The sequence below is a fragment of the Perca flavescens genome, chromosome 7 (genome assembly GCF_004354835.1).
Source record: "Perca flavescens isolate YP-PL-M2 chromosome 7, PFLA_1.0, whole genome shotgun sequence".
In the NCBI taxonomy this organism is placed as follows: Eukaryota; Metazoa; Chordata; class Actinopteri; order Perciformes; family Percidae; genus Perca; species Perca flavescens.
Window position 1 is genome coordinate 14,986,925 of NC_041337.1, and position 257,500 is coordinate 15,244,424.

The window sequence follows — 257,500 nt, forward strand, 5'->3', positions numbered from 1 at the left end:
CCTCATCAAGGACTCCAACATGTTTACGTTTTAGGTGCTGACTCATCACCGTGGTGCGCCCCTGCCATGCCGTGTCGCTTTTGCTTATCTTGCAATTAACACGTTTTTGATTGATTTAGTGTGAAATGCTCCCACACCTTGGATGACTTAGGTCGTACTGATTTCTCTGCCTCCGCCGAGTGTTTCAGAACAACGTTACGGGTCTCTCCGGTCTCTCTCCGTATTTCTGCTCTTTTTTCTTTTCTTTCGCTCCGCGCTGCTCCGCTCTGCGCTCAACTCAATTTTTTTTTTATCTCCGCGACTAGGTTGCCTAATAGTTGCGCGACACAACGAATCGATAATTAAATTCGTTCGCCAACTTTTTTAGTAATCAAATTGTATTGATGTTATCGATTCGTTGTTGCAGCCCTAGTGTTTATTAAAGACACTAAGGTTTTTTCTTCTGGCTAGAGTTTTGTTTTGCATTAGAAGGACACCTGTCTGGCACAGGCAAAGAACTCCTGGCGAAACTTGGACTGGGTGCATACATACAGGTACATGTTAGCAGCCGCATTGCTCAGGCTCAGCATGGTGCCAGTGTCTGCTGCTATATTTATCTGGAGGTTATAATTATTACGATCCAAACTGTACATGTGAGTTGTGCGCAGGATGATCTGAGTTATAGCACGGGTGACAGACAACAGCACGAAACTCATGGACACAGTCACCAGAAGCACTACAGATTTTCTCGTCCTGGAGCGCAGCAGGGGCATGACTTTGTTGACCCTGGAAGTTAAATCAGCTGTGATATGAACCCGATTGCTGAGCGAGATTAGGCGCAGCGTCAACCCGTTAAGTGTGAGGATGATGATGAAGGGTAATATGTAGGCTTGCAGGGTTTGAAGCCAAACCAGGGCGTGAATGAACTGAGTTGGGGCCTCCGGTTTGTAAATACATCTGGTCTGGTTGTTCGCATAGACTGAGGAATTAGACCAGTAGTAAGGAATGGCAAAAACATGACTGAAAAAGAAAACGGCCGTTGTAGTCCATGCTGCACATCTCAAAGTGCAGATTTTAGTTTTCATTTTCCACATGTGGATAGCAACAAATCGTTCCACTGTAAACACAACCACCAGCCACGTCGAGGTGTTGTACGCTCCGTAGTTAAAAATGTCCCTCAGGCTGCACCATGGCTCGTAACTCCAAAACGGTTCCTGCTGGTGGTACTTAACAGAAAGCTCAAGAACCACAATGAAGATCAAAACGAGATTGTCAGCCACAGAAATGGCCATCAGGTAGAAGGTGCTGGACCTGGAGAGCTTGCATTTCCTCCTCCAGATGATCATAAAGGTGATGATATTGGCTGAGGAAAAGATTTGTGTATATAAAGGCATCTCTTTACTATCACCACTAAATTAAATTAAAAGCATCATAAAACAGTAATGCATTTTGGTATGATATCAGCCAACATAGCTCTAACTCTGTCATTGATGTACTTACAGGGGATACCCACAGCGGCTAGAGCAGGGTAGAAAACCTCTTGAAGTGTCACCATCCAATGTGTCTTTTGAGGGCTCATATCCTCTCGTGCCACAGGTGGCACCACGACAAAAGCGACATTATAAGCTTCTTAGCTCAGTATGCATATATTGCCCAGCACAAGATGGTCACTCCCACCTCATCTCGACATACAAACCATGACAGTGTGTCAACAACCTGGTGATATGTGTTGAGTGTTAATGAGTAAAGGGGATTTTTGACAGCGTGACAACAGCTAAAGAAAAAGCAGGAATCCTCATTTGATAAAATTGTGTTTTTATATGTCTATGGAGTCATCAAATTCAAATTAAATTGTTTGTTCACTTGGGGTCGGCGGACAAAAGTCATCACCTCTTAAGTTGATCTGGTGAACTTGTTAGCATACAGTTGCTTGTTTACACATTCAGCAGATGCAGAGCAACATCATCATTTATTTAGAGTTGTGTTTCTGGCCACCAGCTGAATGTAATTCCAACATTAACTCTCTTTAGCTCTGTTTTTGGTCTGTATACTTTTGAGGGAAACATCTGGTTCTTGAGCTGCTGAATACTCCTCAATGTTCACCAGCTTGTTGCTAACTGTGTCTGCCATTTGGTGCTGAGCAGGTCAGATGGATCGATGGACGGATATAGTACTTTATTAATCCCAGCAGGCATATTTTGTTATTTTGCTTTGATACGACTCCATATATGAAATAAAAAAAGTATGCACACATTGATCTAATCTTTGATGTAAATTTAATAATTAGAAAACTGGGTCATTTTAACTTAATAAGATGGCTTGATTAAATGAAAGGGAATGCAGACTTGCCAGCTCCTGAAATTCAAATCAAACATGCCAAGTCCTAAAATCTAAATCAGGAAAGAGCTCCAAGAATATTATACATAATAAAGCTGGCAGTCGTGCACATCCTCTCCAGTGCTCGAATTGCGTTTCCAAAAAAGGGTCCCCCACCTAGACATTGCCCCAAAATACAAAAAACACAGTTTCTGTCTTTGAGCCTGGACAACAGAAAGGGCTTAGTCCAAGCATGATGTATTAATATTAAATGACTGGTGTGAAGCTTTTTTTGGTTTGGAGGTAGTTCATTCATGGCAGAAAAACCTGGGTCTCTCTGTATAAATTACCAGATAAAACTGCTTTGCTGTGACAAGTCCTCTAAGGCTCTTTCCAGTTGGATTGCCACTTGGCTTCCAGGGTTTAAAGTCTTCAACACTTTTTTGAATGATTATTCCAGGCTGCTCACCAGACCATGCACTCATTCTCTCAATACAGCACATTGCATGATTTGGGCCAATAGAGTGTGTCCAGAGGAGTAGATGAGATCTTAGTGAGTTACAACTCAATAAGCTATGGCTTCTTCGCAGTTTACTTAAGCTGCTCTCACACCGCCTTGCTGAAACTGCCCTGACAACCATCTACCTCCAAGAGCGTTGCTCACCAAAGCAAAGTGTTTTTAAATCGGCAGAAGTTCAGCACGGTGAACTCTCAGAGCAAAATCTGTGCACGTTTACGTGGGCAGCAACTGCTTCAAACCGCTACCGCCATGATCGAAACCGCCTTCCTCTGCCGTCTCCCCTCATTGAAATGATGGAGGCAAAGTTATCAGTTGGCATTGAGAATGTCCCTTTAAGGCCAAGGGGAATGCTATTGGTCAAGTAGTTCCTTTCACACCCTCTTCAGCTTTTTCTACGTACTGTAAGTAAGAACCCTTCCATTCATATAATATGCAAAATGTTAACGCACCTCTAATATTAACACTGTCTTTCTTCGCTATAACAGTCGCTACCATCTTTTGAAAATGGTAGTTGGTAGTTGAGACGGACAGGAAATGAGGGGAGAGAGAGGGGTAAGGCATCCCACAAAGAACCCTCGCTAGAATTAAAATGGGGACGTTGCGGTTAAATGGCATGCGGCTTAACCATTCTGCCCCCCTTACAGTCATCCCCATGCATGCAAGCATGCAAACAGGAAAATTGTTTGTGGTCTGTGTTTATCCCAAACCAAAATGGCTCTAACCTGTCTTATCCAATTTGCTAAAACTCTGTATATGGGCCAACAGTCAGCCAATGAGCTGTACATTTGAATATTATTCACATTATTAAGTCTGACAGTATAAATGTCTTGGCCAATTGATGTAACCTAATTACAGGGCTGCCTACTTTTTAGTCAGATGTCCCTTTATCAAAACGTTGATATTTAAATGTCTGAGGATCTTATTTATATCAGCTCTGCAATAACAGTTGACATTTGGGGAAAAAACACCAGTCAGTGAAGGGGTGTTTTTTTTTTTCTCCTGTCAGTGAACATCATGTTCTCTGAAACCATCTGTTTGTCTGGTGCTGGAAAACCTTTCCAAACCTCTTACACTGTTGACTTTAGAAGTAGCCAGACTAAGCAGTCACGAGCAGAACAATACATATATTTGACATGAACTGGTTACAGGCTGTTACAGTTCAGTGCATTATGCACCGGCATGCACGCTATGCACACTCTTTTGAGGAAGAGGAACTCTCTCCTCAGGCTCACAATCAAGACACTCTCTCTCTCCAGATGCCCCATCTGCTTTGATGCTGAAGAGGCTCATTGGCCATTCTCCATGAGATAAAAAAAATGATGTGTCTTATGGCTAATGAACTAAATGTGCAGGAAATCTAAATGCTATGTGTCTAATCTAAAATCAAGACATACAAAAGCACTTTAGTTTTTGTTTTCAACATGTCCAATCCATATGATGATTAATACAGTGCTAAATTACAAACAACTTGGAATGTTTGAACTATCACATGTTTTGATTTCAGGTCAGTCCACTTAATCAAATGGATGTCAGTATTATTACTTGCGGGGTAACTAGACTTTTTCTCAAAATACAGTTTTTTCAAAGCACCCTCAGAGCTGTTTCTGGTTAAACAGAAAGAGGTCTCAAAGAGGTTTTAAAAAGGTCTATATCTGTAGGGATCCTTTCCATAATTTTGTCAGACACTTAGAATAATAATCTGAGCTTTGTAGTGGCAAAAGCAGCACTTTCAGTGGACCAAACTCACGCTGAACATTGCAGCCCGGTCTGTGGCTGCCGGTTACAGCGTTCACGGACCAATTTCAAAGATTGTGGTTTCTATCAGTCACTTATACACAAAAACATAGGAAAATAGGATCCAGGTTGAAAAAAACTCTTTACCCTTTAATTATTATGTTGTGAACTTTTACTATAGCTCGCTTTCTACTAACATATTCATCTAATGACTTGCTGTATTACATTGGAAGTCACAAAACGCAGGGTTTTCTTCCAGCACCTTTTTTTACAGCCTACTTGATACTTATATGTGCAATCCATACTGTTCAATACAGTGACCCCTGGCTTTATTGAACCCCCTCTCGGGCAAATATTGTAGAATCCTGTTGGCAAAGATCAAACTGAGGTCATTCAGGGGACAAAACCATACAAACATAAAGGCTAAAGCTAAAGACATTTGAAATCAGAGGATCGCTGGCCCATGTGGTATCACATCTATTCAGTGGAATAGATGGTATAAATGCTCATACTAAAGTGCAGCTGGAAGATTCAGTGGCAGGATGAGTCACACCGAGTTTGTCTGTGTTGCAGTTTTTGAACTATTGCAAGAAATTTGCCCAATGTTTGTCTTTCTCACATGCAAACACATTGACCCATTATCTCTTATTGTTTTGCATTATTCATGAACTGTGGTTATTTTTTTAATTTAAAGTAATTCTGGTTAGACAAAAAGCTGTCTTCATTTATTAACATTCAATTTTATTTAAGACTCTCACGGACAGGGAATGTGTGATGTGTGTCATTCCCAGAGAGAGGGAGCATGTTCAGGGGTTGTGCTCAATTTGGTAGTACAATTAGTATGTCATAAAAGTGTCAACATGTTATTGTTGGTAATTTGTACAGTACACTACTTTCTTAGCAGACAGACACAGTTAGATTCAGTTATGGTGAGCATAGCGGAGCATTTAGCAGCTAAAAGACAGATATGTTTCTCAGAAGTTAGTGGAGACCAAATTCAGAGCCACACAAATTCCAAATAAATTTTGCTCTGTCTTTTCGATGTGTAAAAACAGGCAACTGTCCGCTAACAAGTTCACTATATCAACTTTAATGGTTGTAATATCAGTCCCTCCAGGATTTCCTAGCCTTTTTTTTTAGATTGTTGCGGCCCAAAATGCCTGATTTTGCAGCAGCTTTTGTAAAAAATTGTGTTAAAAGTTGCGAAGTCTATTGTATTTTTGTTGCAATGAAGTTGCGAGATACAGTGAAAGTTGCAAAAAAAAGTTGAGGTTTTTAGTGTGTGTAGTTCTTTAAAAATAAAAAGAAAACTTGTTTTGCGGAGAATTAAATTACTCTTTGCTGAGTTTTTCTAGTAACCTTACCAAAAAGCCTCAGGATTCTGCAAATGTTGGTATAATATGAAAATGGCTGGTGGATTTAAGACAAAAATTTATAATTTATTGAATGAATCAAATTTGAACATATGTGTCAGTGGCTTGTTGATCTATACATTGTTAGTTAATTTCCTATCCTGGCACGTGGGACTGCTGGGATTGGTTGAAGTTGCGGGGAAACTCTGGTTATTGGTCAAAATTGCGAGTCGCACCAAATTCACGGTGATTGGTTGAATTAGCGTGAGTTGTCACGATCGCGACATCGCAAAATCCTGGAGGAACTGTATGTCAGTGTTGTGCTCACAGCTTGTTTTCTCTGCCCTTTGTGGGTAAAATCAGTTATTGCACACGGCAGCTCCATCAATATATTGTATGTCATCCATCTTCTAATTTTATACTTAGTCAGAGCTGCTTGTATACATTAATCTCTCCTTCTAACTTCCAACCAAATACCTTACTTTAATTAGATTAGCACACATTTTGGATATGCCATTGTATTGATTCCATATGTGAACTCTGTCTTTATTCTTCCACATAAAAGTATGCTCTTTTCATCCAGACACCTTCTATAGAAACAACACCATGAAAGTATATAGTACATCATCATTTATCCCTTATAACGAGGTATACAATGATAACAGTCATATTATACTTTAATACCATCCTTCTGTCCACTTTAGTGAGAAAATCACTCTCAACTAGAAACTGAAGAAAACATACAACTAATATAGTGTGTGCAGCAGAACTGTAGAAAATTGACCAGTAGATCGAGAGCTTTGCCTTTTGGTTCAGCTCTCTTTTCTTCACAACAGTGCGATAAATTGTAATACCACACCCGCTGCGCCGATTCTCCGACCAATCTCCCACTCCATTGTCCCCTCACTCGCGAACAAGACCCCCCCAGGTACATAAAACTCCTTCACTTGGGGTAAGGACTCATCCCCTACATCGAGTAGGCGCTACATCGGTTTCCTGCTGAGAACCATGGCCTCAGATTTAGAGGTGCTGATCCTCATCCCAGCCGTTTCACACTCGGCTGCGAACCAATCCAGTGAGTGCTGAAGGTCGTTGGTCGATGATGCCATCAGGACCACATCATCTGCAAAGAGCAGCGATGAGATCCCCAGCCCACCGAACTGCAACCCCTCCCCACCCCAACTACGCCTCGATATCCTGTCCATAAATATTACAAACAGAATTGGTGACAAAGCGCAGCCCTGGCGGAGGCCAACCCTCACCTGAAACGAGTCTGACTTACTGCAGAGAACCCGTACACAGCTCTCGCTTTGGTCATACAGAGATTGGATGGCCCTGAGAAAGGACCCCATACTCCTGCAGCACCTCCCACAGTATATCCCGGGGGACCCGGTCATACGCCTTTTCCAGATCCACAAAACACATGTAGACCGGTTGGGCATACTCCCAGGCTCCCTCCAGGATCCTTGTGAGAGTGAAGAGCTGGTCCTTTGTTCCACGACCAGGACGGAATCCGCATTGTTCCTCCTCAACCCGAGGTTCGACTATCGGCCAAACCCTCCTTTCCAGCACCTTGGAGTAGACTTTACCAGGGAAGCTGAGAAGTGTGATACCCCTGTAATTGGCACACACCCTCTGGTCCCCCTTTTTTGAACAGGGGAACCACCACCCCGCTCTTCAGGCCCTTTGGTACCCTGCAACTGCCTCTGGAGTCCTCTGGGATAACATATCCCGGAAAGACTCCTTCTTCAGTCGGACGGCTTCCCTGACCACAGGTGTCCACCATGGTGTTCGTGGGTTACCACCCCTTGAAGCACCTAAGACCCTGAAACCACAGCTCAAGTCAAGTCAATTTTATTTGTATAGCACATTTAAATGAACAACAGTTGACCCAAAGTGCTTTACAGGTAGAGCAGGGAAGGCAGAAACAGTATGCCTTAAAGATACATAATCAATTGTGAAAGGTACCATGAATATAGTTAAACAAAGGAAGAATTAAATAATGTAACATATAATAAAACAACAATGTAACGTTTGTAAATACAAAAAGATAAGAAAAAGTTGAGTTCAGTTCATAGCTCTGAATCTTAAAAAAAAAAATTGATTTAAAACTAGCAATTGTATTATATGATTTGATATGGGGTGGGTGAGAATTCCAGAGTTTGGGGGCTACTACAGAGAAGGCTCGGCCCCCTCTGGTTTTTAGGTATGTCCGGGGGATGACAAGGAGTCCCCTGGCGGCAGAGTAAGCCGACAGGAGATCGTAAATATACGGAGGGGCTTGACCATGGAGTGCTCCTCGCCGCAGCGTCAACAATGGAAACTTTGAACATTGTCCACTCAGATTCAATGCCCCCAGCCTCCACAGGGATGCACGAAAAGCTTCCTTTAAAGTGTCCAAGAAATCTTTATTTGTTAACATTTTGAAATGGGATGAATTCAAAATGATGACATATAACTTACAAGAACAACAAAACCAGTTGACATGTTAAACATGTCTACTTTGAAATGCAGCTTGACCTTAATTGTTGACCAACGCTTAATCCTCCTCTGACAGGGATGTTAGGGCCAGGGGAAGGGAGGATGGTTGGCAGGTGGTGGGGTCAGGACGAGCATTTGCTTAATATATTTCTCTCCCTGTTCAGGAAAATGTTTGAGGTGACAGAAATATGCATCTTTTAGAGGGGAGAACCAGAGATAATTTCTGTTGTGTACTGTATGTACTTGCAGAGTCAAGCTTGAGTTCAAATTCAGAACAGCTCTATCTCTCATCCATCCTCCCTACTTCCCACAGTGTCCCATATCAGTCATAAATCTTAAACCCAGGACAGCGTTAATTAACAATAATTACAAATCTGCCCCTGTAGGAATTAAAGGAATTTTTGCATGTTGCACTCAGTCAACCTTAATACCACTGATTATGGCCACTCATAACCCCCCACCACACAAAAACAATAAAGAAAGAAAAAGGGAGGGATTTAGGCAATAAGCTATGGCTTCTTCGCAGTTTACTTAAGCTGCTCTGACACCGCTTTGCTGAAACCGCCCTGACAACCATCTACCTGCAAGTGCGTTGCTCAAAAAAGCAAAGCGTTTTTAAACCGGCAGAAGTTCAGCACGGTGAACTCTCAGAGCAAAATCTGTGCACGTTTACGTGGGCAGCAACTGCTTCAAACCCCTAACGCCGTGATCGAAACTGCCTTCCTCTGCCGTCTCCCCTCATTGAAATGACGGAGGCAAAGTTATCAGTTGGCATTGTGAATGCTATTGGCCAAATAGTTCCTTTCACACCCTCTTCAACTTTTTCCACAGATTATTCTGGTTGAACGCTCAAAACCTCAGTGAGGTTCAAACACCTGAGTGACATTACGTAAGGTAAGTAAGAACCCCTCCATTCATTCAATATGCAAAATGTTAAAGCAACTCTAATATTAACACTGTCTTTCTTCGCTATAACAGTTGCTACCATCTTTTGAAAATGGTAGTTGGTAGTTGAGACGGACAGGAAATGAGGGGAGAGAGAGGGGTAAGGCATCCCACAAAGAACCCTGGCTAGAATTAAAATGGGGATTTGGTGGTTAAATGGCATGCAGCTTAACCAGTGGTGCAAAAAGTGGGTATGCGCTATATGTGGCGTATAGGGGCACAGCACCAAACAACAAAAACATTTTTTTTTTTCAATTTTCTATAGGTAGCTGCTGTTGTGCATTTCTAAATAATTTCCTCAATGTTATTATGTAACATTTTAGAGGACTAACAGGCTAAATTGTTGCTGCATACCCCTCTGACACTGGGTAGTTGTGCCCCTGAGCTTAACCATTCTGCCCCCCTTACGTGCAAACAGGAACATTTTTGTGGTTCCCAAACCAAAATGGCTCTAACCTGTCTTATCCAATTTGCAGAGGTGGAAAGTAACAAAATATATTTAATCATGTTAAGTATTGAGTAGTTTTGTTGTGTATTTTGTATTTTCAAGTAGTTTTTAAAATCTGTAATTTAAAATGTACTGGATTACGTTTTAAGTGAAGTATTGTATTTCGCTACATTACAAATCCCATCCGTTACTGAGTAAAACAAAAAACTTTGACTAACGAAAACCGAAAAGAAGAAAAAAATTCACCGGTACCACTACAGTGACGAATGATCAGGCTGCCTAGCAGGCACCAAGTCTTTCTGTAGGAGATTGAGAACGAGATGGAGGTGGATCAGGCGAGCAACGACGGTTCAGAGACTGTTTCAGTAGAAATGCTAGCTGAAACATTGAATTCTGCTGCCCAAAACAACGAAAATCTTTGGCCACATTTGAAAGACTGTTGTTCATTTAAATTCAAGAGGGCCAATAGTATCATCATGCAATGCCAGATGTGCCTGCCTAAGGTGACTGAACTGGCAGCATTCAATAACTCCACATCTAATCTGCGGAAGCATGTTTTGGTAAGTATTTGTGCATTGGTACTTCAAACAAAGTTTTCATGACTAATAGCACATTGGCAATTAGCAAAACAACATGTTTTGTGGCATTGCTAATAACATTATTAAGTTTGACAGTATAAATATCTTGGCCAATTGATGTAACCTAATTACAGGGCTGCATACTTTTGAGTCAGATGTCCCATTATCAAAACGTTGATATTTAAATGTCTGAGGATCTTATTTGTATCAGCTCTGCAATAACAGTTGACATTTGGGGGGGAAAAAAACAAAAAAACAGTCAGTGAAGGTGTGTTTCCTTTCCAAACCTCTTACACTGTTGACTTTAGAAGTAACCAGACTAAGCAGTCACGAGTAGAACAATACGGCCATTCTCCAACCAACTGTTTTGCATGTATATGTAGCTACTGTATATAGGCTACTTTTGAGACATTATACCTGGCCCTAACTAAAACTACTGTAAAATTAAATATATAACAACTAAAACTAAACCTTTCTGAAAAACTGAAACTAAAGTCAAAATAGCAAACACACTCTGGGAAATAAATAAAACTTAAATTAAATTGAAAGGTCAAAACTAATTGCAAGTTTAAAACCAGCCTTTTATAACATTCCCTGTCTCTATCTTCACAAAATGGACACACATGAAAGTGGTATTAATCTTATCTGACTCACAACGAGAGAGAGCGAATAAGCATATTTTTTTCTAAATGTCAGTCTATTCCTTTAACATCACAAACTGCACCACATACTAACTGATTACACAGAAATCTTTCTATTGTTTTTTAGGATGTTGAGGCTGTTAGGAATAATAAACAGAGGGACATTGCTTTGCCATTTACCTCCCATGTTTTAAAAGTAATGTCCACTTGCTATGCATTAAAAACTCATTTTGAGTTGTACCTCTGACTGTTGCATGTCTAATGTTGGACTATGTTGGGGGGTTTTAACAAATGATTCCACTTGCTTCGGTTTCAATTTAGATAACAGACTTGCTGATTGCATAACGGCGTGTGGCGATGCTTCTTTTGTGCTTACGTCCGGATCACTGAGGTTGTCCTGTATCACTGCCGGCCCCATTTACAAGTAAGAAGATGAGAAGTTCAAAAATGATTTAGATGTAGATATAGAAAGTATAAATCTGGTTCATCTGTTTTTGGTCTGTTGTCACCAGCAACATGTTTTTTTTATAGTATCTAATAATTCACTGACAGTGTTTTGAGTTTGTAATGTGGTTCATCAAATGACAAAAAGGCATACAACTAGTAAACCAGTGTTCTTTTTATATATTATTTCCCTTTGGTGAGGTTTTTGTGGCTTTTCATGAAACAATAGAGAGATGAAAAGATGTATCTTATGCGTGCCAACTTCGGTATGATAGCCTAGCTATGAATCCCAACAATCCTCCAAGATGAGTGTTCGAATTAAAATTCAGTCATGAGGGTAGAACAGTAAAAACCTCAAGGCAGAAACTCATAGGAAGCAGATGTCAAACAAGACAGAATAAAACTCTGAAAAAAAGTTTGACAAGGAACTGACATATATATATATATATATATATATATATATGTACGCATTCTTGCACTAACTACGACTAAACACAGTACTGAGTACTGGTAATTCACATTAATAAAAAGATGCAAATAATCAACAGTGATTAGCCTGGAAATTAGCTGACACAGTCTGTGTCGCCATCTCTTGGTCATCAGCCAGCACAGCAGGACCTTTTTCAAATCTAAACAGCAGAGAATTTGTTGGACATACAGTGTCACATTCCACAAGGCCTGGACATTAGTATCCTGCCTGTAATAAAATGCCTTTTAAAGTCATAAAATTAACTTTGTCAGAGAACTGACATTTAAGGCTGTGAAGCCTCATCTTACACTCAGCAACAAAGCGAATAAGTGTTTTTCACGAAATCTCAAACTATTCCTTAAAAATAAAGCTTAACATATTAGTTCATCACAGTGATTAATAACAGCCCCTTAATGTAAGCATAAGTAATCAACAAGTATAAGTATGTTTCTATTAATATTATTAATATATAATATAAATGTCTGCATAAAAGGTTAGGAAGGCGTGTCATCGCTTCAGATAGAGCTAGCAATATCTGCATGTTATTCAACTAACCTGACCCCTGAGTTTTAGGATACATAGTGTGAACTCTATGCTGCCAGTCACTGATCCATCAGACATGCTACAGTACGTCATAATGCTGAGAGGATTGCACTGCTAAAAAAGGATTACACCATTTGACATTTTTCCTGACCAAAACTGCTCAGCTACTTTGATTAGAGACCCAAAAAAAATAAGAAATCCATTTATGGAATTTATCGAAACGACAGATCAATTTAGAATAATTCTGGGGTGCTGATTATGTTCTTGTGAGATAGATAGATAGATAGATAGATAGATAGATAGATAGATAGATAGATAGATAGATAGATCGATCGATCTATGCTGTCACTGAAATGCAATACACCTCATCAGTTTGTTTTGTGTTATTTGATTTTAAGGTGTCATGGAAAAGTCATGTCACAAAACCTAAATATATATGTTTTATTTTATTTATGACACAGTAAATTAATTAATTAAGACAATACATATACATGTAACAATGTGTATTGCATTTTACTTTATTGTTTGTTTGATTTGTTTTTATTTATTTAGGCATTTTAAATCTCCATGTATCGTGCCCTTCATTAAGGGCTACTTTGCCATGTTTGTTTCTATTTAATCATTTTACCTGTAAAAGAAAGATGTTTTTTAAATTGGACTAAGATGAAATAGACAAAAGAACCATAAAACCATACATTTCACCTTCCATGAAACCCTAGATACATTTACATATGTTTCTATATAACACACAATAAAGCATCATTATAGAATAAAATAATCCAGTTTAGTTTTCAGCACCAAAACTCATGACCATATTAGGTACTGAGAAGAAGAGTGAGCCTTTACACAGATCCCTGAACAGCAATTTAATCTATAGCCACTGGCTCAAAATATAACCAAACCCATCTGGCGTTTTACAACTTGTATACGGTATATATATTGATCTGTTGCAGATGTTGCCTACTATCTTTCTTCTTTCAGATGTTCCTTGCCATCCAACTCCTCAGTTGATCTCACTTGGATCTTTTGGATCATTCATAATACTTTAGCTGTGTAACTGAAGAGGAATGTATAGATATGGCATGTAATGTATAGTGTATGTATCTATACCATATGAATCAAAGATAAAATGGCCATAAACTGCCAGAGGTCAGAACAGTTCAAACATCCAAATAAAACATCTCTTCCTCAGTGTCACAAGTAAACATTTCACCGTCTTGTGTATCCATAACATATTGCAAGACAACACTATTACACTATATTGCTTTATTATATAACCTGTACCCTATTCTCCTATGTTTTTGTGTCTAAGTGACTGATGGAAATAACAATCTTTGACATTGGTCCAGTATTACTTTAAGCAAGATTGCTGCAGTCGGCAGCAGCAAAACAGGCTACAATGTAAGTTAATAGGGCAATCGTGCAGCTTGTATTTACGTTCACAAAAGTGCTTGTTTGCCATTGACAGGTCCAGATTAATACTGTCTGACATTATGGAAAGGATTTCTAAGGAGGTCGACCTTTCTGTTATAGATGTTTTTAAACATAAAAACATCTGCAAAATTGCGTTTGCTAAACCTACCAGACTCCATGTAAATAAACAGTAATTTTCGTATTTTCCAACCATCACAACTTTAGTTTTAGTTGAAATAAAAAAATAGTTTACTGATTTACATGTGAAAATATGTTGGCTCTATACACGCTAAAAAGTATTGTTTTTTCAAATGGAGTCTGGTGGGTTTAGCGCTAGTGACCTCAGAGCTGTTTCTGGGTTAAACAGAAAGAGGTCTCAAAGAGGTTTTAAAAAAGTCTATATCTGTAGGGATCCTTTCCATAATGTTGTCAGACACTTAGAATAATAATCTGAGACCTTTTAGTGACAAAAGCAGCACTTTTAGTGGATCAAACTGACGCTGAACATTTGCACCATAGGGTTACATTGCAGCCTGGTCTGTGGCTGCCGGTTACGTTCACCCTTAATATTGGACCAATTTCAAAGATTGTTTCTATCAGTCACTTACACACAAAAACAAATGAAAATAGGGTCCAGATTGAAAAAAAAACTAAACAGTAGTTACCCTTTAATTATTATGTTGTGATATACATAATATATTTGCCTGAGGTAGAGACTTTTACTATAGCTCGCTTTCTACAAACATATTCATCTAATGACTTTCTGTATTACATTGGAAGTCACAAAACGCAGGATTTTCTTCCAGCACCTTTTTTTACAACCTACTTGATACTTATATGTGCAATCCATACTGTTCAATACAGTGACCCCTGGCTTTATTGAACTATAACTTGAAAAATATTGTAGAATCCTGTTGGCAAAGATCAAACTAAGGTCATTCAGGGGACAAAACCATACAAACATAAAGGCTAAAGTTAAAGACATTTGAAATCAGAAGATCGCATGTGGTATCACATCTATACAGTGGAATAGATGGTATAAATGCTCATACTAAACTGCAGCTGGAAGATTCAATGGCAGGATTGATGTCATAAAAGTGTCAACATTTTATTGTTGGTATTTGTACAGTACACTACTTTCTTAGCAGACAGACACATTTAGATAGCCTACAGTTATCTGGTGAGCATAGCGGAGCATTTAGCAGCTAAAAGACAGATATTTTTCTCAGTAGTTAGTGGAGATCAAATTCAGAGCCACACAACTCCAAATAAACGTTGCTCTGTCTTTTCAATGTGTAAAAACAGAAAACTGTCTGTTAACAAGTTCACTATATCAACTTTAATGGTTATAATATGTCAGTGTTGTGCTCACAGCTGGTTTTCTCTGCCCTTTGTGGGTAAAATCAGTTATTGCACACGGCAGCTCCATCAATATATTGTATGTCATCCATCTTCAAATTTTCTACTTAGTCAGAGCTGCTTGTATACATTAATCTCTCCTTCTAACTTCCAACCAAATACCTTACTTTAATTAGATTAGCACACATTTTGGATATTACATTGTATTGATTCCATATGTGAACTCTGTCTTTATTCTTCCACGTGAAAGTAGAAACAGAAGCTCAGAGGACCGGATGAACTCTATACTTCGCCTGGAAATTTATGAAGTATGCTCTTTTCATCCAGACACCTTCAAATAGAAACAACACCACGATGGTATATAGTACATCATCATTTATCCCTGATAACGAGGTATAAAATGAGAACAGTCACATTATACTGTAATATCACCATCCTTCTGTCCACTTAAATGAGAAAATCACTCTCAACTAGAAACTGAAGAAAACATACAACTGATATAGTGTGTGCAGCAGAAATGTAGAAAATTATAGTCACACTTTGATGCTACAGCTTTTCTACTAAAGTTGGAAAAAACAGATTTCTTAATTGTTTGTGTAGCATTTGTTGTTAACACCTCATCCACTATTATTATAGCAATGCAGGTAATCTGCCTAAACATTTTTGGGAAATATGCTCATTAAACAACAACATGTCAGGAAGTTACTGCTTCTGGCTAAAGATATTATCTGGCATATAACCTCCCATAAAACCCTCAAGTTGTAGTTTTAATCAATCAAGATATAACATGCTATATAATGAGCCTTAGAGGTGCTGCTAGGTGGATTTTCTTCACCTCCAAACAGAGCCAGGCTAGCTGTTTCCCCCTGCTTCCAGTATTTATGCTAAGCTAAGCTAACCATCTCGTGGCTGTAGCTTCATATTTAACAACATGTTAGACTAATTCCTTTAACGTGTCCAAGAAATCTTTATTTGTTAACATTTGAAATGGGATGAATTCAAAATGATGACATATAACGATTGTTACGTATTGTAACTCCAGATTCTCTGAGTATAGGCGTAGCCCTCTAAGATTCAGGCCACCTGCTTCACCAAAGTTGGCTGAAGAAAAATGTTGATGTTGGGAGCAGTTCTATGGTCGTGCAATTGTGATATACAGTAACTATGGACGTAATAGAGGCCCGTGCAGGGCACAAGGGTGTGAAAAAAATCTTCACGACTGCACATGCGTGAAGGGATTAACCCAATAGCGACAGCTTTTACAATACGTAACTATTGCTCTATTTCATATAGGCTTTGCCCTCTAAGAGCTGTCGCTATTGGGTCAAGAGCGAAGCTGATGTAGTCAATGCCACCTGCGACATAAGGTCCACAAGCAGAACATAGAATAATTGTTCTTCCTATTCGCACTGAACCAGTTTAATGTCCATCCATCCATCCATCTTCGTCCGCTTATCCGGTATCGGGTAGCGGGGGGAGCAGCTCCAGCAGGGGACCCCAAACTTCCCTTTCCCGAGCAACATTAACCAGCTCCGACTGGGGGATCCCGAGGTGTTCCCAGGCCAGGTTGGAGATATAATCCCTCCACCTAGTCCTGGGTCTTCCCCGAGGCCTCCTCCCAGCTGGACGTGCCTGGAACACCTCCCTAGGGAGGCGCCCAGGGGGCATCCTTACCAGATGCCCAAACCACCTCAACTGGGTCCTTTCGATGCGAAGGAGCAGCGGCTCTACTCCAAGCTCCTCACGGATGACTGAGTTTCTCACCCTATCTCTAAGGGAGACGCCAGCCACCCTCCTGAGGAAACCCATTTCAGCCGCTTGTACCCTGGATCTCGTTCTTTCGGTCATGACCCAGCCTTCATGACCATAGGTGAGGGTAGGAACGAAAACTGACCGGTAGTTCGAGAGCTTTGCCTTCTGGCTCAGCTCGTAATGTAATACCGCACCCGCTGCACCGATTCTCCGACCAATCTCCCGCTCCATTGCCCCCTCACTCGCGAACAAAACCCCAAGGTACTTGAACTCCTTCTCTCCTCCTGGAGTAGGCACTCCATCGGTTTCCTGCTGAGAACCAATGCCTCAGATTTAGAGGTGCTGATCCTCATCCCAACTGCTTCACTCTCGGCTGCGAACCGATCCAGTGAGTGCTGAAGGTCGCAGGCCGGTGATGCCATCAGGACCACATCATCTGCAAAGAGCAGCGATGAGATCCCCAGCCCACCAAACCGCAACCCCTCCCCACCCCGACTACGCCTCGATAAATCCTGTCCATAAATGTTACAAACAGGATTGGTGACAAAGCGCAGCCCTGGCGGAGGCCAACCCTCACCTGAAACGAGTCTGACTTACTGCAGAGAACCTGGACACAGCTCTCACTTTGGTCTTACAGAGATTGGATGGCCCTGAGAAGAGACCCCCTCACCCCATACTCCTGCAGCACCTCCCACAGTATCTCCCGGGGGACCCGGTCATACGCCTTTTCCAGATCCACAAAACACATGTAGACCAGTTGGGCATACTCCCAGGCTCCCTCCAGGATGCTTGCGAGAGTGAAGAGCTGGTCCGTTGTTCCACGACCAGGACGGAATCCGCATTGTTCCTCTTCAACCCGAGGTTTGACTATCGGCCAAACCCTCCTTTCCAGCACCTTGGAGTAGACTTTACCAGGGAGGCTGAGAAGTGTGATACCCCTGTAATTGGCACACACCCTCTGGTCCCCCTTTTTAAAAAGGGGGACCACCACCCCGGTCTGCCATTCCTTTGGCACTGTCCCAGACTTCCACGCAATGTTGAAGAGGCGTGTCAACCAGGACAGCCCCTCCACACCCAGAGCCTTGAGCATTTCTGGACGGATCTCATCAATCCCAGGGGCTTTGCCACTGTGGAGTTGTTTGACTACATCAGTGACTTCCACCTGGGAAATTGACAATGATCCCCCATCCAGTTTAATGTATCAAATAATATATTATTTTGATAAAAACCTGTCATGATTATGCATTGGCCTAATACTGATTGTGAGGTCCATGTCTGATAAGGACTAATAACTGCAGAACACTCGCATTCCTCACAGCCACCCAAGTGCAGGAGGTTGGGGACAGCAGCAAAAACACATCAACAGTGCCTCATTTGCCGTCGATTGTGGATACGACCGTGTGAGTCATGGAGGACTTGGACATATCGCACAGATAAAAGCGGATGAAACGGGCACAGGGATGCCCAGGAGACCGCTGCGCAGATGTCAGCCTAAAAAGGGCCGCGGACGCTGATAGCGCTCTCGTAGAGTGTGCCCGGATGCCCTGAGGGGGTTCCGCTCCCTCCAGCTTGGGTGATAGACTCGCACAGCCAGTGGGACAGCCACTGCTTTGAAAGAGCCGCACCTTGGGAGCGTTCTCTGTAGTGATCGAACAGCTGCTGTGCGCGTCTGATGTCTGCCGTGCGTAAAACATATTGAGATAACGTGCGTATCGGGCAGAGTCGGTGAGACGCCTCCTCCGCGTCGTTGCTATGAGACAACGGGAAAAAAAAACCTTGAGGGAGAACATCCTCGACCGAAAGGAGCTAGTTAAAACTTTCGGTGGAAAAGAAGGGTTTGGCTGTAAAGTGGCAGCGCTCCCATCCCCCTTAATGGAGAGGCAGGACGGTGAAACCTCATAAATCACTCACCCTCTTAGCCGACGTCAAGGCGAGGAGAAGCGCTGTTTTCAGTGACAGTATCCTGAAAGAGACTTGTGCCAGAAATCGAAATCCAGCGCTTTCTGTCTAACCCCCTTCAAAAAATGCTTGACCAGGGGGAAGGCAAAAACCGACCTTTCTCCATAGCCCTCGTGGGAGGATGAAATGGCCACCGCATAGGCTTTGACTGTAGACGAAGCCAAGTCATTATCCACCAATGTTTGAGGATAAGTTAACATGAGGGGCAGAGGGCACGATGTGGGTTCTGCACCTTTCTCCATACACCAGCGTTGGAAAGCGAACCATCGCCCTGCGTAACACGAGCCAGGAGGCGAGGGATCAGAGGGACCGGGGGGAAAGCGTATAGGAGGGCTATAAACACGCACTTTGAGTGGGAGTGTGAGCCTGTTAATTCTGACACAGTGTGGCTGGCTCCGACCGTGTACTGCCTGTGGGCGTGGTGGCGAGCCTGTCTGCGTGTGTGCGTGGTGAAACATGAGGTTCAGTGGCCGCAAGATGTTCAGGAGGGACAGAGGCGGACTGACTGAGAGGGAAAAACAGCTTTTTTTAAGGGAACTGTGTGGCCCTTAAAAGCACCGTCATGTTTTCAACTCTAGCTGGAGTGAGACGCGCGTTCCCGGCGTCCTGCTGTAAGCGGACCGGAGTGGATTGGACCAGGTGGGTGCTGCCCGCCGGGCCTCATGGCCACGCCGCCGATTGGTGGAACTGGAGCCGGGGCTTGGAGAGGCTCGCGGGGCGCCATCTCCTTGAGCCAACATCACGGTGTCACCGTTGTGGCCGAAGTGCCGCTCTCTAGGAGGTGTGTTATCGAATCCCCTAGACTACCTACAGCTCGTGACTGCCCCAACCTTAGCGGGGAACAGCCAAAGCTTAGCAGTCATGGTGGAGACAGCAGAGCTAGCGGTCATGCTAGCAAAGCGGTATTGTTCAGCGCCACGGTCACCTAGGCGGTACACGGGTATGCGCGGTCAGTGAAGCGAGCATGGGCCTGGTTTCGGGGAGATGGGGTGTGAGTGTGGGCTTTCGTCACCCGAAAAAAGGGGGCCGTTGGAAGAGGGATGGAGGCCAAGCTCTGCCACCGTAGCGGGACCGCCGTCCACCTCCCGGGATAGGGGAATCCTACTCGGCATTCACATAAGTCGACAACAAAAACCTAGTGGTGGGCAGGGAGCCCGCCCGCTGCGGAGGAGAGAAAAGGAGAAAGTCGCAGTGTGGTGCTCCCCTCCTGGAACGGAGACAGTCGCCGTGGCAGGGACTCCATAATCCTTCGTTACGAGTTACAGTCCTCTCAACGGGGAGGAGGGAGAGCCGGCAAGGGAACCGTCCTCAGGGGATTGAGTCAGCGGACTTGTGCCCACCAAAGAGGTCCCCTCCCTGTCTGTCTTGGTGTCACCGCTAGTGATGGTCAAATGAAGCTTCGCAAACCAGTGTCTGTACTTTCTGAGCTCACTAGATGGCGCTCTCTGTTCAAAGAAAAAGGTTAAATGAATGGCAATTCAATGGGTTTTCAAACCCTTTGTTGAACAGAGAGCGCCATCTAGTGAGCTCAGAAAGTAAAGACACTGGTTCGCAAAGCTTCATTTGACCATCACTAGTCACCGCTGGTGCTATCCTTACCTTACCCGACTGTCCGCTCAGCTGCCATCGTCTGCGGCTTCAGTTCCTCCGGCGGGCCGGCGCCAGGATATAGCCGGTCCGAGGATGGTACATGGCGGACACCGCTGTTCTTCGAAGTCTTCAAACTGCTTGTCGCTGAAGAAAAATAGGGAGCAGTTCTGTGGTCGCGTAACTGTGCTATACAGTAACTGCGGACGTGATAGAGGCCCGTGTAGGGCACAAGGGCGTGAAAGAAATCTTCACGACTGCGCATGCGCGAAGGGATTAAGCCAATAGCGGAAATTGCTGGAGCTGCTCCCTCCGCGAACCGATACCGGATAAGCGGACAAAGATGGATGGATGGATGGATGGATGGACATTAAACTGGTTCAGTGCGAATAGGAAAAACAATTATTCTATGTTCTGCTTGTGGACCTTGTGTCGCAGGTGGCATTGACTACATCAGCTTTGCTCTTGACCCAATAGCGACAGTTCTTAGAGGGCAAAGCCTATACAAAATAGAACTTACAAGAACAACAAAACCAGTTGACATTTTAAACCAATGCCACTTTGAAATGCAGCTTGGCCTTAAATGTTGACCAAGGCTTAATCCTCCTCTGACAGTGATGTTAGGGCCAGGGGAAGAGAGGATGGTTGGCAGGTGGTGACGTTAGGATGAGCATATACTTTATATATTTCTCTCTCTGTTGTTCATGAAAATGTTTGAGGTAACAGAAATATGCATCTTTTAGAGGGGAGAACCAGAGATAATTTCTGTTGTGTACTGTATGTACTTGCAGACTCCAGCTTGAGGTCAAATTTAGAACAGCTCTGTCTCTCATCCTTCCTCCCCACTTCCCACAGTGTCCCATATCAGTCATAAATCTTAAACCTCCCAGGACAGCATTGACAATAATGACAAATCTGCCCCTGTAAGTATTAAAGGAAAGTTTGCATGTTGCACTCAGTCAACCTTAATACCACTGATAATGGCCACTAATAACCCCCCACCACACAAAAACAATAAATAAAGTTTAAAAATAAAAAAGGCAGGGAGGGAGAGAGGCAGGGAGGCAGGGTGGGAGGGAGGCAGGGAGGGAGGAGGGTGCCCATGGGTTAAGAGCTAAAGCCGCTTGGCCCAGATGAAGATGGCTCTCAGGCTCCCTGCCAATCAAAGCCCAGCCAACAGCCCACTCTCACTGACAGGGCAGAGATGCCGTAAGTTAGGCCACACGCATACTTGTGCAGCCTACAGTTTACAGACATATGGTGCATAAAATAACAGAGCATAACAGGGATAGAGACAAAGAGTGAGGGCTCTACTTGAAATTGCTTTTACATAAAGCTGCTATAATCAATATTTTTATATAAACCATGGATTAAATTACTAAGTGTATGTAAAAAGGGGTCGCTAGGGGTTACAAACCCACTTGACTCTGGAGTGGTCTCCAACTCTACAGAGTGATAAATATTATTTTGCTCACTGTTTTGGTTTTACAGCCCGCAAATGAACATCTTGGATTCCTTCTGCCGTCCTTTATCTTTTTGAAACATAGCCTTCTTTCAGTTGCTGATCAGGCAGAACTTACCAACTTTTTAATTCAGTAAATGTCTTATTTCAACCTGATCTCACAGAATTCCATGAAATGAACACCCTTAACTCAAAATCTGTGGCAGTTTCACAGAATCGCCGAATATTCCAGGATGGGCCCACGGAAGAATTCCCTGAAATGAACACGGGCCCTTTTAAGGAAAAGGTTGTGGGTGGGCTTACGTTTCCATGACACACGGGACAACAACAGGATGGTTGGGTTTAGGAAATGTGACACGCGGGACATGATCCCCGGTCTCCTGGGTGAAAGTCCTGTGTTGTTTGACCCATCCACCACCCCAACCAACCTCCCTATGCGGATTTTACGGGCTTTCATACTACTCGCTACCGTAGTCGCTCTTAATGCTACATCATCTTCTCATTGACTTTACACTGGCATTGTTTTCCGTGGTGCCTACACGGAATTTTCACACATTCCGTGCCACCACCACGTAATGCGGTGTTAATAGGTTGTGATCATTTCACGGAATTCTGTGAAACCAGGCTGCATATTTACCAGATATTTGCAAAGAAGTGATCATCAGTCACTGGTAAGATAATCACATAAACAAAACAATGAAAAAGCTACTACAAAGTGTAAATAATGGAAGCTAACCACTGTTTGATGTTGTTAGCAGCCTGGATGTGCGGTTCATCGCAGGGCATTGCAGTGGGCGTCTGATTTTTTATGGACAGATGAACATGACATATATGATGCCATTTTTCAAACAAGGGATTTGTAGGTAAATAAAGAACAGTGAAATGTCACAGCTTGTACTGTAAACTCAGGTATCATGGAACTTGCTGCGGTTTAAATCTGGTATTGAAGAGGTATTTACACCGGTATAGAGTACTTCCTGTTCTTCTTTATCCCCCTTGTGCAAATCCTTAATTTCATGTCTAACAATCTGTCAATCTTCTTTGTGTTTCTTCTTCAATGTGATCCTCTCCTGGGTAACATGCTTTATTTTAGACTAAAATCCCCCATTATCCTTAGAAATTGTCTCTTTTCCCTCTTGTGATCAGCTAATTAACCTTCTTTCAGCTTCCATTTAGTTTAGTACACTTCTTCTTCCCTACATCATTTCTTTCTCCTCCATCTTCCTGTCACTCAGCTATTGACGTCTTCCAGTAATAACAGTGCAGCTAGCAAATGCATGATGTTTAAAATATCAAAGAGGCCAGAGAGACCTGGTTTCAGTCAGTGAGGATAAAGTCTCTCTGAACATCTGCCAAAAATCAGAGATCATCTAACCAGAGGTGGGCACACAGTTCACTGTGATTTAATATCAAGCATACAAATACTAATGGTTTGAAAACAAGCTTTCCTTTCATCCATTAAATGCCAGTTGTGTTTTTGGCCATGCTATCATTTTATCACAAGGCATTTGGTGTGGATTAGGGATGCTCTCTAAACTTCAGTATGATACATTCATCACAAAAGAATGTATAATCCACAAGCCTGCAGCTTTTTAGTCTTTAACAGCCACCTGTACGTCCATCTTTTCCTTGGTTGCCTCATCTTAGCCTCTCCTCACTTTCCTCCTCTAAACTTCTTCCTATTTCGTCTCCTTTGTCCCATCAACCAGTTCTGCCACATTTGTCACAGTATATCATTTCTATTCATTAAGCCACCCCCTAGGCTACATGATGCTGCCTTCCTTAATAATTGAAATTTCTATGGAGCTTAGGGTCCTTTAGGTGACCCCCATACACACACACATACGTGTATATCTAAGTACGCACATATATACATACTGTACATACTCACACTTATATACCATCATTCTCATACACATTCTTACGTTATGCATGCATACATGCATGTATATGTATATACTCGTATAAAGCAACAACATTTTACAATTAATTTTAAAGGAGACAGGAAGCCAATGTAAAGATGCTAAAATGGGTGTTATTGTATCTGCTCTCTTTTACTTGTTTTGCAAAAAACTCTGGTAGTTGCAATTTGTATGAGATAAAGTCTCTTGAACCATTTCATTATTCATTCATTCATTCATTTATTCATTGCAATAGTTCAGGAAAGAGAACAGCATGGCATGAATCAATGTATTTGCTTTGCACTTGAAATTGTGTCTTATGATCAGCACCAAAAGTAAAAAATTTGAAAATAGTTTCTCGCACACACTTATCCAAGAGACCAAAATTATGCAATCACCAGGGCAGTTCAACCAGTCTGTGTGGTAACGGTGAGAGGCTTGCATTTTAAGTTAAAATAGGTATACAAGTGCTGCCTGCAGCCCTTTCACAGATAATGGGCCATGATCACGCAGGAAGATATAAAAGAGAGAATCAGAGTGAGGGAAAAAAATACCAAAAGAGGGATGAATACACATTAACAAAATGGAATCTCATCTTCCATCTGAAAAGAACTTCAAAGGAAATGTTTAATCTCAGGAGGCAGCACTTTGTCATCTGACGTGCATCCCCTCTGTCTCTCAATCCCTCTCCATCCATCCCTCTCTCATGATGAGATGGATGATGATGAACGTGCGTGAGGGAGGGAGGGAAGAAGGGAGGGATAATACCTCCTGAATACATGATGAATGTAGTCATTGGACTTAAAATGACTGGGGGGGGCGAGTGTCGCACAGAGACCGAGAGTGTGCATGTGAGTGACATTGAGCACCATCATCAACTCTCCCCTGCAGCCTCTCGCAGTCTCTCTATCCTCCTCCTGAAGAGAGACACATGGCATCACGCAACAAACAAGACAAGTTAATGAGAGGATGAAATATTGCTTCTTCTTTTTTTTTTAAACTGAGCTACCAGAGGCAAGAGAAAATAGGCAAGTGAGACACAGAAGTAAAGCAGCATCTTGTGGTTGGCTTCAGCCCATCCAGCATCCAGTTTTTTTTTTAGGCAACAAGATCAGGAGCTGTGCTCTGTGTGCACAGCCTGAGGAGGATAGAGGATGCTGAACAATATGACGGACTGTGAGGAGGGAGAGGGGGGACCCAACAGCCAGGGTGAGTGACGAAACCTGGCCACAGACTGATGAGAGAGGAGTGTATGACAGTGTGTGTGTGTGTGTGTGTGTGTGTGTGTGTGTGTGTGTGTGTGTGTGTGTGTGTGTGTGTGTGGACGTGGGTGTGTCAATTTGCGTACATGTGCGTGTGTGAGTGTTGTGGGGGCTTCTGAATATGCAAGCGCACGTGTGTGACTTAGGGAAAGTTAGGGAAACAAAATTATGTCATTTCAGGGAGATAAGTGTTGGTCCTTGCATCTGGCTTTTTGTGTGTGAAGAGCTAAAGAGGACAGTGATGGAGAGAGGAAACTTGCAAACTCTGTCATCTCTGGTTGTACGTATGAGGTTGATTGGACACAAATATTACTGTAATGTTTCACCTGTTGAAAGAATGGAAACAACAAGTGGATGTGCTTCAGTCAAGCATCCATCCGCTCCATAGCACATTCACTTGGCTCCCACACCATGTACCTACTGGGATTGCATATATCAGACTTTTTCCTCTTTTAGTGGTTTTTCAAAATCAGCTGTTTATGGTCAGGTGGATGGATAAACTTGACATCTTGGTGCAGTATGTGTTTCAGGTGTGGTTCGTCCTGTGACTGTAGATTCATACGTCCATGTCAAACACTTCTAGCACTCTACAACAAAAAGGTTTTCAGCGGACTGAGTGCAGCCCTTGCAGAGCATCTGGGGAAACCAACCTTTTACTCTCAAATTCATTCATGTCTCTTTCCATCAAGAACATCTCACCGGGGGCAATAGCTGCCTTTCATAATGGCGTGTGTGTGCGTGCATGCATGCATGCATTCATGCGTGTGTGTGTGTACAGTCTGAGTGTGCCCAGACATGAATATAGATACAGTATGTCTTGGCTGGCACCTTTCCATATATATTGTAATATGTTTAGGATGCAGAACAACATTTTTCACCTACATCTGTTCACCTACACTTTGCTTTCATTAGTTAGAGCTGCAACGATTATTTGATGAATTATCAATATACTCTAGTTTTTTCAGTGTGTTTGTGTCTGTGTATACACACTTAAGAGATTCTGAAATCAATTATGAAGACCATTTTCTTTCTTCCCAAATACAGTTATGTTAGCTTGTGTTGATGATTTCCTTTAAATTGTGACACCTCTCCTCACACATGCAGACATATTGCTCCTAATATTGTCTCAATTTCTGTACTTGTAGTACGAAATAACACTTCCGTACTGCTTACACCATTTCACAGTCCTTGTGTGTATCTTGATAAAGAAGTTGGAAAGAATAACTTGCTCGATTGCTGGTTCTTGTTTGTGACTGTGATTGAGACATTTTAACATCATATAGTGAGAGCCCTTGAGTTTGATGAGATCTTGACTGGTTTTGGCTTGCTGGCTTGATTTGGGTTTTTTTCCGCACATTACAGAATGGGATCCGTTTGATAATCCACACATGTGCACCAAGGTCTAATGTGTAATTGGAAGTGAAAAATATTTCTCCCACTGGAGGATTTTATTTTGTTTATATTTTATCGACTGGCTGACTTGGCATTCCCATCCGAAGCCTTTTGTTTAAAACTACATGTAATAAGGCAGAAAATTGGATTACAAGGACACTTACACTATATTGAGTGGAAAATCTGTCTACAATGAGCCCCTTAGCTTTCACACTCACACCGTCTCAAGGGAAAGTATACTGAAACTAGTAGGCAATACACATACGCTAGTGTTTGGTTTTAGGCGAAATATAACTGGTAATAAAACAAAAAACATGGCTGCCCCAGAAAACATTTAATTATCTTGCATGGTACCATCTACCTGGTGATAACTGCTCAGTAGATTTTATTGTTACACATTAAAAGTAGAGGTAGAGAGTAGAGTTTTTTGTCTGTCTAAAGCCTAAACACTCCCTAAAAGATAATGTTGCATAGGCCCTTTTCACAGCAATCATAAAGCACAGGTGTGCATCAAGCGAGGTAATTGGATAATTCATCAAATGTAATCTAACAATAACACAAGTAGAATGGCGTCATTGTATCCATGTGACCCTGACTCATATGAACTCTGCAGAACATACTTGATACAAAAAAGAGCACATTAATCAAGACATTGCAAGATTGTCCATGTAAATGTCCCTGGGGTACCTCCAATGGAGGTTCTTGACCTTCTAATGAAGGGGCCAGGTTGGGGTAACATGTTATTTTTTTGTGTACCAAATATATTGATCACAACTGTTACTTACCAATTTCCAAAAGACTAACAGTACACATAACAATAAATAAATAACAATCATTCCTTGTTAATGTACATTTTATTTATCATTGCCCATGAATACTTACAATTTATCCTCTCACTTTGATATGCGGCTCTGTGAGGCTATAATAGACATAGAACTGAATGCTAACATCATCATGCTATCATACGGATGTTTAGCAGGTATTAGCATGTTTACTATCCTAGTTTGGCTTGTTTACATGCTAAAATCTGCTAATAATAAGCACTAAACACAAAGTACAACTACGAAAATTTAGATGTACATTTGCGTAAGGCAGATACTGTGTGTGAATTTCAACTCCTTGTGTGCATTAGACTGCACAACAGAGGGACAATGACCTTTTGCTTGAGCTACACCATTACACCACAGGGGTGAATACTGAGGTGGCATTCATGGTACACTGGAGTGTGATCACGCTAAGAACAGAGCACACAGATCAAGAGTGTACTAATGAATGGAAATACCATCTCATTATATCGCTGACTGTGATTGGACAAGATGATGGATTTATGAGATCCCTGGAGGCTGCACGCTGTCCACTGGCAATAAAAAATGGATGATATATAATCAATATGCTCAACAAGAGTGATTGTGACATGAAAAGAGGAATTTGTCACAAATGGTTTAATCCTGGTGCAGGTTTGCTCTTAAAACATTTAATTTTGTTTTGTTTTCTGTTTAAAAAAAATGGAATATTGACTTTTCTACTAAATTACTTTCCTTTTCAGTTCCACATTTAAGCTTGGTGTTGTTATTATTAAATTTCCTTTTTATATGTTTTAAATATTGTGGACTATCCATTTAGAAAAGAAAATTATCAACATACAGTCAAGGCTTTAAAAACTGATGAGTAGCAGTATAGTATGTGTGGGAGCTTCCTCATGCAGTCCATTTTTTTTTTCTTTGAGGTAGGCTCATGCGGCAATCGAATAGTATATTGACAATTGAAAGATAGTCAACCATTGTTTTTTCCTAAACTGATATTAAAGGAATTTTAACTAATTTACTATCAGAAGATGTTAATCTCTAGAATTTGTGCCCTTCTGTGCATTTAGAGATGTTTCTGGTAGAGTGGCATGTTCGCCCGCTGAGCCATCTTACCAGTTTATCAGGTACATCTCTACAGTGTAATGTCCTACCTTTGTGAAGCTTGTATTCAGTTTTTGTTGAGACTATTTCAACATCCTGGTCTTTTCTGAAGCTGTTAATGGTGTTGTTGTGTTGGACAGCAAATTGGTGGGAGTTGAATTGTCATCTTTTACTGAAGTGAAAATAGCAGTATAAATAAACTTTGTTACAAGTTCAAAATGTCACTTAAATAAACATATTTAAGTATTAGAAGTATCAAAGTGTCAAAAGTAAAAGTACTTGTAATGACACCATTTATCATATGTTTATATATTATTGTAATATTAGTGCTGTCAAAATGGAGTTAATTTTACCTACTTTATATACTGTTAGTTAGTTGAATCTATGACAAATCAAATCTGAAAAGTAACTCGTAACTTCAAATAAATGTAATGAAGAAAAAAGTGCAATACAACCTCCTGAAATCTAGTGGAGTGAAACATATAAAGTTGCATGATGAAAATACTCAAGGAAAGTATAAGTAATTGGATGCAGATAAAAAAGAAGGAACACATTTTAACACAATTCAATTCACCCTAGTTGTCCTTGAGCAAGGCATCTAATCATCAACCATCTTAATTAGGACAGAGTGATACCGTTTGTACAGTAATAAAAACTGATCAAAACAACAGTTAAGTATCTGAAACAGTACTCATTCACCTCATGTTTACAGTACTGTTGTATCACAATAGAGCTGTAGCCACCAAAATATTGCTTGTATCATCTGGAGCAGCTGGTGCAGGAGATCATCATGTCAATGTCAAATTTGTGGCCGTTTACGTAAAAGTATGTAATGACACCATGTGTGAGTCATGCAGGGGCAGAGCTTAGGATTGTATTACTAGAGCTGATAGATCAAAATAAATACACATGCAGAAAGATGCAAACAGAAAACAGATGGCATGCAATATTAAAAGTGTATATTAAAGCAGCCAAATCCACAACTTCTTTGTGGTTTTGGACATGCAGACTGTGTTAAGTCAAACAGGAAAAATCTTATGGCATGAAAATTTCACGTTATGAGGTTTTTTAACATTAATATGTCTTCCCCCAGCCTGCCTATGGTCCCCCAGTGGCTAAAAATGGTTATGGGTGTTAACCGAACCCTGGGTATCCTAACCTGACTCCGCCAGATGGATTGCTTCGCATTTGCTCGGCATATCCATCTGGGAACTTTCCGTTGTAGAACTTTTGGGAAGGGGCGAAAATACTGGTTAGCTGATTGGATAAACCATCTGTCTATCACCTATGTTGGTGATAGACGGGCCAAATCAACCAATCAGATCAACAAAGCTTATGAAAATACAACCACAAGCCCCTGCTGCTGCAGGCAAAGCATAGCTCGTTAGCTCAGCAAGCAAGCAACATGTCGGTAAAGGATATTTGCCATTTGTGTAACGAGAATTTACGAATAAAAGGCACCCTTTCAGGTTCCCGGTCCATATTCCAAAAGAAGGATCCAAGAGAAAAAAGCATTAGGGAGCAGCTAACAGAATTAGGGCTACCGCATTGACATATATAAAAGGGCTACCGCTGTCTGAAAATACTGGTTAGCTGATTGGATAAACCATCTGTCTATCACCACCTAAACCCGCCTCAAAACCAACGCTGATTGGCCCGGTCGTATGGCGAACGGCTCCAAATTTTCTCTATCTCAAGATGCCAGAATGATCTGCGAGTGGAAAACTGGAGCTCGCGAGATCAGGACGGTCTCACGAGGCTATGGGTATCCTGCTCTGCCTTTGAGAAAATGAAAGCTCATTATGAGGTCATAAGGAGCAAGGTTACCTCCCCTTTCTCTGCTTTGCCCGCCCAGAGAATTTGGCCCACCCATGAGAGAGAGAGAGACATCATGGCTTTCAAACGAGGAAAGTGGCAGTTGGTCAAGGCCACACTCCTCAATAGTTACAGACACAGAAATGGCACATACTAGGAAAGCTCATTGTGGGACTGGCTCTAGTGGCTGTAATTCTGCACCAAGGCTGAATTTCGGGAAAGACACTTCAGATACAGTATTAGGGGACCACTAAGGTCTATATAAAAGCATCAAAAAAGCACCATGTCATGGGACCTTTCAATAAAACATAGGGGTGGGCGGTATAATCGCTATGGAAGGTACACAGGTATGAATTTGCTTTATATGAATTTTGACTATAGTACCGTACTACTGGTAAAGCCCTTATTTTGCTTGACCCCCCAAAAAGGAGTGGTGGGAGGTTGAGTCAGGAGCCAGTACTGCACCAGAGCGCAGTTGCATTACACACAGCCGTTTGCTGTTTACCTTCATTAAATCGCCTGAAAGAACACCGGGATGCTACAGTATTATCATACAGACCTCTACACACATCCAACTAATCGGTTATAATTTGACTCAGCCAGACATTTCTCTGTTTTCAGCTGAGATGGACAGGATAACAGTGTTTCAGTGTTTACATTGTATAAATTAATATGAGCTCTGCGGGGCAGATGGTCTGGAATTGCCCTCTGGCTGTTTAGACGGGAAGAGATTAAACCTTGGTTGAAGGGGCGTGCACACATACAACACACTCACAATACTCAACAAGAAAGGAATATGCTTTTGGCTGTGCTTTTCGCAAACTGCTTCAAACGTCCAGCAGATACAGAAATGTGCCAGTCAGTGTTAAGTAGTGTAGTTTGTTAATTTCAGTTGAGCAAATGAACACAAAAACAACAATAAGACTCTCTCTGATCAACAACTTCAACTTCATGATAGCATCTGAGGAAAAGTAAGGGGGTCTCCATAGCTTATGTATTTAATTGTCCAGTAATACACAAGAATGAAATCAAAGATTATAGGAAAGTCTCAACAAATGTACTTTTGTGTAGCAGAAATATGTTTCTTTCTTTCTGCTCTCCTATAAACTTGTTGATAATTTTATGACCCCCTCAGATTTATCTTCTGACCCTTAGTGGGGGTCCCGACCCCCAGGCTGCGCATGTTACTGAAATTAATCAGTTCAAACAGCATCGTTTTAACTAAATTGCTTTTTATTTAGCAGAGTTGCTCCAGCTCTCTCTCTCACTCTCAGGTGAATGATTAACTATTCCTTTATTTATCTGATATGTATGCTCCTCCTGCCCTCCATAACACAACTACAGACTGCTAAAATGGATTTAATCTGCTTGCCAGATGTCGTTAGCTCATCCACTGGTGATTAAATCTGAATCAATTTGTCTGATTGCCCATACATTAATGCAGAGTGTTTAACATTGTCATTTCACTAAGAGACAAGGGGCACCTGTGACATTAGCATAGGTGGATTCATTGTCTTTGCCAGGGTCATAGCTAAAAGCTAAAGAAGTACAATGTTACCCGTTACTACAGTATACAGTATTATAACATTATTCGTATTTACCACAGTCCTAAAGGCAGCAGCATCATTATAATGATTGTGCTGTAATAAGACAACTACGAGGATGGGGAAACAGCAGTTACATAAAGCTTAAAGCTATAGTGTGTAGTTTCCATCTCCCCCATGAGGAATTCTAAGTAATGACAACAAAACGTCCACACTCGTCCACGTGATACAGCCTTCCGTGATCTTTGTAGCAACTCATTTGGCAATGGCTTGAATGTAACGGACGTTCATTAATATCAAAAGGTTACGCACTAAAGCTTTAAACTACTTGTTTTGTGTCTATGTGGACATGAACAGTCATGTCATTATGCATTTGGAATTATCTCATTGCAGAGGACTGCTGCATTGTTTAAAGCTGCTCTCTTAATGCCATATAAAGGATTTTAATATTGCTGCTTCTCTGCAATTTCACTGATGTGTCCTCAGCTGATTTCCAGCTATAATAACCTGGCTCAGGACAGGAAACACACCGGACATTTGTCAGCAGTGTCCAACAATACTGAGGTTTGACATAACAGATTTACCTTTTACCTCCAGCATGTGACAGTTGTGTATTAACCAGGGCGGGTTTTGAACATTGAGCAACAGGAAGATAAGTCATGTCAGTGATTGTCAGTAATCCTCTGTCGAGTTGGCCCGGCTTTTCAGTTACTGAACACTCAATGAAGAGTGTGTCAGACACTGACTTTAATCCAGAAAGAGTGACAGGTCAGAATGTGGAAGTTGGATTAAAAATGTTGTGCACATGATCCAATTCAATGTGCTTAATGTACAGTATGTACATTGTCCGTTTTATTTTAAAATGAATCCACCTCGTGTCTTCTTATTGGACGAGCCTTGGTACGTCAGATAAACCCTTTCAATGTAACATCACTGCCCTGTTGGCATGCTGTAACGTTAATATGTGTTATCATACAGAGGGGCCTTTGTTTACCTTTATTTTGGCACTTTCATTTGGTGATTTTGGTTGAAAGTGAATGACGTGTGACATAATTTTGCTTCCAGGAAAAATAAGCATGAAATAAATTACCTGCATGCGTGTCCCAAAAATAAGACTTATTATATACACATTTTCTGATCTGATGTATTAACACTGTTGGGCCAGAAATTAGACAGGGAGGGATTGATTTTAGACAAAAGAAGAAAAAAGCTTGAAAAGATGGGACTGTTTAAAGGTCCTATGACATGCTGCTTTTTGGATGCTTTTATATAGGCCTTAGTGGTCCCCTAATACTGTATCTGAAGTCTATTTCCCGAAATTCAGCCTTGGTGCAGAATTACAGCCACTAGAGCCAGTCCCACAATGAGCTTTCCTTAGTATGTGCCATTTCTGTGTCTGTAACTTTGAATGCTATTGAGGAGGAGAGAGGGGGGGCAAGGTGGAGGGTGGGGGTGTGGCCTTGACCAACTGCCACTTTGCTCGTTTGAAAGCCATGATGTCTCTCTCTTTCTCATGGGCGGGCCAAATTCTCTGGGCGGGCAAAGTAGAGAAAGGGGAGGTTACCTTGCTCCTTATGACCTCATAAGGAGCAGATTCCAGATCGGCCCATCTGAGCTTTCATTTTCTCAAAGGCAGAGCAGGATACCCAGGGCTCGGTTTACATCTATCGCCATTTCTTGCCACTGGGGGACCATAGGCAGGCTGGGGGAACTCATATTAATGTTGAAGTGAAAAAGAAATTTAAGTTGCCCAAAGCATGTAACCTTCAAATCTGCATTGTTTTTTTTGTCCACAGCACATGACAAGTTGTAAAGATAACACAGACACATTATCACCTTAGAAAATTGCCAAACTTGTTAGCAAACAGTTACTTATTCACACATCCAGCCGATACAGAGGCACATTCATTTGGAGTTGTGTGTTTAATCACCTGATGAACGTATAGGTCGAATATTCACTCTCTTTTAGCTCTGTTTTGTTTCCCACCAACTCTTGAAGGACATATCTGGCTTTTTAGCTGTTAAATGCTCCACTATGTTACTCCAGTTAGTCTCTAACTGTGTCTGTCTACTGTTCAATGCTGATCAAGTACTGCACAGGGTTGTGGTTTTTGTTGCTTTCTTTTACTTTCTAAGGCAGTGACATCACTCACTGGGGCTTTTAATGGCTTTACTAAAACCGTATTGAGAAATTTAACTGGAGAAATTTAACTGGATCACACTACAGAAGCCAACACTTTGAGATCCAGGAGCAGAGCAATTTAACTGGAGAAAGTGGGAATAATGATATAGCTCTCCTCTAATCCTCCAACTGAATATCTCTTCACAAATTGTCTTAGATTGGAGATTATGAAAAACAGTGTGGTCTAATCCTTCATTCCTCATTACTTTCCTTCCCACAGCTCGCAGCGGTCCAGTCATTTATTCCTCTCTGCTATTGAGCTCCATTTTTTTTTTAACTGTTAAAAACACATCAAGGAGGCCCACTGTTAGACTGACAACATTTCTTTATTATAATAAACAGTAGTTTCCACAATTCCACATACACAGAACAGTTGCCGGATATTACTCCTAGAGCACCAAATCTGCGACTGAAAATAGTCCCCAACAAAATACACAAACTACTGAAATGAAAGTATGTATTTTTAACCCATTTTTAGACATGTATGTCTTCAATAGGAACTGGTGGCTTGTGGCTGAGAGCCACGACAGGGTGGAGAAATCAGAAAGTTTTGAGAGACGGACTAATGCATTGTTGAATTTGGTCTTTTAATGGGATTTGTTGACAGTAAAAAACACTTTCCCACCCTTTCATGCATCTACAGATACCTTACATTGGACTCTCACATTCTCAAAGTAGCTTTCTGTTTTAAACCTGCACATGTTTATTGTATCCATGCCCATCTATGCCATGTGAGGGAGAGTCATCCAGTAAACAGTGAAGATCCCTTTCCTTTAAATCATTTGGTAAAATCACCCTCATTAACCTTAACACTCCCTTGAGTGGATCTAGCTGTGAATTAATCATTTGATGTTGAGTTTGATGATGAGGAGGAAAATATGGAGAATACTCAGTAGCTGTCTGGCCCAGGGTCAGGGTTTGTTTTCATAACAAATAGAGCTTGATCCATTGATGATAAACCTGCTCCCCACACTCATGTTATTGGCTTATAGTTTCTATTAAATCAATTTCACACTCTTTTGTCATCCAACTGAAATCCACACAAAACTTTCTATAGGTGCATACATTTCTAATCTTGCTTGTGAGCACATAATTAGTATGTAAACTATAGTTCAGTCCAGTTGAAAGCTGTTGTTGTCATTGTTACTTCCTGCCCTGCTTTTATCTCCACTGTGTGGGTGAAGCAGCAGTGGATAGAGTACTCAGATTATACAAATGTAAAGGATATACCTCCTATATTTATACACTATATATATACAGTATACAGTATATATATCACATGTTTGACTCACAAATATGTGAACAAACACAGGAGCAGGGTGGTCTCATTAGCAGCTGAGTTATACTGGGAACACCAATTCTCACCGGTAACTGAGAGCTATTCTCTCTGGCAAACACGCGCATGCATGTCAGAGAGGCAGAAGTGTAAACTGATATCAGAGGCAACCACATTGTTTTGTTTAACACAAAAAAAGCTTCACATCTGGAAATGTTGAGGCTGGTTTGAATTTTGAGCTGTTTTTTTGTTTTGAAGCATCAAGATGAGAGCTGTTGACAAGTTGATGGATGTGGTCAAGTTTGTGTTCACATGTTTGTTTCTGTGGGACTGATGAAGCGTTGCTATAGTGATACAATTACATAGCCATTACACAAACATCAGGACTTTATGCAAGTGTAACACATGAGGGAGCTGATATTAAAGTTCTGTTTAACTTTAATATCAAGACAAGACGAGGGGGAATATTTACTAAACCCATTGCAAATTATTGTCATGGGTGAAAGATTTTGCATTACTGCAATTCAGCTGATTTGCATAAAGTGCAGCTGAAAAAGCTGGGCTGTTTTGACACGTATTATGCATGTCTGGAGAACTATGGAGCACAAATGAAAGTTTTTTCTGCTGGTAAACATTAAATATTGGTTCTAGAGAAGACACTTTTAGAAGTGCAAGCATGCATTAATCAGTTATTAATCAGATATTAGTTAAATAGCCTGATGTCTGCTTTACAAAAAGATCAGTGATTGAATGAGTCAAAAAAAATTACTGTGGGAGATTTTTGTTAAAATGTTTAAAATAATGTGACTAGATTTAAAGGTAACACTTTACTTGAAGGTATCTACATAAGAGTGACATGACACTGTCATGAACGTGTCATAAAAATTATAAACAAGTCATAAACATTCATGACATAACGCTTCTTTTAGTAAACGTCATTCGGTTTTTGTCATGACAAGTTATGGTTAGGGTTAGGGTTAGAGTTAGGGTCCATGTGTCATGACTGTGTCATGACAGTGTCATGTGTTAATGAGAGTGTCATGTCACTCTTATGTAGATACCTTCAAGTAAAGTGTTACCGATTCAACTTCTTCTACTACTACTACTACTACTACTACTACTACTAATATTACTAATAATAATAATAACAATAATAATAATAAGTATTATTGGCTTCTTTATTTATATCCCACTGGAGTGGTCCTGCACATTATAAATTCAGGCTGTACTTGCTGTATCTGTTTTGAACTAAATGCTAACGTCAGCATGCTAAAATATTCATAATGTTGATGCTAAGCAGGTGTAATGTTCACCTTCTAAATTTAGCGTGTTAGCATGCTAACATTTGCTAAACACAAAGCAAAGCTGTGGCTGATGGGAACATCATTAGTTTTGAAGGTATTTGGTTATAAACCAAAGTATTGGATAAATGGAAATTTTGACCTGATGAAAAGTTCAGAGATCACCAAAGTGATTACAATTTATCTTGAGAGGAATGTGAATGTGTGAATTACATTTCTACGGTTAAAAAATCATTCATGAGGTTAGGGAAATGGCTGCTTTTGAGTAGCCAACCTGACGTGTCTTCATTCACACATCTCAAATTGAAGAACCTCCAGATTATTTTTGAACACTGAATGACTAGAGAAGATATTGGAGTGAGCTGATAGCAGTGTTTAATAATGGTATGCTTCAAGTGAAGGAGAAAGCTATATTGTGCATATGTGGGCCAGGCAGAGCATTACTCCAAATTAAGAGCAGCAAATCAGGACTATAAATGACCCCCACAAATCTTAGCTGAGTGCATGTCAGCTGGCATATCAACAGCCTGTGACTTCATTAATCCCTGCAAGTCTGTCAAAAGCTGTAATCAATCTGTTAATAGTATCTTGTCAGGTGAAAGTGGCAGTCATTTCATTTAGATGGGAATGTCAGTATATTTGAGGTATTCGGTCATGAACCAAATATTGGAAATTTGAACCTGATGATGGTGCTAGAAGAAAAGTCAGGGAATCTCCAAAGTCAGTAGTATTATCTTTTGGGGAAAAAAGGAATGTCTGCACAAAAATTCAATGGCAATGCATCTAATGTATGTCTTAAATATTTTTTAAATGACAATCAATGTCAAACCATTTTTGGCAGAAAGCAGCACATTTCAGTGTCACCCCTGCTGACTACAATCTGAGATTACAGAAACACAGGCAGGCAGCAGTCTGTGAAAGAATGTCAGTTAGGAGATAGGATAATTTAAATTAAACAAATTACTTTATGGAATTAGCTTTAATTTCTCAGTTACAGCAGAGTAGGTGAAAATCAAAGGTATGTGTGTTGTGGATGTAATTGTGACGTTTGCTGTGCAGCTGATTGGTGCAGTTCTCTAACATGCAGAAGTTAATTTCTGCTTTCCTCTGTGGCCTCCAGCAGCTGCTGGATAATCCCCTTGAGCCTGCATCCTATTAAGCTTTTAAAAGCCGGTATAAACTGTCCATTTTGTAATAGCCATGTCACATCAAGGGTACAAATCTACACCGCCCTCTGCCTTTCATCTGCATGCTGCGGTCAAGTCGCAGTGACAGCTTGGGCCACTGCTGCAGCAGCATCATTATAAATATTTTCAGATCTTGTAAGTTAGCAGTGATGTAATCTTTCTGAGCCGATCACTTCTTATCAATACGTCATGTCTGTCTTGGCCTGAGGATGAAACATTTGTATGGAGCTAGAACAGTCTCAATAAAGATAAATGCACACACAACATTCACATATGCACACACAGGATTCATACATCCACACACATGATTCATAAATACACACACAAGATACACAAATGCGCACAAAATTTACAAATTCACACAGAAAATTTTAAAAGCACAGAAGATTCACAAATGCATACAAAATTCATAAATGCACACAAAATTCATAAATGCACACACAATTCAGAAATGCAAACAAAATTTACAAATGCACACAAGATTCAGAAATGCACAGGACAAGATTCAGAAATGTATTTCTGATGCACACACAAATATATCTTGATTTACAAACTGCTTGCGGTCTGTGAGCTGTGAAGTATTTGTGTGTGAATTTTGAGACTCTCCTGACGTGGCTCAACTCACAAATGCATTTTTTTAAACAGGGAATGAGCTGCAACCAATCAGATATCTCCCTTGTTTTAGCCAATCACAAGAACGCACCCCACGTGACATACGTCACGATTTGGGAGGTGCCTATGGCCTGAGCCTATGGCCTGAGCCATGGCCTGAGCCCGTCCACCTTTTTGGCATACCTACACTATCGGTAACCATTGGCAACTATAGACTGTATAGAGGGCAACAGTGTGAATGCTGCATTTCAAAACACTTGAAGAAATGGATGTTGAACTGTGAACTGGGCTGTTTAATTTGTTTTGTTGAGATGGAGAAAGTGAATCAGCGTCAGCCTGCTTGCAGGAGGAGAATATTCTGTCGGCAACTTTGGCCGCAATGTGCGAAAGTAGGTAACGTTACCGACACTGATAGACTATCGTTTTCTCTTATTTATCCCGTGTCAGTGAATTATAAACTTTTCAAACGTTCATGTTTGTACTTTGTAGTTGTCATAACACTTACCGGTAAGGAGAATTGCATTAATTAATCTAAATTACATTAAGCTTACAGTAGCTAACAGTTTACATTAGCTAGCTTGTAGTTTACTGCATGTAACATTAGCTCATTGCCCAGTAGCTTCTAACTTTCAAACAAAAGCAGTGCAAAATATGATCAGCAACTACAACAAGGTAAACGCTACCAGCTAATGCAGGTTGCCACAGGCAGTATTATATGCAGTAAACTAAAAATGAGAAAGGTTAAATAGTACTGTAAACGCACAAGCTACAATGCTACTACCAACATAACCAACATGTTAAGTGTGTTAAATGGTCAACAGTTGCCAGTTAAGACCATGATGAATAAACTACACCACTACACAGTTACATGAAGTACCTTAATGTTACAGTATGCTTAAATATACTTGGGATACAATTCTAATCTTACCAGGACAGGTTGGATAACTACTGGACTAACCTAAAGCTTTCTCCTTCTGTCTGCAGTCTGGAAGCAACCCCATCATCGGCAGCTGAGTCTGATCGTTGCTTCATGTTAAATATACTTGTGTACAGTATATAGTCATGTTTGAATAAATGTTATAATAAAGATACACATTTCGTTAATGTCATTTAAAAGCTGGTATACCTAACTAGTTATTAAAACAGGTAGAATCTGAGTATAATTATTCAGCTAGAAGTTTCCTGTCTTCAGGTCACAATTTGATGGAAAGATAGACATTGAAAAACTGTTTACAATATATATATATATATATGCCCAAAAACTTAAAGACAAGGACAAATCAGTTAATTTGATGCATTTATTTTTTGAATGGCAATCTCTAATATAGCAAATCTATTCAACATCTTTTGCTTTCCCTCTCCTCCTCCTCCCTTCTGGTGATGCTAGTGCAGCCTCCGTTTGTTCCTTAGTCCCTGTTAAAAGACAGCAGCAAACACAAGACAAATGTTTACCGTTATGAATGCTCTTCACATGGGAAAATACTTATACATTTTAGCTTTCATTTAATGTTGCTAGTGAAGTAAACAAGGTGCAGCTTTACCTCCCATCCTGCAGCTACAACTGATAAACACACATTTCTAAGTCACTGCTAACGTTACAAATATACAGTAACTGCTTATAAAAAGAGATGAAAATGCCACCGGACATTAAACTTTACAAACACAAATGGCACAAAAGACAGCGACCCAGCTAACAGCCTTATGTTAAATGATTAGCATGGGTGTATTCACTTATGCTTAGCTATCACTGTAGTTAGCTAGCAGCATAGGGAACAACGTTAGCTAGGTGCACTTTGTGGCTTTAAGAGCCGACAACATAAACACATTTTAAGAGAACTTACCCAAATTGATATGCAGAGAACACACTCTCATCGACTAGGAGATTAGGTCAAAAGTAAAGTCCTTTCTTCTAATTGCAGCCACCCAATAAATCCGACGTCTCAGCAACCAACATAAACAATGAACATGAGCAGTTCAAAATGGAGGAAGGGGCGGGGCGCTGTGCCCTGACGACACTTACTCATTCTCAATTGACTTCTAAGTAAACAATCCCCCATGTGGGGTGCGTTCTTGTGATTGGCTAAAACAAGGGAGATATCTGATTGGTTGCAGATCATTCCCTGTTTAAAAAATTTGCATTTGTAAATTTTGTTTGCATTTCTGAATTGTGTGTGCATTTATGAATTTTGTGTGCATTTATGAATTTTGTATGCATTTGTGAATCTTCTGTGCTTTTAAAATTTTCTGTGTGAATTTGTAAATTTTGTGCGCATTTGTGTATCCTGTGTGTGTATTTATGAATCATGTGTATGCATGTATGAATCCTGTGTGTGCATATGTGAATGTTGTGTGTGCATTTATCTTTATTGAGACTGTTCTAGCTCCATACATTTGAGTCACAAACTTATCTGCAAGTGTTTTGTTTTCAGGTTATGTGTGTGTGTGTGTGTGTGTGTGTGTGTGTGTGTGTGTGTGTGTGTGTGTGTGTGTGTGTGTGTGTGTGTGTGTGTGAGATAACTAACGCAAAAATCTCCCTCAAAATAATCGCATGGACTAATGTCATAGTTTAATATAGAAGCAGAACCGAGTTCCAGTTAATGAACTATGCACACAGTCTGAGAGTAAACATTTTGTAATGACAGCTCATTTATTAATTGAAATCTGTAGTTTAATAACTCTTCCCCTGAAGCACTGAATATGCTAAATCATAAGAGTTAGAGCACAATAAGCATCACAACTTTGAGGTTCACGCTTATTCCTTCTTTCTGGAAAATTTACTTTTCAATCTCTTTCCCTGCCTCACTCTCCACAGAAGAGTTCACATTGTGAACACACACACTCATGGTCTCCGGAGGATAAATCCTACTTACTTTGATGATCCCCTGATTTTTCCTCTAGCGCAGCAAAATGTGTGGACTACTATTGGATGGATTGGCATTACATTTGGTACAGACATTCATGTTCCCCTCAGGATGAATTGTTCTTATAAAATATGAATATTTACCTCAGATTTAAACAGTAAAACATAACTGATTGAGCCATTTAATGCATAACCTATTTAACTACTATCTAAACCGACTCATTTTATTAAGACTTCAACACATATAAGCCAGTAAACCCATCCACATCCATCACACACTAAGATACGGGCTGAAAATGAATGCAATTTTGTGTTTTAGAGGTGCTTTAGAAATAAGTCACTCAAAGGAATGCAAAAGAGCTCGTCCTGGGGCAGTAATTTGCTGTGGACATGATGACTATGGGTCAGATGGGGCAACTCGTCCTGATCTGACCCGCACATTAAAGACAAAGTCAACACAGTAGTTTTGTGTTGTTGCTTCACATGTTCAGCCCTACTCATTACCTCAAATACACTCAGTGTGTCTGTTCCCTGGTGCTTTAATAAGCTTTTTCACCTGCTATTACATTTACATTTAAGTCTGTAGTTTCCATTGCTGCGCCGATGTTTGGGAGTTGAAGCTTTGCATGGCCACTTTACATGACAGTTTTCTGGATTCTCAGGTATAGGAAGCTTTTACAACTGAATACAGATACATCTTAAGTGTTGTTCACAGCCATATAAACCTCTTTGTTCTCTTCAGTTGAAGAAATGTATCTATGTAGGTCACTTTCAACTCTCTTTAATCTCCTGGCCAATGATTCTTCTGTGTTGTGCAATCAAAGGGAAACTGTTGTCTGTACTTTGATTTTATCAGAGTTGCACTTCATTTTACAGTGCTCACCTAGACTACAGATAATACAAAATGCCCCAGATAAATAGACAAACAGTCATCTTTTAGCCACTTATGAACTTGAACAGATGGAGAAATCCTCGGGCAGAGCACTTCTGGTTGTACCACAGTCATGGACGAAGAATAAAAATGTTTTCTTCTTCCTGCATTACAGCCCCCAGGTAGTTCTACCAGACTAGCTGATTCAGATTTATCTTTTAAAACATTTTAAAAAACATATCTTTTCCAGATGACCTGGGGTCTGAATTTCTATCCTGTGCAGTGTCCCTCTTGTGTGTCGCAAAGTGCTACAGAGAATAATAAAACAGTAAAGAAATCAGATAAAATTTGGTTAAATTTCATTAGTTTTGCAGGTATTAAGGAATCCAATAGGCATTGCAATATTTTAGCCAGCATGGCTAAAAAATAAACTGCTGCAGCAATGTAATATTTTAAAGACATTTGGTTTGAAACCTTTTGCAGAGTGATACAAATGTTATATTGATTGCATGACCCTTATTATTCAACACGGTCTCACGGCAGACACATTTCTAAATGCAGCACAAATTATATGATAGATGTAGGAATTAATAAAACTACTATGGCAGGCAAAATTAGACTGATGTAACTGTAATGGTCAAGGAGATCTCTGGTTGGTTGGTTGGTTGGTTGTTGGTTGGTTGATTACACTCCAAGGTCACTCACTGATTGCAGTGAAGGATGAGGAGGGGGATGTGGTTTCTAATCTGAGGATAGAATTAAACAAATGAGGTATGTTTTGTACAGTTTGTAAATGGATGACTATTGTTGACATGTTTGGGGTGTGAAATACACAGATTTCATAGCCAAGTACAGCTTGTATTATTGTATGAATCTGCAGTGTGATTTAGGATGTTTATTACACAACATTCCCATCCCATGGGTAACATCGCTGACTTTGACACGCAGCTTCATTGCGTAAGAGACATGAAAATGTTTTAGCAGCTCATTGAGTGTCAGGAGGCAGAAAACAGAGGGTATATCATAGACTGTTTAAAAGAAGTGGATGTAGCCACTGTGACTTCACCCATTGGTTTGTGGACTACCGTTTTGAAACCTTGAGTTTGGTTTGGGCATCATTCATTCACATTTACATATTAATTGGGATGCTAATGTTGGCTAATAACAGGCTTAAAACAAAATGTCGTTACTGGAAAACAAAAATGATCAGCTGACTTCTTAGGGCCCCTACTAAACAGAGCACATTTTGCTCACTGCTTTTTGTGTTGCTGAGCGCCTCACATTTTTTTGCTGGACAGCCCTGAACAACTCAAGTTAAAAAAACTTCTAGTAGGATCCTTTTCTCTTAGACTTCTATGATCAGATTATTTGTTTGCAACCAGTGGAGTTGCCCTGCTGGCAATTAGAAAGAAGGCAGGCACTTCTGCATTGGCTTCACTTTTCAGGGCCAGAGGTTGCCTCTTGGGTTAGATCTAGACTGTGAAGTGTTTGGTTCAGCAAATCTGCCTCCTCTGCTGTGGTACCCCAAATAAAATAAAATAAGAAATTAATACATTTTGTAAAATATACAATAAATGAACCAATGCATTTTGAAATAATTTAAGAAATTATTCAAACTCAACCTCATTCTTTGAAAAGGTTATATCCTTTTTTGACAGTGGTGTTGTCAACAGTTACACCTTTCAACCAATCACTTGCCCCTCAACGACGAAACAGCAGGAATATAACCAACTTGTACGAAATATGTTACAAACACATACAACACTTATACATGCACAGAGAGAAGTCCTCACACACACATGCATGTGCACCCACACACCACACACACACACACACACACAAACACACACAGACACAAACACACAAAGGCATTTAGAAAAACATGGTTTTAAAAGCTGATTTCACTCTAAGCTAAGAGCTGAAATGAGCTTTAAATGCAGATTTAAAATTTATGGTGGATTACAGAATACTCAGGTGGTTGGCTTCAACATAATCTAAACTAACCCTGAGTAGAAATAAATGGCATGCTGTGAGTCTAAATGTCACAAAATGCAGTTTGACTGGTCAGTTATTCATTATTGTCTGCTGCACAGTCTGAGATTATTTGCCTCTTAAAACAAAAAGCAAACAAATGATAATGAAGAGTTCATATTTGTCACACACATATATATATACACATACATATATATACACACACATACATATATACATATACATATATATATATATATATATATATATATATATATATATATATATATATGTATATGTATATGTATATGTATATATGTGTGAGGATTTTCACATCACTAATGAAGAAGTCCGGAGGAAAGTGGGATATTGTGTTCCGGTGTTTTGAATGTGTTGTGTTCAGGTATTGTTAGAAAGCTATTGAAAGCTCTAATCCTTCATGAAACTCAAAAACTAATCCAATTTGACAGGCAGTGAGTGCGTCTTTAGAACAGCAGTCCATCATTCAAAGGATTATGTGCTGCATGAGAGCAGTTTGGCTGGCTTTGACTCTCCTCTTTGCTTTAAAGATTAGTGTATAATACAGCTGTAGTTTGGGGAATTGAAAGAGACGACTTGATTGTGTTGCTTTTACCAACCAGAAGCTGCAGGCTTGTACAGGCTTTTCATTAGGTTTTTTTTCTTATATTCACTTGTAGCAACTAAAGCATGATTCAACATTTGGATAAAGTTTGGGAAAGATCATGGTTCTGGTTTAATATTGAAAAAGTCAACAGCTACTTGAAGCAATAAGATAAGGATAAGATGTGTTTACTAGATTAGCATTTAACCAAAACCATGACTTCTCTGTAAACCTAACCACACCTAAAATTCAGGATGCAAACTCCCTGCTCTCTGGTGTCAAAGTCCTATAATGTGTATGCTCCTCTCTATGACTTACATGCTGTATATAAATGTAGCATTTCCTACACTCAAAAAGCAATATTATGTTTGAACTATTACATTTCCATTCAAAGAATTGAGAAAACAATCGTATAAGACGTGATCAAACCCTTCACAACACGGAAGTAAGTTGCCACTGAGATGAGACTGTTTTTAAAGGACAATTCTGGCGCAAAACAAACCTAGGGGTTATTAACTGATGTGTACCTAATCTGTCGCTCTCTGGGACATGTTTTCATGCTAATCAAATGAGTTTGGAGCTTTGACGAGGCTACCGCGGACCGCTGGTTAGCTTACAATGCTAGTATTTGGGGCATGGGGATACTCAAATTAAATCGTTATTTAATACCACTAAAAAGGCTCGAAATATCACCACACCATAACGTTAGCATAATGAGGGTCCCTAAATGTGAACCAAAGCATTGACAACATTGTAAGTGTACAGATAGTTTATTAAAAAGATAGATTATAAAGACAGTCGCATTCATGTTTACTTGCGGGAGCCATCTTGGAAACCAGTCATGACTAGTCGAAAAACGAGCAAATGAGTAGTGATGGTCAAATGAAGCTTTGCGAACCTGTGTCTTTACTTTCTGAGCTCACTAGATGGCGCTCTCTGTTCAACAAAGGGTTTGAAAACCCATTGAATTGCCATTCATTTAACCTTTTTCTTTGAACAGAGACCGCCATCTAGTGAGCTCAGAAAGTACAGACACTGGTTCGCGAAGCTTCATTTGACACTACAAATGAGTCTGAGATTCCCATACTGTCTATGGAGATTCCATGTTGCACGGCGTTCGACTAGTCATGACTGGTTTCCAAGATGGCTCCTGCAAGTAAACATGAACGTGACTGTCTTTATAATCTATCTTTTTAATAAACTATCTGTACACTTACAATGCTTCGGTTCACATTTAGGGACCCTCATTATGCTAACGTTATGGTGTGGTGATATTTCGAGCCTTTTTAGTGTTATTAAATAACGATTTAATTTGAGTGTCCCCATGCCCCAAATACTAGCATTGTAAGCTAACCAGTGGTCCGCGGTAGCCTCATCAAAGCTCCAAACTCATTCGATTAGCACGAAAACATGTCCCAGAGAGCGACAGAGTAGGTACACATCAGTTAATAACAACTAGGTTCGTTTTGCGCTGGAATTGTCCTTTAAGTCTTTAATCAAACCCCTTAGTGCCAGTAGAAAAAAACAAATCAAATCCTACATTAGTCCAAAGCACTATTCAGTATTAAATTCCAAATTATATATATTTTTATCACAGTAATTTCATGTATTTACAATCTACTATTCATTGTGTTGTCAACATAATTGCATAATGTCTGTGTGCAGCTGTGAGTGAAGAAGACTCGGCTCTAAATCTGCCAGTTGGTCTTTCTGTGTTTCAGGTGATGGGAACCCCAAAGAGAGCAGTCCTTTCATCAACAGCAGTGCAGCCAGCGACACAGACAAGAGCCAGCAGTATGACGGCAAGAATATGGCTCTGTTTGAGGTGAGGATAGTAACCCAGTAAAAAACATGCAGATGATATCACCACGTCTAATATGATGTGTGTGTGTGTGTGTGTGTGTGTGTGTGTGTGTGTGTGTGTGTGTGTGTGTGTGTGTGTGTGTGTGTGTGTGTGTGTGTGTGTGTGTGTGTTTGCAGGAGGAGATGGATACCAGTCCAATGGTCTCCTCTCTGCTCAGCAGTCTGGCCAACTACTCCAACCTGCCGACGGGCAGCAAAGAGCACGAAGAGGCCGAGAATAACGAGGAGGGGGCTCGCCCATCTAAGAAACCTGTCAAGGTAGAGTACTGCGTGTGATCTGTTGCTCCATCCAACCCTGCAGCAATCTGAACCAGAATCGTCATCTAAAAATCAGGAAACTAACAGGAATCAGAGAGCAAAAGTTTACATGTACATAATGCTCCATTTTGTAAGCATCGTTGATTTGTTTTTCACTGTCCTTAATTTTGACTTTAATTTTCTTCATTTCTGCTTTGCTTACATTTTTAGTCAGTATCCATCAACACAAAAGTCAACTGATTCTACTATGCATGCAAACCATTATTATTATAAGTGGGAATGCAGCTTTTAATTTGATCCAAACAAACCTCTAACTGGACTGAGGAGCAGATCAGTAGAAAACCAGCACTCCATACACCACTGTACCACTAATTTGCATTGCACAGATGCTGAAGGTGACAGTAAATCCTGGCACAAGGCGGTCTGCCAATAAACCCACTAACACTAACTGATACCACTAGAGGATCTATAATAGACACAAGCCCAAATACACTTTGCTTATTGTTTTTGTTTTTTTACATAGGCCTACTGTATACAAAATTGTATTTTTAAATTTATTTTTTCCTTGTTGAATATTTCTGCCCTCCCCATCATATATTAATTAATATACATTTTGTTTTCATGAAACTCTTCAGTTGTAAATATCCTGTAAAGAGAAGGCATTGTAGAGCCATCTATTTAAAGAAAATTTACTAAATGAATCCCATTTCTAATTACGCCCAAAAGGTCACATGAATCATTGGTAGGACAATATATGTGCGGTTTGTTACGCAGGGGATACAAAAGAGAGAGTGTATGTATAAATCTTTCCTTCAAAGATGTTTTCAGGTGTGTTATATACAACTTACATACACAGGAGCAGCTGTATTCCCATATGCAGGGCGCTGGAGGCAGTGACCTGAAACCTATACGTACTTTTAAGTTGTTTCAGTGAAGCTTTTTGTCTCTTTCTTGCCAGCTCTTTCTGCTCTGTGAAAACTACTTACATTTTGAATTACTTTCCATTTAAGCTTTCCCTCACTGGACATACAGTATGATGCAACTGGTAGAAACTATTCATACTAAAATGTGCATAGTGAAAGTAACTGCTTCATCATAATTTGGGCCTATTTACAGGACAATTCTACACTCTACTTTAAGTCCCCCTATTTAAGAGTGTATTAAACATTTTTGTTATGTTTAAAACACATTAAAACATTTAAAACAATTTGTCAACTATAACGCCTCATGTGGGCACCCATAAGGGGGGAGGCTGTAGACAATGAATGACAATATAGTAAAACACAGTTGTAATAATATAAAATATCTTCATTTGAGAAGTTATTATTGTTTTAATAGGTAGAGACTTTAATAAACACACGTGTCCTTATGGGTGCATATAACTACATTAACGTGTGATATAAATAATGTATTATATATTTATATACTGCTTATAAATGTTAAATAGGGGTATGCATTACAATAAAGTGTTGTACGTGCAAAGCAACAATACATTGAGGACCTGTATACCCTTTTGTAGCCTGGGAACAAGACGAATCTGCAAGCTCATGTTTAATTTGCTCTGGCACATGCTCACATAACTTGCATTTGCAATTTACTCAAGCTGGATGTCAGGCTAACCCTTTTGTACTCATTTGAGAAATTAAGTCTGCAGGGAAAGACACAGATGGAGAAGCTAAGGGTGAGCGCAATATGAAGACTGAGTCACCCGAAAAGATCCTGCAGCATGGGCAGTCAAGAGCGTCACAAGCTCACTCTCACCGGCTTTTCCCCCGTAGACAAAACACAAGCAGTGACTTTGATGTGTCTGTTCATCTTTCAGCTCATTCTCATCACACATATCTCCTCATAGAGTGCTCTGCAAAATTTAAATGAGGCATAAGGACAAACCAAGACTTAATCTAATAAATTATTTTGTTTTCTGGTGTATTCTTTACACTGTCACTTCTTTGATAGTGTTAAAAATGTAATATTGTCTGGCCTCCTCGTAGGAACACAACCAGACACAGTAGTTAAGGAATTTAAAAGCGATGTTAATCTTACACAAAACAACATTTGACCCAATGGGTCGACTTTGTGGGGGCATTGATATTTTCTTCTACACATTGGCAGATATAAGCATGCAGAATGTGAGAGCTGTAACTCTCAACAATAAAATTGTGATCTTTGGATAGATGTGTGTAGATATTTATTATGCAAACTAAATGTTTGAATGCCAGCCAACAAAATCGCTGACAGACACAATGAGGAAAAAAACAATAAAGATTTATCCCACTTCTCTGCAGAGAGGTTACTTAGAGGAAATAAACCCATTTCAAATGAACAAAGAGCTTGTTATCTTCTTCTCCTTAAGATTACAATCTCTGTGTTTGAAAAGAATAAACCCCTTTCTTTCTAATGTGCAGTTTTACATCATTTCATGAATTTAAAAGGCAGAATAGATTTAAGGAGAGAGAGACTGAACAACAAGGTGAACTCCTGACAGATTACAACCCCTATTTTAATCCATTCACATGGAAAGTAAGATGAAAGACTGAAAACTAAGACACAACTTTGACTAATCACTTTCCATGTTTGTGTTCTCAGGCTCCACAGCTGGGCACTCTGATGGGTGTGTACTTACCATGTATCCAGAACATTTTTGGTGTGATCCTCTTCCTGCGGATGACGTGGATGGTCGGGATTGGAGGCGTTTTAGGCTCCTTTGTAATTGTCTTCATGTGTTGCTCCACAGTGAGTAAAACTGGTGTTGTGTAACAAGACTTCTCTCTGTAACTAACTGCTGTGTGGCCACGCAGAAAAGAGATGTTAGGCTCCTCAGCACACACATACCCAATTTGGGTAGTACGTGATTAAACTACAGGCTGTAATACTATATAACAGGCTAAATAATTATAATTTGCATTGCACAGATGCTGAAGGTGACATAGTAAATCCTGGCATAAGCCAGTCTGCCAATAAACCCACTAACACCCCACCACCACCACCACCACCACCACCATTCCTCTGTTGGAATCTGTCATTTGCTGCTCCATTAACAACCAACTCAATATAGTCAGGAGCTAACCCCAAACATGCCTCAAAGGTGATTATTAAAATGCTAGAATTTAGTCTAAAATGTAGGAGGCAACAATGTAGAAATGCTAAAAATGGTTATATTCAATCTTCTATTGGATGTAATCTTATATTATTGTACAGGTACCTTAAAAGTGTACTCAACAAAAGTAGTGGTATATTATTTAGTAAATGTTATCAGTTTCTTTAAGTATGTGCTTAACTAGTCACATAGGCATCGCTGCAATGAACAATTCAACATGAGCAGATGAGTTAGACTCTTGTGCTTTTGGATTTTTTTTAATCTGCCTTCTCCCTCAGTTCATCAAGGCCTCGCTGTTGGCCATATTCAATTTGAGGTGCCCACCTGCTGCCTCTCAAAGTCCCTTAGTCTCCCATTGCCAGACCTATATCTACAGTGCTGTGTCAGCAATGAAATATGGTCTGGCTACAGCGCCTATCTATTTTAGGATAGGGGAAAAAATGCTCTGGCTTGTTACAAATGTCCTGGGTGGCGCTAAGCCAGAATAGCGGAGATAGACAGACAAAGAGTCCCCTAACCCTCCTCTGTTGTGTGCTGCTTTTTTCAGACGATGCTCACAGCCATCTCCATGAGTGCCATCGCAACAAATGGAGTCGTACCAGGTGAATGGATATCTGAGGGGATATATTACTGTGTTTGTGTGTGACAGAACAATGCACTGACTCTTCTGTGTTTGTGACGCACAGCTGGAGGTTCATATTACATGATCTCTCGCTCTCTGGGGCCTGAGTTTGGTGGAGCTGTTGGGATCTGCTTCTACTTAGGTACCACTTTTGCAGGTGCCATGTACATTCTTGGCTGTATTGAAATTCTGCTGGTAAGTAGCCTTAATTATCAAATAACTTACATTATTATTGTTTTGAATATTGTCTATACAGCATTATATATTGTATATAGAGGCCTTTTTCACCTCACACATTTTGACATGTCACAACATGTAAAGAATATATGCAACATTAATTTATTCCTAATAGACCCGTCAAGCAGAACTGGCATTGTTAAAAAGAAAATCGGATGTTGTCATTATCACAACACAGCATACCACTGTAACAAGAACATCTACTCATTGTATTGAAAAAAACGTACCATACCAACCATACTCCACCACACATTGGCATAATTCCTCCCTTCCTCTGCCTCCACTTTTCTCCCTCCATCTTTCCATTCTTTCAGATTTATATTGTTCCTCAGGCAGCCATCTTTAAGATTGAGGGTCTTGAGGGGCAGGAGGCAGAGGCTGCTCTCCTCAACAACATGCGGGTGTACGGCACCATTGTGCTGAGCTTCATGGCTCTGGTGGTGTTTGTGGGGGTCAAATATGTCAACAAGCTGGCGCTGGTCTTCCTGGCCTGTGTCATCCTCTCCATCGTGGCTGTCTATGGTGGAGTTATCAAGACCGCCATTGACCCTCCTGTATTCCCGTAAGTGACTCATTCATTCACTGGTCAAAGTCCCCGCCGATGATTCGAGTATGTGACGCTGATGTGTTGACTTACTTTACAGCGTCTGCCTCCTGGGAAATCGAACTCTCACTTCGAAAGGATATGACGTCTGTGCAAAGGTCATCGAAATAGACAATGAAACTGTCACCACCAAACTGTGGATGTCCTTCTGTGATTCTGAGAATCTCAATGCCACTTGTGACGAATACTTTACCAACAACAATGTTAAAGAAATACAGGGTATCCCAGGGGTCACTAGTGGCATCCTGGCGGGTAAGAGATGCCTTATCAATAATACCATCATCATCAGTAGGAGGATCAATCTACCTCACATGCTCATTTAAATGCTCCTCTGTCTTTTAGAGAACCTGTTTGGCAACTACCTGGAAAAAGGGATGTTCCTGGAGAAGCGTGGGCTTGCATCAGAAGCAGATCCAGACAGTCCCGCAACCGGCTCCAACCGCTATGTCCTGGCTGACATCACCAGCTTCTTCACCCTGCTTGTAGGGATATACTTCCCATCTGTCACAGGTTAGCAGCAGAAAAACCCAATGAAGAGACGTCTGAAGGCCGAAGAGGTCCTCTCTTGGTTTAGGGGCTGTCCTTATCCGATCTTTAAAGCTGCTCTAATCTATGTTCTATATTGTTATGCTAGATTATATGTTAATGGATCAAATGTAATGTGATAGAGGTAGGGATGAACCAACAAAGAATTATCACAGACTCTGCAGGTCTGATCAACTCAACTCAGTATTTCAGGGTCTTTTAAACCTTTTGTTTCAGTTTTTTGTACCATTTTAATTGCTGAAGAAACCTTAATCACTGTCATTCATAGATGCAGACAAGAAGCTGTTTTCAGTGAAGTGGAGCGTTTTGCAGCTAAAGAGATAGATATTTTTCTTCAAAGAAGAGAGATGATTGGACTTCATCAGGTGGCCAAAAAGTTGACTCTAAATTAATGTTAATGTTACAATGTGTCTACTGGAAGTGTTAATAACAAGAACTAACAACTTTGCCCAATCAACTTTTTAAGGTGATAATATGTCAATGTTGTGCTTACAATTTGTTTCTGCGGCCCCCAAGTGGTCAAATCAATCACTTTTTGCAGTGTAGGAGCATGGGGAAAATATTATTGTCACTCCCTACTGTGCTGCATTTGCTGTTCCATTTGGGGACACAAGGTCAGAGCCTAGATGCCAAACACCAACAATGTACATTTTCTACATTGATATATAATCTATTCTGAAAGTGAGTTGAGACTGAAGAGATAGAGAGTAAATTTTACAGCTGTACCATCTTTCCAAAAGCAGATACGTCCACGCTGAAAACTTAATTATTGTGATTCTGGTGAAATGACTCCAGTGGAAAAACTAGAGAGAAAGAAAAATAAATAGTAACTCCATATGCAGGTGTATAACCAATGATTGTTTCATCTTGCTCCACTCACAGGTATCATGGCAGGCTCCAACCGCTCTGGAGACTTGCGTGATGCTCAGAAGTCAATCCCCATCGGCACGATTGCAGCCATCACCACCACATCTATTGTGTGTATCCTTCACTGAGCCGAGGTCGTTATAAAAAGAAACTGTGTAGATATGAAAGTGCTGATTGAGGACTTTTCTATAACCTTTTTCCTGGTATTGTAATATTTGTATCAAACATTACAAATAATACATTTCTTAACAGCTTTTCCGCAGACATGTCCTGTGTGGTGCTGTTTGGTGCCTGTATAGAAGGAGTAGTCCTAAGGGACAAGTGAGTGTAATGATTAAGATTAAAATATATTATAAAATGATTAATATTATTATTATTAAATATTATTATTATTATACTGTACATTATTAGGTTTTTTTGGTTATGTATTTATTTATTTTTATCAAAGTCCATCTTCAATAATGTCAAACAAAAGAATTGATAATTCGCTAAATCCCACCGCCAAACAGGGATAGATCAATCATACTTACTACATACTAATCATACTTATAATTACTATAAACTATGTTAATTTAGTATGCCTCTGTAATATTTCAAGTGATCTACAAATGCACTTCATAACTATATTTAGTGCTTTTAAAGTGTCCCACTATGACAATAATAATGTGGTTGAAGTGAAGTTCAATTACAACCTAAACATCATAAACACATGCTTTCAGTGCAATGTTATTATAGTGTAAGGTAGAAACAAATAGTTTGAAGTACATTTCATCTGTACTTTTATCCCCATTTTGTTATACTTAAGCATGAATGTTGCTAGCCTGGATGCCAGCCGAACTTAGCCCCGCCCACAAAATTCGAGGTTGGGAAGTTCTGAGTATGACCACGTCAGGCTAGAATGTTGCTATTACACTACAAGTGTATTATATTACAATTCAGTTCAAGTGCATTACATCAACAGATTACAAATTGCATTTCAGAAAAGGATCTTTATTATTGACACAAAAGTAAAACACAAAAGCAGATATTGGCAAAAGCAGGACCCTTGAACAGTTAAGGCAATCAAAAAAAAAAAGAGAAAAAAAAAAAAAAAAGAATATGAGCGATTGTGCTTGGACATACACGCCGCTGTGGCCGATGTCTTGCAAGCGGTTTCAGGAAAGTGGCGCCAGTGTTTGTTTGTGTGTGCGCGCATGTGTGTTGTGTCGGCCTACCCCCGCGAAGCTCCGACCTGAAAAACAGAACTATTATGGTAAAAATATTTACTCGCCATGTGGCAGATAGCCACATAGATATAGATAGATATAATTTATTAATTATATGTTATTATTTAAATGTAATATTTATTTTTTAATAAATAATTGTTAACAGCAGTACAGAGTCTGCAGTCTATCGCACAAACACTCAAGGAATAATGCAAACATTTGACGGTCAGTACCAATTGCCTGGGGGACCATAGTGCCACAAATGGCAATTCCACAACTGTACAACAGTGTGAAAGACGACATAGCCTACTAAAGGAGATCAAAGACATATTGTGGATATTTAAAATATCTTCCAGTTCTAGTGTTAAAAATTCCTTAGAAATAAAAGTTTATTGATCTTTGAAAAAGTGTACCTGCATTATTATGCCATTATCATTATATTAGATTAAAATGGTCTCAGGACGACAAGATTATGGTTTATCACCATAATTTCTGGGACAATTTATCGTCCAGCCAAACTTGTTATCATGACAGGCCTACTCACTTTATACTGGACCAATGTCGAAGATCCTTGTTCCCATCAGTAACAACAACAGAGGAACATAGGGTCCAAGTTGAAAAACCCAAAGTTACCCTTTAAATTGTGCACTCTGTTTTCAAAATAGTTTTTCAAATGACAAAAAATGTTAACCCTGTGTAAAAAAAAACAACCATCTGGTATAGCAGTACCAAAGATGCCGGTTGGTCTTTAATGAAGGAGTCTGTTTTCTAGAGAGAAAACTTTTGCTTGGTTTGCAAAAGGTTATTTCCATGCAGCTCCATGCAAATCCTGTCCAGTTAATTCAAACAAAAAAAAACTAGTCCAAAGAGTACAGCCATACCAACGATGCCTTTAGGGACAACTACGCTGTTTGGTTGACAGCGCAGTCTCTCTGGCCCTTTCACTGGAAGAGCCTGTTTTTTAGAGCAAGTGCTTTGTTGGTAAGTTTCCCTCCATCAAGTTCCATGCAAATCTTTTGGATTGAAGGCGAGCAGGGTAGCTGAAGTTCAGGGCATACTGTACATTAGTCCAAACAGCGTAGCAACAGGTAACGCTATATTATAAAGATCCTGCAACATCTTGATGCCTTCAAGGACAATACCATTGTCCCCTGGTTCATCACTTGAAGCATGTTCTTTAAGAACATAAATCCCAACACTGGTTTCTTCAATGGCCTCGTTGATGGCGTCTTCATCCATGCCCTATTAAAAAAAAAAAAAAAAAAAAAAAAAGGGCAGACACTAAGACCAATTGAGAAACAAATACACAAGTATTAAATCAAAAGGGAGTAGTAAGTAGGGCTTACGATTTTAGAAAATAATCTAATTGCGATTTTTTCCCCACAAATATTGTGATTGCAATTTAATATGCAATAATTTTTTAAGCTCTTTGTATTCTGTATTATTCAACAAAGACAAGTAATACATCCTTGTAAAGTATGAACAACACAAGATTAGATAGATTAAACAAACTGTTATTTCCTGGAGGCCAGGCCTGTATGTGATGATGAAATTAGGTGATGCATGAATTTATATGAATGACATCTTTTATTTAACTACTTCAATCACAGTAGTATATTGAGCACTGACCAAGCTTGGTGTAAACATTCATATGAAAGTCAGAAACAAATCACACAAACTAAAGTGCAGATTAAAAAAATATGTGGCTTTACCACACTTAGTAGTACTTAGATCATTTAATTATTATTAACTGTAATAAACATATATAAACATGTGGATTGCATTGTTTTTTTAAACACTACACTTTGAAGTCAACTACTGGTGTACACTGTCATATGGGTACATATTTCTCTAAGAATATTACAACATGGTTACTACAAAGGTACTAGCCTTGCTGTCAACTCCAAATCACGTAGGAAAGAGATTGACAGTAAAGACAAAGAAAGATACAAATATGAAGATAAGTAAGAAAATAAATAGAGGAAAGGTTAAAACTGAGACAAAAAGATGAATATAGTAGGACAAAGATGAAAAATAAATAGACGTAGGGCCTTACAATTTGTATGCCGTTCTTGCCAATAAATTGTGGTATGTAAAATATTTTACATAACTTTTCCACAATTCTAAAATCTTAATGTTTTTCAAAAAAAGAAATAACACTAAACAACCAGTTGGTGTTTTAATGTTTCTGATACTGTTAAAGTTTAAAATGACGATATCTTGTGAGAGCAGGTCCATTTTCATTTGTAAACAATTGAGAAACAAATAAATGTTTCCATCTGTAACTTTCAATTATTTTAGGAAATATACAAAGAAAAAAGAAATATGACAGCACTTACCACTATAAAGCATTTGATTGTGTATGCTGTTCAAATAGGATCCTATGAAAGAAAACATTTAGAATCAGTGAGGAGAACCAAGCACATTGACTCAATAATTAAAAGACCACACAAAATAAAGCACACAACAAAGACACAAAGGTGGGCTAAAAATCCAGTTTGAGTCCGACCATTTATATTCAATTCAATTCAATTCAATTCAATTTTATTTATAGTATCAAATCATAACATTATCTCGAGACATTTTACAGATAGAGTAGGTCTAGACCACACTCTATAATTTACAAAGCCCCAACAATTCCAACAATAACAGTAATTCCCTCAAGAGCAAGCAGTGGCGAGGAAAAACTCTTGGGAAGAAACCTCGGACAGACCCAGGCTCTTGGTAGGCGGTATCTGACGGGCCGGTTGGGGGTGTGATGAACAGTATATGAAAACTTAATGATTTATGGATGGCTTCTTTAGTGTGCAGGAGTGGAGAGAGTGCATTTAGGAAAATTACATGATAAACAAAAAGTTCCCATACACTGTGCTAACGTTAGTTGCCCCGATACAACACTCGTTCGTTCTTACCCGACGTTACATTGAACTTGTAAGCCTGTGGTCTTAGCTAGCTAACCTTAGCTATTAGCAAACCAACATATAACGTTATGCCCAAACAACTCGACGGACCTTTTTTTTTGTTACATAAAGTAATGTTACAACAGCATCAATGTAATCTAACTGTTGCGAACTAAACCCGACCACTTAACACTCATTCTTATGAGGCTGACTGGCTCCTCTTCACCGGCTGCCATTAACATTACGTTAGCTACATTGAAATACCGTTGTTAGGAGCGGGACCGTCAGGGGGAGAAACACAATTATTAATGCTAAACTAAATAGTTACTAGTTAGTGATGGTATAAGCTAACTTAGTTACAAGAAAACCGATATATTTATAGAATGCACAAACAAGTGAATGGACTTTTGTAACTGTTACATGCAGTACAAAAACATTATGAACATAAACAAAATCTTTTTTTTGATTGATGTTAACTTACTTTTTTGTGAAGGAGACAACACATGGCTGCTGTAGAATTAATCCTGCAACATTCTTCTTCACATTCTTCTTGTTTTGGCGATGTCCTTGTTGAAACAGTTTGCCTGTGTTGGCAGCATAGACAGTATATAAACAGTTGGTGTAAGTGCCCGGGAAGTGCCACCTACACTTCCTGGCGCGTTTTGATTCAAATATACCATTTCCGGTAGTGACCAAACTTAATTCGATCATTTAAAATGTTCAATTCAATCAATTTCAATCAACACAAAAGGAATCTATACAGTTATCATTTTTCAAAAACAACTGAAGTCTACATGATTGAACCATGTTCTTGAAAAGAATATAAATGAATTGCGTAGCATATTCTAAATTCATTTTTGTAAATTCAAAGACCTGCTATTTCCCATTTTTTCAGTGTACTTTGATATGCTAATAAAAGTACACTTATATTTAGTGCACTTTGTTTACAGTGTACTAAGATTACACTACTTATGAAGTGAAATTAGTGTACACTTTCAAAATTATACTAACTCTGTATTAAAAATAAGTGTACTTACTATAAGTGTACACTAAGTTACCACTATACATTTTTGTATTTTAACATATTTTATGAAAGTACTCTGATATGCCACTAAAAATACACTTATTTTAGAGTGTACTGTATAAAGTGTACAGAAGTCACACTTCTAATGAAGTGACATCATAGTACACTTTAAAAAAGTATACTAACAATTAATTTCCAAAAACTGCTTCCCATAAGTACACTGAATTGCCACTCTAAGTATGTCAAATTTAATACACTTAAAAAAAATAAACTTCTATACAATTTAAAATACATTAACAACAAAGTACACTTTCAAAAAGTACATTTAAAAAATAATTTGATTATAGGTAATTTAGTATACTTACTTTTTGGACTCTGAAGTTGAACTTAATTACATCTATTTTGAAGTATACTTTTAAAAAGTACATATTAAATACTCTTTAATTAAAGCACAACAAGTAGAAGCATACTTGTTTTATACTTCATGTACTTCATTCATATTTCTAATACACTAAAGTATACTACTTTTTTACCTGGGTATGTCTTCCACATGGATTATCAACTGGTGTGGATGCAAACTTTTTGCCCAGGACATGCAGGTTTATAGCATGATATCATGTATGTAGCCATTTTTAAACATCAGTTTAAAAACATAGAAATAGTTCCAGGGAGCCTAGGTAGCTCATCTAGTTGAACGTGCGCCCCGTGCACAGCCGATCGCTCTTTGCCACTGGGTTTGATTCTGATCTGTGGCCCTTTGCTGCATGTCATTCCCCCTCTCTCTCCCCTTTCATTTCTTCAGCTGTCCTATGAAATAAAGGAATGAAATAAATAAAATACTGAAATAGACATAGTTTATCTGAACGAATTGTGAACAAGTCAATGTGTGTTAGAGCTTTTGAGTATTTTGTCTTAACCTTTCTCCACAGGTTTGGGGAAGGAGTCAATGGCAACCTGGTGATTGGGACTCTGGCATGGCCGTCTCCATGGGTCATTGTGTTTGGCTCCTTCTTTTCCACTTGCGGAGCGGGACTCCAGAGTCTGACTGGAGCTCCACGTCTCCTACAGGCCATCTCTCGAGACGGCATCATCCCATTTCTTAGAGTGTGTACACATATAGCATTCAAATGCATCTCTATGATAAAAGCAGAAAAAGTGTTTCAGACTTCTCAGACAGCTAGAACCTTTATGAAGGCATGTGTATTTGCTGTATTGTTAGGCTGCAGAAACAAACATGATTAAGTCCCATACTACAGGTATAGCACTTCATGTCCAAGAAGGTGCTATGAAATGTGATTTCATTTAATCCTTTTATGTTGCTGCAGGTGTTTGGGCACGGCAAGGCCAACGGAGAGCCCACCTGGGCCCTTCTGCTCACAGCTAGCATCTGTGAGATTGGCATAATCATTGCCTCACTGGATGCAGTTGCACCCATCCTCTCTATGTGAGTACATTTTAACATTACACACACACACACATGTTCATTGCTGTGCAGGCCCAGGGGCGGACTGGGACAAAATTTTAGCCCTGGCACTGTAGCCACACCAGCCCACATTACCAAGCCCATGCAGCCCCACCCACGGACACGTGCATTCACTAATTACACTTGTGTACAGGTGGTGAAATAATATAAGCAGTACCTTATGTAACAGATTTTAAAACATTTAATGTAAGTAACTGTCAAACAATGCTTACTACTTTTTAAAGAGCATACGTTTATAACAAATTTACATATACTGCCTGTTTATGCCATTTGTATACTGTCATTCTCTACAGTATGATGTTCCTTGTTGTCGCTGTCTGTCGGTTCGATTGTCCGTGTTTCTCTCTGTTGACACTGTATATATTGTCTGTCTGGTTCTCCTTTTTTTTTTATTTGTTTTAACTCTCTAATTCTGCAATTTAAATATCTTTTTATGGCTGTGATATACTTCAGGGTTTTTCCTTGCTCAGAATTGGCCTTTTGGGGAACACATAAGGTTTTGAGGGTAAAAGACTTCAATTCCTGCATTCTGATACATTTTTAGGCACCAATTTATGGTAAAAACGTAAATATTTATGGCAAGGAAATCACAAAATTCTGGTGGCAGGTAACAATTCAAAATACAAAATATAATGGAATATTATTATATTCAGTAGTCCAGTAAGGGGGCTTTTACATCTGGGACATGGGCCGGATACAACAACACTTGACCCCAAGGTCCAGTTGTTTAAAATAGCATGAACAGGGCTTTATGGTCACTTTTTTTCCCCAAGGAGCACATTTTGCTCCCAAGTTGAAAAATATAGGATTGACTTACATAGGCTACTGCTTTTACTACTAAATTGTACAATAACACAAACATGTTATGGATACAAAACGTTGTGAAGTGTCATGTTTTCTACATTCTATTGATCAAAAATGATCAGTGATGTTGAACATAGCCTACAGTGTAATGGACCACCACAGTTTAATGCATACATGTGAACCGCGGATTAATTGCAGAGTTTAACCCATATAGTGTAAAACTAGACACTACGTGAATGGGGCACAGCAGAAAGATGGAGCAGAACGACGCTGCTTGTTCAGGGTTTTCATGTGTACTCCCATTTATGGAAAGCCAACGAGGTCAAATACATGTGAATTCTAACACGTTAACAACGCGTGAAAAAATTGTGCGTCGTTAACGTGTTGTTAAAGTGTTATCTACGTGTTGTCTACGTGTTGTTAACGTGTTAGAATTCATGTGTATTTGACCTCATTGGCTTTCCATACACAAAGGCCTACACTTCGCATCAGCTGTTAAAACCAACTGTACAACAAGACGTTTTTAACCATCTCAATTTAATACTGATGCCATCAGACAGCCACGCGACAGACAGCAGCCGGAGCTCCGGCAAAGCTCTGCGCCCATCAGCAGCAGCTTCTCACTGTGCAGCCCCCAGAGCAGCATGATCACCGGGAGGGTGACACAGTCTGAACCCTGCAAACGGAGATCCCGTTTGAAGGTGATGTGCTTAATTTTGACTGAACGTCCCAATTTGAGTAACCTCTGGATGGTTCAGTCGGCCCATCTCGGGACAGGCTGGCCAATGCCGACTGGCCAAATGCTTAATATTTATTATTATTAAAAACCCATCCTATGGGCTGTCGGCCTGTAGCCTAAAGACAATTTATTTGTATATTAAAAAAAATCTGACCGGCCCTCTGGCATTTGCCAGAATTGCCAGATGGCAATCCGACGCTGTACAGGCCTACTGTAGTTAGTATACCTCTTTCTGTCTCACTTGTCTGTCTTTTTTCTTTTTCTCTCTTCCTCTCTTTAGGTTCTTCTTGATGTGCTACATGTTTGTCAATCTTGCCTGTGCCCTGCAGACTTTACTGAGGACGCCAAACTGGAGGCCGCGCTTTAAGTTCTACCACTGGTGAGTTTGAAACATACATTTAATAATAATGATTTATATTTATATAGCGCATTTCACGAAACCCAAGGACACAACATTGACTTTACAGAGTTGACAATACATACAACACATAGTCTGAGACAGAAGAGAGAGAAGAATAACAACTGGGGAAACAGAGCTAAGAGAGGTTGTAGGCTGGGGTGAACAGGTGGCGTGTCCAGGGATGAAGCATTGCGGACATCTGCAGGGAGGGTGTTCCAGAGGGTCGGGGCTGCAACACTGAAGGTACGGAGTGTGGTGTGGGGAATGGAGAGCAGGCCATAGTCTGTGGACCAGAGGTTTCAGGGTGGGATGTATGGATGAAGGAGGTCGGAGAGGTACTGTGGGGCCAGGGCACGGAAGGATTTGTACGTGAAGAGGAGGATTTTATATTTGATGCAGGACTTGATTGGGAGCCAGTGAAGGTGGATGAGGGTGCCTACAGTAATGCCTGCATTTCATACTAATTCTAGGAGAAGACATTTTCAGTTACAGAAGGCACCTGTGAGATGACAACATTAACTTGTGCTGTGTGCACAAATCACCTTGGAAAGCTGCATGTTTATCTGTAATCCAGCATGACCACCAGACTAAATACAAACATTTATATCTACAAGCTGTGGTCATTGCGGTGTTCCAGCCAGCGGTGTGAAGCCGGTAGAAATTCCCCTTTAGACCAAACATGTTATGTCCTGTTTTCTGCAGGGCTCTGTCTTTCTTGGGAATGAGCCTGTGCCTGTCGCTCATGTTCATCTGTTCCTGGTATTATGCCATAGTCGCCATGGGTATCGCCACCTGCATCTACAAATACATTGAGTTCTGCGGGTAAGTAATCACAAGGGTGGAAGAAATATTCAGATCTTTTATTTAAGTAAAAGTAACAATACTACAGTGTACAAATACTGCATTCAAATTTTTACTTAAAGCTTTGGTGTGTAACTTTTTGATATTAATAAACGTCCGTTACATTCAAACCATTGCAAAATGAGTTGTTACAAAGCTAATTAAGACTATCAGCTCCACACAACTCTCTCTGTATTTCTCAGTATGGCTATGTTTAGAAGATTGTGTCGTCCGGTGACTTTTCCGCACAGAAACTCAAGTGAAGATAATTACCTCTTCTGAAGAGTCCATTGTGTTTTTTTAATCCTCCGTGTCCTCCTTGTCTACTAGCAACTATGTGGAGGAGGGGCGGGGGCGTGTGCATGATCACAGAAGGCTGTATTATGTGGACGCGCTGACAGTTTTGTTGTCATTATTAGAATTCCTCATGGGGCGACAGAAACTACACACTATAGCTTTAAGTAAAAATGTGTTAGCATGAAAATATACTTAAAGTACCAAAAGTGAAAGTACTCCTAATGTGCTGTGTCACAGAGCGGAGAAGGAGTGGGGTGACGGGATACGTGGCATTTCTCTCAGTGCAGCACGCTTTGCTCTCATGAGGCTGGAGGAGGGACCACCACACACCAAGAACTGGAGGTCAGTCCATGCGTCTTCAACTTTTAAACTGTAACCGTTGAATCCAAAATACTAAAATAATAGATAATAATAAAAATAATAATGTCTTAACCTTACTGAGACGAGTCATTTACTTGGTGCTTTGTTCTTTTTGTCAGGCCTCAGATCCTGGTTCTGGTGAGCGTGGATGCTGAGCAGAACGTAGAGCAGCCTCGTCTGCTCTCCCTGGCCAATCAGCTGAAAGCAGGGAAAGGTCTGACCATCGTTGGCACCTCAGTTCAAGGAACCTTCCTCGACAACTACACTGAGGCCCAGAGAGCAGATCAGGTTCTTCCTCTAATCTCTAACACATACACTTTGACTTGTGATATATAAACACTGTGGATTATTATCACTAAACTATCAAAACAGTTTTTCACAGACACTAACAGCTGTCTTCCCCTCTCTGTGTATTTGTAGTTGTTGCGTAAATTAATGGAGACAGAGAAGGTGAAGGGCTTCTCTCAGGTGGTCATCTCCTCCAATCTAAGAGATGGGACGTCCCACCTGATCCAGGTTGGAGGACTGGGAGGTCTGAAGCACAACACTGTGTTGGTCAGCTGGCCCCGAAACTGGAAACAGCCTGAGTACCACCAGCAATTCAGGAACTTTATTGGTAAGTCTGAAACAATATAAATAACATAATAAATGTCTTAGATAATAGTTAATACATGTTAGTTTTATGTGATTTCCTTCCTAATTTATTCAACATCTGATTATCCTGGCCATTGAGCATATATGATTAAAAGTGGCCTGTTCAGAAAACAGCTAGAAATACATTGCCCTTTAACTTTAACCCTACAATGGTTACAGCTATCCAAGTTAATAGATCTTCTATCAATCTGTTATTCTCTAGAAAATATCTGGGATTAGTTCCCCTCTGATTAGCCTGCCCAAAGATTCTTTAATTTTTGATGGTGAGATTTTTGTGCTTTGTCAAGGGTTTAAGGTGAAGGTAAATTTTTCATTTTTACTGTAAAATGTCCCATTCGGTTCATATCTTGGTCATGATTCTTTAATAACCAAATTTAAGGATTCCTTATAAGGAATATTTGTTTTTGTTATTCATGGTTTTATATAAAAAATTAATATTGGCTGATATAGCTATCAATTTTTTAAACTCTCAAATATGATCAGTATTGGCCTCTATAATTCAGTATTGTTCGGGCTCTAGACCTTATGACTGTTTTTTTTTATTTATGTGCAATTAACACCATCACCAGAAAAATACCTCCCTTGATAGGTTGAATATTAAGTCTGCATGCTTTGAAAGATATCTTATACAATATTAGATAAGGTTATTATGTATGTGTGTGAACTTCACATGCCAACAGAATGACCCCCTGTGTGGTGAAGAGTTATGGGAAACATCTGGGTATGACACCATGACAGGATTGGGAGGCCATGATAAATAATATTCTCCAGGTGTACTTATTGTGCTTTGTGCGAAGGAGACCTGAATAACAACTTATGTAATATTACCTGTGACCTTTGTAGGGGGCCTACCTGACAGCAGACACCACCTATGTGTGGGACCCTAAATTTGTTATGACTATGTGATTGACAAGTGGTTCTCCAGATGTGAGGCCCAACAGTATAAAGAGTCTGTTCATCTAGTGTTCAGTGAGAAACTGTTTTGTGCATGATCTGTGCATGCAACTGTTTTCTCCCTCCCGAGAGTGTATGTTACAGATCTGAATAAAGCTGCATCTAATCTGAAGACATCTGACTCAGTCATCTTTGAAGTCTCCTCAATCCATTTCCAGATATCATCCCTTCCTGTCTAGTGGGATGAATTAAACAAAGTGAGGTAACCCTTTCCCAGGCCCTTCATTGTATTTTATAAGAAATCCATTCTCTCCCTCTGCAGAGGTGGTAAGAGAGACAACTGTAGCTAGTCTGGCCTTGTTGGTTCCTAAAAATATCTCCAGCTACCCGTCCAATGGAGAGCGCTTCACTGAAGGCTACATAGATGTGTGGTGGATTGTCCACGATGGAGGCATGTTGATGCTCCTGCCCTTCCTGCTGCGCCAGCATAAGGTAGGAAACAAGACACTATGACATATTCTTTACATTTGAGGTTTTATTATGATGAGAAAAAAACTAAATGATGAACACAAGTTACGAAGGACGCAGTGTAGAGGGTTAAAAAGAACACTGAGAACATTTTGTTCATCATCTGTCAATGTTACTGTTTGTCCCGTAGGTGTGGAGGAAGTGCAAGATGCGCATTTTCACTGTAGCTCAGATGGATGACAATAGTATCCAGATGAAGAAAGACCTCATCACCTTCCTCTATCACTTGCGCATCGATGCTGTGGTGGAAGTGGTGGAGATGGTGAGAGACTTGTCTGACACATAATCTGAATTTCCAAACTAGAGGATCCCAGAGAAGAGGATTTTTGTTTCGCAAACTTTGTGGAAAATTGTTCTGAGATAAACCTCGTTTTTATCCATAGAACCAAACTTTCTTCCATAACATGACTCCTGTTTCAGTACTTGATAACTGTATGATAAATGAAAAATGTCTTTTCGCTTTAAAGCTTGACAATGATATCTCAGCCTACACCTATGAGAAGACACTGGTAATGGAGCAACGATCACAGATCCTCAAACAGATGCATCTGACCAAAAATGAGAAGGAAAGAGAGGTAAACCAGAAAAATGTGTACTATACCTAACTGGAAATACCTTGATAACTAAATTTAATTTACAGAATGGAACATCCTAAAATTTTAGTCAGCATAGGAGCCTGATAAACATGACATTAATGTTGACATTTTTATTATCACTCTGCACTCCAAATGTCAGCTCTATAGGGAATTTGTTCATAATAAGCTGTCTGGACTTGTTTTCGATGATCAAAGGGAAGAAATAGTTAATTCCACAGTAAAATTACAAATTGAACCAAATCTATTTCCTTACTTGTTTATAACTATAGATTCAAAGCATTACAGATTCATCCCGAGGGTCCATTCGGCGCAAAAACCCGTCTGCCTTGTGTTCACATCACAGCACTGATGAAGGAGCCAGCGTGGCAGAACAACCAGAAGATGAGGTAATGCTTCCATGGCTTTCAGGAGAATAACTTTAATTTACAGTACCTCTGTCCTCGTTCCCTCCAAACCTGTTGTCTGTCTGTGCTCTGGCTTGGGCAGAGCACAGACAGACTCGCTGTGCTATGGTGTTTTATCTCATCACGAGAGCAGCTATCACAGCAAGTTTCACCTACACTGACAAGTGTCTCTTTTCTCTCTTTCACTGTCATGTCACGGTGTCCCTCTCTCAGTCTGTGGCTGTCTCCAACCCAAAACAGGTTCAGCTGATTCACAGTAAGAACGCCTCCACACCAACCAGCCCAACGTCTCCCACTGCGCCTGCAGGGGGCGCTGCAATCTGGACTGACAACAAGGGTGCAGACAAGGGGAAGACCGTTTTAGCAGCCAACCCGGAGGCGGGCAAAGACCTCTTCAACATGAAGCCGTGAGTGACTTGTCAGTTTCACTCAACTTCCAGCACAGGAAGCAGACATGACACATGACATGCACACAGGGACATGGATCGTGGTATATATTTGTGTATATTGACCTATGTTCCAGGGATGAAAGAGATACATTGTGTTTCTGCTAGGGCTGTCAAATGCAAAAAAAAAATTAATTGCGATTAATTGCTGAATTTCTATAGTTAATCGCGATTAATCGCGTGTTTTATCACATGATTAAAATTCTATTATTTTGCATTTCAGAACTGTTTTTAAGTACATATTAACAATGGAAAGCCACTCTTACCAGTGTATCTTGATTGGGAATAAAATGAATGCAAAGAAAGTGACTTGATTTTAAGATTTGTATTTGTTTATTATTTATTTATTTACTGTAAACAAAAGAAAAATGTATGAATCTAGTCACACATTTAAATCTAGAGTCAATATTAGGGTTGGGTGTTTTGTTTTTTTTCGATACCGGTGCTAAAGTGGTACTTTTAAAACGGTACGGCAGCTGCAGATTGTTCAAGTGTCGGAATCCTCTACAGTGAAATAAAGACAAACTTGACACCGTTTAGCTACTTGTCAGCATTGTAACCGTGTTTAATCCAGCTACAGGCTAGCGGTATGTTAACGTTAGCTGCTGTTGAGTGTAGTGTTAACTAGCATCACATGCAGCGATGTTTCTGTTGCCTATAACGTCTGTTTCAGAGCATCAGAGAGAAGCACAGGCATATCAGTGGCACCGGAATGAGGCACCAAAATCCGCGTTGCTATTCGGTCCGGTAGATACCAGTCGTTAAGGCACCGGTGCCGTATAAGCACCGGATTTCGGTACCCAACCCTGTCGATCCGTCTGGGAGTTTTGGAAAATAAAAGCGCCATTCAGAATGTCGTTGCTGCTGTCTTTTTCCATCATGCCTGCAGCCTGCAGCAGCAGGATGTGTTACGAGGAAGTATGGCAAAGTGCGGCAACGGGTCAAAATAGTAGCCCATTAGGCACGACGCGAAGCCGAGTAAAGTGAAAATAAATTAATAAAGCATGCAATTAAAAAAAATGTACATGTTAATGCTAACAACCCTAGTTTCTGCACGTTACGAACAAAACTTTAAACCTGAACCACAAACAAATACAGCTTCCTGTGTGAGTACATGTCCTGTTTGTAATTCACTGTAATTATTCCCCCCCCCACCCACCTTACATGCTGCTGCAGGGAATGGGAGAACTTGTAAGTACTAACATTTTGTAGCCATACCTATTGTGTGAGCTGAGCAGCTGACAGAAGGATTTGTAAACCCTATGTGGCTTACTGTTTCTTGCATCAGGAGCCAGGTTGACGTGAGGCGCATGCACACAGCGATGCGGCTTAATGAGGTCATCACGAAGAAGTCCAAGGAAGCGAAACTTGTCCTGCTCAACATGCCTGGACCACCCAAGAACCGTGTGGGCAATGAAAACTGTATCCTACATGACATACTGCAGATGAAATTATTTTTGCAGCAAGGCAGCAAAACATAAACATTGTTGTAGCAATTTAAGGTGGAGCTAGTTTTAAATACTTTATATACAGATAACTTAGTCTTAATGGTATCTAATCCACGTAGACTTGCCCCCCGTCCAGTGTCACAAGATAAATCTGAGGGGTCACAAGATGATTAATCGGGCAGGAAGGCAGAAAAAACTTCTGCTACAAATATCTGTTTTCATTTTTGGGACTTTACTCTAATCTTTGCTGCTTTGGGATGATAATGATGGTTTCATTTTTTTTATTTCATTTTTTTTCATGTGCAAAATAATAAGTAAAGCTGTAAAATAAATGTAGTGAAGTTAAAAGGTATAAGGCCAAAGTAATGAATAAATGGTTTAACTCAACAGCTAAAACTTTTATGTCATGTAAACTACACTACAGGAAACTACACTCCTTCACTGTGATTGCTCTCAGACATGGAGTTCCTTGAGGTTCTCACTGAAGGTCTCAATCGGGTACTCCTGGTGCGTGGAGGTGGACGTGAGGTCATCACCATCTACTCCTAAAAGGCTATAAGGCCATTTAACGCCACCTACACGGACTTAGCCCTTTCTATATTGTTCCAGAAACTTCCTTCTACACCCTTCGTCTATTCATTTAACCTTTTAACCGTTAGACCACATGAAGAATTGTGCAACAGTCACTTCTCTGTTCTCGACTAGTCAGCTGATAACAGCAGATGAGTTTATGGTTTGTTCTGACAGTTTATTGCACAAGACTCTTAAAGCTTCACTTGTTCTCAGATAATGGGAGGTTTTCATTCTTTTTTCTGATATTTAAGTCAACTTTCGGTCCTTTTGCTTTTGTTCTTGGTTATTTGTAAAAAAAAATAAAAGGAATGTTTGGTTACACTTTACTTGAAGGTATCTACATAAGAGTGACATGAACGTGTCATAAAACGTTAGAAACAAGTCATAAACGTTTATGACATAAAGCTTCTTTTAGTAAGTGACATTCGTTTTGTCATGACAAGTTATGGTTAGGGTTAGGGTTAAGGTTCATGTGTCATGACTGTGTCATGACAACAGTGTCATGTCACTCTTTTGTAGAAAACTAAAGTGTTAAGTAAAGTGTTAACGGATGCTAACGGTTTGCTTTTTATGTTATTTATTTATTTGTTGATGTTATTTATGTATTTAATAATCTAATCAAGTCTGTCTTTGTCCTGGCCTGTTTTTGTCTTTCACTGTACGGTTCAAAGCACACAATTGTTAATAGATGTAAGGATATTTACTCATAGTGTAAAAAGGGTTGGATGAGAACCTTCCTATGTTCATACAATACATCCACATTATTAATTGTAGTATTAAAGATATAGTGCATAGTTTCCCATGAGGAATTCTAAGTAATGACAACAACACTGTTGGCGTATCCACATGCCGAAAGCCTTCGATGATCACACACTACCCCCACCCCTCCTCCACGCAGTTGCTAGTAGCATTTAACCGTCAAATCAAGGAAACAGAGGTTTAAAAAACTTGACGGACTCTTCAGAAGAGGTAATTATCTTGTAATTTGTATGTTCTCTTTGTCTCTCCAAAGCTGAACGCTGCTGTTGTCTTTTCTCAGCGGTGATGTAAAACGCATCACTCAAGCTTCACTCAAGTTGCCAGTCGACACCATTTTGTAAACATAGCCATACTGAGAAATACAGGGAGAGTTTTGTGGAGTTGATAATCTTAATTAGCTTTGTACTCATTTTGCAATGGCTTGAATGTAACGGACATTCATTAATATAAAATAGTTGCCTAGCTTTAAAAAAAACAGAGGTGGGAGCTGTGTGTACATTCACCACTAGTCTGCACTCATTTCAGTGCCCTGAGCCTAACATCACACACCATCTGTGAAAATGCAGTTCATGCCATGAACATCATGAAACCAACAGTATATCACTGGCTCATCCTTGTTATGGCAGGGATTTTATCTCACTGCAGAGAGCTTGAGAGAAATTTAAATCAAAAGTAAATTAGTTGATGCAGATAATTATGATCCCAAACTCTATTGTTTGAGTTTATTATCCTCACAGTGGGATCACATATATTGAATGGACTCAGTGGCATGCTGTAATACAAAGCCTTTGAGCTCAGCGACAACCATTTTAAATACTGCACATTCACTAATTGTTTGATATGTATTATCTCCAGTGTTCTGCAGTCATGCAGCCATGTTTCCCAGTATGCCCAGTGATGCCCAGAAATTGTCCTGTGGTAGATGTTGTGCTAGTTGATCAGGGTGCACTGGGATCTTTATATCTCTGTTGTTTTCGTATTGAAATATTTGGAGTAAATTCCTCAAAAGGTAAAAGATAAAGCAGATTTTGGTATATGATTTTAAAAAAAAATCCTCTTCACAACTCTTTAATTAATAAACACTACTTCTTCCTGATTACTTACAAACAAATTGTGCCAAAATAAAATGTAAACTTGTTTTGATACAGACTTTAGAAAGACAGTTTAAAAAATCGAAATATAATATTAAAAGTGCTCAGTTGGTAGAGCAGGCGCACAAATAGGCCTATAGAGGTTTCCTCCTCGATGCAGGGGCCGTGGGTTCGACTCCGACCTGTGGCCCTTTGCTGCATGTCATTCCCCTTCTCTCTCCCCTTTCATGTCTTCATCAGTCCTGTGGAATTATGCCCAAAAAAATTATCTTAAAAAAAAGTGGAATTTAAATGTAAATTTCAGACCATGCATCTCTACAAACTTGTGTAACATATATTGTTAAGGAGAATGTTAATTAATCTAGAATTTGACTGTTTAAAAACAAAAATTACCTGATTCATTATCAATTTACAATATAGGTTGTAAGATGTTCATTGATACACATCAATGATATGTCATAAATTTTATCTCAGAGAATTTATATTTTTAATGGTACAGAAAAAAGGTTTAAAAATGTAATTTATTTAGAAAAAAATGCAATATACTGTATTTTATGCATACTAAGTGCACAGTATTAAGTATTACTTTGCTCGTTTAGTTTTATTCTGATAGTGATATAAGAATATAATACCACTCTCAGCCGGAGCCAGGAGACTCTTAGCTTAGTTTAGCTTAGCTTGGCATAGCATAAAGACTGAAAACATCTAGTATGGCTTCCTCCAGTAACAAAATCCATCAGCATCTGTGGTGTTAAAACCTTATATACTGTCTATGGTTAAAACCAACGTTTTAAAATGATAATTAGCCAATCATCAGGAGCAGTGACTCCATGGAGTCTTGGCTGGTTGCCTGGCAACTGCACACAACCTAGCTAGCTAGCTGTTTTCCTTTGTTTTCGCTAACTAGTTGCTAGACGTGAGAGAGGTATATCGTCTAACTCTTGGCAAGAAAGTGATTAAGCATATTTCCCAAAATGTCGAACTACTTAAAATGCTAATTTGCTGCTATACTAATGCACGCCATTTGATAATGTGAAGGAATTATTTCATCAAATGAAATATGTTAAAAGGAATCTCAGAATCTCCATATTACAGTAAACTGTTTTAGATTGATTTATGCATTAAGTGGCAGTGGAATGGTGGCACAGTAGGCACTATGAGTACTGGGTTTGATCCCCGATCCAGACCTCCCCTCCTCCCATAAAGACATGCATGCTAAGTACCTCCTGCCATTGCCATAGGTACCGGCATTACAACTGGAGTTGGTCCCTGGCGCCGGACTACGGCTGCCCACTGCTCCTAATTAGTTACAATGGGTTAAATGCAGAATATACATTCCTCCTATTTGTAAATGTACGTGGCAAATAAAAGAAATATGTATTATAAGTTATATTATCCTGCAGAGTACCTCTCAGACCTTTCTGTTTTTGTGTGTGTATGAGGATGTTTAGTTTCTGTGTGTATAGTTTAGTATTTTTTGAAAATACACACATTCATGCACATGTGCTGTTTTGTCATAGATATTCACACTCAAAAATTAACTGATTCTGTGTGTGTGTGTGTGTGTGTGTGTGTGTGTGTGTGTGTGTGTGTGTGTGTGTGTGTGTGTTGTGACTTCATGCCTGTAAGCTGTGTGCTTGTGTGGACCTGATATTTGTTTGAGTGAGGACAGTGTATGTAACTGAACAGCAAGTTAGAGTGAAGATGGGATATTTGTAAATAGATGTGTGATTTTAGGCTTAGAGATAAAACGTGTAATGTGTGTTAAACAATACAGGTTTTCTAGATACAAAATAGGCAGTTTGTATTGTCTTTTAAAATGTTAACCTTTGTTTTGTTTTATGTTTGCAACATGCAATTATGTTTAAGTAATGGTTTGAAGAAACCATTTTATATGTCCACACAAAATGCAATAAATTAAAATAATTTCAATACAACAGAGACAGTTTACATGTCAGTCATTTTTCATCTTACAGTGTCTGCAATAGTTTTATTGCATTGGCTTTATGATTTGTAATTTTGCAAATGTCGACTGTGCATGACTCCTATTTCTCAGCATCACTGATCTCAGTAGTCATATTACACAGACACTACTTGGATTAAAGTGGCATCACACTTGACACCAAGTTTTTACCATGTGCACATTTATGTCTTCTTGCTCGGGCTGCATCTTAGCAAGAACAATTCATTTTTTTTGTAACTGTGTTACAGTGTTATGACAGGGATAAGACCACAGCCAAATATGTGAAGGTTAGGATTTATTTTTTTTCTGAAGGGAAAGATAACATGAGTTTACAGCGGCTCTGTGAGGCTGCTCTTTTGTAGGCCCAGCGGCACTTTGAGCTAAATGCTAACATCAGCATGTAAACATGCTCTCAGTTACAATGCCCGATGCCAACATGCTGATGTTTAGCAGGTAACGTTTGCCATCTAGTTAACGTGAAAAATCACGCTGAACTATACTGATTGTGACTGACTCCGTAACTTAACAGACATTTCCCAGTCATAGACTGCATAAAACAGATCCCGACTCACCGAAGCTCACAGGTCAGCAATTTTTCTTTCACAATATTTCCAAATGGAAATCAGGACAAAGACAACACAGTTTTCCAACCTACGTTATGTAACTTAAAAATAGTAACATCAGACAATGTTTGCCTCTTTTTAGGTGGCAGTAGTGAAAACAAATCATTCTCAATATTTGTTGCGTTTTAGTTTCAGAATGATGAAGACAACTGGAGAACAATTGGATACAAAATAGGATATAGGCTCTACAGGAGGATTATTTTCTTTGGCAACTATTATGTTTTTCCCACAAAACACACACACACACACACACACACATACATAATAGGTTTAGGCTGAATCCTGAATGTTAACAATGTCATGCTCTGCCCCTGATTCTGACATCAGGTGCTTATACACTTTATGAGGTGGGCTATTGTGAATGTGTAGATGCAAAGTCATGCTGTATTGTGCTATAACCACAAAAGCGCATATGTATCAGAGCAGCTACATCTCTTATTACAATGATCAAAGTCCACGCAGCAGTGGTTCTCTGTGAGGGTATTATTGCTGGTGTACGTTAAAGAGAGAGCAGGAGTTGACCAATGTCTTTGACCTGTCTTATCTTAACAGATATAATACAAGCTGTAACTGTCATTTGCCCAAAGAGCTGTCAGGATGAAGACAAAGTCAACCAGTTTCCGAGTGAGGTTCCCTGTGTTTCTGTTTGTCACACAGCTGGTTATTGTTGCCTTGTATGCTGCCTTTGTCACCTATGATGAGCATGCAGATGCCAGATTTCAGAACAACAGGACTAACCCCATGGACAATACAGTGTACAGGTACTACCCTGTTTTTACAGACATACAGTTCATGATATTCATTGGCTTCGGGTGCCTGCTGGCATTTTTTCGTTTCTATGGCTTTGGGGGGATGGTTTTTAACTTCCTCACAGCTACTTTTGCCATTCAGTGGGCCATTCTGGTGCAGGGATACTTCCAGTTCAGCCATGAGGGTAAGATCCACCTCGGATTGATCAACCTCATATATGCAGAGTTTGCCTGTGCTGTGGTTCTGATATCTTTCGGGGCAGTGCTGGGGAAGACAAGCCCGTTGCAGTTGCTGGTTATGGCTCTGCTGGAAGTGCCAGTGTTTGTAGTCACAGAATGGTTTGTGCTCAAGTATCTGAAGATCAACGATGCAGGAGGCTCCATTCTTATTCACTTGTTTGCCTGTTATTTTGGCTTGGGTGTCACTTTTGTACTGTACAGGCCTTGTCTAAATGAAGGCCATGCAAAGGAGACCACCAGCTACCACTCTGACATCCTGTCAGTGATGGGGACCTTGTTCCTCTGGGTGTTTTGGCCCTCTTTCAACTCAGCATTGACCCTGAACGGAGACGACCAGCATAGAGCCATCCTCCACACCTTTCTCGGTCTCAGTGCCTCCACGCTCACAGCCTTTGCTCTCTCTGTCATGCTGAACAAAAATGGTAAGATCACTATGGCCGATGTCCAGAATGTGACCCTGGCTGGAGGCGTGACAGTCGGGGCATCTGTGGATATGATGATATCGCCTGCAGCTGCATACGCTCTGGGTGTAATAGGATGCACTGCATGCATGCTGGGCTACAAGTACTTGAGCCCCTTCCTGGCACGGCGTTTTAGGATCCAGGATCAGTGTGGAATACATAATTTGCACGGTCTAACAGGACTTATATCCTGTGCCGCAGGGATATGTGCTATACTGATGGCTAATGAGGAGATTTATGGCCCCAGTTTGTATGAGATCTTTACGCACAGAGCACCAGTGGAGGGAGACCCTAAGCTGCAAGAGCTCCAGATGTTGATTCCCGGTTTACAGCCGGGGTTGGGGAGGACTGCCCGGGAACAAGCTCTCTTCCAGGTTGCAGCGGTTTTCTCCACCATAGGAGTGTCAGCGCTGGGAGGCATCCTCACAGGCTTCGTCTTGAAGCTGCCGTACCTTGCACCACCATCTGATGATTTCTGTTTTGACGATGAGCTGTTTTTTGATGTTCCTCCGGACTATGATTCACCACTTAAATTCAATAATACAATTACATCAGAGGATTCTGCTGCTTGACATGCAGCAGCCAAGTGTGATGAATGCATTTGACCGAGGAAGACAATTTAAATAAGAAAATATTTGTCTTTGTAAGTAATGGACTTCATTAACTATTAATTAAATGTTTATATTAATTACATTGTAAATGATCATACATGATAATAAAAACATAATGCCAGTGCAGTGGCACTGTCCAGCAATGGTGTTATTTGTCCTACATCCAAACAAAAAAAGGAAATTGCGTATTATAGCTTTCTTGGCCAATTCGTCATACGTTTTTGATGTGAATTACACATTTTACACACATTTTAAGCTGTGTGCAACCTCCATGGTATGATGGCAGGACATAAAAGATGGGAGACCATTGACATTTATTTTTACTCATCGCTAGATGGCGACACAAAGCCGTGAAACAAACTAACGTTCTCTTAATACATCCATGTCCAGGAGGAAGGGTTGGTGGTTTTTGTTATATAATCCATGGATGGCATTCAGAGGTTGTTAGTTAACGGCCCTGCAGAGTGCGCTAAAGCAAACGTTTAAATAAGATATCAAAATATTATCACAAGCTATCATATTAAAATCATAGACTGCATAGACTTTATGCGTTCAGGCTATTTAACTTCCTATATACGGATATTGCAAAACTAACAAATAACAATAGACATAGGCTATGCCAAGAGTTAATGGGCAAATAAATTGTACAATGAAAAAGAAAGGATTCAGCTGTTGAGACAATTAGGCTATATGATTTACATAATTTAAGAGTCTTTAAGGCTTTGGGGTTTGTAGAGTGCTGAATCGTTGGCATGTGTTGTTGAATTTCATTTATAAAAAATAAAAAAAAGTGTGTTACACTGTTATGTACACATTGTGTAACAAGCTAATTATTCCAAATGATATTATCTAATTATTCCAAATGATATTATCAATAAAATATATATTGCATAGTCGTATTTTAGTTGATATTTATAAATTTAGCTTCCAGCCCAACAAAGCAAAAATCTGCAGGTTTATGCTGCATTGCATCAGGTAATGTAACAGGTAGGAAGGAGCGTTTAATTTTTAATTAAAGGTAGTGGCAAACAGAAACGTTTTAAGTCAAGATTTGAAGTTTACTAGGAGTTGGCATATATATGTACCCTAATGAAATTGAACGCTGCTTCTCAATGTAAATAAAGTACTTAAATCTATGGCAATGTACTGTGGAGTTTGCCTGTGGGTGTGTAGAGAAAGACACAAGACCTCAGTTTCAGAAAATAGGTTATAATAATAAGACGCGAAACTCCATATTTTGGGTCGCCTCTAAACCTCTGGTTTTGAGGAAGAGAGCTGTTAAGTGCTGCTTTACTCCAGTAGGTGGCGGTAAGGCAACACCAGATATTGGCGCTGCCGTTAAAGCTCAAAGTAGAGGAAGACGAAGAAGACGAAGAAGACGAAGAAGGAAGGCGAGCATTTTGATACCAGGCCACGACCTGCCACGGATAGTCGCTAACATAAAAAAAGGTTACATAACTCCGAAAATTTTGATTTCACTTTAGCTTTGTGTGATCTTCCAAGAGGGACGCGTCGAGACGAATCTGTTCATCAACAAATTAACCGTAATATTTGGACTTTGGCACATCACTTCATCATTTCAAACGGTAACGTCAATGTTTGCTAATTAGCGTTAAGCTAGCTTGCTGCCGCGGAAACGCTGTTAGCCATTTTGGCAGTTAACTTAGCGCTTTTTTAACGTAAACATTACTTTGACTTTTGTAAACATCTAGGAGCAGTGAGCAGTTTTGCTGACAAAATGTACATGTTCGTTGATATTCATATTAGCAGTCTAGTCAAACGCAGTGGTACATTAATAATAAGGGTCATTGTTGAAACGACGGAGATGTGGCGTTAGCTTCCCCAGGTGGCTAATTTAGCGTTAGCTTCGTGTTGAGTGCAACGTGTTTGTCCTTTATGTTAACGTTACCTCTAATGCTAAACATATGCTCAAGCTTGATTAACTGTGACTTTAAGAGTGATATAGTTTGGTAAATCTGATAATGTGCATTTGAATCGATAAAGTCCAAGATTATATTTGTGACATTGAGAGACATCTTCAGGAAGTTAGAGCAAATCTGTCTCGTATCGTTGCCATCTAGCTAACCTTAACTAACTTGGGTTAGGGGTGTTCATCTGTTACATACATATAGTTTACCAAAACAGTCATTGTTTACGTCTTTGACTTCTGACTACTGATTTTATTAGGTGAAGTGAGAACATGTAACATCTCATCGTACGGAAGCGTTCACACTAACTATCGCTAGATCAGTCGGCCCGGGAATTCGTCGCAGGGTTGTGCGGCGGTTGGAGTGTCACCAGATGGCCCGTTTGTGACGTCCTGTGACTTTATTCCACAATATTGTTTTCCAAATCGTTTAGAGATCTCGACATTCCGACCACACTTGAATGCAGCTTCATTTCACGGAGAAAGAAAAGGGACTGAGGGTCTGTGCTTTGTTGTTGCAGGAAACAGTCAGCTGTTACAGACTGTTACTGTTTGTTTAGTTTTTTTTTACTCTCATGGTGTGTTTTTTTCTTTTTTTTTCTTAAAAGATTATTTTTGGGGGGCTTTTCCCTTTAATCGGCAGTGGTTAGACAGGAAAGGGAGAGAGGGGATGACACGCAGCAAGGGGCCGCAGGTCGGATTCGAACCCGTGCCGCTGCAAAGGACTCAGTCTACATGGGGCGCACGCTCTTAATGGGTGAGCTAGAGGTCGCCCCATTCTCATGGTGTTTTAAAACTTTCTTGTGGCAACGATAGAGGCATTGAGGACTGACAAGTCTGATCGCCACTTACATGATTGTCCACGCAGTGTGACGTCGGATTGCATTTCTCCAAAAGTTGGATCAGTTTCAAATTTTCGCAGACCAAGGCAGCCTTAGCGCTCTACCCTCGTTCAAAATGAATGGGAAGACTTGCGTTTTTGCCTGAGTGCATGTGAACGCAGCCAGTATCCTTAATCAGTCTTTTGAAACTTTTACTTTTGTACAACTGCATAACAAGGGAAGAAAATGTATGCCCAACTAACTTTAAAACATGTTTCTTGTTTGTAAAGGTAATCATTGTTGTGTCTCTTTCAAAGGATCATCATGGCTGATGATTTTGACGTTGAGGCCATGCTGGAGGCTCCATTCAGAAAGGTGGGTTGCAGATTACAGAGATGAGGCCTGTTTCACTGTTATGATTTACTCTGGAGTCCTTTTTATATTTGCTACTGTGACAAAGTTTACTTGAATGTTGGTGTGATTGAGTATTTAAAACACAATACAGAATTATAAATAAATCCACATCTATCTCTCTTTATAGACTTCCCTAATGATATCTCACCTCTACTCCCATGAATTCATCTTTGATTCCACTGTGAACTGTGAAAAAAAGGAAGGTAGTTATTGTGCATATACTGATGTACTGTGGTTCACTTTAGGACTAAAAGAGATTCAACCTAGAACATCCAATCCCTATTCGGTTGCAACAAGGTGAATGCCAATGGTTGATAAGCCCATCTTTACCTGTCCAGCATAGGAGGCAGTATTCAGATTTACAATCTGCATGCCATCACTGTTTCAGAACGTGCAGTCCTATAGTCAGTTTTAAACTTCAGTTCTGAAATGAAAAACAAATGTTTTACACTGTGCCTTGGATAAAAATGTATCACTCTGTCACCCCAAATTGCTCATTAGTTAGAATCATGTATGAAGTTGTTAAGAAAAATAATTTCCCCAAATTAATAAGGGATACTGAATTGTGTTTGTATAAATCTATAACTGTTTTAAATCCAATAGTTGTAGTTTGACAACAGTATGCTTGAAAATGCAGATATTGCAGATTGTGGACCTTCATTGTGCGAACACTTGAGCCATATCATGATTTTATGGCAAACATACAGGTGAATTATTGTAATGTATATTTATTTGTCTTGCTGGTAAATATGAATACTGCCTCTTTGCCATAGTCAACTGTAATGTGAATCAGCATCTTGATTTTGCATGCTACACGATACCACAGATATTGATATATTACTAGAATGACTGTAAAATAGACACTTCTATCTAGCATCATTGTATTATAAGAGTTATTTTCAGTAGTTAATAATTCCTTAAGTCAAAAGGTTGGAAATATTACTTACTATAGATAATGGCAGTGTAACACGTGGCTGAATTGATGGATTTATTTCTTTTTCTTTTTTTTTTTTTTTTTTTTTTTTTCTTGGGCGTCAATATTACTAAGAAGTGTGAATCCCTGTTTGCTTCAGGGCAAGATGTGTGACAGAGGTGGCATCGAGCTCTTACAGTCCAAGAACGAAAATGGGTGAAGATCACTGGACTGACACCAACCACACAGGATCTCTTTTAGTGGCCGTGGGCCATGCGTGGTCACATGATTAGGCACAAATAGTGGCATTGGTACGACATAAGAAGGGGAATGGTGGAGATGATCTGACTTCTGTCAAAGCTTCTTGAACTCAGCTAATATGTTGGACACTCTCCCTTTGCTTTGTTGCATAAGTACTGAGCAGCCTTGTAAAAAAAAAAAAAAAAAAAAAAAAAACAGGAGTGGGATGGGAAGCTATTGGGGTGGTGGAAGGACACTGTCCAGACATGACAGTAGGAAGTTTTTAAGTATTATTATTAATTGAATATATTCTGCATTTTCTCTTGTCCCACCCCATCCCCTTTACCTTGACGACTTGAAATGTTTCATCTACGTCCTCATGATGTTCTTCTATCAACCTTGCTTAGGATGAGATCAAGTCCTCTCATGCAAATGGACATGACGACCAGAACAAAAAGTAAGTTTTGATGTATTAAACGGCGTAACCGCTTTGTGGTTCTGGACTACATAAAGTTCATTCATTTAATTAAATGTGTTCACTTTGCACGACGATAGCAATGTTATAACATGTTTCAGGAAAAAGAGGAGCCGAAGCAAGAGCCGAAGCCCAGGCTCTAGGAGGAGAAGAAGCAGAAGCAAAGACAAAAAGAAGGGTAAGAAGAGGAGCAAGAGCAGAGAAAGAAAACGAAGCCGCAGCAGAGAGCGCCATCGCAGCAACTCCCGAAGCAAGGAGCGCTCTGGCCGGTACAGAGCACGGAAGAGCCCAGTGTATGTGACCTTTTATACTTAATGACGTATACACTGTGTCCACTTTATTAGGTACAACTGTGCAATATAATGCAATCCAATGCAACATTCTGGCTGTAACATCTATCTTTACAAAGCTTATAGTATGCTGTTTTTGTGGGAGAAGCACAACATTGACGATGGTTCTATTCAAGTGTTGGAACGAGTCATGACGGTGTGAGAACGAGCCAATATGTTTAATACCAACATTCTGAAATGAAGCAACTTCATGGAATTAATTGTATCATTTACACTTGTGTTTCCTACTTGCGACGTGTGAAAATGTCTTCTGTTAAAGTTGCCTCTGTAGGAGAACCAGAGGCATTTGTAATGCTGGAGCAGAAAGTTACTTGATTGCTAGTTTTTGCAGTAAAAGTACTGCAGTAGACGTCAGTGTTAGCAATACAAATGTTAAAACGTCAAAGTTTGAATGCCCTCTTGTTGCCTTTCGCCCACACAGCGCTGTATGTAAACGGACAAAACAGGACCCTGTATCTTTTCTCATACAAAGCACGCGTCCAAACTTTAATTTTTCAGCTTTATTTAAAAATTAAAGTAATTATTCTCCTTTTTTATATTTTAGCCGGAAACGTTCCAAAAGTCGGAGCCCCTTGAAAAAAGAGAAGAGTCCCATCAGGTGAGATGAGTCTTAACAAAACTGCTTTTTCTGAGGGTACATTACCTGATTTTGTTATAGCACCTTGAAATCAGTGATTTTCTTCAAACTCACTGAGGTTTTTAACAGATCTTTGAAAATGTGTTTTTTATTCAAGAAATTTTGAGGATGCTATCGGGCCGTATAACAAAATCAGGGAGTATGTCTGATTTTACTTTCTTAGTGTTAATTTCACCCATTATTCATTAAATTGTTTCTTTCCAGAGGCCTTCTTTTTCAATTTTTTCCCCTCTCTTTTTAAGGCAACCAATTGACAATTTAACACCAGAGGAGAGGGATGCCCGCACAGTTTTCTGTATGCAGCTCGCTGCAAGAATCAGAGCTCGAGACCTGGAAGATTTCTTCTCAGCTGTTGGAAAAGTCAGTGATTTTTTTTTTCTTCACATATAATCCTGCAAGTCTGTGTAGAATATATCTCTTAAATTGTCACTGTTACTCTCTGTAGGTAAGAGATGTGAGAATGATCTCAGACAGAAACTCTAGGAGATCAAAGGGCATCGCTTACATAGAGTTTGTGGAGTCTTCTTCTGTACCACTGGCTATTGGATTGACTGGCCAGAGGCTTTTAGGAGTGCCCATCATCGTCCAGGCCTCTCAGGTGAGTTCATCTAAATATAGACTGACTGGATTATTTCTACATGATGTAACAGAATATATAAATATATAACTTTTTTTTTTTTTTTTTTTTTATAAATAGAAACTTGTTAACCCTAGCTTACATTGGAATTTGGACAAATTGGGTATTTGTACATTGATATACTGAATTAACTTGATTACATTACTTTTCTACATGTAATTACAGGCAGAAAAAAACAGAGCTGCAGCTGCTGCCAACAATCTACAGAAGGGCAGTTCAGGTCCAATGAGGCTGTACGTGGGCTCCCTGCACTTCAACATTACTGAAGAAATGCTTCGAGGGATCTTTGAGCCGTTTGGAAAGGTCAGGAACACATTTCACATGTACAAATTATCATTTTGACTTGTTTGTAGAAGCATTCATGACAATCCTCCTGGTGTGTTTTTGTTTCCAAAGATTGAGGGAATCCAGCTAATGATGGACAGTGAGACTGGACGATCCAAAGGATATGGCTTCATATCGGTAATAAAAGCATTATTTCTTCATCGTCTAAGTGCTTTAGTGTTTGCAGCTAGTTTGATTCTAATCCCTTTTTAAAGTTTGCAGATGCAGAATGTGCAAAAAAGGCCTTGGAGCAGCTCAATGGCTTTGAGCTGGCTGGACGTCCGATGAAGGTGGGACATGTTACAGAGCGCTCAGACTCATCGACAGCCAGCTCATTCCTGGACAACGACGAACTTGAGAGGACCGGCATCGACCTGGGAACCACAGGGCGTCTACAGCTTATGGCTCGGCTAGCAGAAGGTTCGTAACATCTGGCCTCATTGTTGTATCGACAAATCAGTCGCTTTCATGAAGCAATCTTAAGATTTAGTTTCCTAAATCAACATTTAATTTCTTTCTCCCCACAGGAACTGGTCTGAAAATCCCTCCTGCTGCTCAGCAGGCTCTACAGATGACTGGGTCCATACCCTTTGGAAACATTTCTGCTCCAACATGTGAGGGCCTAGATAATGGAAAACACTTTGTGTATTCGTTTGTTAGAAAACTCGGTGACAAATAATAATTCATTTTTGTTTCAGCTGTTCCAACTCCAGCTCCAAGCCAAGCCTTGAACCTCCCTTCACAGCCGTTGGCCACACACTGCCTTCAGCTGTCCAATCTGTTCAACCCACAATCGTAAGGACATTATCATTTCCATAAATTAATTTGTTTGTCTTAAAACATTCAGAAGCCCAAATTTATGGGGCGGCCTATAGGTCTGGGCGATATGGATAAAATTAAATATCACAATATTTTTGACCAAATACCTCCTATCGATACCGCAATGATATTGTAGTGTTGACTAAGTGGGTAAAGGCAAATAATAGAATGTTTACAACAGTCTGGTAAGTTCAGAAAATGACATCACTTTACTGTAATGCAGCCTTTAAAACCAGGAAAAGACTACACTTCTACCATATTATATTACAATATCCAAAATCTAAGACTATCTAGTCTCATATCACAATATCGATATATTGCCCAGCTCTAGCAGCCTATAGCTCACCTGGTAGAGCGCACACCTGGGTTTGATTCTGACCGGAGGCCCTTTGCTGCATGTAATCCCTTCTCTCACCTGTTTCTTGTCTCTTCAGGTGTTCTAAATAAAAGAAAAACCCTAAAAAATCTTTAAGAAGCCCAGATGTATATTGAAAGAACCCTTTGTCTAATTGTTCCTCCTGCAGCTTGACCTAAACTTCAGAAGTATTTTATTTTACATAAAATTATGATTTTGTTCCCATCTCTTACATTAATCACTTTAAGAAGGGATCTTTGTTGCCAGTAGTGATAAGATGAACAGTTAAACAACCCACCAATGACTTTCAATGTACATACGGCCCAGTCAGTAAAGTGAATTATCCTTTTTAAAATCTTGTTTTGTTTCAGGGAAAACGATCCCAGCTGGGCTGTCGAGATCCAAGATGATGTTATTGAAGAGTGCAACAAACATGGAGGAATTGTTCACATTTATGTTGATAAGAACTCGGCTCAAGTAAGTTCACAATCAGTCTGTTCACCCAAATAACAAATTCCACTTATCCCAAGTGGATCAAAGGGCAGAAAGTGTCCATGTTCCAGTTGATCCACAGATCTCACTGGATTAAATAGTTTAATCCAGTGTTGAGCAACACTGGATCCTGAGTGACAAATTATTTTTTTCTTCCTTGCGGTCTCACATAGGGTAATGTGTATGTGAAGTGTCCCTCAATACCAGCAGCGATGGCAACTGTAAATGCACTTCATGGACGCTGGTTTGCAGGTATGTAACGATGCCATTTGGTTTTGAATCTTAAAACTGTAAAAAAAAAAACAATGGCAAAAGTTTTCCAGGTTTTTACATTTTCTTGTTCTCTCTTCTAGGCAAAATGATAACAGCTGCCTACGTTCCCTTACCAACCTACCACAACCTTTTCCCCGATTCTGTAACGGCGAAGCAGCTCCTTATGCCGGCACGCCGATAGTCTGACACTCATGAAAGTCAGTGTAAATACATTGTTTGCAGTCATTGAAAAAGGACACATTGACATTAGTTGGCTGTGTGTAATAAAAGTTGCCTCAAGTTCATGTGTTCACCATTGAAAATTAGGCAGGTTTTTTGAGTTGCTTTTCAAATCTTGAGTTTGTTGTAAACTACAGGTATATTGGTCTGTATGTTTTTAAATATTCCTGTCTTTCTGCTTGTTTAAATCAAACCATTTTAGATTTAAAATAAATTGCAAAGAGTTACAAAACTGTTGGGTTAATAGGCCTTAAATGCCAAAAGTATATCCATGTCAACAATAATCCTTTGTAACTTTTTACAGCCATAATTTCATTTTTTGTATGAAGGCTCCCAATAAACTTTGGCAAATTTGACATTCCTTTCGTCTATTTTTGTGGTTTGTCATCCCAGGTTCAATTTAAAATCTTTATTACAACATTGTTGCTCTATTTTTACTCACTTTAATGTTATTTCTTCAGCAAATTGGGTTTAAACTGGACTGGAGTGCTGAGCCTCTGCTGGGTTCAGTCCTTAATCAAAAAATGGTACAGTCCAAGGTTTTGTTCCGATTTCTTGTAAACATGAATGGTCTCCATAACTGACTTCATACTGTTGAATTCACGCCAAAAACAACCACCAGTCCTCAATTTAATACGGTCTTACTTGGTTTGGTACCGTAGGACCTGTAGCTAATAGTGGCTTGGAGCTGTGCATTGCATTTTAAACTGTTAATCTTTGTAATCTTCCCTTGTAATACTGAAAAATACAGTTTAAAAATAACTTACCTTTGTGGTGCTTGTCATGGTTCGCTTTCTACTGTGGAATGGGCATTTTTGCTTTTATGGCAATTGGGACAGACACACATTCCACCCTTTGACCTCTGGGAAGTTATGAGTCAATCACAGTTCACATGGTGATGCAAAGAAGACCCTCACTAGATAACCAACTTGGGCAAGCAACACAAAAGGTGAGATTTTTGCTTTATCGGAAGGGTTTTCAAAACTATTTCTCAGTTTGGATGGAGATTAACTGGTTTGTTTGGCTAATATTCATTTGAATAACCGTCCCACCTCTGTAAAGAACCCCGACCCTGAGCTTTTCTATAGCACCATCCAGGACCACCTCATCCACTGTTGGAACGGGGACAAGTACAATGTTAAACCTGAAGTGGATGTAATCCTGCATTTCCTTTGTGTTAAACAAATGACACAAGACAGGTTTAATGCATATACTGTAAACTTTATCTTCTAACCAAAAGGTATTGCAACAACAAAATAGCTTTAACTTTTACAAATCTCTTTTTCAAAATTTTACTCTTTTTATTTTTATTTTTCCCTCCTCCAGAAAGTCGTTGACATCTGGGGGGGAAAAAAACATGGTTAAAGTCTTTTGTGGCAACATTTAGTGTCTGCAACTCGGCATGCTTTCTACGAAACAGCTGTGCAGGAAACTTTTCTATCGATTTGTGATTGTTTAATTTTACAACAACCAAAGTCCTAACGTCTAGATACTTCTGTCAAATTTAATGGATTTTTCAGAGTAGAGACCAAGAACTTTCATTTAAACAAATATGCAAATAACTAACTTTAAGCAAATATTTGCAAAACTGTTTGAGATTGGAAAGGGCTTAGCACAGGTGGTTTAATTTACACCCAATACTTTAATTCACTTACATTTTGCTCTCAGCCACTGAACATAGTCAAACCTTAACCAACACCCACCTTATTCAAGTCAAAATGAGCAATACTGCCAATGATAAAACATACTTAAATTTATAGTAACTGTAAACCTTGAAATTATGTGTTGTAAACAGTCAAGTGCTGTAAGGATCCTTTCACTGCTGAAATGTCTCTCAACCAAGGAAGAAGTTGTTGCTGACCTGAAAGGGCTCTTCACTTCTTAGGAGAGCATTCCTTCGCCTGGTGAGCCTGCAGGACAGCAATCGCCTCGTCCACCTGACCGAAGGAGGGGAAAAAGACAATGGGACGATTCAGCAACACAAGTCTCATCATCATTACCGCTTGTGTGTACGGTAAATGTGAAGCTACAGCCAAGAGCTTGTTTTCCTAGCTTAGCATAAAGACTGGAAACAGAGAAAACAGTTAGCCTGGCTATGTCCAAAGATTACACAATCTGCCCATTAGAAACTAATTAACAATTTATATCTCACTTGTTAATCCATAGAAAAAGCAAAGAGTCAAAATGTCACGTTGTCCTTCTACAAAGGGCTATGTGCGGGACTGGTTCTTGGCCAGACTGGTGAGGTTGGTGCTGCTTTCTTGCAGAGACTTCGGGAGAAGATGGAGTAAGCAAAATGTCCAAAAGTAAACTATTACTTTTGAACAGTACAAACAATTTTCTTCTTTTCTTGGCATATTCCTGCTTTCTTTCAGTCAAAAAATATAAATAATATTTGTTTAAGCTTCAGAGAAGTCACTTTTACAGTGACTCATTGGATATTCCTCTTATCTGGTCTCAGACTTTCAGGTGTATCCAGTTTTTGGCTACAAGAAATGGAAACCTGTGGAAGTGTTTGGGACAGGTAAAGTGTGACTTGACCGTTTTGAGATCTAAAAAGTGTGTATGACACAGACAAATCATTAAAAGAAAACGCAACTGTGTAATATCGTAAGACAATAAGAAAAGAACACAATTATACCTTAGCATGCAGGGACTCGGGTGTCTCCAGCATGTGCAGCAGCTCAGAGTTGTCGATCTCCAGCAGCATGCCAGTGATTTTTCCAGCCAAGTTTGGGTGAAGGGCATGGATCACCGGGTACAATCGCTCCCCTTTTTATTACAGCAGAGAGAGAGAGAGAGAGAGAGAGAGAGAAAGAGAGAGAGGGGGGTTAACAACCAAATACACAAGTTGCTTCAATCTACATTAAAAGAAGAAAAAAAAAAAAGAGGCAGAATTGAATGATGCCATACCGAGAAGCTGTTTCTGATCCATGAGTGGAGCTGAAGCCAACATCGAGGCGGTGAGCGGCTCGTGGCCTTGAATGTGCACCGGTTGCTCCATCACAGGTGCAGGAATAACCTGAAGACATTGAGTATAACAACGTTACTCCAATGACGTCTTAGTGAAGAAAAACTAGATGTAAACATAGCTTTGTTGACAAGAAAACTCCACTGGATACAGGGCACCAGAAACAGCTGTGAAACCCTAACAGCGAAGATTACTGTTCCACAGTAGTTTCTGGTCCTGAGTGCGTTTTAGGATTAGAGAACAGTACAGTACTGACTACAGTACCTGTAGTCTCGTCATGGGTGCAGGTACAGTAACGACCTGCTGGACGTTTCTCACTGCAGACGAGTACTTGTACTGGCCGCTTCTGGTCATACCAGGCATGTCAGTACGCCCTCCTACAGTCTGCGTGGCAATGTTATCTAAATAGAGACAATTTACCATCCACGTAAATGGCACATTTTAGAAGTACGGAGCTTGTCATGTTGTCCTACTTCTGGTACTTACTTGTCTTTTGTGTGGAGCTTATGATGCGCGGAGCCTGGGTGGAGGCCTGTCTGACTGTAGCGATGGGGGTCGATCCACGTCGGGGAACAGAGGTACCAACAAACTGGGTTGAATAGGTGCCTAAAAACAGGGTTGATGACATTTATACATAGAGCAGGGCAGTATATCAATATTATATTTTATATATTTTTATATTGTGATATGAGACTAGATATCGTCTTAGTTTTTGGATATCGTAATATCATATGGCATAAGTGTCGTCTTTTCCTGGTTTTAAAGGCTGCATTACAGTGATGTCATTTTCTGAACTTACCAGACTGTTGTAACTTTTCTATTATTTACCTTTACCCACTTAATCTTTATATCCACATTGCCTTAATATAAAATACAATGCCATACAAAGAGTAAGATCATGATTATTAGAAGTAGAGAAAGACAGTCAACCTTCCCTGACTTCTATCTCTCTGGCACTGCACTTAGGGGTGCAGTGAGATTACATATTTGGGCCATATTATTGCAAATGACCGGTCTGATGATAAGGATATCTATAGGCAGCGTCGGAAGCCGTATGCTCAAGCGAACATGCTGTGTCGTAAGTTTAGCATGTGCTCTGTATCTGTGAAGATCTCACTCTTCAGAGCATATTGTACACCTTTGTATACTGCCTACCTGTGGTGTTGTTATAAGCAAGGCAGCATTAGAAAACTCATAGTGGCTTATAATGACAGCATGAGGCTGCTGCTGAGAGCTCCAAGAAGCTCCAGTGCAAGCCATATGTTTGTCAGTTTCGGGGTACCTACCTGTCCTCTGCTGTTTTACGTAACCTGGTGTATAGATTTATTTGTAGGGTATCGGAGTCAGAAAATGACTTGATCACTGTTTTGGTTAACCCTGTACGCAGTTCTGTCAGATTTTCTTCCAGACTGTGGGACCATTGTCAGACAATGAACATTGTGGAAGGTTTTGTATTTTATGTGTGTTTTTTTATTGTGATATGGATCCCCCTGGGTCTGAAATAAAGTTTGTATTTATCAAAAATCTCATTGTGTAAATATTTTGTGAAAGCGCCAATAGTCAACACTACAATATCATTGCAGTATCAATAGCGAGGTATTTGGTCAAAGATATCGTGATATTTGATTTTCTCCATATTGCCCAGCCCTATTTATACACATCGCACATATCCATATATAGCCATGTGAACATAACACAAATGAGCCATTCACCCTGTAGTCTTGGGGGTTGTCCTGTCCAACGAGGCACTGGTCTCATGTTGCTGACAGCATTGTGGTTGTAGAAGGAGCGAGTGGGAGGCTGCAAGAAAAATATAACTTAATGGAATCATCTTGCAGGTCTGAATCACATTTTTCTTTTCTTTTTTTTGGAAATGCAACCATTTTAATAGCATTGATGTGGCCAATCTTTGAAAGGGGAAGCAGCTTCGAGTTGGTCTGAATCACATTTATTTGAATGTTTGTAATTATTGGCCTATGATGACAATTAAATAGATAATTAAAACTTATTACACTGCACAACACTTGTCATTCAAGTAGGATCCTAAATTTACTGTAAAGTCCAGCGAAATAGCAAATAGAAGTCTATAGCCCAATTCGGACTGGAATTATTTCTCTAGGGGAGGTGGGGTGATTTTAACATTACCTGCCCTGGTCAGTGATTTTAATCCCACCCGAAGTGCACATGCAAGTAATATTTCACCCCAACCACAGTAATAATTACAGCCGCCATTACCAATTTCTGAAAAAATGAAAGCCATCAGAGGAGCAAAACCCTGGAAAAGCTCTTGTAATGTCAACTACTGGTTTGACTAATATTCTCTATTAGCTAGTCCTGCTGAATGTATGTCTATTACAGACCACATCCTAGGGCTGGGCAATATATCGCTATTATATAGATATTGTGATATGAGACTAGATATCATCTAAGATTTTGGATATCGTCATATTGTGAAAGTGTTGTCTTTTACTGGCTTTAAAAGGATGCATTACAGTACAGTGATGTACTTTTCTGAACCTACCAAACTGTTCCAGCTGTTCTATTATTTGCCTTTTCCCCACTTAGACATTATGTCCACATTACTGATGATTATTTATCTAAAATCTAAGTGTGAATATATTTTGTTAAAGCACCAACTGTCAACCCTAGAATATCGCCGCAATATCGATATTGAGGTATTTGGTCAAGAATATCGTGATATCTGATTTTCTCCATATCGCCCAGCCCTACCACATCCTGGGACTTTTAGATGGTTAAAATGCCGTCCAGAACACAGTGAATATGTTATACCAACTCCCCCTGTAATATTAATCCCATCCGAATTGGGTTTATGGCTGACAAAAAAAAATACATAAATAAATAAAAACCAGGGAGGTCATCTATCAAATTGACTTGTTGGTTTTTGAGAGTTAAGTTTTGCTGCCACATTTTGGTTGGTTTGAATTAGGACTGTCAAAATTAACGCGTTAATTTTTTAATATTTAACTCGTTAAAAAAAATTAACGAAATTAACGCAGCTGTGTTTGTTTACTTCATGTGGCGGCTGAGAAACGTAATACGTCTCCATAACAACAGGCGGCGCTACTCTGTATTGTTGCCCAAGTAATGAAAACCGGCAGCTGATTGGACGAACGCGTCACATGGGTTTGTTTTCTCCGGATATTGAGAGCCAGACTGTCATGGCGGCCGTTCAGAATACAATCTCATATTGTACTAAAATAGTTCACTGAAACATGTTTCTGAAAACATTTTAAGCGAGAAATAGGCCGTGCAGTTGCTGAATCTGTCTTCATTTCAGCTCAACAAAGGTCAGTTTAGAAGATTTTCATCAGATTTTGAGAGACTAGTCACGTCACCTCACTCCGCTCGCCATTTCCGGGTGAGTCCCGACAGCCCTGCCGCCGACTGAACTCTCGGCTCGTTGGAGATGAACTGCGCATCGCCTGTAAAGTAGACGAGAGCAGGCGACAGCAGCCGGGGACGGTGACAAAAATCTAGCCGTTTCCAGCAGCCTTCAGCAGGACTAAATAAGCCAAATTGTTGCTGCTGTTGTTCTGAAAGATATTAAACATTCTGAACTTAGCAGAACCTTTCCTTGTTTGTTTTTTTCTTCATATTTGCAAGGTTAAATGATTTAGCATTTAAATATCCATTATTATAAGCTTTAGTCTCAATTTAAAAAAGCGATTAATCGCGATTAATTACAGCAAATTGTGCAATTAATTAGTTAATTTTTTTTAATCAATTGACAGCCCTAGTTTGAATACATTTTAAATTCACACTGCATTCAGCATGGTGATGTAATACAAGGGACTATTAGGCCTTTATTTAGCTGTAAGAATAAAAAAATGGGATGCAATTGACAAGAAATATTTCCTTCATGTAGCATTAAGTCATGACTAAAAAGCAATCAAAACCTTTGGTGATTTTCAACATGATGGACACACATTCCTCGCTATTCTCATTGTTCAAACGTCCATACCTGTGGTACAGTCATGTAGTATCCGGCCTGCTGGTAAGAGTCAATGATCGGACTCGTCATGGTCCTCAAGGTAGCAAGTCTCTGCATGTATTTATTGGTCAGAATCGCTTTACGCTCCTCTCTCCGCTGAGCCAGAGCCACATACAGTGGCTTGGTTGCAACAATTCTCCCGTTCATTTCAGTCACTGCTTTTGTTGCTTCCTCAGGTGAAGAGAAACAAACAAAGCCAAAGCCCTTGCTTTGGGAGCCGTCTGTCATGACCTGCAGGAAACAAAGAAATGTTTAAGATACTTGACACGAGAGCTGTAGACTTGAGACTTTGATGCGAGGACATGCGAGAAATATGAGGACTTGCTTGAAGACGCGACGCGACTTGATGGCAAAAGGCTGAGAGACTTGACAACCCATAAATATTGAAAACTGAATGTAGTTGTGCCTTGTGGAGCTCTGCCAAACAGTTGTGAATAATTAATAACAGAACCAGGATGGTGCAACATCTCCATAACCTAATGCACACTATGATGCAGAGGAGAGAAATGAGCCTCATTATAAAATACTTAGTGTATACACAAGTAGCTCAATAATTTCCCCTCCTCTCCATCAAGTTGCCCATTTTCCTCCCGGCAGCCATTAATTAACCTAAAGCAGAAATCTCTTATGTGCTAGTTCCTGCTTTTTAAGAGCTCCCGTTTGTTTTTGTTAAATACTTGTGATTATCATTAATGTTTTCATTTTCATCTGGGACAGGATAACAGCAGCAAAACACCTTAAGTTCTGCTCACCTATGCCTCTCCAGCTTCTCCCGTAGCTCACGCGTATACAGTATGTCCTGCACTAACTTGAGTGTGAGGTATACTGTGCTGTGTCGCCCCCATCTGTAGCACTGTCTTTGATAATTGTGCAACCAGGCCAGATTGTTTCAGATATCTCACGAGTCCTTTATAAAGTCAGTTATAACGGCCCATGTATTAAAAAATTGTCGGGTTTAAACGTACAATATGTAACTTTCTGCCGCTAGGGATTTCTCAACCAAAACAATGGATTGTAAACGCAGATGTTTGATGACGTTGGGACGTTGCGTGGAATTATCTTTATATACATGGGAATTATGGGAGTTTTTATTGCTAAACACTGTCGTTGATTAGAATGCATCTATTCACGGACAAGTTTACCCATTCAAGTTTATTCACTTACGTTTAGTAACGTTTATTCATGTCATGCTAATAAAATAGCTGCAGTTTTATATAATTATAATTACATAATTACGTTGATTCAATCTGTATTGGTAGCTAGCTGACTACTTAGCTAGTGGGCTAGCAAGCTAACATTAGCGGCTAACGTTAGCAGGTTTTAAGCCAGCAGCTAAAACCACACTATCACAGTATATTTCACATGCCAATGTCACCTTTTGGATTTTACCGGGTGGACAGTAGTGATGTTCAAATGAAGCTTCGCGAACCAGTGTCTGTACTTTCTGAGCTCACTATATGGCACTCTCTGTTCAAAGAAAAAGGTTAAATGAATGGCAATTCAATGGGTTTTCAAACCCTTTGTTGAACAGAGAGCGCAATCTAGTGAACTCAGAAAGTAAAGACACAGGTTCGCAAAGCTTCATTTGACCATCACTAGTGGACAGGGTTTGTTGTAATGCTAGCTAGCTACTCAACGAGGCTGAGAGACGGGTGTGGGTGGGGATTGCAGGGGGAATCTCCAGGACGGCTACGATGTTCGATTGCTGTTGTCAGCAGCAGGAGAACCGGAAAGTGCTAGCTGGCTAAATTAGCATTAGATTAATCGTCTATCTATACAGTTAACGTTACTAGTGAACTTATTTGTGGGTTAGCACAGTGCTGCTTTTATCCATGGTCAAAACAATCATATTACTAATAACTTTATGAGCGCGTTGAACAATGTTGTAACCCTATAATGTTATCAACCAAGTATTAGCTAGCATTAACGTTAGCTACTTGTCAACCAGCACATACATTGTAGTAAGATTAAGCTGGATTAATATTGATATGTATCAGTAAATAAGGTTTCTGCTGTATTACTGTGTTGCAAAATTATGCCTTTTGGCAGAAAAAGCAGTGTTACCAGTATTTCTTTCTGTGACATTGTATGATTTACAATTACTCTCAAAACGTAGCATCCGAGTGCTCGTGTTTTGACGGAAGATACGAGTAACTAGATGGTGAAAGGTTATACGACGCCACTGATGGGCGACTAAATGAAACGTGACGTGCCTGAAAATATAATTGCAGATTTCTCTGGGTTTGCTATTTGATAGAAACATTTGGGATAGTGCAACTACACAACTCAAAAAATATATATAACAGGTATGGTTGTTTTTAGACATTTTAATGCAGAAAAGTTACATATTGTACCTTTAAATCAGGCTCAGGCTCATAATTCCCTTGGAACTGTCTTATTTTATTTTTCAGTTTTTTATTTTTGTATTCCTTCTGAAAGTGACTTTATTTTGTTGTTGGATTGATAGCCTACATCTGGCTTCAGGTTGCACTACAAATTCATTTTACTTGAACATTGCAGTGTTAAACAATTTTAATAAATAGAGACTTGAACCTTATTGAAATTTGTTTTGTGTAAATTATTAATAATTGAGCAATGGGAAAATAATTATAATATAATAATAATTATAATTATAATAATAATTGAAGAATTAATTGTTAGATTACTCGACTAATTAAAAAAATAATTGCTAGATAAATCGTTTCAAAAAGAATCGTTTGGGACAGCCCTACTGTGCATACAAATGGATGTGGAAGTGGACTGTGTTGTGGGAATGGTTTGACCATAAGTGTACTAGCAAATTCCAGTGAAGAAGGCCCAAGCCTTATCTCGTTACCTTGGCACTGGTGATGGTGCCATAAGGGGCAAATTCCTTCCGGAGTCTCTCGTCATCTATGCTATCATCCAAGTTCTTCACATACAGATTCACCCCCTGGAATCAGACAGAGTAAGAAATGCTAAGTTTTATACCTTCCAACCTTTACAAATAAATACAGATATACTATACATTTAATCTTTCTATTAAATTTTGCGTAGTCCTCATGAGTATGTACATAGGATCCGTTCTGCATAAATGTCTACATTACAGTGATGTTAGGAACTATCATCCGATGTCCAAGCTGTGCTGCATGCTGAAAGTCCCGGAATCACTAACAATCAGCTGAAACCATTACAGCACACATCAATCTGATTTAGGAAAGATATAGTCAAACCTGAGTTTTAAATTATAATTATTTTATTTATTTTTTACATTTTGGATATACACTTCTTGGCTTTCTTACCACATTAGATTAGAATATCACTCTCATATATGTTTTTTCATCATTCTTTGTATTTACAAAGTGCATCCTCTGTTGGACTCACAAGGAAGTGTTACTGGTTCCAGAGGTTTCAGACAAATATCAGCGTGTGACGTAGACAGCTGAATCTGACAGTTAGCAAGTTGCCAAAATGAAAAGGACAACAAAGACAAAACAGGGACAAAAGCCACTCAAAAACTGTAGAATGGTCAATTGAATAATCTCTCTAATTACTAAAACTGTAGGCTACCCAAAACAATAAAAAAAAAAAAATCTTTTTTGGTGTAGTTAAAGGACAATTCCGGTGCAAAATGAACCTAGGGTTGTTTTTGTTTTTTTTAAACCTTTATTTATCCAGGTAAGTTGATTGAGAACAAATTCTCATTTGCAACAACGACCTGTAGTCCTAGTATGCATGTCTTTATGGTGGGAAGAAACCGGAGCACCCGGAGGAAACCCACGCAAACACGGGGAGAACATACAAACTCCACACAGAAAGGCCCGGAACGACCTGGACTCAAACCCAGAACCTTCTTGCTGTGAGGCAGAAGGGCTAACCACTGAGCCACCGTGCTGGGTTAATAACAGAGTATGTGTACCAAGTCGATCGTTCTCTGGGATATGGTTTCATGTTCATGGAATGTGTGAAACAAGCTAGCGCAAACCGGTGATTAGATTCTAACGCTAGCCTTCGGGGAAGAGGGTAAATCGCTATTTGTACACCACTAACAAGGCTCAAAATAGCACCATATTTCCACAGAAGCATAATGAGGGTCCCTACATGTAAACCGAAGCATTGAGAACTTTGTAAGGAGCGTTCATGTATACTTACAGGCGCCACCTTGGAAAACGGTCATGACCAGTCGAACCACGAACACCGTGCAACCAGTAACCAGTAACATAGTTCAAACACGGCATTCGTGGTTCGAATGGTCATGACTGTTTTCCAAGATGGCGCCCCATGTATGTATACTGCTGCCCCGAAGGCTAGCATTAGAAGCTAATCACCGGTTTGCGCTAGCTTGTTTCAAGCTAGAGACACATTCGATTAGCATGAAAACATATCCCAGAGAACGGTCGACTCGGTACACGTTATTAACCCCTAGGTTCATTTTGTGCCGGAATTGTCCTTTAATCTCTAGGGGAATGCCGTTTATAACATGCCTCCACTCTTGGGCCTTTACATTGGGTCTACCACTCTGCTCTTATGTTCGTTATTCAGAATTGTATGCAACCGGTGGAGTAGCGCTCCTAATTTCGCAGTATTGTAAAGTACAATGACAATAAAGGCTTTCAATTAAATATTGACAATATTTTATAGAATAAGGTCAGCAGGTTTATTTTCACAGACACAACATAACCCCTATTATTTATATTGAAAAGTTGTCATCTTATGTTATCTTTGTTATCAAATTCATAATTATCTGCAAAGATACCCATCCTTGTCAGTGACTGCTTTAAATGAACCTGCAGTGCACTCAGCTGAACTACCTTGTATAAATAAACATCTGAATAAAACAACATATTATATTCTATAAACATAAACTCTAAATAGGTAGGAACAAGACCATTAACAATGTCTTTAAATGACAATGCCCATATGCATACAATGCAGCAGCACCTGATAGCGCTGGATGCGGTCCTGTTTGATCTGGTCAAACTTGCGCTTGAGCTCTCCCTGGCGCTCCAGCCGCTTCTGAGCCCGACCAACATAGATGATCTTCCCATTGATCTCCTTTCCATTCATTTCATTAACTGCCTGGGAAAACAAGGAGGAGCATCAACATAAGACATGTTTAACAGATTCTAAATGTGTCAGTCAACAGTGGTTGCCCTGTTCCTAGAGATGCACCAATTGACCAGCTGGTGACCAGAATTGGCCAATTTTCACATCATCGGCCATGACCAGAGACCTGCCGGTCATCTGCCGATTTTATGCTGCTCAAATGCACTCTGGCGCTGCATGATTAACATCGTGCAACATCAGCATCACACGTGCACACGCAGGGTTTCCGTTATATGCATGTAGCAACGGCGCACTGCCGCTCAATCAGAGGTTTATGAAATGTCATAAAGTCGTAATTATACATGGCTCTGCAGAGCTGTCTGCTTTACTGATCTCAGGCAAACAGTCAGCCGCTCTCTCTCTCCCCTCTGAGGCTGAACAGCTGGAACACACACACTCACGCGGGTCCCGTCAAATATGACAGCTACAGTTTATTGGAAAATAGCGTTTGGCACACTGACTGATTAATTTACTGTTTATCAGACCCAGATGAGACAAGAAGCGAATGTTAGCGAACGCTGCGGTCCCTCTGCCTCTGACGCCCCGCTGGCCGCTATAGGAGACACTGTAATAAAAAAATGCTGTATTAACGTTACGGTTTAAAACGCTTTCTAGGTTAGTGGGGATGCATACCATTCAAAACCAACATTCAAAACGTAGTCATCTTCCCTCAGCATTTAGTTTTGTTGCTAAAATGACGTTAAATCATCCGTTTCAGGTAACGGCACACTAGGGTACCGTCTATATGCTGGATTGTTCCGAGGTAACTGTCAGTAACTAACGTTAGCAGATAAGCCCGTTGACAGCAACGGTAGTGTTCATATTTATGCACAATGACACATAAAGCAAACTTGCTAAAAAAAAAAAAAAAAAAAAAAAAAGGAACTACACGCTGTTTTCAGGTAACGTTACTGTTGACGTTCAAACAGGCCTGTGTGTGTGTTTTCAGAAATATCTTTATACTGCATGGCTATATTTATTTTTATTTGTTATTTATACATTATTTTATTGCCATTACCTGTTTTCCTACATACATACATACAGAAAATGCTAAATATATCAAATTTTTTAGTTTGATATTAGATATGAAAAGAAGGAAATTGTTCTTCCATAACATTGAACTTTAGATGTGTGTGAATTTCCCACAACAGGAGTAATTTATATAGTTCTATTTTATAGCACTCGATTATCTATTCAAAAAATGTTCTATGCAAAATGTAAATGTTTCTATTAATTAATTAAAATAAATATATGTATGTGCTGTAAAGTGGTTAGAAGAAATTAAACCGGAATCAGCTAAAATCGGTATCGGCTGGTCAAACTCAATGAAAAATCGGAATCGGCCTAGAAAGTTGTAATCGGTGCATCTCTACCGGTTATCAGGACATTCAGTATCACCGGGAGCAGGAGAAGTAGTCGAGCAAGCCAAATAAAAATAGGGTAAATGGCAACACCCACCACTACGCATCCCAGCTGTAGTAAGCTAAATGCATCCGGCACCTGCTTTGTTGTTGGAAAACAACAAAAAACTTCGAGCTAGCAAGCTACACGCTGAAAATGGCAAGTTTTGAAGAAAATTTGGACCATGAAACAAGGCAGGCCTGCTTTGTTCTTTTGGGGGAATAATTGTAAAGATTAACAAGCAATATGTTTTATTAAATATTTATTTATTTATTTTTGGGGGGCTTTTCTTTTTTTATTAGATAGTATAGACAGATAGGAAAAGTGGGGAGAGAAGGGAGGACAAGCAAGAAAGGGCCGCAAGTCGGATTGGAACCCGGCTGCTGCAAAGAACTCAGCCTACATGGGGCGCACACTCTACTGGGTGAGCTAGATCGCCCCGCAGAATTTACCATCTAAAAAGGGACGTTCTGGGATTGATTGGTGGGGATTGCTATGGACGAAGTACAGATGGCGATACACTGGTAAGAGCAAATTATATTTAACTATGTATCCAGCTAATTTAAATAGCTCACATTATTGTATTGTGTGAGCAGTTAACTTCAGTTCATATTTTATGTGGCATTTTCTTTTGCGGGTGCAAATGTTCCACCAAAACAAGTTCAATCCCGAGACCACTTTGCAGAGGCACCGTTGCCACGTCTGGCGGCTTGGAGCCGCCCAAGACAAGTGAGTGGTTTAAAGAAATGCAAACAACCAAAGCATTTTTTTTTCTCCTATCCCAGAATGTATGTGTGGTGTAGCCAGACTTAGATCAATCTGGCAATGCGAGAAACGCAAGCACTCATCAGCTGACCAGAAACTTTAAATCTTGAAACCAACACTCAAGATTATCTTGATTGTGTGTGAATACAGTGGTGGCGGCTGCTCCAAACGCTTCTATTTGAAAATCTCTGAACTTTTTCAAAAGGCCCTGTTTTCGTCACTGTCGCTGCTTTTCTACAAAGTGAATTTCCCCAGTGTGGGATTAATAAGGTTTATCTAATCTTATCTTTCAGGCAACCAATCATATATTAGATGTGGTGGGTCACCCTGGTAACCAAGAAAATGGATGAAAAGCCTGTTCTGGTCGTGTCTATCTATCCCGAGTTGTATGATATGACAGAAACCACACAACAAAGACAGAAAAGCCTGTTTGTGGGAGCAGATTGGCCAGACACTGAATGTTGGTGAGTGTTGTGCTTTTATCACCGTACATATGTCATAGAAACAAAACCCACCCTTCGAGAAAAACGCTAAATGGACGCACACCCTTAATGTCAATATAATGAACTGCTACTGTTGGTAGGTATCCAATTTGGGTTGACATAGAAACTTGGCACACACTACCTTCTGAGCATCCTCGTGGTTAGCGTAGTTTACAAAGCCAAATCCTCGTGACCGGCCCCTCTCATCCTTCATCACTCGCACACTGAGAGTCCTCCCTAAAGGTTTGAGTATAAAACAGTCTGTAACTAGTGATAGTGGTTAGTGATAGTTGTTCAAATTTAATACCAACTAGGACAATGAATTAATTACGGAAAGCCCCACCCCCCTCCCCAAGCTGAGTAGGACACAACAAATTAACACAAAGAATTAAAATAATTGTCTTTCTTACCAAATGCAGTAAAGACTTCCATGAGTTTCTCATCAGTGTAGTCTTCACCAAAGTTTTTGATGTAGACGTTGGTGAACTTCATAGCTTTGTTGCCAAACTCCACCTCTCTTTCCTTGCGGGACTTAAAGTGGCCAACAAAACTGCAAACAGAACCGAACCCATCACCAAGGGAAAGGGAACAATAATGAAGGGATATAAAATAAAAAAAGTTTGTCTTTGGATTTAGTACACCGCATCAAAAGACCAAGAGTATAAGACAGTAGATGAGGACGAACATCAAGAACAAAACATCAACAAACACTGCGACTTTAGGACATAAAGTCCCCAAAAAATTGTTTTGAAACAGAAATATTTCAGTAAATGTTGTTTACACCAAGTCCGCCTCCAGAAACATAAAAAAGTATGTAGAAAATACTCCGTTATGGGTTAGATTGGTTCCTTAGGTATGCGACGTATAAAACATTGGCTGTCTGAATCCATTTTTGTCAATTGTACGCTGCAGTTCCAAGGCAGAACTGCTCAGCCATAGCATTGACTGCTTATTATGCTCATGCTATATCTTGTAGGGTGTAAGAACACAATTTAAATTTCCGGAAGAGTCAAATTAGGCTTGGGCGATCTCTAATATTTTCAAATCATCCAAATCGGGGTTACTAGAGGTCGCCTAAGTCAAATCATATTTTAGTGGCTTTTTGTAAATATATATATATATTAAATGTAACTGATTGTGTTAAATTAGCTTATGTATCGTCTCATATTGGTTGCAGAACCCTGAATTAAATTAAAATCGTATTGTGGCAGACTTTGGGATATCAGTAAATATTCTATCATTGTCCAAAGAATCTATACAATATTGTATCGTGATATGTGATTTACACCCCTAATGGACATGTTAACAAGGTTAAACACTTGATTTTCATTGGAGGGGGTCTTTAAGAACAAAGACAAAATTTGTATTTCTTCTTTCATCATGAATTAAATAAAAGGTAGAGGAAAAACCTACACTGTAAGGACATGAGAGCTTTCTGAGGACCTTGCTTTGCCTGTTTAAACCTAAAAATCACAATACACACAAAGACAACAAACCTAGACACATATCCTACATATTCACTGACCTAAGCAGGAAGAACTGACATGTTCCCCCCAGAAAATGGGCCTTTGGGTTGACAATGCCAGATTCCAACTGATTACCTGTCTTTTGACTGAGCAAAAAAAAAAAAAATTCCAGCATTAATTTACAGTTTATACAGTTAACATAAATATTCTGCACTATTCTTTACCTCAACTTACTTTTTCACATTGTATTTTTGCCACCTTTTTAGATTGTATTTAGTTTACTCACACTTTCCTATCATTCAGGAGCATCCCATTCATGGTTCCAATGGCCCGGTTTGCAGCCTCGTGAGTTTCAAAGTGAACAAATCCATAGCCTTTGGACCCTTTCTCGTCACAAACAACCTACAAAGACAAAAGGCTTTAAATCATCCAAATTATAGTTTTTGCAACTACAAAAAAAAATAAAAAATAAAAATAAAAAATCACCTTGCATTAGACTTTTAAATGTGTACTTAACCGCCCTGCTCTTATATACAAACTTTATGATCCAACACTGACTGCAGAAGATGAGTGATTATCAAACATGCTTAATACTCAGTGAAACAATAATACACATGGAACAAACAAGCTGGCGAAGACCAGAGAGCTATATTAACCCCATGCAGTATTCGAAAGGATGACCCAAGCCACTTACCTTGCAGGACAAAATATTGCCAAAGGCTGAGAAGGTATCATACAGTGCCTTGTTGTCAATCGACTCATCCATGTTCTTGATAAAGATGTTTCCCACACCAGACTTCCTGAGTCCCGGGTCACGCTGAGACCACATTATTCTGATAGGCCGACCCTTAATAACATCGTAGTTCATTGTATCCAAGGCACACTCCGCTAAAATAAAATAAAAAAAATAAAAAACATAACCAAACTCCTTTTAGTCATTAAATTTAACATTTTCATAGCACCACCACACATAATGCAAGATTATGCAGGGCTCAACACTGACTTTTGGTTGCCATTTTCAGTCACCTTATATTTTGAGTAATTAGGATACTATGCAGTTGCACATAAAAGACCCAACATTTTACAAATTCCTTTTTTGCTTTAAATTTACATTCATCTGGTTCTTTGTCAGTTGATTCAATTTGCATTGTTGACGGGTTAGTCAAACATTTCACCCCACAGTTTTCATTCCATGGTTAAACAACTTAATTTGATTCGCCAATGTCTCTAAAACATATGCGTGCGTACACGATTAAACGCAGCAACACACTTGCAACGTTGTCTTGTGCAGTTGTCTAGTTCTGACTGTAACAGCAACATTTTAATTCGACTTATGCAACAAATAATTTCAAGACAGAATAATTAAATAGGCTGAGCAATATTGAGGATTTATTTTACACTATATTTAATGTGTATGACAAGTGATTGATAAAAAGTGCTAGTTATTGCTTCACACATAAGCTTAAAAACAATAAAATAAAAAAAAATAAAAAGTACTTCTAGGATAATTTTTGAAATACGTGAGGATATCGGGTGAATTCCAGCTTGATTTCCATCATCATGCTGTCCAGTGTACATAAACGTCAGCAGCACAATACAACATCGTATGTTGCTATTGAGCAGCACTTACTCTGATCCCCCAAATTTGTATTGATACACCATCAGCTGATCCATTTGCAAGCTCATCCCCACAAAATCATTAAGTCCAACCCCTTATTTCTTACTCATTTTTAACTTCAGGCAGTTTCTTCTTTTAAATCACATTTTAAAAATTGTTCTTGCCTGTAATTCAGAATTTTTGCTGTAAAGCCGTACTGTGAGACACCTTGCTACTAAGTCACTATTCTTGTGAATTAATTTTCCAGTGATAAAAATTGCTTTACTACCAAGTTTTGGCCAAAATGGATACTTTACCATCAGCTGGTTGCTGGAAGTTTATGTAGGCATATCCCAGAGATCTGCGTGTTATGATGTCACGGCACACACGGATCGACATGATGGGTCCAGCAGGAGAAAATTTCTGGTAAAGCATGGCCTCCGTAACATCAGAATGCAGGTCGCCTACATACAGAGAAGCGAGGGGATACGCTTGTCCACTGCTGTTCATCTTGGGTGACAGCTAGTTCAAGAAAGAAAAATAATCTTATCAGTTATGAGTATTACATAGCATAATTTCCTAACCATAAAAAAAAAAAACTTTTGAGACACATAAAGGACATATCCTCTGAGTTGCCAGTTTATTAGGTACACCAAGTTACATCCCATGCAAACCTATATAAACAGCTTTTCAACTATTTCTACCTTAAAGGAACACGGCGACTTATTGGGAATTTAGCTTATTCACCGTAACCCCTAGAGTTAGACAAGTCGATACATACCCTTCTCATCTCAGTGCATGCTGTAATGCTGTCTGGCGGCTCCAGCGGCATCAGGCCAGCACAGAACATGCAGGTGAATGGTTCCAGTAATCCTACTGCTCCGAATAAGTGACAAAATAACGCCAACATGTTCCTACTTACATGTTGTGATTTGTAGAGTCACAGCGTATACAAAAAACAACGCAACATGAGACACAGCCGTCTTCTAATTGTAAACAAACTGGGAACTATATTCTCAGGCGGAAGAATATAGTACTTGGGCGGAGTGATATGCTCGCAGCAAGCCTGTCTGAGAATATAGTTCCAGGTTTGTTTACTGTTAGAAGATGGTTGTGTCTCATGTTACGTTGTTTTTTGTACACGCTGTAACTCTACAAATCACAACATGTAAATAGGAACATGTTGGCGTTATTTTGTCACTTTTGTCACAATTGGGAGCAGTAGGCTAGTTGGAACCAGTTACCTGCAGGATCTGTGCTGGGCTAAGCTAATGCTGGAACATTTTCATCATTATTTAGCCAGTCTTTTTAGTGTACAGAACACACATCATTAATGTACAACAAACTTCTCTAAATATACTGCAACACAATTTAATAGCACAAGCTGCAGCTTTGTAAAATGACAACGTTTAATCAACACATCTTCAATACAGTTTCAACAAAAACTTCAAATTACAACCACCATGAATGAAATATTTATTGCAGGGGTGTTGTATTTGCCTGCATTACTCAAGATCAGTCTTATTTTGATAACACATTTAACTTTAAAAATGAAACTTGCAACTGTAAAATTAGCTGATCATTAAATCAATGAGAGTTGGCTACTAAGCCACAGTACTCTGAATTACATGTGTATTATCAGGTGTGTGTGAGGGGGGAGAATCTTAGTTCCTGCTTGGAAGAAGTTTTGTGAAATAAATTAAAATATGACTGTGCTTTTGACTGGTTATGATTTTTAAAAGGCCTAGTCAAAGTCAAATCACTATACAGACAGAGACACAAACAAAATTAGGGCTTTGATTTAAAGAAGTTAATTGCTTGTTTATTATGTCCACCCTATTCATATCAATGAGGATAAACTTGACTAAATATTAGAAACACCTCTCTGTACAACGTTATTGCAATACAGTTCAACACAGCACCGCTAACTAAAAACGTCCTCCAAAATAATCATAATGCTGAATCAACACCTCTAAACAATTTAACAAAAACTAAACATACTAACCTTCATGAAGGTAGGATTTAACTACTGCAAGACCGTTATATCAGACTGTATTCATTTTAGCCAGCAAGGTGTAACGTTACCTAATAAACTGACAATTGAGTACACCTTAATAAGGATATATAAACAACTATGTACGTTAATGTAAATTATGTCGGGGGGAAAAAGTGTGGCTAAATGCTGGGCTAAAAAGGCCTCACAAACTAACATTTACCAAAATGTTGTCACCTAGCTAATTATGACAGTACTTTAATAACGTTATCTAAACATATCAAGCTAGCTAGCACTACAGGAAAGTGAGTTCAAATTTTAAAGTTCATAAAATATTAATGGCCTTGTTACCAGAAAACACTAAAGAGGGCTAGCTAAAAAAAGTTAGCTAAATTTTCTTCAAACACTTCGCATCAAAATTAGTTGATATCTACTGTAGAAGAAGCAACTAAATCTCAAACAAACCGATGAAAATCGCTTAAAATCCACGTTACTTACGGCTTTTAAATAGCCAATGCGTCGGAATGCTGATGTATGATTTTCAGCGTATCGGGTAGTGAGCGCCGTTCAACACTTTCCACATGGGCGGGAGGTTGTTTTCGTTTAATTATGACCGTGGAACACCTGCACGTCTCCTTCGCGAATCGTCGTTTCAATTAAGCTGTGAAAGGGCAGAGGTTAACTGACGTGATACTCCGCGATGAAAACTAGTTCTCGCATATCAAGGGCTAAAATCTAACTTATTTCACCCTCTAGTGGACGTTTGCAAGGCAAAGTGAAATCAAAGCCCACCCACAATTTGTCAGCAAATCTGTGATTTTAATCTATTTTATGAATTACTAAACCATATTAATATTCCTTGTGAACAAAAATGAAGACGTAATTTACCTGTTATCTTAAACGAAACTTTATTTCACTGAATGGTCTTTGACACTTTCCTATTTCTTACATGTATAGTGAAACTAGAATGGTTTTAAGATACATAAACACAAAGCTAGAATTACACCAACCATTGTTTATCTCCATGTCGTCATTGCTTTTTAGAGCTATTCTAAATTTTCACAACCACGTGTGTGCACTGGGTAATAGACTGTTACAGAAGCAAATTTTTAGCCATAAGACTTGTCAGTAAAAACAAAGCAAGTAGATACCTGATATACAGACAGGCTTCGTTCCACATTCACTAACTGCATTTTCATCAAGCATAATAATAAGCTGACATGATTTTTTTTTTTTTTTTTTTTTTTTTTTTAAACAGAAGATATTTCAATTCATTGGAGCATTGTCAGAGTAAACAGACTGTCAGCTATAATGTGGAATGGTGTCTTCAACTACAATATGTGGAATGTAGTGGTGATAAATGGTATTGTGACACTGAGCTTCTTTGGATTGGATTGGGCGTCTCCAAATTGCACCGTCAAAATAGACCTGATTTTTGAGGCGATCATTCACACCAGCTACCATTAACAGCAGAGAGATGCACCTGGGTAAAAACTGAGGTCAAGATTTAGCAATTAAAATTTGTCTTGTCTTACTCGTTCCCTTTGAGATTTCTTAAAACGACAAGATGCTGCCAAAAAGGCTGCAAGAGAAAGCCAGGCACAGATTTTTTTTTGGAGAAAACAACCACTTTAAGAGGAATATTTTGCAAGCAGGGTTGATACAGTGTGGTAAGACATTTTCAATTAACATCAATAAAAGGTTACTTTAGGTTTTACATACAGATGATAGTCAATCTTGCAAAATACATGGAACCACATTTACGCACATACAATTTTCATTGTACTGATATCAAGCAGCACCTGAACAGTGAGTAAAACTACAATGACAATCCATACTTAGTTCAAAAAAACCAAAAAGGAGCACTGCCTTTCCAAAAGCCTAATAAATGTGGAATGTCTGATGTCTGGACAAATCTAACATGACAATTTAAAGGGGTCCCTTAAAACTTCAAAACTGTGAATTTGTGAACATGATCAAGGAGCATTACACCAAGATGTCAGTGTCACAATACAGCCTGCCTCCTTTCTGTATGAGCCCACAGCAGAATTGCAGTTAGTTGTTAATACAGGATTGTACGCGTGTCTGGAAATTCAAACACAAAAACTGTTTTGGGGTTGTGAAGCAAATGGAACGCCTACCATCACAGTGTTTGGTGGAAATCAACTGCCTGTTTAATTACCATACAATAAAACCTGTAAATATCATGAGGAATCACAAATAAGAAAGTAACAAAAAAGGGATGAAAAATGCACAACTAACTAGCTGGGACAAAGGGATTTGGAAGGACGATTAGAATTCACAACACCCCCTCCCCCCAGACCATACACACAATCTTTCACATCCTTTCTCGCTCACTACATACAGACATACACACAAAGCCGACAAAAACAACAGCAACATGGACTCGCTAATCAATACAACATGTTTCCACAAAGTGACTGAATCTGCTTACTGAAAATTACCCTGTCACCTCACAGTGAACTGAGAGGGGTAAACTAGTTGGTCAGGAGCAATTCAGGCTGCTTGTCATACAGAAGTGGGAGGAGCTGATGGAGTGGAGGGGGATGTATATAAGCTGTCTGTGTTTAAGATAAGAGTGTAGGTGGATTAACAGTGCAATTCCATTAGTTTTCCCCATCTCCGGTCTCTCCCTCATCTGCCTGGTTTTCTGATGTCCACAGCTGGAAACAGAAAAAAGAAAAACATTATAATTTGTGTAATACATCAGGATCAATCTGAGGCAAAACAGCATATGGCTTGAAACTCACAGTCAGGTTGTCCCTTAGTAGTTGCATGATCAGGGTGCTGTCTTTGTAAGAATCCTCGTTCAAAGTGTCAAGTTCAGCGATGGCGTCATCAAATGCCTGAAACACACGAGATAAGTATCTAATAGTAATAAGACCAGCAGCATCCTTTCAACAGTTTGGCAGTGACTACACAAAACCCATGTATTTGAGAGAGAAAAAAACTAAACAGCTCAAAATTGCAACTCTTGCCATGTATACAAGTAATCAAATGTACCTAAGGTATCTGGCCATTTGTGATGTTTATTGTCTTCAAATCTTAAAAAGTACACTTAAACATGTAAAAGGTTTCAAAACTATGACATTAGGCTTCAGTTCATACCGTCTTAGCCAGGCTGCAGGCCTTGTCCGGGTTGTTGAGGATTTCATAGTAGAAGACTGAGAAGTTGAGGGCCAGGCCAAGCCGGATAGGGTGTGTTGGCTGCATCTCCCCCTTGCTGATGTCAAAAGCTTGCTGGTACGCCTGCTGGGAATTATCCACTGTATCTTTAGGCAAAAAGATGAACAAAAAAAATTAACCATCACTATTTACAACACATTTTAAAGCAGTAATTGATTTTTGGCCACATGGGGGCAGCAAAACAAGCAAACATGATGACACACTGTTTTGTATCCTTATAATTAAAATGGCAAATGGTATACCAAACAGTTGCCTATTACATATTCAGCAGACCCAGAGAAACACTAGCATTAATTTAGAGTCATCTTTGTGTCTGCCTAGCACACGTAAGTCCAATATTCACTCTCATCTTAGCATTGTTTCAGACTCCACCAAGTCATGAGGGAAATAACTGTCTCTTTAGGTGGTACATGCTCTACTGTGTTTACTAGCTAGGGGCCAACTTTGTCTTTATTTGCCATTTGTTTCTTGGCAGGTAGCCTGTGAGAGTGCGTTGCCTTTTTTTGTTGCTAACAAACAGCTGTGCTGTTGCTGGAAACAAAGTGATGAGAAACCAAAATAAATGTGCAGGCAGTAACATCAAAAAATTAGCTGAAAGACACCACACAGTTGAGAGGGACTGCAGAGTTGGGTGATAACCCCCCCCCACCCTTTCACATAGTTATTTGACCCATTGTTATTATAAAATATTCATTGATGCAGCTTTAAGCGCATTGTTACAGTACAAATTTATAATGGTAATATGTCCTCACTTACCCTTTTTAGCATCCCCAGATGCAACCTCAGACAAGTATCTATAATAGTCGCCTTTCATTTTCAGATAGAACACCTTGCTCTCAGCAGCAGTTGCATTGCTAATGAGAAAGTTATCCAGTAGCCCCTGAAAACAATAGTTAAATAGTTCAGTTTTGAGATAAGGCTAAATTACACACAAGCACTGACTTTACAAGTGTATGAATTAGAAATGTTTTTGAACACCAATGAAATAAGAAACCCTTACGAGCACATCATGGCAGATTTCCTGCAGCTCAGCTTCAATCTTCTCCCGGTATTCACGTGCCATCTGCTGTTTTTTGTCATTGCCCTCAGTCTTCTGCTCGATGCTGGAGATGACGCGCCAGGATGAGCGGCGTGCTCCTACTACATTCTTGTAGGCAACAGAGAGAAGGTTGCGCTCTTCATTTGATAACTCCGCACCTTGCTCTGTCACCGACTTCATGGCTGCGGCCATGTCATCGTAGCGCTCAGCCTGCTCAGCAAGCTTGGCCTTCTGTACCAGGTCGTTCTTATCCATTTTCTAGACTGGGGAAAAGAAAATACTGTATTAGATGTTGTTATGTGTACTTAAGGAGAATTACGGTTGATGTCAACACGTAGCTCTGTTGTTTGTAAATTAGGAGTGCTGTCAGCAGTGAGAAAAACTAAATCAAATTGTTGCTGCCTACACAGTGTTATCCTCCTGCTACAGTTTGCACCCAGGAGACTAAAACAGGGCACATTTTAAACATGCTTTTAGCCTCTTAACATGTTCGAAATGTCATTAAAAGTGCCTACCCATGTGAAGTGATTCCTTTCGAGTGAACACAGTGAATCTGACTGCAGTAGATGTGAAAGAAATGCATGAAAGTTGTGCTAATTCATACCTCCGTTTAGTTCCGGTGTTGAGACGGCAGTAAGACGAGTGCTTAGGGACAGTCTACAAACTACAATACCGAAAAGAGATACAACAAAAATATTTATTAAATTTACTGATTAAATAAGGTATTGTCTCCCAACTTACCTCAATTATAAATTATCTCCTGCTAGTTGTACTACAGCATTTAAAAAAATAAATAAGCATATGCCTATTTTTGAAAATATTTTTGTATCTCTTTTCGGTGTTTGTAGACCGCCCCGAAGCACTCCTCTTGCCGTCTCAACACAGGAACTAAACAGAGCTGAATTAGCACAACTTTCATGAATTTCTTTCACATCTACTGCAGTCAGATTAACTGTGTTCACTCAGAAGGATCACATCACATGGGTAGGCACTTTTAATGACATTTCGAACATGTTAAGAGGCTAAAGGCACATTTAAAATTTCCCATTTCAGTCTCCTGGGTGCAAACTGTAGCAGGAGGATAACAGTGTAGGCATCACCGATTGTTTTCGTTTTTCTCACTACTGACAGCACTCCAAATTTATAAAACAAGAGAGCTATGTGTTGAAATTGACCAGAATTCTCCTTTAATCAAAAGACAAGGACAAACGTTATTGTCCATTTTTCCAGACATTTCTGTGTGCTTTAAACACTGATATATTATTTTGCTTTGGCAGACCAGGACTTTTAAGCAAGGAAACCACGGGATTCAATGGAAAGTGAGGATAAGCATTGCGAACTGGGCCCCTCTGGCAAGTGGGTCAACCATACACATCACTAGCTAAGGTTAGCTGCCAGCTTGCATTAGTTAGATTCTAATAATTTCTCGTCCTTCCTTCTCGTCCCAATTTTGACTGAATCCCTATCATCAGCCGTCTTAGAATCTATCATAACGTAAAATTTAATATGCACAACGGTTTACTGGCTCGTTTAATGTTGTTTCAATCACACTTGCTACACCAACCGAAGCCTTCCCGGGTCAGGTTTTATGCTGCATTCATGTGCTCCTCGGATTTCCCGAGATATTAAGTCGTTCTTCCGACTTCGGTGTGTTCATGATCTTAAGGTCGTAATGTGGGAAAAACCATTGACGCTGAAAATGTTTTGTATTTCATTGCTCAGAGCGTTTAAAAATAGCTGTTTTCAGTGTTTATTTCCACTTTGAAGCTATATATTAGTGGTTTTGTCCCAGACGTGTTGCTGCACCAGTTACTGTTAACTCAAAAATTGCTTTACCTGACTTGCCATCAGGGTTAATAGAAATTAACATATTGTCTAGCTAATCTAAGTCACTCTACGTGGACAGCAACCGACGGTTACTACCATATTACAAATAAATAAAACAATCATATCCAATACTTGAACTAATAAAAACTTCCGTTTAATTAAGCCAACATTTACTTTCGTCCGCCATGTCAGCGCGTAATATGACGCAAACACGGCAAGTAGTGTAGCAAAAAAAAAAAATCGCCTACTTTACGAGTTGTTGCTCCGACTTGAGGGACAATTCACGCGAATTTCCCCAGTCAGGAACTTATTTATCCGATTATTCAGACATGACTTGAATGCAGCATTAATGCCCTCCCCTTATGTTGCTAACACAGCTAGCGGGATGCTACATTTTGCTAACTGATGTTAACGTTACCTTGTTATGTACGGCCGATATGATCCATCATTTGTTTTGTTAATATTTACGTCAGCATCCTCACTGGATTAGATAACCTTGCTGTTGCTAATTTGTCGTATTAATGATCACGAAAAGCGAGTGGAGTGGCTAACAGCTAGCTAGCTAGCGTCCTCTAACGTAGCGTTACGGCTATGTGACGGTAAGGTCCGTAAGCTAGGCCAGCAAAATCAACGACTGACTTTCGTTTAAAAAAACACGGTTAGGGTGTTGGCAATCCACATTTACCAATTTTGATAATGAACAGAAAACAAAATATTGCAGCGAAATGCATTACTTTCGCGTTAAATTCATTTTCAACAGCTGTATCACGGCCCGCACCGGCTGACGAGCCTGTCAGAACAAAGTGTCATGGAATCCGACCGTCGGTTAGCTCGCTGGTTAGCATTAGCTAGCTGCTAGCCAGCGAGCTAACCCACTAACGTTAGCCTTTACAAACCCAGCTAGCTCCATTATCATGATGGCTTCTCTAAAGGATTCAATCGGACACGATGAAACAGCCACTCTAACACTAAGCTACGAATGAAAATCTAGTATTATAGTGCGCTATGTATACAGTGTGATGTTATTACACTTACAATATTAGCGACTTTTAGTCCTGCTTTTTTTCTCTCTCTCTGGACGATTCAGCCTCCGTCCTCCGTCTCGCTCAGCGTATCGTTCAGGGCAGTACCACTTCCGCTACACTAGCACTTCTGTTTCCTCTTTTCTCACCACACATCTGTCTTACGTAATGCTACCACTGCCTATACACTAAATACAATAATTAATATAGTCAAACTTAAAATATCGATTTTCAAAAACACGTATTTTGTGCGCTCACATCACATTTTAATAATCTAACGGATTTTAAAGTTACCATTTTCACAATAGGCGGTTTATTCCATGGTTAATTCAGATTGAAATGGTTAGGCTACATGGTTGTTTTTTAAATTCAAATATAATTAAAGCAAATAATGCATATTATTAACCTAGCTGTTGATCCTTGTCTGGCAACAGCTTTCTGTTTAAGTTACAGACAAAATTACATTATCCAAGACTGGGCACACTGTGGAAAACCCTTTTATAGCATTTCTGCTTCAACATGAGCTGTCTGCAGCATTTACAAGTCACATAACTATATAAACAATTGTGGGCAGGAAATCATTTGTAACTGGGACTCTTTATACATGTAAGAAAGCTCTTTTGCTTTCCATCCTGCACAGCAAGGTCAAAGGTAAAGTCAGTCGCACAGTGCGACCACTGGAACAAGCAGGGCTTCAGTGTTTTGCTCAAGGGCACTTTCAGCAGTTCAAATGTTATCAGTGCAGGGGCTTAAACGTGATAAATTTGCAGGAAACACAATCAATAAAAAAAGGTCAATGTTTAATCTTTGCCTGAGTGCATATGACAATAGTGATGTAAATAATAGTTTTTTTTTTTTTTTTTTATAATCAGAGTTTATAAAATGTCATCAAATAGTATAACATTCCCAGAGCCCAAGGATACATCTTCAAGTTGCTTGTTTTGTTTGAACAACAGTCCAAAACAATATTTAATTTGTTATGAAATAACACAGCAACTCCTCACATTTGAGAAGCTGGAGCCGGAGATGTTTGGGATGTTTGCACAATAAAGGATTGAATGGATACATTTTCTGCCAATCCACTATTAACTAACTGACTACCCCTACATTTTCAGAGTTATGGGCAATAAGTGGCTATCCACTGTATGCAGAGTAGTTGTAATATTAATAGTTGTATTACCGCTGTGGAGAAGTTTGGACACCTCACATTTAAGGTTGTGAATAGAGAAAAGCTGGTACCTGTATTCAATTAAGATTTAAAAAACAAAGCTACGTTGTCTAATGGAAACCCTTGAAGATACATTTTGTAATTGTCCAGCTGCTTGTATGCTAAAATGTTTGTCATAATTTTGGAAAAGGCATACAGCTGCACACTAGAACTCATCAATGGCAAACTGATTAATAAATAAACATAAGTAAAATATTCCATCACCCTCAAAACTGTCTGTTTCTTACGAAATAGTCACTTGTAATAGGGGAACTGCCCCCTCCAAAAGAGACAAGAGTGCATTAACTGCTGTTATGGAGCTCATATTTGAACCGAGGTAGTAGTTTGAAAAAGGGACATATTCAAAAGCTTTTTTATTTTCCAGTTCGGTACTTGCTTTGGCAATTGATTTCATAAATCACTCCATTTTTTTTCCATCAATTACTGGAACTCAGGACCACTGTTTTTCCAGAAACAACATTCTTTTGTCAGTTAAAGTAAAATTTAAAAGAAGCTTTCATTACGGTTTATTGAATGATTTCCCTACATATATTTTAATCACCACTTTGCTCAATATCAACACTCTGTCTGTTTGCTATACAAAAAATACAGTATAGTCTTTAGAATCACCCTGACCAGTCTGAGTGCTGGAGAGTATTGAGTTAAAGTTTTTATTTTCTTACTTAACAGCATACTGGCAGCTTAAAAAAAAAAAAAAAAAAAAAAAACTGGATGGAAATGTACCCTGCTCACAAGTACCTCAGATCCCAGCCTAGCAGACAGACACGCTTTTCTCACAAGCAACTGAGACACAATGATGCAGTTAAGGACTTTAATTTTTACATCCATTTTGCTCCCATGGATACGGTCTTCTACAGCAAAAGAATACGTGGAAGTCAGAAAATCTACGGTAAAAGCATCTTTTGTCAATAAGCCAGTGGAAGAAATGCATAATATTTCTGAGTTGGGAAGAAGCTTTTATAAAGAGTTATCCTTTTTACAGACCGACACTGTAAACTTTCCAGACTATGACACCCTTCGAGACTCGGACACTGACCCAGCAGCAGCTCCAAGAGCTGATGGTAAGGTTTGTTTAAACAGATTAATAGTTTTCAACAACTGTTTCAAAGCCGATTATGCAACAATTCTTTCACATTTTTGTGAGCATAGCTAAAGCCCCTATTATGTAACAATGGGGTCGATCAAGTGTCCCCATCTAAACTATGTGTAGTGCGTTTGTCCGTACAAGGGTGATGAAAAAGATATTGTGATCGTTTCAGAGATGCCGACATGTCTGCTGTGTGTTTGCCTGAGTGGATCTGTTTACTGTGAGGAGGTGTCCCCTGAAATGTCAGCCATTCCAGCACTGCCAAAGGAAACAGCACATCTCTATGCACGTTTCAACAAAATCACAAAAATAAGAAACAAAGACTTTGCAGACATGGGTAAATATAAGTCATTATGATATTTAACTCTTCAGTGAATGCCATCTTTTAAGCTCTCTCCCCCTTTGTGTGCGTTTTTCTCCAGCATTAAAAACAATTGACCTTACTGGCAATCTCATCGCTGAGATAGAAGATGGAGCTTTTTCAAAACTTTCAGATCTTGAGGAGCTCATTCTTGCAGAAAACAAACTGACTAAACTTCCCATACTGCCCAACAAGCTGGTGTCATTCAATGCCAATTTCAACCATCTTAAAACCCAGGGTGTGAAGGCAACTGCTTTTAAAGTAAGATAGCCAACTGATCTCATTTTAAAATGTTGCAGACATTATGTACTTTGCACAAGTTCAGATGTTTAACACAGTAAGCCGCCCGATTCAAAATAGTGGTCTTTTGTTGTTGCAGAAACTCACAAGACTGGCATATCTTTACCTTGGAAACAATGAACTGACAGCAGTGCCCCAACTTCCAGAGTCTCTTCACGCTGTGCACCTGCATGTAAGTTTATCTGTAATTCTCTGCAATCACAGAAATTAATCAGAGAAGCTCTGAAGAAGCAATTTGATTACTTTTCTTCCTGCAGTGCAAGTAGCTGTAGCTACATAATGGGCAAATGTGTCATTGGATTGTTTCTCCGGTTTGTTCTGCAGAACAACAATATCTCCACAGTAACAGATGAGACGTTCTGTAAAGGTAACAGTCACTACATCCGGACCAACATGGACGAGCTGAGACTGGACGGGAATCCTGTCGTGCTGTCGAAGCACCCAAACAGTTTCATCTGTCTGCAGTCTCTCCCTATCGGATGGTACAACTGAAATAACCAAAGCATGCTTTTGACTGATGTCAACCTTGGATGGGGGGATGAAGGATGCAGATACATATAGTAAAAATACCATTTGCAAAATGCAGTTCTTAATTTAGATTTTATATGCATGCACTCAAATCTACCATACAGTTCAAGACTTTTAACGTTTTTTTCATTATCAAACAAAAACGTGTAATTACAGAACAGCGGTATTTAAACAAGCTTGTGTTTTTGTTTCTTATCAAATTCTATCTACCTGTAATGAACACATCTGTGCAAAATCATCCAAAATTATTTCTTGTATTTTTTCCTTTTGTTACAATTTGGTTGAGACTGGTTTGTCTTGGCAGGTGCTATACAATGTTTGAAACATAACACATCAAAATAGACTTGTCAAATCAATAGGAGACCATTGTTATTTCATCATTTCATTTGATTTTTTTTAACTAAAGATCATATTAACAATAAACTTGCATGTTTCTCCATCAGCCTTTCACTCTTTACTCCTTCATAACTGTGATACGGTTGTTGTAAAATACTATGAAGTCCATTCCAGCCTGTTGGATACAAGTAAGGGAGTGTGAGTCCAAGAATGTGTCCTTAGAGGACACATGTGAAGTCCACATTAAATCCGACCTTCGTTCACTTGGCCGCAGGCGCTTCAAGAACTATCAAACCATCTGCTATCTTCTGCTTGTACTCCCGTTCTGATCGTTTTCTTCGGTAGACATCATCTAGAAAGAAAACAGAATTAAAGAAAACTGATGAATGAAATGAGACCTGTGATATAGGCAGTTTTGATTCAGTTCAAACTGCAGTGACATGACTGCACTCCATTTAGGTGAGCCGGTTCCAGGGTGCTGGCTCACTAGCATTGCTTACTGGGATACTTAATATAACTGAACCATCTTTAACACAATTTCTTTTCACCTGTGCTTTTCCTGCAATGACAAATTAAAATGTGTGCAGTGAAAACAATCTATACCAAGACAAGACTAAAACCAAAGCAGCTGGAATTCAATTATGATTTTTTTTTTTTTTTAAATCCTTCTGTGACATGTCAAATTTTCTGGTGTGAAAAGGTCTATAAGTTATCCTGCAGACTAAAGATAGTTTGCAACTACTACAGATATATAATAAGGAAACTGAATAAGGAATTAAAATAGGGAAGAGACGGAGTCTGTTCTCTTTAGAGGGGAATATGTCTGTATCCCTAAATGGCCTCAGAATACTACAAAATATGCAGGGCAGCTATTTATTTTTTTAAACACAAGAAGATTTTGACTCATTTTAGTTCTTCTGAAATAGCACATCGGAATAAATGGATGTGGGCTCATGGAGAGTAGAAACACATTAGGGTTATTTTTCTTTTTAAATCTTTTGAGTTATCCAACATCCATTATGTTCTCTCTACAGGTGTAGCTACAGACATAGCAACGCAATATCAACAATGTGATATTCTGAATAGTGGGAACTGCTTTTACTTAAGTACAAAGTTTGAGGTACTTCTACTTTAGTTTATTTCTTTTTTTGCTACTTTATAGAACTTCTACTTTTCAGTGGGAAATATTGTACTAAATGTATTTGACAGGCATAGCTACTAGTTACTTTGAAGACTCATACATACATTTATATTCAATATGAAGCTCTTTAAAATACTAAACACAGTACATAAAGTAATTGGCTCCACCTCTACCAGGTATAACATTAAAATGTTGCTTACACAATAATAAATCAAGAATTCTAATCAAATTATATAATATTAGAGTTGAAACAATTAGTTAATTAATTGATTAGTCGATCAAAAGAAAATTTGTTTGTAACATTTTTGATGATAGACTAATCGTTTAAGTTGTTTATCAAGAAAAAAATGGCAAACATTCTCTAGTTCCAGCTTCTCAAAGTGAGGATTTTGCTTCTCTTCAGTTATAACATTCTAAATTGATTTTTCCATTTAATTTTTCAATATTTTCTGACATTTTATAGATTAAATATTTAATGAATGATCCAAAAAAATATATAAATCGTAATGTTATATATACATAAAAATAAAATGTTGAAAGGGGCCATTCTAGATAATGACTACTTTAAAATTGTAATACTTTTAAGTACATACTTCTGTACTTAAAGGTCCAATATGTAATATTTGTACTGTAATAAATCCAAAAAGGACACCAATGCCTCATCAGATATTAAGGAAACATGTTAAACTGAAATACTATCTTTTCTGACAACAATGCTAATTTCAGTATTTTTTCTTTTTGAAATTTACATTCCGTGACGGAATTTATGTTTATGTGTTGTTATCAACGGCCCAGTTTGACAGGCAGGCCGGGTTGCCAGATATACCTGTAAAAACGTAAACCCAGCACGCTACAGCTGTAACGGTAGTACAGCCATGAAAGCAGCAAACAAACGAACAGGATAAACAGAGATAGATTCTACATGACATAAAAAAAAGAAAACTGCATGTTTCTAACAGTTGCGCGTGACCAGAGACGTAACAACCCCCCGGTAAATATTGGAGATGTATTTGAAAGATGGAGACAGCTTAGAGCCCAAAAGGACGCAGAGTTGGCTTATTTTCTCCTGAACAGGTAAGCATTAGCTCCACGCTAATTTATCACAGCTAGGATGGGCATTTTTTGTCATTTCAACATTTGTGTACTCACATTGAATTATATAGCTAGAGTACCCAAGTTGGTTACTTGCAAAAACAATTGAGACATAGCCAGTAAAGTGATCCCGACTGGTCCTGGCTAACGCCGCCATGCTAACCCTGCTAACTGTTAACATTACCGGGAGGACCAGGCAAGCAGCCCATGGCTGTTTACAGCGTGTAGCCTCTTCAGCAGCTGGAGCCGACAACGGTGAGTTATTTTAAGCCACGAGAGGGGGGCTGTAAATCGGAAAGAGAGGACTGTGAGTTTGCAGTGTGTTTAGCGATTGTTGCCGTAATTCTAAGCCAATGAAGTGTGTTCCGTCGGCAAGGTAGTGGTAGTTTTAGCGTTTCGTATTGTAATTCTAAGCCGAGGAAGTGTGCCTGACTGGCGTGTGGAGAGGACAGTGAGGTTGTTGTGTTTGTAGTGGTTCATACTGTAATTTTAAGGGGTGTCTGTCAGTTGGTTACAGAGCTCCGCGTGAGCACGGGCTTTTATGACTGTCTATATCTGAAACGATCACAATATTTTTTTCATCACCCTTGTACGGACTGTCGTTTATAGCCAGCATCTAACGTTAGCTACTCCGCTGTGCTGTGGAGTAATGTCTGGCTATGTGAGACTAGCATCTAACGTTAGCTACTCCGCTGTGCTGTGGAGTAATGTCTTGCTATGTGAGACTAGCATCTAACGTTAGCTACTCCGCTGTGCTGTGGAGTAATGTCTGGCTATGTGAGACTAGCATCTAACGTTAGCTACTCCGCTGTGCTGTGGAGTAATGTCTGGCTATGTGAGACTCGCATCTAACGTTAGCTACTCTGCTGTGGAGTAACGTCTGGCTATGTGAGACTAGCATCTAACGTTAGATACTCGGCTGTGCTGTGGAGTAACGTCTGGCTATGTGAGAAAAGCATCTAGCAACATTGTTGTGAATGCTGCGGTCTCAGCCTGGCAACCCCCGTGAACTTAGAGTCTGGGCAGGAGGGGTCGGGGGAAAAGACTCTCCAGTATTTTGAATTGGTAGTGCAGTAACTATTTTAACCGCTAGCTGCCAGTATTACACACAATATTACATATTGCACCTTTAAGTAAGTTGTTTGAAAGGAGGGATACTTTTACATTGTGGAATAGCTAAATAATTTGAGTATTTCTTCCACCACTGGTGATAATCATCTCAATATCATCTCTGATATTTGTTGTCATATTTTCATAATATACATTATGTTGTCTTTTTAGTCTGTATCAGGGTCTAATGCTATAAGTTACCAGTATTTGCTTGTTTGAGACAACAAAAATATTACCACTTCAAATCAATACTGAGGTACTAAGTCAAGCTATATTGTGATGTATTTCTCTGTTAGCAGCTGTACAGTAGCCTATACAGTGTCCTGCAGAAGTCTGACCCATCTAACTGCCTGTACTCTGCGTTTCTTAAAAAAACAGTTTTTCCACCTTTCTCTCACTTTTTCCAGATTTACTAATGACAGTAGGGCAGAGGAGGAGAGGAACATTTGAGCACATGTTTGAAAGACCAACAAGGGTGTTGTGTGTGTCCCAAATCTGTATACATGCACAGTCCTAACCGTAGGTCCACTGTAAACACACTGTGATAAATTACTTAAACATGCAACATGGCAATTTTTACACTGCTAAAGTTAAAAGGGATACTTCACCAATTAGCATTAAGCTTTGTATCAGTAGAAACCTGGTAGTATTTTCGAATGACCGTGCTTCCCTCCCTCATGTCCCCCTTAGACAAGATATCTCTGTATTGTGTGTCTGGAAAAAAGCCTCTCATGACGCAAAAATCGTCATTTAGCCTTCATAGGAGGCATTTTGGGCCCGAGGCTATGGACTACAGCCATAGTACAAACCACCCATAGGGGGTGGGACATCACTCCCAGAATTTCAAAATAGTGCCAGCCATGTTGAAGCTAAGCTAACAGGCTATTGCTGTTTAGAGAAAGCAGTACTTAATTCATACTTAGTAGGCTAACCACAATGGCGGAAGGTAGTTTTGAAGATGATATGGCAGAAGGGGATTTTGAAGATCTGGTGCGCAAATCCGATGCTTGTGGCTACATGTACGAGCCGCAATACAGCGAGGAACAGTTGCGGATGATGGACGAACAAGAAGGGGACGGAGCAGCTGCTGAAGTAGAATGTAAAAGGTTTGTCTGGCAAAGACTTTTTCAGCAGCAACCTTGCAATTATGTGTATTCAAACTACCGCACGTGTACCACCGGGATACATTGGTACAGATCGGAGAATATGCAGGAAACTTTATTACCAGACGGAATACTCGACACACTACGCAACCTTTCACCTGTTAGCAGACTGCTAGACGGGGAAGGGGACATCGAAAGCGGTGTGCGAGAAAGCGGAAACGCGGAACGAGGGCAGGAGGTCGAGCTAGGTGGAAAGCTAACGCTAGCCGGCCACCTGTCCATCCATCCTGCTTGCAAATGTCCGCTCATTAGACAGACTGGACTACATCCAACTTCAACGAAACTCCCAACGTGAGTTCAGCAAGTGCATTCTGGGAGTTGTCTTTCATCCACATGAGCCAAAAACACATTTTCTGGCTTTTCTCGGTCTAGAACGCACCAATAAAAAAAGAAAAAAAAAAATAGAAAATCACATTTCTACTACATAAATGACCCAATTTAAATAAATATTCATCTTTCCAGTGGTGAAATAGCCCTTTAAAGTCCCCCTCCAGACACATTTTAAAGTATGTAAAAAAAATACTCCGTTATGGTTAAAATGTTGTTTAACATGGTTTCCCACATAAAAAGTAAAAAAATAAATAAATAAAAAATGAAGGGGCTGGAAGCACATCTACTCTTTCTCCCTCGCTGCTCCTCTAGGTTGAGACTCCTGATGTCACAGAGTCCCACGGCCGGTTGTCACAGAGTTCCACCAGAGTCAGATTAGCAGTCTGTTGTGCACTTAAACCAGCAACTAGCAGACGTACAGTATCATGACTGGTAGTGACTGACACAGCTACAATGTCAGTGTGTTTTTACTCTCTGTTCTGAAGGTATGTGTCCATAGGCAGCGTCATTTTCACCTTTCCCATTCATTGTCTAGGCAGCTGGGCAATTCATTCTGGTAGCATCACAGCCACTTTTGAGAGAGGGAGAGTTGAGTTACCTGCTCATTAAATTGAGATCCAGGCTACTTTATGCAAATTAGGATCAGCTCAACTCACCTCTCAAAAACTCAAGAAAATCTTTTAAACTGACCGTCAATTTAAAATGAAGATATATTCAGCAATTAGCTACAAGCTTACCTTCATGAAAACGCCACTGTGGAAACCATGACAGCCTGATCTGTTTTAGGTTTCTTTGCTGGCTTTTGCGTATTTACAGCGATTGGTTTAAAGATCGGTGACGTACCTAATCAAATTTGTCAGGATAAATTTGAATCTCAGATTTCGTCGCCCCCTTCTTGAGAGGAATGTAAGAGAGACACCTCTCTAGTGGCAAAGTTAGCACAGACACAAGTCAGTATAGTCAAGGTCAGACATTTTAGGGGACATAAACCTTAACAAAAACACATTTTTGAGTGAAGGGTGACTTTAACGTTAAGTGAAGTAGCTTGCCAGACATAAGTAATTAATCAAGTCAGAATATATTATGTGCTACACATGTTGTTACTTAGCAAGTGTTGGTCTATTATTTGTTTACAGACGTAGCTAAACATTCAACAGACTTAGCCACATGCGAAGACACAGGGCTAACAGGCTAACAGAAGTCCACATCATGCTAACGTCAGCGTAAATACCAAGTCAAAAACCAAGGATTAAACGTTACCGCTGAAAAGAAAGTCAATTTGCAAATGCAACTTACAGAAAGTCTCTCTTCCTATCCTCACGTTGATCATGATCCACTCCATGACGCCTCCGATGCAAAAGAAGATGGGAAGAAACCTGTACGTCCCCAGACGTTGTTTACCCGGGACAAGGCTCAGTAAATATCTAACGTTATTACTCCTATTAAACATCCTGGCTAACATACAGACATAAGTCGTGTCAGTCTACAGTCTTCAATTCGGCAAGAAGAAACTGCTGTTTCCAGGATAGAGCAGGCATGGACCTTTTACATGTCCTTTACACTTGTAACAAGCATTGACATATATATAAGGTAACAAGAGCAACGGACGTGAGCAGAGGGTGCGCTTGTTTTGTTTCTCGGCGTAAAGCAAACGAGCGGTTTTAAACGGGCTGTCAAGAATCTTAAAAGGAATCCACAGCAGCTCGACGTTGGTTTTTAAAAGGAACGCACCGAGGAAAAGTCGTAACATCCGGTTGTAGTTTCATGTTTCATTACATCTTAAAACACTGAACAGAATAAGAGATCAATGCAAAAAAATATATATACAGAAAATATAAAAAACAAACAGCTAAAAAAAGGTCACATAATGTTAAAACATTTGTTAATTTCCCCTGTGCACACATTAGTGAAATAATTGCATTTTAAAAGTGAGAAAACGGGTTTAAAAACTGAGTTTTTTTGTCACCTGTTTCTTTGGTCGAGAGCAATTACATTTTTTTAAGCAAAGATGAGACCTGCATCATGGACACATCTGAAAAAACTTCACATTATGGTATTGTGAACAAATGCAAAGAAATATAGGCTGATGTGGTTGCTAAATCTTGTAATTGGATTTGATACTCAGATGAATTTTATAGACGTGTCAGCATGTTTATAGTTTTCTAGGGCCTTTTCTATTGGGATTCAATAAATAATCAACTAAATAGGTCACTGAATGGAAATCCAATGACGCCACAGGGTTGCACTGGCATACAAAAAAAAAGTCTGTTACAATGAAGTTTAACACGGCTAGTAGTTTTTTTTTTTTTTTACAATTACTTACACCTATTTTTAACTAATGAATAATGAGTACTACAATTAAAAAAATAAAATCCTAGCATTTAATTTAATTTAATTTGTTTTCTGACAACGAGAATGTTATTGAGGACATCATTAGCTGCCATCTTTAATTTGTGCTTTACCAAAGGAAATAAGTGAAAGCATGAAGTCCAGGCCTACAGCCTTCCATTGGTATCACAATTATGAATGTAACTTTGCGAGAAAACATTTGTAAACATATTTAAAAAAAAATGTATGCCACATCGCTCAAATACTTAATTAAAATGACAAATAACACAATTTGTCACATGTACTACCTCATAAGTAGCCGTAGCCCTGGTGTACCACTTGGTGTTACATGCTTGCAAGGAGCTTTTAAGTGGTTGGATGTTTGAATTGTTGAAATACAATAGGAAAATATCAAGTTAAGGTGAAAAGTTCAACCATAAAAAAAAAAAATGACAAATACACAGATGGGTTTATTTTGGCTAGACTGACCAAACACATTACTGCTGATATGAGCTCTAAACTGTAACAGTATGACACAATACTGCAAGCACACAAATACATATACAAACACAAGACACTCAGACACATGCAACGATGACTAGGGCCTTCAGAAATAGTAGTATACAAGGAGATAAGAGCGCTAAGAGATTCATTTTAAGATCTACTGTAAATTGGGCTAAAGATAATCATAAATTTATTATTTAAAAAAAAATAGGTTCACTCCTGACAACTCTGGATCCAAAACAGTTCTTGTTTAGTATTTAGTCCAATACATGACCAAGACAGCTTGTGTCTGAGGTACAAACATTTTTACAATCACCTCTCTTTTCTCTTTTGATCTAAATGCACATTAATGCATGTTTAGACATAGATTTGATACTGTATGTAGGCATAGAGTCTCAAATCATGGCTACAGTTTTACAATCACTTTATTACGTACTTCGGGAAAAAACAGATACAGGTATTGGAACCACATTAAATCACAATTATTTCTATTAAAATCAATTCATTGGGGGTATAATTGTGTCTCTAAAATACATACAATCATAATAAAAATCAATGCTATAGGATCTTTCTGCTTCATAAGAAATGCTGTTTTTGTTTTGTAGGACTTAACCCCAATGGAGTATTAATTATTCAAGAAATGTCAAATATGTAGTGGTAGCAAAGATAAGAAAGTGCTCTTGCACTTACAGGTGAATAAATCAAGAATTCACATTTTCATTGTGTTTATGCTATCTGTCTGGACTTTAAGTCTTGTGCCACTGTACCACATTGATCAAAATAAGAAAACAAAATCATTCACATTACTGAAACAGGTCATATTGTGTTCTTTTTTGATCTTGTGTAACATGAAGACATATCAAACAGTAATGTCACCCATGATGACTGCTATAACTTAGTCTTCAACCTTGTGAGCTGGTCTACAGAAAGTCCAGTGATGCTCCACAGTGTTCTCGTTTGCACGCTCACTCATGTGATGCACACGCGTGTTGCGGATGGTGAAGCCTTGTTTCATGATATAGTCCATGAGGTGAACCCTTAGGGACACCTCTTGGTGGTAGTCACAAGGTCCAAAGGTGAAGGACACCTGGCAGTCTCTGGTGTCCATCATGTGTTTGTTCCACTTGGTGAAGTTGTTAGAAATACCTTCCAGCAGACCGTGAACCTTCGTAGTTATGGTTAGCTGTGTGATGATAACGGCGACTGGGTTTGAATATTTTGACAGTTTCCGAGTGCTGGAGAGCTCCACGACTTGCTCGAAGATGTCGGGAGGGTACAGTGGCTTGGGATCGTTAAGGCACTGAATCAAAGGTTCGATCTGGTAGAAGTCCGCCTCTTTCCTAAGGAGGTCTGTCTCTGTGAAGTCCAAGGGGAGGGTCAGCTCAGACGTCCGCAGGAAGTTCAGGATGTACCGGAACAGTGTCCCATCACGATCAATGAAATAATTCCCTTGGGAATCGCGAGTTGTGGGGAAATCTCCCCGGAACATGGCACCCAGCATGGAGTCTGGATAGCGCTGCAGGGTGGATACACTGGTGGTGTACAGGTGGCCTCCTACGTTCAAGGTAACAGGAGTACTCATCTATGGCAAAAAGGAACCAAGGAGAGGATAAGAATCACATGTTTTTGTGAAGTTAAAGTAAGTTAGCATTTGCATCCTGCAGTTGTAGGCAATAACATGAACCGTGTGAATTTCAGCTGCCAACCTAGCTAAAATAAATGGAGTCTATTACAAAGGCTCTACAATAAATCATGTAGTTTGTGGTGTTGTGTGTTGCATGGTATTGCATTATAGTAAAAAGTGTTTCTCACATTTTTGTCTACCCCAGTAATACCAATGAGCCTCAATATAATGCAATACAATTCATCAACAGCACCACAAAATATAGCCTCCATAATGATCAAAATTAAATAAACACCTCTCTAAAAAAAAGTTTTGATAAAATCCCAACATTACAACCTTCATGAAGGGAGAACTTACTGCAGGGAAGACTGCATTAGTTTTAGATGCCAGATGTAAACTAAACTGGCAACAGAGGGAATTTAACATTTATTTATCAGAAACAAACGTCTGACATTGCTCTTATTCAAGTCTTCTGTCTATCTCTTACCCTATGGCCCCAGTCTCCATTATCCATTTGTAGAACAATACCCACTTGGTCAGGACCAAATTATAGAGGGAACAGATACGCTTTGGCTTAATTCAATTTCACCTGTGAAAAAACAGTCACATTAACATGAGCTGTAACAAAGTTATGTAGAATATAATTGACACTTAACTATCAAATAACGTTAAGATTATGGCTAGCTAGTGAAGCCAGCTAATGTTTGTTTGGTGGCTAGCGTAAAAAGTATCCATCAAAATATATTTTAAAAGATGAATGATGTTAATAGGTTGTGAATACAGCTTGGATGCGCTAAGGTATGTAACGTTAGCGGTGCGTTAAATACAATGCGAGTACCACAGCGGAAAGGGTTTATCGCCTGCTAGCTAACTGCTAGCTAGCGAACCAACAAAGCTAGCTAGCAGTCCACGAGCCGTTTACGTTAACTGCTGTTACTACGGTTGACGCCGGGCTCTTAATTAGACTACCGGGAAGTAACATATACGTTAAAACAAAGCCTTACCGGCTCGCTTTCTTGCTTATTTGTCTTTTTTGTCCAGAAACAGCGACTCGCGGTTGGTATTTAACGGTGCAGCCAGACAGTCAGTGATGTTTGCCGCTGGTCGTCCGGGCAGCTGTGCTATACTCGGCTCCAGGCTGGAGCAAAAATGCGCACACAAGGAGGGTGGAGGGGAGGAGGTCCTGCTGCAACCACAGGCACCTCTGCATCAATACATTCACACATCCGATTCCGAACACAGTTACATACAGGTAAATGCATGGGACTTTTATTATCATGATGCGGTTTACATTACAAATGAAATGCGATACATTTTCTAAGAAATGTAGAACACTATAAACATTGCTATCTGTCCATTTTTTGAAGCTATAGGCCTACATCTGTTTACATATGCATGTCACGTTCAAGGGACATGTGAAGCATTGCAGTGGAAAGAGATTATTAAAAGTCTAGCTAGTTCAGGAAGATTTCTTTGTGCCACCCCTAGCATCTTGCTGCAAGATGATGAACTCCAGGATGAGTTTGGCTGTCCGACAAGGCCTCTCCATCACCACAGAGTGTCCACAATTCTCCAGCAGGTCCACTCTGCATCCAGGGACCAGCTCTGCAATGACTGTAGCTCCAGAGGCATCCACCACCTGGACAAATACAGGACAGTTATATAATGTCTATGTAGATATGTGACTGAAGTTTCTCTATACAGACCGGAGCAGCTAGAGAAACCTGAGCCCCCACCTTCAAGTTACAAGTTTGTACACAGCCCCATATGATTCTTAGTTTAGAAGCAAAAGCTGCCTAGTAATCACTGTATTTGTACAGGCTTTGCTGAGTCACTTTTAGTGGAACATCATACGTTACCTGGTCTTTTTTGCCCCAAATCACTTGTAAAGGTGCAGTGATCAGATGTAAGTGCTCCTGTAAGGCATATCTTGATGTCTCACCAACAATCTCCATAAATACTAATAAAAAAAAGAAACAAATTTACCAGTATGGACTATGCTGCACACTTACATGGGAAACCCTAGAATTTCGTGAACTAACCTTCTTCATAAAATGTGTTGTGAGGCTGCCGAACATCTACCAGTCCTTGCAGAATCTAAAATTGACAGCACATGTATAAACAGCAGCAGTATAAAAATAACACAAACATTGAATAAGGTGAATATTATCATCCACTGTGAGTGCATACAAAGTGAAATCCATAATGCTTTCATTTTCAAGTGTGGACCTGACCTGCTGAGGGATTTTAAAGCGAACATGAGAACAAAGTCTGAACATGTCCTCCATCTCCTCTGGTGTAGTAGGGATCAGTGGTATGTTTAATGTGTAATTGCTGTGCTTTAGGTCCTGGAGATGATTGTCAAATTTGGTCTCACATGGGTGTCTTATACCTGCAGAATAAAATAAGTGTTACTACAAACTACAAAGGAAAGGCAAAATGATAAAGGTGTGTGTGTGTGTGTGTGTGTGTGTGTGTGTGTGTGTGTGTGTGTGTGTATCATGTCAGGTCATGTCTTTTAATTCTTTAAAATCAGTATGTGACTTTTGAAGACAAACTGGAAATCAAGTGAAATGTCAGAAACAACACACAGTGACTGACCGTCTGGACAAATGAGAGTCATGCTACAGATCTCTGAAGGGTAGCAGGCTGCGTAAACCCCAGCTACATTTCCCCCCATGGAGGTTCCAACCACATGGAAAGGTTTCCTGTTTAAACGAATGGTTTCCACAAACTGAGAAGAACGAGGAACAAAAACAGTTTTTCAGTGGAAAGATATTTAGGTACCTGACAAATACACCCTTATATTTGTAATTTCTCTTTCTTTAGTGTACCTGATGGATCCTTCTGACCTGCCCCTGAATGGAGTAATCCTCTGTGTTGGTGCGTGTTGTTCCCTCATGACCAGGCATGTCCACACACACAATGTGCAGATGTTTTGGTAGATACTAGAGCAGTAGGGGAGAAAGTATTAAAACTATGAATGTATTAATGCATGGCAGCCAAGAAATGCTGTAATAATGGGAATCATATAACTGAATTTATAGCATTAAAATATGTTACTTTGGAAAATGTCTATCTGAACTTATGTAGTTTGAATACCCTCTGTGAAATTTCCAGTTTCAAGAACTCAATTTTTCACAAATTCAGATGTCCAATGTGTCCAGTCTCTCATCTGAACTTTGCTTTTTTGGATCATGTGACTGACAGACTCATTAGACAGAGGTCTGATTGACAGCTCATCCTTTTCATGCTGTCCGAATTTGAAATTTGATTTTGACCAGTTTAATTTGAGAAAATTTTGGACACTGCAATGAAAACACCTGGACTTTTGATCTAGTTATGTTTCTTTAAAAAATGCCACGTTTGAAGTTTAATCTTTATTTCGATCAAATCTGTTAGTTTCATGAGTTAATAGTAACACATTGTTTTGTCTGTTATGTAACCTTGTCTATGCACCTTGTCTGTTTGTTGTCTATGTAACCAAAACTGTAAAGCGTCTTTGAGTGTCTAGAAAAGCGCTATAAAAAATAAATGTATTATTATTATTATTTAATTATATAGATCATCTGACCTTGACAACAGTGAGCCATGTGTCTTTGTGAGCAGAGAAGCCATGCAGCATCAAAATGGAGGGTCTCATCCCAGGCTTTCCTCTGTAGGCGTAACAAAAGCGATAACCACCGCAATCTGCATAGCGCACCTGTAGGCCTAGAGTCCTCCTCCAGTACCTGAAGAGGAGCAGGTACGTCTGAGCTTATACACACAGACATGACAGTGCAATTTAAATTCAGGCCAAATGATAATGGGCATAGATGCAAAAACAATTGAGCATGTGTTGCCAATTTTATTTATGTTACCTGCTCAGATACCTTAAGGGTTTCATGTTGATGCAAATGTGGGATTTTGGGCTTTATAAAGAATTGACTTGACATGCAGTAAATAAAATAATGCTATGGTATGACGATGTTTTTCTATTTAAAGGACTAGTGCAGCCATATAAAACATGGAGTCTTTGGTTTGATTATTCAACTCAATGTAAGCATCATATAGCTTCAATAAAGAACTGGAAACAGGTAATAATAGTAAAGAAATATTAAGAAAAAGAAGATGAAAGGAAACTAAATAATACTAAGGTAAAATGACATGTATTTTAATTTTGTCATCAGTACTTCTGTAATTTACTATTTCTGGCTCATAAGAAGGAATTCACATCAGGTAATAAACATAAAAAGTGAAAGGTAGAATAACCTTACCAGTAATACACTTTAATGAGTGCAGAGGGCCAGAGGAGGAAGGAAGCAACAAAGGCCAGGATGGGAATAGCCAGTGTTCCCCCCGCAATGATGAACAAGTTCACCATGTCCAGATCAGCCGCCATGGCTCACCTAAAAAAACACATGAACACACACACATTACACATATGCAGTATATCATGAGCATAAAATGCCGGGGGGAGGGATACAGTCAGTATTCATACAATGTTTTGTTGAGATAATAAATAACTCAAAATAACATATAAAACATATCTTTATTCCATGATAAGCCTTTTGTTGTTGAAAAACTTACTTTTCAGATGAGTTTTCCCCCTCCTCGTTTCTTGTGTAACAGGCAGACACATGTAATCGCTGTGATTCTGTTGATAAGTTTCAGCGTGCAGATACTTTTGTTTTTTTTAAAGCTGCTGTTGATGTGTTGAAAGCCTATAAATAGTCAACTTATCTTTCTGATACTTGGAATAAAAAAAAAAAAACATCCCTGTGGAGCGCAGTTAGTCCCGGCAGATTATGTTTGCTCTGGATAAACTCATTGATTATTACTCATCATTGGGGAAAACAGGGCCACTACATTATTCGGTCAATCTTTTAAAGTGAACGTACAATAGGCCAGACATTGCTTCTGACTGAGTCCATGCAGTACACTGCCAACAAACATGGGATAACCACTGTGCATTAAACAAAATACCAACACCATAAGTAGCTACAGTAAAGTGAACACAATAAACCTTTATCAAGCTTCTATTCCAGTTCATCTTGACAAAGGTGTTTTTCAGGCTTTGGCCACTACTGTGTTAGTATCAGGTTTTACTTGTCAGTGTTTGATGTTGGATGCCAACAGAGCAAAGGTGTTGAATTATGGTTTTGACTCTTTTTTTTTTTTCCTCTCAGTGAAGACCGTTTTGGGTTCTGAATATTTATGTAAATGTGTGATGTATGAAGAATAATTAGGAGCTCATTTTGGGGGGAAACTTTATCACTGTGAATTTGTCTTTCTAGAAACTTCCATTGTAACTGACTGACTGTAACGGAGAAACAATATGCTCGAGAAACTTTGCTAGATGGGCAGAACTTAAAAATATAGTCACAAAAAAATGTGTGACTTTGAGCACCCTCCATCAAATGAGCAGTAAGTCATTGGATGTGTCTTCTATCTCCATTCTCCACTGTTAGTTTGACTGAGGCGGATAACTCTCACATACATTCACATTCACATCCATTTTAAGCTTAATCTTCAAGTCCAAACCTTACCACTGGGTGTCATGATAGAGGCAGATCATGGAGTGCCCCCTGTTTGTAGTCTGTAGTTAATATCTGAGTGTTATTTTACCACAGACCATTGGTTGTCATGACATCTACAGAGTGGGAGACGTCATCAGCTCTGCTTCAGTTGACAGCGAAGCTTTAAATGATATGGATAGGGACCTCTGATCCAGCTATGGACTACACATTTCTGTCTGACACCTTGACTAAAGGGAAGGAGTAGGGAAGAAACAGAACTGATGAACATGGAACATATACTGCCCTCCAGAGGCAATACATCCTGGGATGTTCTATATATTAAAATTATGTAAAATGGTGTTATTTAACGGTCCGTACCAGTGTTTTTGCACGTCATTTATTTGATACATACAAAAACATAAAAGCAAAAGCCTGTATATCACAACTATGAGCAGATAATAAGTTACATTTCTTGAATAAGGGATGGGATGGGTCTATGGAATAATTCAGTTACATGTACAAAGTTATAATCCTCAAGATCTTCACACTGTGTAAAACGGATTTCAGCATCAATCAGTAGCAATGTAAATCAAAGCTATATTGTAATATAGATTTGATTTACATTGCTAAACACTATAAAATAATACCATCTAATGCAATGTGCAGCTGCCATTCTGCTGCATCTCTGGTCCACTACAGATGACCTACATACAAACTAGAGCAGAACAAATGGACACGGCAACTCTGCAGAGAGGCAGAGGCTCGCCTTGCGTGGGAATGGTTCTCATATTTGGATTTGTATAGGAAGAAGAGGCTGTCCTCATTTTGCTCACGTCACATACACAATGTATTCCCCAAAAAACATCCACTATAAACTATTATGGATGTTGTGCAATATTAAATTTAGCAACAAGTTTATCATCCTGTTGGGAAATATACTGCATCCTCATCCACAGACCTTCCATCAATGTGGTCTCCCTGCTCTAAGGGCATGACTGAGTAGTAACTCCTCATGACTAATAAAGTGACTTTCATGTAAACTGTCTCCCTTTGAGAAAAGATTGCCAGATGTAATTACCCTTTATAAAATATATAATTGGTACTTAATGTATAGAAAAAAAACGGAAATGAAAACTGAACAATGCTTCAATACTCTAAAAGTCTATAAGAAGTGAAGAGATGTGATTCCTGCTGTAAATGGTTGAATCCTGTAACCACGACAAGGTGTATATATGTCAATTTTAGGGTATTTGTCTGGAGCAGATAACTGAGCGTGTTAACATGATTTCTTTGACCCACATGTTGACACCAGCCTGAGCATCTTCTGTTTCAGAAAGTCCAAAACCATGTACCAACAGCCCCATCTGCCATATATCTTCATCTTACTGTGGCTCAGCAGGGGGTCTTTCTGTCCGAAATCTAGAAATCTGTCCACACACTGCATGTCTTCATTGCACCACTGTGTATGCTGTTGTTATGCTCAGTTTCCACGGTGGATTGTTGGCTGGCTGACGCTATAGCTGTGCTCACCTGAGAAAACCTTCCTCTCAGAGGAAAACGCTCCCTGCAGTCAGCATCAACCAGGTTCTTTGAATGCCATCTGGGAGCCATTAGAAGGGTTCAAAACAGTAAATATGGGATAAGATCTAACTGAACAAATTATTTTGCTGGAGGGTAGAAGCAAACATTTTCTGCAAATACAGTTCTCTTCCCCTACCCTAAATAAACACACAAGAACAGCTTACCTCAGATGTATGGTAAGCACCCAGTGTTCCTCTACAAGGTTGCAATGATGGAGATCAGAATAAATAAAACCTACAGTAGCAGGGGGTCGGTCTAAAGTCATCTTCATAAAACTTGGTTGCTTCAGTAACTGCCTGCTTGTGTAATGACTAAAAAGGTTCAATTATGAGGTTAAGATCTTTAATTGAGGTCACATTTTAGAGCAGTTATTTATAAACTTAAAACACAAGAAACTCTTATCTTTCCATCTCTTTAAAATACATATATTTTGTACTTATTTACAAGAAACTGAGCAAACCACCATAAAGCAACTTAAAAGATATATATTCACTGTTAGAATTTGAGGCATAATCATATTGCATGCAAATACACAACCACGAGTAAATTCTGTTTTGGGTTTTTAAGTGTTGTAAAAACATGCTATTTGATCAACAGATCCACTTCAACATATGCCATAAGACATATTGGACTCCTCAGAAGAGATACATCTCTAAAGGCATTCCTACTCCCTATTGCACGTTCTGTCAACCTGAACAAACTGGAACTTTCTTGCACATGGTCTGAGAGTGTGAACAGGTGCATGAGTTCTGGAATAAAACAATGTATCAATAATATCTGATGTGATAGGATGTTGAATTCCTACTGACCCAATTGTTTTGTTACTTAATGATAACTCTAAATTTCATCTGCTTGGGAGATAAAAGAAAGTTTGGTTAGCCGACTCAACCGCGACCAAGAAAATGATAGCTCAATGCTGGCTCCCCCCCCTCATTCACTTTGTATAAAACAGTGGTTGGCGTACTTCCTGGACATAGTTATGCTTGAGCTCTCTACAGCAAGGATTAACAGAGTCAAATGACCTATGGAAAGGTATCAGTCCTAATGACCTCAGCATCACAAGAAGTAGAGGAGGGCGACTAGGCAAGGTGTGATTTTTGTTTTTGTTTATTTGTTTTGTTTTTTCTTTCTTTTCCTCGAGACCGCGGAGTGGGGGGTGGGAGAGGGTGGTTGTTCCTGTTCAAGTGTATTTGTCTGTTCTGATGTTTAAAATGAAAAAATACAAAATTGATCTTAAAAAAAAAAAAAAAAGATATTTGAAGTATACCAGCTTCTTGTGGTGGCTACTGGTAGGGTGGGATACAATATAATAATTAGCATGCATTTAAATGATATTGTGTTGTGTTATATACTGCTGAATTCCCTTTGGTAAACTAGTGATGTACAGTCTGCAGTTGATTGCAATCATCAATAAAATGTCTGTTGTACCTAACTTAACCTTGTATGTGTTTTAATTGGCACAACAATGCTGTGCAATACTAAATCAGAGTGGCTGATAAAGTAATATGATGAACAGTAGCTGGGGCAGAAACTTCATGGTCTATAGAAACTGTATCTTAAATGGAGAGCAGAGGCAAGCAGTCACGTAGGAGTTGACTACTTACTATACAACTTTACATATTTCAATTGTGGCTGTCATCATAAATGAAATCTCTGAAATATCCCATAATTTTTGCATTGATATTGATAAGATATACTATCTTAGCAGTGATATTGTTATGTATCTAGGGCAGTCATCATGCACTCAATTAGGGGCTGCATTACTGTGACAAAATTTATTATTCTGACAGTTACAGAGATGTGTTACATTAGGTAAGTTCACACTTCATCTATCTCAATCTAAAATATCGTCATCATCATTATATTTCTTTTTACTAATTAAGTGTGCAGCATATCTTTACATTCATTAATGGATACTCCTATAAGTCATGATAGTAAACAAAAAAACGACCCAACTAGGTTTCCTTTAAGTAATAATACAAACAAACTTACTCATTTGCACACAAAACTGACATTCTTTTATTAACGATTCTGTCATCTAAAATAGAGTATCTTAAAAATTAAACAGTGTTAAGTAGGAGCCCTCCTAATTAATAGTGCAGATATGATAAGGGGGCAAGTTTTTCAATTTCAGAACAGAAGAAGCTGATGACAAATATGGATTCACACCTGCGTGTGTCTGTGTATGTGTGTGTGTGTGTGTGTGTGTGTGTGTGTGTGTGTGTGTGTGAGCATGTTGCACTCAGGTCCTGAAGAGCACGGCAGCAGTCACAGCTGTTAGAACCACAGCAGCCACAGGCCCCCAGATTACCCATGGTTTCTGAAACAAGCGGTGACACAGAAATGGAAATATGAGCATCACCACATGAAACCGCTCATCATCATATAGGATTGCCAAAGCTTTGACAGAAGGAGCTTGCAGATGAAGCCAATGCAGTATACAGAGAAGGCGAGTTAAAAACAGCTCTTTCAGATAAAGATAAGCCCATCCAAACCAACTAAGAGAAACACTTGTTAAGCATTAGCCATCCAGACAAGACAAACAAGATGTCAGATGTTGGAACTGTATGATAAGAGAGGTTAGAGTTTCTGAGACGACTGATTTTTGGAGTTTCCCCCGAGGAAGGCATTCTGGGAATGAGGAAAATCTGATTAAGTCATGCAATGATCTAAAAGACACTGATGAGAATGAAAGATGTAGGCCGATTTGACAGGAGTAATGTGTACCTTACTACCACAATGCGCCGAAGCACCAATACAGCAAAGCCAGGATAAGGCCGATGACTATGGCTTGAACAGGCAGCAATAGGGATGTCTACAGAAGGGAAGGGATATTACAGTAATCAACTGCAATGGGACATAATTTAGTTGGGCGTAGCCTTATTAATAAACCTCTCAGTCAGTAGTCTGTGTTTGTAATTGGTGTTTACACAAATCATAGTCATACACGGCTGTCAATGTCTAACAGCAACAGTAACAGCGGATGAGTACAGGGGAGAAGGTGCGCTGCGTAGATAAAAACAAATATATATATATATATATATTGTGAATCTTAAAAAAGATTCTTGTTATGCCTGGAGATATTTCACGAAATAAAACAAATGTTGCTAAAGTCTGAAGCAAAGCTCATGCTTCTAAAACCAAAACAACTGAAGATGTTTAATTCTTATCCAAAGCTATGGGTCTGCTTTTTAACTTAATGGCAGATCATTATTTCTACACTTTATGTATATACCTCTCAATATATTATTTGTCAAACAATTATATATGATTTTGTTAGTGTACGATAGAACAGCACTCACCTTTGTCCCTTTCTCCTGTAATTCCTTCATGTTGGCTTTGCACTCCTCAAACTCATCTGTAAGCAACTGCTTTTCCTGCTCAGTCTTCTCATATTTGTCCTTTAGGTCTGACAGCTCCGTCTTAGCCTCCTCATACTGCATAAAACAAATCATTATTTTTTAACTTAATCACAAGATAAATGACTTTCACTTAAATATATGTTCAGGATACATTTGGCTAATAAGGGAGCATGCTGGGGCCAAAGGTTGTTGATGGGAGTATCAGTGATTAATTTTGGTTGGGGACAGTTTCTCACATGCTTTGTTCTCTAAGGGCTTTATGGGACAAAGCAAAGGCCACTGTGAGAGCAATCAGTTTCCAATTTCATGCAGTGACCAAAAGAGCCACACCACATTGGATGACTTCATCTCTGCTTTCTGCTATTCAACAGTGTCCCTCCTGTCTGAGTGTCACAGCAGTGGTAGACGCATTCCCATCCAGCCTGCTAAACCTGAATGGGAACATCCAGCAGTGTGCCACTGCCAACAGCAAGCAACTTGAGGGCTGTTCAGACTGGAGGATACTTTACATGTTACAACCTTTTGTTTGGAGAAAGAAGCTTGGAGTTTCACTGTCACTTTAACATTAGACCCAGTAGTAGTAGTTTCTACAAGGCTTTAGAGGTAGCTATTAAAGCTGTGGTGGGCAGTAATTTTTGTGTCGTCATTGGGCAAAATTCCATAATAACCTTTCAGCAAATTGTTATTTAAGTGGTCTAGTGGTGTTGTGTCATTCGCAAATGAGTCATTCAAAAGAATGAATCCCTTGGGTGAACGAACTGAACTGAATCACTTTCTGAAAAGATCCGTTAAATTCTGGGTTTATTATAACCTCTTTGGTTGAGCTAAACTTAACGTTCAAATCATAGACTGTATGTTAAGACGTGGTTCAGTTCAGTGACTACGTACTACAGTCAAAGCTCCGGTCAAGCAAGAAAGATTTGGTATGCCAGATTTGGTAGATATCTCCTATATAATAACCATATAGTGTTACTATTGTATAGACCAAATAGTGACATATTTAGATTTGGTAGATTTCGTGTGAACATAAAATCCTTACTTCAAAACATGAAGCGGGATGAACTTGGAGGGATGCCATAGTATCAAAACATACTGGTTATGCATACTGGATTCTTGATGTTGTTTTTCATTTCATTTTATGGTTCTGTGTGTCATTACATTGTCATTTTATTTGTGAGAACTTCTACCCCTTGTTGAGTGTGCATGTAGGAAATTTCATAAATTCTGTAACACCTAGTAAACATTGGCTGTGTAAAGCAGCACGTCAGCAGCAGCTGCAGACCTCCTGACAGTATTCACGGTGGATCTATTCTGCCACGGTGCTGCTGTGCTATTGGGACGGTTTTGACATATCTCACAAATCAATACACAATCATTTACTTGTTGTATAAGTGGACAATAAATAGACTTAAAGCCTTTGGACACTTGGGGCAGTAACCAGAGCAGCCAATGTAGACAGCTGCACTGGTTACAATGGAACTATCTCTGTTACATCAGTCGCAGGATGGAAAACGAACTGAATGGCAACAAGGTGTAACTGTCAGGTTTGAGCGTAGAAGTATGGTTGCCACTTAGTTGATCTGCTGGTCTTTTTAGTTTAGAGAACAAACCTCTCTCTGCAGAGCCTTGCTGTGGCTGTCAGCTTCATCCAGTTGGGTTTGCAGCTTGGTGCTATCCTGCTGGTGCTGGAGCTGCAGGGCTGCCAGCCTCTTCTCCAACTCCTGCTGGGATCCCTCTAGGGCTTTGAGGCTGTTGCTCAGCTCAGCATTCTGAGCACGCGAACTACCAGAAACAAAAAAACACTAAGTTCAATGGGTGAAGGATTACAAAGAGAAGTGTGTGGTATACTGTGTAGCAAAACATGTTGGAGCAGAGACATGCAAATAAGACAGAGGAAGCACAACAGTGGGGGTGAAGCTGAGCCCTTGGTGATGTAGCTCAGTGTACTGACCTGGCGAGGTCCTTCTCCAGCTGCTGCTGTCTCTGCAGCATTGCCTCTTTCTCAGAGCGCAGAGCTGCACAGTCACTCTGCAGGTTGCCCTTGTCTTTCTGGTGAGCCTTGAGGAGTTCCTCCTTCTCAGCCCTGAGGGAAGCACACTCATTTTGCAGACCACTCCTTTCCTTCTGGTGCTTATTTAGGGTGTCTTGTTTTTCAGCTCGCAGGACCGAACACTCCTTCTGAAGGCCATTACACTCCGCCTGCATTGACTGCAGCTCACTGGCTGTGACAATAAAAAAAGTTTTTTTCTAAGATTCTTTGAGCAGCATTTCTTTATTAGCTCACAGATTAAGTTAGGGAATTCATAGCAAAAATATTTTCTGTGTGCTTGGACAGACTAGTGTACATTTAAGTCTCTTCATACTTGTAACAAAAGAGCCATATGTCATTACTGTATCAGATACATACAGTTTCTTGTTTACTGGCTATTAACATCATATTTTTTTACAATGTGGTACCTTGTATTTCTGCAGTTTTCTGCCACTGCTTGCTCTGTTGTTGAAGGTCACGCTGTAGATTGTCAATCTCACGCTCATATTTGTTGGCAGTCTGACGCCATTTTTCCAGGTCCTTCGAGACAGCTGCCAGGTTGGTCTGGATAGTGGCAACGTCATGGTCCCGCTCAGCAGTGGCTGCCTCCAGGGCACGTTTCAACGCCTTCACCTCGTCACGTGCACTTAGTAGCTCGTCATGTGAACTGGAAGAGACATCTATCTGCTCTCTGAGAATGCCCGCTTCATCTTGGAGCTGCCGCAGCTGGCCTGTCCGGACCATGTTCAGCGTTTAGATTAGTAATGTTGAAATTTTTAGATCGACAAAACGTTTCAGTCCACAAACGCAAAGATGTACCTTGAAGATGTTTGATCTGTTTTGCAGATTCATCAGCTTGTTGCTTATTTTCTTTTCTCTCTTCCTGCAGGATACCTACAAAATATGATTACATGTATTATTACTGTAAGTAAATTGTGTACGTATCTAACATCAAAGATTAGCATTTTTACCTTGTAGCTCCATGCATTTGTGTTTCTCAGTATTAGCTAGCTCCTGGGCTTCTCGAAGTTCATCATTCAAGTGCTGGATCATTTTCTCGGAGTCTCCAGAGGACCCCATATTTGACCTGGTCAGATCATCTGATAATGAAATACAGAACAGAATTATTATCCAGATTAGAAAATCGTTTCTCCTAACATGAAAGTATCTAGCTGTAAGGGTAGCGCTTCTTATCTTCCGTTATCTAAGTTTAAACCCTGATGATACATTAGGCAGTAATGATGGCAATTCACTTCTATAAAAATAGAAGGATAACTCAAAAGTTCCACCATATTAATTCTGCTTCAGTCCCAAATATTTAACCAGGGCTCACGTACTACTGATTTCCCAAGATATTAAAATGGGACTATTACATAAATTAATTGCTAACCCAGAAATAGACACAACTGCATCATCTGCATTTTTTTTAATCCAAGCTATCATTCCAAATTGTCCATTAACCGGGCAACAAACAACTCTCTGGCACATCTACATTGCTTGTTAACAGAATAAGACTGTAAACAATACACAAAGGGAATGGACTAGCCAACGTTGTCAAGGGTCTGTTGTGTTTCCTAGAGGTGGAAACAAGCTCCACAAATAGTTGGGGTTTGCAATTCCCAGTGAATATCTTGATCCCCTAATCTACCATGGCTAGGAAAAGAGATGACCTCATCTCAGACCCAACATTTGGCAGAGGCAAAAACAAGAGTCAGGACAGGTCAAGCATGTGCACCATAAATGGACACATTAGTGGACTGAGGCTGCCTTGAAATGCTGCATTTGTCGTGATTTCATTGTGTCTGGCAGGCACGGCTGCTTAAACATACTGTACAAATAGTCAAATACACACATGTTAATTGTTAATAGTGCTACCAAATGCATTGATACAATAAATATATAAAATGAAAGGGTATGAAGCGACTGCTGGAGGCTGGTGGCACCCTCTGACTCAGGCACATGACCACCGTGCTGCATGCCAGACAAAGGATGGGCAGGCAGTGCTCTGTCCAGCATGTGTGTATGAGGTTGTGTGTTCTCTCATGCATGCATATGTATGAGGGAGAGTCAGAATGTGAGTGGGCTTCCTATACATGGGGTTTGTGTGAAAGATGAATGTTGTCTGGAGAGCACGAGAGAAGAGAGCATTTCCGATAAGGGTGTCCAACATGTTGTCTTTAGTAACATTAGTTATTATGGCCATTATGTCTTAGTGTCACAGAGTGACACCTGACAAATAATGGGATTAGCCTGTGTGTAAAAATACCTCTCTGACTAGTTAGGGGATATTGAGCATCACACTGCCTCAAGTGACGACAGGGGAAATAATGTAGGAGAAAGTCTTTTTTTAGCTCAAGTGCTGAAGGCTAAAGCCATCATGGTCTATCTTTCCCCTCTGTCGGTTTCCTTCTCAACGAATGTGACAGCGCTCTTAAATGGAATCGCAGGGTTAGCACCGCTTGCTACTAAATGTCTACAGTATTCAGCGAGTCTCCATAAACCTGCTGATTAAACTGCCAGGAGCAATATTACTTTACTTACTACAGAAATGAGAAATATCCTTATCATTTTGAGAAGACTGAGATGCTGTTGTCGTGAGGACACTGTTTGCTTTGTACTGCCTACATACTGTGCAGTGTAGCATTACAAATTCATTCATCATGCAAAACTGATTCGCTCACTAATAGCTTGCACATTTTCTCATGAAGGTCCCCGTTGATTTTTATGTTCTTGGTATTGCAATCTCTTTTATTAGGTCACTCTAAATGGCACTAACACACTATGTGCAAAGAGGCTCCATGTTCTAATAAGCTGTTGACACCAGAGAAATCAGCCTTTAAAACAAGGCCATCTACAGCACTCTAAGCTCTAAAGCCAACCAACTGCCCTTATAGGCACAGACACTCTTCTTAACTGTGACTCAGGCTTTTTTCTCTCTTCACATCGTCAGTTATGATATGATATGCTGTGTCAGGTAAGAGCCATTTGACCAGCAAAACAGCCAAGTCATTCACAAAAGAATACAGCTTGGTTACCTTTAATGAGCGATACGTTATTCAGGGGATCACTCAGCTCTTTCTCATCCATTTGCTTATCTGTAAAAAAAAAAAAAAAAAAAAGAAAAAAGAAAATATATATATATATATAATACATATCATGTCAACAAACAAATAGATATTTCACTTAATTAAAAGGCAGTGTTGACAAATGGGATACATTTAAAATATTTTAACTGGATTATTAAGACTATGGTTGTTGTTGTTTTGGGCAAGGATTTGATTATTATTTTAAAAGGTAAACAGAAAAAAATGCATGCTCATCTATGAACACATAAGTACTTTTGAAAAATACCCTTGGAGGAATAGGTCACAGCATTAGTACTAATAAGGTTAAGAAGAAAACATAGCAGGAAATATTACCTTAGGTGATCCAGGAGCTACAGTACTCTGTGTGCTGAGGCTACAACAGTCCCTGGCATGAAGAACTCTTCTCCAACTATCAGATTTTTTCAGATGCAAAATGGACCAGTCCAAGCAGTCAGGAGAGGGGGGGGGTACACCAAGGAGATGACTGATCAATGTGTACCACACCTCATTGCTATTGTTGGACTGAAGCCAGTGAGGATAAAGAAATGGTTGAAATAAGTGAACAAATACCTCAAGTGTGGTTACAAATCTATGCTAGAGGTAAGTCAGATGGATGTCCTCAAAAACATGACCCCCCTATTTTGTGGCTGAAGTACCCCAGCCCTTCCACACTAGGTCATGCATCGGAGAAGGGCATGTCGGAAGCTGCAGCTGCATACTGACAGAGAGGTTTTGTTCAGAGAGCCGAGCTGCTCTCTGACCAGTTGGTACTGATGTGAAAATCTACAGGATGACACAGAATAAACAAGGCCAGTGTGTCCTCCTTTATTTTCCTTGTAGGTCACCGATTTTTAGGGTTAGATCTACTTGTCTTCCTGAAGGGTGAAGTTGTGCTGTGACTACAGGGACAAACTGTGTATTGTTTAGCTAATTTGTAGTGTATTGGCCTATAAAACACATCAGTATAGGCTCTTCAGCATGCTTTGAAATGTTTGTGAGGCTGAGGTGAAATCAAAATAAAAGAAAGCAAAACCTTGAATAATGTATGAAGTCCACACACAGACAGTGTGATGCAGGAGGGGGTCATGGTTGGAGGACATTCACATTATTTAGTTTAAGATTTTTTAACTTAAGTCATTTCATCATACACAAGCATGCTAACTTGAGTTTCAGTGAGTCTGAATCCTGTGAAAAAAAGATGTACTGTTGTAGGCTAACTTCAGTTCACCTTCTTATTTAACGCTGTACAATTCCATATCATTGAATGTGATATTATGCATTATCATTGTAATACTAATGCCACAGGCTCAACGGTGCAAGTATGACCACATCTCTCATGTCAATTGTTTTGCAGGGTCAGTGCATACTTAGGGCATGACACACCTAAAGAGACTAAATACAACCATTTTGTATGGTTATTTTTTTTTCTTTAGAACACAAGCAAAACAAAAGATTTAAGAGCATATTTCTCTCGCTGCAATCAAAAACCTGTCTTTTTTGCATCACAAAAAAGTTTTGCTTGCGAGAGAAAAAGTTTTGTTTGTGAGTGAAAAGTTTTGCTTGCAAGTCAAAAGATTTTGAGTCTAAAAGTTATGAGTCTAAATGTCTTAGATGGCTTAGATAAGGGTTTCTATTGGTGGGTTTGACTGGGCATGGCCACACCCATATTCAAGCATTGCAGCCAATAGATACATGGCTGCAGCTCTGGTAGGCTAAACATTTCACTCACAGGCAGCCCCTTTTCACTCACAACCTAAACTTTTTCACTCACAAGCAAAACTTGATTGTTTTTTGATTGCAGTGAGAGAAATATGCTCTCAAACTTTTTATTTTTGATTGCATTATAAAGAAACAAAAATAACTACAAACCTTTGCCCCTTATGCCCTACTTTGCACCCAGATTATGCTACATTTAACCAGCAAAAGTGGAGTTGGGTGCATTTCAGACCATGCGCTATAGATCGTCATCCAGCTAGCTGCAAAAGTTTAAATACAGCTGACAGTACATTACAAGTCCACAACACTAATAACCTACTAGTTTAATGAGGAAACTAAGAAGCTACCTCTACAGTTTGCAGCTATTTGCTTGCAGCTACACATAAACCATACATTTAAGGAGATAATCAATTGTTGGACACGACAGTGGCTGATTTTGGCCCTAAAAACCATAGGCATAAGGGGTTATCTTGGGACTCACAGAGTGAAACGTAAGATCCTATCAATTTGGTAAAAAAAAAAAAAAAAAAAAACAGGTCTCTTAATGAGTTTGAATTTTGCTGTGTGACCTCATAGTTGATTGATTGGGCAAGCTCGTAATAAAAGGAAAGGTTTGTGATATAAAGCTGCAAATCATTGACATATTTTCAGTCAATAATCAACCATTACAACCTTTTACTTTCTTTTAAAAACTGAATCTTTGCATCCCACAAGGGTGTTATGTTACCCTAGAGAACCCTAAATAGTCTATCTTCAGTTAAGGGGACTCTTAAAGAACAATAAATATGTTTTCTCTACAGAGCCAAGTGAAGGGTAAATCCACATAATCCAGTTTTATAGGTGGAAGATCCACCCAACTTTGTTGAAATATAGCTCTGCAGCAAAAGTACTTTATGACTAAAATGTATGGTAGGCCATAGAATCAATATGATCTAAAGTATTTACTGCCTTCTGGTCACACAAGAGCCACATATGCCAAATTCCAAAAGATGTTGTCCTATGCTCTCACCACAGTTAATAGCACCCTGGACTCATACCAAATGCAATAAAACCAGCTTGTTGTCTTAGCTCTAAACCTGTCTTGATGTTGTTGAATAGATCCTATCATAAGACACCCAGTAGTCGTCTTGAATGGAAGTACAAGAGATCTACACTCAGCAGTTGCCAGTTTATTAGGGTACCCCTAACTAAAACCAATGCAGTCTAATGCAACAGTCTTATAATTAATCCTGCCTTCATGAAGGTTATAATGTTCAGGTTCTATTGAAACTGTTTTAGAGAGATGTTGATTTAACTTTATGATAATCTTAGATGATTATAACCTTAATAAAGTCTTGGTTTTATTGCAAGGCTCTTGATTAGATTAGTTTTAGCTAGGTGAACCTTACTGTAAACTTGCAACTGGTTGTATCCTTTTTCCTTTGTTTAAACTTTCCATAATAAAACAACTAAAAGTAAAAATCCTATCAGATGGGGGTCCATGGTCTAATTTGTGTCAGTTGAGTGGTTCTTCACATAAAAAAGTGGCTTGATTTTACTGGATGCAGCTGATAGCTAGTTTCGCTTTTTACCCGAATTGTCTTAAAATGTAGGACTACTTAATATTAAGTTACAGAGTTAAATGCGGCTGAAGACGTCAACAAGTACCCGCTAGCTATCTCATCTGTCGTTAATTAGCCTACCGCCAAACAACTCAAAAATATGGTTAGGGTAACGTTAGCTTTAATTGGCTATAACGTTAGCTAACTAATTATGACGTTAATTGCAAATTGGCTAGGTTTCAGTTGATATAAGCTAATGATAGTTAGCGGACTTTAAATCCCCAACATACTCCAACTTTTCAGGTCCAATGTAATGTTGAAAGTCTGAAAGGCCACAACCTATGAAACAAACAGCGTGTGCATCATTCAAGTGGAAAACCTCATTGAAAGTTGCCCAATCAGAGGTGGGCGTTGCCGTTCGACTTACGTGTCAAGCTAGCGGTCCGTACTCAAAAGTAAACCAGAAGTGATACTCTCATAGTGTAACAGCCAGAGGGAGGTGGAAACATCACTGCAAAGGTTTTGAGCTAGTTAACCTAAGCCACCAGATGTTCGACAAGTAATTTCCACTATTTTTGGTTTACCTTGTAACGTTACTGTTGACCGCGACTATTTTTCTGCTCCCCGATGACTTCCTCTATCTCAGACTGGATTTGGAGTGAGAGGTTTTGGCTTCCCGAAAATGTTACATGGGCGGACCTGGAGCGACCACCAACTGGTGCGGAGTATCCCCGAATAAGACATATACTATACGCCCTTCCTCTGGCTGTCGTAGTTTTTCTACTAAGATTGCTTTTTGAAAGGTAAACTATACCCCTGTCCTTGTTTGCTGTTATTTTTTAGTGATGTTCTTCATTTGAGTGCGTGCTCTGTGCGAGTGCACGGTTTTCAGCCTATGTGACAACTTTTGCTCATAAAGGGGAGGAAAACAAAAAAACAACAGATACCAAACTCATTGCAAGAATCTTAACATATGAATCATTTTGTATACACGCAAATTATCAGGGAAATAAGGAGAACCAACTCTCTATATGCTTTAACACAAATCCTGAGCTGTTGCTATCACAACGCAGTTGTTTTGAAAATGGGCAAACCTCTTTTTAAAAAAAAAAAGACCTTATATATGTTTCAGTTTGTGCCTCTCCATGTAACAGCCTAAGTAGGCTATTCTTCTCCTTGTTGATTTTGCTTTAGCCTCTTATAGTATCATTCCTTTGAGGTGATGACACATGAACATATTACACTGGCTTGAAACACGTTTACCTTGCTCAGCAAGATAGTTTTCCAAGGATAGGTTTAAAAAAAACTCAAAATAAATGGCACACAACTATCAAGCAATTTAATTCCTTTTGTGATCCCTGGAAACTGAGCCTGGGTTGGGGGCTTTTGAAACCGGTCTGTGCTGTACATCTCAATATTCCTCAGTCCAAACTTTGTAGCACAGAAAGTCAAAATGTTTTACAGCAAAGTTCAGCTAAATTAGGGGTTATGCATGTGGCCCTTTGGAGTAAAATCACCAATGAAAGGGCATGCCTAAAGCCCAGTCTGTACCTCCTATTCATTCAGTCTTTTTCCATGTTGGGAAAACTATTACAGACAAGTGGTGTGTTGTGAGATTGTAATACAATTTTTAGTTTGAACATTAACACTGGTCAACTCAGATGGTCTTGTGACACACATCAGTGCTGTGGTTAGAAGGAACCCTCCCATCCCGGTCTACCCTCACATGACAGAGGTCATCATGCTCTGTTTAGACTAGGTGCTACATTCCCCAGGATTCCTCCTAACGCTTGCCTGTGTCTCTTATAAGCTGTATTGTACTTCTCTCCCCTCAAAGTTAAAGTCAAACATAACTTTGTGAGCAAACTGCTAACTTGACAGTTCAAGTCAATCAAGGAAACCCTTAGCCAATCTTGGCTAATGGTTTACCTGTTCCTAAAGTCTGTACAACGTGTGTATCTCTCTGACTCTCTCCTTGTCTCTATGTCTCTCTTAATACCTCACCATCTCTGTGTACCCCTCTCTGCCCCCACTCTCTCTCTCTTTTTTTTTGCCTCTGTCTGTGTGTATACAGGCTAGTGGCCAAACCCTGTGCCCACATACTTCAGATTCAGGCGGGAGTGCCTCGGCAAGCTCAGCCTAATGCTGTCCTGGAGAAGGTGTTTCAGTCCAAAACGGTACATAAGGCCTATACTTGTGCTGTAGTCCATTTAAATGTTCCTCTGCACACTGGAGTACTAAAGTTACTGCACTGGCCTACCCAACCCAGGCATAATGGTGTGTTCAGTAAATAATTCAAGCAGTGTGACAGTCACACCTACTGGTATTGTGTTTTTCACAAGTAGAGACTATGTCATGCAAGTCATTTCTATTTGTCCCGTCTTTAGTGTCCTGACACGAGGCAACTGGAGGGACTCTCCAAGCAGCTGGACTGGGATGAACGGAAAATACAGAGATGGTTTCGGGTCCGTCGAAACCAAGACAGGCCCAGTATGCAGAAAAAGTTCTGTGAGAGCATGTATGTTCCTACTAAACTACTGTGTGGTGTGCATTCATTGCCATTAAATGTATTCCAGACATTCATGATGAATCCAAATGACTGTGGTGACCCCTTGACTTTACCTCTGGTGCCACCAACAAGTTTTAACTTATTCTGTGAAATATCTCAACATTAACACCACCCTGAGGTGTTAGCATGACAGTAGACTCTTGTTTTTCAAGAAGAATAAGTTACATTGTTCTGGTTTTCAATTGTACATTTTATTTCCAAATTGTATATATTTTAAATATTGCTCTTGTAGTATTCAATTATTTTATGTATATTGTTTCCTATTATTTAATGTATACTCTATATGTGTGCTGTGTGTCTGATATTTTGCTGCTGCAACACCATTAGTTCCCATTTTTTGGGATCAATAAAAATCTATCTATCTACTCTTTTCTTTTATCTCAGGTGGCGATTTACATTTTACCTGGGGATTTTCATCTATGGCATTCGACATTTGTGGGTGGTGAGTTGAATTGGCATACTGATTGCTTTTGCACAATACTGAAGTGTTGCAAAGCTTTACCTTTTATTGAAAGGTATGAAAGCCGACTCTATGTTTTTGTTGATCTAATCATATGCACTTTCTATCTGTTTCTGTCAGTCGCCTTGGATGTGGGACACCAGACAGTGTTGGTACAACTACCCTTTTCAGGTTAATAGTTTTTTATTAACTACAAAATCATCCTCATTCAGCTGCCCAGCACCATATTGTTGACAGGCCAAAGAGCCTACACATTTGTTAAAGGTGTTTTTGTTTCACTCCCCCAAAAGCCTCTGAGTCCTGGACAGTTCAACCACTATGCAGCTGAGCTTGCTTTCTATTGGGCTCTGATGTTTTCCCAGTTCATAGACATTAAACGTAAGGTGAGTCAACAACCGCTTAACTTAATACTACTGTATTATGCTGCATCTTAATATAGCCCCTCTGAAAACGTCACACCCTTTGCGTCCGTTTAGGCAGCTTTTCAAATTCCCTTCATTTAATGTCACCAGTGTAGTGTTGCAGAACAGGTAAGATAATGAAATGCTGCAGGGCAACACAGATTGACAATGCTTCCTATTATACCTTTACATTAGCATGTCATCCTGGTATTTACACATCTTTCAGTTGGTGTCATGACTAAACTGGCAGCCTTTTGATGAATGTACTTGTGACTTTGAGTACTTCCTTTTTAAAGCACTATACAAATAAAATATATTGTGTTTATTATTATTACTACAAGGACCGGCTTCTATAACTTCATCTAATTGTTCTCATTAGCTCCAGCTGTTTTACGTACTTGTAAGCTTACAGTGCAGGTAGCTTGAACATCATATTTATCCCTTTCTCTTTTTCTGCCTTATCTCTTAATTTCACTGATGACAGGATTTTATCATGATGCTTGTCCACCATCTGGCCACCATATTCCTCATCACATTCTCCTATGCCAACAACATGCTAAGAGTTGGCACTTTGGTCATGTGTGTGCATGATGCATCCGACATATTCCTCGAGGTAAAGGACTCCGTGATGAAGATTTAATTATTTTTTTTCTTTCTTTGTTCCAAGAAGCAAACTTGAGTGGGTTCAGCAAAGCCACACATTGTAGGGTAAATGCAACTGGCAAAATGAGCATGAAACTGATACTGCTGTGCTTTGAGCTACTTGTACTACCTGTCTGACAAAACAAACACATATGTTCTTAGCATTTCAATAAGTTATAACTGAAATGTTGTAGAACAAGTAAGCTAATTGTACTACCTGTCTGACAGAAGAAGAAGAAAAAAAACATCTTTCACAAGCATTTAAGTGACAACATTACCGGAGATGGTTTTATATTTTAATACTGTGAATGATTAAATCCTTATTTATTCCCCAAGGCTGCCAAACTGGCCAACTATGCCAAGTACCAGAGGCTATGTGATGGCCTGTTTGTGGTCTTCAGCATAAGCTTTTTCTTCACTCGACTTGTCATCTATCCTTTCTGGTGAGTCAAATGAGATGTTATTTACATATCAAATTGCATATTTTTGCATACTTGTCACATGTGTAACTATTGGAAGCCATTTCTACACTAAATTAGTGTCTTAATGAACTAAAATAATGAGAGCTGCAGTCAGGGGCATAGCACAAAATTCTGGGCCCCTCCCCGCATCCACAGCTATTCATTCTAGCATCTTTTTGGGCCCTCGGTACTCGGTCCCCTTTTCCCCCCCAGTCCGACGCCCCTTGCTGCAGTAACCTCTGTTTGTGTGTATTTGTTGCAGGGTTGTTTACAGTGTCCTGGTTGAGAGCTGGGAGATCGTTGGGCCATACCAGGCCTGGTGGTTGCTCAATGGCTTGCTGTTGGTGCTGCAGACTCTTCACGTCATCTGGTTCTACCTCATCGCTCGCATTGCTATCAAAGCCATATTCAAGGGAAAGGTTAGTCTGGCTCTCTGCTGTGTGTAGTACAGTTTTTATTCATGGTTGGCAATGTCGATGAGTTGGTCTACCCCTTTGGTCCGGACTGAAAACGACAAAAACAACAACTATTGGTTGGATTGCCATGGAATTCATGGTCCCAGCAGGCTAACTATTACTGACTTTGGTGATCCTGACATTTTCTCTAGTGCCACCATGAGGTTTTGTGTTTTAGGAAAATGTCTTGACAACTGTTGGGTGGATTGCCCTTTAAAGGGATACTTCACCGATTAGCATTAAGTTTTGTATCAGTAGAAACCCAGTAGTATTTTCAAATAACTGTGAGTGCTTCCCTCCCTCATGTCCCCCTGAGACGAGATATCTCTGTATTGTGTGTCTGGAAAAAAGCCTCTCATGACGCAAAAATCGTCATTTAGCATCATAGGAGGCATTTTTGGCCCAAGACTATGGATTACAGCCAGCTAGTTCTGCAGGTTTTCAACCCGCCCATAGGGGGTGGGACCTCACTAGGGTTGGGTACTGAACCCGGTACTTTTACCGGTACCGACCGAATCAAGTCGGTACTACCAAGTATCTGTTCACATAAAATCAAACTGTGACTGATTTTGGTACCTGAGAGTAAACGCAAGCTTATGTGTCGTCTCTCTGCATGTTGACGGAGAGCATAGGTCTGACACACACGCGCACGCAGAGGTGCGGACGGAGTAAACTCGAGTAAACTCACGGTGAACCTAACTTATAACCATCAGTGCTCTGTTACAAGTCTACTTATGCCCTGTCTTTTGTTGTCTGTCCTGTCCCTTGTCGGTCTTAAATGCTCGACTTTAAGTAGTAATTGCACTTAATGTATTGTCTATAATATGTGTGCACTAAATGTAGCCTGTCTCGTATGTCGTTTTTATAGATTTTAAATGCGTAACACTTGAGCCACGGTGAAACGTTGTTTCATTTCACTATATACAGTGTATGGTTGAAATGACAATAAAACCCACTTGATTTGACTGCCCTAACTGGTAGGCATGGCTTGGGAGTGGCCTCGTAGGGAAGCGAAGCAAGTGCATTCTGGGAGTTGTCTTTCATCCACATGAACCAAAAACACATTTTCTGGCTTTTCTCTGTCTAGAAGGCACCAATTTCTAAACATTTTTCACATTTCTACTACATAAAGGACCCAATTTAAATACATAGTCATCTTTCCAGCGGTGAAATATCCCTTTAATTTGGTGGAGACATTCATGTTCCCCTTAGGGTAAATTGTCTCTTTTCATCGCGCACTATAATTGGGTCAATTTTAATTTGTCCAATATTTGGTTCATAATTATATACCTGTAAAACTAATGACATTCCCATCAGCCTCAGCTGTATTTTGTTTAGTGCTAATTAGAAAATATTATTATGCTAACATGCTACACTAAGATGGTGACTGGTTAACATTACCTGCATCAGGATGTTAGCATTGTTATTGTAGGCATGTTAACATGCTCACGAGCTGCTAGCATGGCTCTACACTCTTTTAGCCTTGTTTTTATTTTCCGCACTGTTTGTTTCATTGTACAGGTGGCAAAAGACGACCGCAGTGACATCGAGAGCAGTTCGGACGAGGAGATTTATTCCAGTTCCAGTAAAAATCCCAGTCAGACCCTAAAACCAAAGGACCGCAGTCACACTGGTAACCTTAATGGAGAAACTCATGACCACTGAGTACCATGAGGGGATGTTTACTTTCAGTGTGGCTTTTACTCAACTGCTGCGTGCCTGTGTGACCCACCTTGTCACTTTGACCTCCTGAAAAGACATCCAACTGTTGTTCACGCAGAAATATTTTCTGACACGCTCTGGCGAGTGGACTTGATACAGGGGAACTGCATGTTGGACATTGTGTGTGTGTGTGTGTGTGTGTGTGTGTGTGTGTGTGTGTGTGTGTGTGTGTGTGTGTGTGTGTGTGTGTGTGTGTGTGTGTGTGTGTGTGTGTGTGTGTGTGTGTGTGTGTGTGTGTGTGTGTGTGTGTGTGTGTGTGTGTGTGTGTGTAATTAAAACAGTGCATGTCAACACTGCTTTCATCACACTCTACATGTAAATACATTTTATCTGTGAAATTGGTAATATATTTACAGCTGTAAAACAAATACCTGCCTTACTGAAAATATAGCTTACTGTTGTAAGCTAAAACATGACAAAGATTTCTTAATAAAACATTGTACCATATATAGTGAATATAGGATTTGTATTATGTCATATGGTGAATGTATAATGAGTAGCAGTATTAGTGATAAACCTTTTTTGTATCTGTAGCACCTTTCATACACTACATGCAGCTCAAATAGCACTAATTAAATTAAAAAGAATACATTAAGTGTTATCGTTGCAGAGAGCAAGCCATTTAAAAGATCAGCTAATAAAGCAAAGCAAAAAAACATAATTTGAAAAATAGCATGTGAGACTCAACGTAAAGCACACACATTATGAGAAGTGGTCCTAGAAAAAGGCTAGAGGGGGCCTTTTTAAGTGCCATTTAAAAACCTCGGTCTGCCTCATTTTTGGCGCATAGCTTTAAAAAAAAAAGCGACCTCCAATTTTTATTTTGGTGGAGTTCTGAGTGTCTATTAGCCTAGAAATCTAGACTCCCCCTAGTGGCAGCAAATTTATTTGGCAGCCAGGGGGGGGTTCAAGGGGGGTAAGCTTCGCTTCAGAAGTCGAGCCATCTATGGCGCCATTTTGTTGCTAACTGGCCATCACTCCTGTTAGCATTCCGCTGACCGACATTTTTTTTTTTACGTCACTTGACTGCGAATAACTTTACATCAGAAATGTCTGAAGACTATTTGTCCGTTGTTTAGTTCCAAAGAAACACGACAATGTATAAAAGGCTCCATTACCTTGTACCTCACGTTATAGCTCCGTTGCAGACGTTTTTGTAAATATAAGCTAACGATTGTGTCATAACCAAGTGACTTACTGTCGCATAGTAGAAGAATTACCGTATAGTACAGGAGAAGCTCGCAGGCAGTTTCGACTTACATGAGCTGTTTAGGTTTAATTACTAATGTTAACTGGAATGTTAGTTAGCAATAATTAGCCTGTGCTTATGTTATCTCCTTACATATACATACGCTCTCCGTATCTGTAAGATTGGAAATGATTGAGATTTCTCTTGGCACAGCTACCAGAAGACTTACAACTTTCAGACACGTTGCTCACGTCACATTCTCTCAGTTGGAGGCTGCGCAGTAAAGCTGGCCATCACCGGAAAAGTGCTTCTAATAGCCTTCACTGGTCTCCGTCCAGAGCAACGGGGTCTATTGGTCCATTATATACTGTCTATGGGGGGGTCTAGGCACTCTCCGTTTACTTTCAAGCTGCAAAAACCAAATTTTGGTCAGTCCAATCACATTGTGTATAGAGTCGGTGGGCGGGGCTTATTGATGCTGCTGCTGGGAACAGCGGACTTCTGGAAGACTTGGAGTTAAGCTTTTCTTTGATAAAAGAACAAAGAACTGCACAAAAATCATTCTTAAAGGAAGACGTGTTCGGAGTTTTGCCGACCGGATACGGCAAAAGTTTAATCCATCAACTAGCTCCGCTACCTTCTTTGTTGCTCTGCCTGGTTGTAGCGCTATCCTATTGCGTGCAGAGGGAATTTGAAAGACAACAGTTTATCCCGCCCCTCGGATCAAGCTACGTCAATGGTGAGTTCCTAGACCCTACATCTGGATGTGGGTCTGGCTTGTCAGGCTAAGTGTCTATAAAACCAGCAATAGAAGATCTGAGGCAGGGGTGTTGAACTCCATTTCATTAAGGCCCTCACTGTAAATTTAAAATATTTTTGACTAGTATTGCAGGTCTCCTATAGCCGGTTTGGTCCACATAAAGCCCTAAAAATGTCAGCAAAATAAATCTTTAGCCATCATAAAATTTAGCAAATCATGCAAAACAATGATTACATTTTTAAAAGTAGGCTACAAAATGCTGACTCACAACAACCTGTTTCAAAACATGAATGTGCAAACTATGGTTCTGTGGGAATTTCTCCATCAGCAAATCTGCCAAAATTCTGCTTTGAGTCTTGAATGCAGTTTGAAAAGTTTCACGTCTTTTTAGTTTAGCGCACAAATAGGTGGGCCAAAATTTATTGTGAACCTAAATTGATATTGAGTTTGTGACATGTGATCTAAGGGCTTGTGAAGGAACATAAGGGAACCTGTGATGTAGTACGCTGAGAGTTTTGTATACAAGTAGGACATTAAAATCAATTCTAGAGGATACAGGGAGCCAATGCAGTGTAGCTAAGACTGGAGTGATGTGTTCTCTCCTTTGTTTTTATTATCTGTCTAGCAGCAGAGTTCTGGATAAGGATGAGCAGCCTCTCAATGGACTTTTTTTGGAAGTGCATTGCAATAGTGTAATCTACTTTTAAATTAATTTAAATTAATAAATTTTTCAGCATTTTGCTGGGCCAGGAATGGCCGGTAGGGCTGCAACTAAAGATTTTAATTAGTGATCAATCTGCCAATTATTTTTGTGATTAATCGTTTGATCTAGAAAATGTCACAATAGAAAAAAAAAAAGAAATCGCAATTTCCTTATGTTGGATTTATCACATTTCTTGTAAACCAAGAAAAGCTAAATAAATTTTCACATTTTATACTGGAACTGAAATTAGTGAATGTGCCCCAATGCCATTTTTCTTAAAATGACAAACTATAATCAAAATAGTTATTTTAGTTATTTTTCTGTTGATTCAAAAATGAATCCACTAATTGTTTTAGCTAAAATAATAAGCACTGTATGTGATCTTCTAGCAGTCAGCCGTGCAATAGATGGAAATCTTCAGTATCTTATTTTATCACACTCGTTCAACATGTTGAAAACCTCTTCACAGAAGTCGTTGTACTTCAAGCTGAAAGAGACAAAAGTTGTAGTTAGAGTCAGGAGCAAGTTCCAATTTTTTTTCTTGTGCTTTGAAACTTCATGTAAAGTACACTGGCTCAAGATAGTTTATAATTAACTGAAGTGAATAAGGCTTACTTTATCTCTTGCATGTTGTGGCTGTCCTGCATGACCTGGATGAGGGCTGGGACAGAGGCGTTAGTCAGTGTGTTGTTTCTCATTTCCAGGCTCTTCAAAGTCTTACTGGCTCTTACAGCAGCACACAAGTCCATAATGCAGGCGTCCGTCAAACCGGTCATCTCAACGCTACCGTAAAAGAGAGGCAGATTTTTGTGTAGGGCTCACTGCAATGTAGTAGTAAAAAAATAATACAAGGAGTGTTTTTTGAAATCATTTTGTCAACTCACTCCAGGTCCTCCAACAGACAGCTCGGATGTGCAACAGCATCCCAAAGATGTTTAACCCCTTGGTCTCCTACTGCATTTATACCTACAATCAGGGACTTCAGTTGAGAAGTGCCACTTCTCAGCACTGAGCTCAGCTCCTTAAAGACCGACTGGGTTAACTCACATCGTTTCAAGCTGTAGGGTGAAGCAGAATATACATCAAATATATTTGAATGGCGGTACTGAAAAGTCAGACGTGTGTAAATACATGTGACTCTACCCAAGCTTTTCTATCTGACAGCCAGGTCTGCTGAGGGCTTGGCAGAGCAGCAGCGCCCCCTCCTGGCCCAAATCATTCACTGACAAGTCCAGCTCTGACAGAGAGCAGTGCTCCGACATCAAGGCCTCCATCAAATAAGGACAGCATGCACCAGTCAACTCGTTATCAAAGATACTAAAATAATAAAAACACAAGGTCACCAATGGCAGAAAAACACGAATGTAAAAGTATGATTTATCACACGGATTCTGGATTTATTTAGGTTAAGAGGTGAGGTATTTTGAACATAACAGACTTACTTGAGGCTCTGCAGTTTGCAAAGTGGGTGTTGCAGGGACTTGCACAAAGCCTCCACTCCTCTGTCACCAATCACATTTTGTGTCAGGTTCACTTTTCTCAGCTCCGATTGGCCAGAACACAAAGCTGTTGATAAAGCCTCCATGGATGCCCCAGTCAACTCGCAGCGTTGCAGCCTTTTAAATAAATAAAATAAGATTTTTTTAAAATAAAAATTGACAGCTCTAACAAAAAACAAGACTTGTATTACAGTACTACCCTATATAAAGTACGTACTGGAGCTCCTGTAGTTTGCAGAGAGGACTATGCAGCACTTTCGACAGTTTTATGAATCCCTGGTCCCCAATCTGATTAGCCCTCATGTCTAACACACACAGCTGAGAGGTGGCTGAGGTCAGGACAGACACCAGATCTCCACAGATTGCCTCTGTCAGGTTGCATACTACAAGTCTTAAATCAAAAGCAACATATCAATGACTTATTCACTTTCATTTGAGAAATGTCTATTAACATAAAAGCACATTTAAAAGAATGCATTCAGCTTTAATCTTACTTTAATGTGTGCAGCTTGCAGTCTCTGAGTCCAGAGCAGAGAACTTTGAACTTCTCATCTCCGAGGTAGGTTTCAGAGACATCCAGCTCCTTGGAGAATCCTCTGCTGAGAGCTGAAGCCAGATGAGAGACAGCGCCAGGACTCAAGGAACTGCCCGACAAGCTGGGGAACACAACAAAGCGATTTCACATATATCGGCATACTGTACACATTAAATGAATGATGTAGATGTATGGATTTTTATTTATTTTTTACATTATCTTATGGGATATGCTCATAGTTGGAGCCAGCATCCCTGCTTGTTCCTCCGTCAGATTTCTTGTACGATACAGATTCAACTGCTCCATCTCACCAAGGCAAGTGACAACATAATTCAGAGCTGCACAGTCCTCAAGGCTCAGGTCTCCGTAACGGATGCCTAATCTTGCCGAGGGGGTGATGATTTCTTTTACCAAGCTCTCATTTTGAGCTTGATGAAGCAGATGGAAGCAGCGGTGGTGCTCGTCTTTATAGCATCCCTTAAGTATAGCCTCTGAGCTGCTTTTAAACCAGCATTTGAAATCCATGATCTGATTAGAATTCAGCTCCCCCAGCAGGGTCTCCAGCGGTCTGCGCTGAAGTTGCTCTGAGAGCCCTGACAAGAAGATATCTACAAACTTTGCACTGCTTTTGTGCTTTTCCAACATCTTCGCCACAGACGTTGAGCTGTCCAAATAGAAAGACACGGCCAAGAGGAACTCCTGCATCAGTTGGGAGTGGAAGGAGAAGACACGGCCGTCTAACTGGTCACCATCTACTTGCAAGAAAACACCAACTGAGGTAAGAAAACGTTGAAAACCAAAGGAATCCATTTCCTCTTTGGTGCAGCTCGAATGCCGATCAAGGGAGCAATGAGACGCCATCTTGCCGAGGGCGAACACCAATTCTCTGTTGCAGGCCTCGTTCAGCGAGAGCGTCTGAACCAGGTGGACCAGGATGTCCACATACAGCTGAGTTAACGTTTCAGGAAGTTTAGCTCCGGCATCCATCAGAGACTTGTAAACAGAACAAACTGTCCAACAAAATCTTGGGGAGGTGCAAATATCATAAAAGCCTAAAGTCCTTTCCATGTGCATGTGTGCTTTGTTGGCAGCAGCCGGGTCAGTAAAGAATCCCTTAAAGTAGGCTTCTCTTTGTGGCTTCAGAAACCCCAACACCTCCACCCGGGTGCCACTCAGAAACTTCAGACATCCTGTCGGCCTGGTTGCCACCGCAAAGGCAGCTCCTTTCAGCAGCGATCCATGAAGCAAGCTGGCCACTAAACAGGACACCGTCGCTGCCTGGCTCGGGTCAGAGCAGAGGGCGTGGGCGGAGGGGTCCAGGCTGTGTTTGCACTGATCCAGATCATCAAACACAAACAACACATCTTCAGGCTTCTGCAGAAGTTGGGGCATGGACTCAGAAGGGACACGGCCATGATGGTGTAACATTAATGTCTCCAAAGAAAACATCCCAGTTAAAGAATTTAACTCCCTGAACCGGAAATGGAAAACATAAGAAAAGTTTTGAAGGTGTTCTCCTTTTGCCCAGCCCACAACTAGCTTCTCCAAAACAGTGGTTTTACCTGATCCTTCAGGACCGACCAGTGTCACAGCTCTGATTTCATCAGACAGAGCGGTGTGAATTGCACGATCGAGGGAGGGCAAGTCGTCTTCTACATTTCTGTCGGTTGCCTGAGCTTCAGAAGTCAGCGGGGATATGTACTTATTGTTGATAATCACACTGACAGGCAGCTCTCCACCAAGAAGTGTTGGCATGCCGTCTCTCTTCAGGGTGTGAGTTAGCACAGTGTCTTTGTCCATTGTGTAAATCACTGCTGTGAGAACACAAAATATAATGCAGTTATGAGGATTGGATTGTGACCACTTAAAAGCCGTCTACCAACATGGCCTACAAGGTACAGCGCATTGTAATTTTCAAAACGCGGAAGTGGAGCTACAGTAACCCTCTTAATATATCCATGAGATGACAATGCCCTACCTCGTACGAAGTGTGGCTGCCAGCCATGTTGCCACGCAGTGCTGCTGGAAAACAACGTAAATGAGACAAAATGCCGTAAAGACAAAATATCTAAAGAAAGCTGTTTATTTTTTCAACTTTGAGTGTACGCCTACACTGGTGATGCAGCAGCAGCAGCAACTTTGCACGAGCTACCGGCCAATTAGTATCGCTTTGCCAGAGACCTTCCTCAACAGCGCTGTGACCTACCAGTTAAATCTGTGCAAAACAGGAAGTACGCTGTTATTTCAAATATGCTGCAGGGAGTGTTCATCTGTTCATCGACGGGAGTGCCGCGATCGAGTGAACGGGTAATCCTCCCAGTAAACACTGCAGCTGTTAAGTTTAGTGGTGGAAAGTAACATTTATTCAAATATACTTTTATACTTATATAGTTTAATAAGATAATGATTATAATAAATACAATACAATATATAATCAACAAATAATGTATGATGTATTATTATTGATTAAGATACCCAATAGTAGCCTAAAGTGGTTAAAAAAAATGAACTCCACCTTTAGCTGCAATGCACCAACAATTATAATCCAATACAATTCTCAAATGTCTCCTTATACGTTTACTTTTGGTAGGCTACATTAATATTGTGATGCGAATATAAGCCATTTTTCTACTCTTTGTGTATACTAGAAGTCCCTTTAGCTGATGAATTCGCTATTGAGCCATTTTATCACACCCGAGCAATATATATATATATATATATATATATATATATATATATATATATATATATATATATATATATATGTGTATATATATATATATATATATATGTGTATATGTATATATATATATGTGTATATATATATATATATATATATATATATATATATATATATATATATATATATATATATATATATATATATATATATATATATATATATATATATACATATATATATATATATATATATATATATATATATATATATATATATATATATATATATATATATATATTAATATTATAATAATATTAATTATTATAGAATACCCCTGGCAAATAAAAAGATCTCCAAGGGTTCTTTTATCCCAAATGCAATTAATGTCATCAACAAACTACAGTAAACTTAAGTATGAGAGTGGTGTACACCATGAATGCAATGAATGTTGTACAAAGAGATCTGTGTTCTGTTAATGTGATGTTTTTTTTTATCTTGTAGACATGCAATTTTCCTGCCCTTTCTGGACAATAAAGTTTATTCTACTACACGGGAAAAATAAACAATTTATTATGCAGCTGAGTAGGCTTCATCTTTATTTTAAACACAGGGAGTGGTAAATAATGTGACATCCAATAGGAGAATAAAAATAAACAAATACACACACACATTGGCTGATTTGTATAATTGGCCTGTTGTAGGTTACAAAGAGATTAAAGTAAAAGTTAAATGGCCACAGTGATCCAGCAGGCTAATGTTCTGCAGTTTTGTATGTTTTGTCATGGGTCTTGGTCTCCACTGTCTTGATGAGAACTGCACTTCGTCTTCGTGGCCTAGAGTTGTCAACCTGGACGGCTGTTGTGGAGATGACAGTAAAAATATCACATACAAGCACACATTGCGGGCTGTCATAACAATCCTAATGCCAGTGGAAACATTTGTGTTATCTTCAGTATCTTCAAAAAGTAGCCTACTTACTTTTGGTGGGGACTGTTTGGATGTTGACAACAGAGTCATTTCCAAGTCTGTCAGTGAGAAAGCAGGAAATACATAAAATACATAATACAGTAATCATTGATGTACTGGCAAAGTAAAAGGTTAATAAAGAAGAACTCCACCGATTTTACACATAAAAGTCTGTTTACTGTTCTTGGTTAACTTTGCTTTACTTCAGGGGGGCAGTAATGAGCCCATTGTGGTTCGGTGCACAACAATGATGCAAAAGGTCATATTTTTGCTTTATCAAGAGTGCTTTCAAACAACTAGTGAGTTATGAGCAGGGTTGTTGGACTTTCTAATTTTGTGCTACGCCCCTGGTCATGAGAACTTGACACTGCTGAGATCTACCAATACAACTCACTTTTCCTCCTCTCCCTCCAGCAACTTCCTGTAGGTGAAGATCTCTATGTCCAGGGCCAGCTTCACATTCATGAGCTCCTGGTACTCTCTGAGCTGCAGAGCCATGTCGTGCTTGGCCCTCTGCAAAGCCATATCCAGGTCCCTGATGCGAGCCTTGGCATCCTGCACGACCCCCTCCCCACGCTGCTCCACTTCGGCTACCTGGCCCTCAAGGTTGGTACGCTGAAAAGATAAATTTTTATTAAAACAAATATTACATTTAAAACCAAACAATAAGTTGTACCAATTGCCTTTGACTTTAAACATATTAGGCCCTCCATAAATCTTTCACTCACCTGTGCCTTTACAGCCTGGATCTCATTCTGCAGGCGGCTGATCATTCGGTTGAGCTCAGATATTTCCCCCTTTGTGCTATGCAGCTCATTGCCGTATTGGTTGGCTTCTGCAGTCATCTGGTCAAACTGGTGCCCCAATAGATCAAACAGAGGAACAAAGTAGTAATTATTATGTTTGACAAGAGTTGTTCCTGTCAAAATAACAGGGTATTCTAGTAGATGTATGAGCTTTAGTTAACTGCTAAGCTAAGCCCTTTTTATGTTTTATAGTTTTAAAGACAAACTTTTTTTTACGTAAACAGTGACATGTAAGCATTCATATTTTAGTTCTTTACCTTGTTTTTGTGCCAGCTTTCAGCTTCTTCACGGCTGCGGGCAACAATGTCCTCATACTGAGCCTTAACCTCAGACACAATCTGATCCATATTTAGGCCACGGGAGTTGTCCATCTGCACCACCACGGAGGTCTCCTTCAGGCTCTCCTGCAGCTCACGCAGCTCCTTTTATAACAAATAAAATAACAATACATACAGCAACAGTAAGAAGACAAAATCCAGAAAACAAAACAAGCTTTTCTTATATCGGTTTTCTTATAGTATACACATTTTAAGCGAATGGTTTTGTACCTTGTCATACAGAGCCTTGAGGAAGTTGAATTCATCACGGATAAGACGCACACTTTCTTCTAGTTTCATCTTGGACATGTAGGCTGCGTCCACGTCCTGCAGGCAGCCAGTAAAAAAAAAAAACAACCCATTCTCAATGCTTAACCTTTTGCTTTTGAAAGATACTGTTACATTTCATGTGAATAGCTTTAAAATGTGTGGCCAAGATTATTTCCTTATAACCACAGTAATAGATAACACATTTTGTAGCCCAACAAGGAAAATTATTAGTAGAGAAAATGCTTAGAAAAACGTGAATGTAATGAATTTATACCAAAGAGCTTAACCTGGCTTGAGTTGTTGTTTTTCTTTACTTTGAAGAACATACCATTCATCAGTGTTATACACACTCAAGTATCTATCATAGCCATCATGACTGTACCTTCTTGATTATGACAAATTCATTCTCTGTATCATTCCTGTGGATGATCTCTGTCTCATACCTGAAACACACCACATAAATCATATTACTTATGGGGATCAGTTTGCAGTTGATTACCACATGCCTTAACCGTTCACAGACTTTAATAGTTGTTCAGTTTCTTTCACAACACTTTCTTACTTTGTCTTGTAGTCGTCCACATTTTTGTACATTACATTGTTCTCCATGTCAAGTTTTTGTTTGTCATTGTTGAGAAACTCCAGCTGCCTTTGGAGGTTGGAGATGTAGGCCTTCAGCATGGGTTCAACATTAGAGGAGGTGGCAGTCTGTCCCTGCAACAGCTTCCACTTGGTTTCCAGCATTTTGTTCTGCTGCTCCAGGTGTCTTACCTGTGCCACAAGGAAAAAGTACGTACCAAATCAAAAGGATTCTATCATTTTTTTATAGAGATAAGTTGTTGACTTTTAAGTATCTGTTCAAAAGCCAATAAAGTGTCTACAGGGATTATCAGGGTTATTAAAATGATATCTGACACTCAACATCCATCAGCATGAGTTTAAGTGAAATCTCCTCTTACCTTATCAATGAATGAGACAAAACGGTTGTTGAGGGTCTTGATCTGCTCTTTCTCCTGGTTGCGAGCAACTTGTAAGCTGGGGTCGATGTCTATCTTCATTGGGGTGAGCAGGCTCTTGTTGACAGTCACAGCTGTAATCGAGGCCGCCTGGCTAGCCCTGCTGCTGATCTTGGGGCTGGAGTAGGATCCCATAGACATGCTACTGAAGCCCCCTGAAGACATGCGTACTCCTTGGCGGCTGCTGCGTGTGATCCTCATACTCATGGTAGTGCTGTGTGGAGATTTCACTGCTGGTGAGGATGGAGGGGTTTGGGTGGTAGTTGTGCTCTGTCTGTGCATCTCTTTATCGTTTGGTTTCTGCTTTATAGGCAAGTCTGGGTGTGGCGTGATAGGGAAGTTGTGTGGCTCCCGAATGTGGGTAAACCAGTCTGACACATGCCACTTCTTCTCCCACCTACCCTCACTGTTAAGGATGTATTGTGTCTGTGTGTCTGTTACGCTGTAATTCAGGCCTGCTATGCAGCTTCAGGTATGCTGCATTTGAGCAATCCATTAAAAGTGTTTCCTCAAGGTTGGTCAGTCCAAAATTAGAAAGAAAAGATCCAAGAGGTCATGAAGAGCCAAAAAACCCATTTGTGGAATCAGAATAAATATTTTGGGCTTTATGCCCAAATGAGACTTTGTTGTAGGGCACAGTATTGTTGTGGGAGCAGTAAGGGAGTGATTTAACATGCAGGATTGTCACAAGTTTTCCATGAAAGCAAAACAATTAGCCTTCAGGGACAAATGAAGTTGAAAGCTGAAGTTGAAAAACAAATGCCACAAAAGGTGACAATAATATGCTGTAGACAATATAGAGATTACCTAGAAAATGTGCCTAAATATTATAAAACCATGTACTGGCTTTGGGAGAGTCTTACTAAAAACTGGGCTGTCCTTTTGGTGTCAAATTTCAAACTCTCCCTTTATTCCTTTTGACAATGATTACCCAATAATTTCTTTCCTTTTAAAAAAAAACCCAACTTAATAGAAAATAAGTCTCTCATACAACTAGGTGAAAATTTCTTGTGGAGGTTTGCCACTGATGCTGTGCCATCGAGGTAAGTAGGCTAACGCTTGAAGAGAAAGAGCTGCGAGAGACTGTGGGAGTGTGTCTGTCTGTGCTGTGTATATATAAAGCAATAATTAATTATTTTTTACAAATATAGTTTACACAGACGTAAATGTCTCTATTAGCTCTTTTTTTGTCAGATATGGAGATTGCTTTGTTCAACGTACAGAGGTTTGGACTTACCAAGACCTCAGTTCCAGATGTCCTGTCAACTCTGGTTAAGGTTAAACATGTCTCATTGGCAAAGACATTACACGGTAAAAAAAACAGTAATAATAGCAAGGGTTTGATCTTGGGTATGCATGGATCATGTCACTGATATGATTTTTGGGAAGCAGGCAAGAAGGAACAAGAAATTATTGGCGGTGGCATGCAAAGTAAATGTTAAAATGATTTGTTGATCATACCTCTGTAATTATAGCCATCTTTGATGAAGCTGTTACATGTTCAGATGGAGAAAAGAAAAGCCAGAATACATGCATTAAAGGCTAAAATATGTCCTCTTTTTGTCATTTTTGTCTTGTAGATTGTGTCTCGATACAACATCATAGTGATTCTGTAGGGGGTGGACGTGAACAAGTGAATTAACTTTTTTTCTAAATGAAGCAAAGATTGTTGATGTTGGTTTTTACTGCATTTATGCTTACTTTTACTGTTCTATCAGAGTCAACACAACCAGGGGCGTAGCACAAAATTCTGGGCCCTTTAGAAAGGCATTTTCTATGGGCCCCTCCCCGCATCCACAGCTATTCATTCTAGCATCTTTTTGGGCCCTCCTCACATGAGGGCCCTGGTACTCAGTCCCCCCCATTAAAAGCCTTTTTTTTCGACTGGAAAGGACAATGTTGTTGATGTGGATGACTGCTATTGATATAAAGACAACCAGTTGAATGGATGCTTTTGCAAGAGAGCCACATATTCTCCACTTCAAACTACACAACACAGGTCAGTCTTAACTGGAGCTTAAGGAACACACAAACAGGGAGTTCTGAATATCTGCGTATGACGACATTGTCGCTGTGGCGTCTGTGGTGCATCTGAGTCATGTCTTTATGGACTTGTTTGTTTTTTCAAGGGGAATGAGATGATTTAGTTTGACATGTTGTTCAAAGGAGCAGAGGGCAGGTTTATCAAGTTTGGTCAGTTGGCGGCTTCTGTGTGCGTCCACACATGTAAGATATATCACGATAGGGAATGTTATTGGAAAGGTGAGCAATTATGGCTTACAAGTTGCAGTGCGGAAGTAAATGGTGCTGATCTCAGTGCAAACCACACCATGAGACCCAGAGAGAGAGAGAGAGAGAGAGAGAGAGAGAGAGAGCTCTAATCAGCTGTATGAGGTCTTCCTGGTGGTCAAAGACAAATGGAAAACTGATGCGAGTTGCATCATCCTGTTTTATTTCAGCATCCCGGTTTAGTGCTTTAATAAGTTCACGGTACATTAGATTTATAACTACACATGTTTCTATTTATCAGAAGAATCATCTATTATATGGCCTATGAATTATATTTCAATAATGTTGTAACATGGCTCTTTTGATGGGATTTCTCTCTTATCCCAAATAAGGGATATAAGTGTAATGAGCACTAAAATGGTCATTTTTTATTTCCTCTAAAACACAATGATCCAGATTTCAATGCAAATTATGTGTATGTCACCCATGAGGTGATTCATGTACACAGTGACTAGGATTTCCACTGGCTGATTGGTAATGACATGGACACCACGGCAAACACATCAAACAAACACACATACGACGGGCATTGTGTGCAATAATAAACTCCATTTGTGCAATTCCAGAGGAGATGCCTACATTTTGTGTCAGGATTATTTCTGCCCAGAAGAAACGTATACATATTGTCTTCATATATGATCTAATGTAATAAATTTATATACAACAGAATTGCTGGGTATGGAGAAGCTATGCTGGCAGCCTTTGGGCCAAACTCGGCCAAGCCATTACATTTCCTCAGAGTTTGGTATGACAGAAGAAATGGTGAGTTGTCCCTCATACTGCATTTCGTTGTCTAAACACCTGTACCCTGTATAATGACAATAATGTTGAATCTAATCCAATACCAATAACTAGGGATGCACAGATCTGATACTGATACTAGTATACTAATACAATATTAGGCCAATACTGACTCATAGCTGGATCGGGTATCATGACTTATTTTTAAATGATACAAAAAATGTAATCGCAATTAATCGCTTTATTTCTATAGTTAATTGCAATTAATCACATGTTTTATCACATGATTAAAATTCTATTATTTTGCATTTCAGAACTGTTTTTAAGTACATATTAACAATGAAAAGAAATTCTTATCGTGTATCTTGATTGGGAATCAAATGAATGCAAAGAAAGTGACTTTATGAACTTGATTTTAAGATTTGTATTTGTCTATTATTTATTTATTTACTGTAAACAAAAGAAAAATGTGTGAATCTAGTCACACATTTGAATCCAGAGTCAATATAGTGTGCAGTAACTCCTAAATAATTTTGATTACTAACTGACGCCCAGTGATCACCTTGCATCACTTTGCAGGAGTTCCAGCTGCTTTCTCCGTGTCGTACAGGCTGTGTATGCGTGCGTGAAACTACTGTCCCCCTCAACGGCAAATGAAACTACTGTCCCCCTCAGAACATGCCAACCATTTCGCAAGAGCTATAGTAATGTTTTTGGATTTGGTTTCATCCACAGGTTGGCAACTAGCACTCTCCAAAATAGTGCTTTGCCTGAGCGCGCTAGCATCAACCTGAGTCACGTTATGCTTAGCTCGTAGGTGTTAGCTCAAGCTTGACGTGCTTCGGTGATATTTTTAGGGCTGTCATCGACTAAAGAAATCCTTAGTCGACTAACACTTCTAAAATTTTGTCGACTAATCGATTAGTTGATTTAATTGACAGAGTTGTGCGCTTTGAGAGGTGGTTAAGACTAGAAAAGCTCAATATAAATGTAGTTAATTAACCATCTGTAAAACTGAGTTTCTCCACAATTAATCCTGCAAAAGCACCACTTTAAATCTTGTGTTTACCGTAAATGTGCTCAGAAGTTTCTTGGAAATAAGTAATTAAGCATGAATAAGCATAAAAAATGACTAATCGACTAAAGAAATCTTAGTCGACTAAGACCAAAACGACCGATTAGTCGACTAATCGACTAAGAGGTGGCAGCCCTAGATATTTTAATTTGGTGTTACACAATGTGCATATGGCTTTCGACCCGTCTGGGAGGTTTGGAAAATTAAAAGTGCCATTCAGAATTTTGTTGCTGCTATCTTTTTCTATCATGCCTGCAGCCTGCAGCAGCAGAGTGTGGCAAAGGGTAAAAATAGTATCTTGTTAGGCACGACGCAAAGCCGAGTAAAGTGAAAGTAAATTAATAAATGGCAGCATGCGATTAAAAAAAATTCACACGTTATGCTCGGCCCTTAATCACATCGCGATTAACGCGTTAATGCTGACAGCCCTAATATATATATATATATATATATATATATATATATATATATATATATATATATATATATATATATATATATATATATATATATATATATATATATATATGTATAATTAAACAATTATGTAAATGTATATATATATATATGTATGTATGTATTTATTTGTAACATTTAGTTTTACAAAGTCAGAAAATCAATGTTTAAGTCATGCCTGATGTTGCCTTACACATAAAAGAATGATCCCAGTCACTTCCACACAGTGAGCCATACAGCTTATTATCTTGGATCGGTACTCTGTATCGGCCAATACCTAAAGCCCAGGTATCTGTATCAGCACTAAAAACAATCAAATCGGTGCATCCCAACTTAACCAACACGTTCTGCACCTTGCACAACTACTACTACTACTACTACTTTTTTTCACTTTCAGGTAACAGAGCTGTCACAGGTAAAGAGCAAAACTGTAATTTACCTGTCACTGACAGACATGGAGGGGAGTATTTGAGAGATGGGACAGAAGCTGACCTATTATATATGTATCTACAATGCAATCTGGTCGCTGTAAAAGAGCAAATGCTTGGAATTTGGGAGCGTTTCTTGTAAAACAATCACAGCTCAAAGGTTTTACCGAAAAGCCTGCTTTAAACTTTGAAGTTGACACTTTTGTGATTTACCAATGCTACCTTTGTGGTGATAATAACTACATTTTGCATTATGAGGGCTTAAATATTAGGTCTCATGACATTCTATATTTGTCTTATTTTCTAGAAATCTCATTAAAAGACCAAAACCAACAATTAATTGATCCTACTAACATATTGTCTGTGTGTCAAAAGCCTGATCAAGCTTATTCCTTTTTAAGTAAAGTTTGCTAAATTTGTTTTAGGTAAATAGCCTAGGTAGTTAAAAAAAAAATGTTTATGACCTGTTTTTAATGTCTTCAGTATTCGAATATAGGCTTGGGGCACTGCAGGATGGGGGAGTCGTTAGGTGAGATAACTACCGTATGTAAGAGTTTTGGCTTCCGTTCACTGAACTTCCCCTGAAACTGTTTGGAGCCCCCCTGGGGATCGAGCCCCGCCTCCCACTTTTACTAGCTTATTATAATATATAAATCTGTAAACTTTAAAAATAAAAAGCAACAACTAACAAGCAACATAAGGTAAACTATTTTTGATTCAGTGTTACTGTTATCCATGTTATCGTAGTAAACAGTTGTTCAAGACGCAAAAGCAAAAGGGTTGATAGAACACTGGCGTATGCTGCATTCATGTGGCCTGCGTGAGCTCCGATTTTCATCATTCTATAACCGTTAACACTCGCTGACTCTCATTTAGGTTAGGCTAGATACCTGCCGTTAGAAATGACAACACATTTCATTGACGGCTGAAATCCATATGATGTAAAAATTTAAAAAAAAATTAAAATAAATTACAGCAGGACTTAACGTTTTGTTGCAGGATAATACTGAACGTCTGCAGTCTTGTGAAGCGTTGCCAGTTTACCGTTATTCTTTATACCAAGTGAAGGGGACATAGTGACGTGCCTGCCGGACCACTTCCACCAAAACACTGAGGAGGAGGAGCCGAGTTTGTCAACAACTGTGCAAGAATTGTGTGACAGGCAGCCAACTTCTTTAGCATCGACCGATTAAACTCTGAAGCTACATTAAATCATCGCTCACCTGTCCAGTAGACAGGCCGTCTCAATGCATTACAGAGGACCGAAAACACCGAGGCGATCATGGATGTGTACGATTTGTTTAGTAGTTGCAGAAAGGGCGACATTTGTAGAGTCAGGTAACCAAAGGATCAGCTGACGTTTGGTTGGTTGTTTTTGCCTGTGTGTTATGTGGTTGCAGTTGTTGTTTTCTGTTTTCATCAGTCCTATCTTACAAAACAATAGCCTTTATTTATTTTGGCCTGCTGGACGAGCTACACTCAAAGCGAACAGCATTGTTTTGCAAAGAAATAGTGAGGTAAACACGGAAGGCAGCTAGGGTTGCTAACATTAGCTTTGATGACCCAGCTGGTAACTTAAGCTAACGTTAACGTTTGTAAATCAGCTGCTCAGTAAAATTACTATGTGCCAGTGCTGGATAACGTTACTTACCAGACGGTGGAGAATTAACGTTACTGCTGCCAGCTATACAGCTTAGCTTTGGAGTGATGCAAGTTGAAACATCTAAGTTACTGCTTTGGGACAGACTGACGTCCTGCTGATTACCAAAGTAGCAGTAATAGTCAAAACAAGTCATCCAGCCAACTCAGTCCCAAATTGCAAACATTTATTTCTCCAGCACTGCAGGATACATGATCTGTCCTATCCAATGAAGACATCAGTGTCCTAAAAAATGTAGATAAAAACATACTTTGTTGACATGGATCTGATGAAAGCAGTAGATGGCATAGGATACATCCAAAATCAAAGGGGTCATCAAAAAGGTGGCTTTATATACCCAATAATACTTATGTTTGTAATATGTATGCAGCTGCAAGAACAATTTTTGTCCATCTTACATTTTTCTCCGGTGTGATGCACCCATTTGATGTTCACTGAAAATGTTTGACTTTGTTAGTGGCTCAGGCAGGTTGTGTGCATCTACCTCACTTAACCAATATTTTCTTTTTTCTCTAAGATACCTTGTTGAACAACGTGACGTGGACCTCAATGTAAGAGATAAATGGGACAGCACCCCTTTGTAAGTATAATATAGACAAGTAGTCTACTTGTAACAAAGCACACATTTTTCCAACAACTTAAAATGTGAACACTCTTGTTTTTCAGGTATTATGCTTGTCTCTGTGGTCATGAGGAGCTGGTCCAGTACCTGTTGGCTAGTGGTAAGGTTGTTTGTTAAGTAATGCAACATAATAAAAGTGGTGCAACTACATAGTGTGATGCCATGTTGAGCATTATAACACTGAAATATTCTTTAGTATAATCATATATTTTCTTCTTCTTTGCTGTGCTTTCAGGTGCCAAGTGCGAAGCCAACACGTTTGATGGCGAGAGGTGTATGTACGCCTGTCTAAACGAATCTGTTCGGCGCCTGCTCAAAGATTATAAGTGTATCAGTGTCCGCGCCATGCAGCGCGACGATTTTAACTACTTTCTGCACATGTGAGTTGGCCGTTCATGTAAATAATCTAATTCGTCTACAGAGCAGGATACATAGCAGTTCATTCTCCTCAGCTGTTTTAGTAGTGTACAGTAAAAAGAAAATTAGAAGAATGAACTGCAAAAGCACAGTTTAATACCTTTGCAGTTTGTCTGTAAACTTGTATACTACCACCTGCATACTTCTATCTAATCTAAAATTTAAATCTAAAAGTTTGTGTTTTTGCTTTAGGTTACTGGAGCAGGGTCAACACAGTGACGTCAAGTTCCAGGTTCATGGACAAATGTTTATGGCCCACCGATGTATTCTCAGTGCACGCTCCGAGTACTTCACTGATATGTTTGAGACCAAATGGAAAGGGAAGAGCTTGATCACCCTCAAACACCCACTGGTAGAGAAGAAAATATATTATGGTTGATTTATTCTGTGTTGCTGCATGTTGTCGACCTTATTAGATGGCTGTGTATAATAGACAACCATACAGCCTTATTGTGTCTATCTACATCTGTATGGATAAAACTGATTTTGATTTCAGATCAACCCTGCAGCCTTTGGAGCCATCCTGCAATATTCCTATACAGGTGAGCTGCAAATATTCAGGCTTCAACATTGGTCACAGTTTTAAGACTTTGCAGGAGAATTTAGTCCATACTTTTTTTTACTGTGTCAGTAACACATATTTATTATTCTGGATTAATTGGAAACCCAATAAAAATAATTTATTTTAATGACATACAAATCTTGTAACTTTTTATTTTGTACTGGAAAAATATCACCCTAAATAAATGAAAAATAATCAAACCAGAAATAAATTAACAGGCTGGGACTGTAAATTTATTTTCTATAAATTAAATTTGATTTGCCAAATAAATGATATTTTGCTTTCGATATCATGATATTATTATAAACACATAGCTTGAACTTTAATTTAATAACACAAAAACTTCAGGGTACCTTTTAAAGGATAGGATTAGAATTTAAGTTGGTCTGTCAACAATTGTCAGGCAACACAAAGAACATTGAAACGGGTTTTTCTTTCTGAAATCAATCCTCTTGTCCAAACTAGTCGTTAAGAGAGCCCATCCTAACATGTTTCAACAGTCCTCGTTCTGTGAAAATGCATTATCTGTATGGGCATCTTCCAAAGTTACAGTCTTTAAAGTACTGCTTTTTGTTACTGTCCATCCACTGCCGCCCAGCAAGGAAACACTGTCTAGAAAATATAAAGATGGAATTTTGCATTGAAAAGATTGCAACTGTTTATTATTAACTCAGACTGAACTGCTGGAGCCTCTACTGTGTGTGTAGTCATGTCAAGAAAGTAAAAAAGAATTAACAAGGTGTGATTGTATAAGAGTCCAAATCTTTTCATCCCTTTTTTTTAATTAATTTTGCAGGACGAATGGATATTGATGTAAGCCTTGTGGAAGACTGCAGACGACTTGCTAAACAGTGTAAAATGGAAGATCTAATTGAGGAGTTGGAGAATAAATGCAAACAGGTGTATGAATATGGTAAGACAGTAAGCTTGGTTCACGTTTACTGCTAATACATGTATGTGTATTACCAATGCAATACGCATTAGGGCTCCTCGATTATTGCAAAAACCACAATCATGATTCATTTGGTAAATATTGGGATTACGATTATTTATTAGGATTACTCATTTGCTTTGGAAACATCATGCATCACGACTCTTTAACAGTGGATTTTCTTTAACTTTAAATATAATTCAACTGATAAACAAATCTTCGGGCACTGTGGGAACTTGCAAATAACATTAGGAGCACTAGGGGGAGGCAGATAACATGATTTTTTTCAAAGATGATATGTTTCATGTACAGTTTCAGCAAATAAGACAAAAAAAGTTATTTTTTTATAAAAGTTACCTACTGAACCTTTAACTGTAGTGTCTTATTCAACTCTTGACCCTTCTATTTAGGGCTTATATTGACTTTTTTCCCACACAAATGATGTCTCTCGTCTTGTCCCTTTTTTCTTTCTTTCCTCATACTGAAGTGTCCAATAAGCCAGGAATCTGTGTGAAGGTTCTCAGCTTGGAGCCTCTCAGCTGTCAACTTCAGGAGGAGATGGCTCAGTTAGCAGACTGTGCACTTCCCATTGAACTAAGAGTAAGAACATGGTGGCATAAAAACACTATATCTGCTACTATACCAGTTTGGTGAGCCTATTTTGACTTTGTTTATTCCCCTTGTTGATCCTCCACAGGTTGGATTTGGTGAACTTCCCTTTAACAGAGTCGACCGCTTCCCTACTTATCCTGACATCTGCTTCAGAGTCGACGGTTTCAACTTCTTGTGTCATAAGGTATAAACCACAGAGCTTGCACAACTTTCCTCAGTCACATTACAGACTCCAACACCCTGTCACTCACTGTGTTTGTCGCCAGGCGTTTTTCTGCGGACGTAGTGATTATTTTAAAGCCTTGCTGGAGGACCACTTCAGTGAGGGAGAGCAGCTGCAGTCCCAACCCAGCACCCCAGTGATTACTTTACACAACATTTCCCATGAAATATTCATCCACGTCATGTATTACATCTATACCGATGACACACAGGTTAGTGCACAATTTCTGTCTGAGATTATTTTTTGGAATCGATTATCAGGGATGCAAATTTGTCATTAAGTGAGAAAATTAAAAAGGACTGTTTGTTAGTCTACTAGCCGAGGAGTCATAAAAAAGACGATGAAACAGAAGCATCACCTTTCAAGGGACCAATTTGTGGCTGACAAACTGGTTTCCTAGGCATGAGTCTGTAAAAATAGGAAAAAAAGTGTCTCTGCATACAGGGGTGTCATAAATATGCAACTTAACTATTTCTTCTTCCTTTTTTTATTATCCTAAAATTATTTGACTATAATACTAACTCTTTGAAGAGCTCTTTTGGTTGTATTTTACATACAAATGTAAAATAAAATAAAATTTTAATGTTTTTATATTTATGCTTTTAAACATAAAGCAGCTGTAATCAATATTGTTAGATTAACAATGGCTTAAATGACTGTGTATGTATGTGATAAAACAAAGTGGGGAATTTAGCAGCTAAAGAGCCAGATATTTCCTTCATGGGTCAGGGGAGACCAAAGCAGAGCTAAAAGCCAAATTGGCAAATTACAACTTCAAATGAATACTAATGTTGCTCCATGCCTGCTGGATGTATAAGAGGCTACTGATTGCAAACATGTTTGCCATAACAACTTAATATGTCAGTGTTGAGTTTACAGCTTGTAAAGTTATTGCTGGTTTAAAATTGCATGCCCTTTAATAACCTTAGTTATTATGTTATTTCATATTGTCCCACCCTGACATGTTTGCATCCTTGACGTTTTAACATACTCAATATTTAAACTATATATTGGGTGGGAACATCCACCAAAAAAGTATAATAACATGATCATGATCTTTAAAAACATAATCAGTGATTGTGAACACAACCCCCTTAAACAACATGTTACAGCTGTCATCATTATTATCTGACAGCTGACTGGATTTTTTTTTTAATGTCCAGCTAATAACAGAGATCGTGTTTGACGTGCTGTGCGTGGCCGACATGTATCTGCTGCCGGGGCTGAAGCGTCTTTGTGGGAAGGCGCTCGCAAAGACAATATGTGAGGACAACGTTATGTGCATGTGGAAGATGGCAAAGCTTTTCCGTCTCTCTCGGCTGGAGGATCACTGCACAGAGTTCATGGCCAAGACCATTGAGCGGGTGGGTGTCTGTTTCTCTGTTTTGACACTGGATGAGGCTTTATTTTGGTTGGATGACAAGAGAGTGTCTGGGGTTTCGCAGCTGGTAGCTAAAGTGCACTCAACACTTCATATCGTTATGATGAATCTGAAGCTGGAACAAGTGTAACTCTCCATAAAACTACAATTTGTCATTTTTGTATGCATAAAACAAACTATTTAAGGTGTTAATTAGTGAGGCGTTGGTAGTCAGATTTCTTTTCACCTTTGGACAGAGCCAGGTTAACATTTTCCCCCTTGTTTTTATGCAAAGCTAACCACGTCCCAGCTCCTGCTTCATACTTAGCAGACAAACATGAGAGGGGTATCGATCTAACTCTTTGCAAAAAAGCAAATAAGCATATTTCCCACCATGCTGAACTATTACTTTAAAGTGCTCCCATAAAAATAATTTGCTTACTTGAGTACTTGACTACTTCTTGTACAGTACATCTATCATCGCCATTATACCAAAAGTCACAGTAAAGATCAGTCCTTCCAGAAAAATGCAGAGTTTTTTTGTGATTGTTGTGGGCAAAAATCCTTGATTATGCGGTACGTTTTCTTAAAAAATGCGATGAAATATGCGGGATATTTATGCAATTTTATGCGATAAAATTGCGGGAACTTGCAAATACAGCGGTTTGATGAAAAAGAGAAAAAAAGGTGATTCACCCTGCTTTTCGATGATGTTCACGTCGCGTAATAACATCACTTCATAACGTCACTTCATAACGTCACGGGAAAATGGATGCTCTTGTGTGAAGTAAACGCAACATTTTTCAAATTTCTGCTAAGTTATGTGACTTTTTGCAACGAAAATGCGGGGATTATGAAATCTTGCAAGCCCCTCATGTTTTGCGTGGAAATCAGCAATTTATGCAGCGAAAGTGCGGTGTATTTGAAAAAATGCGGCCCCCGCAAAAATATTCGGACTTTGGCTGATTATGCATTGAATTATGCGATCGCATAATCACGTTTTTCTGGAGGGACTGAAAGATAGACCTCTGAGACCATATAATAATACTTTTTGTATACTGCATAAGCTAGATCCCAGTTTTTAGCAATTTAACACCTGCGAGCTGAGGTCGATGTTCTGGATTCTCTGGTCAGCCACGCTCAGTGTGTACCTGTCTAACTTGTGTGTCAGATGGTGGAGCAGGCCGAGTTTGCAGAGATCATCAAAGAGGATGCTGCGTCGTTGGAGGAGCGGCACGAGACGGACTCTGTCCCTCTGGTGGACGAAATCCGTTACCATATCGCCAGCAACGTGCAGACTTACAGCGAGATCGAGGAGGCCAATCAGAAACTGGAGGCCTTAGAGGAGCTGCTCTCCAGCATCAACATTGACTGCTAAGGGGGGTGACAGGTTGTGGCTGCAGCTGCTGTGCAGTTTGAAGTTTTTAAGATGGATGCTTTGGGAGAGGACATGGTGGTGCAAAAATCAGTAGAGAGAGAACATGTCAGTCTGTATGTTTGTAGGTTTTATTTTATTTACATTATATTGTACAGAATATATATTTTCAAATGATGGTCAGATGCATATTGAGACATATCGAAAGATATTTGGTAGAAAGTACCAAGTTCTGCAAGATGGGCTTTGAGGAAATTATGTATGATATATTTACAACAGAATGTCTTTCAATTACACATGCATGGATTTATTTTAAGCATTATTTGTAGCTGCTATAATTTAGAGTAGCTGTTATTTAGTTTAAATATTATTAAACTATTAAACTATATTAAAAATTTAGTTTAGTTTAAAATGTACTTTGGCCTCAACAAATTCAGCACCAGCCCTCATATCAAACTCCATGTTATTTTTATGCTAAACAAAAGTCAAACAAGTGCATGCCATGCACTGGCTTGCACTTGATAACAATGGGTAAAAAGACTAATGGTACAATATGTTCACTTCATTCATCCAGAAAATATTTTTAACCTGTAAATCCTTATTTTGAGTTACAAAGAATATAGTTTTATTATGTATTTCATGTGCAAAAGCATCCAGTTTTTATTTTGGATTTGGCAGATGAACTTCACCACACTTATAATTCTTACACTTACTCTCCTGTAAAATATTCCTGCCCTTTGTTTAAACCTCAAATGGAAAAAAACAAAACATTTCCTGCTGCCTTGTATGACAAACCTCTCTTTCCCAATGTGTGCACTAGGAAAACAAGCTGTTACTAAACTGTTTGCATGTTAAATCCACCATCACAAGGAACGATTGATATAATGTTGAATGTTTCCGTCTCAGCCTGCTAATATAAAGATTGATAAATAACTGCATTTGCTTTTGGCAATTAAACGTGGGATTGCAAGCACAAGTTGTGTTTTATTTAGTGTATCTCATGAATTTTAAAGTGTGGATTCACTTTTGGCAACGTCAGTCTGTTGGTTGGTACAGACATTCACGCCTCTCACAGGATGATCTGCAAACCTTCAATTAAACGAAGACCAAACTGAGGTAGTTGTTTGTATGGAGGTAGAACAGTGACAGTAAGGGACTGTTTTTGTTTTTGTATTTATTTAAGGGGCCATCGGAGGAGTTTTGTGACCTATAGCCAAAAAGACACGACCCTCCCCTCGCCAGTATAAACATTTCTATGACCCTCCAAAACGATTTGGCAAAAAAAGTATGACCCTCCCCCAACAACTTATTGATACCTTCTGTACTGGTTTGCGATTGGCGAATATATACCTATTACCATATTTTTTTTTTTTTTACAACCATTTTTTAAGTGGTTTTACCTCTGGATTCTAGTCTGACACATCCCACTCCTCTGTTATGGTGTGGTGGCCATTTCAGTAGATTTACTCACTACCATCTGGTAGCGGGGGCCGAGACTAAGAGCTACATGGAAAAATATGCACCAAACAAGCCACTTTGAAATTTTGCTGTTTCATGAATACAAAAGTTGGGGCTTTTATCATTACTGTGCTGGAGAGGATGTTCATTTTACTTGAGCAGTGTGATAATTGTACATTTTATTTCAGTATTTGTTAATATTTGTTATTTTTATAATAATTTGTTAATTCCTTTGGCTACAGCCTTAGGCTATACATTTGAAATAATATAAACAATATGATATTCAAACTTTTGACTGCTTTCTTTAATAACTAAATAACACAATACTTGTACTTTTACTTTCAGTACTTGAGTAGTAAATTTTAAAATAAACTACTTGCAATACTTAAGTACAAAAAATGTTTAATACTTTAGTACTTCTACTTAAGTGTGGTGCTTAAAGAGCACTTCTTCTTCTACTCAAGTCACTTTTTTGATAGAGCACTTGTACTTTTACTCAAGTATGGGTCTCTAGTACTTTATACACGTCTGCTTGTTGCTGAAATGTATATATAAATAAACTTGCCCTGCCTTGTAATCATATTGATCATCCTCTAACTTTTCATCTAGCGCCATCATCTGGTCAACTCCCTCTATTTAGCGTTCATACTATATTAACATTTAATAAATGGTTTAAAACACACTAAGCATAATGTAGTTGTAAGCAGATAAAAGGGCATTTTATGTTTATTGATGTACAATATATGTCAATACTTTCTCCTATGAAGACATTTTATATTATTACAATTGTGTTTTACTATATTGTTATTTATCATCTGTTTATACACCACCCTCCCCTAATGGGTATCCACAGAACCACATTAGCCTAGAGTGTGTTGCAGATCATTTATTTTGTGTTTATATACCGCTTATAAAGTGTTAAAAGTGTACTAGTATACTTTATGTTTACAAGCAAATGTTAGCATGCTAACATGCTAAACTAAGAAGGGGAACATGGTAAACAATATACCTGCAAGTACCTGCACACCTGCATATTAGCTTAGTCCTTGTGAGCATGTTAGCATACTGATATTAGCATTAGGTCAAAGTAAACTTTGAGAAACTAAAGTAAAAAAAAAAGCTGCTAGCATGGCTCCAAACTCTTGTTCTTGGATAATAATCACTCTTGTTCTTTCAAAACAACTGAAAAGGTCTTACAGTTCTGGGTGAGTTTGTAAGTTCCCAGTACAATGCTTTACAGCATTGATCCAGAGTGGAATAAAAGTTTATACAGTTGTGTGAATCAGATGATTACTTTCCATGAATGTACATTTTAAGGTAAAGTTTAGGAAGGCACCTTAAGATGGCGCCATGTCTCAGCTTATCATCCCTGAGGTTGTGGTGAGTTGCCTCAGAAACACACTTAGAATGCATTGTGAAAAACAAATGAATCCATCAACCAGGTCTCTCACTTCACGGGAACATTTTCTGATTGGTACTGTTTGACAGTCACATGTTAGTGATTTAAATGTGTATGTGTGCATAAATGTACTTGCCCTATAGTTCCCTGTGGGCTCCATCACTCTCATTTCAAAGAGTCTTGGATGTAAAGACAAAGCAGTACATCACCGCAATGGAGCCCTGAGGTTCAGAACAGTGTGTAAGCACAAATCCAAACAGGGAACTGTAAACCAGAGCTGCTGTTAAAATACATTAAAGTGCAGTTTAACTGAAACACCAAGGCCATCCAATAGACAACAAAACCTTTGGCTTCCAGCCCAGCGACTGGAAAGACAAGAATAAACAGTTATTACCCCAGCAAGCTTCCTTTACAAATGTTAAATGGTTGTTGCTAAGCAACTTGGTGTGGTTTTGGTCTTGGGTGGGAAAGTCCAGTTTATTGGGTTTAAGATGGACATCACTGCTGCTACATTTATGCAGTGTACAGGAGGGACTTATATTTCTCGGCACTTTATTCATATCTACAAAGACTGTTAGTACAAGTCCACCTAGCATTTCTATGATAGCAGCTTGGTGCCTCAGTTTGTTCCCTAAGTCTCAACACCTCTGGCCCCAAGTCAGAGCAGTACACAATGAAGCCAATGAACATGCTATTTAGCCATGTTAGCGGCATGGCTCTGTGGGTGGTCCAGACTGAAATACTATCTCAACAACTACTGGACAAATGTAGATGAAATGTTGTACAGACATCCATGGTCAGGATAAAGCCTAATTACTTTGGTGATACCTTGATTTTTCCTTGCCACCAGCAGGTTGAAATCTTTGGCTTTTGCTGAAATATTTCTACAGCTATTTCATGGATTGCCATGCATTTGGTGTAGATATTCAGGGTGCCTAGATGATGAACCTGAATGACTTTGATGCTCCTCAGACTTTTCTCTGACACCACCAGCAGGCCAAAGTTTTAACATATCTCAATGGAATGGCACAACATTTGGTACAACCATTCATGGTCCCCAGAGGATGTAATCCCATGACTTTTCTTGAGCACCACCATGAGGTTAACATTTGTAGTTATTGAGTTAAATGTCTAAACAACTATTGGATGGGTTGCCATGAAATTTGCATGCTAACATATACTAAACTAAGATATTTTAGCATTTAGCTTAAAGCACTGCTGTACTGCACGAATGGTTGACTCTTGTTCTTGTTTTCGCCACCTTGATTGCACAACTCTTGTTGTCAGTTAACACCCAGATCTCGTGGTCAGTTTGTTTCTTGGCACAGTAGCAAAAACATTCTTTGCAGCCTGTCAAGCAATTAATCAGATTGTCCCTTTGCCATGTAGTATTATATAGATAGTATTTTCCAAAATAGTTTAAGAGTGGCGCCCTATAATAACTCAAACAAAAAGTTTAATGTCAGTCATTGTTTTAAATGTTAATTGTCATTCTCAGCTGGCATGAAACCAAACTCTAATGTGACCTATGGTATGTATCATTCTGCTAACCTGTTACATATTCTGATGTCACACACCAAAAACGTCTTATTGCGATTCAAATCACCAAATAAAAATAAAATAAAATCAATTTTCTTTTCAAATTGCTTGCAACACACTGGCATGCTTGCAGTTTGAATGTCCTCAGGTTGCAGCCACCTTAACAAAGGACACTAAACTGTTATTTGTTCTCTGTCTGATTATGACTCAGACAGAGTCATAACTCAAGTCATGTTTCCTGTGCAGATCTTAAAAAAGTTTTTGCACTGATGGTTTTCATGTGTTTTTGTATATAAAAAAATATTGAAGAGGGCAGCAAAGGGTAAAATCTCTTGGTTCTTGACTCATGCCACTGCGTGACTCATTGAGACTTCACTGTGACATTTGTCTCCTCATACAGGAATCTGCAAAAGCAGAAATCTACCAGACAAATAGAGAAACAGCTGTGTTTTCTGCTTATTGCTTTAACCTCTTAAAAATAAAGTGTATTATCTATATACATGGGCCTCTCTCACTGCAGTTACAACACACTAAAGATCACTAGTGTGAGGTTTATGAGTCTATATCAGGGGTGATTCTAGGATCAGACCTTTAGGGGGGCTCAGCCCCTAATGAGAATGACACGGATACAGTGCCTTGCAAAAGTGTTAACCCCCTCCTCATAATAATAATTATAATGAATGGGGGATTCATTATAATTATTCATTCATTATCTGATCATCTCTGGGCTAGCTACTGAACAACAACGTCAGCTAACGTTTTTTGACACTATTAACACTATGATGGAACTAAACATGACACTTTTAAGTCACAGTAATAACGACCAATTTGAGACAATGTTCTAACATTAAGCAATTTTAGTTGCCAATAACAGACAAGTTCACAAACATTCACTTGAAGCACTAACATTTGTTTTTTAAAAGCACCCCCTAAAAAGGGTCTAAAATCACACACGGTCTATATCCTTGATGTTCCACTTCCAGGATTGCTCCGGTGCCGCATGAAATTCCACCGGATGCATGTATTTTCACCGATGTCTGTTTCCTTCCGCTTTCTTTATTTTGAAATTTTAAACTCCGGTGGATTTATGAGGACTATGGTTGACTGCTATGTGACTTACATGTAGGGTTAATTTCATTTGGAACAGATATAGAAGGCGACAGGTGATCCAACATAAAGCTGATGACATGGGCTGTGTTGCAAGTAGGATGTGTGTGTAGTGTTTATTTCCAATTTATGCTACTTTATTCTTCTACTTCACAACTTTTCAGAGGCAAATATTGTACTTGTTACTTCACTACATTTATTTAACAGCTAAAGGTAGTAGGGCTGCACGGTATGAGAAAAATATGCAAAACGCGAAAGTTATTGAATATTGCGATACAAATATTACTTGTGATAAATAAACAGATTTTATTTTATTTTATTATTAGGGTCTATCTGCAAGAAGAAGTTGACAGTTTACTCTTACTTTTAGTCCACAAAATCAAAGTATTAATAACCAAAAGGAGGTATCATATATTTGGGCACAGACAACCGTTTAGCTGCAAGCTTTAAATTTAGACAGGAAAACATTTGGTCAATGATTTTATTTAAAAGATAATACAGTTCATAAAATTTACCAACAATGGAATTCAAGTAGCATTTCATGCAGTTATCACTAAGGTAGAGTTAGCATCAGATGAAAAATGTTCAGCTATAAGCTATAGATAGAACCTTATGTAATAGTTAGAGAATGACTTTGGAGATAAAACCGATACCGATATTACTTGTGATAAATAAACAGATATTAAAGTGTACTCAGTTCTGCATTTCTGCTGCTTTCAGAATTCTTCTAGAATACAACAAATTGCTTGTTGAATTTAAAACAAATGATTTCCAACATTCTTTTATTTAACAAATTGAACAGTGAATTAAATATATAAAGGCATCACAAAAAAAGTAAAAAATATCAGTAGAAAACTGCAGGAACTGCATCAGTAGAAACAGCACTTCGGCTAAAACGGACCATACTGCTTAGGTGTGAAAGCAACCTAATTCAATTTTGCCTAGAATATTTACTTTCACTTAAGTAAGATTTTGATTACAGGGCTTTTACTTGTAGTTCAAGTAACTTTATTTTCCAATTGCACAGTTACAGAGTGCAAAAAATCTTGTTCTCTGAGTCATTGTAAGGGTAAAAAGGCAATAAAAAGGAAGACAGGTAACAAGATAGATACATAGACACAAGAATACAAAGTTAGAAATAGAAATGCTCTTATTTTTTATATTGTGGTAGGCCTACTTGAAGTAAGTAAAGGATGTGAATACTTGTACAACCTCTTGTGCTTACAGGAGTGTATACTGCATTTCTACCATACTGTCTATAAAATCAAGTTTTATTAAGACATCTGTCTTAAAAGCACTTTGTTCTGTCATGGACATTTGCGTCCTTGTCACTGAGTATTGATATGTCCTCCCAGGCAATAGAAGACATAACTCACTGCTGCTGTCACTGGCAATAGCCTAATTTGCTATTAGTTAGGGATTACCACCTGAGAGAGAGAGAGAGAGAGAGAGAGAGAGAGAGAGAGAGAGAGAGAGAGCGTGGTAAGCCCATACTTAACCAGAGACTGACCTGAAAAGCTTTGGCTCCTTCTCCAACTCCCTCACTCCATCTTACACCCCACTTTTACATTTCAAAACATAAAAAAAAAACTGTATGATACACACAACACAACATATAGATGCATTCTTTTTTGCTGTACACTATAGTATAAGTCTGAGTTTGGCACCACAATAAGGCATTTACATTTCATTAGACAGACTTAGGACTTAGGCAAGTGTTGTGTCCAGCCGGCCATTGTGTAAGAAATGGCACAGCAAAGACACAATACACACACTTAATTGAACGATGGGTTCCCGCCAAGAAGATCTCTTTATAGGATTGTCTTGAAATGAGAGGGGCTGAGCAGCTAGTCAAATTCCCCCACATTTCCACCGTCATGTCATGCAAATACCAGGCTGAAGATGCCTGTAAAGCTTTATAAACACTAATTGCAACTCAAGGTTATCAATCTGGAATTCTGATTATCTTCCTGCCTTTCTTGGAGACTCCTCTTGGAAGTGTGTGACTGTCAGATGCTTACACTTAACATAGCCACGGTAATATGGGATTAAGCCTTACATGCTTCCTTGAAGTATTAGCAGCCAGGACACAGACAAGCAGGTGAGCAGTGGTCTTATTAGTCAGCTTTGTCAATGACGGCATGCTCTCTGAGAAAGCTGAGTAAATATATCTGGCCAATGCGTTTGCAAATAACTGGAACAATGCATCCCATGCTGCAGCAGGCAATATTTGGTGGTTTTATTTTTCCAGTGTGACTCTGAGTGTTCACTTTAGCCTTCATCATGTGTTTGTTTGTTTGTTGGTGTACAGTGCAATGTAATGCTCCACTTAAAATGAGTCACAAGGTCGCCAGTAGAGAACATGGCCAGCTCTGCAGATAGATAGAGACAGTGTCTGCGTTTGAGGCAGGATTAAAACTGTTACCATGTGACTGACTGGTCTGCCCTTAGACAGACCTCTAACAAAAGACAGGCTAAATCTATCCAGGACAACAATCTCCAGCCCCACACTTTTCAAATGTAAACAATCAGGAGGACTTATTAGGGTCTATCTGAAAGAAGAAGTTGACAATTTACTCTTAGTCCCCAAAATCAAAGTATTAATAACCGAAAGGAGTTATAATATCAGATATTTGGGCACAGACAACTGTTTAACTGCAAGCTTTAAATTTAGACAGGAAAACATTTGGTCACATCGAAGACTTTCTTTTAAAAGATAATAGAGTTCATAAAATTGACCAACAATGCAATTCAAGTAGCAATTCATGCAGTTATCACTAAGGTAGAGCATCAGATGAAACATGTTTGGCTATAAGCTATAGATAGAACCTTATGTATCTTTTATTTAAATTCTAGGTTCCCAAATGCACCAAAATCAAAATAAACTACACAAAATGTGATATCTTGTCATCAGTTTCATGTGAATACCATAATAATTATAATAGTTCTAAGATCACAAAATGGTCCCCAAGCATGATTATGGTATATTTATGTTTATATGACTTTATCATAATGGTTATGTTTACTATGTGGGCATGCCTGCTATTGTAACTTCATACAAGTTAGATAAAGCTTTCTCTCCTCTGTGTGTGTTCAGCTACTTTAGATTCAAGGTTGGTTTTTGTCACAGTTACAAACAGTGAGCCTCCAAACTTGCATTTTTTTCAGTCACTTTCCGGTTTCCTGGCCATTTCACCCCTGGGCATCAGAAAGCAGTTGTCCATGCTGACAGAGCCTTTGTTCTCTGCAGGGAGAAACCATCACTGAAACTCAAGGGGAGTGGGTGGCTTTGAAACACACTTTGCTTAACAACACTGACATGAAATGTTGCTTCTAAGGCTAATGAGGAAAGGTGCAAGTAAAAGCATACACGGCATAGAAACAAGGAACAGTCTGTTCTTCCCTGTAGCTGGCTTTTAAGTGTGTGTTTTTTCAATAAAATGACACAATGAAATACTTTGCTTCATTTCTGGCGCAATATATAAAAAAACAACACTCCAGAGATTGGTAAATCTCAACATTAGTCAACATGCCTTTACTTCCTGTTTCTGAAACAACAATCAGAACAAATGTATTAGTCACATACAATTATACAGAGTATATGTAGTGAAATGCTTTGTCCACTGTCTCCATGGCTGTGCAATATGTAAATAATAAGGAAATAAATAGAAAAAGAAGAGAAGAAGAAGAAGAAATGTCTAAAGTACATGAGGTGTTTCCAACATGCTTGTGCTCCTGCTACAGTCCTCATTCAGTATCCGGATAGCTTGGGGATAAAAACTTTTCCGCATTCTCTCTGTGTTGGCCCTCAAGCAGCGATAACGTTTCCCAGAGAAGAGGCAGTTTTTGGGGTGACTGGGATCTCTGGTGATTTTCTTTACTCTGGACTTTACTCTTCTGATGTATATTTCCTCTAGGTTTGGTAGTGCACTCCTGTTGGTATGTTCAGCTGTTCTCACTACTCTCTTTAGGGCTTTACGGTCTTGTTGAGTGCTGTTTCCATACCAAGCTGTTATATTCCCAGTAATAATACTTTCAATGGTGGCTCTGTAAAAGTTCTTAAGTAATTGCTGAGTAATAATTACTCTGTTGTTAACAAACAATAAGAAATAAAATGTCTTGTATTGAAAACACTGGACATTTCATCATCTATAGACTATCAACCAGCAACCGGTGGCCTTTCTTTTGATGGGCAAAGGGGTCACTATCATTTTAGTCTATATCCTTGGATTGCTCCGTTGCCGACGGAAATTCTGCAGGATTTCACTCATTTAGGCTGGATATCTGTTGCCTTGGGATTCCTTTGTGTTGGCATTTTAAACTGCGGTCGATTAATGTGGACTATGGTTAACCTTTTCTCAGATCTCTGCAGGGTGAATCCAGACAGCTAGCTAGACTATCTGTCCAATCTAAGTTTTCTGTTGCACGACTCGAACAACTTTTGAAAGTACACATGTTCCACCAAAACAAATTCCTTTCCGCCAAGACGATTGTGATTGGTTTAAAGAAATGTCAATAAACCAGAGCACGTACCTCTCCCATCCCGGAATGTTGTGTGGACTAGCCAGAAGTTCCTCTGCAGCGTGCCGCGGTCTGGCAAAGCGAGACTATCATTTGATTTAATTATGGAGCTTTAATTGAATACTTGATAATGTAGGCCTACTTGCCTTTTCTGAATATATTTCTAAAGAACGGAATAGGAGGATACAAATAACTAAGAAAGAAATAGCCTTACTAAAATTGCCATCCAGCCGTTGCTATGGGGCTGGGGACGATCTGGACCAAAATCACACACTTCAGACCTTTATAAATATCTCAAAAACATTTATAACGGCAAAAGTGATGGCTTACAAGAAAGAAAAACCCTAAAAACATGGTTTAGTGGGTTAACAACATTTAAAAATGCATAGGCTACCAAATAGGATAAAATAAAATAAGCTAGACTTTATTAATCCCACACTGGGGAAATTCCTGGCAATGCAACATTTATTCTTATAAACCATTATTAACCATTGATAAAGCCATTAGTTTCAGCTCATAACAAAGTGGAAACGAAATAATTAGAGTAATTTCGGGAACATTTCGGGTTTACAATTATATTCACCAGCACATCAGACTTCACATTAAACAAACGTGTACTGCCCGCGCTTTTGCACGTCAATGGCACATTTTGCAAGTGAATGTAAATCAATATGTAGGCTGAAAGCCATGAGAACATACCGTAAGTGGTGATTCATTTCTCCAGTTGATACAGTGACAGAGAATCAGGTTAAGCGCGGTCGGAGGGAGGCTGTCGCTTTAAGAAGTTGTTGCATGGAGAAGCTGGTGATTTTCCACTCAAACTGATATTAAACCAAACGCGCACGAGCTCGTAAAAACAATGGCCTCACAGAAAAATAGATGAAATAGTTTCACTTAGCGTTAAAACGTAGGCTACAGAATCAAGGAACAACAGGCTGCTTAGTACGAGGACAGGTATTTCGGCATCTTCTTTACGTATCAAGTCAGTAAATGATGCTTAATGTTTTCATTTTAAAAATAACCCAGCAAGATGGATAGAAAAACTAATCGCTATCTGCTTTGCAGCTGTCTGTTTTTAAGATTTTTTTTTTAAGAACACTAAATGTTGATTATCATTTGTCACCGTATTTTGATGTAACAGGCACGCTAATTAATTGTATTCTCTGATATTACAGACTGATCTTTTTTTCTTTGACATGATGCGGTCCTAATTCCGCTAACAAAAGAAAGAAAGCAGTCCTGGCGTTTTAACCCTGCTTTGAAAAAACATATCAAGCAAATATTGTTTTGGTTTTAAATAAAACCCGGAGCTTTGGCCTTTGAACCCGGTTTCCTGTGTTTATAGCTGATAAGACTGTTCCTCGATTCTCTTAGATCCTTTTTTTTCGAGAGCTGCTGTGATGCCTTCAGGCGCAGCCCGGCTTTACAGTGACGTGTGTGTGTGTGTGTGTGTGTGTGTGAGGGGGAGAGGGGGGGGGGTCTGTTTATTGATGCCAGGTGCACTCTCCACCCTGTCTAGTGTATGATCGATTGACAAGTGTGTCCCTTATACCCCCAATCAGCAGGATAAATCCTTAAGGATTTCTGCACTTTTGTGCAGAAATCTTTTTCTGCAACTGTGGGGGCTGAAAACATTAAACAAGTTGGTGGTTTATTAATATTCACAATAATTTTACTTTCTCAGTTAGTGGTTCAATATTTCAGTGTGAAATGAGTTCATGATGGGAACAAGTTTGTAGCGTTTCCATAGCATTTAAACTGTAAGCATGTTTAAAAATTAATTTACCTTTTTAGACAAATATAGTTTTAATGCTAAATTAGGAGATTGATTGTCTGCTCCTCACTTGCAAGATATCTGATCACCACAATGTTAAAGCTGAAACTCTGATCAAATTTTAGAAGACAAGACCCAATAAAAACAAAATAAAACTGTAGTTTGGAGGTGATAGACTGAATAGTGTATTTGCAATTTTCTAAAATATAGATCCGTGTTGACAGCATGTTGTTATTCAACAATAACTAACTCATTTCCAGAGGCTGTCTGTAAGCTATGCGTAATGAACAAACATCACAAGGGGAACTGTTTGATTTGAAACAGGCTTTCTTTCTGTTGCAAGCCTCTACCTTCAGAATACCAATCCTGTGGTCACACACTCACACAATAGATTAAATGGTGTCTGTCAAAGGTTACGTAACCAAAAATAGTATACAGAGCATGATCCCGACTAAAAAATGATAGATTATGGCATCATGCAAAGCGGGAGGTGTCAGAGGTGTGTGTGTGTGTGTGTGTGTGTGTGTGTGTGTTTGTGCGTGTGCGCGTGTGTGTGTGTGTGTGTGTGTGTGTGGTTTAAACGACAGCTTGTCATCAGCTTTACAAATCCTGCAGAGGAATTTATCAGTTTTTAATTGACTCTTGCATACCAGCATTTGTCCAGCCATTGTGAGCTCTGAGCTGAGCAGTGAATGGTATCTAAACAGACTCATTGACGAGCAGAGAGAGACACTTTACCTTATTAGGAGTTGTTATAAGCTGATACTGTACTCGTTTACATTTCACAGATAACAAACCACTTGTCATGAAAGAATGGAGGGCCAGTGATTCTAAATGTTCTGCATACCAAGAATTAGCACAGCATACACTTGAATAAAAATAGTTTTCACACAAAGATGTTTGGGAGTGGCGTGGTGATGTTATGAGGAGCTTGTTATGAAACTGTGCTTCATACTTTAGTGCTGTTTGAGTGTGCAACAGTAAATAGAAAAAAAAACACTAAAACTCTGAATGCTGCCTTCAGTTCATCCATTTGTTCAAGATCATAATTCTAGGCCAACCCCCCAGGTTTGGACCAGCCTCTGACTTGTCCGCTGTGTCTTCAACATGAATAAGTGTGTGTGTGTGTGTGTGTGTGTGTGAGAAACACTTATCCCTCACCACTTGGCTGTGTGTATGTTTGTGGGCAGGGAGTTGTGGTAAGTGGAAATTTACAGTCTCCCATGTTGGTACCTGAGTTGTCTGTCACAGCGAGGCTGCGTCCAATCTCCACTTTGGATTTAATTGTCTTTAGCCAAGGGGCGGGCCCTGCTGTCAGCTCAACTTCTTGTGAGCCGTGTTGGCATAAAGGCATTCAGTACAGAGGAATGGTGACAGCTGAGAGAGAGGACTCTATACATAGTCGCAGCCATGAAGGAAATGTAAGTTTTCTAAACTTTTTCAGGGTCTGCATGTGTTAAGTCAAAATGTTCTGCATGAATGGACTTATAATACAAAGGGGTGTAATGCTTTGGTGGATATTGTAGGAGTATATTTGTGTGTTAAAGGGTTAGATGAATAGAGAAAGAGCTGCAAATACATTTTAGTGTTGTCTTGTGTGATTCATGTTGACATCAATGAGGATTTAGGCAGTAATAATATGCTGTTTTAAAAAAAAAAAAAAAGTTTAAGGAATTTGTAGTCAAGTATGTCTGGTTTAAATCCCTAGGACAGTTTATCTTAAGTCTTATCTGGCAGGCAGACTGCTTCCTAACACCATGCAGGCAGGTGAAAGCATACGCTAAGCAGATGAGGGGAAAAGGGGGGAAAAGAGATAAAGAGAGAGAGAGAAACAGGATGAGAAACAGAGTGGGTAAGAATGGATCCAGTTATGTAAGGAGGTTTGAGAATGGAAAGCTGTTCAAGTTGACTTGTCATGCATAACAGGAAGAGAGAAATCCTATAAAATGATGGGATGCAGTGTGCACAGACGGGGGGATGGAGGAGTTATTGTTCAAGCGTTGATTAAGTGAAGAGACAGTTCTCATTAGGAATATGAAAGGTTGTAATTACGTTTTTAATGTGGTTGTTGCTAGAAGTACCCATTTCTAAGAGGGGACATGCTGTCCATTTTTAAATGTCCCACAGTTTCCCACTTGTCCCACAAGCTTTAAACTTGTCTGTACAACTTGTTTTTTATCGAAGCTTTCAACAAATATGCAGTCTTTATTTGATGTTGCCCTGTTTTTTCTCCTAAAATAAGAGGAAACTTTTCTCACTAGTTTTAAAATTAATCTCATATATTACAATGAATTATATCTTTCTCATTGTCCCCCTTATTGTTCTTTTTTATATGTCAGCTTGGAGCTTAAATCCCATTCAGTCTTGGCATGTCTGGCACAGTTATTCCTGTCCTATTAGGGTTTCTTTTCTCCTCTTGGGCTCATGGGAAATAGAATACTTCTGTCTTTCTTGGAAAGGTACTTTACAGTGTAAATACCCAAGTGTTCTTTATATCATCTTGAGAGCAGCCAGGGTTTTGGGAATGCAGAGGGATATCTTCTCTAAATTTAGATTACGGAGGAGCAACTTGTTGCTGATACGGTAACATAAAAGAAAGAAAAGAGAAAACTTTACTTCAGGGCCAGGTGAGGTCTTTAAAGCGTGTATTGTATCCAAACATTCCCTTCCTTTTCCTCCAGTGACAATGTGCCCCCCTCCGAGCAGCAAAATACTCCCTGAGACTTAGAGGAAAGTTGGAAAACAAACAGCTACGTGAAAAGCTAATCAGAATGTGAAGGTGCACGTACTGTTGCCAAGGTGCTTGTCTTTCAGTGTGGGTGATATTTTAGCTATACAATTTGCAGCATGCATGTGAAATATAGATGTTTTTTTGTCTACAGATTGATTGAGAAAGCTAAAGAAACATAGTGAATATTCTTTGTTAATTGTTGGAATCTCGCTGCCTGTTTCAATCAGCTACTCAAACATTTCCCTAGTTTGAATGACCTCCGTGCATCAGCTGTTCAGATTAGCAAGATTAGCAAAATAGTACCATATAGCTTGTATTTAGTGGTTACACAGCACGCCGTAACTCAGACGACAGCATTAGCTCCTTAATGCTCCACCCTCTGTGTCTTTTCATGATCATCCCTGTCTCTCTCTCTCCTTGTATATCTACATCTTATGTTTCCCTTTTCTTTTTTGCTGTCCACAGCATGGCACAAAAAGAGAAGTTCCAATGCTTAAAGGATTTTCACAAGGACACCCTGAAACCTTCACCGGGGAAGAGTCCAGGCACGCGGCCTGAGGACGAGGCTGAAGGCAAGGCTCCTCAGAGAGAGAAGTGGGCCAGTAAGCTTGACTTTGTCCTCTCTGTAGCTGGAGGCTTCGTTGGATTAGGAAACGTCTGGCGCTTCCCTTACCTTTGTTATAAAAATGGCGGAGGTAGGAAAAAGAAACACAACATATTTGGGTTAAGCCAAAAAATCATAGGTGGGTGGTGATCGTTGCTAGAAAATGTCTTACTTCCTGTATCCATTACCCAGGTGCATTTCTCATCCCTTACTTCATCTTCCTGTTTGGGGGTGGCCTGCCTGTGTTCTTCCTGGAGGTCGCACTGGGCCAGTACACCTCTGAAGGAGGGATCACCTGCTGGGCCAAGCTCTGCCCCATCTTCACTGGTCAGTCCAAGCAAATAAGATGCAGCATGGTTTCAGGTCCCTAGGCTGCTTTGTGTTATGTAAACGACATTACACAGCATAGTAAAGCAGGAATATTGAGAGTACTGAACATTTAGTATCATGGAGAATGAATGATATAAGTATTGTCACGGCACAACCACAACCCTGGGAAAACGTGATACTATCGTCACTTGTCTAGGAGCTTCCAAGAGTTGGCTGCTCGTGGATGTGAATCTACAGAGCTGAACACTAGGTTGCCAAGTTACAGGTAAAATGAGTAGGCCCACAGTACCTGTCGTCGCTGCTCCGGCACCGCTTCGTCATTCGACCAGGATTCTCCTTTGTGACACTCAGAAGCACGTGTCTTTCTACCTGAACTCTGACCCCAGCTTCTTCTTCTTCTTCTTCTTCTTCTTCTTCTTCTTCTTCTTCTTCTTCTCCTTCTTTGTAAACTCCGCCAGTCTCTCCTACCTCAGCCTGGCAACCAATAGGAAGATTGTTCTGTGATATTCATTTACGCAAACATAAATACACATATACAAACACCCCACACCAAATACTGGGTTAGGGTGACCTCTAGCTCACCTGGTAGAGTGTGCGCCCCATGTAGGCTGACTCCTTGTCAGCGGACCATGTTAGAATCCGACCTGCGGCCCTTTGCTTCATGTCATCCCTTCTCTCTCTTCCCCCTTTGCTATCTGTCTAAACTATCAAATAAAGAAAAAGCCCCAACAAAATAATCAAAAAATAATTAAATAACATACTGGGTCAAAATGAATCTAGTTTGGGTCAATCTTGCACTGACCCAGTACCCATGAGCATAAAAACCACTGAGTCACCCATCACACCCCAAGAAATCCAGTTTAGTGTTATTTAGTGTATATTATTTTCATTGGGTTATTCTGCCACACCAGTAGGTGGTTATTTTGACCCAGTAACAATGTCATATTTACATTTCTGTTGGGTCATAAATGAAACCAAAAACTGTATGTTTTCATTAACTTTAGATAAAACAAGCTTTTTACAGTTTATTGTTTTGCCTTAAAACATATTACACTACATTCAAAACTGCAAAGGACAACATGTGACGTGTAAGTATAAAAAAAAAAGACATAAGAGTTTATTCTACACACATTTAAAAAACATTTAGGAGGACATCTACCCCCAACTTTTAAAGAAACTTTTTTTAAACAGTCAGGTGTATACTATTGTAAATGGAGAAGAAGCAGCAGATACGTCATTCAAATTGTTTTTATGTCTTTGACATTAAATAGTCCAAACAATGTTCCCCGGTCTGGGAAGTTTTGCAAATCTCTCTCACTTAAATGCAATATTTACCTTTTTTATTATTCTGTCTGCTTTGGAAAACAACCCAATAGAAAGACCCAAAGCCCACATACCCTGAAACTGGGTCAGTAACTTGACTCAGTAACTGATTTTTTTTTTTGTGTGCACATGCTTGAAGGCGCTCCAAAACATAAAGTCATCCTTGGATTGAATGTTTTGTGTGTATAACGGATTGATTGCCATGGAAACAGACTTGCAAAAGAAACCCTAAGTTGCATAGCAATGGTCTCATGCAGCAGGTCTGTATTTTTTTGTTGACAGTGTGGAGCCACTTGTTTTGTCTTAGCTTATAAGATGTTATAAATACTGTAGGTCTTCTGTGACGGTGTTGTCAGGGTCGGGTTCTCTCAGAGGTCTCTTGACCTGAGATCACCAATAACATACTGATACTTTAAGACACTCAAGGGCCTCTTATTGCTTCTTGGTGCGGCCCTCTACCTTTGAGTGACAGCGTTGGACAAGCACTGAGGTACCACACCTTCAGCAGCTGCCGTGACACCCTTACTCATGATCACACACGGGACATGACATGAAAAGAGAGGAAGCTGTGCTTCACCGGATCTCTAGCAGCTGCTGATGGTCTCCGCTATCACTCCCTTGCCCTCATGTGTTTTTATCACACAGTGAAATTCATGGCTTTACTCCAGCACTCATTGGAGTGCACATAAACATACGCGCACACACACACACACACCTGTCACAGCATTGACTTGTCTGTCAGTTTACATTTGGTATGTGGAAACGAGGCATTGGGGGCGACAGAGATGGTGAGTTTAAAAATACTCTTGAGCAGTGGAAGAGTACCGCGGATTTCTGTGTCCAGGTTCGTGGCAAAGTCATCTTAAAATAGTGTTTAAACACTAAGGACATAACAACACTAGATAGTTGAGTCAAGCTTTCCTCTCTTTAGGTTCATAAAGAGTTTGTTGTTATTCATAGCGGGCTTTTAAAGTCTTCATTTAAGTTACTTACCTCCAGGCTAAAAATCTGTGTTTTGCTGCCCTCTCTGGCTGAAAGTTGCAACTCTGACCACAGACCAGACTGACCAAGATAAACTACTGAAGGCCAGAAAAAATGATTTTCAACTGCTGTAACTGTTTTAATCACTATTTGTTTTTTATAACAATGAATCTGCAGTTCTAATTGGCTCTAAAGGAGCTTTACAGCTAATTGTTTTTGAATTATGTCTGGCTCACATGATCACATTTTCGATCACAACAAGCACCTTTTTTAAGGGATAAAGCTCTTAAAACCCACTGACAGACAAAGTCAGGGTCTAGCTGGGGAACATAGTGGAGCAGCTAAAAAGGCAGATATTTCACTCCGGACTTAGTGGAGTGATTATTGGACTTTCATTCCTCAGGTGACCAGAAACCTAACAAAGGCTTAATAATAAAATACATTGAAATCACAACTCTGTCTTGGATTATATCTTGAGCTGAAAATCTGCTCTTCTTTCCTCCCTCTCTCCAGGTATTGGCTATGCCTCTGTCGTGATCGTATCTCTACTAAACATCTATTACATTGTGATCTTGGCCTGGGGACTCTACTACCTGTTTCAATGCTTTCAGCCAGAGCTCCCCTGGTCAAAATGCAACCAGCCTTGGAACACCGAATACTGTATAGAGGACACAGTCCGCAAGAACAAGACCCTATGGCTAGCAGCCAACATGACCAACTTTACCTCCCCTGTCACTGAGTTCTGGGAGTGAGTATTTACTGATAGCCTGCCTAACACACACACACACACACACACACACACACACAGACAGTCACATGAATATACTAAAGTAACACTGCCTCTTTATCGTTCTTGCGTAAATGTGTTTAAACAGGCACAATTCTTACAAAACGCACAGTTTACTTTAATTCTGCCAGTTTATATCTATCTTAACTTTATTTGTACAGCACCTTTCACACGTTAAAAGCAGCTCTTCAAAGTTTGACTTAAGTTTTTTCATGCTCATTTGCTTTTTTACATGTTTAAATTTGATGACAATTCATCTAAATTACAAGTGTTTATGCAGCATTAGACACCTAAATGTTTAAGCCTCAAAGCTTTTCTATGTAGTCTCATCTCACCATTTTAGTGTATGCAGGCTCTGGACATGCCAGAGTAAAGGCCAAGTCATGTGTCCGTTTGATTTCCACTTTTATTGTACCTGTCATTGTCTTGAGTACAAGATAACCTCTTCTATTTCAAGTCCCACAACTGCCCTTAACCTGTTCTGTGCCTCTGTATCCTCTGCAGACGCAACGTTCTGAGCATCTCCACTGGGATTGAGGACGTAGGGCCCCTGAAGTGGGACCTGGCCCTGTGTCTCCTAGCAGTGTGGGTTGTCTGCTTCTTCTGCATCTGGAAGGGAGTCAAGACCACTGGGAAAGTGAGTGCTGGAGGCTTAGGCATATCCTGTACTTATTTTGTTGCCTGGATGCTGTTAGACCTTTATTCTCCCCCCCCCTCCCGACAAGTCAGTGACAAAAAACTGTTGCTCAGAGAAAAGCCACATGCTAGGAAAGCAGTTAATTTGGTTGACTTAGAGACACAAGTCTCTGCGCTGTCCTGGAAGTTTCTTGTTGGCCAGACTCTCTGTCGGCTGTAAGCAGTTGACTGCCGCACCTTAGCCCTTTCTTTGTTTCTGTTAGCGGGACATAAACTGAGCCACAGCCAACAGGAGGAGCTCTGTGAGGAAAATTATTAACTCTATTAAGGACTTCCTGTGGGTTAATTTCCATGTATAATGCACGATCCATTGTTGGGATTAGTGTGCATTAAAATGTTCACCCTTAATCTTTAACCAGATAGCAATTCAGAAAGTGAGAAGCCATTATGCTGTGTAGTGTATAGTGTAGTAGTGTATGCTCTATTAGGCATGCACTCCATCTTAAACCCTCTTTGTGACTTCTGTAGGCAGTATGCATCACTGTTCCCAGACCTTACCTAATTTTTCTCTGTTCAAATATTGGGAAATTAGAGGAACAATGCATCTTTTGTCCTGCATTTGAATTTTTTTTTTTTTTCGAAATTAGAACTTATCAAAGGAAATTGTGTTTATCCCATTATATCTCAACGGTAATACGTCTATAACTGTTGCTCAGTATTTTGGCTAATAATTCCTTGTCCTGTCCTAGGTGGTGTACATAACAGCAACTTTCCCATTTGTGATGCTGATTGTACTGCTGGTGCGTGGAGTGACCCTGCCTGGGGCATCTGAAGGGATCAAATTCTACCTTTACCCTAACCTGACCCGCCTACAAGACCCAGAGGTAGGATCTTCTCCTCTTTTTCTGTAATAGTTTGCTACTTTAACTACCGCCCTTCATATCTTTCACATTTCTGTGTCCAGTTTTTAAAGGAATAGTTTGACATTTTAGGAAACACACTTATTTAGGAAACACACTTATTTGCTTCCTTGCTGAGAGTTATATGAGAAGATTCCTACCACTCTCATGTCTGAGGTTCATTACAAATATTTGTTTTGCTTTATGCGATTTACGTTGGACGGTGATGGCATTTTGCTATGAGTCGCTCATCATCTCGTGCCGACTCTTCTAACTTCCTGCTAACCCTGCTAGCCTGGCCGCTTGAGGTTTTCAATTGTAAACATCAGAGTTAACACCGAGGAAAAGGTGAAGATGGCTATTGGCTATGACCTATGGCTACGATCCCGACTACGTGGACAAGAAGACCATCTCTGCATCCATCTCCATCTCTGCATCAGAGGTGGAACAGAGGCAAGCAAGGTGGAAGTGAACACCGACAACCTGGTGACGCTTTTTCTGTGTGCCAATCTGGCAGCCACATTTGGTTTTATGATGAATCATGCACAAGTTGAAGGAGCTAATGGGATAACATTTCCCTGGAATTGTACCTTGCACAATTTCATATGTCAAATAAAAATGGATTGATTGTCTGTACGCTAAATATGAAACTAGAGCTAGCAGCTGGTTAGCTTAGTATAAAAACTGGAAACGGCTTGCTTGGCTCTGTCCAAAATCCACCTACCAGCACCTCTATAATGTGTTAATTTGTGATTAGGATTGGGCATCGTTTGGATTTTAATGATTCTGATTCCAATTCTTCCATTCCATTCCAGTTCTTCTCGATTCCGATTCTTTGAGGGGTGGAATTGAAACGGCTCACATGCTTATTATTTCACAAATAAGAAGAAAGTTTTATTTTGATTCAGTGGTGGTTTGCAGTTTTACCAGACTTTTTCAACGTAAAATAAAACCACGCCAGAGCGCCGCTTACTGTGCTCCATGGCTGCAACACAACAAGCGCCAGGCCGCTACAGAAACCAAAACTTGTGCATGTTAAATTTGGAATCCATGATCAGATTTGAAACCAAATCCGCCAAACGATTCCAATAAAGAAACTATTCCACTGGAATCGTAATTTTTGAACCGATTGCAAGTAGGAATCGGTTCTCGATGCCCAACCCTATTTGTGATGTTGAGTGTTTGCATACTAGCGCTGGTATTCACAATGATATTCAACCGGTCACTGGCTCAGTCTGTCATACCCACTTACTTCAAGAAGTCCACCATCATTCCTGTGCCCAAGAAAACCAGCCTGCCTGTATGACTACCGCCCAGTGGCGCTTACCTCTGTAGTGATGAAAATGCTTTAAATGACTTACATCTGCTCCCCACTACCCAGCCCAGTGGACCCATTAGTTTGTCTACTGTCCCAACCAATCAACAGAAAACGCCATAGCACACATCATCCACACCAGCCTATCTCACCTGAAAAAGAAAGGAAGCTATGTTCCCCTGACTACAGTTCAGCATTTAACACCAGAGTTTTCTCCCGGCGAGGGTTGGCGGACAAACTTCTTCCACCCTCATCCTTAATACCAGAGCACCCCAAAGCTGTGTTTTGAATCCCCTGCCGTACTCCCTGTACACACACGACTTTCGACTCCCAACACACAATCTGATCACAGATAACAATGAGAAGGCCTACCTGAAAGAAGACAAGGACCTGACCCACTGGTGTCAGGACACACAAGTTGAAGGAGCTGATGGGATTAGATTTCACTGAAATTGAACCATGTACATTACAATTTGTCATGTGACAAATAAAAAAAACGGATTGACAAATCAAACCAAAAACATAACCTCCTTGGCGGAGGTAATAACATTTTTGCCTTCTCGGTGTGAACAAACACTTTATACTGTTTATTAGCTGAAAACACATTTCACAACAGGTTGACCTCATCTGTTCTGGAAAACACTGTGAAATTCAACTCTTCCTCTGTCTCCTCAGGTGTGGATTGATGCCGGGACCCAGATTTTCTTCTCTTACGCCATTTGCCTGGGAGCCATGACGTCACTCGGGAGCTACAACAAATACAAATACAACTGCTACAGGTGAGTTGTGTTTCCGCTGGGGAAGGTGGGGGGGAGAGACTGTAGTAGTGACAGCAACTCGTGTCAGAGACAAGAAAATGGGAACTTCGGTTCCGTCTGTGTTGATTAACAACCTCCATGACATATGTGTGACATAGGGACTGTTTGCTGCTGGGAGGCCTCAACAGCGGTACCAGTTTTGTGTCTGGCTTCGCAATATTTTCCGTCCTGGGCTTCATGGCACAAGAACAAGGGGTGGACATTGCCGATGTGGCAGAGTCAGGTACGAGGGTCAAGGTGATGGCAGCAGTGATGGTGGGCGCTGTTGCCAAACACAAAAAGACAATTGGAAAGTTATCAAAAATAAATGAGGGAGAAATAGTAATTCAAGTAGTTTAGTCAAGTCTCTGAAACGATGATGCTGAAATGTAGAGGTATCGGCAATTGCACACTCCTTGAATAAAAGCCTCAAAGAAACAGAATTGTTACTTCAGTGTGAAATCTGTTTTTTCTGAGAACAGATTACATGGCATTGGTGCTGTATGTTTTAGCTACACACTGAACTGCGGTGTCAAAGAGCTCCTCATCGTAACTACAAGTGTTCAATGGCACCAGGTGTCCTCACGTCCCACATTCAACTTGCTCATGTCATTTACTAGCTTTGAATCTTTTTGACCAGGGGACATTGCTAAGAAGATTGGCACCATACTGTATATTGTGCACTGGCAACCAGAGGTGATATTTCTGACCAGCAGCACTGCATTGTTAGCCCAGTTCTGTTAACAAGCTGTGGATCTCCTGAGGTGGAAGCCACTGTTTCTGTTTCTGCCTTTCTTTATACTCTATGTGGATTTTGAAGGAGATGCATCTTCTTTCAGCATGCTCGCTCTGTTCAGTTTAAGATTAAACTCTTGCTTTCTTTAAGACTCCAACTTGAATATAATCATGTGAAATCAAACTATAATTGTAAAGCAATGACCGCAAGTCTGTGATGGTGTGTTAGCGTGTAGATACAAGATATTCCTTCATATATGAAGATACAGAACCAAAATTCATAAAGTAAAGCATTTGTAGAAATAACTTGCATTTTGCTCAACTGTTTAAATGAGTAACTAGTTTATGTGATTGCTGACTTTGTACCCCATGCTCTTACTATATCCTGTTGATATGGTTCATGGCTTGGCTACAATCCTCATCTGCTTTGTTTAGATTCAATTCCTCTTTATTGTCATGGCACACAGTAAGTACCAAAAATGCAGATTAGTATTTTATAGCATTTTCATATTAGTTATATGTGATATATACCAAACAATAAGCAAAAGTAAAGCAGCTGTAATATGTACAGTATAAACAGAACCTAATGAATAATATGTGCAATGAATGGTCTGGGTATGTGTATATACATTATAGGCAGTTAAGTCATATGTACAGTGTAAAGAGACAATATTTACAGTTGAATATGGTTGTTGATCTTCCAAGTTAACACATACAGGACACTAGAGCATGAAAAAACATTTTATTTCCTTATAGACACTTAACACATAGAGACAACAAAGAATAAACACTCAATCCCATTAACTTCACCCAATGTCTTTCAGTTGTTGGGACACATTAGATAATATAGATGATTGGCAGTCCCATACCCGGCTCAGCCTCTCTAGCTCAATCTTTCCATTATTTTTCCAATCCCGAACTGTCGTCCAAGCTGAAATCAGATAGAAATATTAATTCTGTTCTCCGCTCCTTCTCCCCATTCCCACTATGTTCTCCCTCCAGGTCCTGGCTTGGCCTTCATCGCCTACCCTAAAGCTGTGTCCATGATGCCGCTGCCAACCCTCTGGGCCATCCTCTTCTTTATCATGCTGCTGCTTCTGGGCCTCGACAGCCAGGTCAGTATTTTCACAATCACTGTGGTGTCAAGCCATATACAGAATTGTTTGCTGATGAAATGCCTGTTAATTCACACAGACACCTTCCAGGTCCCATGGGTTAGTTGGCTTCTGCCAGCCACAATGTGTAAAACCCTTTTAGTGTCTCTCTGATCCACATCTCACGTCTCCAAGGTATCAGATTACTGACAGACAAGAAAAGCAGCTTGTTCCCACAAAGGCATTTTACTATCACGACCACACTGTGAAGATTATAGTCCTTTTAATGCCCTGTAATTTCACAAATTACGATTTTAGAAGTTGATAGATGTTAAATGCAAAACATTTAGTTGGTAGAAGCCATTATAATAGCTTGCATGCAAGCCATCTAGCTTTGATAGGAGCAGACAAGATAATCTAAGTAGACAACACAAGTGTGCACAAGAGGGATTGGCCGACCATATCACCTTTCCTGCCTCCAAGTGTAATTCTACTCCTGTGCTAACTCAGTCCTGCACATGGCCAGCTACTTATCTCCCGCAATTGCAAGATCAGGCCGATGCTCTAAATTTGAATACGTGTCAATACTCATGCGGCTATTTCCAAAGAAATGTTGCCAGTTACAGTGTGTGTGGGTGCATTTCTTGACCATAAATTTCATGCAGATTTGTAGTCCTGAATGCTATATATTGTTAACATCGCTCACACATACATGCCACTGTTATGTAAGGAGTTTTTGTTTGGTTATTCGTGTAACAAAGAAGCATGTTCTTCATAAATAGGAACAATTTCATAATTTTGTTATGACATTATGAGGCAATGCGGAGACACAGGGGAGCAAGAGAGAGACGGAGACAGTGATTCACTGTTGTTTTGTTTTTGTTGTGTCTTGGTAGCAACAAACCAGTGCTGCAGAGAGGAGCCCTGTTTAAATTCTCATTACTGCTTAACAAAGACAGCTCTCATTCTCTAATCACTGGTTTGTAGAGGAAAAACAAGAGCTGCATGCACACATAAAGACACATATTTTTTTTTTTCCCCTGAGTTCTCAATAGTTGGTTTTGTCCCCACAGTTTGTTGAAGTGGAAGGACAGATCACCTCTATTGTGGATCTATATCCGGCCATCCTCAGGAAGGGTTACCGACGGGAGATCTTTATAGCTGTGATGTGTTTCATGAGCTATCTCTTGGGACTTGCCATGGTAACGAAAGTAAGTTCACTAACCGTCACTTCATTGGAGCCTCTGCACTCTTACTTCTACTGCTTATCCTGTTTAGAGAAGGAAAAGAGAGTCTGTGTGTTCGGATCAACGGCAGAGATAACGCCACAGACTTTCCACTTGCCTGTTGGCTGCCTCATTGTTAGGACCAAATATGGCTTCCTACCACATTCACCACTCGCATCCTGTGTCTGAATTCGGAATGCCGTTTTCCGTTTAGCAGTTAACTGTGCTTCAATGGTGTCTCAGCACCTGTTGAACTCTGCCTCTATTGGTAGGGTGCCAGCATTCTTGTATGCCACTTACTACCCCCCCCCCACACACACACACACTCTCTCTGCTTTAATATCCCCTTCTATCTCTTTGATATTGTTCCACACACATCAGAGAGGTAATTAATGTGGCTTTCCTTTTTTTCTTCATCCAGGGTGGCATGTATGTGTTTCAACTCTTTGACTACTATGCAGCCAGTGGTGTGTGCCTTTTGTGGGTTGCATTCTTTGAATGCATTGCTGTAGCCTGGGTTTATGGTAAGTGGAAATGACTCTATGTGATAGCTGTTATCGTGTGTTTTTCAAAGTAATGGTCCTGAAGAGTTGAGGGGAAAAAAGCAGAAACGATCTTGTTGGTGGTAAACAAAGGTGTCCTTGTGGTTCCTCCCATGGCAGTAGTAAATAACTTTAACTGCATGCAGAGGCGTAGTGAGAGGGGGTGGGAATAGTGCTGGTCCCCTGCTAGATTGTGATTGGCTATCCAGGGTTTCATCCCACCAGATTGCATCCTCCATTATCAATGAAAGAAGATTTAAACTAATAAAAAAGAAAAGAAATTGGAATGAAAGCAATGCAGCATCTTCCTATACTAAACCCTATTATTGTGAAGCCATCTGATTCTGTTAATTACAATAAAAAATGCATCTGCCAAACCAATATACGTATACTTTTGTGACTGTGAGGCTAAGAATATTTCCCCAAATAACTCAGGTTAAGGGGCTCACAACAACCCCAATATTTAATATCTCTTTCCTCTCTCTCCTACCTTACTCCTGTTTCGAACTGGTCTCCATCCAGCTGGTCTCAATCCATCCATTATACAAGGGGTTAAGTTCAGTCAATTGTCCCTTAAGGACTGCTTGGTACAATGTTGCGTAAATTGCGGGCTAAAGTGCAAGTTGCCTAACTGCACAATGATTTCTAATAAGAAAGCTTCTTTAACTTTCTTTAGCTGTAATTGTTGCTTATCTAGTCATCAAAATGTAATGTAATTTAAAAACATAACATTTTAGGGGCTTTAACAGATTAACAAATTTAAGAAAGAAGGATCTCTCCTACATAAGTAAAAATTAAGTTTGAAACCAGTATCCTAGACTTTTGAAAGCTGTTTTATTATTTTACATATAGTTGTATAATTTTTTACAATAGATGCTATTGTAGCAGCATCACAAAGGACCTTACTAGCTGCTGCGCTTTGCATTCATCTGTAGTCCCTTTGTCCCTATGTTAAAAAGGAACTAAAAACAGAAAAAAAGAACCTATTGTTAACATGTACATAGTAACATAACAACAGACATCAGGCCCATGTACAGCAAAGCACACACACCACACTAAGCAATGCAATAAAACACAGTTTACCACAATAAACACCTAGGAAGGATACATGATGACCTAGTTAGTTAGCTACGGTATACCTGACAAAGCTTAGACTGTTTATACTGTATACAGTTTGTGGTACATGACCCAGCAGAAATATATATATTTGGCAGTTTAGGGCAGACAACAAGAGATAAGGGGCCATAAACATGCCCATTACCAAATGAAGGTCAATCTGCGATAACTTGTCTCGCATTGCCAGACCTTCCTCCACAGTGCTTCGGAGGAGGGTTTGGCTAGCCCACACAGCATTCCGGGATGGGAGAGAAACGTGCTCTGGTTTATTGGCATTTCTTTAAACCAATCACAATCGTCTTGGGTGGCGCTATGTGCTACACAGAGCAACGGCGCATCTGCAATACAGCCTCGGGAAGGAAGTTGTTTGGGTGAAACGTGTACGTTCAAAGGTTGTTTTTAGTCAGAATTTCCGGCAGCACCTGAACAATCACGGAAGTGGAACGTCTCGTGGATATAGACTATGCAATAACAAACAATAAAACGTGAACAGTACAGACTAATGATATCTATGTACTATATTAATTAACTTTGCACACACACACACACACACACACACACACACACACACACGCACGCACGCTATTACTCATGTTATTCTTTGTTCTCTTTGTGTTGGAAAGGAGTTGATAATTTCTATGATGCTGTTGAGGATATGATTGGCTACAGACCAAACCCGTGGATGAAATGGAGCTGGACCATAATCACTCCTGTCCTCTGCATGGTGAGAAATAAGTGCCAGCTTTTGGAGTGATACTTTATTCTGTTGGACGAGATATTGTTGATGACATGTTGATAGTTAAACTTTGAATGTCATAGAGGTGTACTAAAAGAAGAATGTTGTTTGTTTTCCAGGGCTGCTTTGTCTTCTCCCTGGTCAAGTACAAGCCCTTGACCTATAACAAGGTATATGAGTACCCAGACTGGGCCATCGGTCTGGGCTGGTTAATGGCCCTGTCCTCCATGATCTGTATTCCCATGGTGATGGTCATCAAGATCTTACAGTCTGAGGGATCCCTGATCGAGGTGAGCTCAATCCTTTAGTGCTTTTAAAGGAATAGTTTGAAATGTTTAGAATTTTTTTTTTATATAAAAAACTTATGAAACCATATTGTCAAACCTACAGCTGATAGTGGTCAGCCGGCAGTAAGCATGCTAGCAGATTAGCGCGCAAGTGGTAGTGCTAGCTAGGCCACCCTTGTTGGTCACTTGACTGTCGCTTGTAGGTCATCACGGTCCATCGACAATCTCCTCCTGTTGTTACAACGAGGTTGCCAGGCAACCAGGCTAGCCATTTCACCTTGCTTTCAGTCCTTATGCTAAACTAAGCTAACGTCTCCTGGCTGTAGCTTTATATTTAGCATACATAACAGTGGTGTCAATCTTCTCATTTCAACTCTTGGCAAGAAAGTGAATAAGCATGTTCCCCCAAAATGTCACAACATTTCAAATTAACTTGGCTTGAATTTTATTTATACATGCAGGAATACAGATGTTTGCCATTTTCAATTTGATAGTTGTCATGTTGAGCCTCAAACTGCCCCAGTTTGTGATGATCATTAGCCTAATCTCTCATCTCCTTCCCTCAGAGGATCAAAGCAGTGGCAGCCCCAGCGAAGTCAGGCGTGAGCTCTCGCCCAAAAGAGTACAACTTGAAGGGCAGCGAGTTGACACAGCCCCTGGACCCAAACGGGAACAATGGCTTGATCAAGCCCACCCACACCATTGTAGAAACAACGATGTGAGCACTCTCTGTGAGAGGAAAAAGATTAATGTGCTTTCTGTGTTATTATCATGTTTGCTAACTTTGATAATGGTAGGTTTGCATCGTCCATTATATTCACATTAGAGATATTCTGGTTTGATTTATATGAAGAGGGTTATATATATTATTGTTGTAATGTTTTATTCTCTTGTAATTTTTATTTTTTACTATATTGATATCATTGATGTTACATTTGTTGTTGCAGTAGTTGGCACTGATCTCAGTTTAGGCAATATTTTGAGATAGAAAATATTCATGTTGTATGTTTACTACATTTCTGTTGATTCCAGAGACAAGATGAGAAATTTGCTTTTTTGGTGTAATAGAAGGAAAGATTATATTCTCACTTAACATAAATTCAGTAAACTAACAAGTAATTAACCACACATAGAAAACTAAACATCTTCACATGATTGCGGAAGTCTAGTTGCTCAAGCTAACCTCTAATTTTGTTGTTGTTGTTGTTGTTGTTGTTGTTGTTCATCCCTCCAGTTAAAATGAATGTACCTCGCTAGCAACAGAAGTGAGCCACCCACGTCTCTCAGAGTACACACATTTTAAGTGTCAATATGCAGTGTATAGAGTTAATCTTGCTTTAAGTCCTTTAAATTACAAGCTGAACAAGGCCTTGGCCAAATACTGTGAGAAATGCATTCATAAGAAGATCCATCCATCCTCAAAAACAGAATGAGATTAAAAAAAAAAAAAGAACAGCTTAGGAAGAGGAAATAAGGAGAAAAGGGAAGTGGCATTTTTAGAGTATTTGTACACAGCCTGTGTGACTACTATAGTCAGTCCCAGTGCATTTATTTAAACCTCTTTTTGCACTTTATATATGTCTTTTCACCTTTTTTGTAGTATTTGTTTTTATTGTTGCAAGGTATTTGGAGTTGCATTTGCAACACATTTCAGGAAGAAATATTTTGAGCTTCTAACTTTTTTGATATTGTAAACTTTGATATACAGTATCTAGTTGACTTCTTGCTAAGATGATGACAAAATAGAATAGATATACAACATCAAATATCTTTAGAAGGATCTGTGAGAACATCACTTTAAACTAAAAAAAATTACTTTTTTCTAAACATCCTGACAACTTTCTCCATTGTGCTCATTACAGAAGCAGACATTCTCTGCAGAACTACCACTGGATTCTAGTTTTTAATGTTTGGTGTAGGCATTTGTATTGTAGAATTTGAATTGTTTGTAAATCACATATGCCTTTTGTAACAATTTTATACTGTACATCCTATGAACACCATCACTGATAAATTAATTTGACTGAAAACTTAAAAAAAAAAAAAAAAGTTTTCTAAATATTGATTACATTGTGAGCCAGGATTACATTTTTCAGTGTGCAATATTCACTGAAGCAATGGCATTCTCTGCTTACTCAAAATGCACCATCAAATTTAGAATAATGTTCAATAATCCATCAAATTGCACAGTTGGATACAAAATCTAAAGCATGTGCATGAGCCACAACAATACCGTGCTGCTTTGTCTGTTAAAATCTTGGAGATTCAAGTGTACCAAAGTATTTTTGTCTCACAGTTGTCCCCTTTTGAGATGCACATTGCATCATTTCTATATAGATTACAAATAAACATATTTTTTCTTTGGATTTTGTCTCAAGAATTTTTTTATTCTCTAAATATGAACATCTCTTAAGCATTTATAGATCATCATTCCTGCAAAATGGAGAAATGTCCACCTCACATTTAAATGTTGAGGCTGAAATTGTTAGGTGACATGATTGACGTGTAAAAAACTATAATACAGCCCATGATTGACAGTGTCATTTCTTGTATGAACTAGGTACCAATAACATACTAGTTTCTACTGGTACTCGACCTTTGTAGGTACAGGAGAAGAAAATAAGACATGGGGAACAAAGGAGTAACAATTGGCCTATGCAGTGAGCTAGAGTTTAACCTCTGCTCAAGTCCCCTGCTGTCTGGCTGTGCTGTACCTACATTTAAGTACCAGTAGGAACCACTAACTATTTTATTGGTACCTGAATCATACAGCTAAATCACACTGCACAAGTGGGCTGTAAAGTGTTTTATTCTCACCATAAAAGTCAAGACTGCATATTGGAAGAGTTGCTTGGTAAAAGGAGATCAGCACAGCACCGCACAGATGATTAAGCGACTGCATTTCAGCACAATATCATATTATCTGTCTTCATATAAATACAAGCCCTGACGCTAATCTAGATATAATTACAGTTCTTAACTTTCAGATGACTTAACTACAAGCACTTCGTATGTGTGTGCACAGCCTCTAGTCACTGGTTTAGAGAAGGCTGTTGGGTATGATTTAACACACTAATCAAACACTGCTAAGTAAGTATTGTTTTTATTCATGTGATCATCTACTTAGCTGCCCCCCTTCTAACCTTCATCAATACTGTTTATTTTGAGTAAGTGTTACTTATACAAATCACAATACCTTTTGATTCCACCCCTGCTATATTTATTTAAAAGTCCTCCACAGAGCAGATAACACAGATTCTACCCTTAGTGAGTTTCCACCTGGTTGTAAAATTTGTCCTGAGTGATCCAATCACAAGTGGAAAGCTCTGAGACGCACTCCTACCTTTCACCACTCTCTGTGATGAATCACAGAGAGTGGTGATCAATCTAAGACTCCCCAGCAGGTGGGAACTGTATTGCCATCTCTCCCACGGCCCAAGGATGGCACTTGCTTATATGGGCATGTCTCTGGTGCCCCACTGTCCGGTTGAAGCTGAGGCACTGAACTCCCGAAGATTTTAATTCATGTCACCTGGATGATCAACATGAGTGCCTGTGTGCATGAGGAAGCAAGGTCTTCAAATTCTTCATGGAAATGGGACAGCACATGGTGAAATCATGATACCTAGGCTTGCAGATGCATTTCTGTGAAGAGTCAAGTGAGAGGCTCATATTTAATATATATTATATTTATTTAGTGTTTGAAGCTCACTTTCTGAACATGAACATATTTGTAAACAAATCTGGTGAGAATTGTCTTACGCATGCCTTCATAGAACAAATAAGACACCACATTTGTTCCCAGTATATTTTTAAGAATTTTGGCTTTAAACAAGGGTGGACAGTTGGACTCTGTCTGGGCCCATTTGTTGACGAGCACCACTGTCAACCACACTGGACAGGTGTCCAAAACTGATTTGCATTTGTTCCAGTTTAATTGACATCCAGCATAGCAAGTATTTTATAATTTCCTGTTAGTAATTAAATGGTAAAGAATGTTTTTCTTGGTATATTAACAGCTAAACAGGATATTGTAGTAAGTATAAGTACATACAGTATAGGATTAGTATGGATTTTAGACACAGTTTAAAAGGGGAATTTCTGTGTTTTTCAACCTGGACCCAATTTTCACATGCATTTGTGTGCAAGTGACTATGTGAACAAAAAAACTTCAAAATTGGTCCAGAATTGAGCTGCAACTAACTGGCAGCCACTAACCAAGCTGCAACATTATTCTATGGGGCAAATGCACACCATCAATGAACGTCCACTAAAAGTGCTGTTTTTGCCACCGACAGGTTCCGATTATTATTATTGTCTGATTACATTATGGAAATATGGAGAATTAGCTCTTATTCTGCCATATGTAGGTTTGTAACTTACTGATGCCAGGTCAACACAGTAACTTAAGATAATAACATTAACTTTCCTCCACTCTGTCTGCAGCTCTCCGCTCTTGGAACAGCATTTTTCAAGAAAGTGTGCTTTGGTAAAGTGCAGGTGATATGATGGGAATGTCATTAGTTTTGCAGGTATCTGGTCATAAACCAAAGTATTGGACAAATATAAATGTTGACATAATATGCTGCTAGATGAAAAGTCAGGGCATGCCGAAGTTGTTATAATTCATCTTGAGTGAAGACATGAATATCTGACCCAAATTTTACAGCAATCCATCAAGTAGCTGAGACATTTTGGCTGGTTGACACACTTTTGGGTCAGTGTGCGCAATCTAGTTGGGGAAATTAAACATACTGTTGAGAAATCAGATCCAAATCAACTATGGTTTCATGAACTTTATTCTTGTAAAAAGAAATATGTTTTAGTTAATAAATTAAATAACAAAAATAAAATCATATCCAATAAATCTTTCCATTTCCTTTGAAACGATTCCAGACGTATTCAGGGAGGATGCGGAAATTAACGAATGAGCAGCCACATTCAGTATCATAGCTTACAGAAAGATAATATACTGTATGTGCATATACTGTAAATAAAAATAAAGCACTACATACCCATGATACATTGTACAGCAAAATAAAAGATACAATACAATAAATTAATATAAAACCTTAAAAATAGGCCTCTGTATACAACATTTAATGCAAGACATGTCTGAAATCAGATTTCAAAAAAGTTAACGCCCCAAGGATGAATCAGTCTGCTCTAAACGGGACAGTGCAACTATCTCACAACATCTTCATATCAGCCAACACATGAAACGACCATTTATTTCCAGAGAGGCAGCTGGATCAGCAGGTCAAATTTGTTACACAAAAGCTTTATAAAAACACGTAGTCATGATAAAAAAGGGGGACCCTGTCACAAAGATCCTGCAAACATCCTGTTGGAGCAAACCGAGATGAATCAATACGGTTTTATTATAAGGAAGAGGTACTTGCATGACAAACCCAATGCATACCTTACATGCTTATAGATATCGGTAGGAAACAGCTACTGCAGAGGAGAACATCAATCCAGTCAGTTGAATGAAAACAACAAAATCATTCATCATCACTGACAATTGCAAAGGCATTTGATCCTCCTGTTTGGGAAAGGATGTAATTCACTTAAAGCAACACTATGTAACTTTCCCTCTTCGGGCCCCCTACAGGTTGTCTCATTGGAACTACAGCTGCGCGAGCTGTAGTTCCAATGAGACCGAAGAGGGACCGAAGAGGGTAAGTTACATAGTGTTGCTTTAAGGAAGTATCAGTGATGGACCACAAACCAACCCATAAGTCATTCTGGTGTAATGCCACATACAGAGACACAGATTCAGTGAAAGGGGAAAAAAGTGAAACGGCATTTTTAACAAATAGATCATAAAATGTGCGTTATGTGCAAATGCAGTGTTAGAAAAAAAATGTGTGCAGAGTGTGAAACTAAAAATATATTTGTAAACATGTGGCTGAGTCGTCAAGACAGTGACAAAAAAAAAAAAAAACATTGCAACATTACATATCTCTGAAAACTGGAGTCTCTCTGGAACCATTCAGAAAGGATAGTGTGTCTTCACAAGAATTCCTGGTATCAAGATGTAAGGGGCATTCAAATCCAGCCAATGATACATGGAAAGTATTAGAGAGCATTCTGTCTATTTGGAGGCACTGTCCATTCTCTAGGGCGGGCAGTGAGAAGGAGAGACTGGAAACGAGGGCAGTGAGCCAAGTCGTAGCTGAAATAACTCAAATAAACACAATGTGCCTTTGGACTTTGAGTCCACTGACACCCTGCTTGTCAGTGTATGTGTTTGTGTTTTATATGCATGTAAAAAAGAAAAGAAAGATTGTGGAAAATGTGCTTTCACTTGTAACATGAAGCTCATTAGAGCAAAGATGGGAAATGTACCAGTGCGTGTATGTGCAGCATTTGACTCTCTCCAGAGCTGAGGCGTGTGTTGACATCCTGGCTCAGTCAGAAGCTATGACTCCCCCTGTTATATAACTCGGCATGTGGCTTTGCCTCTGGAGAGGAAAGGGGAGGGGATTGCCCTGAAGCCAGAGCCTCCTCTGAACTGCATCATGTGAACACAGTGACTAAAACCGGCAGTAGTGAACACGTGCACTTTGTGCGATGAAAGTGGCTGTTCCTGTGAGGATGTTATGCGTGAGTGCGAAGGTCTGTCTGAGAGGTACTATGTGACAAACGTAACCGTGCGCAACATACATGTGGTCCCAGTGTTTCAAAAAGCTAGTCTATCTTTGTGGTCACAGAGCGATGCTGTTGGTCCTGTGCTCGGGAAAGCAGAACAGTGAGTTTGAGGGGTCGTCACAGTCGTCGGGCAGCCCAGTGTCTGCCAGTGGATTCCTACTAATGACCAAGTCCAGGCTGTCTCCAGCCTCGATAATTAGGGGCACAGTTAGACAACAGTCCAAGTCCCTGGTCCTCACACGGTTCACCTGGAAGATTACAATCAAAGAAATCATTCATCATGCTACTACATTATATTTCTTTAAAAGGCATAGTTTGACATGCTGGGAAATGTGATTATTGCTTTAATTTAATTTTAGTTTTTAGCATACAAAAATATTTAACATAACGATCACCAGCTGTGGGCCTGATTGTTAAGAAATGGTTTTACTGCTGTCCCACACAGGGAGGACAAACAAACAAAATCCTCCTTCATATAAAAGGTCTATATGCGACAAACAGTTTTGGTGAGTGAGTATTCCGATTTTTTACTTAAAGGAATACACCACCGTTTGTTGAAATAGGGCTTATCACGGTCTACCCTGGCTGTAGATAGGTGGGCCAACGCATTTTTTGTCTCAGTGCAAATAATTAGGTTGTTTTTTTGTCTTTTGTTGGCTAACTTTTACTCACAACATGCTGACCGGCAACATAGGATTCCATTCACTACGCTAAACTAGCGCCGGCGCTGCTGGTGTTGCACCGGAATAAAACGATGCATGCACAAAAAATGCGTTGGCCCACCTATCTACAGCTAGGGGAGACCGTGATAAACCCTATTTCAACAAACGGTGGCGTATCCCTTTAAGTAAAACTATCAATATTAATATCAAATAAGTGTAGTGGAGTAAAAAGTACAATATTTGCCTCCAAAATGTAGTGGAATTAAGTATAAAGTAGCATAAAATGGAAATACTCAAGTAAAGTATCTCCAAATTGTACTTAAGTGCAGTACTTGAGTAAATGTACTCAGTTACTTTCCACCACTGGTGACAAACCTATTTTTTTTTTAAGTGAATACTTCATACAAAGAATGCAACATTTAGCAGAAAACGGCAAGAAAACTACTCCAGTTTTTAATGTATAGAGTGATAGGTTATGCTGCTTTTTCCTCCACTACATTAATCTGACAGCTTTAGTTACTAGTTACTTTACAAACTAAAACATGTGTAGTTTATGTTTTATTATAAATGAAACTACCCAACAATATAGGCCTACAAGTACAGCTGAAGTGATTAGCCGATTCAAACACATAGTTGATTGACAGAACTGTAAGTAGCTTTTTCCTGAGGATACTTACCTACTTTTACTTTAGTAACATTTTCAATGCAGGACTTTTACTAGAGTATTTTTACAGGTTGGTATTAATACTTTTACTAAAGTAAAGGATCTGAACACTTCTTCCACCACTGAATATAAATGGGATTATGAATGGGATTTTATTAAAAATGTTAGTGTACAGACAATGAATCTTAAATCATTATTATTATTAAAAGCAAGTATGGGGTTGATTTAATTTGTGATGATTTATGATGATGGTTATTCTTTCAATGCTTGCGGTTATGTCTTGGTAGAATAAATGGTAGAATAATACAAAGTGAAGAAGGGAGAAGACAATTATGTAATTATGTGATAGTGCTGTATAGTTATGGAGAGAGGAGAAGATTGATACAACTCATAGTGTGGTATTGATATTCTCTAACTCTCGCCAGAAAGCGAACAAGCAACTTTCTCAACATTTTTTATTTCTTTAAAACAGTACCTGAAGAATGCGGTCGAAAGGTTTTAACCCTGCCTGGTCAGCAGGGCCATCGGGGCGGATCATGTTGACATAAACCCCTTTCTCCAGGAGCCCGTCGGATACACTGAAACCAAAGTCATGGCTCTCAAGGTCCTTCCTCACAGTCACCTGCAAACACAGGGGACCTTAGAGTTACACAAATTGTACAGCAATGCACATATTCAGAGGCTTTCACACTTGAGCTTTTATGTAAAAACTCCAGCGTCCGAGTAATAATCCACTCAATAGAATCTTTAATTAGATCCCGCTGCCTCATTAATGGCTGGAACATTAATAAAAACTGCACTTCTCCAGTTTTTAAACTTAAAAAAAACTTAAGTCTGTCAAAGCCAAGTGGTGATAACTGATTAGTCAGACTTTTAAGCTCCCTGCAAAGTGTCAGAAGACATTTTACAACTATATTCACAGTGTTACTCTCCATGCCGAGTAAACTGAAAAAAAGAGAGCGGGATGAAAGGATGGAGAGGATATCATTCTAATATCTGTCCATTCAATATGAAGTTGGAGCCAGAAGACAGTTAGCCTAGCTTAGCATAAAGACAGGAAATAGGAAGAAACCGCTAGCCTTACTTAGGTTCTGGTTGCAGTTTCATATTCAACAGACTGATGAGTGGTATTTATCTTTTCATCTAACTTTTGAAACGAATGACATTTCCCAAAGTGTTAAACTATTACTTTAATTTGTGGCCAGATGAAAACCCAGGGGGTGGACACAATAAAGCTACAATAATCTATAAAATATAAGGTGTAACCAGATATGTTGTATCACAAACTTATGCATACAACTTGTTGCACAGCTATTGTCACAGCATTGTACAGGTGTCTTTTATTGTGTCCACACTCTGTATATACTAAACAGTTAATGTTTTCACAGCCACATGTCTCTGTGTTATCTGTTTCTCTTTGGGTTTAGACCTACACTTTAACAAGGTCATCAGGTTTGACATAAAATAGCTTTACTGCTGACACTTCAGATGACTTACCATGATATCATGTAAGATGTGTCAACTCAAAACATTTTTAATTTCCACACTGCGGGACAGTTATTACTGCCCCAGTTTCAGCCCAGTCAGTCACTCCGTCAGACACCGCATAGCGAGATGCACGGAAGCACACCAAACAAGGCGTCTCGGAGAGTACACGGGCACAGACTGGGGTCACAACATGTGCATCTGCTGAGGGAATGTTGTATAATGAGTGTTGTGTGTCAACATATCACCTGGGTCCAGTTACACTCTACTGTAATAATAATAATAATAATAATAATAATAATAATAATAATAATAATAATAATAAGGGAGTAACTTTGTGTTTAGCATTTTTCTTTATTACCGAGTACCTTCTTAATTACAGCATACAGTAATATTGTTACCAGGTAAAATGGGGCAAAAATGTAAAAACATTATTATAGTTGCAAGGGATCAAAACAGCTACACGCCTTTACAACCATATCTATATAATAATTTATTTGTATGTATTTTAAATGATGATAAAATACTGGGGAACAGCAATGTAGTTTTTTATTTTACAGATTATTTTGTTGGCTTTTTTATGCCCTTATTGTTGATAGGACAGCCTAGACCTGAAAGGGGAGAGAGAGGGGGAACGACATGCAGTGAAGGGCCACAGGCTGATACCGAACCTGCAGATCCCGCGTCGAGGACTGAGCCCCTGCACATGGGTGCTCATTCTACCAGGCGAGCCACCCAGGCGCCCAGTAATGCGGTTTTAAGATCCGTTGTAGGATCAATCTGATAATATGAAAGGCAAGCTTTTTTTCTCATCATATCATCAGATATGACAGGACAAATAGACGTATTTGTTGTGGCCACATGTTGTTTCGCTCCTTTCATGAGCTATTGTAAAATGACATACAGGTTAAGCCTATTGGTTCCCTGTAACTACTAGGTAGTTTCGTTCTAGGTCCCTCCTAAATCCTTGTTCCCTGTACTACTACTGTTCTACTCACCTGTGGATAGCAAGTAAGTACTTCATTGATATCCGTCAAGTACAAAATATTTAAACTGTAATTTGTGAGCATTACCGATGTTTCCTTCACGTGAATCTTTGTCGTTTGTTTAAACTGACATGAAAATGAAAATTCCCTAACAGACCTTGTGCAGTGCCAGAGTGATAGGGGACAAAATATCAGAGGGGTCTCCTCTCCCCCGGGATGGTACATCTCTGGCTCCAGTCGACATGTTCAGGTTGCTTTTGTTCCTAGGCTCGCCGTGCATCCCCTCCCTCTTAATGGGACTAATTTCAGAATGAAACATTGAGTTGTCGTTGGTCTTGGTTTCCTCTAGGTACAGACTGAGAGCGCTACCTGTCATGGATGCCTGAAAGAGAAAAAGAGGACTTCCATTTGGACAGCACAACTTATATTTCTCACATAAAGTGTGCACAGAGCCTGATTAGAGGCCAAAGCTTTGCATAAAGCCTTCCTGGGTCAGTATGGCAGCAGGTGCCCGACCAGCCTTGTCAGATTTGATAACAGATTACACACTCTGGCGATTATCATAATGCTTCATCTGGCATGGTTATTTAGGCTGACACTGGTCCATGAATACATGAGTACGACAAAGCAGATGGAGGAGAGGAAACAGGAGCAGGAATGGGGGGCCTACCTCCAGCTCCCTGAGAATCTCTGACTGGCCACAGGTCTCGAGGTCCTGCAGAGCCTGGGACCAGAGGCTGTTTTCCTGGTTCAGGGTGCCATGGCAACGAGGGGGGCTGATGAATCTATGACAATGCAGGAACCAGAACATGAGAGCAGCCCTGCAGGTCTCCAGGCCGGTGCCGCTTACAAAAGGCAGCATGGGAAATGCAGTTTTTGGGTTGCTTGCTGGAGAATCCCTTTGAAAATCTCTCTGGACCAAATTGATTGACTTTACTGTAAAATTCTCTCACTTCTGGCAAACGCTGAGGAGTCCGCTAGATTAGTTAAAGCCTTTAAAAGGGTCAATTTTACAAAAGTAACGTTGCCCCCCACAAAAAAAGCAGAAAATTGAAAAGATGTGACACAAAAGTTCAGAAAAAAAAGTCAAGCGTGAAGAGACAGATAAGGCTGATGCATCCTTGGGCGCTTTAGGTGCTTTTTGTTTTTGTTGTGGACAAGGGGTGACAGAAAAAGATGCATCTATGTGAAACACCAAAGAGCTCGTAGGCAGTTAGTAAAGCAGATGAGAGAGAGAATACCTGAGAAAGAAGAAAAAAGGGACAGTTTTGGAAAAGCACAAACCATGAAAGCATACAAACACAAAATAAAAAGAAACTAATTCAGACAGTGCAGCTTGTTTTAGTCAATGCAGCCAAAAAGGAAAATCACAGAAGCTCTAATTTATACACAGTGGTGGAAAAGTACTCGGATCCTTTAAGTATCAATGCAACAATGTAAAAAATGTTTGGACTGTTCTCTAATAAATGCTTTAATAGTGAAATATAGGATACATTCACCTCTTTAAGCATCAAACTGTTATTTGAATGAAACAAGGTGAGAGGTGAAATTTGTCTTTGCCAACAACTTATAGACATCTGAAACATGACAAGGGCAATGCCAAGAAGGCACTGCTTTTTTTGTCAATGGGTCACAACCAGAAAGGTTGGGGACTACTGGTTTAATCTTTAAAAATGTGTTGTATTGCGTGTTATATTATCTGTAAATTAAGATTTATGTAAAATATCGATCTGTAAATTTTAATCTGTAACATAACTAGTAACTATATTCCTCAAATATATGTGGTGGAGTAAACATTTAAATATTTCCTTCTGAAATGTAGTGGCAAAGAAAACAAAACAAGTTTATTTTACATTTATTCTTCAATAAATGCAATCACTTCCTTTCCACCACTGCTTGTACACAGAATGTACTTCAAATGAAAAATACCCTTTACTGTGAAATCAAAAACACTTAAAGCTGCACCGACAGGAAACAAGATGTTAACAGGAAGGAAAATGCAGGCCCTGTGCACTTACCCAGGCATCTTGTCCCACTCATCCTCAGTGAACCTCCCATCATACAGCGCTGCGTGGTGGACTAGGCCTGCAGAGCTGGAACTGGTTTGGCTCCTGTGCTTTGTGCGTCGCCACTCATTTGGATTGAGCAATATATCGGATGCTTTGTGAAGATATGTCCCTGAAAAAAAAAATCCACTGACCTCATTAGAGGCAAGACAGACAAATTGGTCATTTATAAACAGCAAGCATCCAGTGGACCTCACCTTGGCTACCGTAGCCTGCGTCAAACCCTGAGCTATCCCAGGAGCTCATTGCAGAGTCTATACTGGGCAGAGTGGCTGAGTAGACCTCGGAGTGTTTACTGGTCTTCTGGGAGTCTGTCAGGTCATCCTCTGTGTCACTTAAAAACCCAGCTTCTCTGTCCAGAGGACGTCGGCCATCAGATTCTGGGAATGAACAATGAGTCAAATAACGTAAAGCAAAAATAAAACATCACTTTCTCGGCCTTTAAGCCTTGGAAAAGGCATTTTTCAAAGCTTATTAAATCTCACTTTTATTGATTTTACACCCTTATTTTTTGTGGTTTGTACACTTTGTCTCTTTGTTTTATCTTGTCTTGTCTTTCCCTTTACTTGTAAAGCACTTTTTGAAGCACTATACAAATAAGGTTGCTTTCTTGCTGTGAGATCAACAGGAAAATGACGTGCCATCAGCGAAGGGAATGTATAACTGAACATTGGCTCAACAGGGATGCTTCTTCCACAGGAGAATGGACAAGCTGGATTACCTAACTAAAGAATAAAACTATGAAAACTATTTGAAGAAAATGTATAAGAAATAATGTTTTAGACCTATAAATAAACTAAATGAAACGTGAAAAGTGAATGTTTATTTTGTGTCATAATGCAACTGTTATTATGAATCTATCTAAACCTTATCTACTCAGCTTTTATTTGTTATGATTTTTCCCCTCTATCTCTCTTTGCTTGTTTGTATTTTGTTTCATTTTCTTTTTAATGTTTGGTTTTGTCTCAATTCTGCAACTGTATTTGTAAGATAATTTTTGCAAGCCACTACAAGTCTACAAAAGGATATAAGTAATAAGTTGCAAAAAAAAAAAAAAACATACGGTCAGCCTTTTTTTTTTATCTTGAGGGTGACGGACTCCCCGGCCATCTGCAGAAGATGGATGGCCTCGCTCAGTGGCTTTCCTTTCAGACTGACTCCGTTGATGGCCAGGACACGGTCCCCTATATGAATGGCCCCGGTCCTGCAGGGTTACGAGAGCAGAGGAGACAGAGATACCAGAGTATACCAGACAGTACCGACAGACGGGCCAGGAAACCTGTCAGGCTGCCAGCGCGCTGACTGGGACGGAAACAAAGAGGCTTCTCGTTATAGAAAAAGACGAGTCAGACATTGTTTACTGACTTACTGTTTATTCTATTAAAAAAAAAAAAAAAAACGTTTCCAAAGGGGGACGCAACAGATTTGACTAGCCTCAGTTTATATTTAGCCCCCGACCTGTCGTTCTCTCACCTCTCTGCCAGGCCTTTCTTAGTGAGGCCAGAAATGACGATGGGGTCAAAGGGCTCCTCTGTGCCAGAGATCGTGATGCCCAGTGGTCCGTTATATCGCTTCAGCTCAACTGTGTAGATTATAGAGCCTGACATCTCCAACTCATCTACAGCACATGGGGGGAAAGAGTAGATGCCATGCATAATAAGATTATGTAGACATTATAAACCATGTGAAGATAGAATACCTTTATGATAAAATATGTTAAATAAAAAAGTTTGTGCAAATGGACAAATAATAGGAGCTTTTTAACCTAACAGACCATTACCTCCTTTGTCATTTTACTGCATTCGAATAATGTATGGGTTTTATACTGTGGTGGCAGACGTTTTCACATCCTTTACGTTTAAGTACCAATACACCGTTTAATCACTCAATTACGTCTAGTAAACTACATTAGTTCAATGATTCTAGGTTGTGTATTTACATGAAGCAATTGGAGAAGTTTAAAAGGGGCAATCTTTCTTTGGTGGAACTGCTAATAGCTTGTAGAAATTCAAAACAATTGAAGTGGCCTCATCTACATTCTGCTTTTTGTAAGGGGGCCATTTTATAAGCTTATATGTTTTTACATAAAATATTAATCTGAAAAGTAACTAGAAAACTTTCAGATAAATGCAATAGAGTAAAAAGTAAACTATTTCCTAATAGAGTTAAAGTATAAAGTTGCATCAAATGGAAATACTCAAATTAAGTAACTAAACATTGTACTTAAGTAAATTAGTAAATGTGCTTTGTTACTTTCCACCACTGCTTTTATACAGAATGCATGTTTGGTGTTTATTAATGTACCAATGTTGTCCTCATCTTTCTGGATTCGGAGTTTGACCATGTCCTCGGCCTGCTGCAGGACATGCATGGCGTCCTCCATGGTGCAGTTCTCCAGACGCACACTGTCGATGGCCAGTAGCCGGTCTCCAGGCTCCAGAGTGCCTGTTCTACCGGACACAAAAGCAGGAGGATCACAACTTTCACCTGGGACCAGCAAGCTGCTCCTCCTGACTCAGTATGAGAATCCTATTAGCGTTAGTGTCTCTGTGGGATCCTCGGGGGTCACTGTAACCTCACCCTCAACCTAATCAACACTGAGCCCTTCTGAATGTAGCTGCTCTGCCCTACTGATCCAGTTTTGATAGCTCAATCCAATTAAGCTTGTTTTACACCGTGGATTCCCAAAACAATTTTATTTTGTTCATGAAAAGATGATACGACTTAGTGCTGTGAGAGCAATACAATGTTCAGCAGTAATATTATGAGCTGTGTGTGATGATGGGACATACCTGTGTGCTATGCTTCCTTTTCTGATGTCAGAGATGATGAGGGGCTTGCCAGGTTTCTTACTTGCTGGTAAAACAGAGAAACATTAAAGTGATTTTTATTTTAGGATGTAGGATACGAGGATGAACCCATTTTGAAATCACTCAACTTCCTTTTCTTTTGTTGCACTAATCATACTCTGCTTCCTGTTTCTGTTTATTGAGAGGACAAAGAGTAATGATGAAGCTGGTACTGGCCAGTATTATTCGCCGGTAATGAGGTATTTGCCCTTGTGGTTTTGCAAGCCTGAGTTTTATGGAACACAGAACATGGATTCAAAAGAGATTTACGGTGTGCCGGTCTGCAGAGTATTATTGAGCTACACTGCCCCCTGCTGTTTATCTCGTTCCTAACAAACTCACCACTGATGGTGATGCCCAGCTCCACTCCTCTCCTCTTGGGTAGTTTAACGTGGAAGGTGCCACTGCTGGGAACCACTGACTCTAATTGGGATTTTAAATGAAGATATATGTAAGTAAGAAAGCACAAATATAAATCAGAGCTCTCACAATATAAGAATTTATCTTCACAATATGATACCTGCAACGTCAAACTCAATCTCCACTGTGACCTTGTTGGCCAGAGCAGAGTCTCTGAGCAGCTGATGGGCTTCCTCCAAAGTGCCATCTTCAGTCGGGATCCCATTAATGGACAACAGTCTGTCCCCAACCTGCAGCAGCCCACACCTTCACACAGAAGAAACACACAAAGAAGCCTTATAGTGGAAATAAAGCTCCTGTGAAAGACTGATATTTCCATAAAATAGATAAAAAGAAATTCACTTTGTAAAAACATTTGACTAATATGTCAACAGAATGAAAGAAGAATTTTGAACCTGGCTTTAGCCAGTGTTCAGATTTCTGTTTTGGAAATGTATGCAAATTAGCACATATTTAATAGGACAAAGCCTCATTTGCATATTACAATTTTTTTATTTTTTATTGTTAAACAAGCAATTATTGTCTTAATGTAAGTAATCAACTGGGGAAGTTCCAAGGTGGTATTTACTAGTTACAATTGATACCCTATTCATCTGTAATGTCTCCCCTTAAATAACTAAAATTGATCACATTTTAACTAGGGGTGCAACTAGCGATTCTATTCAAATTATTGATTAATACGGTATGTTGATCTTTTACCCAATCAAAAAGTGAAAAGTGACCCTCACAATTTCCCAGAGCCCAAGGTAATGTCTTCAACTTATTTAGTTAGGCTTTATCATTCAGGAGGTCTCACGGAGGTCAAGATCTCTTTTACAAGAGAGACCTGAGGACAAATTACATACATATACACTCAGTTACATACATTTCTTCTAATACATAAGCCCTGCAATAGATGCTACCTTAGTTTTTGCTGAAATTGTTTTAGAGAGGTGTTGATTCACCTGTATGGTCATTTTCATAAAGAAAGTTCTGACTGACTGACTGACTCTCTCACTCACACTCACACTCACACACACACACTCACACACACACACACACACACACACACACACACACACACACACACACACACACACACACACACACTTACAATACATGGGAACCCGGCTCTTGACAGCTGTAGATAGAATAGCTGAGAGAAGAGCAGTTATATTCTCCCCATGTCTGCACAGAACTACTTCAAACAATAAATCTGAGGGGCCATGAGATGATTAATGGGAGAGGAATGAACAAAACGTTTTGCTACACAAAAATATGTTTATTTTTTCCGACTTCTTTAATCTTAATGTGATGTGTTAAAAGTGATTTCCTCTTTCACTGTTGATTCCCATATCTCTCTGATGTCTTCTTTTGTAGTATCTCACAGAGTTTTATTTTTGTGTCACCTCGAGGACATACCTGTATTACAACATACACAGTAAGTTTTTTATTTTTTTATAAAAAAAAAATACATCAACTTCTCACATTTAAGTCGCTGGAGGCCCCAAATGGTGCTCAATTTTTGCTTCATAAATGATTTAAGATAAAAATTTGTTGATTAACCAAGTTATTAATCTACTAATGCTCTGCCCACACTAGTATCAGCAAAGCTTTGTATTTCTGCTTTCAGTGAAAGGATTCTAAAGAGTGACACATTCATGTCACATAGGCTGAATGTTTAAAAAGACATCTATGAAATGATATGGCCTCTAGGCTTGACATAAACACACTGAACACTGACATTACTTGAACTTGGAAAATCACCTCTGCAAAACGAGGACTCATACAGAAAAAAAGATCCCACATATCACACATTTAATCAGGCTCCTAATTGCAAACACTGAAGCACTGTCAACTGAGATTAATTCACTAACCACCGCTGCTCATTAACCTTGTGTGGAGGCTTAGACACCAACATCACAGTCGGATGCTGTACTCCTGTCACTCCTGTCCAACTGCTGCTGGACTAATCGTGTTACAAGACCCAGGGGACGCGGCCCTGCAGTGCCGGCACAGACACTATCATTAATCTTGCAAGACAAGGACAGATACAACACACTGGCCTGATCAGAGCTGTGTGTTAATTAGACAGCAACATGCAGTCTTGATCAATACTACATACAGACCAATGTAGGGTGTTTTTAAAATAAAAATAAAAAACACCAATGTCTCATGTATAATGTGTGATAAATCTAGTAGTGGACACGACTACTCCTCGCAGCACATTCAAGACTAAAGTAACTGTCGTAAATTACTGAGAACATCTGTTGATCTTGTGGCATTTTGGGCTATATGACCTCCATCACTAAGGAAATAAACCGTTACTATGCCAAGGGCTGACAAGCACTAAAGCTTTTTTGGCTCGTGACCGACCCCTTAAAACAAAGCAGTGTCTACTTACGACACATTTTTACCAGTTATATGTCGTTGTGACCATTTCAACAAAAGACTCGCCCCCCATGTCTTATCTGAATTTTTTTTTAAAAAGACGAAGAGCAAGCACAGTTGTGCTTTGAGCTATATGCTAACATCAGCATGCCACTGTAACATGCTGGCGTTTTGCAGGTATAATGTGTACACCATCTTAGTTTTAACATTTGCTAATTAGCACTAAACACAAAGTACAGCTGCTAATGTAATGTCATTAGTTATGGTGTGATTTGGTCCTAAACTAGTGGACAAATGAAACTCTATTTCACAATTAATCCTGAGGGGGTTTATTGAATGTGTGAACCAAATTTCATGACAAGCCATCCAATAGTTCTTGAGGCATTTTACTCAAAACCCGAAATTTTAACCTCATGGTGGCGCTAAAGGAAAAGTCAGTAGGATTCATCCTCTGGGCAACATGAATATCTGTACAAAACTGCATGACAATCCATTTAAACGGTATTCAAATATTTCAGTCTGGACCAAAGTGGTGGAAAAACCAACCCACAGACCAACATTGCCATATATAGAGCCACACTGCTATTGTTGCTGAGTCAAGATAAGATAAATGTCTGAAAAAATAAATAAGCATATATGTGTAGTGATGTTTTTTCTGCTTTTAATTATCTTGTTACCGCTAATGTAGGGCAGGACCCCAAATTTGGGAACCACAACATTAGACAAATGCAGCTCTAATACACCTGCCTTGAGCTCAAATACTCATTGGGACAAAAGGTTAAAATTAGACTTTTTTCACATGTGGCTGAATGATTAGCACTGGGGCCATCTAGTTCAAGGTGACTCAATACATGATACTTGTTTACTCGTTAGGTGTCTCAGTGTGTTACCTCTCAGCTGGGCTGTCGGGCTCAATAAAGCGGATGACTGGGGGAGCAGACAGGGTTTCTGTGGCAAAGACACCCCCCTGCAGCTGGATCCCAAAACCTGTGAGTGGATCCCCCCTCAGGATGACCTCGCTTGTTTCCACATGAAAAACCTGCCCCCCTGGGCCGACAGAACTGGACGCCAGAGAAACTGAGGGACGGGGGGGAGGGAGGGAACACATCAGAGAAAGATATAAGTGGAGAAGTGGCAGATAAATGGAGCAAGAGAGGGATTATGGGAGACAAAACATGGAGGAGGGTAAGGGGATAAGACATGCACCCACAGAGACAACAGAGAGGGAATGAGTCACTTTTACAGTTTACGTCTGTCATGTTTACGTCAGTGATCAGTCAAAACTGTTCACACAGTGAAGGGGTGAAACAGGAGGTGAAGGTGTTTTAAAAGCAAAACATGTTTAAAGGGTCAGTTCACCTAAATAAAAAAAATAAAAAACACAAAGCCAAACATATTTTCTCACTTAGAGATCACTCTACAGTTTTATGTATCTGGGTTCTGAGATTTCTGCCTCCACTCCAATACAATGGCTGTAAAGTAACACAGCTGTGCTTTTAGCTATATGCTAATATTGACCATGCTGATGTTTAGCAGGTATAATGTTTACCCATGGTGTTTACCATGTAACCATCCAATTTAAGTGTTAGCATAGCAACATTTGCTAATTTCCACGCAACACAAAGTACAGCTGAGGCTAAGGGAAATAGTTCTGCAGGTTATTTTGTCATAAACCAAAATATTGGACACAAGGGGTTAAGTGATCAATGAACAAAATGTCACAGAACTTATTTTTTACTGAACAAATAGTCTCTATAAAAACTGTTGATTCTGAGAGTGATGGTGAAGTCTGTGGATTATCTTCATTTATCTCTTTTCTGTTTATTGATGTGACCATTAGACATATAGCCTATATACACCTACAAGTCTGAATGTTTGCAAAACCAGATAAAGGCCATTCTTAAAATGAACCAACACCAGTTTGATTGATATTCCCTGGAGTGCAAAAGGAAAACCATGATTTAGGAAAATAAATAAAAATGGATATGTTTTTGCAAATAAACCCAAATATGTCTGGAGAGACGTGTTCAATGCTGTGAACATCACAAATAAACCCCTTTCACCTCCATTATATTAAATTGGAGGCAGAAATCTTATTGACATACAGTCGGTTGCCAGTTTATTAGGTGCATCGAGCTAAAAGTAATGCAGTCTGCTATTTAGCCTACTCTCATTGATATAAATGGGATGGACGAAATAATAAAATTAATTTGGTTAACTTGGTTGAACCAACCCTTTAGTGTGGTAAAAACTAAAACAAAAAAAGGAAGAGGCAGGCGGATGGTCATACGTGAGCTCTTATGGTCCTTCTTCCTGTTCCTCCTCTTGCCTGTCAAGCTGCGGGGGCTGGTGGGTGCTATCGGAGGGATGGGACAGGGCAGCGTGTTGCTACCCTGGCTGCTAAAGCCTGAGGTGGCTGTGGAGGAAGGGGAGAAGCCACCGCTCACCAGAGCTGAAAGCAGACATAGCACTACACGTATCAAAAGGCTGGTACAGTTGGATAAAATCACATCACCATGACATTGTCTTCATGTCCACAGCTACATCACACGCTCATCATGGGAACATGCACCAAAATAAAGAACCGTGGTAACAGTGTTGGAGTAAACCTCTTGGAAAAGATTTAACAAAAAGTGCTGAAGAAAAGCCTCCTGCTATGGTGTCTTGCCAGCAGCAGTGCTGTCACAATTGATAACTTACATTTGCAGTGGTCCTGCTGGTTGTGTGGGTGGCTTGGGCTGCTCCATGTCTTGCCGTGGCTGGCATGTGGGGGATGGCAGTAGTTGCTGCTTTGGTCCCAGTGATGATGGTTGCTCTTCTGCACTTTAACTGCAGCAATACGGAGGCAAACACATCCATTTGAGAAGCCATACCAGCTCCACTCCTCTGTTGTGCACATTTCGAAATTCTACCCACGAAATCCCACTTTCATTCCCATGTCTACATTTGTAACACACCACACAGTGCCTGGAGGATAATTCAGAGCAGAGTAATTGATATTTAATGTTGTCGTCATGGTACACTAGATTAAATCCTGTGGTTTAATGTATTTTGACGTGCATCTGACAAATCAGTTAGACACACAGAGCTCAATTGGCTGAATGGGAAGTGGTGGACTAAAAATAAATAATATCTTACTTTTACTAGCAAGCTTCCAAAAAGCTAAGTGCAAACTGGATATCATTTTTATAATTTAATTTTCAAAAGAGCCAGATGGTGCAAAAAGAGTCTGAGTAAGACCACTAGTCATAATGTTGTTGTGTTCAGCAGGAAGGGATACTGGCTGTAAGGAGGCATGTGGCTTGACCTTGATTGAGCACAGCTGAAAACTTGATTGTTGATGATGCAGGGTGTCTGTTTCTGCACCTGATTGGCAGACAGTTTGGTCTAAATGGGTTTTAACTTAATCATATGTGATTTATATTCATGTGGTTTTCATTTAGCAATTCTGTTGACTTTACCCGCTTTGAACAAAATGGAGAGCACAGATTGTTAATTCTGAAAGGCGTCTTATCCCCTCATGTATCTGTGAAGCATTCAAAGGGAAACAACTGACCTCCTGTATGACACACACCTCGATAATTAATGTTCCTTTACATATTCATGCAACTAAAATTGTCACAGAGCATTACATGTGACAGTAATCCAGGCTGCTTCATTTGTAAGGGTATAATCTCTAACAATTTGCTCACATGGATGGGAGATTTGCTAGAAACATGGATGACTGCTGTAGCGGGATGTTTGCCATGTTCAGGGAACCTGGTTAAATCCAACTGTATGTAATCAGAATACAAGCAGGAGAACCCGCAGCCCTTTTCGGAGAACAAGTTTCTATCTGACTCAATCAAACCTGTGAAGCTTTGGCTCTGACAGCTTATGTTAAGCTCACCTAGGGGAAGCTCTCCAAGATATGGTGTTTTCGATTGAGGCTGGTGGAAAGAAACATTAACTCCTAATCTCTTAGTGGCCGTATCAGTCTTATTAAATCCCCGGAGGAGATTAGACAAATTGCATCTTATAATCATGCCTTATCCTGGGGGGAAAAGAAGCTGCGAAAAATTTCGTTTTACCGTAACATCATGGTGCCTATTTCAAGAAGTGAATACTTATTAAATAGAAATGTCAGAAGGCAAGAAGCATGCCTGTCATTTCTTTGAGAAGTGATACATGTGCTGCACTTTGAATTCAGTCCAGTTTTCCACAGGAGCCAATGCAGTTCAAGTATTTCACTGAGCAGTCTTGGAAAGTATTAATGTGTATTCCTTCTTCAGAGGATTTAACCCTAAAAAAAATGTAAGACACTGATGACAAAAAAAACCAGTAAATAAGGATAAAAGAAAGACGGAAGTTTGGCAAATAAAAGTGAAGTGCAGCAGGCTGGACCAGACAAAAACTAAACAAAGGACAAAGAAATATTGCTGAAGAAAGGATTCAGCGACCGCCAGAGAAGACTTAACTACATCTTATTTCCTTTGTCATGGTGTATGATTCTTCCCATGCTCATATGTTAAGGAGCCCCTGCAGCTGCTGACCCAGAAATAAGTCCACAGAACATGATCGCTGCCGGCCACCACACACACACACACACACACACACACACAGGCTGATTTACAATACATGGGAACCCGGCTCTTGACAGCTGTAGATAGAATAGCTGAGAGAAGAGCAGTTATATTCTCCCCATGTCTGCACAGAACTACTTCAAACGATAAATCTAAGGGGCCATGAGATGATTAATGGGAGAGGAATGAACAAAACGTTTTGCTACACAAAAATATGTTTATTTTTTTCCGACTTCTTTGTTAACACATCACATTAAGATTGTGAAAGTGATTTCCTCTTTCACTGATGATTCCCATATCTCTCTGATGTCTTCTTTTGTAGTATCTCACAGAGTTTTATTTTTTGTGTCACCTCGAGGACATACCTGTGTCTTGCGGCCTGACAGGAAGTCTGCTCTGACTGGCTGGGAGAATCTCCAGTTTCACAACATCACAAGTGTTAGCAAGTAGCTGCGTGGCCTCCATCAAAGAGCAGTGCTCTGTGCTGGTCCCATCTATAGACAGAAGGATGTCACCTGCATGCAGTGCTCCACATCTGAGAGGGTGAGACAGTGTGTCAGATTGTGTGTAATTGAGAAAAGCTTTGGTTTAATAGGAAAGTGTCTGTGGGGCAGTATAGTGTAAAAGGTTGGTTTCACCTTTCCACCACGCTGGCTGCCTTTATCTTGTCAATAATAATAACTTGTTTGCTCCTGTATATTGTTGTAGTAAGGCTGATCCCGAGGCTGGCGGAGGGACCTTTCACTATCTCCACCAGCAGAGGGCCCGAGGCTTGCTGCACTGCCTCTGAAACAGATAATTCACACAGATATGAGAGAGGCCTACAAGATTAGTAGATGCATCTTTTTACAATCTTAACCAGCAATGGAAAAGACCATGTCAAAATATTAAACAGTGAGAGAAAATATAACTTAAAGAGAACATTTTTATTTCTAAATGGTCCCTAATTGACATGCATTTGTACTCTTACTGTACTTCCATTTTTTGAGAGTTGCAACAGTGTTACACAATTTTTTTCCCTACAGATTTAAGTAATAAAATGTGTCTTATAATTGTGAACCCTCTGACTGGTTCAGTGTGGTGGCAGGAGGTCTAGATCCAAAACACCCACATACAGAGAGATAATGTGTGTCGAATGTCCTTGGTGACATGCCCTATTTTGCAAAGAGCAGAGTTTGTGATCTTATGGAGAATTAATCACTATGACCAAATGGAGTTTATAATCTGTAGTGAGTTCCTGTCTTCAGTGGCATATTTTTCTACTTTTTGACCCAGAATCAAATTAAAGAATCAAATCATTCAAAATTAAGAAAATCATAAACAAATTATTGTTAAATGTGCTTGAAATAATACTGATATGCACTGTTTCCTGTACTATATTCCATCAACAATTTACTTACTGTAATGGCTCTGATACAGAAAAACAATACACTTTTTCAACCTGCCATGATTCAGGGGAGAGAGATCCCCACACTATAACAAAACACTGAATATTACCCATCTACCCTTTCCTTGTCGAAGTGTGCTCTTGGGCCGGTCAGACTCCCCTGGTGGCGTCTCCAGGACCGACACTCACTCACATCCATGCAGCTAAACGGCCACATTATTTACCCTCAGAGCAACACTGCCCTACCAAGCCTCCACATATTCCTGTGTGTGTGTGTGTGTGTGTGTGTGTGTGTGTGTGTGTGTACTCACCCATGACGGAGACGTCATACTCAATCAGGAAGAGAGCTTCCTGGCCGCTCTGCATCAGCATGGTCAAAGCGTCAGCGTGCTTCTCTCGGTTTAAAGGCATCCCGTCTACGCTCAATACTCGGTCTCCGGCCTTCAAAGTCCCCTCTCTGGATAAACACAGGAGGAGAAAGAGAAAAAAAAATAAAACACAGGCGGCCAGCACAACATGCTCATACAAGCGCTAAAGCACCAGTCACAGTAAATCATTAAACAGTTCCACATGAGTGTTCCCTCCCAGGTAAGATGAAGGATAAATGAGATAAATGGCCATACAGTCTTTGATGATGAATTATGTTTGCTCCAGTGTTTTGGTTTTCATGGGGAAAAGTGCAATGTTGCATTAGCCTCAGGATGAGCAGTGCCCTTTCTGCTTTGAAGATAACATACTCTATATGTGTCACAGCCACAATTTCATGCACCGGCCTGAGCGTAGACTGATGCAAAAGAAATAGTGTGCACATAAACATATTGCGTATTTAAAAGCAAAAGTCTTAATAATCTAATTCCACATGGTTAATGGATAACTATTTTAATTTGGGACAAAGATAAGGCAATTAGTAAGACACATATCCATTAGTTTATACATCTAAATAGATATAGAAACACGCATGTATGCACACATACAATAATTTGAATAGGCTCATTCATGCATGATTGAGACATAAAATGCCTACAAGCCACATAAATAGTACCACACAAACACTAACTCATTTATCCATGCCCTCACCTGTCAGCGGGACCCCCGGGCCTGATATATGTAACCACCAGAGGACGAGACCTGCGCCAGTCCTCGTGGAAGCCTCCTAGATAAACAAAACACACACAACATAAATCAGTGCTAAAAGCTAATTATTTTTACTGAAGGATTTACACAAGAAAACATCCTGTCCACCTACCTCTCATTACAAACCCAAAGCTGTTTCCCTCCTTGTGTAAACACACCTCCATGGTTTTGGTTAAGACTCCTGAGGGGTTCTGGACTAAGAGTTGACAGGAAAGGACAGACTCAGAAAATTATTTCTACAATCCGCAAAAGCTACACATAAAATTAGCAATGTAGAAAGCTTTTCCAACAGTTTGATTGAGTGTTCTAAGTGCTGAATCATGAGAACAAATATGGATTGTGGAAATATGTTTAATTAATCTATGTTTTTGACCCGTGCTAATGATTTAAGAGCAGTGGCAGCCACAGTGCAGCGCCTGGGGAACAACTCTGTTTCTCAGGCCAGTGCCTTGATCAAGGAAACCCAATAAGTATTGACCTGGTTATTTGCAGGCCGAAAGATGTATAGATGATGAGGTTAATTTGGGACAAAATTTGGTGGAACATATTTAGATGTCTACGTTTTAAACACAATTAAGCTCAGTTTTAAGACAGACAACTAGAAATCATAAGACAAGCCTTTTAATGGTCTGCAGACTTAACTAATTATCTTAATATTAACCCATTTCCTAACTTTTATGCATTTGAAAATGCAAACCATTTGTTTTGATGACAGCACTGTCTCCAAACATCTGAGCATTTGTTGAACAATCAGGCAAAATATTATTCTTGCAGAACTTCACCTACCGAATTGAGGCAGCTCGTACTCCACCTCCAGCACAACTCGCTCCCCGATGTTCTTCAGCAGGCTGATGATCTCATCGTGGCGAAGCTTTGACAGGTTGATGCCATTCACTGACTTGATGTAGTCTCCTACATTCAGCTGGTCACTCCTGCGGAAAGTCATGTACAGACCATCAAGATGAAGGCTGGATTAATAATCGGGCAATATGGGAGACTTCCCCCGGGGCCCTAAAAAGCTCTAGATTCACTGCAAGTCACTTGGGTTTTGGAATTGCACGTTTTTCTTACTGAGGGGCAGATACTTATCAACAACGTTGCAGAGATTTTTAGTCACTTTCTACTCATTTATTGGTTTTACGGCTCACACCTTGAATGTTAAACACATTTTGATGAAGTTCATCCGTTCATGAACAAAATCAGATCCAACTGTCTGATCTGAAATTCATATTCTGGCTGTTCCAACTGTGTGAAAGAGGCAGAAGTAGAACAAGAAGTTGGTTGTATAAATTAGTGTCCAAACTGCATTGATAATTTCATTAGAAATCCCTGTGCAGTATGTGGAATAACATACAGAGCCAGCTGTGTTGAATAGTGAGCGTCGAGCGTATGGCTGAAAGCGTCTTCCCTTCAAACACTGACGCAGATGATTGTACATGCTGTCTCACATATGACATTCTGAGTCAACATGCTGCTCATTGGAAGGCTAATTAATTAAATAGATGTTCTGCCCTCCTCACCCCTCTCACCTTTGGGCTACTGCCAATCAGCACTGACAGCAGACAGAGAGAGACGTCTTGACCAGCAGAGTCGACCGGCCTGATCCGGTCCGGTCTCATCACACAGTGTCACTGCCAGTCTCTCTCCTGTCTCTCTGTGTCTCTCTCCACCCAGTAAATTAGCTAGCACTTCCACACAAGCATGAACTCAGCTGTGGGAAGACAAGCTGCTTGGAAGAATTAGCACGGTGTCTGTCTTTAAACCCCCTTAGACTTGACAAGCGATGGCATATTTTGCCAAGACATTTTCAGACTGTGTGTGCGTGCGTCACACGCTGCTTAATCATCATGAAACGTGAGTCCTCCACTACATTTTCCTTTCGTGTGGTTGATGTTGGAGAAAATTAGTTTAATGCCGTTGACGTCTGGGAAAATGTGTTTAATTGAATCTTAATTAAGCAATCACTGAATCAAAAAACAAGCTCACAAAATGTGTATATTTAATTATTACCACCATACAGTGGATTAAACATGAACTGACAATGAAAAAAATGAAAATATTAACAACTAAATCAAAACATCTTATATGGTTTCTTGGGGACTTTTGGCTATTAGGGACGGCATCATGCTGATCTAACACAACACCGACAGTCCTGCAGTTAAGGCAAGCTGCTATAACTTTGCAACTTGTGCACATTTGTAGGAGCAGAATAACAAATCCAGACAGCTTGGTGTGGTTGCCAGGTTTTAACCACATCACAGAGCAGTGATCTCACCTGGCAGCTAGCCCACCTGGCCGTAGGTTTGACACTCTGGGCTTGCCATCCTTATCAGAGCCTCCGGAGATGGTGAGGCCAAGGCTGCTGCCTTCCCTTTTCATCAGGTCTACCGTGGTCACTCCTCGGTACTCCTCTGCTGAAAGATACAGACACAGATCCACAGTCAGAATTAGCGTCTGCTTGACAGAGTCAACCTGTCTGAGAGGCAACAAAATACTTTTTTCTTCATCTTTCTCTCCTGAATCTCTCACAGAAATGCCCTCTGACACACGACCACTTTTTCTCACTTTCCTGTCCTTTCCTTGTTTCTTCAAATCTCTCAATCTGAGTGAATCTTTGTGACAGATTCGGGAGGAGGAGGAGGATGGAGTCAGTTTTATTAATAGCACCCTAAATACTCACAATGGAAAGACATTCAATGCATTATTACAAAAGAAGCAAATCCAGTTGTATTCTTAAGTGAATGAAAATGAGTTTCTTGACTCTGACGGATATGTGGCTACATAGTGTCATCAGAGGACTCATTCTGTCTTATGGTCCATGTTCTGCTGTGCTGTTAGATCATTCTACATGAAGTCTACCAAGTGTGCTTTACTGCAAATGACAGGTATGCCACACAAGCAGTTTTTTTTTTTACCTTATCTAAGCATTCAAAACAGTGAAACATCAAGGAAAACACAGCACATGGCTCTACACGCAGATAGACAAAAATCTCAGTCAAAGACGGCATGACTCTTCTTCTTTTTGAGGACACAGTAGCATGAATCAGATAACAGATAGAAAACAAAATGTCAGGTTTGACTGTATCGTACCTGAGAAGCTGCGCCTGCAGGACGAATGTGATTGGTCAGATGCCCCGTACTCCTTGCTCCCCTTTGAGTATGGTCCTTCATCTGAGGAGACAGCAGGGAGGTATGGAGGTGCTGTTATGAAGCACTGTGGTGACATGTAGGGAAACTCTGCAGCAGAAGGCTAAATGAACACGACCATTCACTGCACATCATGACAGCTGCACACATGTTAATGCTTTGAACTGCACCCTGGGTAATGTGAAGCTCTTGGTGGGAGGGGGCGGGGCAGCACTAAGCCAACAGCCACATACATCCATCAGGCATGAACCTTAACTCAAACATAGTGATAAGCCTGAATTCAGGACCCTGCAAGGTCACCCCACTTTGTTTCCACAACTCTATAAAAGGTTTAAGGGTTTTGAATAACTCATCTCTGTCTGCAGCAGAGACCCTTGAAAACCATTAATTTAACACAAGAATACATTTGCGGCGAGCTTGATGTATGCAGTTACTAAAGCATGGGAATTTTCCGGAAAGAACAGCATGCAGTTAATGGACTGTTGGGGCATACAGAGAAAATCATCATTTTCAAGTCATTTACAGCAGCTGCTACAGAAAAATGGGAAATGTTTAATCTGCTCTGCAGGGAAACAGTTTTTTTATTTTTTTATTTTTTACCCACAGAGGGACCTATTGCTGACAGAGCACAGGGCTGGCCTCAGATTAGCAGAGCCACCACTCAGCCATCTGAACCTGAATGAAGCCATACAAGCATGACAGCAGTCATAGTGATGAGGAAACGGACTTGGCACTTTTCTAATCCTGTCCACTGTGGATTACCTTTTCAGCTGTCCAGCACAGTGATTGAACATCATGTTACCAATTTAAGAATAAAGAGGAGCTGTGCCAAGTCCTGTTTTAAAGTGTATTTAAGTGTAGGGACCATGTTAGTGCCTCATGCTACAGGCTACAGACATGGATAGTTCGGAATTTTTTTGGGGTTGTATGAGGTACTTATCCATAGTCAGCGTATTACCTACAGTCAGCGCTGGCACGTGCGTAGAGGTGGTCTGGGCAATAGCCTAGAGCGGCACTTTGGCAAGGCAGAAAAATTAATGAAATTTCAACTGTTTTGTTTGGCCCTCATTTTGTTGCCTCTTGTAGTCAATTGGTGAGGAATGTGTGTCTGTCAATCAAATTTGTTCACAAATTAAAATATTTCTGACATAGTATTAGCAAAGATAAATCGGCCTATTTGTGATTTTTTTTGTTTTTCATTTACACAACATTGATGATAGGTTTACTGGCCTGTAGGCCACTAAGGTAGCCATCCACATATACAGTTAAGCTTAAGGATTCACTGTAGCACATGTATGTTTAACATTAAAACATGATGTATAAATATATGAATGTCAATAATTATTATTTTAATAGCTTAGTATTGTATGTACCATAAAAAGGTATGTGTAAAGGCTTTAGGCCCTACACATTGTAGGTCCAATTTAATATACAACTCAATTTTATACAATGTGTCTGGCCATCATTTAAGAGGTATTGTCCCAGGCCTGACAGTATATCAATTTGACATCAAAAAATTATATTTCACATTCCCTCAGTTCAGTCTTTTATTTGTGCTAACTTCTAAAAACTGAGCTGGGGGAAGCAAGTGCTCGGAGGGCATCAAACACAACTGTGTTCCCTCTGTCCAAGTCAATCAAGTTTCCACATCTGCCCAACTGAAGATGAGGCCTGTAGACAGCAGAGAGGCATGGATCCTTTATCAAACCTTCGCTGGCCTAAAAAACCTTTGGGCAGGATACGATATGACGGAGTAAAGAAGGAAATTCAGGCTTCTTGTGCACACAGCTGCATGAGTCAGACCTTACTACAGAAATATCTTTACTGGGCTTATAATGTATAGAACATACATATGCATAATACAGTATGGTATTTCACACTAATTTACACACACATCCTTGCACAAATATCCTGTCCAGTAGCTGTGAGGCACAAACAAAGTGAGTGACACATCACAAACACTTTAGGCTGGGTAAAACCCTCGTAACCATGCAGGCTCGTAAGGGCCCTGACAGGCCAGCAGCTGTCATTGCAGTCAAAAGGCAACATTAGCTCTGGGTAACGCAGACCCAGCAGTCTGCACGTGACTGAGCGCTACTGTACCATCAAGCCATCCTCCTCCAGCTTATAAATAACCATCATCTACCCTAACGGCCAGAATTAAAATCAGAATGGAGCTGATTAATAAACCGCCCCAACAATGAAACAACTATTGTAAAACTATTGTCTCTGTTGTCTTTGAAAAGGAGGTTAGGCAAAGGCTCAATGATGAGGTTTGTCAGAAGAGCTGCATCTAAAGGACCTCAGAGTGCCGCACTGACTAAAATAAAATTCTGTGCTACTGCATAAATATGTGGTGAGTTAATTAACTCCTGGTTTAATTCAGGGCACTCTATGCCATCCCTCTTGTAACAAATCAGAATGTAGGTTAAATATGGGGGTGGCATTAACAATGACAATGAAATCATAATGCTATTTTTAGCTGTAAAACTTTATTTATAAACGAGGGCCCTGCCAGACCTAGTTTACATTGCCATATCTGCCCCAATTACATATGGCAGAATAGTCTGCAGAGCTGGTGGTCTTTCAACCAATCACAACCATAATACATGCATTGTAAAAATTCTACGCTCAAATTGATTTGCATTCAGACTCTATGGTTACAGGTAACAATAAGATAACAATTAGAAGGAACATTGAGGTAACACTCATCAGTTGCAGTGGCTGTCTCACAGATGAACTACACATTTCTGGACATAAACCACTCTTTACAGGTGATCCAGGTGAAACAAATCCTTTACTACAACACACAAGCTTACCCCCTTGACTCCGCGTTGCAAAGATCAGTGTGGTGCTCTTACCAATGCTGTTCTTGGTGTCTCTCCTCAGACCACACAGCATGGCTATAGTTTAATCAGCGCAGCCACCCTCAGAAAGTAACCCTGCTGATCTTTAGTAGTGAGCAGAGAGCTGAGGATCCACCTGAGGTAAAAGAGTCTCAGCCGCTCAAATAGAACAGAAATACCATCTTCGTTTCTTCATTCCTTTGCCAACCTTTCCTTAACCTTTGTTCCCGTTTGTAAAACCCAGTGAGGAATTGAGCTCCAAAGGGCAAATTCTGATCCTCAGATGGTCTCTAGTTCCCCTCTTTCTATTTAAACTTGGCGACAAAAAGATGTCAGGGGTTCTTCTCAGTCGTCAAAATTATAAATCTACCAAGCTCTGTTTTTCTATAAAATCCAAAGCAGGGAGAGCAATGGTTCATGTCCTTTTCTTCCCATCCTGCCGTGGTTCCATTTTTGAGCTATTCTTACTAATCAGCCGTCCTCCTCCAGAGGGTTTATCATCCCCTGTTCATACACTCACATGAGCTCACACATAACCCTCCTCTCTCATTCAGAGCTAGAGTGAGTGTGCTTGCTCTCTCTCTCTCTCTCCCTCTGCCAGAGGGGTTCAGTGAGGCAGGCACACACAATCGTCACTCCCTCCCCCAGCGCACGCACACACACACACACACACACACACACACACACACACACACACACACACACACACACACACACACACACACACACACACACACACACACTCCATTTACTACCAAGTCAAACACCCCTCATATGCACATTCTAAAACCCACCCACGCACTTTTACACACACCATGATTAGACTTGACAAAACTGCACACACTCCACACACTCAACGCTGCACAATTAACACCACCTGCACATTCATTGTCAGACTGAGCTCTGCACTGTGTCACGTTTTTCTCACGTACTGCACCCATTTGTACAGAGCTTGTATCTGCACAGCGCTAGTGTTTCTATCTCTCTTTCAAAAAAAACACACACACAAGCACCTAATGGAAAATGCATATGCAAAATTCCTGTGCAGAACAGCTGCATGTTTGAGATGTCTAGCAGTTGAAATGTTATTCATAAAAGTGCAGTTGTTGTGCACAAGGCTGTGATGACAGATTTGACTATGGTCAAGTCAAAATAAATGAAATAAATGAAAAGCAAAAAAAGGAACATTTAGAATCTCAGCGATTGTGTAACAATTAAATGCACTTCCTCTAAAGCTTGTTTCCCCCTCAGGAGAGTGAGAGGACCTTCTGCTAATCCGGGGCCCATTGAGGTCCCTCCACCCAAACACAGAAGGACTAACGGGTCTGCTAACTGACCCGTCGACACACCTGTCTGACCATTTGTCATGCACACAAACCTCGACGCCTGCCACTTCCTGACCCCCACTGCAACCACCACCACCAACAAATGCCCTCCTCCAGCCTCACTGGCAGCCCCATGGAGCCTTGTCTGCCTCAATTGTTTTGGTCAGACAAATAGTTGTCATCACTGAGACTTTGGAGGCAGGAAAAAAAACAAAACAAAGTACAACACCAGCAAAACCCACAATTCAGTAATTCACAGTGTGAAACTCTACCATCCATTCTACAACTGCTTATTTTACAGATGTGTAACGCGATTACAAACAAAGAAATTCTGGAATGTTTCTACTTGCTGTTGCATGGAGCCTAATTAGTCAGCTGTTCCAGTGGACATAATACTCTTCGGTGTAGATAATTTCCTCTGAGACTTTTGTCCTTAATACCCAATTTACAATGTGAGTGAGTGCAGTCTTTCAGAGCGAGACTAATTAATTTCCAACAGAATAAAAAGAATCGGTAGACGGAGCAGCGTGGTGGAGTGATGAAAACCCCTGGGAACAGGGTGGCAAATGTTGGATTATAATAAAAAAATACTCTTTTGCACTTACTCCAGACCAGATATCAAAATTATGGATGTGGGGTGAGTAATAATGCAATGATTAGATTAAGAAAGTGGAATGTTTGTAGCAACCTTGGCATATAAATAGAGGTTAGGAATGCTCAACCAAAGTAAAAACAAAGTAGAGCAGAATTTAAAAAGACAAAAAAAGATGCATAATATTTAAAACTCTCAATAAAAGAATAACCTGTGATTGTGTTCACTAGTGAGTGCTGCTTTGTACAATTTCCCAATGTTTCATCTACATAATTGTAAACAAAAAAACTTATCCAGAATTTTCATTATAGGCAAAAGTGGGTATTCTAGGTGGAAGGACCTGAATCTTAACCTGCTCCTTTATCAAACTGACCACACTGCCATCTTATGGTGATCAGATTCAGTTGCAAGTGAAAGTCTGAAAAGCAATATGACTAAATCACTTGTTAGCCAGCACAGATTAGTGTGACAAAAAAGAGCCAGAGGATAAGGATGTGTTGCACATGCTTCAGTGTTCACCTTTGAGGTAGGTCAAAAGCCCAGATTTCAGTCAACTGAATGCTCAGTTTAACAGGCCTGCTGCACACACAGTTTAACTCTCTGTTTTTTAATTAATTCAGGTAATATATGTAATTTGGGTTAATTCATTACAAATAAGCCTAAACTTAAGTTATTTAATGTCTGCAACAAAACTTTTCTTTTCTATAACTGCATAAATTGTAAAATAACTCAAACTTCCCAGTCTCACGTCTTGTCCTCCAATATCAAAGACATCAACTGAATACATTACCATTTCCCAAAATATTACAGTCGGCTTTACCTTTGGTTCCCCCTCTGATGATGCCCAATCGACATCTGAGAGAAAACGAGAACATCCTCCGCTTTCCTCCTGCAGACCGGCTGCCTTTCCTCAGGGAATCTGTCTGAGGGAAAGCGAAGGAGAGCTTTTTGGGAGTGAGGCGCCCCTTTCCAAACGCTACCCTTGCTGACATGTTCATTTTCTGACCAGTGACAAGGAAAAACTGGATTCTGTCCTCTTCCTGACACTCTCACTGTCTCTTAGACATTGCAGTCTCAGCCTGTCCTGCTGTTCTCATGTTCTCCTCCCTCTCTGGAGAACTTCCAGTCCTCTCAGGTGTGTCATCCAAAGCCCATTCAGAAACAGGTGCAGGTTATTTAAAAGAGGAACGATTCAGATCAAACACTGCAACTGTTTCTTTCTTTTCTTTTTCCAACCAGCACTGGTAACTCACGTCTTCAGTTCCAAACAGCCACAAGCCGACTGGCTAAATAAATGTTATGTTTTTGCATCTCTGGCAATGTCAGTTTTACAGGAACAGATGGCAGAAGGCTCAGGGCTGTGGGGAACAGCTTGCCTGCCACAATGCAATGGAAACTTTCTCTGCAGGGAGCCGGCTCCAAACATCTCAAAACAATATACAATCTGAACTGGCCATTTCAAGGCAACCACTTCTGATAACAACCTATTTAATCTATTGATATTACACCAGAGTGTCGGCTGCAGATTTGCCTAAACATGATGATAGATAATGCCAATCTCCTTTTAGTTATTCTAAAACCTGGAAGGAGACTGTGAGCTGGCTTCTCCACATTTTTAGGCTTGTTCTATTCTAACCTTTATACAGTGTGTTATTTAAAGGAGCAGTCAACCCATTTTAAACATCAAGATCAGTTTACTAGTTGTGGTTAACAGAAAGCGTGGGGCCAATTTCAGAAATAAAAGACATGTAAAAGTATTCATTGGACAGAGTGGTCTCTTAAAGAGCATATATTATTAGAATATTATATTACTGATCCCTCAAGACATTAGCAGTGTTTCAATTCTAGTCAGTCAAGGTGGAGCTAATGTTAACTACTGTATGGTGCTGTTGGATAATTGAATATACATTGATGCATATTTTTATAAGTTGATCATGTTCTGTATGTAAAAACCTCATCGGCAAAGTATTGATAGCTGTAAGACAAATGTAGTGGAGGAAAGAGTACAATTTATGCCTCTGAAATGTAGTATGTAAAGTAACAAAGATGTAGGTACATACACTCACCTCAAGGATTATTAGGAACGCCATACTAATACCGTGTTTGAACCTATCCTATCAATATGGGCCAACATTTCTAAAGAATGCTTCCAGCACCTTGTTGAATCAATGACACAAAGAATTAAGGCAGTTCTGAAGGCGAAAGGGATCCCCCACACCATTACACCACCACCAGCCTGCCCAGTGGTAACAAGGCATGATGGATCCATGTTCTCATTCTGTTTACGTCCCATTCTGACTCTACCATCTGAACGTCTCAACAGAAATCGAGACTCGTCAGACCAGGCAACATTTTTCCAGTCTTCAACTATCCAATTTTGGCGAACTCGTGCAAATTGTAGCCTCATTTTCCTATTTTTAGTGGAGATGAGTGGTACCCGGTGGGGTCTTCTGCTGGTTTGCCCATCCGCCTCAAGGTTGTGCGTGTTGTGGCTTCACAAATGCTTTGCTGCATACCTCGGTTGTAACAAGTGGTTATTTGAGTCAAAGTTGATCTATCAGCTTGAATCAGTCGGCCCATTCTCCTATGACCTCTAGCATCAACAAGGCATTTTTGCCCCCCAGGACTGCAGCATACTGGATGTTTTTCCTTTTTCAGACCATTCTTTGTGACCTGGACCACAACCCTAAATGCATTGAAGCAGCTGACATGTGATTGGTTGATTAGATATAATTAACGTGAAATTTAAGGTGTTCCTAATAATCCTTTAGGTGAGTGTATACCGTTAACCTGTTTACATTTCTGGCTTTGTGTACATTTTGTTTTTGCACCTTAATGTCTTCTGTATTTTTTCTAATTTGCTGTCTTTCCTACATTGTACTGCCACACAATTTCCCTTGGGATAAAGTTCCATTTGATCTACATCTCCAACATGTGATTTTTCCAATGCTGCTCATTTGTTCAAGTGACCTTGAGAAATATGGTAAAGTAAAAAAAAAATAAAAAAAATAACTGAATTAAGTCCAGAATGTTTGACAAAGAAGCCATAAACAGCATTTACCCCAGATCACGTCTTGGAAAGAAAAGTGTTTATAGAATACAACCAGCTCTGTAGCCCTCGGTGTAGACACCAACTCATACATGTATGAGCATTTCCTTACGGTTTTGACGCCTGTGCACCATACAAAAATAGCTCTCATCTCTGAAGTATCATGCCCCAAATGAACTAACCATTTATAACTCACCGTCATCTCAACACCTGTTAATGCACCTTTACTTTTTTTGCAAATTAGCCCTCCACCAGTGACACTAGTTTAAATGAGGATCAGAAGAATCTTGTTTAATTCTTTACAAGCAAATAAAAATAAATTAATTAATTTCAGACATTTTGATTAAGTAAATAAAATCACTGCATTCAATGAAACAAATTTCACTGTATGGGGTATTAGGACAACCAATATTCCCCAAACTTCCCAATAGCCACAATAAAATTCCAAGTTTCTGTCCAAATTACGGAGCTTCCCATCCACTCGGCCAAAAAGCAACCCACTGAATTTAAAACTCTGAGATGAGCCTTTCTCCTCCATAGAATAATTGAAACTTAAGTTTCAAACATTAAGATTATCCAGACCATTGCTACACCACCACTAACAAGCTATAAATTGCAGAACGAATGATCCATGAGCCAGTTTCAATTTTTAAACATTTATTGGGTAATAACCAGTTTATTCGTTCTCCTCGCTTCTGAGCCTGGCGTTGGGGTTGGTAATCTTGATGGCCAGCTGAGCTGCCCTCTCCACGATCACCTTCCTGTTCTTAGATGAGACGTTGTGGGCGATCTCAGCACAGTGAGTCCTACAGAACGAGAGGGAAGGATGTTATGTTAATGACAAGATGTTTCTAACTAAAATGCCAGGGTGACAGTTTGGGTTGCTCTGCATTTTCTGAATAGGGTGAACTACTACAAAGTCTCAAAACTTAGGAGAAATTCTGACCACCATCAATACTTCTGTTCAGAAGTGTTGATAAAACATGGACCACTTTTTAATAATTGTGAAACTGGTCTTCTGCAAAATCAATGTCCCCACATCTGTAATCAACCGGATTCACAGATAGTTTAATGATTGAATCCTGTTTACAAAGCAGTTTACTTGTTGTGCTGCATCCAAACAGTAAAACATATCGTCATTGACCATGGAAATGTGGCCATTTCCAAGTATTTATGTGCTCTATAATAGTAACTGGCTACTCAATTTGCTGTTAGATGCTGGCTCCAAAAAACAGTGGATGGGAAAAGCCAAACATCTTCCTAGAAACACTGTTACCGTAATACATATCACCGTTTTAGACACGGGTGATGTAGTCTACTCGCTCCTGTCGAGTGCAAACAGCGTGGGCAGGGTTTTAAGCATACTTTGTTCGCTGGCCCACATTGCACAGGTTTAAAGTTCTACACCTTTTGATTCAAATTATCTGTCCTTATCCTGGCAATAATGAGCATCATTACCCCAACTAATCTACTGCTAAATTCGTTGAGAATACAGTTAAAATCTCTGAACAGATCAATTCAACCCCTCTTTGAAATTGGCCGGACAGTTGCTATTTTGCAAGTCTAAGTTCAGTCAGACTAAACTGACATTAAGGAAGTAGAAGCTAAAGAATCTTACCAGTTCTTCACTGAAATTAAAGTGAAAAAAGTGAATGCTTTGAGCTGTGACTACTTAACAGGCATCTCAAGCTCCAAAACTAAGTCATAGTTACTGCCATCTGCTTGCCCCACCTCAGCTCCACAGTGTGATCATATTTTCTGGCTGAAAATAAACTGACAAGATGAAAAAATATCCTACGCTAAGCTTCCATCCCTTCAGAAACCATGAATGACATGATTAACACCAGATCCATGTTTTATCCAGTTTACAGGGCACAGAAAGCAAGAAGGGCTATCAAGGGAGTAACATTGCATCTGTGTCAATGTATCCCCTAGAAACACAAGGCAGATTTTGATTATCTTGATCTTTTCGCAGCTTAAGTAAAACTGCATGAAGAAAAAAAGGCCATTGTGCCAAATACAAGGACAGCCATTAACCTTAGTCCAAACTCCTTTCCTACTCAGAGCTATACCTTCTGGTTAAACAAAGTGATTTGATAAACCGTGAGAACAGTTATCCAGGATTGTCAGCCTCAGGTTGTTGCGACGTCAGTTAAACTATGTTGGACTTCCTCATTCAAGTCCTTGCTTATATTATTAAACCGCAATATTTTTCTCCCAAGCTCAGCAAGCATCCATCAATCCCATCAGACTGAAAATACTGGACCAATAAATTGCCAGAGTAGGCCTCTGCATGTTCAGATCACAGCCTCAAGTATTTACTCAGTCTTTAATAAAATCAGAAATTGACTTATGTCAGTCTTGCTGCCATGTAAGGTTTAGTTCACCCTCTTTGCCCTTGCTGAGGTTTGAGATCTCTACTGGAGGTGAATGGAATTTCTTCTATGGTGGTCAAAGCACTAAAAACACATTTGGTAAACATCACCGTCTCTTAAAAGAAAAAAATGTCCTAGTTATTTAGGGTGGCCAGTCAACCAATCAAAGTTTATACAATGTGAAATGCATATTTTACACTTTTGTTTGCCCCTACAATTACATTCACTTCTATTAATCTGAAGTGCCAGTCACATGTCAACCACTATATCAAAATCTCTCCAAATAGAACTAACCTTGTGCACTCCTTAAAATGAAAAACTTTGGTATGTAGGGACAAATAAACTACAGTATTTAATAGTTATGTGCACAAACAACTTACTTGTTACTCATCATCAGGACCTCGAGCTCCTTGACATTGTGCACCAGGAACTTCTTGAAGCCAGTGGGCAGCATGTACTTGGTCTTCTTGTTGCTACCATAACCGATGTTGGGCATCAGCATCTGACCCTTGAACCGCCTGCGGACCCTGTTGTCAATACCTCTGGGTTTACGCCAGTTTTTCTGTTGGATATTAAAAAAAGTTATTTAAGGATTGATTAGCTGCTTGCAGTCTGACCAAGCTGAGCACGTCTAGTATGGCATATAGACTTACCGCAATCTTGACATATCGGTCAGATTGATGGCGAATGAACTTCTTGGTTCTCTTTTTGACAATCTTGGGTTTTGTGAGGGGCCTGAGGGCTGCCATGGTGACTGGGGACAGAACAAGGTTACAAACAATTTAGAATACTTATGTCTGTGTTGCAGCATTGACGTTACAACACAACGTGCTACATGCTACTACGGATTTATTAGCAAGTGTTGGTTTCTGCAACTAACTCACTACCACATTTAGACATTAGATTTCACTGACAAACCATCATTGAGCCTGCGACTAACAGAAAATAAAACAAGAATACGTCAATGTTCCTGTTGAGTGAGCATTAAGCCTTTGGGTGGCGTTAAACGTGTTGACCAACATCAGCTAGCAAGCTAGCTAATAAGATGCAGTCAATGTTTAGTTGGCTAGCCAGTCATGCTACTCTACTTCACGCATTCCGCTTAAACAGTATGGATATAAACATTTAACATATGTCTAATGTTGTCAACTGCTGGTTTGTATTTGATTATGGTTATCGTTAAGCCACAATGTAGCTGCATCAGGCCTTAACTGAACACAACAACCCTATTTTACGGGGAGTTCGTTAGCACCCGGTCAGCGTTTTAGAAGCAGCACCTCGCACAAGAACGACACTTTGAAGACTGTATAAGATGACAACATATCCAATTTCATGCATCACAAGTACAGTGGACGTTTATTATTGATAAACCACACCAGGATGGTCAAATAACGACCTAAATCGCGCTGATGAACATAGATTGTATCGACTCACCCGCCGATGTAAATCCGAAAGGGACTTCAGCGACGGCGGAAGGAAAGAAAAGGACTTCCGTGAGTGTTGCAAAGGCTTATGGGTACTGTATTTTATCAGAACTACAGTACTTGAAAACGGTCCACTGAAATTTACATTTCTTTCCCAAAAATATGTTTAGTGAAATAACATGAATATCGTAGTGTTTGTTTTGGTGTTTGTGAGTGTTAGCCTACATTATTATATTTTAAGCTCCACGCCCACCTATATCTGTTCATGGATTTGTGCGCACTTCCTGGACAGATGAGAGGGGGGAGCGCTTTCGGTATCGTTACTTCTCTAAACTTATGAGCGCTTTAAAGACCATAGCGTGAGCCCTAAAGCTGAACCAAAGACACCAAAATTAAAGTTTTATGAGCTACTCTTTTTTTTACAGTCTGAAGAAGAGGTAGGCTTAATTGCTGACTGACAAGTTTCTGGAAACGGAGGTGTGTGTGACAGATAGAAGACAGAAGACGATGATCTGATTTTTATCACATGATTGCTTGTGATTAGTATGCGTGGATTAGAGCACGTATGAATAGTTGTATTTCCCTATTTGGTTGTTTTCCAGCGCTTTGAAATGGAATATCAGCCTGTATCAGGGTAAGCGTGGTGTGTGTGTGTGTGTGTGTGTGTTTGTGTGTGTGTTTAAAATATTGTTTTCCACCTCATTGACCTAGGCCTAATTTCGTTTCCCGTACTTTACAGCCACCAGAACAGAACCTACGGAACGGCCAATCCCGGTTACATACCATCGTCTGCGGGCAGACCCGGTAAACTCCATAGAAGTGTAGCCTAATTAAGCTTTTGCACTGAATTTTAAGCCATTTTGTTATTAAGTAGGCTATATTCAAATACATTTATAATAGTGTTATATACAGTTACGTGATTTCGTGAAGGTTATAGGCTAGTCCTTAAAAAAAAAGGTTATACTAGTCCTAAGTAGCCTACATAGGCTACATCCATTCATCTATGGGCTGCTGTCACAACTCAGGACTGTGTTTTTTAAAGGACCTAACTCTGTCTGTGAGTCTTTAGTGTAAAACATCTCCAAACAGATAACAAGGGGCAATGTAAGCCTCTCTCTCATACACCATAGAAACATGTTACAATTTCAAGAATTAATGTTTTATGAAAAGATTAACGATTAGAGTCTTCTTTCAGTTTTTATTTTATTTTAGGCTAGTCGTTTGCGTAATGCATCATCATAAGAACTTAACAAGATTTAGGCTGTTAAAGTCTACATCCATTCATATGACTGAACTGGTTTTTCTGGTTTGCTTTAAGCAATGTTCGCCCCACCCGCAGCTGAGTTCCAGGGCCCCAGCGCTCCTCCAGCCGGCATGTTCGATAACATGCCTGGCTACGAAGGCACCATGGCAGGCGCAGGAGGTACAGTATGCCGCACGTAGTCGTAATAGCCCCATATCATCTGTGACTACATCTATACTTTTCATGGTACTGATCATATCTACCCCCTGGCCACCTTATTAGGTCCAGCTATACAATTTAAATCAATACAGTAAACAACTCTGTTGCATGTCCTATTTTCTTCTTCACAGCTTACTGATCTGTTTTTGTTATTGTTCAACTGTTTATTACTGAGGCCATTGCTAGTGGTGGTGTTGAACTGGACTACATTATATTGAAATGTGTTTCTAATATTTACCCCACTCATGTTTGTAAATGGGGTGGGCAAAACTTCCACAATACATAAACTATATATTATATACACACACACACACACACACACACACACACACACACACACACACACACAAAAACCTTTCAATATCTGTTGTAGGTGGATTTCTGCCCCCTCCGATGCCTGCTTTTCCAGTTCCTCAGCCTCAACCTGGACCCGAACAACCACACTGGAAGTAAGCTAAACTATTTCCTTTTTTTCAACATCACTGCTAAGGGTATTGCAAAACATTTTTCATGATGTGTTTTACGGTTAAAGCAATCTATGCACTTTATGTGCTATTACAACCATCACTTTCATTACATACTGTATATCATTCCCTCACTGCTGACAGTATCCCATCTATAACTGAAGATATTGCCCGGGAAGCGTTTGTCCAGTTTGCCTCCAGCAAGTGCTGCTATAGTGCAGCACCAGCAAAGGATGGTGTGATCAGCAGTATGGATGCATTCAATACTTACAGGGTAAGAGGAGGTCTAATTAATGTGTGTTTGTTTGTTAGGAAAACTTTCTAGAAAGGCAGGAAAATCAATAGAAGTAATAGCTAGTGTAGTAGTTTTGGATGTTCAGTGCATGAATAACCAAAGCTATGTTTCTGTTGTTTGTCTTCTTCACCCTTGCTTTGTTTTAGTACCGCCTGGAAACCTTCACTGAATCAAGATCTACAGAGTGGAGTCACGAGCCGTACAATGGTACAGTACTTATACCTTGTGCATTAGTGACATTAGTTGAACCCTCTATTTTCTGCTGTCAGTCAGCTATTTAGGGTTACTGCCAATTGATAATCTGATATGTTTATTTGGATCAGGCCAGCCAGTGGATGCCTTAGCCCAACCACCTCCAGGGCCCTGGGATGTTCCTGCTCAAGCTCCCAACTTTTTTGTGGATAGCAAACAGATTATGAAGGTTCCCTACACATCGTCCATGAAGGTAAATTATATAACATGTGTTTGAGGACTAAAAAGCTCCTGTAATTGCTTTTAGAATTTTTTCCTGACGAGAAACATTTCATATACAGGCCTGCCACATTTGTGTGGGAATGGGTCGAAAACCTTGCAAAGACTGTGCCGGTGCTGGTAATGTAAGTAATATCCACAGACCTCATTAAAAGGGTTCCTTTAAGATGTATAGTGAGATCATATGTTTTTGTTTCTTGCTCCTGTCAGAAAGTTTGTTGGGTCTGCAATGGATCTGGGTACCGCATGGGAAATGATCGGTGCCACCACTGCAGTGGCAGAGGAAGGGAAAAGTAAGTGTTACCCATTGCGTCTCATAGCCTTCTAATTAAGTAAAAGTGCAATTAATAAACAGTACAGTTTGTGCTTCTTGTAAGATAGATACTTATAGTTATTAAACATTATTCTGTTTGCAGTTGCATCCACTGTCACGGGCAAGGATCGAAGCAATGTGAAACATGTCATGGAAAACAACAGCTTCTGGTCTACATCAACCTCACTGTGAAATGGTGCTTTTTCTGTCAATGTCTGACTTAACTAATGCATTAAATTGTATTCTTAAAAGTCCCATATTATGCTCATTTTTCAGGTTCATACGTATTTAGTTTCTACTAGAACATGTTTACATGCTTTAATGTTCTGCTGTAAATTTGAGCATTTTAACATGAGGGTCTACAGGGATTCACTACCAAAAGGTGTCTTCATTTTTCAGCACCAGAGGTTGCCGATGCCCTCCCAAAAAAAACATCTGTGAAAAAGCATCTGTGTTCTCATCACCATTGCAGCCAGGACATGACTGGCACTGTAGCTGCACCGTTTCTGAATACTGAATTGAGTGTTTTGATACTTTCATAGTATTTACATATTATACACATTTATAATCAAATAAGACATGGCACTCTCACTTTTTAATATATGGGACCTTTAAGAATCTGAAGGTCATCAACATGTATGGTTACGTGATACTGTTAATTAACATATAACAGTTGTACAATTAAACTGGATTTCTTTTTTATGTATATGCTTTCAGGACCAACAACTCTGATAACTATGTTGTGGAACAGTCAAGTGGACTGCAGGTGCACAACCTCAGCAACGTGTCTGGCAAGGAGCTTTTCAGGGACTCTCAGTACATGGTAAAATATTCTTTCTCACTTTCTCAGGGGGAACAGAATATGGGTGGTATGGGAGGATAATGTTTTTTAATACATATAAAATGCAGATTGCTTAGATTTTTGGTGAACATTGTTTTGCCTTCTTAGACTGATAACCATGTCATATCTGTGGTACACATTTACTGTGACCTATATTATACAAAAACAGACTGTCAACACAGGATGCATTTTAGCCACGTTCTAAATAATTTGAATGGTCTACACAGCGTGTAACGCTTGTGCTTTACAATGTTAACTGTGACCGGAAGCATCGTTTTAGGCTTCAAGTCAGTTTTCTTCAGTTTTATGTGTGTAGATACAGTTATTGTATATGGGGCTCTCAGCACTGCCAACATGTGGTTGACCACACAGTGACACTGTGGCTGAACGCATCCTGTGTTCAGCCACATCCACTGATGGAGGACTGAAGCTGCTGACACGCTCTGTTCACTGTGCAGCCCTTGTGCTGTGTTGACATGGTGTTAGGCCTAATACTAACCCTATTTTCTGAGGTCATAATTGCCCAACGTATGTTTTGTTATCCTGCTTGATCCATCAACCAATAAACGAACGTCATTTAAACAGCGATGGTGTTTCAGCACTTCTTAATAGTTTTCTGATTACTCTGTGCAGGTATACCCAGTGATGGGCTTCCCAGACCCTACAGTGGTGAATGCTGCACAGCGCCTTGTCAGTGAACACCAGGGCAAGTTCTCCCAGACCTCACGCATTCTACAACAGGTAACAGTGCATCTACTTTATTCATAGTCTTCTATTTGGATATAAAATAATATTATGTCAATGTTAATGGACTGCAGTACTTGTAATCCAAGCCTAATTTTGTGTTTGTGTATCATGCTCATATTTGCTTTCTTTGTCTGCAGCGTCAAACCATAGAGCTGATTCCCATCACCAAGGTTACCTACTCGTGGAAAGGGAAATCACACGTTTACTTTGTTTACGGGAATGAGTTCAAAGTTAGTGCAGATGACTATCCTGCTACCTGTTGCTGTACTGTGATGTAATTGCAATGGCTGTGTATGAAGGTTTTTTTCTTTCATTGGTTATCTAATTCAGTTCTACTACTGGGCAGTTTCCCATATACATACAAGATAACTAATGTTTGGGAAATTATTTGTATTGTTGCGTGCCATTTGTATGCATGCGACACAGAAAATAATTGCTTATTGACACAGTATAAACCATAATCCTACTATATTCCATGAAGTCGATGCTTTTACATACATACGACAGTGATTTTTTTGTAACATGTATTTGCACCTAATCAGTTTGCTCTCATGGCAAAATAATATAGTTTTATGTGAATGCAAGTAATCGTTAAATGTGAAGAATTTTGTAAGACATATATATGTAATATTAGCGTTGCAGTATTTCATTAATTTCAATAAATGGTATTTCGCAATTTCGGGTTGAATCGTTTCGTCATTAAAAGTGGACTGTCGCCCGGGCAATGACGTGAGGAACGTGTTCGCCATAATGATAATAAACCGTGAACACAAAGCTACAATAAAGCTAATTAAGCATTGGCTGTGAAACGGTGATAAATACGTGGATATTCACCTAGGCGCAATCAAGTTTGGACTGATAGCGGTGAATACAAGTCCTGGTAAATTTGGTAAAAACGAAGAAGAACTGAGCGGAACAACGAGGTAAAGTAAGCATGCTAGCTAACTAGCCAGGTTTACCTGTGATGCTGCTAGCTGCAGTGCTAGGCTACATGTACAGGCAGGTTCCGTTGGTTCGAGTATGATTTTAATCTCACACAATACGCGGTACATGTCTGTAAAGCTCCGGCATAATGCAAACTATAATACTTGAATTCAAAAGTGGCCATTTTAAAGAGTGTCGCTAGCGAGCTGAGTATATACGCTTCCTTGTTTAGCCACAGTCTAGCTAGCCAAACACTGCAACAGGCAGTCTGAGTTTGCTGCCCCCTGGTACAGTGAGTATCGTCTATAAGTAGAATGTAGAACAAGCAGTTTGTGCAGGTGTTGGTGCTGAGATTTTACTTCCGAATTAAACCAGACATTCTGCTAAAATATTTGAATCTACGGTATATGCTAACTTGAAAAGTAACTGCGTGTTTGACAGTTTCAGTCCCTGGAGGGCAGCTGCACCTGCACACTCCGCTGTTTGACGTTAGTGAAGCGATGGAGCAAATCTGCTTTTTTTGTTCTCCTGATTTTAGCGAAAGATATAATCTGACTGCAGTCATGCTTTTCATGTATGTGTGTCTCGGACGGTGGTGTTTTTTGTTGACTTTTTAAGATTATAGTTTACGACACACACCAGCACACTCATCCCCTGGAGTAGTATATAAGTGGACTAAATTGTAAAGTGTATTGTTAATGAAATGAATACATATTAAGTGTCTGTCACCCTGACAGGCTGCGCTATGGCGTCGGCATCTGCCAGTGTGGACTCCAAGGCAGAGCTGACTACTCTATTGGAACAGTGGGAGAGGGAGCAACAAGGCAGCACACAGGAGCTAGTAAACATCATCACCAAGTAAGTAGTTTAGTTAAAGTCTTTATGATAAGTTAGTTAGTTAGTTCCACAATGTGTGATTAGGAGGGTGTGACTTAAACATGGTAAATTTGTTGATGTGCTGTTACTTTCAGAATTTCAGAGCTTGTTGAGAAAGAGACAGAGGAGTACCACAAAGCGGACCCAGACCCTTTTGATGACCGACACCCTGGTATGAAAAAGAAAAGAAAAAGATCACATTAATAGAAGATTACTGGAGATTTTAATATTGTGTATGTTTTTGACATTTCCCTCTTGGCCACTAGGGAGAGCTGATCCAGAATGCGTGTTAGGGCACCTGCTCAAGATCCTGTTCAAGAATGATGACTTTATGAACACCGTAAGAATGGATAGGTTGTTTGGATGCAAAATAAGGGGCAATTTTTAGCATCAAAATCACAAGGTGATTTCTTTTTTTTATTCTCTTTGTAGCTGGTGAATAGCTATGTGATGACCAGCAGAGAATTTTCCCTCAATGCAGCAGCTTGTCGCCTGCTTCAGAACATCATGCCTGGATTGGAGACGGCTGTGGTCTTTCAGGAAAAGGTGGGTTATTTCTGAGTTCATGATAAGATAATAGCATTTAGTTTTTTCTCTGTTCACTTGTTCAAACATTGTGTTTTGTTTATTTTATCTGTCATGTTACCCTGTTATGTTCTTGTAGTTTACCAGATGCATATCCAACATCCTTTGTTTAGTGATTAAAGGTACATTTAGTAATACATGTTTACACACATTCTTCTGGTGACAGTATACATTAGTGTTTAGCATGCAAACATAAATAATAAAGTTGACCATCACAAAAACAAAGAGGAAGCTACATAAAAAGTGAATGTTATAATTTTGACTTGAAGATGATGTCTGTGATGCCACTCAGACAAACTGGTTCCTTTGGTATTAAAGCAGTTAAAAATAATAATAGGGACAGAAGATAATGGCAAATGGCCGACAAGTAATATTTGAAGGCAAGGCAATTTTTTTAATATAGCACATTTCAGCAGCAATGCAATTCAAAGTGCTTTACATAAAACATTAATTATTTTTAAATGCATTTAAAAATAAAAAATAAATTAAAAACAGAATATAGGCTTAAAATTCACAGTACAGTACAATGAATTAAAGATGGGCAACGTCAAAAAGATAGGTCTTCAGCCTTGATTTAAAAGAGCTCAGAGTTGTTGCTGACTTACAGTCACCTGGAAGTTTGTTCCAGATATGTGGAGCATAAAATCTGAATGCTGCTTCCCCCCTTTTTGGTTCCTATTCTGGGGACCGCAAGCAGATCTTTCCTAGCTGATCTGAGAGGTCTGGCTACAGGGCTCCAGACTAACTTTTTGCCTTGGTTGCACTGGTGCACCTAACTTTTTTTATTTAGGTGCACCAGCACAAAATTTAGGTGCACCCAAATTTTTCCTTGCGGCGCCATTAGCACTGAATGGCGATACACGATATATTGCTCTGTTTTTTTAACAAAGTGGGCTAAATGTTCAGTTTTAAGTCAAAGCCACTTTTAACATTTATACACATTTAATAACTTCTAATGTGTTTTTGCCGTGGCGGCCGCAATAACAGTTACCAGCGGAAACACTGGTACTAATACAGGTTTCCCTCTCATACTTAACAATATACAGCTGTGTTAATAACAATTAAAACTGTAGACAAATATCAGCAGTGTGGACCGGCGGTGCTGTGTGTGAGTGAATGGGGGCGAGGCTGTGCGGAGGAGAGATCCAAATACAGGCACGGCTTTACAGAATGAATGGGTCGCATTTGCGACCAAATTGGTCGCACTCTAGAGCCCTATGGCTAGTTCATAGTTTACAAGCAGATCCTAAATGTATTTTGGCCCTAAGCCGTTTAGTGATTTAAAAACCAGCAGAAGTACTTTGTAATCAATTCGTTGAGGCACTGGAAAAATTCAGGTTAGAGTCCATAATTACACCAAGATTTCTGGCTTTGTCTGTTGTTTTTAACATTGTTGTTTGAAGATGAGCGCAGACTTTTAATCGTCAAATAACCACCTCAGTTTTTTCTTCGTTTAGTTTAAGAAGATTCTGGCACATCCAGAGTCAATGGTACTGAACAACATTCTCATCAAATGTAAATAACCAGAGACATCAGTTGCTGTCTAAAAATGTATTTTTTGTTTGTGGAGTCACAGTGCAGCTTGCAGTTACACTTTGACTACTGCCCTGTGAGGACATAAAACTAACTAATAAACTGTCACCCCACTCACCTTTTTATATCTATCTTCTCATGTTTGTTCTTCTCAGGAGGGCATAGTTGAAAGGCTGTTTAAGTGGGCTCAGGAGGCCGAACAGCCCCTCAGAATATATGCCACAGGCTTGTTGGCCGGCGCTATGGAGAACCAGGACATTGCAGCCAACTACAGGGAGGAGAACTCTGTTTTGGTCAGTAGGGGATTCCTCTGTCTCAAATGTCAGTCTTATTTAATGAATAATGTGAAAGTACATAGTGATGGACAATGTATTACAACAACTGATAGAACTGTGTTATCCCACAAAGCTTTAGACCAGTTTGCTCATCATCACTCATGAGGTAATTTGAAGTAGCAACTTTCCATCAACTTGTTTTTCATGCCTCACATTGACAGGTGCCTTTGATGCTGCATCGGTTGCGTGAGCTTCAGGATAAAGATGCTGAGAATAAAAGGGAAATCAAACGGCCCAGCCCCAGGAAGACTTTGAGTGAGCCTTTGCTACCTTTAGATGAGGAGACTGTTGACGGAGGCTTTGAAGAGAAGCCCTTCACACCGGGGAGAAACGGCGCTGAAAGGGAGGGGACAGGGCCAGGGGAGGGTGGTGAAATTCCCTTCTCAACCCTCGAGCCTGAAAACGAGCTTTCGTTCCGTCTCAACTCCCCTCATAAGACCAGCAGCCGTGCCAACTCGGCTGTTAAAACCATGATGAAGCCCATGTCTGCCCCAGGTTCACTGACAGACCAAGGCATGTCTGATGGCAGCAGTTACCTAAAAAGGAAGGCAGAGAGGGAGAGCGGCAGGACCTCAAAACAAAAGATAAATTTCTCTTTGCCAGACCCAGACAGGAACTTTAGTGAGCTTTCCAACAGCAGCTGGTCTGAGATGAGCCCCTGGGTGATTGGTAACAACTATCATCTGTACCCTCTGACCCCAGAAATCGAACAGAGGCTCATCCTGCAGTATCTCACACCTCTGGGAGAGTATCAGGAGGTTTGTCCATTACCATCAACCTGCACAGTGTTTAGTAAAATGGCTTCTTTTGCAGCATGTAGATGTGCTTTGTTGATCACTTTATGGAAGTTATGCATTTCCCTTGTCTTGTCACAGACTTACCAGTAGATGTCAGTCTTCCTTAATTATGATTAAAGAAATGATTGTGTTCTGTTCTAATACTATGAGAGAGTAGTTTTGAGGGTGACATCGTGCATTTTTTAATTTATACAAGAAATTGTTAAAGACTAACAGGCTTTTTTTTTATGTTTCACTTTGGTTCCAGCAACTATCCATTCACATGGTTCCATAGTTATGCCAATTTACATGATATGTGTGTTTTCAATGCCCATTCCTCCTCCTTCCTGCAGCTGCTGGCAGTGTTCATGCAGATGGGAGCTCGTGAGCTGCTCATGCATTATATGGATCTAAAGCAGACCAATGACGTGCAGCTCACCTTTGAGGCTCTCAAGGTAAACACTATCTCCCCTAGTTTGCCCTCCATGGTGGTGAAACACAAGGTCAAGCGCTTCGGACTTATTTTCTACTTTTCTCTCTTCTCGCAGTACCTGGCTTCTCTGCTGCTGCACAAGAAGTTTGCTGCAGAGTTTGTGGCTCATGGAGGAGTTCAGAAGTTGCTGGATATCCCCAGGCCATCTATGGCTGCTACTGGAGTTTCTCTGTGCCTCTACTACCTTGCCTATAACCAGGACGCCATGGAAAGGGTACAAAACAGACACCCATCATGCAAATAGATATACAATGAAATCTGGAATATTGCCTTAATTGTGCCAGTTTTATCTTGCAGTTTTGTATTTAAGTACTGTACGTGCCCAAGGAAAGATGTTCGAGCTTTGCAATGTGTCATTATTTTGCATTGTGATAACATATATTGTCTGGAATTTAGATAATGGTAATATTGTGATATATCTCAAGTACCAGGGTTTTTCTGGCTCAGAATGGGCCTTTGGGGGGTGACTACACATGGCATGGTTGGTCCGCGTACAGTAAAGGCAATGAGTCTGTGTTACCTTATTTAACAGAAATCTATGCATTTACTTGTTATTTCTGACAATTTGATAAACAAAAAGGCCTATTATTCTTAAGTAAATAAAACCTGAATTAACAAAACTGGTTAAAAAAAAATAAAAATATTTACATAAATAACCGGTACAATCTGACTAAAACTGAGATTAGGCCTCATATTCAAGTTTATGTTCTGCTTGTTCAATTTTGTTTGGTAAATTGCTCACCTTTTAGAGAGGATTTGAATTGCTCAGTTCTTAACATTTTGGTGCTGGTGATTTTCCTTTGGGGATGGCTAAAACCTCTTTGGGGGGGGCCAAAAATTCCTCTATGCTAGCCTGCTTTACAATTTAGTGATACAATTATGAGCGTTTATCTGTTCTATTTTAGTTAAATAACCACAAAATTCTGCAAATGTGGTGTACTATATACAGCAACGGTTTTGGTCACTTTGGGTTGCATCTCTGCATGAAAAGTGCTTTACAATTAAGGTTATTATTCACAAAATCATCTTGACATTAATATTATGGTATTTGTTGAAAACTGATACTAGATTTGATCAGTATTGCATAGCTCTAGTAGCGGTGCACATTTATATTCATAGGTGTTCATTCCTCCCAAGGTGTGCATGTTGCCCCACTCCATCCTGTCAGATGTGGTTGGTTACACGCTGTGGCTGCTGGAATGCTCACATGCATCCGGCTGCTGCCACGCCACAATGTTCTTCTCCATCTCCTTCTCTTTCCGTGCCGTTCTGGAGCTCTTCGACAGGCAGGACGGGCTCCGACGCCTCGTCAATCTGGTAGGGCACACCAGCAGTCCGCTGCATGTGATCTTCACAGTAACCATGTAAACGTAACCATCTGTATCATTCACAGAAAATACCATATTTTCAAGAAAATAAACCAAGCAGTCAAATCATTATCACAACATAACATAACTGATGCTGATGGTGTAGGTGTACTTATGTTGGATTTGAACTGACTGTTTACAGATTAGCACACTGGAGATCCTGAACCCTGAGGACCAGGGAGCACTGCTGAGTGATGATGAGATTTTCTCCAGCAGGCAGACGGCCAAGCACACCTGCATGGCCCTGCGCCGGTACTTTGAGGCCCACCTGGCGATCAAGGTAGAGCAGGTGAAGCAATCCCTGCAGCGCACAGAGGGGGGTGCCCCCATTCACTCCCAACCATACTATAAGGTACACAGAGGACAAAGGATAAGTGAGATTGACTTTTCTGGAAAATGTTAACCTTTTAAAATGTATCATACAAATATGTTTAGTTGCTGTATTTATGCTTTAGCGGTAAAAGAAATGCAGGAGCTTGTGTTCTTGTACTGATCATTTGTGTTCTCGTTCTCCAGGCAGTCAGCTATAGCCGTGAGCAGGTGGTGGAAATGATGGAGTTTCTGATAGAGTATGGTCCACTCAGACTGTACTGGGAACCAGCAGAGGTCTTTCACAAGCTGTCATGTGTTCAGCTCCTCCTGCAGCTCATTTCCATTGCCTGTGACTGGAGAACCTACTATGGCAGGTATGGACCAGACAGTTATTCTCCATTTCTTCTTGCTTCATCCATTGCCTATTAATTTTTTTTCTTTTTTTTTACAAAAGAGCATTTCTTACTTTTATTTATTCAGTGACTTGTGATGTGTTACATGGTGATATAATGATTTGATAATATTATACAGTACCAGTTAACTTTAATGGTAAAGCGTGTCCAAACTTTTGACTGGTACTGTAAAATGACGACTATTTCTTTCCTTGTAGGAGCGATACAGTGCGTTATGCTCTCGACATTCTGAGCATCCTCACAGTAGTCCCAAAGACCCAGCTGTTGTTGTCTGAGGCTGTTGCTGTGCTTGATGAGGGAGGATCCACTGTTTCGACTGTTGGTAGGTGTTGTCATAGTGTGATTCTACACAAGTTTTGTATTTGATATAAATCAAAAATGTAAAACTACTTGTATACAGCCAATAGTTAACTAACACATGTATGTTGGGTTAGCAGCTGTAATTTTACATTTGTCCATAGTGCACTGATTCAGTGTCTCATTATAAGATCTCTTGCATGGTGTGGGCATGAAGTTGAGTAGTTGCTTTTTGGAAATGTAGTGCAATTAAATTAAATTTATGATCACTCGCCACTGAATGTATTAATATGCAGTAGCTTTGTATCTCCATTTTTGTTTATTTCATACAACCTGCGCCGAGCTCTGCTGAGAGATGGCGTAACTCCAAGTTATTATTTTTGTGAAATGTTTTGTCTATTTGATTTTTATTTTTCTCCTCAGGAATTAGTATAGTCCTGGCAGTGGCAGAGGGAGAGGTCTTTGTAAATGATGCCGAGATTCAGAAGTCGGCTCTGCAGGTCGTCATCAACTGCGTCTGTGCTCCAGACAAACGCATGTCCAGCATTGGCAAGTTCATCGCAGGCACCCCCCGTCGCCGCCTGCCTCAGCAGACCAAAGCCAGCGAGAGTGTGCTCACTAAGATGTGGAATGTGGTGCAGTCCAACAATGGCATCAAGGTAGAGTTAACTTATACCATCAAGGCCTTTTTTAAGGCTGTACGTTACTTTTTTTTTTTAAACATTGAGAAAATGTGATCTTAAGGTCTTTTTAGTCATTCTGTAAGACAGTGTTTAAAGTTGTGGCAGTGTGTGCATCATGACAGCTGCTGCTAAGAGCTGCAGTTGTAAATGGACTGGATTTACAGTGAGGAAAATAAGTATTTGAACACCCTGCTGTTTTGCAAGTTCTCCCACTTAGAAATCATGGAGGGGTCTGAAATTGTCATCGTAGGTGCATGTCCACTGTGAGAGACAATCTAAAAAAACAAAATCCAGATATCCCAATGTATGAATTTTTAAACTATTTATTTGTATGATACAGCTGCAAATAAGTATTTGAACACCTGAGAAAATCAATGTTAATATTTGGTACAGTAGCCTTTGTTTGCAAGTACAGAGGTCAAACGTTTCCTGTAGTTTTTCACCAGGTTTGCACACACTGCAGGAGGGATTTTGGCCCACTCCTCCACACAGATCTTCTCTAGATCAGTCAGGTTTCTGGGCTGTCGCTGAGAAACACGGAGTTTGAGCTCCCTCCAAAGATTCTCTATTGGGTTTAGGTCTGGAGACTGGCTAGGCCACGCCAGAACCTTGATATGCTTCTTACAGAGCCACTCCTTGGTTATCCTGGCTGTGTGCTTGGTCATTGTCATGTTGGAAGACCCAGCCTCGACCCATCTTCAATGCTCTAACTGACGGAAGGAGGTTGTTCCCCAAAATCTCGCAATACATGGCCCCGGTCATCCTCTCCTTAATACAGTGCAGTCGCCCTGTCCCATGTGCAGAAAAAAACCCCCAAAGCATGATGCTACCACCCCATGCTTCACAGTAGGGATGGTGTTCTTGGGATGGTACTCGTCATTCTTCTTCCTCCAAACACGGTTAGTGGAATTATGACCAAAAAGTTCTATTTTGGTCTCATCTGACCACATGACTTTCTCCCATGACTCCTCTGGATCATCCAAATGGTCATTGGCAAACTTAAGACGGGCCTTGACATGTGCTGGTTTAAGCAGGGGAACCTTCCGTGCCATGCATGATTTCAAACCATGACGTCTTAGTGTATTACCAACAGTAACCTTGGAAACGGTGGTCCCAGCTCTTTTCAGGTCATTTACCAGCTCCTCCTGTGTAGTTCTGGGCTGATTTCTCACCTTTCTTAGGATCATTGAGACCCCACGCGGTGAGATCTTGCATGGAGCCCCAGTCCGAGGGAGATTGACAGTCATGTTTAGCTTCTTCCATTTTCTAATGATTGCTCCAACAGTGGACCTTTCTTCACCAAGCTGCTTGGCAATTTCCCCGTAGCCCTTTCCAGCCTTGTGGAGGTGTACAATTTTGTCTCTAGTGTCTTTGGACAGCTCTTTGGTCTTGGCCATGTTAGTAGTTGGATTCTTAATGATTGTATGGGGTGGACAGGTGTCTTTTATGCAGCTAACAACCTCAAACAGGTACATCTAATTTAGGATAATAAATGGAGTGAAGGTGGACATTTTAAAGGCAGACTAACAGGTCTTTGAGGGTCAGAATTCCAGCTGATAGACAGGTGTTCAAATACTTATTTGCAGCTGTATCATACAAATAAATAGTTAAAAAATCATATTGTGATTTCTGGATTTTTTTTTTTTTAGATTATGTCTCTCACAGTGGACATGCACCTACGATGACAATTTCAAACCCCTCCATGATTTCCAAGTGGGAGAACTTGGAAAACAGCAGGGTGTTCAAATACTTATTTTCCACACTGTATATATTGCCTCTATCTTGGGAACCGTGCACACTTTTTAAAACACACACACACACACACACACACACACACACACACACACACACACACACACACACACACACAGAATGGAGCTGCCATGCAGTTGGGACATTGCAGAAGGAAAACTGGCCAGACATTATGACAGGCAGCAAGACCTTTTTTTTTTTTTTTTGCTGTGGCATCAATAGAAATCAACTTACCCTGCATAACAATTTTAGCTTTGACACATATTTTGGCATTAAAACCAAATCTTTATATTAAAGTTTATTTGACAGATGGATACCACTTGGTCAGGGATGTCGTTATTGTTAAGATGTGTGCTGCCTGAGCAAAGAATTGTGGGGCAGCAGTTTTTTCTTAGCATTTAGAGAATGTTTCCACCTCTTGTCATGGCTGCTACTTAGACACTACTAGGTCAGTTCACTCAGTTGGGAGTCCTTCTCAAAAAAAAAACTTCAAAATATGCCCTCTGTTCTGTCAGCCATTGTTTTTCACCTACATCCTGCGTCTGTCGTGTAGGTGCTGTTGTCCCTGCTGACGGTAAAGATGCCCATTACAGATGCAGATCAGATCCGAGCTCTGGCCTGTAAGGCTCTGGTGGGTCTGTCTCGCTCCACCTCCGTCAGACAGATTATCAGCAAGCTGCCTTTGTTCAGCAGCGGACACATCCAGCAGCTCATGAAGGAGCCTGTGCTTCAGGACAAACGCAGCGAACATGTCAAGTTCTGTAAGTTTGCAGCTGAGCTGATAGAAAGGATCTCTGGGAAACCGTTGATGATCGGTACGGACGTGTCTCTGGCATGGCTACAAAGGGCGAGTGTGGTAGCTCAGTCCAGGATCTCCTTTCCTGAGAAAGAGCTACTGCTGCTTATCAGGAACCACCTTGTGGCCAAAGGCCTTCATGACACCGCCATCACACTCACCAAGGAGGCAGATCTCCCGATGGCATGTCTGTCTCATTCTACACATTCAACTTCTGCTTTCCCTACTGTCGCTCCTCCCCCACCTGCCTCCCCTGTTGCTACTCTACCCCGCACCCCACGGCTGGCCAACGGTGTTGGGTCAAGACTCGGAAACCATCCCTCTCATTCATCCACCCCAGGATCTAGCAATTTACAAACACGTCCCTCTACATCACAACCGACTGTGTCTTCTACTGCTTTCCCCTCAACGTCTGTCCCAATCTGTAGCAATGGCTCACCACTAATTGGACGAATCATTTTCTCTCGTGAACGGCTAGCGGCGTGTGGTACGGTGAGTTGCAAGAAACCTCGGGTGCTGAGGCAGAAGTCTGACCATGGGGCCTTTAGCCAGAGTCCAGCCATGAAGAAGCAGTTTGACAGGCACCTTCCCTCCCCCCCTGCATTAGACAGCATCATCACTGAGTACCTGAGGGAACAGCATGCACGCTGTAAGAACCCTGTGGCAACATGCCCGCCTTTCTCTCTCTTCACCCCCCATCAATGCCCTGAGCCCAAACAGAGACGCCAAGCACCCATCAACTTTACATCCCGACACACACGGAGGGTTATATATCCTAAATATGGAGGAGTGGATGGAGGCTGCTTTGACAGACATCTCATCTTTAGCAGGTAGGTGGCTTTGCTAGACTCATGTTTCCTTTCTTGGAACACAACATGGGACTACTTGACCGTCCTCAACAACTATTTCTCCACATTCTTTATTTTCCATTTCCCAGGTTCCGTCCCATCTCCGTGTTCAGGGAGGCAGACGAGGATGAGAGTGGTTTCATGTGTTGTGCCTTCTCAGCTCGCGAGCGGTTCCTGATGCTCGGGACGTGCACAGGGC

The 257,500-nt window shown here is 39.7% G+C and overlaps 19 protein-coding genes across 32 annotated transcripts in view; 8 read left to right on the top strand and 11 right to left on the bottom strand.

The window, feature by feature from the left end:
* Positions 1 to 464: 464 nt before the first annotated feature.
* On the bottom strand, positions 465 to 1,558 carry LOC114558510 (probable G-protein coupled receptor 139). Its single transcript, XM_028582570.1, has 2 exons — positions 1,480 to 1,558; positions 465 to 1,342 (listed from the first exon to the last, which is right to left on the bottom strand). The coding sequence occupies exons 1-2, from the start codon at positions 1,556 to 1,558 to the stop codon at positions 465 to 467; spliced, it is 957 nt and encodes a 318-aa protein (XP_028438371.1).
* Positions 1,559 to 25,049: 23,491 nt separating this feature from the next.
* On the top strand, positions 25,050 to 74,832 carry LOC114558511 (solute carrier family 12 member 5). Its single transcript, XM_028582571.1, has 26 exons — positions 25,050 to 25,092; positions 46,407 to 46,510; positions 46,666 to 46,806; positions 49,393 to 49,539; positions 50,451 to 50,505; positions 50,590 to 50,720; positions 51,077 to 51,324; positions 51,407 to 51,618; positions 51,709 to 51,876; positions 52,795 to 52,893; positions 53,043 to 53,100; positions 58,838 to 59,012; positions 59,234 to 59,352; positions 61,215 to 61,313; positions 62,037 to 62,156; positions 62,709 to 62,813; positions 62,951 to 63,119; positions 63,252 to 63,447; positions 64,702 to 64,871; positions 65,038 to 65,169; positions 65,375 to 65,482; positions 65,773 to 65,889; positions 66,121 to 66,314; positions 67,530 to 67,544; positions 67,642 to 67,759; positions 73,534 to 74,832. The coding sequence occupies exons 1-26, from the start codon at positions 25,050 to 25,052 to the stop codon at positions 74,830 to 74,832; spliced, it is 4,542 nt and encodes a 1,513-aa protein (XP_028438372.1).
* A 1,396-nt stretch (positions 74,833 to 76,228) lies between these two features.
* Positions 76,229 to 84,128, top strand: LOC114558308 (RNA-binding protein 39). Of its 2 annotated transcripts, XM_028582188.1 has the most exons (16): positions 76,229 to 76,457; positions 77,937 to 77,994; positions 79,594 to 79,643; positions 79,763 to 79,954; positions 80,556 to 80,609; positions 80,746 to 80,787; positions 80,891 to 81,008; positions 81,094 to 81,246; positions 81,451 to 81,588; positions 81,682 to 81,747; positions 81,825 to 82,029; positions 82,137 to 82,223; positions 82,308 to 82,404; positions 83,155 to 83,260; positions 83,449 to 83,527; positions 83,629 to 84,128. In XM_028582188.1, the coding sequence occupies exons 2-16, from the start codon at positions 77,944 to 77,946 to the stop codon at positions 83,727 to 83,729; spliced, it is 1,539 nt and encodes a 512-aa protein (XP_028437989.1). In that variant the 5' UTR covers positions 76,229 to 76,457; positions 77,937 to 77,943; the 3' UTR covers positions 83,730 to 84,128. The 2 variants fall into 2 exon arrangements, with proteins under 2 accessions (XP_028437989.1, XP_028437990.1); XM_028582189.1 differs by lacking the exon at positions 80,746 to 80,787.
* Positions 84,129 to 84,967: 839 nt separating this feature from the next.
* On the bottom strand, positions 84,968 to 104,243 carry pabpc1l (poly(A) binding protein, cytoplasmic 1-like). Of its 2 annotated transcripts, XM_028582186.1 has the most exons (17): positions 104,038 to 104,243; positions 101,864 to 102,068; positions 100,644 to 100,837; positions 100,236 to 100,351; positions 100,009 to 100,095; positions 98,894 to 99,033; positions 98,626 to 98,720; positions 95,671 to 95,808; positions 93,587 to 93,682; positions 90,721 to 90,981; positions 88,451 to 88,538; positions 87,225 to 87,344; positions 87,003 to 87,139; positions 86,681 to 86,789; positions 86,409 to 86,539; positions 85,629 to 85,704; positions 84,968 to 85,107 (listed from the first exon to the last, which is right to left on the bottom strand). In XM_028582186.1, the coding sequence occupies exons 2-16, from the start codon at positions 102,054 to 102,056 to the stop codon at positions 85,642 to 85,644; spliced, it is 1,968 nt and encodes a 655-aa protein (XP_028437987.1). In that variant the 5' UTR covers positions 102,057 to 102,068; positions 104,038 to 104,243; the 3' UTR covers positions 84,968 to 85,107; positions 85,629 to 85,641. The 2 variants fall into 2 exon arrangements, with proteins under 2 accessions (XP_028437987.1, XP_028437988.1); XM_028582187.1 differs by lacking the exon at positions 100,009 to 100,095.
* Positions 104,244 to 104,430: 187 nt separating this feature from the next.
* Positions 104,431 to 110,789, bottom strand: LOC114558309 (14-3-3 protein beta/alpha-1). Its single transcript, XM_028582190.1, has 6 exons — positions 110,648 to 110,789; positions 107,747 to 108,048; positions 107,503 to 107,626; positions 106,669 to 106,832; positions 106,311 to 106,406; positions 104,431 to 106,223 (listed from the first exon to the last, which is right to left on the bottom strand). The coding sequence occupies exons 2-6, from the start codon at positions 108,038 to 108,040 to the stop codon at positions 106,167 to 106,169; spliced, it is 735 nt and encodes a 244-aa protein (XP_028437991.1). The 5' UTR covers positions 108,041 to 108,048; positions 110,648 to 110,789; the 3' UTR covers positions 104,431 to 106,166.
* Positions 110,790 to 112,570: 1,781 nt separating this feature from the next.
* Positions 112,571 to 114,828, top strand: ognb (osteoglycin, paralog b). 2 transcript variants are annotated; one of them, XM_028582193.1, is made up of 6 exons: positions 112,572 to 112,751; positions 112,845 to 112,923; positions 113,122 to 113,286; positions 113,372 to 113,571; positions 113,690 to 113,782; positions 113,935 to 114,828. In XM_028582193.1, the coding sequence occupies exons 1-6, from the start codon at positions 112,656 to 112,658 to the stop codon at positions 114,100 to 114,102; spliced, it is 801 nt and encodes a 266-aa protein (XP_028437994.1). In that variant the 5' UTR covers positions 112,572 to 112,655; the 3' UTR covers positions 114,103 to 114,828. The 2 variants fall into 2 exon arrangements, with proteins under 2 accessions (XP_028437992.1, XP_028437994.1); XM_028582191.1 differs by having other exon boundaries at positions 112,571 to 112,923.
* Positions 114,192 to 121,037, bottom strand: uqcc5 (ubiquinol-cytochrome c reductase complex assembly factor 5). Its single transcript, XM_028582194.1, has 2 exons — positions 120,607 to 121,037; positions 114,192 to 114,826 (listed from the first exon to the last, which is right to left on the bottom strand). Exons 1-2 carry the CDS (start codon positions 120,770 to 120,772, stop codon positions 114,735 to 114,737), a joined length of 258 nt encoding a protein of 85 aa, XP_028437995.1. The 5' UTR covers positions 120,773 to 121,037; the 3' UTR covers positions 114,192 to 114,734.
* Positions 121,038 to 122,088: 1,051 nt separating this feature from the next.
* kctd6b (potassium channel tetramerization domain containing 6b) lies at positions 122,089 to 125,006 on the bottom strand. Of its 2 annotated transcripts, XM_028583796.1 has the most exons (3): positions 124,771 to 125,006; positions 124,254 to 124,355; positions 122,089 to 123,724 (listed from the first exon to the last, which is right to left on the bottom strand). In XM_028583796.1, exons 2-3 carry the CDS (start codon positions 124,278 to 124,280, stop codon positions 123,038 to 123,040), a joined length of 714 nt encoding a protein of 237 aa, XP_028439597.1. In that variant the 5' UTR covers positions 124,281 to 124,355; positions 124,771 to 125,006; the 3' UTR covers positions 122,089 to 123,037. The 2 variants fall into 2 exon arrangements, with proteins under 2 accessions (XP_028439597.1, XP_028439598.1); XM_028583797.1 differs by lacking the exon at positions 124,254 to 124,355.
* A 1-nt stretch (position 125,007) lies between these two features.
* abhd6b (abhydrolase domain containing 6, acylglycerol lipase b) lies at positions 125,008 to 128,147 on the bottom strand. The gene is made up of 8 exons (XM_028582572.1): positions 128,023 to 128,147; positions 127,341 to 127,497; positions 126,601 to 126,714; positions 126,368 to 126,500; positions 126,001 to 126,158; positions 125,809 to 125,863; positions 125,626 to 125,726; positions 125,008 to 125,405 (listed from the first exon to the last, which is right to left on the bottom strand). Exons 1-8 carry the CDS (start codon positions 128,145 to 128,147, stop codon positions 125,226 to 125,228), a joined length of 1,023 nt encoding a protein of 340 aa, XP_028438373.1. The 3' UTR covers positions 125,008 to 125,225.
* A 4,446-nt stretch (positions 128,148 to 132,593) lies between these two features.
* On the bottom strand, positions 132,594 to 143,315 carry slmapb (sarcolemma associated protein b). 3 transcript variants are annotated; one of them, XM_028582973.1, is made up of 12 exons: positions 143,164 to 143,315; positions 143,007 to 143,090; positions 139,656 to 139,844; positions 139,272 to 139,331; positions 137,208 to 137,336; positions 137,056 to 137,130; positions 136,665 to 136,967; positions 136,159 to 136,429; positions 135,818 to 135,989; positions 134,148 to 134,282; positions 133,573 to 133,660; positions 133,081 to 133,165 (listed from the first exon to the last, which is right to left on the bottom strand). In XM_028582973.1, exons 4-11 carry the CDS (start codon positions 139,321 to 139,323, stop codon positions 133,577 to 133,579), a joined length of 1,221 nt encoding a protein of 406 aa, XP_028438774.1. In that variant the 5' UTR covers positions 139,324 to 139,331; positions 139,656 to 139,844; positions 143,007 to 143,090; positions 143,164 to 143,315; the 3' UTR covers positions 133,081 to 133,165; positions 133,573 to 133,576. The 3 variants fall into 3 exon arrangements, with proteins under 3 accessions (XP_028438775.1, XP_028438774.1, XP_028438773.1); XM_028582972.1 differs by lacking the exon at positions 143,007 to 143,090; XM_028582974.1 differs by lacking the exons at positions 133,573 to 133,660; positions 143,007 to 143,090 and having other exon boundaries at positions 132,594 to 133,165.
* LOC114558757 (ceramide synthase 5) lies at positions 142,884 to 149,478 on the top strand. The gene is made up of 10 exons (XM_028582975.1): positions 142,884 to 143,382; positions 144,654 to 144,756; positions 144,967 to 145,097; positions 145,533 to 145,590; positions 145,729 to 145,779; positions 145,899 to 145,991; positions 146,494 to 146,622; positions 146,988 to 147,094; positions 147,375 to 147,531; positions 149,089 to 149,478. The coding sequence occupies exons 1-10, from the start codon at positions 143,207 to 143,209 to the stop codon at positions 149,230 to 149,232; spliced, it is 1,149 nt and encodes a 382-aa protein (XP_028438776.1). The 5' UTR covers positions 142,884 to 143,206; the 3' UTR covers positions 149,233 to 149,478.
* A 2,879-nt stretch (positions 149,479 to 152,357) lies between these two features.
* Positions 152,358 to 156,290, bottom strand: si:ch73-233m11.2 (NACHT, LRR and PYD domains-containing protein 12). 3 transcript variants are annotated; one of them, XM_028583040.1, is made up of 10 exons: positions 156,088 to 156,290; positions 155,954 to 155,994; positions 154,190 to 155,789; positions 153,935 to 154,096; positions 153,658 to 153,831; positions 153,384 to 153,557; positions 153,085 to 153,258; positions 152,826 to 152,999; positions 152,557 to 152,724; positions 152,358 to 152,428 (listed from the first exon to the last, which is right to left on the bottom strand). In XM_028583040.1, exons 3-10 carry the CDS (start codon positions 155,773 to 155,775, stop codon positions 152,359 to 152,361), a joined length of 2,682 nt encoding a protein of 893 aa, XP_028438841.1. In that variant the 5' UTR covers positions 155,776 to 155,789; positions 155,954 to 155,994; positions 156,088 to 156,290; the 3' UTR covers position 152,358. The 3 variants fall into 3 exon arrangements, with proteins under 3 accessions (XP_028438841.1, XP_028438842.1, XP_028438843.1); XM_028583041.1 differs by having other exon boundaries at positions 156,182 to 156,268; XM_028583042.1 differs by lacking the exons at positions 155,954 to 155,994; positions 156,088 to 156,290 and having other exon boundaries at positions 154,190 to 155,446; positions 155,538 to 155,625.
* A 1,724-nt stretch (positions 156,291 to 158,014) lies between these two features.
* LOC114558735 (keratin, type II cytoskeletal 8) lies at positions 158,015 to 160,090 on the bottom strand. Its single transcript, XM_028582924.1, has 7 exons — positions 159,977 to 160,090; positions 159,580 to 159,788; positions 159,400 to 159,460; positions 158,979 to 159,074; positions 158,688 to 158,852; positions 158,353 to 158,478; positions 158,015 to 158,239 (listed from the first exon to the last, which is right to left on the bottom strand). Exons 1-7 carry the CDS (start codon positions 160,073 to 160,075, stop codon positions 158,015 to 158,017), a joined length of 981 nt encoding a protein of 326 aa, XP_028438725.1. The 5' UTR covers positions 160,076 to 160,090.
* Positions 160,091 to 166,118: 6,028 nt separating this feature from the next.
* Positions 166,119 to 173,760, top strand: abtb1 (ankyrin repeat and BTB (POZ) domain containing 1). The gene is made up of 12 exons (XM_028582923.1): positions 166,119 to 166,360; positions 167,200 to 167,262; positions 167,349 to 167,404; positions 167,540 to 167,684; positions 167,914 to 168,073; positions 168,218 to 168,263; positions 169,080 to 169,196; positions 169,702 to 169,814; positions 169,912 to 170,010; positions 170,093 to 170,260; positions 171,213 to 171,413; positions 172,581 to 173,760. Exons 1-12 carry the CDS (start codon positions 166,305 to 166,307, stop codon positions 172,785 to 172,787), a joined length of 1,431 nt encoding a protein of 476 aa, XP_028438724.1. The 5' UTR covers positions 166,119 to 166,304; the 3' UTR covers positions 172,788 to 173,760.
* A 9,843-nt stretch (positions 173,761 to 183,603) lies between these two features.
* LOC114559118 (sodium- and chloride-dependent taurine transporter) lies at positions 183,604 to 203,087 on the top strand. Of its 3 annotated transcripts, XM_028583579.1 has the most exons (15): positions 185,155 to 185,781; positions 185,877 to 186,003; positions 187,779 to 188,008; positions 188,110 to 188,244; positions 191,065 to 191,299; positions 191,843 to 191,975; positions 192,724 to 192,858; positions 194,864 to 194,967; positions 195,105 to 195,229; positions 196,723 to 196,835; positions 197,888 to 198,025; positions 198,462 to 198,564; positions 200,322 to 200,422; positions 200,554 to 200,724; positions 201,288 to 203,087. In XM_028583579.1, exons 2-15 carry the CDS (start codon positions 185,993 to 185,995, stop codon positions 201,441 to 201,443), a joined length of 1,890 nt encoding a protein of 629 aa, XP_028439380.1. In that variant the 5' UTR covers positions 185,155 to 185,781; positions 185,877 to 185,992; the 3' UTR covers positions 201,444 to 203,087. The 3 variants fall into 3 exon arrangements, with proteins under 3 accessions (XP_028439382.1, XP_028439381.1, XP_028439380.1); XM_028583581.1 differs by lacking the exons at positions 185,155 to 185,781; positions 185,877 to 186,003 and adding an exon at positions 183,604 to 183,790; XM_028583580.1 differs by lacking the exons at positions 185,155 to 185,781; positions 185,877 to 186,003 and adding an exon at positions 183,604 to 183,762.
* A 3,279-nt stretch (positions 203,088 to 206,366) lies between these two features.
* Positions 206,367 to 232,486, bottom strand: LOC114559006 (glutamate receptor-interacting protein 2-like). The gene is given in 25 exon segments (XM_028583391.1): positions 206,367 to 207,623; positions 209,177 to 209,323; positions 211,330 to 211,554; positions 211,843 to 211,957; positions 213,191 to 213,350; positions 213,436 to 213,618; positions 213,960 to 213,963; positions 214,298 to 214,442; positions 214,712 to 214,856; positions 215,543 to 215,688; positions 216,031 to 216,094; positions 216,430 to 216,510; positions 216,608 to 216,753; positions 219,768 to 219,954; positions 221,168 to 221,329; positions 221,578 to 221,706; positions 223,805 to 223,974; positions 224,078 to 224,225; positions 225,138 to 225,283; positions 225,904 to 225,979; positions 226,073 to 226,156; positions 226,747 to 226,892; positions 228,236 to 228,374; positions 229,051 to 229,131; positions 231,969 to 232,486. Coding segments are annotated over 25 exon segments (3,261 nt in total). The 5' UTR covers positions 232,009 to 232,486; the 3' UTR covers positions 206,367 to 207,431.
* Positions 232,487 to 237,559: 5,073 nt separating this feature from the next.
* On the bottom strand, positions 237,560 to 240,835 carry rpl32 (ribosomal protein L32). Its single transcript, XM_028584119.1, has 4 exons — positions 240,729 to 240,835; positions 239,948 to 240,048; positions 239,675 to 239,856; positions 237,560 to 237,725 (listed from the first exon to the last, which is right to left on the bottom strand). The coding sequence occupies exons 2-4, from the start codon at positions 240,041 to 240,043 to the stop codon at positions 237,596 to 237,598; spliced, it is 408 nt and encodes a 135-aa protein (XP_028439920.1). The 5' UTR covers positions 240,044 to 240,048; positions 240,729 to 240,835; the 3' UTR covers positions 237,560 to 237,595.
* A 158-nt stretch (positions 240,836 to 240,993) lies between these two features.
* ssuh2rs1 (ssu-2 homolog, related sequence 1) lies at positions 240,994 to 245,987 on the top strand. Its single transcript, XM_028584118.1, has 13 exons — positions 240,994 to 241,352; positions 241,458 to 241,522; positions 242,037 to 242,141; positions 242,554 to 242,629; positions 242,789 to 242,918; positions 243,086 to 243,146; positions 243,263 to 243,384; positions 243,473 to 243,535; positions 243,621 to 243,703; positions 243,827 to 243,919; positions 244,441 to 244,546; positions 245,198 to 245,305; positions 245,449 to 245,987. The coding sequence occupies exons 1-13, from the start codon at positions 241,330 to 241,332 to the stop codon at positions 245,587 to 245,589; spliced, it is 1,176 nt and encodes a 391-aa protein (XP_028439919.1). The 5' UTR covers positions 240,994 to 241,329; the 3' UTR covers positions 245,590 to 245,987.
* A 39-nt stretch (positions 245,988 to 246,026) lies between these two features.
* The window catches only part of dcaf1 (ddb1 and cul4 associated factor 1), a 21,984-nt gene continuing 10,510 nt past the window's right edge, over positions 246,027 to 257,500 (top strand). Inside the window, exons 1-16 of one of the 4 annotated variants that reach the window (XM_028584115.1) lie at positions 246,027 to 246,239; positions 246,973 to 247,093; positions 247,207 to 247,283; positions 247,378 to 247,451; positions 247,544 to 247,657; positions 249,385 to 249,522; positions 249,726 to 250,322; positions 250,694 to 250,795; positions 250,889 to 251,047; positions 251,971 to 252,150; positions 252,343 to 252,552; positions 252,717 to 252,886; positions 253,123 to 253,247; positions 253,646 to 253,881; positions 256,211 to 257,283; positions 257,391 to 257,500. The exon at positions 257,391 to 257,500 is cut by the window's right edge and continues 89 nt beyond it. In XM_028584115.1, the coding sequence (XP_028439916.1) occupies positions 246,981 to 247,093; positions 247,207 to 247,283; positions 247,378 to 247,451; positions 247,544 to 247,657; positions 249,385 to 249,522; positions 249,726 to 250,322; positions 250,694 to 250,795; positions 250,889 to 251,047; positions 251,971 to 252,150; positions 252,343 to 252,552; positions 252,717 to 252,886; positions 253,123 to 253,247; positions 253,646 to 253,881; positions 256,211 to 257,283; positions 257,391 to 257,500 (3,478 nt within the window). In that variant the 5' untranslated portion in view covers positions 246,027 to 246,239; positions 246,973 to 246,980. The other 3 variants (XM_028584113.1, XM_028584116.1, XM_028584117.1) reach the window with 3 other exon arrangements.

What these genes read in the sequence shown, in the direction of transcription:
- abtb1 (XM_028582923.1), top strand. Translation starts at nt 166,305, where the DNA reads ATGGATGTGTACGATTTGTTTAGTAGTTGCAGAAAGGGCGACATTTGT. An exon ending in GGCGACATTTGTAGAGTCAG is followed by an intron (nt 166,361 to 167,199) that starts GTAACCAAAGGA and finishes TTTTTCTCTAAG; the next exon opens with ATACCTTGTTGAACAACGTG. An exon ending in AAATGGGACAGCACCCCTTT is followed by an intron (nt 167,263 to 167,348) that starts GTAAGTATAATA and finishes CTTGTTTTTCAG; the next exon opens with GTATTATGCTTGTCTCTGTG.
- LOC114558510 (XM_028582570.1), bottom strand. Translation starts at nt 1,558, where the DNA reads ATGAGCCCTCAAAAGACACATTGGATGGTGACACTTCAAGAGGTTTTC. An exon ending in AGCCGCTGTGGGTATCCCCT is followed by an intron (nt 1,343 to 1,479) that starts GTAAGTACATCA and finishes TCTTTTCCTCAG; the next exon opens with CCAATATCATCACCTTTATG.
- LOC114558308 (XM_028582188.1), top strand. Translation starts at nt 77,944, where the DNA reads ATGGCTGATGATTTTGACGTTGAGGCCATGCTGGAGGCTCCATTCAGA. An exon ending in TCTTTGAGCCGTTTGGAAAG is followed by an intron (nt 81,589 to 81,681) that starts GTCAGGAACACA and finishes TTGTTTCCAAAG; the next exon opens with ATTGAGGGAATCCAGCTAAT. An exon ending in AAGGATATGGCTTCATATCG is followed by an intron (nt 81,748 to 81,824) that starts GTAATAAAAGCA and finishes CCCTTTTTAAAG; the next exon opens with TTTGCAGATGCAGAATGTGC.
- rpl32 (XM_028584119.1), bottom strand. Translation starts at nt 240,043, where the DNA reads ATGGCAGCCCTCAGGCCCCTCACAAAACCCAAGATTGTCAAAAAGAGA. An exon ending in ACCGATATGTCAAGATTGCG is followed by an intron (nt 239,857 to 239,947) that starts GTAAGTCTATAT and finishes AATATCCAACAG; the next exon opens with AAAAACTGGCGTAAACCCAG. An exon ending in GTCCTGATGATGAGTAACAA is followed by an intron (nt 237,726 to 239,674) that starts GTAAGTTGTTTG and finishes CTCGTTCTGTAG; the next exon opens with GACTCACTGTGCTGAGATCG.
- ognb (XM_028582191.1), top strand. Translation starts at nt 112,656, where the DNA reads ATGATGCAGTTAAGGACTTTAATTTTTACATCCATTTTGCTCCCATGG. An exon ending in AGCAGCTCCAAGAGCTGATG is followed by an intron (nt 112,924 to 113,121) that starts GTAAGGTTTGTT and finishes TGATCGTTTCAG; the next exon opens with AGATGCCGACATGTCTGCTG. An exon ending in TTCACGCTGTGCACCTGCAT is followed by an intron (nt 113,783 to 113,934) that starts GTAAGTTTATCT and finishes TTTGTTCTGCAG; the next exon opens with AACAACAATATCTCCACAGT.
- abhd6b (XM_028582572.1), bottom strand. Translation starts at nt 128,147, where the DNA reads ATGGCGGCTGATCTGGACATGGTGAACTTGTTCATCATTGCGGGGGGA. An exon ending in GCTTTAAAATCCCTCAGCAG is followed by an intron (nt 125,864 to 126,000) that starts GTCAGGTCCACA and finishes TGTCAATTTTAG; the next exon opens with ATTCTGCAAGGACTGGTAGA. An exon ending in CAACACATTTTATGAAGAAG is followed by an intron (nt 125,727 to 125,808) that starts GTTAGTTCACGA and finishes TTTTTTTATTAG; the next exon opens with TATTTATGGAGATTGTTGGT.
- si:ch73-233m11.2 (XM_028583040.1), bottom strand. Translation starts at nt 155,775, where the DNA reads ATGGACAAAGACACTGTGCTAACTCACACCCTGAAGAGAGACGGCATG. An exon ending in TGCAAACTACAGGAGCTCCA is followed by an intron (nt 153,558 to 153,657) that starts GTACGTACTTTA and finishes TTTATTTAAAAG; the next exon opens with GCTGCAACGCTGCGAGTTGA. An exon ending in CACAACATGCAAGAGATAAA is followed by an intron (nt 152,429 to 152,556) that starts GTAAGCCTTATT and finishes TGTCTCTTTCAG; the next exon opens with CTTGAAGTACAACGACTTCT.
- ssuh2rs1 (XM_028584118.1), top strand. Translation starts at nt 241,330, where the DNA reads ATGGAATATCAGCCTGTATCAGG. An exon ending in CACCATGGCAGGCGCAGGAG is followed by an intron (nt 242,142 to 242,553) that starts GTACAGTATGCC and finishes TATCTGTTGTAG; the next exon opens with GTGGATTTCTGCCCCCTCCG. An exon ending in AGTGGCAGAGGAAGGGAAAA is followed by an intron (nt 243,704 to 243,826) that starts GTAAGTGTTACC and finishes TTCTGTTTGCAG; the next exon opens with TTGCATCCACTGTCACGGGC.
- LOC114558511 (XM_028582571.1), top strand. Translation starts at nt 25,050, where the DNA reads ATGACGGACTGTGAGGAGGGAGAGGGGGGACCCAACAGCCAGG. An exon ending in CATCTAAGAAACCTGTCAAG is followed by an intron (nt 46,807 to 49,392) that starts GTAGAGTACTGC and finishes TTGTGTTCTCAG; the next exon opens with GCTCCACAGCTGGGCACTCT. An exon ending in CGCTTTAAGTTCTACCACTG is followed by an intron (nt 61,314 to 62,036) that starts GTGAGTTTGAAA and finishes TGTTTTCTGCAG; the next exon opens with GGCTCTGTCTTTCTTGGGAA.
- LOC114558309 (XM_028582190.1), bottom strand. Translation starts at nt 108,040, where the DNA reads ATGGATAAGAACGACCTGGTACAGAAGGCCAAGCTTGCTGAGCAGGCT. An exon ending in ATCTGGGGATGCTAAAAAGG is followed by an intron (nt 106,833 to 107,502) that starts GTAAGTGAGGAC and finishes TTTTGCCTAAAG; the next exon opens with ATACAGTGGATAATTCCCAG. An exon ending in TACTAAGGGACAACCTGACT is followed by an intron (nt 106,224 to 106,310) that starts GTGAGTTTCAAG and finishes TTCTGTTTCCAG; the next exon opens with CTGTGGACATCAGAAAACCA.
- LOC114559118 (XM_028583579.1), top strand. An exon ending in GAGTCAAGACCACTGGGAAA is followed by an intron (nt 191,976 to 192,723) that starts GTGAGTGCTGGA and finishes GTCCTGTCCTAG; the next exon opens with GTGGTGTACATAACAGCAAC. An exon ending in CTGAGGGATCCCTGATCGAG is followed by an intron (nt 200,725 to 201,287) that starts GTGAGCTCAATC and finishes TCCTTCCCTCAG; the next exon opens with AGGATCAAAGCAGTGGCAGC.
- uqcc5 (XM_028582194.1), bottom strand. Translation starts at nt 120,772, where the DNA reads ATGTTAGCCAGGATGTTTAATAGGAGTAATAACGTTAGATATTTACTG. An exon ending in GATAGGAAGAGAGACTTTCT is followed by an intron (nt 114,827 to 120,606) that starts GTAAGTTGCATT and finishes TTTTCTTTCTAG; the next exon opens with ATGATGTCTACCGAAGAAAA.
- LOC114558757 (XM_028582975.1), top strand. Translation starts at nt 143,207, where the DNA reads ATGACTTCCTCTATCTCAGACTGGATTTGGAGTGAGAGGTTTTGGCTT. An exon ending in GGTACAACTACCCTTTTCAG is followed by an intron (nt 145,780 to 145,898) that starts GTTAATAGTTTT and finishes CTCCCCCAAAAG; the next exon opens with CCTCTGAGTCCTGGACAGTT. An exon ending in CATCCGACATATTCCTCGAG is followed by an intron (nt 146,623 to 146,987) that starts GTAAAGGACTCC and finishes TTATTCCCCAAG; the next exon opens with GCTGCCAAACTGGCCAACTA.
- LOC114558735 (XM_028582924.1), bottom strand. Translation starts at nt 160,075, where the DNA reads ATGAAGATAGACATCGACCCCAGCTTACAAGTTGCTCGCAACCAGGAG. An exon ending in GTGGACGACTACAAGACAAA is followed by an intron (nt 159,461 to 159,579) that starts GTAAGAAAGTGT and finishes GGTGTGTTTCAG; the next exon opens with GTATGAGACAGAGATCATCC. An exon ending in AATTTGTCATAATCAAGAAG is followed by an intron (nt 159,075 to 159,399) that starts GTACAGTCATGA and finishes GGCTGCCTGCAG; the next exon opens with GACGTGGACGCAGCCTACAT.
- kctd6b (XM_028583796.1), bottom strand. Translation starts at nt 124,280, where the DNA reads ATGGATAATGGAGACTGGGGCCATAGG. An exon ending in ATGGAGACTGGGGCCATAGG is followed by an intron (nt 123,725 to 124,253) that starts GTAAGAGATAGA and finishes TTTTTGCCATAG; the next exon opens with ATGAGTACTCCTGTTACCTT.
- slmapb (XM_028582972.1), bottom strand. Translation starts at nt 139,323, where the DNA reads ATGGATGAGAAAGAGCTGAGTGATCCCCTGAATAACGTATCGCTCATT. An exon ending in CTGGAGAAGGACCTCGCCAG is followed by an intron (nt 135,990 to 136,158) that starts GTCAGTACACTG and finishes TGTTTCTGGTAG; the next exon opens with TTCGCGTGCTCAGAATGCTG. An exon ending in GCAAGGCTCTGCAGAGAGAG is followed by an intron (nt 134,283 to 135,817) that starts GTTTGTTCTCTA and finishes TGTTTTATGCAG; the next exon opens with TATGAGGAGGCTAAGACGGA.
- pabpc1l (XM_028582186.1), bottom strand. Translation starts at nt 102,056, where the DNA reads ATGAACAGCAGTGGACAAGCGTATCCCCTCGCTTCTCTGTATGTAGGC. An exon ending in CTCCTGAATGATAGGAAAGT is followed by an intron (nt 100,096 to 100,235) that starts GTGAGTAAACTA and finishes TTTTTTGCTCAG; the next exon opens with TCAAAAGACAGGTAATCAGT. An exon ending in AAGCTCCACACAAAAGACAA is followed by an intron (nt 87,140 to 87,224) that starts GTAAGTACCAGA and finishes GTCTCTATTTAG; the next exon opens with ATAACATTGCCACGCAGACT.